The sequence below is a fragment of the Zalophus californianus genome, chromosome 10 (assembly GCF_009762305.2).
Source record: "Zalophus californianus isolate mZalCal1 chromosome 10, mZalCal1.pri.v2, whole genome shotgun sequence".
Classification (NCBI taxonomy): domain Eukaryota; kingdom Metazoa; phylum Chordata; class Mammalia; order Carnivora; family Otariidae; genus Zalophus; species Zalophus californianus.
In genome coordinates, this window is record NC_045604.1 from 90,277,718 (window position 1) to 90,566,075 (window position 288,358).

At 45.9% G+C, this 288,358-nt stretch overlaps 1 protein-coding gene across 1 annotated transcript; it reads right to left on the minus strand.

The window, feature by feature from the left end:
• Positions 1-31,431: 31,431 nt before the first annotated feature.
• On the minus strand, positions 31,432-131,519 carry HS3ST2 (heparan sulfate-glucosamine 3-sulfotransferase 2). Its single transcript, XM_027610706.2, has 2 exons — positions 131,022-131,519; positions 31,432-32,794 (listed from the first exon to the last, which is right to left on the minus strand). Exons 1-2 carry the CDS (start codon positions 131,510-131,512, stop codon positions 32,176-32,178), a joined length of 1,110 nt encoding a protein of 369 aa, XP_027466507.1. The 5' UTR covers positions 131,513-131,519; the 3' UTR covers positions 31,432-32,175.
• Between the last annotated feature and the right edge of the window lie 156,839 nt (positions 131,520-288,358).

Genomic DNA, 288,358 nt, shown 5'->3' on the forward strand with positions numbered 1-288,358 from the left:
AAGTTTAAGGTATCAATGTGATGATTTCATAGACCTCTATATTGCAAAACAATTACCACAATAAGGTTAGTTAACATATCTATTATCTCACATAATTATAATTATGTGTGTGCTGAGAACATTTAAGATCTACTCTCTCAGCAACTTTCAAGTATATAACACACTATTGTTAACTATAGTCACACTGCTGAATAGCAGCTCCCCAGAGCTTGTTCCTCTAACTGGAAGTTTGTACCTTTGACCAACATCTCCCCATTTCCCCCACCCCTAGCCCCTGGCAACCACCATTCTATTCTCTGTTTCTATGACTTTGGCTTTTGTTTTAGATTCCACATATAACTGAGATCATACTGTATTTGTTTTTCTCTGTCTGACTTATTTCACTTAATATAACGCCCTCGGGCCACATCCATGTTACAAATGGCAGGATTTCCTTCTTTTTTATGGCTGAATAATATTCTGATGTGTGTGTGTGTGTGTGTGTGTGTGTGTGTGTGTGTGTGTGTGTGTGAGAGAGAGAGAGAGAGAGAGAGAGAGAGAGTTTCTTTTTCTGCTCATTTGTTGACATTTAAGTTGTTTCCATGTTTTGGCTCTTGTAAATAATGCTGTAAGGAATGTGGGGATGCAGATACCTCTTCAAAATAGTGATTTCATTTCCTTCAGATGCATACCCAGAAATGGAGTTGCTGGATCATATGATAGCTCTATTTTTAATTTTTTGAGGAACTTCCATTCTGTTTTCCAAAGTGGCTTCATCAATTTACATTCCCACCAACGACACTCTGGAGTTCCCTTTCTTCACATCCTTGCCAGCATTTATTATCTCTTGTCTTTTTTTTAAAATTAATTTATTTAATTTTTACACCCAGCATGGGGCTTGAACTCACTGCCCTGAGATCAAGAGTGGCATGCTCCACCGACTGAGCCAGCTGGGCACCCCTTGTCTTGTCTTTTTGATCCCAGCCATCCTAGCAGATATGAGGTGATATCTCACTATGGTTTTGACTTGCATTTCCCTGATGATCAATGATGTTGAGCATTTTTTTTCATGTACCTATTGGCCATTTGTGTGTCTTCTTTGGAAAAATGTCTCTTCAGGTCCTCTGCCTTTTTCTTTCTCTCTCTCTCTCTTTCTTTCTCTTTCTTTCTTTCTTTCTTTCTTTCTTTCTTTCTTTCTTTCTTTCTTTCTTTCTTTCTTTCTTTCTTATTTCTTTCTTTCTCTCTCTCTCTCTCTCTCTCTCTCTCTTTCTCTCTCTTTCTCTCTTTCTTTCTCTCTCTCTCTCTCTCTTTCTTTCTTTTTGCTATTAAGTTGTATGAGTTCCTTCCATATATTTTGGATATTAACCCTTTGTCTGATATATGGTTTGCAAATATTTTTTCCATTGTGTAGTTTGCCTCTTTATTCTGTTGATTGTTTCTTTTGTTGTGTAGAAGCTTTTTAGTTTGATGTAAATGTTGCAAATGAATTAATTCAAAAACAGTGAGAGCAGCCCTTTATGGGCCAAGCAAAACATATCTTTTGGCTGGGCATGGCTCACATACCATCTCTGGGCAAGAAGAGCAGAAAGCTGGAAATTATTATATTTGAGGTGGAGGAGGAGAGAGGCCAGCCCCCCAAAGTCAGAAGTCTTGGCCTGCTGGCTGATGTAGCAGATAAGGGCAGCACCCCAGAGGCTAACTGGGGGGTGGTGAGGGGAGTAGTGTAAGGTAGGGATGTCAGCACTGCTGAAAGCTGCAGAAAGGGAAACAGTGTGGCAGACTGCCAGAGGCCTATTCTTTCTCCTTAGTAACAAGATGCTTACATTTAGTGGAGCTCATTGCCACTTCAAATAAAAGACTATCTTCCATTTTCTCTTGTAGATAAGTATGGCCGTGTGATTAACTGAGTGACTACTGAGATGCAAGAAGTGTGTAGGGTTTTGGGAAAGTCTCCTTAAAAGGTAAGGGACACATGCTTCTTTCCTCCTGTCCTTCCTCTGGCTGCCTGGAATATGGATGTAATGGCTAAGCACAAGCAGCCATCTTGGACCATGAGGTGACTAAAGATAATGGAACATCAGGAGGCTAGGTCCCTGATAACCAAGGAGTTACCAGAGCAATCCTGGACTCCTCTCAAGGCTTCTTACTGTTGCAAGAGATAAATAAATCTCCATGTTGCTCAAGTCACTGATATTTTGAGGGTATTTGGTTGCGTGCATCTTGAGCAGGGAATGAGGAAAGGTCATTTGGAGAAGATAGCAGTTTCTATCTGAGATTAAATCAGTGTTTCTCAAAATGGGCCATCTTCCACCAGACATCAAGGTCACCCGGGGTGGCCATGTAGGTCCTAAGGGACCACTCAAGATCTCCTAAATCAGCCTCTCTGGAGGTAGATTCCAGAAACTGCATTGAAACTTGTTTCCTGGTGGTTTTTTACACATTAGAATTTGTGACTTAGAAGAAGGCATGTATAGGGAGGGGATGAAGGAAGTAGAGTATTAACCATTTGCCTAAATCCAATTTGCCTGAAGTGGAAGGTTATTATATGCTGCCCTCCCTGTGGGAGAGTTACACATCCCTGCCCAGTTAAGCCCAAGCAAAACAATGAGATTTGCTTCGGTCAATCACATGTGAGCAGAAGTGACATGTCTCACTTCTAAGCAGAACCTCTTCATGTTAGAACAATGTTTACCACATTTCAGTAATATTCCGGGTAGGGGCTGTACTATCAACCTGGTTCCTGGGATGAAGATGACCTGGAGTGTAGCCTCAATGGAGAGTGAGTGAGAAATAACCTTCTGTGTGTTAAGCCACTGAGAGTGATGGGTTGTTACTGCAGCAGAACCTAGCCCATTCTGACTGGTAGCAGCAATTTATCTATAGACCATTCACCTAGTTGGCTATGCATATCAGTCTAAGGCCATTTCCTTCCAGTGGCCTAAGGAAATTTTTTACTTAATTTTTTATTTTTTTGAAACATTGTCTAAATTTGTACTATTTCATTCTTTTGGATGTTTTTCCCTCTTCAGTCTGCTAAATAACCTTTCTTTAATGTGTGTTTCTCCCAATAAATATTTTCAGATCTGCTGCATTTTGTATAGGATTTACCAAATTTATCCCTTTTGATTATTTTTGTCTCCTTCTTGAATTTTGTTTTGTTTTGTACCATGCATGCCTGAGTGTATTTCACGAGCGAAAACCAAATTAATATGTAGCCGGCATTCTCTCCTGTTTAAGAAGGCATTGGCATTTTGATAGCAAGGATGAAGACATGAGATAGAATGGTTCAGAATTGTATTGAATTCCACTCTATTTTATTTTTCAAGATACTTAATTCATAAAGGAATTCTGGGATTAGGAGACACAATGATACATGTAACATCGCTACCAAATGTATTTATTACTAAATTATAAAACTTTGCAGAAAAGGGCTCCAGACAAGCTAGCAGAACATCACTAATGTATTTGAGCATTTATTCATTCAATAAATATTTATCGAGTGCCTCAAATCTAGCAGGGCGACGGCAGGGATGAGATAGGTGTCTGTCTTCATGGAAGGCAAAGCAGGGTTTAGGGCCAGTAGTACGACTCAGCAATTTACTTCATCCACCCTCCCTGGAGGCTCAGTTTCCCTGTCTGTAAAATGAGGATGATCATAATTCACATGGTCATATGAGAAATGGATGAGCTTATGACACAGAGCTGGCAGAAGGCAAATGCTTAAGGACTGGTAGCCTTGTTGGCATTAGGCAGATGTCTTAGAGGAAGCGGGGACCATGAACAGAGGTTGCTTTTCTAGAGAAAAGTGTAATGGTGGAGGAAAAAAGATGGTGGGGGCCTGAGGGAAAGGGTCATTTGTTTAGCTCAGGACACTCAAGGATGCTTCCCAGCAGAGGGAGAATGGAAAAATATTGAAGACTCAAGAAAAGTGAGACAATAGGTAGGATCAAGCCTGGGAAAACCAAGGCTGGTGTGGAATCCAGGGCTTGGGGACAAAAGTTAGATTCAACCCATGAGATGGGATGGTCTGCGGTGAGCCCCAGGACTAGAGTGCAAAGGTGCCCAGGGATCCTGAGGCAGAGAGGCAGAAGCTGAAGGGCCCCTTGGTCTCTATAAGGGCGAGGACACTGATGTGGGGTCCCCCACTCCCTGTGGAGTCAACAGGGGCCGAGAGACCTATGGGATAACACTGGTCAGAAATGCTCTCTCCTTCCTTGGCTTTTTAAGAGACTGCCTTCTTCCCCAGCCCCCTAAAACTTCATTTTTAAAGAACTCACATGTTTTCTAACCCGAGAAGCATGACTTTTTTTTTTTTTTTTTTTTTTTTTTTTGCCCCAGGCTTCCTAGGAACCTTTTAAGCAGGCAGGCTGTCACTCTGTCCCCTGAGTGCTCAGCTCCCCAGCACTCAGCCCTTTGATGACTTGCCATTTGCCCTCTGTTTGAGAAAGGCCAAATGAGTTAACCTGGCTTAGAAGGTCCATGGTGACCTGGCCCCCCTTCCTCACCTGCCACACCCCACCTCCCTTTCTCCCCAGAGGTGCCTCAGATTTTCCTATGTAGAAGGTGGGGCACCTGTCCCCAGGCCTTACAAGCTTTTACAGTGGCATAAAAACTTACAACACTTTGCCTAAGACTGAGACCACCTCAGTTGTCCATCTCCAAGAATGGAGGTGGTGGGACCAAAATTAGAAGGCACCCACTGGCTTCTGTCACTTTATGCTCCAGCCATACATGAAACTTGGCTGGTTTGCTCCAGTAACTAAACGATGAGGGAGATTTTGTGCTGTGCTGGTGCTCAGCCCTGGGTCTTTGTCCATGCTGTTCCCTCTGCCTGGAACATATTTCTCCACCCGTCTTAGCCTGGGTAATTTCTGCTCATCCTTCCGACTGTAACTTGAATGGCCCCTGCTCCGGCAGCCTTCCTGGCTTCCCTCCCCTTTCAGCTCTGCGTCTGTCCTCATTACAATTGCCTGCTTACACGTCTGTCTCCTCTACTAGACTGTAGGAATGTTGTGTCCCTGGGCCTGCAGCCCAATTCCGTGCTGCTGGCACAAAGCAGAAATCAATACGTGTCTGTGGAATGACTCACCGAATGAAGGAATAAATGAATGAATTCAGCGGTGGCCCAAAAGAAAGAGTGACCAACTCTACCTGCAGGTGGAGGTAGCTGAACAGGCAGACGGGAGTGGGAAGGGCATTTAGGAGCCCCCAGCAGGGAGAAGGAAAACAACCTGGGATGCTGGTACGGTTCCCTACCACCCAAAGGTTTTCACCTTTGTGGCTGGTGAGCCAGCGGCCTTTTGAGGCTGAAGTTGATGTAGTTTGGGAATGTATGTGAGGTCCCAAGTCGATGGCCAAGAATTCTTAAGACGTCTTTGGTGCACAAAGGTGATTTTATTAAAGCACGGGGGCAGGACCCGTGGGCAGAAAGAGCCGCTGCACAGAGGTTGTGAGAGGTGACTGATCATATACTCAGGAGTTGGGGGACGCAAGGAGAAGGGAGGTTTTCAAAAGAACTTTCCTATGCTAAAGAGGACCTACAAGATCCTGGAGGCCTTGCCATTGTCAAGTTAAGGTGGGTTTTCCTTGTAGTAAAGCATTAACATGAAGATAGTTGGGAGTTTCCTTCTGGAAGTGAGGTTATTGATAAGAATGCTTTTTTTCTTGTAAATCACTAAGATTTTATAAACTGAGGGAGCCTCAGTTCTTGCAGGGCTGTGATCTCTATTAGTTGACCATTTGTTTTTCCTTCCCTTAGCTTTAGGGCAGCCAGGAGTGCCTGAGGCATGTCACACATAGCCCACCTGGGAGTGGGGGGGATTGTGGGGTGTCAGCTTGGGCTTTGCCCTCAGCTTGCCTTCTGCTCCCTCATCAAAGTGATGGCCTTTATCAAAATATGGGTGCTGAGCAGTCACCCCATGATTAAATCAAGACCATCAGCTTTGGAGTCGGACTTTTGGAGTTTAAACCCAGGCTTTGCTACTTGCTGGCTGTGAGATCTGGAGTAAGTCACTTAGGGTCCCCTGAGCCTCGGGTTTTTCCTCTGACAAATGGGCATTATGATAATAGCACCCACACCTTTAGCCTCAAGATGCTAAAAGTGGCAGAAGCGAAGCATTCAAGGGTGCCAGGCACGGAGCAGGGCACAGGCACTCAGGGATGAACAGTCTGAGAGGCGGGGGTTAGTCGGGTTTGGGGGCATCGGTCTCCCCTCCAGCTCATGCAGCCGGCATGGGGGAGGCCCTCCAGGCCTGGCGCTCGGGCTCTGAACTCCTGCAGCAGAGGTTCTGGGGTATCCAGTCTGACTGGTGGCTGGGAAGGAGGTTGCGGGCGCGCGGCTTCCGCTGCTCCCCTCCTCCTCTGGTGAAAGCAGCGCTGCCGGCTCACAAAGTGGCCCTTTAAATGGTTTTTATAGCGCCATAAAAGGACCGGCAGTGCAGGCGGCCGGCCCCTCCCGTGACCTCGGAGCTGGTGGTAAATTGCCTCTCTTGGCAGAGGCGGCTGCAGGGGAGCGTCGGGATCAATACCCGAGCCTGGCCTGCGGAGGGGCGCGCTGGGCGGGGCAGCTCGCGCCCGATTGCCGGCCCTGCGGCGGTGTGTGTGTGGGGTGGACTGGAGAGGCAGGGCTGAAGCCAGGCCACCGAGGCCCCATCCTGCCTGGGAGGCTGGGGTCTCTGGGTACTAGGAATCCTGGGGATCAGAGGGAGTGTGTTGGGGGGGGTGAGGCAGGCAGAGATGGCACTGGATCCTGGGCGTGAAGGGAGGCTCTAGCCCGAGCCAGAAGCAGCCCCCACTGTCCCCTTCCTGCCCAAAGGCCATGCAGGGGCTGGTGTCAGATTAGGAGGCTGTCCTAATAATATAGTGATTGCAAGCGTCAGCCCTGGCAACAAGTCTAGGTGTGTGATTCCACCATCACCTCTGACTTGGAGGAAATGACTTCACTTCCAACCTCCCTCCCTTATCTGCAAAGTGGAATGATAAGGTAGCCCCGCAAGTTGATGTGTTCTCACAGGTGTGGCTGGTACAGTTCCTGTCCAGTCTGCTGGGGTCTGAATGCTTGTGCCCCCACCCCACTCATATGTTCAAGTCCGCTACCCCAGGTGAGGTATTAGGAGGTGGGGCCTTTGGGAGGGGATTGGGTCAGGAGCGGAGAGCCCTCTGGGATGCGATTAGTGCCCTCGTGAAAGGCCCTAGAGCGTTCCCTCTTTCCTTCCAGCCTGTGAGGACACAGCAAGAAGTGGGTTGTCTGAACCAGGAAGAGGGCTCTCACCAGACACCAGATCTGCCTGTGCCTTGATCTTAAACTTTCCAGCCTTCAGAGAAAAATAAATTTCTGTTGTTTATAAGCTCCCCCAGTTTATGGTATTTTTGTTACAGCAGCTGAAGGGACAAAGACACAGTCTTATGGCCATGCAGATATGACCAGTCGATGGCTGCAGCCTCCACCTAAGCCTGGATAGGCTCAGCCTTTGCTCTAAGAGCTACCTAATCAGAGTTGGGCTCAGGATGAAACCTAGGGTCCATCACTGACCTTGGACCTTGGTAGATCCAGGGCTTCAAGCTACATCACAGTTACACCCTTTTAGCCTCACCTAAGGATGAGTAACCCTGCACTTATTACCCATAAGCATGTTCCAGCTTTCACTGCACTAGAGAAGTTTATGTCAGCCAGTATGTTTATGCATATATGTGCATATCTTCTCAGACGTTATTTAGAGGAAGATAATGTACCTGAGGACATTTTATCTGCAGAATCTAATGAACATCATCAGATACTTACTTAAATAGAAACTTTGGTATATCATTTGCCTGTTAGGGACCTATCATGATGATGTAATAGCTCATCAGGTTTTGAAAATTAGATGAGAAAATATATGTAAAGTACTTGGCACAGTACCTAGAACGTGGCATTTGCTCAGTAAAAGTTAGCTAGCACTAATATTAAGATGCAGAGACTGCAGCCCATAGGGTTTGAGCGTGCGTCAGTGTTTAGTTAGGATTAGTTTCTGCTGCATAAGTAGAAACTACTCTGCTTGATGAGGCCATGGCCATGCCTGATCCACTTCCCTTCCAATTCCACTCTCCCACCCCCCACCCCGACCCATGCAGGCTTTTCTTGGGAGCACAGCTAGTAAATGACTGTCACGTAAATCCTTGTTTTGAGGCCGGCTTGTGGGGAACCCTTTCTAGGACAACCATCCCCTCTACTCACTGTTATTGGGACCAGTCAGATTCTAAGCCAGTTCAACCGATCAGAATTCAGTCACAATCTTATCCCTGCTGGTCATGCTCACATAAATAGCAGCTAACATTTGTACCAGTCACTACAACAATTGCTTGACATATATGAACTGATTCCATCTTCCCAGTAACTCTCTGAAGTGAATACTCTTATTCACATTTGCAGGTGAAGAATCTGAGAACCAGAGAGGTCGGGTGACTTGCCCAAGTTACTTACAGCCAGTAAGTGGTAGAACCTGAATTTAGACCTAGGCAATTTGGCTCTTAGAGTTTGGGTCTTAACGGTACATTCTAGCCCATCACTAAAGGCACCCAGGAGAAGTCAGGCAGGGGATGTAAGGTAGGGGACTGGAATATTCAGGATGGCGTCTTCATTCACACGTAGGTACCTGGGCTGGGATGGCTGAAAAAGCTAGATGCTGACTGGCACCCCTGTCTCTCTGTCTCTCTGTCCCTCTCTCTCTTTTCATGTGACCTCTCCTTCTGGATAGCTTGGGTTTCCTCACAGCATGGAAGTTTCAAGGTAATCTGACTTCTTACATGGAGGTTGGCTTCCACCCAAGTGTGCAATCAGAGGCTATTCTCCCTCTTAAAGGCTAGACCTAGAACTGGCACAGCATCACTTCTGCCAAAGTCCATTGATCAAGTCAGTGATGGGCCAACCCAGCTTGAAGAGGAAGGGGAAAAGACCCCATCTTTCTGCTGGAGGAGTGGCCAAGAATTTACTTTGCCACAGACTATGATGTAAGAAAGATATAAAGGTTTATTGTTAAACTACTAGGATGTTGGGATTGTTTGTTACAGTAGGTGGCCTATACCAACAGATATACCCTCTCATAACTCAAGTGTAGGGGCTCATTTACATCTTCCCTCCTGTAGAAAGGAGTCCCTTCTACAAGGAGCATCTAGTAAATGAAGCAAAAATGAGAGAGAATTGAAGACACTGTACAAGGAATAAGCGCTTGTTCTTATGAAGACCTCCTTTTTCTGATCTTCCAACTCCTTTTTGCATGAAAGGAAAATAAGTTCAAGCAAGAGATATAGGGACTCATATTTGGCTCAAAGAAAGATTTTATTAAGGAAATCAAGCTGGTAGTCAAAATGACCTACAGCCAGACTGGACTGTCTTGGAAGTAATGAGCTTTCCATCACTGAGAGGTGTTTGAGCCGAGGCTGGTGTCACTGAGATGTTGGAGGAAGAATCCAGTCATCATTGCTTCCATCCCCCAGACGAGTTATACCCAAACCCCATGAGATCCCAGTTTGGTGGGAAACTTTCCCATCCCAGAAGACCACCTGGTTAGGAATCTGAGCTCTACAGCATATTGAGCAGGCAGCTAAGGAGCATGAACATTCATCTTTCTAGAAAGTTCCAAGGCCAGGTAATAAGAAATTGGTCCTTGGCATTTGATAGGAATAATGTATTTTATGAAAATCTTTTATGGTCTATTGTGAATTTCTCTAGAATAGGAACAGTGCCTTAAACATGCTTTGTTCCTTCCTTTCTGCCCCTCATCCCCAGCATCCAGTGCTTCAGCATGACCTGCCATCCCTATCTCCAAAATATACCCGGCATGTGTCCACTTCTTGCCATCTCCCCTGCCTCCACCCTGGTGTAGGCCGCCATCATTTCCTGCCTGTAGTACTGTACCAGTCACCAAACTGACTTGACCATGTGTTCATCTCTCTTCCCACAATCCATTCTGTACACTTGAGGCTGAGAGATCATTTCGACATGAACCATGTACTCTCCTGACTAAAACTCTCCAGTGGTTTCCTCTGGTGCTTAGAATAGAGTCAGAATTCCTGCTATGACTAGAGGCTTTACAGGTTGGGACTTTTCATGTCTCATTGACTTCATCTCCTACCCTGTTGTTTTCACAACTTAGGCTTGGCCACACTGGCTTTCTTCCAGTTATTCACACACACCCAGCACAATCCCTCTTGCTTCTTCCTCTGCATGGAATACTATTCTCCCCCATCATATTGTTGTCATCCTTACCCTGTTCAAGGTCACCTCATCAGGGGACCTTTTCTGATCAGCCTGTGTAAGATAGAGACCCCTGGGGTTCCTGGGTGACTCAGTCAGTTGGGCATCCGAATCTTGATTTCAGCTCAGGTCATGATCTCAGTGTTGCGGGATCAAGCCCCATCAGGCTCTATACTCAGCACGGAGTCTGCTTGAGATTCTCTCTCTCTGTGTCTCTCTCCCTCTGTCCCTCCCCCGATTTGTGCTCTCTCTCTCTAAAATAAATAAATAAAATCTTAAAAAAAAGAGACCCCCTCATCATTCTCTAGCTCCCTACACTGCCTTAATTTTCTTTCTGTCATCAATTTATTTGCTTAGTTATTTGTTTATCTTATGTCTTCTCCCATAAAATGTTATTTCCACAAGATGCCTGGGTTATCTTGCCTTCACGTTGTATCCCTAGAGCCCAGAACAATGGCTGGCACAGAGTGAGCACTCAAGAAGTATCAGTGAAGTGCATGAGAAAATGAACAAATATTTGGAGCTCCCTCAGCCTCTAGTGCAGAGCAGGCAACCACTGACTTTGTCGAGGGACTGAACAGACGCTGAGACTGGCGGTGGCTTCAAGTTGTTGCTTATGTTACGGGTCTGTGTTTCAGTACCTGCAGCATGATGATTTCATTCTTCAGAGGGGTCTTCGAAATCCAAGAGAGAATGATGTGGGAAACTGCAGGCTGGGGTCAGGCCACGAGGGATACTGCCCGGCTCTATCCTGAGCTTCCAAAGATTCTTCCACCTGCCTCCTCTCTGGAGCACCTCACTCCCCCATAAACATCTGATCCAGCAAGGAGCTGGTGGGCAAGTCAGTGTCTTCAAGGCTTGGTTAAAACACCATCTACACTCTGAGTGTATTGGCATGTTCCCCCCAAAGGACAGACTCTCTGGGTGGATATAACATGTAGTCAAGGATGTCTTAAGTGCTGGTGTTTGGATAATATTGCGAGACATGAATTTGTATTTTCTCCTTTTTCCTTTCTCCCATGCAGGCAGGTGGCAGGCTTGGTGTTTGATTGTTTCGGGGGAGGAATGTGTCAGGGCTAGAGGCAGAAGTATCCCCCGAGATTTCTGTTGTTGTTGCTGAAAGCCTAAACACGTTGAGGATAGGTTTGTAGGAGGAGGCATACTGGCTTGGAAGACTCAGAAAGGAGAGAGACTAAAAAATAAAGAGAGATCCCCTGGGCTGGGGTAGGTGAGAAAGGCCAGTGGGGCCCCAGAGCAGTGGGAAGGCAGAGCAACCCCAGGGAGAAATGGGTACATGATGTGTCCGTGGACACACAGAGTGTAGGGACCTGCCACGTATCCCATGTCCCACCCCTGGGGTGGAAACAGCACAAGCAGACCTGAAGGCACCACACAGACGGAACGATGGAACTCTTGGGGGTAACTCATGGCTGAAGATCCTGGGCCCCATGCCTTGGCACTGCATAAAGCCCCAGATCCTTGACAGCATGGTCTGGGCTGAGCCCAGGGGGGCCCTGAGAAACTGAGGTGGAGGTTCCCGCCAGCACTGTGAGACCCGGAATGGGGAATTAGGCTGGTTATTGAAAAGAGAGAGATATGACCATTGGCGCACCCCTGACTTCTGAGACAGGGATTCATATCCACCCCATATTTATATACTGATGGGCTGAGAGCGCCGTGTGAGAGAGGAAATGATCGATGAGCACGATGACCACCTTTCTGGATGACAGAGGGGGTAGCTAAGTCTGTACTTGGTTTCCAGCTTGTCCTTGAGGCGTTCCAGAGCGGCTGCTTCCCCCAGGCTTCTGTATTCACAGTTACGGAAGCAATCCATGCCTAATGATGCCATAAGCACTATCACACCTTCTTTGTGTAAATAATGTCTGATAAAATGAGGTGTGAGCCTGCTGCTGCAAAGAACACTTAACTGTTAAATGCTTTCCTTTCCACTCCATTGGCTTCCCCTCTTTATAGTGATTCCAGCAGAGCGTCTGTGTTGTATCTGTTTCCTGCCAGCTGGTGGTTTCCTCATCTTTGCTCTGAAGGGAGACCCACAGGGACCTCCCCAGGCCCACCCGGTCCCCGAGGCCCCGGCCTCTGCTTGGCTCAGGCGTCACCACAGAAAATGCAGGGCGAGGGCTCTTGTCTTTCCCTCTGGACTTGGCCCAGAAGCTTCTTTTCCAGCTGAGGCAGTAACAGTTCCTCGACCTGGGTGTAGCTGCTGGTGTAGACCCCTGAAGAGTCGAGGGGCATAGCCTGGGGGAAGAAGCTTTTCTCTCTTGCAAAGAGGGTGAAGGGTGGCAAGGTACAGCTAACCTAAGGACTTCTGGTGACTTCTAAGGAGGATGGTGAAAGACGAATACTGAAAGTAACATTAATACTAATAGTAATACTGGTCGTTAATCTTTATTGAGCTGTTTGCTATGTACTGAGCACTGTACTAAGAACTTAAATACATTCCCATTTAGCCTCATCCCGGCCCCACGAGGTAGGTCTTGAGTAGGCAGTATTGATCAGAGGGGAATCCGCTTACAGGAGGAGATAAGATATTGTGGCTGGTGAGCAGAAGTAAAATGAATTATGTGGTACATTTGGGAGAAACCATAGAGGTCAACTCCATGTTGTTTGGAGAAAGACAAAGTAAGGAACTAAGGCATGAGGAACAGTGGAATGTTTTTTTGTTCTCTGACCCCACGAGTGGATTTTAACCAAGTAGAATTTAGGTCCGTGAAGACTGAATCCACAAGGCACCACTTCTGGTTGCCCCAGTAATAGTACTCTCACTTTAGGATAATAACATTATAATGAGAAAATGCAAATGAAATAATTAATTAGAGAAAGAGCTGTGTGTGGCCCAGTGAGTGCCACCTTGGGGAAGACAGATCATCGATGAAGGCAGGAGGGAGAACATTTGTGCTAGATACAAAGCTACCTGGAGAAAACGGGGCATGGCATGTATCTTTGGTTTCTCCATGGACTTTGGTGAAAAATGGAAGGGATAGTAAGTCATGCAGCTGCTTATCCACATTGGCTTCCTTTTCTGCCATTGGCTTTTCCTAGTTATAGCTGCCTAGAGAAGTGTTTTCCTGGGACATGGTGAAAGATCGTCTTCACAGTGACCCATGGCTCTGTACTTGGCTTTGGACACTGGGGTCATGGCTGACCTGGGATCTGAATGGGCAGCACAGAGTCAGCCTCTGCCTCTGCAGGCAGGTAGGCTCAGGGCCACCACCAGATAGTGATTTTAACAATCTGCTGTTTCGATTTTTCTTCCTGTCCTTACTACCAGAGGGTTGGGCATGCCCCAATGGAGTAATGGGAATTCACCAAGGGGTCAGAAGTTCTGGCTACTGATGTTACTGTATAGATGAGGAAACTGAGGCTCAGAAAGCCTAAGTAATATGTGCGCCAGAGCTGGTTAGAACCCAAATATTTCTGACTCTAGTCCAAGCACATCATTCCCTTCAGCCTCTTATGCCCCTTCTTAAACTTCAAGAGACCCAGTGGGGCAAAGAGGATATAATGGATTGATTATCTTTAAAAAAATGGTCACCGTCCTTTCCTTCTCTGAATCCTTTTGCCCTGCAAGGTGACCCTGAAGTTCTTTCTTTCTTTTTTAAATTTTTTATTGTTATATCAATCACCATACATCACATCATTAGTTTTTGATGTAGTGTTCCGTGATTCATTGTTTGTGCATAACACCCAGTGCTCCACGCAGAACGTGCCCTCTTTAATACCCATCCCCAGGTTAACCCATCCCCCCACCCCCAGAACGCTCAGTTTGTTCTTCAGAGTCCATCGTCTCTCATGGTTTGTCTCCCCCTCAGATTTCCCCCCCTTCATTCCCTGAAGTTCTTTCTATCAAGAGACACTTAATGCTGGAGACTGGGCTGCCCTGGTTACTAAGGATGGAAGTGATGGTGTGTTAGCTCTGAGCCCAGGCCTCAGGGGGCTCTCGTAGGCTTGCATTCATCTCTTGGACCCTGTCATTGCCATGTGAAGTAGGACAGGCTGGTGTGCTGGAGGATGGGAAAACCCCACGGAGCAGGGCTAAGGACCCCAGCTGATGGCACATGCAGAAGATCAGCCAGTGATGGCCCCAAGCAACAGAACAGCTCAGCCAACCCAGGGGCTTGGGAGCAACCTAAATGTTTACTGTTTGATACCCCTTAAGTTCTGTGATTATTTGTTACACAGCCCTACTGTCGTGATAAATAGCGAACACAGAAAGCTGTGGAGACTCCATCCTGGAAAGATGCCCAATAGAATATTGGATAGCAGGATGGCCAAGTAGATTTGGCAGGTCACAAGGGCTCTGGGAATCTGAAACCCTGTGAGGATTCTGCACTCAGAGATGGATAGAAAAAAATAGATATTATGCAGTACCATCCTCAGGGACATTGCCCTTGGAGAAAGAAAAAGGAAACCAACATTCTGCACCAAGTAGTCTGTGCTCACTGTTCCATTTTGTCTTCACTGCTACTCCCAAGGACACCATTTCATAGCCGAGGGAGGGGAGGGGGTGTGCTCAAGGTCACACACACAGCTAGGAATTGGCAGAGTGGGGATTCTCAAGCAAGCCCAATGGACCCCAAAGACTGTCTTCTTCTCCATCAATTTTGTCTTTGCCCCTGAGTCACGGAGCATTATTTATTATGCTGGGCCCTGCGCTCAGCCTGGGATTTTCTGGTTGAAGGGACGATAGTCTCTGTCCTCAGAGAACTGGAAGTCCATGGGAAATAAGGTATTTTGGGTGCCATAAGTCAAGTCTATTCAGAGTGTGGTTCCTTCCCAATAGAGAAATGCTGGGTCAGAGGGTTGTGGATTTAGGTAATGACTAATGCATGATGGTTTCTAATAACTCAATGCCTTTGCCTCCGCACCTTATTCCTCATCCTGACATGGCCTTGGGATTTGGACCCTGGTTATGGATTTAAGGCAAGACTGAATGCAGGGCTACTATTTTACTGGGTTCTGGATTTGGCAGGGTTCCAGAATGGGTTATGGAGAAGGCTCTAAGGTTATACTTAGATTAGACTTTGGCTTGTGTCCGAACTGCCCTGGGAATTGTTGGGTCCTTGCTTGCCTTTGAATTGGTTTGTGCTCCTTTAAATTCTGTACTTGGCTTTGGACATTGAGGTCTTGGTTAAGCTGGGATCTTAAATGAATAAGGCAGCTGGGTCCAGGGCTGCCACTGGATAATTCTTTCCTTCTCTTGCTCAAACAGCCCCTAGCATCTCATCTCCTGGGAGGTCTTCCTCATTCTCATTAGAAGAAGGCCATACTTCCTCCCTCACCCAGGAGTGGACATGTCAAAGCATGGTTTGCATGATTCCTCAACCTATTTGCTACTTCCTCAAACAACTATACCACTTCCCTGACACTGGCTATCGGTGAGTCCTGTGTTAATCTATGTCCCAGCATCCAGAGCAGAACTCTAAGGACACATTCTGCCTATAAAATGCCAAGGTCCTTTCCAAGAGCCTGTGACCATTGGGTTGAAGGAGCCAGGTACTCCCTGTGGTCACCTTCTGAATGGGCTGGGGCTGCCAAGCTGAGAGCTGAGCAAACTTGGAGACCTGGGATACTTTCTGGGCTGGATTTTTGTTTTGTTTTGTTTTATTTTGTTTTGTTTTTAGCGGGGAGCGGGGTTCCTAACAGAAAAGTTGGTAGGTGCTCTATTTCTGCAGGATCCGGGCCAGTGGGTGGCTGTCTACCTCTGCTCAGTAAAAAGCCATAGGACTAGAACAGGTTTACAGAAGTAAAATTCAAGATTCTGGGCAGGAGAAGACAGCACTGACAAAGATGGGGCCACAGCTGGAAGCCACATTGAGAGAAGACAGAGGAGCAAGGAGATGGGAAATTTAATAATCACATTAAAAAATTAAACACCAGGCCCCAGTAGTTGTCGCTTCCCATCCGCTGAGATTCATAACACTTGACATCCAATTATAATTGTGGGTTCCTATAAAACAGCCCATTAACTGCAACTATAAATTATTATTGCTTATGTGGAGTAGGCTGCTGGCTTAGTAGCTGATACTGAAGATTATGGAAATTATTAACAAGCAACAATGTCTCTTTGAGTCCTTGTGCTCTGCCCAAGATGTATGGACCAGGAGAACGAAGACAGCTGCCTGGGAGTTTGGAACTGAGCGTTCCGCCACAGCATACAGCTGCCTTTGTATCTGACGGAGGGAGGGCTTCTTTCTCCGTGCTCCTCCAATTTCCATCTGGTCACCTTCCACAGCAAGGAGCCTATGTGGCTGTGCCTGAGAATCTGGAATACAAATAGGTGCATGCATGTACCCCCTCCCCCACGCCCCCACTCACATGCGCACACTCACACACATTGTGTCACTCCTGCCGGCAACCCTGCATCTCTGAAGGAAGAATCAAGGAAATACTTGCAAAAATTCTTTAACGGTGTATTCCATTCTTTTCTCAAGCCCTGAGTGAGCAACTCTGCTTTCTTCATTTCTCCCCCCTGGGCAGCACTCCTTCCCTGGAGGAATATGCTGGAGAGCCAGGGGGCAAGGATTCTGCCCACCCCCCAGCAGAGCTGGAGTGAGCAGCCCGGTGGGGAGTTTTCCATCAGTCTGTCTGTGTCCTTTTACATCTTCCAGGAAGTCCCCAGAGTTTCTGAGTATTGGTAGTAGCTTTCTCTCTTTCTCAGGGCTACTCAGATTTTTGCTTTGTATTATTTCAGTGGTATTTGGGGAGAGAATAGAGGTGAACATATAGGCTAAATTCACTCTCTGGAAACCAGAAGCTGTCCATTGGATTTTAAAATAGGCTAAGTTTTTTTTTTTTTTAACAGCAAGGAGAATATGTAATATTAGTGACTACTTTTTGCAACAATGGACATATATCATCACATTAATCTTGAGAATTCTATGAGATAGAGTCTATCATTACCAGCCCTTTTTACAGATGAAGAAACCGAGACACAGCAAGGTCAAGCTCACACAGCTGATAAATGGCAGAGCCAAAATTCCAACCTGGGTTGTCTAAATCCAAAGCCTTTCCTTTGAACCTAACCATGCTGTCTTTGGGCTAAAAACAGTATTTCTTTAATTATTGTCTTTTTATAAAATGTAATGTCTTGTCAAATCTCAAGAAAAGATGAAGTAGGAATCAGAATAAAGAGCTTTCTCATTTTTCCTGGCTTAGGTCTAACACAATCTCTATTTAAATTCCCGAATCTTCTCTTGGTGGCACACTGCCCCCCCATTGTCATGGCCCCCCTGCCCCTGTCATTTTTCTCTCCTTGGGCATCTGTACAGAGGGAGAGCTTCCTGTCTAATCCTGGGTTTTAAAAAATAGGTCTGTCAGAGAGCCTGTAGGTCCTTGTTCGATCTTTTTGTCTCTGACAAGAGGGAGATGGGGAAGCTTGTATTTTTGTAGTTATCTTTTGCTGGACTGGGGTTTTGGTTGCCTGCAATGAGTAGGAAGTGAGTTTCCAGGGGAGTCAGCATTGCAGGAGAGAAGTTTCCTGCCGGGCAAAGCAGTTTCTTTTCTGAGTTTATTTTGGCAGCAGAAGGTAGTAGGGCACTGCCCTCCCCTCTAAGTGCCCTCATGAGGAGCTCGCTGCGGAAATGCCTCCATGTGGCTTGGCCGGCAGTCTGGAGGACACGCCGGGGCAGCAGTTTGGTGGGCCCACGGCCCACGGCCCACAGCCCACGGCCCACGGCCCGTGTCTCTCCGTGCTGGGGACTCGGCTCCCTGCCCGGCAAGCTTCCCTGTTTGTCAGTGCTGATGAAAGTCTCCCTACCCCACACCACCTGCCCTCTTTATTTACTTTTCTGTGACCATTTCAACTGGGATTTATGAAGGAGAGGAATGATAAGCATGTGTTTACATAATTACGATAAAAATGCAAATTTAAAATTTCCTTTTTAACAGGAAAAGGGGCTGAGTGGATGAATACCCAAAGGTATACCTGGCTAGTGGGGTTAGGGGCGGTTTTTATCCTTTTCTTTGCAGTTCTTATCTCAGTTGGGTATCTATTGCTTTTACTTAATACTATTTTTGTCTTTTAATTTCAAAATTTCAAACATATAGGGAATAGTGTAACAGACATCCAGGCACCCACCACAGATGTTTAACAAATATTAGCATTTGCCCTATTGGTTGCAGATCTTTTTTTTTTTTTTTTTTTTTTTTTTAAGAGCATCTATTCCTTTTATAATCGAGGGCTTCAATACTCAGAGAAAGTTAATTCAGGGACCCTGTAAAGTCCTTCTGGATGGAAATAACTCATTTTTGACAGTAAAACAGGAAGCTAACACTGTCAGTGCCCCAGCAGGTAACCTGGCTGCCCAGGGACCCAAGTCAGATTTGGGGGCACTGCTCCTATTGCCACCGTCCACAGGAGGGAAGCTGTGGGGGGAGCATGGCATGCACCGGCCAGGTGCCTGGGAGCAAATTCCAGAGTCTAATGACATCCACACCCTGCCTTCCAGACCTCGGAGAGCCTTGCTACTCAAAGTGGGGTCCACAGACTAGTAGTGTCCCTTGGTAGCTTTTTAATCTGTTTTGAGAGGGGGGAGAAAATCCTTTAATACTGTCTTTTTAAAGCAGCTTTATTAAAGTATAACTGTATACAAAAAAACACAAACCCTGCGCATGTTTAATGTGTATGGTTTGATGCGTTTGGACATGTGCATACACCCATGATACCATCACCACAATCAAGATAACAGACACAGCCAACACCTCCCAAGGTTTTCTTGTGTCCCTTTGTGATTAAAAAAAAAAAAAAAAAGACTACTTAACATGAGATCTACACTCCTAACAACATTTTAAATACACGATATGATATCATTCACCATAGACACTATGTTGTACAGTGGATCTCCAGAACGTATTCATCTTGCATAACTGCAGTATTACGCTTACTGAGCAACAACTCCCCATTTCCCCATCACCACCCCCTCAGCCCCACCCCCAAGCAGCTTTTCAGAAACGCAGAGGTGCACTGTGCTTCTCACTCATTAACACATTAACATGCATATGAATCACCTGGGGATTTTGATAAAATGCACGTTGTCATCCTACAGATCTGGAGTGGGGCCTGAGAATCTGCATTTCTGACAAGCTCCTGAAAGACTGATGATGCTGGTCTGTAGGAGGCATCCTGGGTAGCAAGGTCTGAGACGTTTTTGAATTGCCCCAAGCTGAAGGAGGCCACACTAGATGTATATGGTTGGAATCTGTTCTCATTGTCCTAGCCAGTGTTGTACTGGTTTTTATTTTTATTTTATTTTATTTTTTAAAAATATTTTATTTATTTATTTGAGAGAGAGAGAATGAGAGAGAGAGCACACAAGAGGGGGGAGGGTCAGAGGGAGAAGCAGACTCCTGCCGAGCCAGGATCCCGATGCGGGACTCAATCCCAGGACTCCAGGATCATGACCTGAGCCGAAGGTAGTCGCTTAACCAACTGAGCCACCCAGGCGCCCCGTACTGGTTTTTAAGTCTTTTGAATATCTCCCTGCTCCCGGGTGATCTGACCACTAGAATGCTTTAGACTTTGCTCTCAGTTTTGAGTGCCCCAATTATTACAAATTATTATCATTAACTCTTTGCATAGAGTCCATCAGGGTAAACTCAAAGTATCATCTATTCTAGCTAGAAAATAAAAGGATAAATTTATATAGCTTCCCAAATTATTGTCCATTTTTGGTGTATACCAAAGTGGGACGAACGTCTTGTTGGTGCATGAGAAGATTTTAGGTAGTAGATTGATAATTTCTTTAAAATGTTAAATTTGTTGGGATTTGAGGGACGTAATAAGTTTTGGGGATCCAACCCTATTCTTTCCATCTGAATTCTGAATCAACTGAGAAAAAAGACAAAAGCAGAAGGTGGATGGGAGATTACAATGGCATCCTTACTATGATGAAGGCTAGACTGAAGCCTGGTTCCTTAGCCTCACTAATACCCTCTCACATCGCCCTCTAGCGGACACCTTGGGCAGCACACCTGAGGGAAAGAGTGAGGAACAGACCCAATTGTGGCAGATTATTGCCTTATTCCAGTCCAGGTGTACAGGGGAGGAGAAGAAGACAAAAATTGTAGTTTTTCTTTATATTAGCCATACCAGTCAAGACATTTGACCAAATGAGTATGCCTGCCAACTAGGTAAATTCTTGCTGCCTTTGGTAAGAGAAGAAATGTTCTACAAGATTCTAGGAATGTTTCTTGAAAATCCCGTCTTCTTGAAACCAGACGGATGGGGGCAAAGACATCCACTCAGAGTGATAGTTATGCTTTTGTATTTTGATTAATTCGGGCTAGTGGGACTGATTTTCCATGTATGATAGAAACGTAAGGCTTCCTTTTAGAATAAACATAAGCAAATGAAAAGATGATTAAAAGAAAGAGATTAAGGTAATGATAGCACAGGTAGTTTGTGGGTATGACCGAAATTGTAAAGATGGTGCTCAGATGGCTGGTTGAATTCATATTCCTTGAAATCTCCATGTCACATTTCGTCTTTACAAACTGCAGATCAGGGTCACTTGTCCTAATGTTCTCCATGAGGGACAGGTGGCTTTAGTTCACTTATCTGACCATTGATCATGGTTTGATTCTGTTTCACTCAATAGAGAACGTTTAGAACGAATAAACTAAGACCCTTGATATATTATTGGCTTTGATTTCATGTATATAAATCATTTATGGTTCAAGTCATATGATCTTAATAGTATCGATCCAAGGCTTTTAATTCCCTCTGTTTCTTCCACTCATTATTTCTAAATTCAGTTTGAGAGTCAGAGTGGTGGGTAGGATAGCAAGTTCTGTTTTGTTTTTTTTTTTTTTTTTTAAATAGCATACAATGAGACTGTCCTTCAACAATTTGACACAGTTTCTATGTGAACTAGAAACATGTCCTCCTGTCCTGGCAAACAGGGAGACCAGTATCCTTTTATCCATTGGATGTCAAGGTTATATTCACAGGTGCCAGGAGACAACATGAAACAGTCAAACTGGTGGGCTAAATGGTGCCAGGTAGAATTAGCTAAATGTGATTATTCCAAAAAGAAAACCTGTGTTTGGGGAAAAAAAAAAAAGTCTTGGCATCCAAATGGGAAATATTAAATTACCTACTCAAAAAGTTCATTCACTCAGTTACCTGGGGGCCATTTTGCTGCCGAATTTTCCAGAAAGGTTAATTGCTACACACTTGTACTCAAAATTGAAAGTAGTCTCCAAAATAGGCTTATATAAGGGATGGCAGCTCCCTCCACTAAAAAATTCCCCCAGAAAAGATAGAGTCATCTTATATTTGAGTCCTTAGAAAGTCTCCTTAGTAAAAGACTGTCTCTAAATTACTTAATTTTGAACCATGAAATATTGTTTGTACATCCTGAAGCAGAGTCAGTGCTACTTTGGGATGTTTATGTAGGTCGCTGGGTGGACTTGGTACCAGAGAAGGCAAACAAATTTAGCACAGATTTAGTCATCATTCTTTGTGATATGAACTCAAGGGCAAGTGTCGGATGGAATCAAGCCATTGGAAGGTCTCCTTACAAAGTGAGGTGTTAGGTGGTTATGTTGATGGGATCATGACACCACCCCTTCCTGACCAAAGACCCGAAAAGTCAACTGTCCTAATGTCCTGGGAATGGGTGCATGAGACAGGGAGAAAATTCCTCTGGTGTCACACAGTGGGACTTGACAGACAGGTATGACAGAACTGTTGGATGAACTCAAGGCCCTGATGCCAAAGATTAATGAGGAGAATTTGAATAATATCATTTCATGAGATATGAGGATAGGGGAAAGCAGTCTTATAAGTCCATATATTTTTTCCAGATGATGCCATTTTACATACATCTGGGTAACTAAAATAAATGAGACATTACAGGTAGCTAGCTATTTCCTCTAAATTTCTAAAAAGTTTATATTAGGTTGAACTGAGTGAATCTGCCATTTTTGCAGGTCAAAACAGCAGTTTCCCATGGTTCGACTTCATAAACTCAAGCTGACAAAACACTTCACAAAAATATCATTGGGAAATGGTGGGTCACCTTATATGCAAGCACGTACACCACAGGGTCCCCTTACGTGCAAGCATGTATGCTTCAGGGTGACAGTGGGACCTTGGAACTTTCTAACCACAGAGTCTTCAAGGCAAAGGCCATGATGATATTTTGGGGATTTAATGGGGCATTTGTTGAATTTTGTAATTAACTGAGGACCATTGGGGGACACAAACTCTTGGCTCTGTCAGTTGTTACACCAGTAATCCTCCTTTTAGAATAATCAAGCTTGTAGTTGTTTTCATTATAAATTATAATTTTTGTTCATTATTTGCCCAGTTTCTGTAGTAGAAGTTCTTTCACATGAAGTTGTGGAATACTTGTCTTTCATGTGCTCACTTGTGACATCAGTGGTGAATCCTTTGCCTACAGCTAATGCCAAAATCAGATGGTTGACGTTCCATGAGGGATAAGGTAATAATTATTCCCTCAGAATTCTCCAGACTTTATCCCTATATGAATTTGAACCAGTCACTGTTTGCAAATCTGCATAATGCCATCTTGATCTCCCACAGAATCCCCTTAACAGACCCATTATTCCATATTCTTACTATTTCTGGTTATCATTCTTTTAGGTAAGAAAGACAGGCGATTACCCCAGGAATTCCTGTAAAAGTAATTATCAAGGATACATTATGCTGACCAGCAGCTCTTAGGTAAAGGTCTCCCCCAGGAAATTGATTCTCTCTGCTTTGAGGTCACATGAAACACACTACCCCTCGGTCTTCCCTAAGAGCCACGTTTGAACTCAACACGGAACCTTTATCATATCCTCGGATGTGATATCATATAGACAAGCACACCATGTATCACACGCATTTCTGCATGTGATGCTATCTTCCTCTTGATGGTTTATTGTTTCGTCTGGAATTTCATGTTGACTGTCGCTGCTACTTGGCTCTCCTGATGTCGGTTCAGTTTCCAAGCGTAGGCTTGCATCAAATCCACACCCCTCTCTTGCCCTTTATTGCCCCAGACAAAAACCAGGATTTATGCCCAATTTCTTCCTATTATCTCCACTTCTCAGGTATTTAATATGCTGCCCTTCGAGCCTGCTAGCGAAAAGACAACACCTAGCTGTTCCTCATTCCCAGACCTGACCACCTTTGCGGATGTCAAGTGTTTTCCAAAAGACAGCTTACATTTTAGTGCTATACTGTTAATAAAAAGCACGGAATTTGGAGCTAGACTATACAGATTTGAGCCCTGGCTGTGTGACCTTAGACAAGTCGCTTTAACAAATACTCTGAGCCTCCATCTTGTCCCTTTGCAAAATGGGGCTAAAAATCTTGGTTATTACAAAGAGAAAATGCTGTTAAGGATGTGAAGGCAGTTTACAGATCCTGTCATCATTATTCAAAGGCAGGAGAAAGATTGAAGTCCTGCTTAAATACCTTTGTTTCCCAGATACTTGGCCTCTGCCGTTTTATCTTTGTGTCTCTGTGTTACCCTGAGTCCCCTTGCTCTGTCCCTGCCCAAGGGCTCTGAACAGCTGCAGCCTCTGGAGAGATGCCTCGAAAGCCACGGTGAGGGGCCCAGCATGGAACCCCATCAGGACTGGGCTTATCTGGATCATGTGAACTGCAGAGCCCATGCTGGGCTCTGATCCAGATGACCGGTATGGGAGGAGGGGCCGGGGCAGGGGCTGAGGAGCAGCTACAGCCCAGCTATCCATGCATCCTTTGCTCCAGGCCTACAGAGGAAAGGAGTCCTTCCTAGAAGCCTGAGGGCGGGACTGAAGGCCTATCAGCATGTGGCAAGATGCCAGCCACCCTGCAGGATTGAGCAGCCATCAGTCAGACCGGTTCCCACAGACAAGCTCCAGGCTGAGATGTGCTTGCTGGGTGGGCCGTGCCCACAAAGCAGGTGTCAGTCAGCCATGATCCAATTAGTTATGTGTCGTCAATCACGTTCCAGTCAGATGGAGATCAGCGAGACACATGTCAGTCACACAGATGCCTCTCCAGTCCTTCGAGGCACACGGAAGTGAAATAAACGTCACCACACACAGGCCCATAGCATGCATTTCCCCCAAACACTCTGCTGAGCGAGGAAGGGGCACAGACCGTGTGCCCCCAGCCGCGAGCAGGAGGAAGGATGAGGTAGTAATAAAGAAGCTGCTGGAAGCCCTTCTGTCCTCCCCTGCTCTTCTCTTGCCACTTTTCATTCGTGTACTGGTCCCTTCCTCAGCAGTCTGAGTGTGTGTCTACAGGGGATGCAGATGCCAAGTGGTGGGGGCACAGGAAGGGGACTGCCTCACACTCAGAGACTGGGTTCTGAAGTCACCAGCCACGTGACAAGGCAAAATCACCGTGAGAAATCCCTTCAATCCAACACTGCCACGTTTCCCTCCCATCACTGCTGTGGATTTCTGTTTCTTTACTGAGGAGGCATCTGGGGAAGGAGTTGCCTTGCGTGTAGGGGCCATGGAGTATGAAAACAATAAATAATAGTCGACATTAGAATCACAATCATTGGAGCAGAATGCTCACACTGTGATGGGGAGGTAGGGCCGGAGGGGTTAAGAGGGTCTGTGGCACCTTCTCATGGTCACTGTTGTATATGTTCATGGAGCAAAATGGCCGATGAAAGGGGGCTCACGCTATTTAAATCACCCCTTTCCTTCTCTTGCTGAATAATAGAATTGAATTTAGGTGAAATGAATGCTTGTATGACGTGACTCCTTTGCATCATCAGATGAAACGCAATCTGGCTCGTTGTGGAGGTGTTGGAAATATGCTCGGCCCAGTGCCCAGAGCTCAGGGTCTGTCCAGGGGCTAGGGACACAAGTGCATAACAAGATTCCAGGGCCTCTGACTCATTCTCTCAGATGTTTCCTGGCTAGGAGGCAGGGAGATGAGAGATGGTCCACTCTCTCTGCCAGAGCTGGCTTTAGAACAGACTCCTGAGCTGGGATAGAGCAGCCTCTGGAGAGAGGAGACTTGACATCCATAGCTTGAAATTGCCTGGGGTGGGGGCCCTCACACCAGGGAAATTGGTAAATGATGCAAATCGGATGTCTCCTCTCCCCCCACTTCACAGAGCCAGTTTGGTGCTGAGGGAGGGGAGAAGGTGGTGCTGGGGGCATGTGTCTTGAGAAGTCAAGTGGAGGTGATGGGAAGATGAATCAGAGATCTCAGATTGGGAGATCCTAGAAGATGGTTGTGGGAGGTTTTGCAGGTGGTGGGAAAATATTGGGAAGCTAGGAGACAGCTTTTTCAAACAGTTGGGAGTTTCACTGTAACAGAGATTGTGAATTGTACCCACTCCCCTTCTTCCTTAACATCAAAATCTTGGGTTATCTGGGAGAAGATATATTCAGCTAAGAGACTACATTTTCTGGCTTCCCTTTCAGCTAGAAGTGGTCAATGAGATAGAAGTTACTGGTAGAATTTTTGGGCAATCTCCTCAAATACGAATGACTTGGTTAGGAGGAGTGTTTTTCTGACTTCTTTCTTTTCTTCCTCCTTCTAACTGGTACATAGATGTGGTGGCTGGTGCACCAGCATTCATCATGGGCTATGAGGACAAAACTAATGGACTAAGGATGATGTGGCAGAAAGAGAGGAGGAAACTAAGTCCTTGATAACAAAATGGAGCTGCTGTCCTAGCCCCAGTCTGACCAGCTCCAGATTTCTTTTCTTTTCTTTTTCTTTTTTAAAGATTACTTATTTGACAGAGAGAAAGAGAGAGAGCAAGCACAAGCAGGGGGAGCAGGAGAGGGAGAAGCGGGCTCCCCATTGAGGAGGGAGCCTGAAATGGGGCTCGATCCCAGGACCCTGGGATCATGACCTGAGCCGAAGGCAGGTGCTTAACTGACTGAGCCACCCAGGCGCCCCTCCAGATTTCTTTAGTGACCTCTTTGAGAGATTAATTCCCTAATTTGTTGAAGCAACTGTTGCTGGTAAAAAGCAGTTAGGAATATAATTTCTAGATGACACATTTCTAGATGACACATTCATATTTCCATTTCACATTAGAAAATGAAATAAAGTTTGTTCTAAGTTTGTTTTGGGAGCTGAGGTATATAAGCTTTCTTATTATTTTTTTAAATGATAAAAGCTATATGTCCTCCTTATTTATCAGGAAGCCAAGTTTTTCAGGGGCCAAGTTCATTGTCAAGGTGGGAAGAGCCCTGCTGGGGCACCTATTTATTCATCTGATTTGGTTCTTCAGATTCCCAGTGCTGGGCTCTGGGAGGTAGGGGGAGAGGACAAGGAGGTTACAGATGTTCCCCGTGGAAGGACTCTAAGTTGACTAGTGGCCCATCTTATCTGGGAAAAGAGTAGATCTGCATTTCTCCTCTTAGTATCTGGTAGGCAGGTATGAGGTACGCTCTGAATTGGTTAAAAAAACTGAGAGTAGCCTTGGAACTAGAGTGTGGCAGAGGTGGGTCCAATCCAGTGACCAGAATTTATTTAGCCCAGTGCTCTGGTTCCTTGGTCACAGTTGGCCCCACCTAGAAAAACCATGCTCCAGGGGCATTTCACACTGGCGTAGACCACTCTTCTCCGAAAGACGAATTCCTCCTCATCCTTCAAGGCTTGGCTCCATTGTCACTCCCTCCGGGAAAGTCCCTGCTCTTTCCCCCTTGTCATGCAGTTTCAGATTATTACATTGTAGTAATTGTAGTAGTAATTGTTTATGTAACTCTCATCCTCGTTAGTCTAGGAGCTCCACGAGGGGAGCAGAGAGGAAGACTAACACAACTGTGCATCCTCAGTGCCCAGCTAGTCTGCGTAACATGTTCAGTAAATTAGGCGGAATGAATGAAATCCCACCAATGATTCATTGTTGTATACTTCATCTAGTAGGGTCTTCGCCCAGTTTGAGGAGTGGTCCACATTATGTCATTCTTGTTCCTGGGAGATGTAACATGATCATACCCATGGGATCTCGTGAAAAAGCTGAACTTTATCCAAGAGGTCATGAGATTGGTTATAAGGGGAGAAGGAGCGGGAGGAGCTCCATGCCCTTCATGGAGTCTTTGCAGATTCCACCTTCCGTTCCTGCACTGGCTTCAGGTATTGGACTTGCCTTCCTCTCTTGGGTATCTCGTGTGTGACTTGCTCCAGGGCAGCATCCAGAGAGCAGCAATCAAGGCTGCGTTACCCTCACATTCTAGGGGTGGGAAACAGAAGCATAAGGAGCATAAAGTAGCTTGCGTGAGGTCCCAGAGTAAGAGAGTAGTGAGCTACAGTTACAACTCAGACTTTTTTTTTTAAGTTTATTATTTTTTTAATTTAATCTCTACACCCAACATGGGGCTTGAACCTACGACCAGAGATCAAGAGCTGCATGCTCTTCTGACTGAGCCAGCCGGGTGCCCTGGGCAGCCCGTGCTCTTAACCACCATACGTGACATCTTGTGTTTACTACACTTTGAAGTAGCACTTGCTTTGAAGGGCAGAGATATGAAAAGCACAACAGCTGCCACACCCAAAGCACTCAATACATGTTGGCTGTCCCTACGCCTTACCCTCCTTTTGCAAACACTCTACTGTAAATACTTGTTGAATAGTTTTGAGTGTTAATAAGTGTGAGTGAGGATATAGAAAAGAGACAGACACACACACGAGCATGCGTCCACAGAGACACATGGGCGCACATGCCAGAGAGATCACACGTGATGGGTGGGAAATCACGAAGCACCATGACACCAGCAGGGACAGAGGAGCTCCACAAAGACAGGCCGGCAGCCAGCGGAATGCAAAGCATCTTGGACGTCTCAGTGCTAATTCCAGGAGCATTCAGGGCCCAGGAACCCCAGTGAATGGGAGGAATGGTGGTCAGGGCTGCCATCTGTACCCTACAGCTGGGGCTGGGGCTGGGGCGAGCAGGGGCTGATAGCCAATCCGCACTCCATTCACTATACATACTGTGCACCAAAGGCTGTGTGCATCCCAAAGGGGCACCCTTTTCTCATTTATCTGCCAAGGGGAGTAACTTTTTCTAAATCTCACAAAGATGCTGTATAAGCTAATAATGGCAATGAAGATCCCAAGAGACCGAAGAGATCCCAGGCAGAAGATAGTGCTTAGGGGCAGCATCTATTCTTGGGGTTAAGCAATAGTCAAAAAAGGCTGGTGTTTAGGGACAGAGCCCCAGTAGTTCATTTACTCAATTATTAAGTACTTACTGTATGCTGGGCACTCTGCTGAAGAAAATGGATATGAACTGCACTTCCCTGGAGCTTACAGACCCATGGGTGAGACAGATGTCAAACAAGGAAACTAATCTATAATGTCAGCCAGTGGTTAGGGCCATTTTGGAAGGAAAACAGAATGAAAGATTGACAGCGACAGAGGAGAGGGAGAGCAGTTCTGGGTAGGTGTTTGAGTTGAGAATGCAATGTTGGGAAGGAGCCTTGAAGATCAGCCCTGTGAGAGGAATGAATGAACGGGTGTTGGGGTTCAGGGTAAGATCCAAGAAATAGCAAATGGTTGGAACCAAAGAAAGGCAACCTAGAAGGACTGAGTTCTACCCGAAGGGTTGTGAGAGAGAAAGTAGTACTATTATCCTTGCATAAGTCCAGGGGGCCCCACTCATGATACGAGGAAGCTGTGAGCAGGAAGGATGTTGCAGCCTCAAATGGAGGAGGCTTATTCTGCCCGTGCCCTTTTCCTCCCAAGAGAGTGAGTGTTCAGATGGACAATAGCCAGGCCAAATATGACAACAGAACTCTGACCCACAATCTCTGTAGCAGAATGATCAGGGCCTATTAATGACTGCCAGAACTTCTATTTTGATGTCCCTGCTTCTACCTTGGGACCAACCAGAAAAAATTACATAGCTATGCAAACTGACTACATAGGAGGCCCCACTTCTAGTTCACCTGCCTCCAGCTTCCGCTGGGCAACAGCCTCTAGTCAGGGCAGACCTGAAGCCTTCCCAATGCAAGACCCTTTCCCAATGCAAGCTCTGTGTCAGTAGGCTCTGTTCTCTTTTGGGAGGGTCTTCATGGATTTCTAGACTCCCTTTCTGCTGAGTGGGGATGCAGATATGAGGTGAATCGTGAGAGCTAGAATGGAAGGGGCAGATTGTGGAATTGCCATATACCCTGGACTGTTAGAAACACACACACACACACACACACACCCCCAGAGGAGACTTTTTGGTCTCAGACTGAATGGTCAAACTTCATCTGTTTAAACTGTACTAATTTGGAACTTGTGCAAGTTTGCCTGGAGCGCCCTGGGCAAAAGGGTACATTTGCACTGGATTAAAAATCACAGTTTGCTGAGCAGATTCATGTACACCCGATTTCACTCATTTACTGGGATATTTGAGGTACTTTAGCCTCTTTCATTTGCATACAATGACTGATATGCTAATTACAATAGACTCTGACCTATTCATTAGTACTTAGAGCGCACTTAGCCTGGGTGGCCTAGGAATGCTTGGAATGGAGAGGAATAAAGCTGTTCCGGGACCTGCAAAATTTTGAATTCTTGCCAATTTTGACTGGACTCCCCCAGTCGGGATGAACAAGCAAAACTTACTCTTTCTTGGATGTTTTGTGTCCCCAGTATAAATCTGTCTTTGGATACAGCTCTGGCCACCACGTAGCCCAAGATCACAGGACACCACTCTGGATGGGTGATGTGTAAGGCCAATTCATTAAAGTCTACATACAACCGACCCACCCTTCTTCTGGTCACTCCAGTGTCTTGGTGGTGACAGCTCCCACTGGTCTCCATGTCCCTTCTCTATGCCCACAGGGGAAGCACAGAGGGGGCAAACTCCCAGACTGGCTCCTTGGTACCATGGTCTCAGTCATTTGATCTCCTATAAGAAGCTTGGGGCAGGAAGATGGGCCAAGATACAGAACTAATGTCTTAGGCTTTTGTGTCCTCCAGTCTCCTAATTCACTCTCATTTTCAGGAAACTTGCACCACACTTGACCAAGCAAAGATCAAGTGGCCCCTGGAGGTTCAGCGATCCTTCTCGGCTTACAAGTGAGTACCTTGGAGCTACCTGGGAATCATGACCCAGAAGTGTAGTTCTTTGGAACATTCCTGTCCATGCCCCCAGGCCTCCCAACACCTCTCCACCCATTCACACATTCATCCACCAACATTTTCTGTGTGCCTCCTGTATGTTAGCATGACACAGTCTTGATTCTGGAGGAGCCATGGTCTATGGTGAGACAGACATTTATACAAATAATGCTAATCTAATGTGACAAAAGCTGTAACTGAGATGTGTGCAAACTACCAAGTGAATGCGGAAGAGTGAGCAGATAACTCAGCATGTTTGGGGAAGGCTTCACAAATATCAAGCAGGTGACACTTGAATGGAGTCTTGTGGAAGCCTCCATTAGCTGGAGACATGGGGTGGGGCTAGAGGGTAGGGAGAGGAGGCATTCTAGGCAAAGACAGGAGGACTTAAAAGAGTCAAGAAAAGGCATGTAGTTCTGTGAGGTTGGAACAGAGGATGAGGGAAGGAAGATCCCAGAAACTGGAGTTGAGGTTGTCTTGGGCATCCTGCTGGAGGATTTGGGCTTTATTCCAAGGTCACAGTATACACACCCAAAGCAGGGTTGTGGACTCACATGACAACAGGGGCCAGGCAGATGATGTCAATCAGTGAGGTGGGCCAGGAAGCCCCAGGAGGCTCAGGCTTTATCCAAAGGCGGCAACTGATTGTTGCCATGCTACAATGCACTCAGTGTCACCTAGTTCCCATTAAAAAAAAAAAAAAAAGGAAATCCGTATCTTTATATGAACACTCCCAAGTTTTAACTGTTGGAAATTATTTCAAAACATCATGCTGGCCAAGCAAAAACATCTGATGTCCTATCAGTCCCTGGGCTTCTGAAAGTTTGGCACTTAAGATCTAAAGCTTAAGCAGAGAGCTGTCACAGTCAGACTTATGTTTCAGAGTGTCCTCACGGATCTCCATATGATGTTTCTACAGCAGCCTCTGCCAGCAAGAACCTCTTTTCCCCATCTTCACCCCCTTGCTCCTTGCCCACGTGGTTTTTGCATCCCTCGCTGCCCTCCGGGACCACGCCCACCCCTCCCTGTCCTCCCGGACCACGCCCACCCCTCGCTGCCCTCCCAGACCAACCTCTGCACTAACCACCCCCTCCATCTTGCACAAGAGGAGCCGGATGAATGAGCTGTAATCCAGGCCTGGCTTAAAGAGAAGAGCCCAGCATTAAGGACACGAGAGAGCCATATTTATTTCACATGGACAAGCATGATTCCTTCGCATGCTGAACATGAAAGCTCGCGTGAGGAAAGTACCCGTAACAGCAGAATTAATGTGCTTTTGTCCACAGGAAGCAGGGAGGGTCACAAAGTGGTTTTCAAAGACAGTTGCCCTTCAAGCAAAGTTGAGACCACAGGCTTTGAAATCTCTGGTTTATTTCATCATCGAAGGGTCTGTCTGCTAGGAGTGGCCAGGGGTGCTTCTGGCTCTGCAATGTCTCGATGAGCTAAGGTCAGGAGGAAGAGGACGGTCTGCTGTCCCACCACCCAGGGTGGCTAGGGAGAGTGAAGCTCAGAGGGGAGGTACATGCCACCAGGAATTAGCAAGTCCACGCTGGGGTGGACAGTGACAGGGACAGACTGCTGTGTTCACAGCAACAGAACCATCACCACTTATAATATCTAGCATAATCAGAAGATCTGCTCTTCTTAAAGCAGTTTCCCAAGGCCTCTGATGGGCTGAAGGGAAATGATTTGAAATTGACCAGACATGGCAGAAGCAGGTCAACTTTGCCTAGACAGACTGGGGAGAGGTAGTGGCAGGGACCCCTGGTCTCATGGCCTTTCAGGACAATGGAACCCGAGATGGGAAAGGGGGCTGGAGCCTGGGTTTGGTTTGCTGGGGGAAGAGGATCACAGGCTCTAGGGCCAACCCTCATGGAAGAGACGAGCAGAAGAGTCCTTGCATCTTGGTGGCTCACTCCCACCTGAAGTCTTGTCCAACCGTTTCATAAAATTTAATATTATAAGGTCTATAAAATTCCCGGAGCTGGTCTATCACTTCCGGATCAATCTGTACATGAGTTCTGCCTTTCGATTTGCCCAGGCACCGAGGCAGGAGACTCGATTCTGTTTTTCTCAAGCAAGGGAATCCTTTGGTCTTGTTGAAGTAGAAATGCTTGTCCGTGATGAACCTCTTGATGCCCAGAAAGTCCTGGACCCGGCCCATCTCGCCCGCTGGGTCGGTGATGAGCCGCTCGCCGCTGACGAAGTGGATCTGAGCCAGCGGGAAGTACTGCAGCCAGCTCTCCAGGTGCAGCGCATACATGCCAATGCGGATGGCATTCCATGACACGTCCACCTGGCCCAGCGTGCGGTTGCGGAAGGACAGGCCCTCAAAGGTGGGGATGTCCGGCTTCTTGGAGAGCGTCTGCGTGTAATCCGAGATGGCTCGGGTCACTGGGTTCCGCACGACCACGATCAGCTTGGTGTCCCGGGACATGTTGAAGATGCGCCGAGGGGCCTCCTGAGTGACAAAATAGCTGGGTGTCTTCTCCAGTGTGATCTGGCTCTCAAGGGTCCGGGGCATCAGGCTCCTGTGGGGCAGAAGCAGCACATCGTCAGACTGTGTCCCCCTGGGGAAGGGGAGCAGGGAGATCACGAGCGGGCCCCCCCCCCCTCGGTGACATCTGAGCTCCACCTGCATTCTCTGGGGGAGAAAGCCACTTTAAGAACTAGTCTTTCAGCAAGCATGACGCTTACAATACTGTGTTGTCGACTATAATCACTACACTGCATTAGATCTCCAGTGAGGAAGCCACTTCAACTTGTGCTAGTTGTTTAAAAAAATCTTTAACAGGTCTCGTCCCAGGAATTCAGCTGGATAGTGATCAAACCATTCTGAACACCTACGAACTCAACAGGAGATCGAAGAAAAGAATAGCAACAATTCTCTGAATAGAAAAGCGACCACATTCTGGAAGATAGGATGTGCAGAGAAGTGAATCCGAAGTGATATTCAGGATAGACGGCGGGGGAGGGGGGCCTCTGTCGGCTGCTTCTGGCAAGTGATAGAGCCGCGGAGCACAAAATCAGAACTTTTAGAAGTCGGCTCTGCTGAGGGACGTCGCTCCAGTGGCTAACCGGGGGGTGGAACCCTCGCTGGGACAGTGTGGTCTCAGGACCCTCGGGGTCACACAAAGACCGGGGGTGCCTGAGTGTGGCAGAGCTTGCAGGTATCGGAGCAGGGAAGCTGGCTGCAGAGACGGAGCAGAGGAGTGGGCTCTCAGCTCGGGGTTGCCATAAACTGTGATCGGTGACAGTTGGGCCACTGCTCCTCCAGCAGGGATCCAACAAGGGGCAAACCCGGGGAGACTCCCCTTCCTCCCTGGGAAGGAGCAGCACGGGAGCGCACCGCAGGACACTGCTGGGTTTAGAGACTCCACACAGGGTTGGGTGCCAGAGATAGAAACACTCGGTCACAGTCCGGGTGAACACGGAGTGCGGCCGGAGACCGGGGAGACGAGAGTGACTGCTTTCCTCTGGAGGCACACTGAGGAGCAGGGCCCCGAGTTCTCGGCTCCTCCGGGGCGGAGATTGGGAGGCCGCCATTTTCACCGTTGTCCTCCAAAGCTGTATCGAGAGCTTGCAGGGAACAAAAGCTCCTGAGAGCAAACCCGAGCAGATGACTTAGCCTGGACCTGGCAAGGGCGGGGCAGTTCCGCCTCCGGCAAAGACATTTGGGAACCACGGCAACAGGCCCCTCCCCCAAAAGATCAGCAAGAACAGCCAGCCAAGACCAAGTTTACCGATCAATGAAAACGGGAGAACTCCAGCACTAGGGGAATACTGCACATAGAATTCATGGCTTTTTTACCATGATTCTTCAGTCTTTCAAAGTTAATTTTTTTTTAACTTTTTTTGTTTGGAATTTTTCTTTTTCCCTTTTTCAACCAACATCTTATCAATCCCTTTTTTAAAAAGCATTTATTTTTCAATTTTAGGGTCATATTCTATCCCTTCATAGTAGTTACACTTATTTTTGGCATATATATATATAAAGTTCTCTCTTTAAAATTTTAAGATACAGTTTCTTCTAACAGATCAAAATATACCCTAAATCTCTAGTGTATGGCTTTGTTCTAGTCTCCTGCCTGATCACAGAGGATTTTTTTTAAATCCTCTTCTTTCTTTTTTCAAACAACTTATCAATTCCTTTTATAAAATTTTTTATAATTTTCATCTTTACAGTCATATTCCATCCCCGCATCATATTACCCTTATTTTTGTACATATATAAGTTTTCCTTTCTTTAAAATTTTGGGAGGCACTTTCTTCTAACAGACCAAAATACACCCAAAATCTAGTGTGTGGCATTGATCTATGCACCAGCCTGATCATATTTGATCATATTCTGTTTTTTTTTTTGTTTTTGTTCTGTTTTTGTTTGTTTTTATCTTTTTCTTTTTCTCTTTCTTTCCCTTTCTTTTCCCCCGGTTTCAGGTCTTTTCTGATTTGTTTAGAGTATATTTTCTAGGGACATTGTTACCCTGTTAGCATTTTGTTCTCTCATTCATCTCTTCTTCTCTGGACAAAATGACAAGATGGAAAAAATCACCTCAACAAAAAGAACAAGACGCAGTACTGACTGCCAGGGACCTACTCAATACGGACATTAGTACGATGTCAGAACTAGAGTTCAGAATGATGATTTTAAAGATACTAGCTGGGCTTGAAAAAAGTGTGGAAGTTATTAGAGAAACCCTTTCTGAAGAAATAAAAGGACTAAAATCTAACCAAGTCGAAATCAAAAAGGCTATTAATGAGGTGCAATCAAAAATGGGGGAATTAACTGCTAGGATAAATGAGGCAGAAGAGAGAATTAGTGATATAGAAGACCAAATTATGGAAAATAAAGAAGCTGAGAAGGAGATAAACAACTACCGGATCACGAGGGCAGAATTCGAGAGATAAGTGATACCATAAGACAAAACAACATTAGACTAATTGGGATCCCAGAAGAAGAAGAAAGAGAGAGAGGGGCGGAAGGTATATTGGAGCAAATTATAGCAGAGAACTTCCCTAATGTGGGGAAGGAAACAGGCATCAAAATCCAGGAGGCACAGAGAACCCCTCTTAAAATCAATAAAAATAGTTCAACCCCCGACATCTAATAGTAAAACTTACGAGTCTCAGAGACAAAGAGAAAATCCTGAAAGCACCTCAGGAGAAGAGATCTGTAACCTACAATGGTAGAAACATTAGATTGGCAACAGACTTATCCAGAGACCTGGCAGGCCAGAAAGGACTGGCATGATACATTCAGAGCACTAAACGAGAAAAATATGCAGCCAAGAATACTATATCCAGCTAGGCTGTCACTGAAAATAGAAGGAAAGATAAAAAGCTTCCAGGACAAACAAAAACTAAAGGAATTTGCAAACACGAAACCAGCCCTACATGAAATATTGAAAGGGGTCCTCTAAGCAAAGAGAGAGCCTAAAAGCAACATAGACCAGAAAGGAACACAGACAATATACAGTAACAGTCACCTTACAGGCAATACAATGGCACTAAATTCCTATCTTTCAATAGTTACCCTGAATGTAAATGGGCTCAATGCCCCAATCAAAAGACACAGGCTATCAGATTGGATTAAAAAACAAGACCCATCAATATGCTGTCTGCAAGAGACTCATTTTAGACCCAAAGACACCCCCAGATTGAAGTGAGGGGGTGGAAAACCATCTACCATGCTAATGGACACCAAAAGAAAGCTGGGGTGGCAATCCTTATATCAGACAAACTAGATTTTAAACCAAAGACTGTAATAGATGAAGAACGACACTATATCCTACTTAAAGGGTCTATCCAACAAGAAGATCTAACAATTGTAAATATCTATGCCCCTAACGTGGGAGCAGCCAATTATATAAGGCAATTAATAACAAAAGCAAAAAAACACATTGACAACAATACAATAATAGTGGGGGACTTTAACACCCCCCTCACTGAAATGGACAGATCATCTAAGTAAAAGATCAACAAGGAAATAAAGACTTTTTTTTTTGGAAATGAAGACTTTAAATGACACACTGGGCCAAATGGACTTCACAGATATATTCAGAACATTCCATCCCAAAGCAACAGAATACACATTCTTCTCTAGTGCACAAGGAACATTCTTCAGAATAGATCACATCCTAGGTCACAAATCAGGTCTCAAGTGGTACCAAAAGATTATCATTCCCTGCATATTTTCAGACCACAATGCTTTGAAACTAGAACTCAATTGCAAGAGGAAAGTCGGAAAGAACTCAAGTACATGGAGGCTAAAGAGCATCCTACTAAAGAATGAATGGGTCAACCAGGAAATTAAAGAAGAATTAAAAAAATTCATGGAAACCAATGAAAATAAAAACACAACTGTTCAAAATCTTTGGGATACAGCAAAGGCAGTCCTGAGAGGAAAGTATATAGCAATACAAGCCTTTCTCAAGAAACAAGAAAGGTCTCAAATACACAACCTAACCCTACACCTAAAGGAGCTGGAGAAAGAACAGCAAATAAAACCTAAACCCAGCAGGAGAAGAGAAATAATAAAGAACAGAGCAGAAATCAATGAAACAGAAACCAAAAGAACAGTAGAACAGATCAACGAAACTAGGAGCTGGTTCTTTAAAGGAATTAACAAGATTGATAAACCCCTGGCCAGACTTATCAAAAAGAAAAGAGAAATGACCCAAATCAACAAAATCATGAATGAAAGAGGAGAGTTCACAACCAACACCAAAGAAATGCAAACAATGATAGGAACATATTATGAGCAACTCTATGCCAGCGAATTAGATAATCTGGAAGAAATGGATGCATTCCTAGAGATGTATCAACTACCAAAATTGAACCAGGAAGAAATAGAAAACCTGAACAGACCTATAACCACTAAGGAAATTGAAGCAGTCATCAAAAATCTCCCAACAAACAAAAGCCCAGGGCCAGATGGCTTCCCAGGGGAATTCTACCAAACATTTAAAGAAGAATTAATACCTATTCTTCTGTAACTGTTCCAAAAAATAGAAATGGAAGGTAAACTTCCAAACTTGTTTTATGAGGCCACCATTACCTTGATCCCAAAAGCAGACAAAGACCCCATCAAAAAGGAGAATTACAGAGCAATATCCCTGATGAACACGGATGCAAAAATTCTCACCAAAATACTAGCCAATAGGATACAACAGTACATTAAAAGGATTATTCATCACGACCAAATGGGATTTATTCCTCGGCTGCAAGGTTGGTTCAACATCCGCAAATCAATCAACGTGATACAGTACATTAACAAAGGAAAGAACAAGAACCATATGATACACTCAATAGATGCAGAAAAAGCATTTGACAACTACAGCATCCTTTCTTGATCAAAACTCTTCACAGTGTAGGGATAGAGGGTACATACCTCAATATCATAAAAGACATCTATGAAAAACCTACAGCGAATATCATTCTCAATGGGGAGAAACTGAGAGCTTTCCCCCTGAGGTCAGGAACGCGGCAGGGATGTCCACTATCACCAGTGCTATTCAACATAGTATTAGAAGTTCTAGCCACAGCAATCAGACAACAAAAAGAAATCAAAGGCATCCAAATCGGCAAAGAAGAAGTCAAATTCTCACCCTTTGCAGATGATATGATACTTTATGTGGAAAACCCAAAAGACTCCACCCCAAAACTGCTAGAACTCATACAGGAATTCAGTAAAGTGGCAGGATAGAAAATCAATGCACAGAAATCAGTGGCATTCCTATATACCACCAAGACAGAAGAAAGAGAAATTAAGGAGTTGATCCCATTTACAATTGCACCCAAAACCATAAGATGCCTAGGAATAAATCTAACCAAAGAGGAAAAGGATCTGTACTCAGAAAACTATAAAATACTCATGAAAGAAATTGAAGAAGACACAAAGAAATGGAAAAACGTTCCATGCTCATGGATTGGAAGAACAAATATTGTGAAGATGTCAATGCTACCTAGAGCAAACTACACATTCAATGCAATCCCCATCAAAATATCATCAACTTTTTTCAAACAAATGGAACAAATAATCCTAAAATTTGTATGGAACCAAAAAAGACCCCGAATAGCCACAGGAATGTTGAAAAAGAAAAGCAAAGCTGGCGGCATCACAATTCCGGACTTCCAGCTCTATTATATAGCTGTCATCATCAAGGCAGTATGGTACTGGCACAAAAACAGACACATAGATCAATGGAACAGAATAGAGAGCCCAGAAATGGACCCTTAACTCTATGGTCAACTAATCTTTAACAAAGCAGGAAAGAATGTCCAATGGAAAAAAGACAGTCTCTTCAACAAATGGTGTTGGGAAAATTGGACAGCCACATGCAGAAGAATGAAACTGGACCATTTACTTACGCCACACACAAAAATAGACTCAAAATGGTTGAAAGACCTAAATGTGAAACAGGAGTCCACATTTAGGTCTTTAAATATGGACTTTAACTTTAAATGTTCTCTCTAAAGGAGAACACAGGCAGCAACCTCTTCAACCTCAGCCGCAGGAATTTCTCCCTAGAAACATCGCCAAAGGCAAGGGAAGCCAGGGCAAAAATGAACTATTGGGATTTCATCAAGATAAAAAGCTTTTGCACAGCAAATGAAACAGTCAACAAAACCAGAAGACAACCGACAGAATGGGAGAAGATATTTGCAAATGACATATCAGATAAAGGGCTAGTATCCAAAATCTATAAAGAACTTATCAAACTCAACACCCAAAGAACAAATGGTCCAATCAAGAAATGGGCAGAAGACATGAACAGACATTTTTCCAAAGAAGACATCCAAATGGCCAACAGACACATGAAAAAGTGCTCAACATCGCTCGGCATCAGGAAAACCCAAATCAAAACCTCAATGAGATACCACCTCACACCAGTCAGAAAGGCTAAAATTAACAAGTCAGGAAACGACAGATGTTGGCGGGGATGCAGAGAAAGGGGAACCCTCCTACACTGTTGGTGGGAATGCAAGCTGGTGCAACCCCTCTGGAAAACAGTATGGAGGTTCCTCAAAAAGTTGAAAATAGAGCTACCCTACGATCCAGCAGTTGCACTACTGGGTATTTACCCCAAAGATACAAATGTAGGGATCCGAAGGGGTACATGCACCCCAATGTTTATAGCAGCAATGTCCACAATAGCCAAACTGTGGAAAGAGCCAAGATGTCCATCAACAGATGAATGGATATAGAAAATGTGGTATATATATATATACAATGGAATATTATGCAGCCATCAAAAGGAATGAGATCTTGCCTTTTGCAACGACACGGATAGAACTGGAGGGTGTTATGCTGAGTGAAATAAGTCAATCAGAGAAAGACATGTATCATATGACCTCACTGCTATGAGGAATTCTTAATCTCGGGAAACAAACTGAGGGTTGCTGGAGTGGTGGGGGGTGGAGGGATGGGGTGGCTGGGTGATAGACATTGGGGAGGGCATGTGCTATGGGGAGCACTGTGAATTGTGTGAGACTGTTGAATCATAGATCTGTACCTCTGAAACAAATAATAAAATATATGTTAAAAAAAAAAAAAGAGGGGGCAGAGGAAGATGGCAGAGGAGTAGGAGACCTGGATTTCGTCTGGTCTCAGGAATTCAGCTGAATAGGGATCAAACCATTCTGAACACCTACGAACTCAACAGGAGATCGAAGATAAGAAGAGTAACAACACTGAACAGAAAAGCGACCACCTGCTGGAAGGTAGGACGTGCGGAGAAGTGAATCCGAGGTGATATTCGGGAGGATAGACGGCGGGGGAGGGGGCCTCCGTCGGCTGCTTCTGGCAAGTGATAGAGCCGCGGAGCACAAAATCAGAACTTTTAGAAGTCAGCTCCGCTGAGGGATGTCGCTCCAGTGGCTAAGCGGGGGGTGGAACCCTCGTGGGACAGTGTGGTCTCAGGACGCTCGGGTCACAGAAAGACTGGGGGTGCCTGAGTGCAGCAGAGCTCCCAAGTATCGGAGTGGGGAAGCCGGCTGCAGAGACGGAGCCGAGGCGCGGGCTCTCAGCTTGGGGTTGCCATAAACTGTGATCCGCGGCCCAGTCGGGCTACTGCTCCTCCAGCAGGGACCCAACAAGCAGCAGAGCTGGGGAGACTCCCCTTCCTCCCCTGGGAGGAGCGGCGTGGAAGCGCACCGCAGGGATCTGCTGGGTTTGGAGACTCCACACGGGGTTGGGTGCCAGAGATAGAAATGCTCAGTCACAGGCCGGGTGAGCACGCAGTGCGCCGGAGACCAGGGAGACAGGAGTGACAGCTTTTCTCTGGAGGCACACTGAGGAGCGGGGCCCCGAGTTCTCAGCTCCTCCAGGCGGAGATTGGGAGGCCACCATTTTCACCATGATCCTCCAAAGTTGTACCGAGAGCTTGCAGGGAACAAAAGCTCCTGAGAGTAAACCGGAGCAGCTTGCTTAGCCCCGACTCACAAGGGCGGGGCAGTTCCGCCTCCGGCAAAGACATTTGGGAACCACGGCAACAGGCCCCTCCCCCAGAAGATCAGCACGAACAGCCACCAAGCCAAGACCAAGTTTACCGATCAAGGAGAACGGGAGAACTCCAGCGCTAGGGGAATACTGCACATAGAATTCATGGCTTTTTTACCATAATTCATTAGTTTTTCAAAGTTAATTTTTTAACTTTTTTTAATTTTTCTTTTTCCCTTTTTCAAACAACATCTTATCAATCCCTTTTTTAAAAAAACATTTTTTATTTTTCATTTTTAGAGTTATATTTTTATCCCTTCATAGTAGTTACCCTTATTTTTGGCATATATATATATATAAGTTGTTCTCTCTTTAAAATTTTGGGATACAATTTCTTCTAACAGATCAAAATATACCCTAAATCACTAGTGTATGGCTTTGTTCTATTCTCCTGCCTGATCACATTCTCTTTTTTTTCTTTTTTTTTCTTTTTCTTTTTAAATCTTCTTTTTTTAAAAAACAACTTATCTTATCAATTCCTTTTATAAAATCTTTTATAATTTACATCTTTACAGTCATCTGCCATGCCTTCATTGTATCAACCCTTATTTTGTACATATATAAGTCTTTCTTCCTTTAAAATTTTAGCAGGCACTTTCTTCTAACAGACCAAAATATGCCCAAAAGCTAGTGTGTGGCACTGATCTATGCACTAGCCTGATCATATTTGATCATATTCTGTTTTTTTTTGTTTTGTTCTGTTTTTGTTTGTTTTTATCTTTTTCTTTTTCCTTTTTTTTTTCCTCTTCTTTCTTTCCCTTTCCTGTCCCCTGGTTTCAGGTCTTCTCTGATTTGTATAGAGTATATTTGCTGGAGACGTTGTTAACCTGTTAACATTCTGTTCTCTCATTCATCTGTTCTCCTCTGGACAAAATGACAAGACGAAAAAAATCACCTCAGCAAAAAGAACAAGAGGTAGTACCGTCTGCCAGGGACCTACTCAATAGTGACATTAGTACGATGTCGGACCTAGAGTTCAGAATCATGACTTTAAAGATACTAGCTGGGCTTGAAAAAAGCGTGGAAGTTATTAGAGAAACCCTTTCTGGAGAAATAAAAGAACTAAAATCTAACCAAGTCAAAATCAAAAAGGCTATTAATGAGGTGCAATCAAAAATGGGGGCACTAACTGCTAGGATAAATGAGGCAGAAGACAGAATCAGCGATATAGAAGACCAAATGATGGAAAATAAAGAGGCTGAGAAAAAGAGAGATAAACAACTACAGGATCATGAGGGCAGAATTCGAGAGATAAGCGATACGATAAGATGAAACAACATTAGAATAATTGGGATCCCAGAAGAAGAAGAAAGAGAGAGAGGGGCAGAAGGTATATTGGAGCAAATTATAGCAGAGAACTTCCCTAATGTGGGGAAGGAAACAGGCATCAAAATCCAGGAGGCACAGAGAACCCCTCTCAAAATCAATAAAAATAGGTCAACACCCCGACATCTAATAGTAAAACTTACGAGTCTCAGAGACAAAGAGAAAATCCTGAAAGCAGCTCGGGAGAAGAGATATGTAACCTACAATGGTAGAAACATTAGATTGGCAACAGACCTATCCACAGAGACCTGGCAGGCCAGAAAGGACTGGCATGATATATTCAGAGCACTAAACGAGAAAAATATGCAGCCAAGAATACTATATCCAGCTAGGCCATCATTGAAAATAGAAGAAGAGATAAAAAGCTTCCAAGACAAACACAAACTAAAGGAATTTGCAAACACAAAGGCAGCCCTACAAGAAATATTGAAAGAGGTCCTCTAAGCAAAAAGAGAGCCTAAAAGCAGCATAGATCAGAAAGGAATACAAACAATATACAGTCACAGTCACCTTACAGGCAATACAATGGCAGTAAATTCATACCTTTCAATAGTTACCCTGAATGTAAATGGGCTCAATGCCCCAATCAAAAGACACAGGCTATCAGATTGGATTAAAAAACAAGACCCATCAATATGCTGTCTGCAAGAGACTCATTTTAGACCCAAAGACACCCCCAGATTGAAGTGAGGGGGTGGAAAACCATCTACCATGCTAATGGACACCAAAAGAAAGCTGGGGTGGCAATCCTTATATCAGACAAACTAGATTTTAAACCAAAGACTGTAATAGATGAAGAACGACACTATATCCTACTTAAAGGGTCTATCCAACAAGAAGATCTAACAATTGTAAATATCTATGCCCCTAACGTGGGAGCAGCCAATTATATAAGGCAATTAATAACAAAAGCAAAGAAACACATTGACAACAATACAATAATAGTGGGGGACTTTAACACCCCCCTCACTGAAATGGACAGATCATCTAAGTAAAAGATCAACAAGGAAATAAAGACTTTAAATGAAACACTGGACCAAATGGACTTTACAGACATATTCAGAACATTCCATCCCAAAGCAACGGAATACACATTCTTCTCTAGTGCCCATGGAACATTCTGCAGAATTGATCACATCCTAGGTCACAAATCAGGTCTCAACCGGTACCAAAAGATTGGGATCATTCCCTGCATATTTTCAGACCACAATGCTTTGAAACTAGAACTCAATTGCAAGAGGAAAGTCGGAAAGAACTCAAGTACATGGAGGCTAAAGAGCATCCTACTAAAGAATGAATGGGTCAACCAGGAAATTAAAGAAGAATTAAACAAATTCATGGAAACCAATGAAAATGAAAACACAACTGTTCAAAATCTTTGGGATACAGCAAAGGCAGTCCTGAGAGGAAAGTATATAGCAATACAAGCCTTTCTCAAGAAACAAGAAAGGTCTCAAATACACAACCTAACCCTACACCTAAAGGAGCTGGAGAAAGAACAGCAAATAAAACCTAAACCCAGCAGGAGAAGAGAAATAATAAAGAACAGAGCAGAAATCAATGAAACAGAAACCAAAAGAACAGTAGAACAGATCAACGAAACTAGCAGCTGGTTCTTTGAAAGATTTAACAAGATTGATAAACCCCTGGCCAGACTTATCAAAAAGAAAAGAGAAATGACCCAAATCAACAAAATCATGAATGAAAGAGGAGAGATCACAACCAACACCAAAGAAATACAAACAAGTATAAGAACATATTATGAGCAACTCTATGCCAGCACATTAGATAACCTGGAAGAAATGGGTGCATTCCTAGGATGTATCAACTACCAAAATTGAACCAGGAAGAAATAGAAAACCTGAACAGACCTATAACCACTAAGGAAATTGAAGCAGTCATCAAAAATCTCCCAAGAAGCAAAAGCCCAGGGCCAGATGGCTTCCCAGGGGAATTCTATCACACATTTAAAGAAGAATTAATACCTATTCTCCTGAAACTGTTCCAAAAAATAGAAATGGAAGGAAAACTTCCAAACTCATTGTATGAGGCCACCATTACCTTGATCCCAAAAGCAGACAAAGACCCCATCAAAAAGGAGAATTACAGAGCAATATCCTTGATGAACATGGGTGCAAAAATTCTCACCAAAATACTAGCCAATAGGATCCAACAGTACATTAAAAGGATTATTCACCACGACCAAGTGGGATTTATCCCTGGGCTGCAAGGCTGGTTCAACATCTGCAAATCAATCAACGTGATACATTAACAAAGGAAAGAACAAGAATCATATGATCCTCTCAATAGATGCAGAAAAGGATTTTACAAAGTACAGCATCCTTTCTTGATCAAAACTCTTCAGAGTATAGGGATAGAGGGTACATACCTCAATATCATAAAAGCCATCTACGAAAAACCTACAGCAAATATCATTCTCAATGGGGAAAAGCTGAGAGCTTTTCCCCTAAGGTCAGGAACGTAGCAGGGATGTCCACTCTCACCGCTGCTATTCAACATAGTATTAGAAGTTCTAGCCACAGCAATCAGACAACAAAAAGAAATCAAAGGCATCCAAATCGGCAAGGAGGAAGTCAAACTCTCACTCTTTGCAGATGATAGGATACTGTATGTGGAAAACCCAAAAGACTCCACCCCAAAACTGCTAGAACTCATACAGGAATTCAGTAAAGTAGCAGGATATAAAATCAATGCACAGAAATCAGTGGCATTCCTATACACCAACAACAAGACAGAAGAGAGACAAATCAAGGAGTCGATCCCATTTACAATTGCACCCAAAACCATAAGATACCTAGGAATAAATTTAACCAAAGAGGCAAAGGATCTGTACTCAGAAAACTATAAAATACTCATGAAAGAAATTGAAGAAGACACAAAGAAATGGAAAAACGTTCCATGCTCATGGATTGGAAGAACAAACATTGTGGAGATGTCAGTGGTACCTAGAGCAATCTACACATTCAATGCAATCCCCATCAAAATACCATCCACCTTTTTCAAAGAAATGGAACAAATAATCCTAAAATTTGTATGGAACCAGAAGAGACCCCGAATACCCAGAGGAATATTGAAAAAGAAAAGCAAAGCTGGCGGCATCACAATTCCGGACTTCCAGCTCTATTACAAAGCTGTAATCATCAAGACAGTATGGTACTGGCACAAAAACAGACACATAGATCAATGGAACAGAATAGAGAGCCCAGAAATGGACCCTCAACTCTATGGTCAACTAATCTTTAACAAAGCAGGAAAGAATGTCCAATGGAAAAAAGACAGTCTCTTCAACAAATAGTGTTGGGAAAATTGGACAGCCACATGCAGAAGAATGAAACTGGACCATTTCCTTACACCACACACAAAAATAGACTCCAAATGGTTGAAAGACCTAAACGTGAGACAGAAGTCCATCCAAATCCTAAAGGAGAACACAGGCAGCAACCTCTTCCACCTCAGCCACAGCAACTTATTCGTAGAAACATCGCCAAAGGCAAGGGAAGCCAGGGCAAAAATGAACTATTGGGATTTCATCAAGATAAAAAGCTTTTGCACAGCAAAAGAAAGTCTACAAAACCAAAAGACAACCAACAGAATGGGAGAAAATATTTGCAAATGACATATCAGATAAAGGGCTAGTATCCAAAATCTATAAAGAACTTATCAAACTCAACACCCAAAGAACAAATAATCCAATCAAGAAATGGGCAGAAGACATGAACAGACATTTTTCCAAAGAAGACATCCAAATGGCCAACAGACACATGAGAAAGTGCTCAACATCAGGGAAATCCAAATCAAAACCTCCATGAGATACCACCTCACACCAGTCAGAATGGCTAAAATTAACAAGTCAGGAAACGACAGATATTGGCGGGGATGCGGAGAAAGGGGAACCCTCCTACACTATTGGTGGGAATGCAAGCTGGTGCAACCCCTCTGGAAACAGTATGGAGGTTCCTCAAACAGTTGAAAATAGAGCTACCATACAATCCATCAATTGCACTACTGGGTATTTACCACAAAGATACAAATGTAGGGATCCGAAGGGGTACGTGCACCCCAATGTTTATAGCAGCAATGTCCACAACAGCCAAACTGTGGAAAGAGCCAAGATGTCCATCGACAGATGAATGGATAAAGAAGAGGTGGTATATATACACAATGGAATATTATGCAGCCATCAAAAGGAATGAGATCTTGCCATTTGCAACGACGTGGATGGAACTGGAGGGTGTTATGCTGAGTGAAATAAGTCAATCAGAGAAAGACATGTATCATATGACCTCACTGATATGAGGAATTCTTAATCTCAGGAAACAAACTGAGGGTTGCTGGAGTGGTGGGGGGTGGGAGGGATTGGGTTGCTGGGTGATAGACATTGGGGAGGGTATGTGCTATGGTGAGCGCTATGAATTGTACAAGACTGATGAATCACGGATCTGTACTTCTGAAACAAATAATGCAATATATGTTAAGAAAAAAAAAGAAGAAGAAGATAGCAGGAGGGGAAGAATGAAGGGGGGGAATAGGAAGGGGAGACGAACCATGAGAGACGACGGACTCTGAAAAACAAACTGAGGGTTCTAGAGGGGAGGGGGGTGGGGGGATGGGTTAGCCTGGTGATGGGTATTAAAGTGGGCACATTCTGCATGGAGCACTGGGTGTTATGAACAAACAATGAATCATGGAACACTACATCAAAAACTAATGATGTAATGTATGGTGATTAACATAACAATAAAACATTTTTAAAAATCTTCAACAGGTTTGCTTTAAGAGAGGAAACCACCTAAATGTTCATCAATATGGCTTAAATAAATGGTGGACTAGCCAATTAATAGAAATAGGCGTATCTGTTGCATACAAAAAGGGAATAATTTCCAAGATACAGTGTTAAAGGAAAAAAGGCAAGATACAGCATGTTCACCTCAGGAAGGACACACAACAGACGGATAAAAATGGCTGCTTCTGGGGAGGGGTCTTGAGGTGGGGGCAGAGTGAGAAGGTCAGGGATAAATGAGAATTACTTTTATTGTATAACCTTTTATGCTTACAATTTTTAATGTATTTATTGATTACATATTCAAAAAATACAAAAGGAAGCACTGAACTTTCTTCTGGCAAAAGATATTTCTTCAAACATGTTAAGAAAATCTTTTTTTGGGGGGGGGAAAGGTGTGTTTTGCAGGAACAGCAAGTGTTTTAGAAACAAGTTCTGATGTCTTTTTCTGCTAGAACATATCTGAAATACATCCTTGGTATAAGCCTGAAATAGCATGGAACTCCAGGTGGTTCAGGACCTCAGCCAGAAGCCAGGTAAGGCAACCTCTTGCTCCCTTACTGTTTAATTTCCTGGTTCTGCTTGAGACTTTAAGGGACGATGGTGGGAAGCTCTGAAGTCTCCTTCCCTGATGCGTCTCCTTCAGGCCTTGATGGAGGGGAATACTCCTTGGCTTCAGGCCTTGATGGAGGGGAATACTCCTTGGTCTAAAGTGTAAAACATGACCTTCAGAGAGAGTAGCCCACTTGCTACTTCTCTCTGAAGGTCATATTTTACACTTTAGACCACCCAAGGAATTTAAAAAAACGCAGATGTCTGGGGTCTATCCTAGACCAACTGATTAGAAATATACGGGGTGGGTACTTTTTTAAAAAGCTCTCAGATGGTTCCAATGTGGAGGCAGAGCTGAGAATCCCCACTAGACCATCGTTTCCCCACTGTAACTCACCTACCCCCAAAGCATTCATCTTCACCTTCCTCTGGAGCTTACAGCCCTGGCTCCTGGTCATAGTCTTCCCAGTTCCCATCATCTACTCCATCCAATAACCCAGCTTCACAGCTCTTTAACCAAAATCTCCACTTTCTCTTTCCTTTTAGAAACTCTTCCTCATGGCCATATGCTGGGTTTTGTCATTGAAATTGCCCTGATTCTGAAATGGTTCACCCTGAAATTCCATTCTGGGCCTGTGGAGGGGGTCGAATGGTGACCCTCTAAAAGATATGTCCAATCAGAACCTGTGAATGTGACCTTACTTGGAAAAAAGGTCTTTGCAGATTTAAGTCCGTCGAGGATCTCGAGATGAATCCGGGTGGGCCCTAATCCAACGAGCAGTAAGCAGCCTCATAAGGGATAAACAGGGAAGAAGAGACAGAGAAGGCGGCGATGTGAAGATGAAGGCAGAGCGTGGGGTGATGGATGTACAAGCAGGAACTGCTAAGGGCTGCTGGCCATCACCAGAGGTTACTGGTTTCAGCCACACAGTTTGCCCAGCAAACAAATACAGACTATAACCTTCTTTCCACCTTGATTTAACAGTCTCAAACTCCTTACACCTGATCTTCAAATCCATCTATGAATCCCTTGATTTCATGGTCCTCCATGCCTGCTGTGGACCCACAAATACCCACCACAGTAGCACCAGGTCATGGTCATGAGCATCCTCCTCCTCATCCATTTCCTTGTGCTAGGTGTTCTCCCATCTCTAGCAATGCGTCCTTCCCACCTTGCATCCTCTCCTTGGACTAACAGACAGCAGCAGAGAACATTACTGACCCTGACAGCTGGATCCTGGATATGCTCATTAATTCGGGTTGCAGTGGAACTCTCAAACACTGCTCAGTAATTGTTTATATTTGTCTTTCCAGAACCCCCTACGGTTCTTCCTAATAAGTGCTCCACATTCTCACCAGGAGTCCTCAACTCTACTCCCATTCCTTCCCCACCACACACATCAGCTCCTTCTGCCTTCCCCTCCTCCACCTTCGGACTGTTCTCTGTACCCAACCTGCGTCCCTCCCACTGGTCTCGGAGGACAAGGTGGGCTCACCTGTCCACCTGTGCTCTCAGATCCCTTCCCCTGGTGCCTCCCCCGGAATCTGCAAATCCGCTGTGACCTAACACACGGACATAACTGTTAGCCTGCTTCCAAGCTCAAGGTCTAGAATGGACCCTAGTGAGTTGAAAGTTTAAGATTTATTAATGCTGAGTAGGCCGATTATTTTTAAAAAATAGGATTATCATTATTAGCAATCACAAGAGCACATGAACAGAATTCCTTGGCTGGATTTCCTTAGAAATATGGCTATATTCTATTCTGACCCTGGCATACCCTGTAATGAGGCGTTGGCTTTAAGGACAAGAGCAGACAGCATTATATAGATGTGATGGTGTGCTACAAGCTAAGGACTTTCCAAACTCTATGGGAGTTGTTGATATAAAGGTTTTCTCCAACACAGAAGGCTGACTTGACAAGCTACTAAATAGATTTCTTTGCAATACCCTTTAACATACTAACGAATACCCAAGAGAGAAATTTGTGGGTACGGCATTCCCAAGCTTATTTGACTAAGGAGAGATACTTTTGCCAGGAGCACCAACGAACATCTCTCTGTTACCAGTCTGGGAAAATTCTGACCAAGTCCAGTGATCTCGGAGTACCACATCATGCCCCTAAGTGTGCCCTAAAGGGAAGTCCCATCCTTCCCAGTCCTAACTGGCGTCTCAGCGGCAAAACCAAGTTACAGACACTAAGGAGACTCTCACCCCAGACTGCAAACAACATCACACAAGCGTCATGGCGCCATGAGTCAAATGGCTCCTGGGCCCAGCGCATTTTCTCCATCCCTTCCCTATCGGTTTCTCCTCAGGTCATCAGGATAGGCTACGGGGGGCCTGGGATGAGCATGTGCAAGGAGACTCTACATATACCCTGCTGCTCTGTGCCCAGGCAGGTGTTGGGGGGCATTGGACTTTTCCTCGAGGCTCATTTTCCCTCTTCACGTCATTGTTTAAATTTTGCTTACCTGTTTCCAGCTGCTAATAGCCAAACTCTTCTCTCTCAGCTCTGGCCTCCTTTCTTTACTATGTAACTCTGCAAAAATTACTGGAAGAACTGTCTGACACCCCCAGTCTGGACTCACTCACCTCCCATCTGTTAGCGTAACCTGCTCAGTGGCAATTTTCCCTACATCTGGCAACAGCCCCCAGATTTCTCTTTGAAGAACTCCCACTCCCGCCTTGGATAAAATCTTGGCAGGCCAAGGGGGTGGGTGCGTGACTGAAGTTAAGGCAATCAGTGCCAATTGTGTCATAAAGACTGGAAACTGTGGGACTGAATCCTCCAACCAGGCACAGGAGCCTGGAAGAGCCTGCTCACCAGCCTTTCCTACCAAATCCCTTTGGCTGTCTTCATTCTCGTCCTTTCTTTTCTTTTCTTCTTTTTTTTTTTTAAGATTTATTTTAAGAGAGAAAGAGTGCGAGAAAGAGTGGGAGGGGCAGAGAAAGAGGGAGAGAGAGAATCTTAAGCAGATTCCATGCTGAGCCCAATGCGGGGCTCAATCTCACAACCCTGAGATCGTGACCTGAGCCGAAACCAAGAGTCGGACATTTAACGGACTGAGCCACCCAGGCGCCCTTGTTCTTGTCCTTTCTGAGACCTGGTTCTTCCATTTTCCTCTGTGTTCTGTGAGTCCCCACATGTCCTTCCAATAAAGTACTACTAGTTTAAGTTCGTGAGCCTCGGTTTCTGTTGCTTACACCCCGAGAATCCAAATCTTATCTTTTTACAACCTGGCTTCCTCCCTGTTGAAGCCCTGCTCACCCCACTGGATTATAAACTCCATGAGGGCAGGGCAGGGAGCCATTGTGGATCTTCCCAACACCTCCCCCCATTCCACATGATCTCCCCGGATGACCTCACTCCTCCCCCAGCCTTTAACCAGCACCGAGGAGCTGCAGACTCACAAGTCTGTAATGGCAGGTCCGACTCGCCCATGCTCTAGCCTGGAATGCCCAACCATCTGTGGACTGGACAGCATACCTTGACAGCTGAATGCCCCATTTTTCTCCCCAAACTCACTTCTCTCTTTTGCCTGTGCTTGCAGATGATACCACCTTGAATCCACTCACAAAGCAGAAACCCTCAGGGTCATTCCTGACTCCTCCTCGCATCATTCTGGTGAGTTCTCAAGGAGCCCCCTGGTCTCCCAGCGTGCTCGCACAGCCTGTGGCTTATCATCTATTTCTCCCTGACTCCACGTTTCTACTCTCCTCCCTCTGTCCATTCTGCATCCTGCGTCTGCCAGGGAAATCTTTCTAAAGCACATCCAATCTTGTCAACCATCAACTATTCTTTTGACTATTCCTTGACTTGGTACTCAAGGCCACTGCCTTACCTTTCCAGAATTAATCTCTTGCCACTTCCTGGCAACCTGATGCTCGTGTCATGCTGAATACAAAATCTGCTTCTCAAACACATCGTGCTCTGTCATATGTTTTGCAACTTGCTGAGTTTTTTGTTTTTGTTAAGACTCTGGATCATTTTTCCTGTCTCTTTCATCCTGGAGAACGTTGACTCATCCTTCCAAGTCCAAACTACAAGTCACACCATCTGTGAACCCTTTCTTATAATTTCAGGGCATTTGGTGCATCCAACTACCAGCACCCTCATACCATCATGCAGAACTTATCAGATATGCATTCACTTGTATCAACTCATGGTCAGCCACTTGGGCAGCTTTCTCATTAGTTTTTACCTTCTAGCACAACACCCGGTATACTACAGGTGCTCAATACATGGGTCAAAGATCCAGTGTCAAAGGGAAATACCTACTGACAGGTTATTTTGAGTCCTTAGCAGTTACTAGTGTTCGTTCAGGAAGCCCAGCCTTTTCTTGGCCTTCTGGCCTTGGGCAGAGGAACGTTTCAACAGACAGGCCTGGGAGGGAGGGGGTGGTCATGGTGCCATTTTTAAGATTTTTATCAGGGCCACAGGTACTCAGGCTCAGACCGAGGGAGGTCCAAGCTCGGCTTCAATCAAACCTCCACATGTAAGAAGGTAAAATGAGATGTAAGAAGGATCTTGTGCCCTTTCTGTTTCGCCGACCACACACACTCCTTCGCCCAAGGCTCCCGCAGTGTTGAGAGAGAACCGGGCTGTGGCCAGTCTGCAGTGTGACTGGGGTGGGGGTGGGGGTGGGGTAAAGTCCTGCTGCCCACTGAGACCACCTGCAGAGCTTCTGGAGATATTTAAATGGTCGGGCCCCACACCAGACTATTTAAATCAGAGACTCTGAAAGTGGGGCCTGGACCTCTGCAATTTTGAAGCTCCCCAGTTGATCCCAGTGCGTCCCAGAGCCAAGAACCACTGATGCAGCCTGAATGTCCTTTTAGCCAATGAGCTTTTAATACAGTTGTTCAAGAGTATCAGCTGGGGTGCACCTTAGAGGAAAAGACTCCAGGCCTCTCCCCTGGACACTCTGATTCAGTGGGTTTGGAGTGCAGGAATCTACGTTTTTAAAAAGCACCCCCATGATTCTTGCCCTCAGAAAAGCCTGGGAAGAGCCACCATAATAACACGTACTCTCACCAGAAAGGTGCTCATGCTCGTTCCTAATACATACTTATGTGTATGTTCATGTCTCTGCCTGTCCCCGCCCCCACGCACAGACTGTAAGTTCTAAGAGAAAAGGCTTGGTGTCTCTCTTGCTCACTATTCTCAGCACGAGGGAGGAGACTGGCACTTAGTAGGGGAGCAGGAAATGTCTGTCCAAGGGAAAAACGAAGCCAGGGCTTTCATGTGGGAAGAGTGAGGAAGGAGCGATTTGTGTCACTGGACACGTGTGTCTCTTCCGTGCCACAGAAGTCTCTACTGTTACCTTCTTCCTGAGGACCCTACCAAAAAAAGAAAAAAAAAAATCTAAATACTCTCTTGCCAGCCTGAGGCTCTTTGGAGAGGATGTTGTTTGAGCTATCTGGTGGGGCGCAGGCCGCTCCTGGCCCCCCGCCGTCCACACCAGGTACGTCCTCTGCATGTCAGCACATGGGAGCCTGTCAGCTGGGCCTGCCTGTGACCGGTAATACTCTCTGGAAGGTTTCATTTTCTACGAAATCTATACACTCCACGTATTCGTTCTGGAAGGCCCAGCTGCCTGGGGGGACTTTGGTGATTTATTAGCTCCTAACTGGGCAACTAGGCTCCTTGAAAATCACTGTGGTCTCCAGAGGGATAATTAAGAGTGGAAGAGGAGGAAAAAGGCTTTATTGCAAGGAACGGGTTCTTACAAGGGAAGCTGCTCACCCCCCGCATGCCAAGCCAAGTGCAGGCCCAGCCCCGGTGGTCGTTTATCTTCATCTGGGTGAGAGGATAAGTGAGGACCCCTTCCTTCCAGGTCCACAGCCCAGAATCCTTACACTGATGGGACCCAGGAGCAAAACGTGAAGTCCCAGCTTGAACTCCATCAGCAACTCCTCATTGCTCACAGGATAAAGGCTCTTCCTAATCTGGCCCGTGGCCACCCTGGGCTCTGGCCAGACTGGACCCTTCAGGGTTCTCCCCACAAGACTATATTTCAGGCTCAGGGACCTTTCACATGCTGTGAAGCCCTCAGGAGCCTGTCAGGCAGAACTTCAGATCTTAGCTCATCATCACCTCCACCAGGGAGCTTTCCCTCTGCTCCCCCTTCCCGGAAGACGTACGTATTTGCTACCCTTGTGATTCCATGGTGCCCACTGCAGACAGAGCCCCCATTTCACACATTATCTGTGTCTATCAGAGCCCTAGAGTGTAAGGTCGTGGAAGGCGGACATCATGACTGTCACATCTCTATGTCAATGACACTCGGCCTAGGCCTGGTAGGCGCTCATGTATTCATTCAGTAAACAAGCATTCATGAAGCACCTACTGTATGCCAGGGATACAAAGATAAGCAAGGTGTAGCCTCCGTCCTCAAGGAGTTAACAGTCTCGTGGAAGCAGGGGTGGGGAGGTCCTCCTTTCCCAGTGTGAGGGCCAGTACCTGAACCTGGCTTCCCACAAGGGCTGAGGGCTTCTTCCCTCCGGCCAGAGGGGCTTGGCCTGAGCCCAGTTTCCCCCACAGGTCATCAAGGTGCCAGGCAGTGGGCCTTCCCAGATAACTCCTGAGCCCAGCCTGCCTGGCATCCCAGTAGTATGATGATCCCCCAGCCACCAGGGCTGTGCTCACCCCTCCCCAGAAGGGAAGCTGCTGGAGGTGTGGGGGCAGAGCCCCTTCCCTGGAGCATACACCCAGGCCCTGGCATGTCCCTCGGGGCAAAGGCAGAAAACAGTTAACCCCACACCTGCCTCTTCTACTGAGACCCTTGGTGTGCAAGTTTAACCAGGGCAGCCTGTTCTGTCTTCCGTATCTCGTGCATTACAGAATTTGTCCTGGATCCTGCCATGTGACAGACAGAGACCAGACAAAGACCCTCCTTGCATGACATGTCCCTACAGAGATGTTTGGGAGTAGTGGACACCTCTAGTGGCTGGTTGTGAGCATGGGATCTGGAATCCACAGAAATGGGCACACGCTTATTTCACTGAGCGTAATGTGGCCCAGGTTCACCCCACGCTGTTACAAGGGGGCAGGATTGCCTTCTTGTTTTTACAGCTGAGAGAAGTAAGCCAGACACAGAAAGACAAATACTATATGATTTCACTTAAACATCGAACTTACAGAACAAGAGAGTAGAAGGGCGGTTGCCAGGGGCGGGGGGGAGGGGGCAATGGGAGATGTTAGTGAAAGGGTACAAACTTCCAGTGAGAGGCTGAGTAAGTCCTGGGGATCTAGTTACAGCATGGTGACTCCAGTTAACAATACTCCATTGTGTACTTGAAATTTGCTAAGAGAATAGATCTTAAGTCTTGGTGTGCGTGCGCACGCACACACGGTAACTATTATGAGGTGATGGATATGTTAATTAACTTGATTGTGGCAATCATTTCACGATGGATACATATATGAAATCATCACGTTCTAGATCTTTTTTTTTTAAAGAAAGCAACAAACGTGCAGCATGCATTGGCCGTTCGCATGGTCTGCTAAGGGCTGAATGTTTATATCCTCCTTCAAGTTCATACTTGGAAGCCCTACCCGCCCCCACCCCCCCACGTGACCATCTTTGGAGGCGGGGGCTGTGGGAGGTAATGAGGTCATGACAGTCAACCGCTCGCTGATGGACTTAGTCTATCCTAAGGAGAGAAGCAAGAGAGATGATCCGGCAGGAAGGCGGCCGTCTGCAAACGAGGAAGAGACTTCTCACCCTGAACCAGATGGGCCGGCAATCTGATGTTGCACCTCCAACCTCCAGCAGTGAGAGAAGTAAATGCCTGTTGTCGAAGCACCACCCGGTGCCCCCCCGCCCCGGCCCCTGTGGTAGTTTTGTGACGGCAGCCCAAGCCAACAGGGATGCAGTCCCCAGTGCCCTGGACATAAGCTCACACCTGTTGCACACTGGCCTGGGGCCTGCTCTGTGGGAGAGCCGCCTCCCTCGGTCTCCACATGAACTCCAGGAGGCAGCCAGCCTCACTAATTCCTGCCTGCGGGCGGAGGAAACTGGGGCACTGAGAACGGACGTCATCGCTAAAGCAACCACAAGTCACAGAATCGGGATTCAAGTGTGACTCTCGCACTAGAAGAAAACGTGAGAATGTAAAATTAATCTTGGCACGAGGACAGCCTTTCTAAGCATGAGACAAAAATCATGAAGGAAGAAACTGAAAAGTTAGACTCTGTGAAAAATGGCAGTCTCCAAGATGGAGAAAAAAAGAACCATAAATTGAAAAGAGGGAAAATGACCCCTTGGAAACATATTTGCGGCATGTGAGCCTGAGAAACAAAGGGGTGACTTGTTTCAGAGTTTTTACAAAGTAGTAAGAAAGAGAGAACCAGTCGGTAGAAGGAAGGCACACAGGCCATGTGAAGAGTGAATAGTAAAAGAGCTTGATTAAAATAAATACGTGAAAGGGCGCCTGGGTGGCTCAGTCATTAGGCGTCTGCCTTCAGCTCAGGTCATGATCCCGGGGTGCTGGGATCGAGCCCCACATCGGGCTCCCTGCTCCGTGGGAAGCCTGCTTCTCCCTCTCCCACTCCTCCTGCTTGTGTTCCCTCTCTCTCTCTCTCTCTCTCTCTCTGTCAAATAAATAAATAAAAATCTTTTTAAAAATAAAATAAATACATGAAAAAGATACTCCATCTCTCGCAAAGTTAAAGAAATGCAGATTAAAGCCATGATGAGACAATATCCACCTTTAACACTGGTAAAATATATTTTCCAAAAATGCTGACAGTTACTGCTGGCCACAGTGTGCTGAACTCAGCACTCTCCGACGCAGGCAGGGCTTTCAGTGGGCGCAGGACGGCAATGAGAGATCACCTTCCCAAATGGAAAATGCACCCTTAAATCCAGCAATGCCACTTCTGGGAGTTTATCTGTCCAGGCGGGTGAAGGCCTGGGTGTGTGGGTGTCTGCGGCAGCATCTGGGGCAGAGATGGGGAGGCCCGACCAGACGCCTGCTCCTACCGCCAGAATAGAGCTGTTTCTCAACGGCAGCTGCCGGCCAGCCATGTGTGTGTGGGGTGCTGTGCCTGGTGCCTGCCCTGGACCGGGGGGGGGGGGGGCGGTTAGAGGCACAGTGTCAACCTCCAGCCAAGCTGCTCACAGAGTACGGGCGTCTTCCTCACTGTCACTCCTGCCCACTGGCTGAACGCAGGGAACTCTGGAGGTCCCAGAAGGGCAGAATGAGACTTGATTTCTACCTTTCCCTTTCTGTGCTCGGTGGATTTTTCTTTGCCATAACTATTCTTTGTAGTTAAAAAAAAAAAAAAAAAAAACACTAGCTAATAAAAAAAGGGATGTTAAAAAGTCTCCATTGAGAACTGTTTTGGAAGAAGATGACTCCAGTTCCGTGGAGTGAGGGGGAGGAAGCGTGTTTGGAGGAGCCGAGGTGTGGGTGGGAAGCAGGCACTGGGAGGCCCAGAATGTTCAGCTTCCCTCTCAAGACGCTTGGCTCAGAAGAGAGGGAGGGTGACTGTGGGTGTTGGATGAATAGTTTCTGCTGCTCCATGGACAGCTCGGTTAGTTTCCAGGCAGCTGAACCTCAATCTCTCAGGCACTATCTGTGGCTAGCGTGGCCTGACCGTGGGGACACTCTCGGGGTGCTCTTTGGGGATAACTCCGGATTCCTTCTTTCTCAGTCTGGGCTTAGCTCCTTCCCCACACTGAAGCCTACCCTCCCTTTTCCCTGGGGGTGGGCCCCTTAAATCAGTGCTTTTCACACTTTAATGTGCATCTGAACCTCTCTGGGGGGGGCGGTGGCTTGCTGGGATGCAGATTCTAACTGGGTAAGTCTGGGGGGGCCTGAGACTCTGCATTTCTGACCAGCTCTGCAGCAAGGCTGACCTGCTAGTGCACGGACCACCATGGCAGGAGCAAGGTCTTATAGGAGTCCTGGTGATAGGCACACAAGGCGCATACCCAGCAAACGTTCACTGCATTCAGTGGAATTAGCTCGCTCTTCTTCTTTTTATTTAGTTTTTATTGAGATGTAACTGACATATAACATTAGTTTCAAGTGTGCAACGTGATTCGCTATATGTATATACCGCCAAACGATCACCACAATAAGTCTAGTTAGCATCCATCACTACAGTGACATTTTTTTCTCCTGATGAGAACTTCTAAGATCTAGTCTCTTAGCAACTTCCAAATATACCATATGATTAACTGTAGTCACCATGCTGTAGAGTTCAAGTCTTTTTGATTTTTAAAAAGCTAATCACCCGTCCCTTCACCCTCTCCTGCCACAGTCCTATTATCTCCTTTTCTCCCCCAAGTTCTTGAAATAAAGCTCAGTGGCTCCACCTGCCCTCCTCACATGCATCCCCGACGTGTCCCTTCTGCCACCCACCCCATCACCCTGTGCAGCAGCGCTCCCTGAGGACACCCCCAAACAGCAATCCCAGTTCTGTCCTGGTCTTGTCACACTTCCCCATGGTATCAGAGGCACCCACTCCCTACTTCGTGAGAAATGTGTTTTGTCCTGGCTTTGGGAACATCTTTTGGTCTTGTCCATACATATTTAAGAGATTTTCCCTCCACTTCCCATTTCCCTCCTCGTGCCTCAGTTAATGATCCCACTGTCCACCAGTTGCCCCAGCAGCTCCCACATCTAGTCCATAAGCAAATCCAGCTGGTAACCTCCCACCCAGTCTCCTCTGACGCTGGCCCCAGCCAGCTCAGGAGCGGGCACGGCTTCCTCGTCCATGGTCAGAGCTGCAGGGAGCAGCTCAGCACTTTTCTCCTCGAGCGAGGCACCGGCTTCTAGTGTCCATTCCGAGCCAGCTCGCTCTCGTGTGACCCTCCCCAGGGGTACCAGCACCTGGGGGCCACCAAGGGGGACCAAGGCTACCAGTGATGGTACCAAGAGGTGGCTTAGGGGATCTTCACCCCCTCACAGTTTCTCAAAGACAATCTCTGTGAAAGTAGAGAGAGGAAGGGGGGGGCAGAGCACCCCTGAAGGGCAGGTGAAGCCGGCAGATTGGCTCCTCTACAAATGTCTGACTGCCCCAACACAAGGGGGCCTCCGCCCAGCAGGCACTTCCACCGCATTCCTCTGGCCGAGCCACTCTCCCACTCTCCCACTCTGCGTGATGATGAGTTCAGACCTTCTCCACCCTCTGCCAGTGATCAGAGCCTGCCCTTGCCTGCCCGTCTGCTGCCGAGCTCACATCATACTCCAGAGAGAAGCCGTTCAGATGGAATGTCCTCACTATCCTGCTACCAGACACATAGGGTTTTCCACAATGACCAACCCCAGGCTGAGGCTGCAGGTGTCAGCCCAGTGGCCTCTGAAGCCAGTGTCTCCATCTCCACCTTCCAGTGTTCTCTGCCTGTAACGGCCATGGAGGTTCCACCCTCCACCTCTGCCAGGGTCCATTCTAAGGACCTGTCAGGCCCTCCCAGTTCTGAATGCTCCCCAGGCATCTGCAAACTCTCCAGCTGATAATTGGGTGAGTCAATGAGTTTATGTTATTTTTTAACACCAAGCTTTACAATCTCACACTCCAGAGTCCCTGGGGCTACTAAGGTTTGCAGGGCGGAGCTGCAAGCCTGCCCCACTTCCTGCAGCATCACAGTGCCCCCTCGTGGGAGGTGATCCAACTGCAGCTGTTGGAGTGAGCTCCCCACATCCCCCCCCCCCCCCACCCCGCTGCCCCCTGCAGCCTGCCCCTCTGCAATGCTCCCCTCCCATGCAGGGAGAAATTAGCCCCAGACAGGAGTCCTTTCCATCTTGCCCCACACACATGCAAGTGTTCCAGAATACATTAAGCTCCATGGTTGCAAAGGGTTAGTGGGGGCTGGCTTTCTGATCATGCAGGGAGTAAGGAAAACTGTGCACAGGGCTGCTGGGAAGTCAGTCTGCTCCTCACATATCATCCAGGCCTCTGCTGTGCCCAACGCCACGTGTATGATGAGTCAGTAATACTTCTGCACGGTCTAAGGCCTGCCCAAACTGTACAGACCTGGATTCTTGTCCAGGCTATGGTGTAGACAGTCCAGCTCTGCATTTCAGATCTGGAAAGCATTCAGGATGCTCCAGCACGATGAGCTAGCAGATGCTCTTGTCTTGTCCAGTTCTACCTTTTCCTGTCTCCAGGCCTTTGCTCTTCTTCCTGCCTGGGGCACTTTCCCTGGTCTTCCCATGGCTCAGTGCTTTTCTCCTCCAGTCTCTGTTTACCTGTCACGACTCTCAGATATCACTCTCTACACCCCGTGGTTTATTTCCTGCAAAGCTCTAAGCAGGATCTGTCATCATCTTGCTTATCTGGTTGTATATCTAATGCCTTTCTCCCCAGTCGGTCTGCAAACCCCATCAGGAAAGGATGGTGTCATCCCTGCTGACTGTGGTATCTCTGGTCCGCATCCCTGTGCCATCCCGTTAGAGGCAGCCAAAAACCAATGACTCACGCCGGCTCAAATGGAGAACATGGGAGGGAATCAGCACCCGGATCGAGAAGACCTGAGCTCCTTGAGGAAACCCAGCAGGCCAAGCTCTTCTATAGAAAGGGCTTCTCCAAGTGCAGTCACTGCTCATCCGTCACGTGCAAGCAATTCACGGACAGAGCTTACCTGTGTTACAGTTATGTGTTCATTTTAATGTATTTTAGAAAACTGGAACTAGCACACCACCTTCGTTTCACAGATTTCATTGCTGAGGGTGAGGCTTAACTACGCGGCGAATGCAGAAAATGTGAACTGATCTAAAGACGAATGTTCAGTAAATAATAGTACAAATGGCACATGAATACGGAAGAAAGGAGATCCTTCGATGACTGAAGTCTGGGATCCTCTGGCTCAAAGCAATGCTGGGCCGAAGGGAATACAAGCCAGAGTGATGTGGACCTATACTCATTCGGCAAACAATTATTAAGTGCCTACTGTTTGCTAGCCATTGCACTAGGTGCTGAGGCATGGCTCTAAATAAAACAGATGTAGCATGAAGCCTCTAATCTGGTGTGAGAGGTGACAAATAAATGCGGAATTACAATGTGGGGTGAAGGAAAAGGAGAGCAAGCATAACAAGGGAACTGAGTGGCCAGAGAGACCCTGGAGGGGACATTTGAGCAGAAGGTCAAGAGGTGGGTATAGGCTTGGGTGAAAAGACCAAGGAAGACAGGAAAAGACAACAGGATAAGAAAAAACGGTATGAATGAGGTAAGATGGTACTGCAGAGAAGCTAAAAATGTATCAGCAAATGACACTGGTAGCAAGAAAGAGCAGAATTAGTGACATAGAAAATTAAAATCAGAACACACTTGAATCTGATCTTGGGCTTCTCAAGGAAGGGTCCACAAGACTGAACTGATGAGGGAGGAGGCGACATGGAAGACAGAATTGTCATAGGCAATGCACAGTCTACAGTGTTATTGAAGAGGAAATCTGAAACAAATTGGGCAGAATGATAGGCCAAGATTTCATTAAAGAGATATTTATGAATAAAAGATGGCTATGGGGGCAGATCAAAGGCCAGCTTTGTCCTAATGAAATAAAACCCACATCCAGGAATCTATCCATCCATCCACCCACCCATCCATCCACCCATCCACCTACCCATCCATCCATCTCTCCATCACCCCATCCATCCATCCATCCACCCACCCACCCATCATCCATCCATCCATCTACCCACCCATCCATCCACCCATCCATCATCCATCCACCCATCCATCATCATCCACCCATCATCCATCCATCCATCTACCCACCCATCCATCCACCCATCCACCCACACACCCACCATCATCTATCTATACAAACACACATCAGGACAAACATTTTAAATTATACAAAGACTGCAAAAGTTCTTTAAGTATTACAGGTACCCAAAATGGCTAAAGCAAACAAAATGAGTTTTCTACAAATTCAAGCCAGACAAGGACTTTGAAACAGCATCAAATGCTAGAAAACCACAGATTATCATCTATAGAGCTTTGCAGAAAAAAAAAAAAATTGTGACTTTCAGTACTTAGCCAATTTGCTTGTGAAGGCAAAAGAAAAGCATCACAAGATGTGCAATAGCTTTAAAAGCATTCCACCTTTCTCCAAAAAGTTCCTTGAAAATGAAAGCAATGATCTATGTGATGGTGACAAAGAATTCGAGAACGGGGAAGTTGTGCATAAAAGGGCAATGACTGGGATCAAACAAGTGGGAAGTCCAGATAAACAACAAATTCTGCTTGTAATATCAAGATTTTCCTTTAAGAAATTGAAAAAATTAATCAACAATAGTTAAAAATTAGTAATTTGATAAATCAAACCCAATATCCCAGATTAAATTAGTAAAGAAGTTGGTGACAGAGGAAGAAGGGGAGGGTGGCAGAGTGTGAAAGTATATAAGACTCTTTCCCAAAGGGCACTGCCTCCTCATTTTCTCTACTGGAGCAGAGTGTAATGAACAATTCAAAACAGGACATGTATCTTCCAAAACACTGGAAAATAAAGAAGCAAAGATAATGCAGCTCATATAACAAAGGAGACGGGAAAAGAAAGCCAGGGGAAAAAATAGCCAAAACTGTAGAGCAAGATGACAGAAGTGTACAAGTAGGAATGACTGTGGTAATATTAAAAATTACTGAAAATAGGCTTAACACTCTAATTTTTAAAAATAACAACAATAAAGATTTCTCATTCTAAAATAAAACCTAGTCATTTTTGTGTTTATAAGACCACCCCAGAACACAAGGACAGAAACATTTCATATGAAAATGGAGAGGTTCAGATACATCAGGAAAATGCCAGTCTAAAAGAGACCTGGAGTCATGATATTAATACCAGAAAAAGGAGAATCCAAGGCAAAGACATTAAATGAGACAAAGTGGATCATTTAATAACAATTAAAGGGCCCGAGTCCCAGTAGAACTTCCATCTAACATGGTGGATCAAACACAGTGTTCATCTCCACTCCCTCTCGGGTCACCACTAAATTGATAATGAATGGATAAAAAATATAGTCTACATAGTAAAAGAAAGGGTAAGGAGCTGGTGGCAGACAATGAAGAGAGACATATTTTTGGAAGAAGGGAGGCCGACGTGTGAGGGTATTGGAAGAGAGAGCCGTAAGTGGCTCAGGGAGGGGAGGGGGGTCACTAATGAAAAGAAAGTGGATTCTGGAACTGGAGCCACCAGGGAGCCTGGTGGGGTGAGCGGCACAGGCGAACATATAGTCAACAGTCAGGGTCCTATAGATCTCTACAAGGAGCAGCTACATTGCAGAGCTTGCCCCCAACCCTCAGCCCAACCTAGGCCACTGCCCTGCTCCTGTCAGGGCAGAGGAGGGGAGATTATGCTTTGGAGCTGCTGAGCCAGGCAGCCCCCGAACACCCTCACAGTGGAGTGGGCCGAGACACCTGCCAGAATGCCGACAGGCAGGCCCTCTTACCCTAGGCTGACAAGCAGAAGCTCCCTGACCAGCCAAGATTTCGAGTAGTATCTACCAAAGCATAATTTATTAAAAGAAAAGCTGTCACGTCCCATTGAGATCCATTATCATTACATCTAATACAAAATCATAATTCAGCACAGAAATAGGTCAGAAGAAAAAAAATGATCATCTCTCAACAGATTCCGGAAAGGCACTTAGTAAATTCAACATCCATTACTAATCAAGAAAAAAAAAAATAATAATCTTAAGAAACCAGGAAGGCTGCCTCTTTAACATGAAAAAAAGAACATCCACCTCTAACCCACAGGCACTGGCATATCGAAGGAAATAATACCAACAGCTAACATTTAGTGAGAGCTATGGGGCAGGTATGGCTCGAAGTACTTTCACATGTATTATCTCATTTAAACCTCATCACAGTATCACCAGGTAGGTATTTGTATGAGCCTGGTTATTCATGCAAAGAAATTTGGCACAGAGAAGTAACCCGCCCGAAGACCCAAGGTACTGATTGGTAAAGCCAGGCTATAAACCCAAGCATTTTGACTCTAGTGACTCCGTGCTGGTAACCCACAGGCTCTGAGTCTTATTAAAGTTAGGCAAGACAAAGATGCCTGCTAACACAATTAATATTTAATATTGTTTTATAATTTATAGATAGTTCAATTAAAACTTCAATAAATGGAGAGATGGGAAGTCATAACATTAGAAAGACATCCATTCTTTTCAAATTAATCTATAAATCAAATGTAACAGCAATCTAAATCCCAAGAGGATTTAAAAAATTGAATTTGACATGACAATTACAAAGTTTCTTTTGGGTGAATAAATTAAAGGTAAGAGCTAATGCATCATGCTGGAAGGAAGGACCACGGGCAGGAAACTACAAGGTCACACAATATACACTATGAAGCTAACTGAAACAGTGTGGTTCCGGCTGGGGAGAGGCAAGTGGTTGAGCAGAATCTGAAATCAGAAATAAGCACAACTACACAAAAAGCACATGGTAAAGGTGGCATTTTAAGTCAGCTGGGAAATTATGGCCCATTGGGACTTTGTTGGGGGCAATTAGCAAATCGTCTGGGGAAAAAAATGGAATCAAATTTCCTCATTCACACCTACACCAATGTGAATTCAAAATGAATGAAGTAATTCAAAGTGAAAAAACAGTGGAGTAAGGGATTCAAATATCAATAAATATGTATATATTCTTGAGAACTGCGAAGGCTTTATACTCATAATACCAAAGGAAGAAAGCAAAGCAAAAGACTTTCATATAACCACATAAAAATTTTAAAGTTTTGGGAGACAAAAAAAAAAAATCACCATAAGGGGAAATAAAATGCAAAGGAACAAACTGTGCTCTACATAATAGATAAATGTTTAATATCTGTAACAAATCAGTAAGGAAAATAGCCCACCAGAAAACTGAGGGAAAGACACAATTCCTGAAAGAAGATATAAAATTGGAAAAATATTAAAATTCATCAGGTATCAAAGAAACACAAATTAAATCCAAAGGCAGCATTTTGACCTATCACAAAATTGAGAATTATTTAGTGTTATCCATGGTGCACAGAAACCTGCTAGGTTTTGCAAATAAGTTTACATTTTATGGAAGGCACTCATTAGAATTTATCATGTTGAAATGTGAAGATATTTGCAGGCAGATATGTATTTTAAGGATGTCCAACATCTGCTTAAAGTGGTAAAAGATAATACTAGAAACAACCTAAATGTATATGCATTTAGGTAATGTTATGCTGTGATTATAAATAATGTTTCAGAAAATAAGACATGGGGCAAAAAAGAAGTCAGAAAACATTACATACACATGATAGGTGGTCTCTGTGTGCAAGTGTGTATACTTGGATATCAAAAGGAAGGACATAGTTACCCCTTTTCTGGTATCCCCTACCTCTCCTAACCATATGTAAAAATAGATGACCTGCTGTTCTTGATACTTTTCCTGAAAGATGTGTAGAACAGCCTGCTTGATATTCATACAAAACCCTTCCACACTTTGCTCCCAAAGCATTTAAAATTTACGAATTTTAAATAGGAAAATTCAGTATAGAGAAATAGTCCATTTTAGCCAAATAACTTATAATAGCAACTTCAAAAAGAAAATAAGGTGTAGATGCATAGACTATACTGGATGATACAGAAGAATATCAGGGTGGGCCTCCAGGAAGGAAAACCAGAGGGCTAACAGTTGGGAGGAAACTCATTTTCCATGACATATCCTTTTTGTATCCTTTGACTTTTTTGTCAAATGCATTTTTTTTTTCTTTTCTTTAAAGAGAGAGAGTGCGTGTGTGCGAGCAGGAGGGGCAGAGGGAGCGGGGGAGAGAGCATCCCCAGCAGGCTCCATGCCTAGTGCAGAGCCCGATGTGGGGCTCCATCCCATGACCCTGAAATCATGACCTGAGACGAAATTGAGTCAGATGCTTAACCGACTGAGCCACCCAGGCACCCCTCGAATTCATTTTGTTTTTTTTCAAATGAAGAGTGCAGAAGAGGAAAAATACAGGCTTTGGGGCCAGGCATGTCTAAGTTTGAATCTCTGTTTTGCCACTCACTCATGTGCAGCCTCCGGCAAGTCACTAACCTCTCTCAGTTTCCCCATTAAAGGGGGAGAAAATAGAAGTTAGTCTGTAGGATTGTGGGAAGGATTGATGATGTATGGAAATTTCCCAGTGTGTTGGCTGGTGCATAGTAGGCGCTTGTTAGTTGTTGTTATCATGATTAATCTTGTACCTGCCTGAGACTGGAAGGAGAGCTGGAGCAGAATGTAATCATCCATGTTGGAACAAAGCCAGGATACCTGAGTCTTGCAAAACATGCTGTTGAATGTTCAATCAAGATATGTAAGTACACACAGCCACAGAACATACCCAGTGCTTTCCCCCAGAGTTCGGGAAGTAAAATGCATTTTACCATGGCACATCTGCTCATTTTTTAAAATTCCACAACTAATTAACCAGAATCCTCATCAGCAATCTCCTTGTGGATTAACTAAACATGTCAGCAAACCCTGGCCCTTTTCTGTTAAACACAAGCGATTTCTTCTACCCACTAGCGCCTCCAGCAAGATACTGAATGCCTGGGGAGTTGAACAAAAAACAAAATCCAACTTTTACTTAACCTAGTGGAAGGAATTTCTCATGCTGGAGGTCAGTGTGATAGCTCTTGAAATTTAGGAAGGCACATTAACTTAGCGGTGAAACCCCACAGGCTCTGGAGTCTGTCTGATTTGACTTCTAATTGATCACCCCTTAGCTGAGAAGTCACTGGTAAATTACTTGACCCTCTGTAAGCCTCATTCTTCTCATCTGTGAAATGGGGCCAATTATGGTACTTACCTCATAGGATTATTCTAATAGTTAAGGGTAAAGATGGCTAAGGATTAAATGTATACATTATATCAGTGGTGCTCGGCAAGGCCTCAAAAAAACGTTAACAAAACAAACAGACCTATGTGCTTTTCGTAAGAAGATCCAAAGGGAGGATAATGTCCTCATGGGTGCAATGGAGAGAAAGATGTATGATGTACATACATCTTTGCGTAGAAAGATGTAGGACGTACGTAGCTTCACTCTCTTTAGGGAACCCTGTAAATGACCAGGAAAAACAGTTGCAAAGAACAACCACATTGTCCTCTGTGTTAAGCTTATAAATGATTTGCTTATTAAGTATTACTTATTAAGTATCTCCAAGACAAGAAGAGAGGAAAACTGTTTAAAGGTATGATTCCATTATAATCAAAGCCATATACTGTGTGTCCCCTGTACTTCAACAAAAAACCAAAAACACAAACAGTTCAATGGTTTAAAGGGGAAAAACATACAGCGATGCTCCTTTAAGAAGAAAATCCCTTTAGAAAACCCCAAAGTCTGGTTATTATTGTGATTATCTAATGGGATCTCTCATATATGAACAATATTCAAGGGATGGCTGTCATATAAATGTGATTAATTATTATTTAACTCTACACACTTATTAGAAAAGTAATTTTCTGATTAGTAAGGAGGTCAAAGGAGAGATGTCAGAAGTTTTTTGTTTCCCTTTCTGATTGTACAAGATTGTCTCGAGGGAGACATGGGTTTTTCCTTATAATACCAAGAATCTTGAAATGGAAGAAGGTAGCCACTATGTAACTGCTATACCTTCAAATCAAACCTAAAAATAGTCATTGCTCCAAAGGCAGTTCTTTGGTCTGTTTTATTTTTAAAGAAATATTTTTGCCAAAAGTCCATTATTTTCCAACTGAGAGCCTTTCCCCTAAGGTTAGGAACAAGATAAGGATGTCCACTCTCACCAGGTCTATTCAAGCTAATTCTGGAAGTCCTAGCCATAGCAATCCGACAACAAAAAGAAATAAAAGGTATCCAAATTGGTAAGGAAGAAGTAAAACTTTGACTATTTGCAGATGACATGATACCATATAAAGAAAACCCAAAAGATTCCACCAAAAAACTGTTAGAACTGATAAACAAATTCAGTAAAATCATAGGCTACAAAATCAATCTACAGAAATCTGTTGCATTTCTGTACACCAACACTGAAGCAGGAGAAAGAGAAATTAACAATCCCATTTACAATTGCACTAAAAATAATAATATGCCTATGAATAAACCTAACCAAAGAGGTAAAAGACCTGTACTCTGAAAACTATAAAACACTGATGAAAGAAATTGAAGAGGACACAAAGAAATGGAAAGACACTCCATGCTCATGGATTGGAAGAACAAATTTTTTTTCTTGAAAGAACAAATATTGTTAAAATGTCTATACTACCCAAAACAACCTACACAATTAATACAATCCCCATCAAAATACCACCAGCATTTTTCACAGAACTAGAACAAACAATCCTAAAATTTGTATGGAACCACAAAAGACTCCGAATAGCCAAAGTCCTCTTGAAAAAGCAAAGCAAAGCTGGAGGCATTGCAATTCTGGACTCCAGGGTTATATCACAAATCTACAGTAATCAAAACAGTATGGTACTGGCACAAAAACAGACACACAGATCAACAGAATAGAACAGAAAACCCAGAAATAAACCCACAATTATATGGTCAATTAATCTTCAATGAAGCAGGAGAGAATATGCAATGGGAAAATGTCTCTTCAACAAATGGTGTGGGAAAACTGGACAGGGACACGCAGAAGAATGAAACCGACCACTTTCTTACACCGTACACACAAAGATAAACTCAGAACGGATAAAAGACCTCAATGTGAGAGGTGAAACCATGAAAATCCTAGAAGAGAGCACAGCAGTAGTTTCTCTGACTTTGGCTGTAGCAACATTTCTCTAGGTATGTCTCCTGAGGCAAGGGAAATAAAAGCAAAAATAAACTCTTGGGACTTCATCAAAATAAAAAACTTCTGCACAGCAAAGGAAACAGTCAACGAAACTAAAAAGTGACCTACTGAATGGGAGAAGATATTTGCAAATGACATATCTGATAAAAGGTTAGTATCCAAAATACATAAAGATATGATACAGAGGCCCCTGGGTGGCTCAGTCCATTAAGACTCTTGATTTCAGCTCAGGTCATGATCTCAGGGTTGTGAGATGGCGCCCCACGTCAGGCTCCACACTGGGCATGGAGCCTGCTTAAGATTCTCTCTCCCTCTGCCCCACCCCCCATATTAAAAAAAAAAAGAAAGAAAAAAGAAATGATACAACTCAACACCCAAAAAACAATCCAATTAAAAATGGTCAGAAGATGGGGCACCTGGATAGCTCTGTTGGTAAAGCGTCTGCCTTTGGGTCAGGTCACGATCCCAGGGTCCTGGGATGGAGCCCAGCAATGGGCTCCCTGCCCCATGGGAAGCCTGCTTCTCCCTCTCCCACTCCCCCTGCTTGTGTTCCTTCTCTCATTGTGTCTCTCTCTGTCAAATAAATAAATAAAATCTTAAAAAAAAAAAGTTAAAAATAGAACTACCCTCTTATCCAGGCATTGTACTCCTGGGTATCTACCCCCCAAAAATACAAAAACACTAACTCAAAGGGACACATGCACCCCTATGTTTATATCAGCATTATTTACAATAGCCATATTATGGAAGCAGCCCAAGTGTCAATCAATAGATGAATGGATAAAGAAGATGTGCTACATATATATAAGAGAATATTAGCCATAAAAGGAATAAAATCTTGCCATTTGCAGAAACATGGTTGGAGCTAGAGTGTATAACACTAAGTGAAATCAGTCAGAGACAAATACCACATGATTTCACTCATACGTGGAATTTGAGAAACAAAACAAATGAGCAAAGGAAAAAGAGACACAAACCAAGAAACAGATTTTTCCACCCAAGAAACAGACTCTTAACTACAGAGAACAAACTGATGGTGACCAGAGGGGAGGAGGGTGGGGGGATGGGTGAAACAGATGAGGGGCATTAAGGAAGGCTCTTGCTGAGATGAGCAGGGGATGATGTATGGAAGTGCTGAATCACTATATGGTACACCTGAAACTAACATAACACTGTATGTTAACTACACTGGAATTAAAAATTAATTTTTTAAAAATCCATTATGTCCCAGGAGAAGGTTATAGGCAATTCTCAAATCCCAGTTCTTAACCCCACCTCCTTAGTTGTGGTAAAAACAAAACAAAACAAAAACCAAAAAACCTGCTGAATGTGTAAAGCATGACCCCAAGGAGAATGTTTCAATGTAGTAAACACTCGGGCCTGGGTGGCGGTCCAGCGTCTCCTAACTCAAGGTCGAGGCACATGGAGCAAGTCACAACAGCTCTCAGACTCAGTTTCCACACATACGAAATGGAGAAAGTAGTATATTTCTGAGATGCATAGTTTTATGTGTCAGTTTGCCTGGGGTGTGGGAGGCCCAAGTAGCTGGTTAAACAGTATTTCTGGGGGTGTCTGTGAGGGTGCTTCTGGAGGAGATTAGCACTTGAATACAGAGTAAATCCTGAGTAAAGAGATCCACATTATCTGATTTGGAATAAAAAGGCAAAGAAAGGGTCAGTTCACTTTCTGTTCTTGAGCTGGGAGGTCCAGCTTTTCCTGCCTTCTGACCTTGGGGCTCCTGGTTCTCAGGCCTCCAGACTCGGACTGAATTTATCACCAGCTTCCCTGGTTTTCCATTTTGCAGACAGCAGATTGTGGAACTTCTCAGCCTCCATAACCGCGTGAGCCAATTCCTATAATAAATCTCCTCTTATATATAATCTATATATATCCTATTGGTTCTGTTTCTCTGGAGAACCCTGACAAATACAGTTTCTTACAGGGCTTCTGTGAGGATTAAATAAAATGTATACAAAATGTTAGTGCAGTGCCCTGCATGCAAACAATGTAATAATGTTCTGCTCAGCCTCACTTTCTACTTGTTATCATTGCCACTATGTTTGATTTTGGTTGTAAATTTATCACCCAGATTTTTAAGTCAGAAGCTTTCATTGTTCTCTGCACTTCCTCCTTTGTCTATTTTCAGAAATACCTGTGTGCATGGGTATCTCCAGGTTTTTCTATTCGTGTTATTGTTACTTGTATTTTGTGATGGTTTCATATTTGTATATTGTGTTTGTATTGTATTTCAGGTAAACACATCTATGTGTGTCTAGAGTATAAGGGAAGATAGGTTGATCTCGATTTTCATGATGCAAGGTTATTATAATTTCAACTCCTTCCTTCAACAGTCATTGAGAAGCTCAGTTGCTGGTGCCAGGCACTGTCCTTGGTGCTGAGAGCAAATATTTGGCCTGAATGAAGGGCTCATAATTTAGCTGAGGAGACAAATAGCTACAGAACAAGGAGAAATGGTGAAGGGGAACTTGCACTGAACGTACAATGAGGGCAAGTGAGGAGGTGACCTGTGAGTCTACTCCAGAAAGTACAAGAGTGATAAGACTTCTCAGAAAGAAGATGTGGAACTAGAAAAGTAAGAATGTGCCCAATGGGCAAGGGAAGGGAAAGCATCAAATGCAAGCAGAGTGTGTTAGCAAGCATGCGGCATTCTAGGGCAAGAAAGCTCAGGGTGGCAAGAATGAAAGGTGAGTATGAGGCAGTGGGTGGAAAATTCAGGTAGGGGTCAAACACAGGGGTGCCTTTCATGGCATCCTTTGGAGTCTGACCTTCATGTGGTAGTTGATGGGTAGCCATTGTGGGAGTGACAAGACGAGTGTACCACAATCAGACTCATACTTTAGAATGGGACCCAAAAATGCCCACAGGGGCCAGACAGATGACATCTATAAGAAGCCCATTGAGTTGGTTCTTGGGGAACTGGAGAGCCTATGTCCCACCTCAATAAGGCAGCTACTCCTCAGCTGCAGGAATTGCTGCCATGCAGGCTTGATATGGAAACGTGAGTTTCATGTTGAATAGCTTGATATTTAGATGCTGACATCTAATGACTTTTAGAAAATCACCATGTAGACCAAAAAAATCATATTCTAGTAGAGCGTGATGATGGCTTAAGACGTCCAAAATGCAACCTCTGATGGCAGTGTGGAAGGGGCAGACGTTGGAGGGAAAGAGACATGTGTGCAAGCTTTCTTAATACAGTAGGAATGACAAAGGCTTGAAGTCACCATGTGGTTGGGAAGGGAGCATGAGGTGTGTGTGTGGAAAGTCTAGTCTATGGTGACTCTCCAGCTTTTGACTCAAAGGGCGAAGGGAGGAAAACTGACACTCGCCAAGGTAGGGAATCTGAGAGGATCAACAGGGTAAGGGGTAGGCAGAGGAGCTCATCAGCTCAGGTTTTGCATGACTGAGTTTGGGATGCTGAGGAGATCATTTATGGTCGGCACTGGGAAACCCAAGCTAAGAGAGCAGGAGAGATCTGGAAGGTTGGATCTGAGGGGGTGCAGCCTGGAGGAACTCCTCCAGAAACAGCCTATGAGCAGTGAGAGAACCACGGGAAGCACAAGAGCTTGATGGGCTGGCACAGGAAGGAGACCTGGGCGGAGGACTTTGAAGAACAGGATGAGAAGAGAGGAGAACCAGAAACATGTGACTGCTGGTTGCCCCCTAAAGCCTATTACCCCCTGTCCCCGCAGTACTAGAGCCTCTCGTGTCAGTTGCACATGGGTCCGCCAAGGGAAAGACCACACTTCACAGCCTTCCTTGCAGCTCAGTGTGGCCACTGCGTCTAAGCCAACCAGATGCAAGCAGATGTGATGTGTGCCCACACTGCACCCCTACACCCATGCCTGCACCTTGCTTCCTGCTGAGCCACCCTGGACTATGGGGGTAAGAACAATACTCCAGGGATAGAGGAGCAACATGGTAGAAGGGGTGTGGGTCCCTGGTTGATGGTATGGAACAGAGCCGCCTCGTGCTAGCCCTGGACTGCCTCCCCACACTGGTAAAGTAAGAGATGCATGAACTTCCATCTCAGTCCAGCCAGTATTAATGTGGCTCTGTCTATATTTTAACTAACTCTCTGGAGAAGTGGAAGACAAGGGATAATATAGTTTCTAGAAGGAGCAAGGTGGTCAGTAGTGTCTAATGCTGTAAACAAGCCAAAGAAGTTTTCTTTAAAAAGTAGCCCTTGTGTTTATAAGATCATGAGATGATGGGTGGTCTCAGAGAGAAACGAGTGTGAGAGCATGGGTCAGCTGGTCAGCTCTGAATGAGAAAGACCCATGATGGTGTTAGGGAATGTCTAGGTTTGATTTCCCCCCAGAAAGCATCACAGAGACAAGGATTTGAGTGCAAGAAAGGTGACACTGAATGCAATAAGGTGATATCAACTTACTGGAAGGTGATATTAGGAGACACCAGAGAACAGGAAAAGGAGGTAAGGACAGAAAGGCCAACAGAAGTGTTATCAAGCCAGCTACCACTGTGGGCAACTGCAGTGCAATCCTGCTGGCAGCTCTGGGAGACGGTATGGAACCCACCCCAGAGTCGTCCCAATGGAAGAACCCTGGAGTATCTATCCACCGAGCCTCCATCTGTTATTGATGGAGTGCGGGCTCTGGGGCTGAGAACTCGCCAGCACTGAGTGCCCTCCTGAGGCCACGCGTGCTTCTGCTGAACCACAGCCTGCAGTGTGTGTGGGTGATGACCAGACAGGGGCTGCTTGGGGCGCACGCGCACGTGGAAACAGGTGGGCGGGAGATGGGAGGCTGGAAGGGAGCAAGGTCTCCTGCTGAAGGGCGGTAAAGTGCAGCAGAAGACTTCAAGCAACCTGGAAGTTCTGAAGTGGCCCCTGGGGGATGGGTGTGGGAGGCCACTAGGCATGCACCAAAACAAATGCTTAGAAATGCTAGGGACTCTGATGAAGTCTGTGGCTCAGAATCCCAAAGTGGAATCGACGATCACACGGGGACAGCTTTAAAATGTGAGGTTATGAAGCACCACAGAAGAGGGGGGCAAAGGTCTCCTTTGGTTCTTGAGTTTGTTTTGTTTTTAAATCCATGAAAACAGAAGCCACTTTCTAGGCAGTGTGAATGCATCTGCACCGGGCCCACTATTGTATGCTGTGCAAGAGCTTTCCTGCCCGAGGGTGCGTGGCCAGGGGGGACGCGGGGGGCAAATCCTGTCTCCGTCTGGTTCACCTCGCCGTGAGTCTCCAGATGCAGCCGGGCTCACCAGGAGTGCGGCCTCTGTCACTGCTGCAGGAGGCTGGCGCCGGCCCTTGGCCACATACAAGGGACCCCCATCCACCAAGGTCACGGCCAAATGTGGATCTCCAAAGGGGGATCATCCAGGTCCCGTGTCCAGTGGAGTAATGCGAGCACCCCCTTACCTTATAGCACCCCTCCCCAAGTTATCCTTGCCAAGAAAGGTCTTCTGCCTATTAGTATCAGGGAGAGCAAAGAAAAGCTCTATTTCAGTTTGTTTATTGCTCTAAAGCATCTGTTACTTTGCTATGTTTTGCGGGGAAACTTGGCATCTTATATTCATAAACAGGCTGCTTTGGGTTTAATTGTGCAGCTAACTTGAACTATCAAATGGGATCTGTGCTGGCCTGGAGAGGTTTTTGAGGGAGAAGCAAATGAGCCTTGAGAGCTCCTTTGCTTAGAAGATAATCTACATGCTAACTGTACCCCTGAAAATGATGCACAGTTAGCTCTCAGTCTTAGGGTGCAAGGGAGCCTGGGTTCCCACACGAGTTACGAGAAGGCAGCTGATCTTCAAGACCTGACCCTCACAAAGAGCTTGGCTGGGTCTGGGAGAGTCTGAAATCTCTTGCTCCCAGCCCTTTGGTGTCCGGTGACCAGTCCATGTGCATCAGACCTTCTGCGTCGCTCCCAAGACTTCATCTGTTCCTGACCCACCAGGTGAGGCAGGTGATGGTCCTCCAGGGAAGGCCCCCACTCTATCCCCAGTAGAGGAGCATCTCTGGTAAAAATCCAGGACCAAAGGGAATCCACAGGGACATACACTGAGGCCACTCTCATAGGAAGTGAGATGTGAGGGCAAGAGCCCCAAGTTCAAACACTCTGTTCTTCCTGGGGTTTTTGCTGCTTCTGCCAACAACCCCCCCTCCAGGGCCTTTCGGGGATTCTCCTGCACTAGAAGCTTCAGGGAACAAGGCAAGAAGACTTTCCTCCGCCAAGCCACTGCTCACCAAACCTTCAGTGGCAGGGCAGAAGCCGGGGCTCAGGTGGTGGCGGTGCATCATGTAAGTGTGACAGAAGCACAATGGTTTAGAGCTGAAGATGCCTCCAGCAACAGGAATGATGGTCAGGGCCGATGTCTGGGTGGGATCGGACGCTGCCTAACTTTTCACAGGGGGTAAAATGGACAGCAGATGGTTTTTCCCTCAGTTTTACAGATGGGAGAACTAAGGCTGGAAGAGTTACCTGAGATCATCTAGCTTGGAGATGGTGGAGGTTTGACCCAAATCCATCAGACTCAGAGCCTGCCCCGGAGGGTGATACTGCCGGGCCTGTCCTTACGATCCAGGGAGATCTGGATGTGAATCTCCTTCTGTTACGGAGTCCTATGCCCGGGGCCACGGACACTCCTGCCAAAACTTACATTCTCTTGGAAAAACACAGTGAATGAAGCTTCCGCTTCTTCAGTCTTGGCAGGAACTCCAATTTGGAGTCAGACAGACCTGGGTTTGAAGCTCAGCTCAACCACTTACTAGTAGGGTCTTAGGCACATTGCTCAACTTCTCCGTTCCTTGGGTTTCTTATACATAAAACAGAGATGATAATAGTTTAACACTCCATAGGGTTGTTGCAAGGATTAAATAAAATAGTACGGTGAGATAAATCAGATCATGCGAAGTTCCTAGAAGGGTCCCTGACACACAAGAAGCACTTTGTAAGTGTCAGATGTCCGAAGTAACAGTTATATGGTGACATTTGGGTCAAGTATGGCTCAGCTTCTTTCTTGACCCCATTTCTCCTTCCTTCTCTGTCTCTGTGACTTGCCTCGAATTGGAGCCCTTGTCCCACCTGGGGCAGGACCTACCTGTTGTGGTTTCTAGAGGCCCGGCTAGAACCCTCTGGCCTTTCCCTACCAGACCCAGAAGAGAGTGAGGCAGGTGCAGGCCCTCTCTGTGGCCGGCTGGGTGGGTGCCCCAATTTCTCCTGTAGGCTGGCCCCTACGTCAGGGGTAAGGAGTGACGGGTAGCTGTAGAACACCTAATTTTGATCTTGGGTTCAAGATGCACTCTGCAATCTAGCTTGAGCAGAACACAAGTAGAAATTACATTTTCATTTCCACTAAATTCAGTTGAGAACCAGGAAGTGAGGAGGGGAGTGATTAACAGCTAATCTCAACAGAAGGGATGTTCAGCTAGCATCTTCTATTTTATCCTCAAGCCAAAAACAACAAAAACTCAGGTAAGTGGTCATTTCAGCTACTCCAGTGACTTTCTAAAACAGCTCACTTCCTTTTTTTGATGACGGTACCTGTGATTCCTTGAACTTCGCATCTGTCTTCCACAGCACGGTGGGCCTTCCATGTAACACACTTCTATCACAGAACTCTTGTTCGAGCAAGACTGCTCCTATTCCTTCAACCCTTGCCCAATGGACCAGTTGTTCTGTTGTGTGTGTGCACGTGTGTGTGTGCGTGTCCTCTGGCCTCTCCAATTTATCTGGCTCACCCTTAAGGGTGTGAAACCCTGTGCGATGCTAGGCAGCACTTTCCTGATGCAGTGAGGCTGAGAAATGTTCTCTGGCTTCTTTTTTTTAAAGATTTTATTTATTTGAGAGAGAGAGAGAGAGAGAGCAGGGAAAGGAGCAGAGGGAGAGGGAAAAGCAGACTCCACGCTGAGCGCAGAGCCCAACACGGGGCTCGATCCCAGGACCCCGAGATCACGACCTGAGCCGAAACCGAGAGTCGGAGGCTTAACCGACTGAGCCACCCAGGCTCCCCGCTGAGCTTCTTTACGATCATTTCCTTTCACCCCGTGACTCTCGGAGAAGGAAACACAAATGGTCAATGTGGCCGGGAGCTGGCATCTGTTGGCAGTTTGTAATATTCTGCAAGCACTACAGAGTGATCCAAATTCGCCTCAAATGGAGCATATGGTTAGCAGGGATGCTGCTATGGTCTGGGAAACTGAACGCAGCTAAGTTCACCTGCCTCGCTGATCCCCCAGACTCTCTCTGGAAATCCCACATATGCTGGTTTTTTTTTGAAAGCAAAGTCAGAAATAAAGATGTTCATGTGGAATTTCTCAATTATAAAATTTTGGCTAGTGTTCTTAAACAACATCAACAGCCACGGAAAAACACGATAAGGGCCAAGTCAGATGTGTCCCCTGATGCCGCAGCCTCCTGGCTGCCACTCTGCAACCTGGGCCACTGGCATTTCCTTTCTTTCTTTTTTTTGAGAGAGAGCGAGAGCGAGCTCGCAAGCAGGGGGGAGGGGCAGAGGGAGAGGGAGAATCTCAAGCAGACTCCATGCTGAGTGTGGAGCCTGACGCAGGGCTCGATCTCACGACCCTGGGATCATGACCCGAGCTGCAACCAAGAGTCAGATGCTCAAGCGACTGAGCCACCCAGGCGCCCCAACATTTTCTTCCTTTTCTTTTACCAGATGTCTGTTAAGAACTTGTGAAATGCCAGTAACTTGAGAAGATGCTGGGAGCAGAGAAGCAAGCAACGGACCCACAGTTCTTGCCACTGTGGTCTTGCAAAGAACTAGACTAGGCTATGAACCTAGGGCAGGAGTCTCTGAGATGCTATGAAGTGACACGTCTTCTCTGGCTTCCCAAGGTCACTGGAAGCCTGTGTGTCCTCATCTTGGTGAGGAGTTAGGGTTGTGCTGTAGAAGCCGCCTGTCCCTACAGACACTTTTGTTCCTCCTCTGGTCAAAAAAGCTCTACTTCCTCTCATTTGCTTTGCTTCTCACAGGGCTGGACAGGCATTCTGGCATGTTCTTTAAGAGCATGGAGCGGGGGCTCGTGACCAAGGGGAGACGGGGAAACAGAGGAAGCAGAGAGAGACAGTGCAAGAGGCAGGACCTGAGAGCAGCCCTCAGAGGTCACGGTGTTCCTGAGGATTCCACCAGACCTCCTGACAGCGCCAACGTCTGCACTTCCTACCATGACGCAGAGTGTCCTCCAGGCCTCCCAGCGCAGTAGGGAGGGAAGGGGACCAGCACTGCTCCGAACACCTGGCAACGTCACAGAATGGTCAGGGGCATGTACACTCACCCCTCCCACCAGCCCCACAAGGCACAGGGCTATTATTATTCCCATTCTGCAGATGAGCAAAGCAAGTTGAGTGAGTTCCCAAGATCACAGAATCCATGGATAGCAGAGCTGGGATTTGAACTGAGGTCTGTCCCTTGGTTGCAAGTGACGGCGACTCCACTCAAACTACCATAAACAACAAGGGGATTTACTGCCACACATTCTCTGATGGCCAGAGATTCATCTGGTCTCAGACCCATCTGGAACCAGGGGCTCAAACAGGTCGTCCCCATATGTGGGTCTGTCCCCAGCACTTGGCTCTGCTGTTCCTGCTATAGTGGCTTCACTTTGTAGACCAGTCCCCGGTGTGACTGGCAAGGATGTGCACTGGCGGAGCTGGAGATCCCAGAGGAAAAGGGAGTTATTTCCACCAGAGCCCACAGATCGTCTCTTAGGGAGGTTTTGACTGGCCTGGTTCGAGTCACGGGCCATCCCTACAAATCTCGGTGGCCACGGAATGAAGGTCCCTGACTGGCCGGCCTGGGTCATGTGCCCACCTCGGTAGATGGGGTGCAGTCTTCTATACTCAGCCAGGACCCCATGGCACAGAGCAAGTTCTCCACAGGAAAACCCAAGCCTGGCACCAGCCAGAGAAGGAAGGCGATGCTGAGCAGGCAAAACGCCTGAGTGTTGTCTAGACTTTGGGTACCACAGCTTTTCCCACACCTTTACTAGAAAGAAGACAAATTGAGAGAAGAGACTTAGCAAAGCTGAGCCTTCCCTCACTCATCTGCTTACTCGCTAGCATGGAGGTTGGCAGAATGGCCTTAAATCGTCCCAGAGGCTGGGCCCTGCGCTCTCTGGAGCTCTGTGGGGCTGCAGACGGTCCTCATTCTCCTCTCTCACCATGGCGGCCAGTCACAGGTTCCCTCCCGGGCCCATGGCCCTGAGCCCTGTCGGTGGGGCTTGCCTACGGAAAATCCTCATGCTTCGGTGGCCAAAGACGAGAGTGACGGCCTCACCTACTCCAGGCGCCCAGGGAAGATCTCAGGCTCACACGTATGTGGGGCAAGAATGCAGCAGCAGGGCTGTTACCTCCGGATTAATTTACACTCCGGCGGCCCCCAGAGATGCTGACAGACTGATGGACGCCCGTGCCTGCTGGGTGTGCGGCCGCAGGAATGTCGCCACAAGCTCAGCTCATCGCCTCCTCCCCACACCTCGGACACAGTTAATCTGTGAGATGGGGCCGGCTCGCCAGGGCCAACGTGCGCTCCATGGCAGTCCACTGGGGTGGGCACCCGACTGGCCTCCCGCCACGGCAGAGGGTGCTGGGCCCCCGCCTCCATCCACCACCTGCCTTCACCCCGCCAGGGGCGAGGCGCAGATGCACAGGAGACCTGGCAAGAATACATTCCACAAGAGGGGCTCGATTACCTCCCGAACCTGGGAGCTCAGGAACGGTTGAAAGGCCAGGAGAAGGCCAGCTCCTAACACCACAGTCCAGCTCATTAGGGCGCTGGGCCTCAAAGGCTCCAGGGGTAGTCTACAACACGCTGAAACTCAGGAGATTTGGCTGGAATCCCAAGAGATCGTCAAGCTGGGTTTTGCTCAGAAAGCAGAGACTGGGCTTGGGGCTGTCTAGACACAGAGGCTGGGTTGGTAATGACATAGTACTCATGCTGCGTGTGTAGCCAGGGACCAGACAATCTGTTTAGATGGTCTTGACACTGGCTGGTGAAGGCAGGTGCTCAGCTTGCGAAGATGGAGTGCAAAATGGCTGACTGATTTTTTTCACTCCCCCCAGCTAAGGGGGTTGTAGGGATATACAGATGGGGCTTTGGGCAAATGCCAGGAGACTGCCTGCACCCTCCCCCTTACTTCTGTGAATTTGTCTCCAACCATGTGCCCTCTCCCTCGCTCCCTCCATTCCAGCCTCATGGGCAATTTTGCAGGCGAACACACCAGGCGCACTCCTACCCCAGGGCCTTTGCACGTGATGTTCTCTGTGCATGGAAAGCTCTTCCCTCAGATCTCTAAGCCTCCCTCCCCTTCTTCTTCAAGTCTGTACTCAAATGCACCTTCTCAGGAAAGACACCCCTGACCGCCTTATCTAGAAGTGTAACACTCTTCCCCCTGCACTCCTTATCCTTTCTTGTTTTACTTTTCTCCACATCACTTGCCACCCTCTAATTACTCCACAATTTACTTGTTTCTGTTGTCTGAGTCACACTGTGCTGCTGCTTAATATCCTTCATCCGCTCCCCACGGCTTATGGGTCCCCCACTGGGTGGGGTAATTTGGGGGGGGGTGCTGGGGCTCAGCATCAATCAACACTGAGTCACAGACCAAAAAGGCTATTCCCTTTCCAACTTCTCCTGCTTGGCCAAGGACGAAGTCACAGTTTGGCATTAGCGTGTCTGTAACACCTGTTATTCTGCATTTTTAACAGAGAGAGAGCACGTCCCATGCTCCGAGCCCACGGCAGGCAGCACTGTCTAACCAGACATGAATAACATCATTTCGTTTTTGTCAGATCTATTTCTTTGACAAAAGATTCTGGTTTTCCCTTCACCACAGCAAGAAAGAGTTTACTGCTAAATAATTTAAGTAGAAAACCCAAATGCCTGACACAAAGAAAAATCAACGAGGGGCTCTGAGAATGACAGAAGTTTGAGAAATCGTCACGCACAGAAGCAATTCCAAATATCCTCACGCGGCGCCCTCGGCCCTTCGAGATCTGGTACTTGCTTCCATCCCGCTGGTGCCCTCCTCCACGAACCCCCCACTCGGGAAATTCGGGAGGATTTAAGGTGCCCCCAGACTCTGTTTCCCACAACCCTGCCCAGCAGGGGCGGCCCGGCCTCAGTCTCCCAGTGAACCCCTGCCTCTGCTTCAGAGCTCGGCGTCGGCCTCGCCTCCTCGGAGAAGCCCCCCGCTATCCCTCTGTGCCTGACAGAGGCTGTCCTTCACCCCTCTCCGCTGGGCTCCTCGCTTACCCTGCGCCGCCCCGCGGGTAGACAAGCAGCTCCAGGAGGGCAGAGGCATCCTCCTCTCCTGCCTACCCCGCCCGGCACGGTGCCTGGCGCTTTCCAGACGCTCCATAAATGCTGAGCGAGACAGACCCCATCTCTCGGATGCGGGACAAGCTGGCTGCCTGGTGCGGCGGGGTCGGGGTGGATCCGGGACGCGATCCACGCGGAGACTGACCCTGCACCGTCCTCAGGGAAAGTCGCGCCTGTAGGACACACCCTTGGAGTTTCAGATCCCTGCCCCATGCACGCGAGACTCTCTCCGCTGTCGCAAAGGGACAAGCATTCTCCCCTGTACGCGGTCACCGGCCACCAGCCAGTGTGAGAAGGGGCCTCCATTTCCCTGCCACGGCAGCCACGGAGAAAGGCCTCAGCTCGACGAACTCCTGGTCTCTCCCCCTCCGCTCGCGTCGCTCCTCACGCTGACTGAACTAGCTGGCGAGTTTGGGAGAAGGCACCAAGGACAGGGTAGTCAGCAGCCCTCCCCGAGCCCTGCTAGAACCAGCTACCCCCACCCCGTAGGGCACTGCCCACTCCTCTGGGCTGTCAGTGCTGAGGGGCAGCGGGTGGGGGACACTGGCAGTCACTCAGCTGTGCTGGTGACCAGGCGGGTAAGTCGAACTCAGCAGGACGACTAGCAGGCTCTCCTGACCACATTCTCCAGCCACCTCCATCAGTGACAGGGCTGACATTTCAATCACCTGTTGTCTGACCGCTGACCCCATTGGTTCTGAACTTGGGGAGGGAAGAGAGGAAAGCAGTCTTAGGTACCACCCTCCCCCTCCTCGCCCCCAACCTTCAACAGGCTTCAAGTCTTGGAAGTCTCCGGAGGCCAGAGGTCACGGGTGCAGGCAGAGGCCCTGTGCCTGAGCTGCCCCCCAGGGGAACTGGCAGTCAGCATGCAACTGCGGGTGCTGTCGGAAGACCAGGTGCCCCACGCCGAAGCTCCAGGGTCCCGGCCCCTTCAAAGAGATGTGGGCTGGTGAGAACCACACCAGGGCGAGAGTTCACCCTTCCTGCGTTCACTCATTCCCCCTTGCTGCTGTCTTTCCCAGCTGTCCTGCCGATCTCTCCCGGCAACCTCAGTCGCCCTCCCTGGCAGCCGGCTGTGGGGCTGAAGGGCGCCCGAGTCAGACAGGCCAGGCCTTGATCTTCACCCCCTCCACTTCCTGCTGGCTGAGCCGGCACGAGTGACTTCCTGTCCTGGTGTCTTGGCTCCCCTTTCTTTAGAGCAGCACCACCAACAATACCAACCGCACAGGGCATGCGCTCAGCACGGTGCCTGGCACACAGCGAAGACCGTCCGCGTTGGCCGCCACTGCGACCAGCCCATTGGGGCACGTTTCTGCAGCCCTGGCCTGCAACGCCCTGTGTGCTTTGTGATTTGGCGCCAACACCCGTACTCCGGCTGCAGCCGCATGTCCTGCACTGCATCACCCAGCCCTGGGGGGTCGCACACGGGGACACAGCCCATGCTGCCTCCCCGCAGGGCAGGAGGACAGGCAGGTCCGAGGCTGTCCAGATCCTGGCAAAGGTCTCGGGGTGGAAACCCCAGGGCGTCTCTTCTGAGAATCTCGGGGACTCAGAACACAGCCGCCTTGGGGGCCTGGCTTAGGGATACAGAGCGCAAAGATCTGAGAAAAACCAGGAGATCTGTCGCTGGTCCAGCCTCTTGGGCCTGCAGGAACAACGGGTCCCAGTACTCGTCCCGATTGTCCTGGGTTCTGGCCCCAACAGCTGCCTCTGCCCGTTCTCAGCAAGGATGTTCACGGTAACTCATGCCTCTTCCCAGACAGCGTATCGCCTTGGCAGCGTTTGGCACGCAAGAGGCCCAGACTCCCAGCCGCACAGGCTCGCTGCCTGAGCTATTCTAAGCCAGGCCACACCGGGCCACAGGGGTTGGGGGGCTTGACTAGGTGTCTCTGGGGACCAGGCTCGAGCAGAGCACAGCCCTGCGGGAAGGCTGGTCGGGGCGGCTGCTGAGGGACAGAGTCCAGCAAGCCCGAGAACCTGGAGGTGGGCCCCTGGGGAAGAACATACTCGCCTTTGGGTTTTCTACTTAATAGAAGTGGAGGGGATCAAACAGATCGCAAAACCAGCTGCAGTAACTCCTCTTCCTGTATTAACGTCCTTTGGAAGAACCCGGTCACGGTGCCTCCAAACGTGGCCACATGACTTCCTGCCGCCAGAGGACAGGAAACACGACGCGTGCAGACCCTTCAAAAGGTCTTGTGCCCCGGAGCCTGCCCTCTTGCAGCTCCTGGAACCCCAGGCCACCACCCCCAGGCTAACCAGCTGGAGAGTGGGAGACCACTGGCAGACGGGGCCCCCTTCGTCTCAGGTGTCCTGGCCCAAGCCCCACACGCCGGCCAGCCCCGTCGACCTCCTGGTTGGCACGGATGCGTGAGCGGCCCCGCCACGGGCAGGTGAGCCGGGCCCAGCCCAGAACCGCCCAGGGGAGCTGCGGCCGACGTGCCGACCTGCAGAGCTGCCGGGCTTCATCGACGGCTGTTGCTTTAAGCCCCTGAGTTCTGGAGGTGCCCCACAAAAGCCCACGGATTTCATGTTGCCAGGGATCGCCAGAGGAGAGCCAGACGCAGACGCGTACCTGTTCAGAACACCCCCGAATGGTCATTTATAAAATGTGAGCGACAAAGGGAATGATCAGGCATCCCAAACTACCTGCACCAGGAACGAAAAGCCATGTCCTGCTCCTCCCTTCCTTCCAGTTTAAGTTATCGCTCACCCGAGTTTTAGTTGGCTTTAGGTAGAAGTCCCAGGAAAACAGTCCTAGAAGTTTGACATTTAAGCAAAAAAAGACTTAACGAACATTTGAGTGTCTGCTACATGACAGGCGCTGAACCCGGTTTTTTTCCAAAGATTTTATTTATTTATTTGAGAGAGGGAGAGAGACAGTGCGCACAAGCAGGGGGAGGGGCAGGCAAAGGGGGAGGGAGAAGCAGGCTCCCCGCTGAGCAGGAAGCCTGACACGGGGCTCGATCCCAGGACCCTGAGATCATGACCTGAGCTGAAGGCACAGGCTTAAGCGACAGAACCACCCGGGTGCCCCTCAACCTGTTCTCAGTTTCGTTGGCCTCGGCCACCCCCAGGTAATAACCCACAGCCCGGAACCTGCTCTCACAGGTTGGCTCGGGGTGGGGAGCTGGGCTTCGATATGCCCTCTGCTGACTTGCAGTTCAGCACTGTCTCTCTGTCACGACAGCACGGGGTTCCCGTTCAGTGAATTCCTGTCCATCACTACTCACGTGCCAGGTCCTTTTCTGAATGCTTTATGTGAATAACGTAACCCGTAACCCTAACGGTCCGGCGTGGGACTGCTGTGGTCCTCACTTTACGGAGGAGGGAACGGAGGCACAGAGGGGGTAGGAAATCCGGGTCAGGTCACGAATGATGAGGAGGGCTCCAGCCAGGACTTGCCACCACGGGGCCTTCTGCCTTGGGAGCCCATTTTTGCTGGACTGTTCAATATTAGGGACTGGAAGTCTGGAAGTCATTGTAAGAAATAGTTCCTTTCTGTCTGCCTCTTGGAAACCAAGGCAGGGCCCCAGGCCGGGCAGTAGATTGCCTCACAAGTCCGTGTTTTGGGTTCTTTGAGATGAAGTCTGGGAGAATCTTGCGCTCTGGGGTCCAGAGCTGCCCCCTCCCCCATCTCTGTGGAGCAGCGTGACACCCAGCGGCAGGCACCAGGGCAACCAGTTGGGACGCCCGCTGGGGTCACGCAGGTAACAGAAGAGAGGGAGGGGCTGGGCGGGCTGGCGGCTGCCACCTAGACAGGAAATCCTTTCTCCCTACCTGCTTGTCAGAAAGCAAAAGTGCGTCCCTGAACGCACCCAATCTCATCCAAAAGCAAAAGTATGGGTCCACCATTGCCTTATTTCCCCATTTTTCAAGACAAGCCGGGGCGCCTGGGTGGCTCAGTTGTTAAAGCGTCTGCCTTCGGCTCAGGTTGTGATCCCGGAGTCCTGGGATCGAGCCCCGCATCGGGCTCCCTGCTCTGCAGGAAGCCTGCTTCTCCCTCTCCCACTCCCCCTGCTTGTGTTCCCTCTCTCACTGTGTCTCTGTCAAATAAATAAAATCTTAAAAAAAAAAAAAAGACAAGCCAGAAATGTATTATTTCCATGTGCTATTTTGAAGTTGGCACCCAGTGGGGGGGGGGGTTTCCCTCTCAAAATACCGTGTGAGCCAAACAAAACTTCTCGGGGCCAAATATTGCCCAAGAGCAGCATTTGCTACATTTGGTATAGAAGATAAAACTCAGGGTAAATGACAATAAAAATCAGAAGGAGTTTAAGGGGGAACTTATCTCCTGGAAAATAAGTCTGGAAGAATCATCTTTAGGGTTGATAGGAGAAGTGAAGGGTGGATTATTAAACAGTCTTTCATGCGGGTTTATCTCCAGGGCCTGCCACTTGACATCCTAACACTCAGCTGACAAATCACACGGCTGCCCCACTTCTGTGTATAGAGCAGATTTACAAGCCACGTTTTTTTTTTTAAAGATTTTTATTTATTTATTTAACAGAGAGAGAGAGAGCACAAGTAGGCAGAGCGGCCGACAGAGGGAGAGGGTTCTTAAGCAGGCTCTCCGCCGAGCAGGGAGCCTGATGCGGGGCACGATCCCAGGACGCTGGGATCATGACCTGAGCCGAAGGCAGCCGCTTAACCGACTGAGCCACCCAGGCGCCCCACAAGCCACATTCTGAAATTTTCATCTCAGGGTGTCTGCCGTGCTGTGCTGCCGGCTGTCTGGGTGTCTCCACTACACAGATCTCGTTTCCATCGACAATAAGCAGACTGACTACAGGAGCTCGAGGCACCATCTGGAATCATCCATCCCCCTGGCACCAATGCAAGGCCCGCATGTCTGGTCAGGTCCCCAGCGGGCCATTCCGGGCCTGTGTACACCCCCGGGGGAGCCTCCCCCGGCCCCGATAAGGAGTTCTGCTCCCTTGCCAACATCGGAGTCCCAGCCACACAGGTCCCTAGCCCACAAGTTGTCACCAACAGAGGCTGCTCTTGGCGTAGGAGCTTGGCGAGCTTTCCCGGGACTTTGCCTCCAAGTTCCAGGCCCCTGCGAGGAGGATTTGTTGGACCCGGTTCCTTCATTCATCAAATATTTATTGAGCATCTATGCATGCGAGGCACTGTTCCCGAGTCCATGCAGGAGACTGAACCACAGAGACAAAAATCCTTGCCTTCACGGGACTTGCGTTGTTGTGGGGAGATGGGCAATAAACAAGGCGAATAAACAAAATAGGCAGCATGTGAGGTGATTTCAAGGGCCAAGGGGAGAAAATAAAGCAGGAATGGGAATGATGAAGGGTGAGGGAGGTTAAAACTTACAAAGGGCATTGAAGGAAGGCTTTGCTCAGAAGGGGTGTTTGAATGGAGACTTGAAGGGAGGGAGGGAAGGAAAGGGGCAGGAGGCTCTTGGAGGAGCGAGCGTTCCTGGCGGGTGGACACAGGTGCGACGTGGGACACCAGGCACAGGGAGGAAACCGGTGTTTCCAGAACAGGGTGGATGAGGAGAGGAGATCAGACAGACAGAGTGGAAGAGACAGGGGCGTAGGACCTCGGAGGTCACTGAAGGACTTGGAGGTTTACTCTGAAGGAAATGCGAAGCCGAGGAGTGACCTGATCTGACTCCTGTTTTAGCAGATCTCACGAGGCTGCAGTGCTGGGGACAGACGGGAGACAGGGGCAGAAGCAAGAATCAGCAGGCTGTTGACAGACGCTCGCGAAAGAGAGGACGGTGGTGAGTCTGCGAGTGGGCGAGGAGCAGTCAGATCGTGGGGACGTGCGAGTCCCCAAAGCCTCAGTTATTCCTCCCACCACAGCTTACTGAGCATTGCCGGTGGGATTTGGGGTGTGGGGCATGGAGTCCCTGAAACGCTGTTTTGTGTCTGGTATATACCTGTCAGCTTAGGCAGGTCCATCCCAGGGACTGTAAACCAAGCTCAGCAGCAGACGGCCAGAGTTCAAATTCCACAGGAGTCCCTTACCCTCTAGAACCCTCAGCAAGCTTTCAAACCTCTTGCTGAGCCTGAGTATCCTCACCTGTAAACACAGGGATTTGATCAGCCACACCCTCCTTTAATGTGAGAATTTAAGACCATGTTTGTAAGACACTTCATATTAAGTCCTTGAAATATGTTAGCTATTTTTTTTTAAAATCCAACTTTCTAAAGGCACTGGTGGCCCAGATAAGGTGGAGACGCCAAGGCCTTTTGCCTTCAACCTAAACTGCATCACAGGTGACGAAAAAGGGTTCCTTCTGCTCCCCTGGCCCAAATTAAAAGCAGGTTGGGGCACCTAAGTGGCTCAGTTGGCTAAGCATCTGACTCTCAGTTTCGGCCCAGGTCATGATCTGAGTGCAGAGTCCGCTTGAGATTCTTTCCCTCTCCCTCACCCTCTGTCCCTCCCCCTGCTCATGCTCTCTCTAAAATAAATAAATCTCTAAAAAAAATCATTAAAATAAATAAAAGCAGGTTGAAGATTCGGGGGTGTCCTCCAGTCCCACTCTGTAATCTTAAATCAGGAAAGCGAGTCTTGGATGGGCTGAGTAGTTTGCAATAACCTACCCAAGATTAGAAAGCAAGAAAGCGGCAGAGCTGGGCTTGAACCCACGGCTGGGTGGTGCTAAAGCCACACCTTTACAATAGCATGTTACCTCCTGAATGTGATGGAAGACTTCTGCTCCAAGATTCATCCAGCAGGGCTGGTCAGGAGGCCTCTAACAGAAGGCAGGTCCGAACCCGCCCTGCCTTGGATGGCTCATTTTACAGAGACCCCCTTCTCTGGCTTCACTGGGCTTCCTTCTGTTGTCTGAACCACCTAAATAGTAGCGGCCGGTCTCCCTGTTGAATACCTGTCCGGAAAATGCTAATTCCACTGCAGGTCCCACTGCTGTTCAGATGATCACAAACAGGTCCATCAAAAATCCTCAAGGGACAGCACTTATAAGAGATTCCCCCTGTAGACTCTACCGATGCAGCCCTCTTAAAACTGCTGCTTCATTAATGGGCCATCTTCATACTTGTTAATGTCTAATTACTGACACTAATGGGCCATGTATTTTAAAAATGAAATTATGGGTTTTATTCAATTAGGAATTGCTGAATAAATCTGGCCAGGGACCAGAGGACTGGTAGTTAAACAGGCACCCCCAGCTCAGGAGACCTCAGGATGCTGTGGCAGCAAAATTCACTCCAAAAAGAAACCAATCAATGCCGGGACTTGTAAGCTGGAGCCCGGCTGTGGATGAATTCATCTGTAGATTAACAGTAGTCCTGGGTAGGGCCCAGGCTCAGAAATGGATCTGAAACATAACTGCTACTGACTTTAAAATATTTCCTGACTTGGCATTCTCTGGCTGATTTACATGGAAATAATGCAGCGGATAAGCAGAAAGGGGGAAAAAAATGAAGATCCTGTGTAATCCCATCAAGCAGAGATAAACACTATTAACAGTGTGGTGTATATTTCTCCAGACTTTTTATGTTTCTCTTTGGGTGATTTTGTGTAGGCAGAGTATTTTCAAAAAGCAAACCAAATCGCAACTAAATGAATGTGGTGTTCCATAACTTTTTAAAACTTGTTAACACACACTGGATAATATTCCTTATTAAAGTTTGCATTCATGTTCTTTGTCTCTGTAAACAGTTGAATATTATTCTGTAACAATCTCCTAGGCTGGATATTTGTTTCAATATTCAAACAAAACTTACAAAACATCCTTGAGGTGAAATATGCATCCACTCTTTCTTTCCTTGACACTATCTTCTAAAAGCAGAATTTCTGGGTGTGACTGAGTGTCTAAGGCTTTTCAACAAACGGCCAAATTTCCTTCTAGAACAGTTACACCAGTTGACATTCAAAATAGCGCTGCAAGAGGACAGTTCCCAACTTCACAGGTGGAAAAAAATGCTATCGTTATTTTACTTCATTTTTCTCATGACTGTGGAGTGGAGCGTTTTCCTTTCATTTGTAAACTGTCCATTTGATTTTCTCTTTTACACATTATGTGTTGCGGACACCATTACCCGTGTTACCTTCTGCTTTACTTGTATGATTTTTTTTTTAGTGTAAAAATGTCTTTATGTTTTTATGTAGTCCAATTTCTTAGCCTTTTCCTTTACATTTCTGCCTTGGGTGTCATGTTTTGAAATTTTCCACCATTCCATTACTATAAAGTGGTTTTATTTTTAAATCAAAATCTGTAATCACGTTGACACATTGTGATACACGTGAAGGAAGATTTATTTTCCAAATGGCTAGCCAGTTGCCCCAGCACTGTTTGTTGAATAAATCTTTCCCACAGATTCAAATGCCACCTTATCATATGTTAAATTCAAATTTTTCAATGGATTTTCTCTTCTATTCCACTGATCTTTCTTTCATAGCAGTACTATTCTTTTAATTATCACAAACTTACATTTTGTTTATTATTGTTATTTTCTTAAGTAGGCTTCATGCCCAATGTGGGGCTTGAACTCACAACCCTGAGATCAAGAGTTGCATGCCCTACCGACGAGCCAGCCAGGCACTCCAACAAACTTATATCTTAATATAATAATCTTATTCCCCATGTTAACAATTTTCTTTACTGCTCTCACTGATCTCCCGATGGGCCTTAAAAGTCAAGGTTAAAAGAAAAAGTCACGATTTTTCTTTTCACTGGGGACTCCACTTAGTTGAATGAAAGGAGTAAATTAAGGAGAATTGACATCCTGTTACGTACATGCCATGCTGCCCACTCGGGCCTTCCATTTACATCATCCAGTAAAGTTCTATAGTTTTCTTCGTACAGATTCTTCCTGCATATTTCTTTAAGTACTTAACATTTTTGTCTCTGTTATAAACAACCCTCCCCCCAAAGCAACACACACCATATTACTGAGCTGGTTAGTGTGTGTGTGTGTGTGTGTGTGTGTGTGTGTGTGTGTGTGTGTGTGTGTGTGTGTGTGTGTGTGTGTGTGTGTGTGTGTGTGTGTGTGTGTCCCCTTTGCCAAACTTTGTTCAGCTCTCTTTTTCGTTCTAATAGACTACCAGTTGGTTCTCTTTGGTTTTGTGGGCACACAATACCATTATCCTCTAATTCTTGGGGAAAAATGTGACTTCTTTTCAGGATTTGTGTCTATTTTCTCTTTTTTCTTTTCCTACTGCATTGGCACTACCATCCAGACCGACACTAAGTTACTGTAGTCATCCTAGTGTTGTTCTGGGCTTTACACATCATGTAGGAAGCCAGTCAGATAAATAAAAAAGAGTATCCTCCGTTCTAATTTAGTATTTTGTTTTCAGACATGACCACTGACTTCCAGCAATGCCTAACTTAAAAGCCACCCAAGTCTGCATTTTTCCTTCTTTTGACCTGCTGTAGTGCCTTGGTGGTATGAGCAGGCATCTGGATGACAAGCCATTAGCATTCTTGGAAGAAATACTACTTGGCTACAACATAGTCCCCCCCACCCAAATTCTCTAGATACATATTTCTTTGTGCTAACTTAGCCAAATACTATTTGCTTCTGTATTATTCGGGTTTTCTGCGTCTGTATTCAGAGTCTGGTATCAGGGCAATCCAGTTACTTGCTAGTAAAATAAACAGGGAAGTATGTTTTTCATATGTATGTCTGGAATGGCATAAATAATCTGGTTCCCTGAAGATCTGATGAATTCATACATCAGATATTTCTAATCTAGCAGCTTTTTGGGGACATTATTTTCAAATACATCCATGGTTATCAGTATATTTTCAGTTTTTCTGTATCTTCTTGTCAATTTTTCCCCTAGAAGACCATCTGCTTAAATGACATCTTACCTAATAAATGCCATATATATTTTTAAAATCTGTTTGTCTTTCTAACATTGTGCATTTGAGTTTTCTTTTTTTTTCCTCCCTTGATTTACCTACCCAGAGATCTATTCTGCCTTTTAAAAAAAGTATCACTTGAGGGGTGCCTCGGTGGCACAGTTGGTTGGGCATCCAACTCTTGGTTTTAGCTCAGGTTGTGGTCTTAGGGTTGTGAGATCAAGCCCCACGTTGGACTCCACGCTCAGCGTGGGTCTGAGTTTCTTTCTCCCTCTGCCCCTCCCACTTGTGCGCTCGCTTTCTCTCTAAAATGATTTTTTAAAAAAAAAAAAAAAGCAGCTTGGGGTTATTAACTATAGTGTCTTGAGGGCCATGCTCCCGGAAAAAGTGGTAAATATGTGATTTACAATGTACTCAGTCACTACAATAGATACATTCTGGGCTGACATCTCCCTTTCTTCGAGCAGCCCCCTCACCCCCAGGACTGGCCCCCTGTGGCCATATTTGGACTAAATAAACCTGTCCACCCTGATCTGAAATGGACCAGCTGCAGACATTTGGTTCAGGCTATGGCAGTTGAACAAGCCATCTCTCTGAGGAACTTGGAACTGAGAATCAGAGATGCTAGTTCATGTTTGCCATTTGCTCAAACAGGTAACTACTGCTTTGGTTCCTGGCTACAGTTCTTCACGAGGACCTGCCATATTTCCTATACTTAGTTCCATGAACTCTCCCTGTAATTTTATAATAAATCCCCTTTTCTGCTTTACCTGATTTGAATAAGGGCCTTCCCCTTGTACATCCTTTAGATAAGATCCTCAGAGAGCTTAGCAAAACCCTGCTCTTTTTGGTTTGAATGGACCAATCTGGTCTTAGCCCAGAAGCCCAAATTCCTCCACACACAGACCCCAATAATGGCACGTGCCCCAGGTTCTGCCTCTCTCTCTGTGGCCCCTAAAATGTGCCAGGTACTCCCTCTAGGACCTGTGAGTCATTAACTTCTCTATTCCAATTTCTCTTGTGGGCTTTGGTTGAACCTCCTCACCATCTGGCACCCTGTGTTCCACTTAACAAATGTCAATTTAGCAAAGTCTTAACACCTGGTCACATGCGCCCCATGATCAGGGGCTTTCAGATGGAGTGCGGAACCCTGCCGAACTCAACTCGGGAAGGAACAGCGGAGCCTGGTCATGGGTGCTGGGAGTTCCAGAGGGTGAGAGAAGAGGGTGGTGGGTATTTGCCACCAAGCTTCTTGCATGGCCTGGAAAACTACGGGTCGTGCTACTAAAAACAGAACACAAACTAAGACGAAAAGGCCTTAAATGGGGAGAGAATTTCTGCCACTGAATGGGAAGATGCAGACCCTGCCAGACCCTGGGGGCTCGGATGATGTCCTCAGAGCGCGGGCTCTCTCTGCTCCTCTGAGCTCTGACTCCCTCAGAGTGCTGTCCATGTAGCAGGACGAGGCCTCCTATGGGCCCAAAAGCCCCACAGGCACCCTCGTGACTCTGGCAGGAAAAACCCTGCAGCAGACACTATGGTTCAGCTTGTACTGAGAACCGACTGCCACAACCCAGGGGGACAGACATTCTGGGACGTGTGGGGTTTGGAAGCAGGACAGGATGGCAGCGGTGCGGACAGCACGCCCGGGCCTGACAGAAAGCTGGACAGAGGTGCAGAGGTCTTGGGATTTCAGTCGGAGGGATGGGCTCGGCCACATCGGCCTTCATCTTGAGGCTCAAAAGGTTGTGTGTGTGTGTGTGTGTGTGTGTGTGTGTATTTTTACCCCAAGTGGAGCTGTTTCCTGTCAAGTTCAAGTTCCTGGGAACAGGAAGCTTGTGCCAGGGAATTTGGATACACTGGCAATGGCAGGTGTGTTGAACTTTGTATTGGGCCACCCACACGCACGGGTCACTTTGTTCCCCACATCTTAAGGACACCACGGGGTGGCAAAATCACCACTGTCTTCATTCCCTGCTTTTACCAGGTTGATGGGGAAAGTCATAAAACCTAACTAATTAGGGATACTGTGAGTTCCAAAGCAAACACTGTCATTTTAGCCATGGCCATTTTTAAAAATTTCACTCAAGTTTTCCTTGGCATCTAGTAGTTTCCGAGCTGTGCTAAGTGCTATGGATGCTTGCAGTGAACAAAGCAGGCCTGGCTCCCGCTCTCCTGGGCTGCCTTCCGCCTTCCCATGGGAGACGTTCCAAGGCTCTGCTCTCCAGCCCACCCTCCTTTCTGCTCGGCCATCAACCCTGCTCGACTTCTCTGGAAAAATGAGAGCCATCAGCCATACCTCGCTACCCCCTGAGCCTGGTTCTCCAGCCCGCCTCCTGAGAACGGACTCTGATCCACAAGGAGAGCAGTGGAGTCCCCAGAAGGTGCCAGAGTGTTCCAAGTCTAAGTGATCCAGCAGCCCGGGGTCGGTAAGCTCAAATGCTACACGAGCAGGCACATAACGGGAATGTGGGAGACAGGAAAAGTTGAAGACAATGGATGCCAAACGCCAGGATTGCAAGAATACCAGGTGCCTGGTTCGTTTGCCTTTAAAACTCTGTGGGAGGCCAATCAACCCCCTTCAACAAAGCCACAGGCTCCATCCAGCTCCACGATCTGCCAGCTTGCAACCTCTACTGCTGATTCTCTTCAAAGGAATGGAGGAGAAGCCCGCCTCGTGAATGAGACACCCCCGGTCGCCTTTAGATCCCGAAACAAGAATGCCTAATTGGCTTGTTGGTCCGTTCATTCATGCCTTCCTTCTACAGATGCTCACCGAGCCCCCACAGAGCGCAGGCCGCTGCGTGGGGCGGGAAGACTACGGTGGCGAAGCTCCGGCTCCAAGGGAGGGCGGGGAAGCAGTGGAAACCAAGCAAGTAGGAGAAATGTGTCAGGAAGAAAATCAACGGGATGGGGGAAGGCTGCTCTGGAAGGAAAGGCGCCTCTGATGGGATACGCTGGGCTCAGCTTTGCAGATGAACGGGGGGGGGGGGGTGCAGAGCACTTGGGGAAACAAGGGTGAGGCCCCGAGGCAGGAGAGTGGTTCGCGGGTTCCAGAAACACAGAGGGCCAGCTGGCCGGAGCGTGGGAGGCGAGGCTGCGGAGGCTGCGGAGCTTGGCGGTGGCCAAGATCTGAGAGGCCAAGGCAAGAGGTTTGTATTTCATTAAGTTCCACTGACTCCTGGGAGGAGCTCCCCCCTCAAGCTCTGGACTAAAATGTCATCAGCAGTCAGATGATGGCGCAGGTGCCCACTGGCGAGAGCCGACTAAGGCCGATCCTGGGACCGCGGCTCCTCCGGCCGGCCTGTCATCTCGCCCCCGACAGACAGCCGGGGCACAGCCCAGCCTCCGGGCGTGTCCGAAACAAGAGCCACCCGCCCGGGCAGGCACCAGCCCCCACCGGGTTCGGCTCTGCGCGCCCGGTGCCTGAGGAGGCCAAACAAGGAGCTGACACGTCCAAACCATGTGACGGGACCGGCTGTTCCGCCTGCTCCCTCCGCAAATTATCGGGAACCTATGATGTGCCAGCAATGGTTGTGCGAGGTAGGGATCATAGCAGTGAACACAAAAGCCAATTCCTGCCAAGAGGGGGAGAGAGAGCGTCCCTCCCTCAAAGCAAATCAGACAGCATGAAGGGATCGGTGCCAGGAAGGAAAATAAAGCCCAGGCGCCGGACGGCGGACTCTGGCATGTATGGGAGGGGGGCTGCAACCTTCAACTGAGCCGTCAGGGAGAATCTCACTCCCGCGGAAGCAGTGATTCGAGCGCCCGCCAAATGCAAGAAGGGGTGAGGTTCTGAGGCTGGGTGTGCCTGACACGCTTGGGGAAGATGATGTGCCGGACGTCAGGGTGCAAGGGGGGCGGGCGGAGCTGGGGTGCACACCATCAGAACTCCGGTCCCACAGGCCCCTCCTCCCATTCACCACCTGCCCCAAAGCTACCTCTCTGTCAGGTCCCACTTCCTGCTGGAGATTAAGATTTTAGGTCGACTTCAGCCATAGATTGCTGGAATTTTCCATCGAGACAAGCAGTGGGGATTTTGAAGGCAGAGGTGGACACTTCCCCGGAGAAGCCAACACTGGCAGGTGAAGACCAACCTGGCTGGCTCTGGCTCCAGACCAGGACAGGAAGGTGAGCGCATGGGATTCTTGATACAAGCCCAGAAAGGAGATAAGCAAGTCTGGCACCTGCTACACCGAACATGAGAATGAGTAGCAAAGTTTTAATTCAATTACATTTTCAGCAAATAATAACAGAGCATGTACTAAATCCCGTTTTCTGGCCTTCTGCAAATTTGTGAGTCTCCAATATCTCTTCCAAAATTATTAGAGGCAGTTGGCATTGTTTGCAAACAAGAACAATTGCAAAATACTTCCACCTGTCTCTAATGTGAAGGCTCAGCTCTTTCTAAAGTATGGTACGGCTAACGTTTTCCTGGGAACCTTGGGAGGGGAGACAGGGTCAGAAAACAAGAACTGCATGGTTTTATCATATTTCCGATCAGCAAGACTTGGAGTTTTCTTTATTATACTGCTGTTGCACTTTGCAATCCATACGACAAATTCATGAACGTTATCCCAGGGAAGGCCAGCGAGGGAGGCATTTCCCTCCTTTTTCAATGTAGAAACAGGCTCAGAGAGGTAAAGGGACTTGTCTAAGGTCACACAGTACAAAGCGGGGACTTGAACCCGGGCTGACTACATTTCATGCTATTGCTGATCGGGTTTCCTCACTAAATTGACTGCCTCCCCAGAATAGCTCCCTCCTCAAATAGAAGAAACTGGTTCCAAAATAGGTCTTCCTAGAATTATATCCATAATAATACAGTAATCTAATTATCCCATACTTCATGATTTGAGAATATAAAATATCTCGGTTGTCTCAGCAGCTGAATTTTCTGGTTTAAAGACCAGGGCCATCCGCACCACAAATGTGTCTTTATGCATCCGCCTCCACAGTCCGTGAGCTGCTCAAGAGGGCCAAGGTATACGTGACCCTTCTACCTCCGGTGGCTAGCACTGCGCCCTGCACGTTGCACATGTCGGGGAAGGTCTGTAACATGAATGAATGAGCACAACAGAAAAGCCATCCTACTTGCTGGTCCCTTCCATCTCTCCTTCAGCTCCCCTCCGATGCACCCAGTGGCTTATTAATTATGGATGGGAATGGAGGCTCTGAAACAGAAGCCGATGTGGGTATAATCACACCCTGTGTTTGCATGATCATAAGTAGATTATTAAAAATGGATAAGGCAGCCATAATTGGGCTCCAGCCTACCAGAAATCTTAGAGGAAGCAGATGGAGCATTTGGGCATTTTCTCTGCTTTAATCTAAACCAGCAGAAAAAAAAATTGATTGGAAGATTGTCTTTCACATTCCATTATTGATGTGCGGGCTATCATTGGCAAATGGGTCACTGTAAGAACCTTCCCCAGCACAGAATCAGAGACATGGGGATTTTATTTAGAGAGAGTTAAACTTTGTTCTGTTTGTCAGGCTCTTTTGAGAGTTTGGGCATTTAGCCAAAGTTGTAAGTGAATTTTTCCCCAAACACATTTGCCTTTCATTTTGAAATGGGCCTGGAAAGGAAATGATATTAACGCATTTTCAACTGTTTATGCTTTAAAATCATCTCGAATACTCATCAAGAGGCTTTGGTGGGAATAACAAGGGGGAGCTTTCTTAAAGGGAAATCATCTGGCATAACGAACGTGCAGAAAGATGCAGGAAGTATCTTGTGAAGCAATCAGAGTTCATATTTTCTCGTGGAAAAATTAGGACTGTGAAAACCCATGGTTAACAAGTAAATACATGTAAATAATCAAGAAGACCATATATTATTGAGTGCTTATACCATCTTGGGCATGGAGCCCAACATGGGGGCTTGAACCCACAACCCCGAGATCAAGACCTGAGCTGAGATCAAGAGTCAGATACGCGACCGACTGAGCCACCCAGGCGCCCCAAGTGCTTATGCCATCTTAGGACACAAGTTTTATCATGTCCACTTTACAGAAGAGAAAACAGAGGTTTGAGGTCAAGTGACAAAATCTGAACCCAGCCCTGTCCGAATCCACATCGCATCGTCATCCACATTTGCTGTGGAGTCATTACAATTAATATTATTTTGTCGCTAGACTTAGCATTAGGAAATAACACATAAAGTCATGCGTGTTAGACCAAACAGAATCTTATTTTTAAATATCCAGGTGTTAGGGGCACCTGGGTGGCTCAGTCGGTTAAGCATCTGACTTCAGCTCAGGTCATGATCTTGGGTTCCTGGGTTCCCTGCAGACTTCCGGGGAGTCTGCTTCTCCCTTGGCCCCTCCCCCACTCCACTCGTGCTCGCTCGCTCTCTCTCAAATAAAATCTTAAAAAAATAATAAACATCCAGGTGTTATTTAGCCTCTCTAAACCTCACCTTCCTTACTAATAAAGTGGGGGTGTCAGTAATATGTATCTGGGGTTTGTTATAAGGATTAAATGGCATAGTGTATCAAAAACAGCCAGGGAAGTGCCTCATACTTGATGTTACATATGAGCACTGAAGAAAGGGTTATTAAAATTATGTAGCATTTGTTGAAATGTTATTCTTACAATTGAAGGATACCCCCACCTCAGATCTGAGAGGTGGGAAAGCCTTCAGATATTACTCAGGCCCAGCGGAGAGACACGACATGCCCAAGGCAGAGAAAAATCAAGATTGCCCCTTCCTGGGTGCTCTGATGTAACTCTCACCTTGATGATGTATCAGCTACCAAGTGGAAGCAGACAAGGGCCTCTCCTGTTCTTCCAGAGCCTAATCTACTGGCCCCAGAATGGACTTCCCACCACTCTCTACCACCAGAAATGCTAAGAGGTAAGGGATGGAGAAAGCATGGTTTCTTAGTGAGGGTATATGCTTTGGGACTAAGCATGGGGGCACAGGAGAAGAATCATCCTATATTAGCAATAAGATTTCTATTTCTGAGAAATGACACAAGAGTGAGGACTTACATACTTAAACATGCAAAAGCAAGCTAAAGAAAGTGCATCAGGCCTGGTGGCTCAGGAAAAGGAAGTGCAGCCTGTGAAAAGAACCACTGAGTTACAGCACCTTAAGAGGCCTGCTCTTTGATACCAGCCTCTAAAGCACCTTTATGCAGTTAGCAAAAGATGCCCCATCTGATACTTCCATCTGTCAGAAAACTAAAAGTGATACAAATTTAGAATGTCTATGATGTGACTTGGGCTCCCTGAGATGTGGCATGGTTATATAGTGCACAACATGCCCAACTGTACAGAGCAGCCCTGCTGGGTCCGTTCACCACTTGCTACTCTGTGGAAACAGAGCAGTTTTACAGAATTAAGTGGAGGAGTCTTCTATAACAGACATCTATTGTTTGTGCCACTACCATCCATTCATCCTTCTTATAGTAATGGTACCCCAACATTTCTTTTGAGGATTTGGATGTGGCAGATTCCAATCCCTGCTTGAGAAGCGGACATATAACCCGTGCCTAAACCAGACAGAATATCCCACCCCCTAGATGTGACGAGTAGTTCAAAGACGAGCATGTGACCCAATCAGAGCCAATGAGTCTACAAGTAGACTTTTCCCGAAAATGCTGGGAGAACAGAAAATATTCCTTGGAATTGTGAGGATATAAGGGCTGAAGCTATAGTGGGCATCATGCCACCATAAGGAACCTGAGAATGAAGGGGAGAGACAGACAGACAGACAGACACTTGATGCATTGTTTTGGATACCCATGAACCCAGCCATACCTGAAGCCACAATGACTCCTGAGCGTTTCAATTACGGGAGACAATCAATTCTCTTTTGCTTAAGCTAGTCTGGGTTTGTTTTTAGGTCATTCACACACAAAAGAGTCCTGAACGTCACTGTGAGGGCTCTGGACACCTGGGGCATTTGAAACGTGCCGCGGTACCCTTGTCAAAGGCGGAGAAGTCACAGTCCCATGCTGGGATGGTCTGTGGCCTTATCTTCCTTCTCTTTCCCCCAGAATGTTCAATCCCTGAACTTGCAAAAACTTCCAGCTCAGGATCCATGGTGGGGGGGAGGGATTACTAGAAGAACCCACTCACCTCTACGTGGGAGGAAATGGCAGACCTGGACAGAACTCTCATCAATTACAAATAATAAGAAGAGGGTGCCTGGCTGGCTCAGTCAGTGGAGCATGGGACTCCTGACCTTGGTGAGGTGAGTTCGAGCCCCACAGTGGGCATAAAGCTTGCTAAAAAAAATTTTTTTAACTTGAAAAAATAAAAAGGAAAAAAACCCCTGTGAAACCTATGAGAACTAACTATGTCATGAAATGGGCAGAAAAAAACGTGCTTTTGAAAATGATTTTCTGTAGGAAATAGAAACAAATTCCAACAGCATTTACTTTGTACTTTCAATAAAGTTAAGGAAAATGCACACATCATGAATCAAAAACATATATCAGATTAAAAAAAAGAGATGAAAATGATTATGGTTTTGAGGCAGAAAGGAATTAAGCTATTTAACAATGTGTATCATGAACAAGATACCAAAATAAATGTAGCAGGAGCAATATTTGATACAAGAAACAAAGTTTCCTGAATTAAAGAAAAACCAAAGCTGTGCTTCAAAAGAGTGCAAACCTTTTGGGGGTTAAAAAAGAAAATTCGTAGACACCAAAACCGAGACACATACCCTGGTCAAGTTCAAACTTCAAGGAAAAGAATTGGACAAATACTCAGGGGAAGAGCTTACCGACAAAGGGAAAGAGTCAGCCTGGCCTCAGACCTCACCTGTGTGGCATCAGGCAGAAGGCAATATCCAGTTTTGGGTTCTGGAAGCCTGCAACCCCAGGGCTCGACACACCAGCCAGGTTGCCGTCCCCGTGTGCAGCAATAGGACCATCTCTCAGCTACAGAAGGCCCAGAATGTTCAATACTCCCATTCTACACTCCTGAACTCATACTCCAGCCAGTCATCAGCTCATTCAAAATACAATTCTGAGAGCATGTGTGTCTGTGCCTATAAACGAAAAATTGGATGAAATGGATGTTTTTCTAGGAAAGGATAAATCACCCAAATTGACTCAAGAAGAGTCAACCTGCTTAGACCAATAAGCACACCAGGTATCTTGCTCTAGCCAACAGCCAGCCTCAGAGGATGCCCAGTCTCCATGGATTTTTATTTGCTTTGGCTGCCAGCTCTGGGAGATGCCTTCCACGGAGCTATTCTGCACATGGCAGCCTTCCAGCCTGGGAGGCAGCCCAGCCGCCATGCTGGCTTCTGCTTTAGGGATCTCTGCCTTCCCGTGGCCCTCTCCCCTCCTCTCAGGATGGGGAATGCGACGCTGCCCTCCCTGGTACCTTCAGACCAACCTCATTGCTACCAATGTAGCAGAAATGCCTTCAAGTTTCTACCAAACACGTAAAGCTATTCCCAGAAAAGTATCCAAAACCAATGCAGAATTTCCTCCTGTTGTGTTGACCGTTCTCCTGGCGGGGGTGGGGGGGGGGCGGGGGCTTTGGTCCCTGTCTTCTCCAGAAGTCCTGAATTCCCTTTTTTACCCATTCACAGCCTCCTGAAATAGCAGCAGCAGAAATGTTACCAAATCCTTTCTCTTTCCTGTGGAAGAAGCTATTGAGAGTCCTTCAAACACATGGACAGAGAGAAGCCAGACACAAATGAGTAAATACTACATGATGCATCATATGATTCAGGCTATGTGAAGTCTTGAGAACAGACAAAATCTCGGGTGATGAAGACAGAATAGTGATTACCTCGGGGGAGGTGGTGATTGCCTGGAAAGGGGCACAAGGGGACTTTCTGAGGCGATGGAATGTTCTAGATCTTGATCTGAGTCGTGGTTACACAGGTGCATACAGACATAAAAACTGATCCAGCCATACCTTAGGGTTTGGTGCATTTTACCGTATGCAAATTATACCTCAATTAAAAAAAAAATCCTTCAAAGTGGGTGGAAAAGGTAAGCTGATATAAAATGGAATTGCTTATTCGGTAGGTAAAAAAAAAAATGCTTCTATAATTTCTTTTGGGCAGATTAGTCAGAACCCGAGCCCTTTTCTCAGTTTGGGAACCAAACTACATAAGAAGATCCTAGGGGATGTGAGGATTTTATAAAGGACCAAAAGGAATGATTTTCATCTTTTCTGAGAAAGTACAGAATGAATTAGGCTCCTCGGAGACCGAGTCACCACCGAACACACGGAGTCGTCAGGGCTGGAGGGGCCAGCCTGAAATGATGAGAGAAAAGGCTGAGCTTTCCTGCAGGAGAAAACAAGCAGTAATAACCAGCTGGAGAAAATTCTTCAGACAAATTGAATGTGACAGAGAGGGGAAGGACCAGGCCGGGCGAGGGAGAGAGTCATTAAGGGCTTCAAAAGGCAAGGAAGAAGGTGACATGAGGCTTGAGGGAGGAATCTTCAGGGCCTAGGGTGGTGCCTCCCTTCCCTAGGGGGTACCTGGGAACCAGTAAGAACACAAGCTGGTGAGCTCGGCAGCCCCTGGCTGGAATGACCAGGACCAGAGCCAGTAAGATTATGAAGTTCAGCGGGAAGGAGCCATCTGTGAACTTGGGTCATAAAACGTGGTTCCCTCTGCCATTATATCTGCTACTTATTACCCAATAATGCCGCATTAAAAACCTCCCCCCAAACTCAGGTTTCAAATAACAGTCAATTAGTTTTGCTCATGTGTCTATAGATGGGGGAAGTTTGCTTATCTAGCCCCAGGTTTCTCAACCTCAGCACTTCTGATAGTTTGGGCCAGATAATTCTCTGTCACGGGGGACTGCCTGGGCATGGAAGGATGTTTAGCAGCATCCGTGACCGTCGAGGACCACTAGATGCTCAGGGCACCCTCTTCCTAGTCTGACAATCAAAAATGTCACCAGACATTGTCAAATATCCCCCAGTGGGCTGACACTCGCAGCCGAGAAACCACTGCTCCAGGCTGAGCTGGGGCTGGGTCCAGGCGAGCCACACGTCTCCCATCCTTCTAGCCAGCTGGTTCTTTTTTAAAAATATATTTTGCTTATTTATTTGACAGAGAGAGACACAGCGAGAGAGGGAACACAAGCAGGGGGAGTGGGAGAGGGAGAAGCAGGCTTCCCGCAGAGCGGGGAGCGTGATGCGGGGCTCGATCCCAGGACCCTGGGATCATGACCTGAGCCGAAGGCAGACGCTCAACGACTGAGCCACCCAGGTGCACCTAGCCAGCTGGTTCTTGTAACGACTGCAGAAAGCACAAGGGAGCAAGCCCAAGGACGTGAGCACGTTTCAAATCTTTGATCACGTGACATCGGTGGCGAACAGCACTTTGAGCCAAGTGTGTCACATGACTAAGGCCAACACTGACGGAGTAAGGGAGCATACTATGCCATAATGGAGGGGTGAGGCATGTGAATATTTATGGAATAATAATCCAAACTATGCCCGCCACCAATACCATCACTGGCTTAAGATGATATTAATCTAGGACGTTCTTTATCTCAAATTATCATAGAGGACACAGAGAGAGTGAAACTCGCATGAGTCAGGAGAATCCTGATTACATCTGAGAGCCTCCTCCTTCAGGAGGATGAATTTTCATCTGTATTCTTAAATCCATGTACAATGGCTGGACCAGTCCAAAGAGGAGACAGCCGGGCTGCCACAGAGAACAAAAATATGGACTTGGAGCCAGAAGACCCGACTTCTACTCCTTGCTTTGCCATCTCCTACCCGTTTGATCTCAGGCCTGTCTCTGGACTCCACGACGACTTTGGTTTCCTCATCTATAAAACGGGGCTACATTCGTTTCTCCCCAATAAAGCTGGTGTGGGGGGTGTTAAATGACATAAGGCACGTAAAATGCATGCGGCCGACAGTCTGCACGATGACTCCATCCATCCCTTCCCTCTCTGTACGTGCTCTAATTCCCCGGCCCCTGAATCGAGACTGGCCTCAGGGACCGGCTTGCTTAAGAGAACACAGCACAGGAGAGGTCCTGGGACTTCTGAGACTAAAGTCATAAGAAGTCCTGCAGCTTCCGCGTGGACCTCTTGCAAAGCTTGCTCTTGAGAGGCTTCTTCTCGGATCACAGCTGCCATGCTGCCAAAAGGCCACACCACATGGAGAGGCCGTGTGTGGACACTCTGGTTGGCAGCCCCAGCTGAACTCCCAGCCGACTGCCATCCCCAGCCGTCAGCCAAGTGACAGCGCCATCTCGGACGTGCATCCCTGCAGAACCTTCAGATGATCAAGGCACCAAGTGACATTTACTGCCGCTGTATGCAAGATACCATGCACGAAGTGCCTGGCTGAGCCCTGCTTGCCCCCACGCAACCGGGAGAGGTAAAATAAACTGCTGGTGTGGGTGACTATGGGAGGTTGTTTGTTACACGGCAACAGTAACGGAACAGGGTCATGCCGTAATAATGTATTATTTTAGGGCTCTATGACCATATACACCTAGAGGGAGCATCGCACACATTTGGCACTACCATAGTTATTACACCGAACAACTGTGCTTTGTGCCACTCAGTAGACACGGTCTCTTATGCTGATAATAACAGCATCCCGACTTTGCTTTGGAGGAACCATCCTGTCCCTGCATGTGGTCTGGGAAGGGGTTCCCATATGGAGCTGCCAGTTTTAGCAAATAAAAATACAGCATATCCAGTCAAATTTGAACTTCAGATAAACAATAAATGATTTTTTAGTGTAAGTCATGTCCCCTATGATATTTGGGACTTCCTTATACCAAGGATATTTTTTGTTGTGTATCTGAAATTCAGATTCAACTGGGGAGCCACCGTACTCCTATGCCCAGCCCCAGAAGTGGGGGTGACCTACACTAAGCTGAGAGGGCACTGCACTGCCATAGCCATGGTGATCACATCAGTATGGCTAGATTACTTAATCAGGGGCAATGAGAGAGGGACTCTCGGGATTTGAAACTACTTGAGGAGACCCTGTCTCTCCCGCTGCATTAGGTGCTCTGATGTGAAGAATAGAACTGCTAGAAACTAAGGATGGAGATAACCCAGAGGGAGCAGATCCGAATGATGGAGCATTGTATGCCCTGGATCACCTTTCCTGAAGCTGCGCCCAGACAGACACATTAAGAGTGAGTGCACACTATTGAGGACATTCCCGTTCTACTTCTGTGGGGCGACAGAAGTAGATCGGTGACTTTGGGAGCACATATCCAGAAGAAGCCTCCATGAGCTGGGTCCCTGTGTGACCATGATGAGTAGAGGTCCCCTGCGGATCTTGAGGGTCACTAGCACCAGCAAGAAACAAGCCTCTGCTGTGCTAAGCCATGGACACACGGGGGGCTGCGTGTTAACTACAGCACAGCCAAGCCTACTCAGCCTATCTACACGACTGAGCCCGAGAACTAGACAATACGACGGGTGCTTTTCCACAGACAGAAGATAAGCTGTAGTACTTCCGTGCGGCAGCAACATTTTAGTAAAAGGTTTTTTCCTCCTTCATTTACGCTGTGAGTCTCTGGGTGGGCTGGCTGATCTTAAAGAGATGGAGGACTAGACTATTTTAAAGAGGTAAGCGTGTGTCTGCGCGCTCCTCCTGGCAGTGGCACGGGAGCGCGGGTGGACGAGTGAGAACTGGGCGGGGAGTGAAAATCTTGGCTACATCTGCTATTTCGGGCACCCGGCATGCTTCACGGCCCTCGGGGCATTTCGACGCACTGTGCTGAAGTTCAGGCCCGTTTCCTAGATGAGAAAAACAAGGCACAGAGAGAGGCAGCAACGCCCGCCCTGATCGCACGGTTTCAAGGTCCAAAATCAGCCGGGTTTAAAACATTCAACGTGTGAAAGCTTTTACAGATTCTCGGGTTGAATGAAAGATTTTAGAAAGCAGCTGGATAATTTTATAGCAAGTATAACCTGCTGCTAGGATGAATGCAATCAATCTAAAGGCCTCAGAAAATCACCACCGTCCATGGGAGAGTGTCAGGATTTCTACAGTCTGCGGCAGGCGTGGGGGTAATCACCCAGCCCTGCGTCAAGTTCTGGTCTCTCTTAGAGACAGCAGAGAACAAAAGGGAGGGGGAAACCAACCTGAATACACACAGTCCTCTCCGAGACCAGCAGGGAGGAAGGTGAGTGAGGAGTCACAGAGTCCCCAGGACGGAATGTGGAGACACAGAGCTGGGGAGAGATGCGGTGGAACCGTGTGTTTTCCACAACTGCACTCAGAAGCAAGCTTGATGCTTTAAAAACAAAAAACAAAAAAACACAGTGCAGAAGTTCTGTTTTAGCTGGACCCAAAGCCACCATCTTTTGCTCCGCTCTACCGTGAATATCAGAGTTCCCTTCTGTCTACAAATTTTTGATAGGACCCCTATCATGTGTGGAGACCCACAGGAAATATAATCAAGGAGAGGATGCTTTACTGATTTACTGAGTCTCTGCGATAGCTCTGTACTGGCAAAAACCATTCACACTTCTCACTGAGCCTTGGTAACAACACTCAGAGGTCCTTGTTCTCCAAATGAGGAAACCGAGGCTCAGAAAGAGGATGTGACCTTGCCCAAGGTCAGACCGTCCGTGGAGGAGGCCCACCTGACCCCCGATCCATCGACTCTCAGCCACATCTTACTGCAGCCGTGTAACAAAGAATAAGACACAAATGCTGCATTTAATGAGCTTATCAAGAGAGTGGGGGGGGAGACGCATAAAATAAGAATTACAGGATTCCAGAAAACACGCGAGGCTAGGCTGATCAAGCAAGAATTCAAGGAGAAAATGAGACTCCCAACTGAACAAATGCTTGCTTGCTTGCTTGCTTGCTTTCTTCTTCTTCTTTTTTTTAACATTGTGTATTGAGAGTTAATCATACTCCTTGCTCTATGGCTTATCATCACTGTTGGTCTGTGCATGGCCTGTTTCTTACCTATATATTAATAATGTATTCGCCTCTGTTCTCATTCTCCTCTGCCACAGGCAATCCATTCTCATATATTTAATGTGTATCTTTTTGCTTGAGTGTGTTCTTGCAAAATGTATACTGTTTTGCATGTGGGTTTTTAAAAATTTACATAAATGGTATTGTACTGCAAATCCCATTCCCTTTCCTGCATTTGTCACTTGGCACTGTACTTTTAAGGTCTATCCGTGTTGCTTCGTGTTCATTTAACCTGGTGAGTCGAAGAGCCACAGGGGACTCGCACTGTGGACCCCCACCTCTGCACCCCCACTTTCCCTGGCTGGACACCGCGATGGTGGCCACCTCCCCCACACCACTGCTGTGACTTGCTTTTTACGTGTCTTTGATGGAGCGCTGTGAGAGTGTCTTTAGGCTATCTGCCCAGGACTAGACCTCTGGAGTTGGACAGGTTTCATTTGGCAGTAACGTCAGACTGCTTTTCAGAGTTACACCTGTCTGCCTTCCCATCAGTGGTCCGGGAGGGTCCTCATATCCGCGTCACGCCAACACACAGCGGTATTCTAATTTTTGCTAGTCTAATAGGTGTGAAATGACATCTTGATTTGTTTTAATTTTGGTATCTCCAATGACAAATGAGTTCATAGAATGTGTACAGATTTTTTTGAACTGCCTACTATGTGCTTGGCACAGTGGGGGGTAGGACACAAGTACATGACCCGGATCTCACTAAGCTTACACGGGGTACCGAGCAAGGTCAAGCATATAGCAAGGGAGGCATTAAAGGTGGGAGGACAGAAAGGGCTTGCAGTGAGATCTGCTGGGGACACCACCATCTAAAGCCAAAAATAATATACAAGCTGGTGCTGACCGGTCCTCTTGCTCCAATATGGTAACCAGTCTGAAGGGCCCACTCACGGCAGTCCATCCTCGAGCAGTATCACACCAGAAGGGTCTTTTGTTAATGAGAAGAAAACTCAATTTCAAAAGACTGGGACTTTATCAAAAGCTGAATTTGCTTTAACACAAAAGCGTTCTCTTCACTGTTCTGCTACGGTTTCTTATTGAAAGCAAATGTAGCCACACTTAAAGAGACATCACGAGGCCCCATCGCAAAGTAGTCTGAGCCAATGTGAACTTTCCTATCAACAGAAATGCCTGACAAAAGATTACAATAACAAACGCATAGATGAGTTCACAGAAATGAAAGGGGAATCTCTGAATGCCAGGAGTGAAGAGAAGAGGGATGGTCAGAGTGTGCCACAGTGGCCAAGAGAGACAACAAACCACCAACAGGCTTTAGTCGAGGAGTTGGTATGTCTGGAGAAGGACCCTAATCACATGAGAGTACCTAGAACCGAGACCCCTGCTTAGAGCCAGGAATCCTCAAGGGGTTGCCATTGTTGGGATGGAGCACTAGAGAAAGTCTTCCTGCTGGCCCAGCAGAACCACCTGGAACATTGTCTTTACTCAGGGCCCAGAGGAAAACCTAAGTCTCAAGAAACTGAAGCCCTGAACTTGCGTTTAGGACACAAGAATTCCAAAGCAAGAAATTAACACCAGAGTTTGTCCCAGTGTGGTAGGAGCAAATGCAAAGCCTCTCGGTAGAAAACACTTCCACAGCCAGGACACATGGAACTTACAGGGCAAAAACCACCCTGGCTAAGATGAGCTCGCAATTTAAAAATCACAAAAAACATGCCAGGAAATGATCCATCATAATGGAGAGTAAGAAATATGACAAAAAGGGAATGGATCTTCCAAAGAACTTGAGATAATAAAGCAATTTTTAAAAAGATTTTATTTATTTATTTGAGAGAGAGAGAGCGCGCGTTGCACGCGTGGGCACGAGCAGGAGGAGCAGAGGGAGAAGCAGACTCCCCACTGAGCAGGGAGCCTGATGCGGGGCTGGATCCCAGGACCCTGGGATCATGATGGAGCCAAAGGCAGAGGCTTAACCGACTAAGCCACCCAGGTGCCCTATAATAAAGCAATTAAAAAAAAAAGATAATAGAGCAATTTATCTTTGTTAAAGATTTTATTGTGTTATTTATTGGAGAGAGAGAAAGTGAGCATGAGCAGGGGGAGAGGTAGAGGGAGAGAGAAAGGGAGAAGCAGACTCTCCGCTGAGCAGGGAGCATGATGCGGGACTTGATCCCAGGACCCCAGGATCATGACCTGAGTAGAAGGCAGATGCTTAACCAACTGAGCCACCCAGGTGCCCCAGCAATTTATTTTTTTTTAAAAAGATGTTTTTAGTTATTATTTTACAGAGAGACAGCGAGCAAGAGCATAAGCAGGGGGCGGGGCAAAGGGAGAGGGAGAAGCAGACTCCCTGCTGAGCCCAATGTGGGGCTCCATCCCAGGACCCTGGGATCACAACCTGAGCCAAAGGCAGAGGCTTAACTGAGCTACCCAGGTGCTCTGATAATAAAGCAATTTAAAAGAAACTGTACAGTAACTATTTTCTTAAGGTGAAACCTCAATTAAAAATAAATAGAAAGCTTTTGACGGGTTCAAAATAGGCCAAAAAATAATACATCTTTAATATAATTTAAGAAATTAAAAGAAAAAAGAACACAAATGAAAAAACAGCACATTATAGGGGGAAACCCCCCCCCCAGGCAAATCCAAGTTTTGGAAAAATTCTAGCCTTTCCAAATTGAGCCTCTTTCTTGTTAAAAACAGATACTCTCAAACAAATGAAAAATACAAAGGAAATTTTTTATACTTCAACACAGAGAGCCTAAAGGAAGGAAAACGGGAAAATGTAAGAATGTGAAGTGCTAGGGAACATTCATTAGCAGGTGGAACAAGTGTCTAACAGGAGGAAGGAGAGAATGTGGAAGCGAAAACAGAGAGATGATGGCTGAGAACTTTCCAGAACTGACAAAACAGCATTAAACCCTCAGATTTAAGGAAGCAAAATGTGTCCTGATCAAAAAAGAAAATAAAAACCTAGTGCACACTAAGATACGTTGTAAGGAAATTACAGAACACCAAAGAAATAGCAAAAAGCAACCAGAGACACCAGACACGTTCCCTCCAGGAGAATGACGACTAGATTCAGAGCAGATTTCTCAACAACAGTAAGGAATTTCAGAAGATGCTAGAATTATACCTTCCAGAATCTGCGGGAGAATAACCACCGACCTAGAATTCTGTAACAATTAATCAAGGGTGAAGGCAACATAAAGACATTTTCAGGGGGAGAAAAGTCATTGGCAGAATATTTACCACTAACAAGACAACTACAGTGCATACTTTGGTAGAAAGCAATTCAACTCAGGAGGAGGAGGTGGAGAAAGAAGTGATGTGAGCCAAGGAATTGGGAAAGCTCTGGATAAATCTACACAGCTTATTTACTCTCTATCAAAAAGGCAGGAATAAAAATCACAGGATCTGGGCTGTAACTGAAATCCTACATGGTACGTGGTCATGGATGTGGGGTGGTGACAGCAGTTAGTAGGTGAGGTTCCTGTATTATTCGGGAAGAAGGTGCAATCCTGACACAGTCTAAGATGGTTATGATAAAATGGCAAGGATGACCCCTCGGAGAACATGGGCAGGAAGGGAGAACTTCCAGAGTCGTCGAAGGAGACAGGCGGCGAGGCTTTTGAGCTGCCTTGTGGCTTGGAGCAATAAAGGAGAGGGGAGCAGCGCCTCTGGAGAGTTCCAGAGCCACGGACATTTCCCTGACAGCTTGAGGCAGGTCACGGAAGGAACGCGAACTGTGTCACCGTTCCTAGCATGCGGCTGGATGTCAGTCCCGCTACCTCCCCATGCAGCCGGCTGCTCACCTTCACCTCTTAAGTGCACCCTGACACCATCATGGAATTCCTATTTTGCGAGCTCCTTTGGGAAATTGCAAAAGCAGACGGCAGCTCTGAAATAATGAAGTTTATTTGCCAAGCAACGAACACGCAGACCGGGCTGGAGGTGACCTCCCTGACACGCGTGCAACGGAAATGATGTGGCATGATTTCCACTTAGGGAGTCTGGGGGAAATCTCGTGCTCTCTGACACAAGGCCACTCTCCTTGGGCGAAGCTGCCTGTGGAATCCCTGATTCCACCTGCTTCTACTTGCCTAAGTCAGGTGCCCATCGCCATGAAAACCAAAAAGTCAAAATCGATTTGATGTCAAAGATGACATGTGCACTGCACCACAATTCAGCTTCTGTGCAAGCGAACAACATTGGCAGCACTGGCACCGAAGTTGCCTTTTGAGCAAACCTGAAGGCTACTCTTTGTCTTATTTTGCATAATTTGAGGGGTTCTGCACCGCCCCCCAGAAAATGACCATTTACATGAAAAAGCGGAAGTAGAAAAAACAGAGCTCTTGGCCAAGATCATACCCCTGTCGCATGCATTTGAAGGCAATCAATTTCCATTGCAAGAAGATGAATCCTCTGCAAAATGTTGCAGGTACATATTTATAAATTTGAGGGGGATGGGAACAGAGCTTTCAGCATGTTGTCAGAGAAATTTATGAGCAAAATGGAGCTGGAAGCATCCGAGGCATTAATTCTAACTAGCAGGAGTGGCAGGTGAGGGGTATATCTGATCTTTGGGTACAAAGGAGAGACACTGTATCATCTTAAAAAAGCAAAACCAAAAACCCAGCATTTAATATGCTGCCTTGAGTTGAAGAAAGAGAGTGAAGTCGTGGCCACCCTGGAAAGGAAAGTCCACCTAACTCACAGGAGTTACCTACGCAGTTACTTTTGTGCCAAAAAGAAAGCAACGTGAGATATACTGCTCTAAGGTGTGATTTCACGTATCAAACGTGATTGACGGACCATTCAAAATTACAACTATTCTAAAGCTACAGGCAGAAAGGAAAGGAACATTGTTGTTCCCCTCCTTCACTACGTACACTTTTGTTCAAGAGCCCCTTCCAGATTTCCCGAGAAGCTTTTCACCCTTTTGTGCCCTCGCAGCTGTGAGCCATAGGGGCGCGTGTGCCCTCGGTGGGCGCCTAGGAGCTTTGCTCAATCCTGCCCTGCCCCGGGGGGGGGGGGGGGAGGCACAAACACACACTCGCTCTTTCAACAAACAGGTACCTATGTTACTAGGTGCCAGGCACTTTGCTAGGCGCAGAGGGGAGAGCCAGCGACAGCTGGTGCCTTACCACACAGCTGTGAAGAGTGCTTACGGACATCTTGTGCAGTGAGGGAGGGCGTTCTATGGGGTTACCAAGGGCAGTGCACGGGCGGGGACGGGGGGCACCGGGACCATCACAGCTCAGCGCACACATGGGGAGACAGCACCGGATGTTGTAGGGGCAGTGAGATGGGGGGCTGGGGTTTCGTGGCTGGGCAGGGAAAAGCAGCGCTGGGCTGGGCTGGGCTGGGCAGTCCTGGGCTTGCGCAGCGAAACCAGAAAGTCAGCATCATCACATCGTGAGTCCTACGGTAATGACACCATAGCAGGATTTCCCAGGAAGAACGAGCGCCCCGGGACCCCTCTCCTCCCCTGCAAATGGCAACAGGGCACATGCCAGGTGACACGTGAACCGCCCACCCTGCACCTGCAAGAAGGAAGAACAGACGTTTCAGGGGCTGCCGGTCTCCACACGCCATTGTCCTTTGAGCAGATTGCCTCCCCCTCTCTCAACCACATTCTTGCCCTTCTTTATGACCTCTGGCCTTTCATAAATGTGACTCTAGGAGCTTCCGCTGCTGGGTTTCAGCGGCCATGGACACCTAATCGATAGCTTTTCATAACGATTTTCTCCCCAGCGAGGATGTTGGCCCAAACGCTGCAGTTACAAGCACACCTGGACTGAACTACACAAGGGCATCAAACAGCCAAAGAGGCAATTTGCCGGTTATGATTTTCGAGGGCCTGCTCTGTGGCTCCTGTGGGAGACAGAAGCGTCCTCCCACTGTCAAAAATGTCTCTTTGATCCCAGGTTGCTGATACTGCACCTGAAGGGGGGTTTGCTGGGAACACATTCCAGAAGCGTCCAAAACAGATCGTTCCAAATCCCGGGCCATGGAACGTTGTATTCGGAGTCCCAACTGTGTGATAAATTTTTGCTCAGAGAGATCCTTGAGCTGGAAGGATCCTTGAGTTGATTTTCTCCAAATTTAGTCAATCACATACAACTTCCACAATTCTGGCCATATTCTTGCACTTGTGTTTACTTCGTGTTTCTCTTTAAAATCCACTCACTTTTTTCTTTTTCTTTAATTTTGCTTACATAAGTCTCTGTCTTTAGGTTTTTGGTTTTTTCCCCTAAAACGTTGTTAGAATCACATATAAAAAACCAGTATCTCTTGCCATAAACAAGAGGCAATTGTAAAAACAAATCCAGAGGAGGAAAAGATTTAGTTCTACCCAGGTGGTGTCGTGGTGTTGGGGATGTGTTACAGGCCTGTGAACACCAATTCTCTTCGATATAATCAGAAGGAGGCAATGAAAACTGACAAAGTCATGTGCTCACAATGCGTTTTGATGTATGTAATATGAGCGCGTGTCATCCCAGATCCCCTCAAGGGTCGCCCCAGACCACCCGGTTCATGACACATTCACCTCTCAGGACACCCAAGTCCAGTCTAACTCTGTAATTCTATAACAAAGACACTAAGAACACTCAAGTCATTTGCCCAAGGTCACAAGGCAAGTCCACGAACTTACCAAACCTAGAACATGGGTTTCTTGTTCTTTGGACAGAACTACTGGACTGAGATTTCCTTCCCTCGTGGTGCAGGACCCTGAGCACCATTTAAGATGATTCCTTAGAAGTCCTCAGATTCCCCAGCGGGGCTGAGCTCTGGTCACCATACTGTCAAGCAGGTATCCGTCACCAGCCCCTCCTCTTCCCTGCACTCCCTCCTCTCCATCGGTCCTGCTTTTGGGAATCACTACCTAAATAAACTCCTGCACTCATGTTCTTGCCCAAACTCAGACATATAGTAGGGTCAAGAGTGCCAAGCTCATGCACTCCAGATAAGGTGCCTGGGGGCGTCACACTGGATAGAAACTGAATAGGAGAGGACAACTCCTGTCCCACTCAGCGAGGGCACGCTCTCCTGGAGACAGAGCAAGCACAAAGCCGAGGGACGCAACAGAAGGAAGGAGAGAAAGAGACCATCCATCAGCAAGAGAGTTAGATTGAAAATCCGCGCTACATGGGCGCCTGGGCAGCTCAGTCATTAAGCGTCTGCCTTCAGCTCAGGTCGTGATCCCAGGGTCCTGGGATCGAGCCCCGCATCACACTCCATGCTCCGCGGGAAGCCTGCTTCTCCCACTCCCACTCCCCCTGCTTGTGTTCCCTCTCTCACTGTGTCTCTCTCTGTCAAATAAATAAACAAAATCTTAAAAAAAAAAAATGAAAATCTGTGCTACAGTGGGAAACACCGCCAAGAAATCTGGTAGTTCCAGGAGGCAAAAGACGGTTATGATGCTGGTTTCAGGTAAAAAGGCCTCCTTGTACCTTCAATGTCCCTCACCCCACCTTGCCGGCCCCTTTTGCTAATGACAAAAATAGGAGATATCTGTGTCCACCCTGGGACCTGGGGACACGCTTAACTCACATGCCGGTAGTTCCAAGGATTTTTTTTTTACGAGATGTAATTAAGATAAGACCACAAGAGCCAAGACATGGACACAACCCAAGTGGCCACTGATAGGGCAATGGATAAGGAAGATGTATGTATTCATGACGGAATATGATTCGGCCACGGGAAAGAGGGAAATGGGTCACCTGTCTACTGCCACAGAGAGGGGAGAATGATCACCAGGTACATGGAAGGAAAAGGCAGTTCAAAAACTTGGTATGAGGAATCAGAGTGCATGTCATCAAAGCAGCAGAGTTGCGGCAAGAAACAGAAGTAAGGTCAGAAAATCGCTGGCTGCATTCTCAACGGGACTCAAGAAAACATTACATCCGTGCATCGTGGAGAGGGAATGATCTAGGGGCAATAACAGCTGAAGAATAACCAATAATGATGGGAAACAGAAAAGCCAGGACTGGGGCTGGAACCCCAGATGCCACGTGTCAAACTATGGGTCAGTGAATAGAACACGTCAAGAGAAACAGCAATCAGAGGCAAAGGAAGAAAGTCCTGGAAGAGGCGAGAACCAAAGAGGACAAATCTGCAAAACTGATGAAGATTTTTAAAAAAATTTTTTTAAAGATTTTATTTATTTATTTGAGAGAGAATGAGTGGGTGAGCACAAGCAGGGGGGAGGTAAAGGAAGAGGGAGAAGCAGACTCCCCACTGAGCAGGGAGCCCGATGAGGGGGCTGGATCCCAGGACCCTGAGATCATGACCTGAGCTGAAGGCAGATGCTGAACCGACTGAGTCACCCAGGTGCCCCCTGAATAAAAATTTAATGGGGAATCCGAATGAATAGATAAGGTGGGTGCTATTGATCAGAAGTGCTAGTAAGTGGTGATGTGAAGTCAGGAACCACACCTGAACATATCCTGATGAGATGTTTTAATTGAAACAATAGAGAAAAATTATATAAGCATCTAGGCAGGGGAAAATGAAATAGTTTGTCCGCAGAGGGAAAAAAATGAATCCAGCTGACATCAAACTTCTCCTCTGCCATATACACAGAAACACACACACACACACACACACACACACACACACACACACACACACACACACACACACACACACCCACCCTAAGATAATAGGACCACATCTTCAGAGGTATTTTTGAAAAGATGTTGTCCTAAAATTTTTAATTCTGCCAGATTATTGCCCATGCATGAGAAAAGCAAGAAGAGTGTCTCTGAATCCACAAAGGACTCAAATTAAAACACTAACTGAAATTTTTTTTTTCTTCCTAAGAGTTTGTCCACTGGTTGAGAGATAAAAATGAACTAAAGAAAGGTATTAATTATGGAGAAAGGAAGGTGAGGCTCGGTACCCGTAAACACAGACTTCTGCTGTTACTATGGTTTCGAAGCTGAAGTAGGACATCAAATGTAGCATTTGAAACAGAAGACACATTACAGGAGACGATTTAGTAACAATTACTTAGCAGCAAAGTCCCCTGCAACAGTGGCTGAGGCTGCCTGTTTTCTGTGGCTCCTGGGCATGACCTTTCCTCAGTTCTCTGCTAAGACTGTGGCTTTTAGCTGTAGCCCTTGTCTAACTCCTCCCGTACCTACACTTTCTCGAGCGTGTCCACGATTTACCAGCAGATAGAGTCTGGGGAAGATGCTCCCCCACTCCCCGCCCAGGCCGCCGTGCTGAAAATTAGTTTGAAAATGGTTTTCAAGATCATGCTAAGAAAATATCTTTGAGATACATGGAGTGCCTTATGAGGACTAAATATCAGATTTTACCTACTTCTTTTGCAGCATCATAAAGATGCTTAAGTCCTTTGGGGATTTTTTAAAAGTCTGTCGTTACATGCTCTTTCTCATTCCTAATTTTGCATATTTGTGTTAGCTTTCTTTTTTTTTTTTCTTGATTAGATACCATTGGTGTTTGTTGATTTTATTGATCTTTCAAAGAATCAGTTCTTGGGTTTATTATTTTTTTTAAATCAAGGTTACTGCTTTCCTAGATTAATCTTCTGTTTTTATCTTTCCAAAGGACTCCTTCCTTATGTTTGTTACATCATTCGGCTAACTTCTGGGGCAGAATCCTTAGTCAATTAATCTTTTTCATGTCATAAAGAAGCCAAGGTGCTGCAGCATCCAGCTTTGGCTACATCCGACTGGTTTCAACACATATTATTATACACATTATCATTACTTTCTACATATTGCACACCTGCAGTTTTGAAATTCTTCATTTACCTGAGCAATTGAGAGGTGCAATGTGAACTCCCAAGGTTAGCCTTTTTGTGATTTATAAGACATGGTGATATAAACATATTATTTGGTAATATGGAGGAAAACAGAAGTCTGAGACAGCCCAAGGAATCAAAATTGGTTGCCCCATTGCATGCGAATCAGAATGTCGGGAGTCAGGCGGTGGGCTGCAGTTTTGGTGATAAGCCTTATGATATTATTTAACTGTTTAGACAATGTAGGCATTATTTTGATAAACATTAAAATCACAGAAGCAAGTGGAATAAAATACTGGGCAACCATAACATGGACAATGTTGGGGTGGGGAAAGGTTGGGCGTCATGATCCTCGATTACTTTTTGCGAAGGCTTTGTTTGGTCAGATGTAAGGGCAACCATTAAATGCACAGAAATAGCTTATGTAACTTCCACTCCAGTAGCGGGAAGAAAAGAAAGCTCCACTGATCCAATAGTAGAGTCAGGAGGTGGGGCGGGGGGTGGGGGGAAGAAGGAAAATGAACAAATGATAGAAAAAAGTCCAAATCGGTTGATAATCAGAACATACATAAACAAGCAAACTCTTATTGCAAGATAATTATCAGACTGCAGAAAAATATAAAAGCCAGCCAAATTCTATTCACCCAGAAACACATCTGAAATAAGATGACGCTAAAAGCATGAAGTGAACCCAGAATGAGCATCCTAAACCCCTCACCATCTCTTTGAAAAAGAGAAAGAAAAATCTCCAGAGGTAAAAACAATTAGCCAAAATTTTCAGAAAATAAATACAAATGGGCAGTAGACATGTTTAAATTGCTATCAAAATTTTTCAAATTAAAAGGAGATTATTTTCATGTGTTAGATTGGCAAAGATCAAGTTGGTTGTTGATAATCAGAGCTGACAAGGTTATGAAGGGAAAAGCCCTTTTCGGCTCCGCCAGTGGAGTAGAAATGCCTCCGCCATATTGTCATGGGGTAGGGGAGGGCTGGCAATTTCTATCAAAAACTTTTTTCTTTTACGTTTGCTTATTCTCAAACCCAGAAACTCTTCTTTAAGAGATTGATCCTCAGGGAAAAGAAAATGGACAAGACGCTTGCTGCTGTTTTTATTTTTAAAGAATAAAACGTAAAGACAATTGAAGTGTCTGTCAATAAGAGATGTGATGAAACAGATAATGGTCCAACTGAAGGCCTTTACTATGATCCTGTAGAGCCACGTGTACTGTGAGGGAAGGCTAGCTATGTCATACTGTTAAATGAAATTGCAAGTCGTAAAATGATGTAAAATAATATATATGCATGCATAGAATGGGATAGATGTGTCTGGAGGAGTAAAAAGCAGAATGCTAACAGTGGTTCCAATTGGAAGTACCATTCTGGGGGGATTTTTTTAACCCTTTTATCAGTTTCCTTATTTTGCCACAATGTGCAGTTTCTATTTTCATTTTTCAAAGAATATACTCACATAGCTCAAAAAAACATAAAAGGTGTGTAGTGACAATCTCCCTCCTACCCCATCCCCATCCACCCAGTTTCTTGTGTGTATCCTTTCAAAATTTATGTATGCAAAAGTAAGAAAATTCAGAAATATGTTATCCCCCCCCATTTCACACAGTCTGTTTTTCGCCTTGCTCTTTTCTCACCTGAACAATAGATCCTGAGAACGTCCCACATCAGCGTGTATTCTTTACCCACTATGCTGAATTCCACCATGTGGCTATTATCTTTGTGTATGTGTGTTTTCTTACTTCTTCACTTAGAGATGAATCATAATCAGAAAAGCCTGAGTATTTGTATGCTGGGGACCTTGAGGACAGTGACCGATGTCAGACACCTTGATGTGTAGTATGATCATCATTTTTAAAATAGGTTAACATGATTTACTGAAGCCGACTGTATAAGAGCCCAAATAGACCAGGTAACGTCGAGAAATAGAAATGGTCTTTCCCTCAGTGGAGGAAGGGAGGCTGGGCAGGTAGGCACCAGGAACGTACCCATGCACACGGCCCCTGCTCCACTATGGTCAACGCACAGACCACCCTTCGCCTCCTCCCCGTCGCTGCCTTCATTTACTCCCTGGGCATGCCCCCCCACCCCCACCCCCACCCCATGCCCTCCTTCTTCAGCTATTCGGGCTCCAGAGTTCTTGCAGCCACTTTGTGAATCCGATCACCACCCACAGGCTGGCAATGCGCAAACTTCTGCCTCCAGCCCAGGCAGCTTTGGTACAACCACCCAAGTAGTGTCTTAGCCACCTAAGAAACCCATTCAAACCAAGCCCAGTAGAAAGTGCGGTTTGGGGAAGGATGCTAGGGGAGCCTGGTGGTTTCCGTGGCTGCTCTCTGTCGTACGCATGGTCTCCGTGTCCAACTTCAGACACCACGGGAAGAGAGAACATGACTGGGTGCCCATCTTTAGCCATGGCTGGGAAGTGAAGACTTGTGGACTGTAGGGCTCTGGGAAGCATGGTTCTTTACCAAGTACTGGGAAGAGGGAAATGTGGGCACCTCCAGTCCACGGTGCTCTTCCCCAGCTCTGGGGGTGCTCTGGCTGGAGAGGGTGTCCCTGCTGGGTTGGCTGGGGGTGAAGGGTGGGGGGAGCAAGGGGATGCCTCTAGCTTAGTCCTTAGGCTGTCTGGTGGTTGGGAGGTTAGACACGTTGTCAGTACATTCTGAATTGTTTTGTTTGAGGGGGAATCCTTGGATTCTTCTTCCAACCGTGGTTTGTGACCCATTTTTCCCCCATGCTACATCTCTTCCAACTGTCCCTGGGAATCCCAGGCAGATCTGCTGTCCCCCAGTGGGCAGTCTGATTACAAGGCACATTTCCCACTGCTGCTTCCCACAGTCCTGACCTCAGCCCCTCAGGGGTAAGCCTGGCTGGACATCTGTGCTGGCCACGGTGGTCCCAGACCTCAGTGGAAACTTCCCAACCTTTGCTTCAGATCCTAGCATTGTTCAGGACTGGATGCTGGGATGGCGGCGGGCAGGGGGGTGGGGTTACTGATTCTACTTCGCAATCAGGATGGAAGTGAGGGAGGCTGGTGAACTCCAAACACATGGGAACTGGGTCACCTTTTGGTAATTAGGATTTGGGGCATAGCATGCCCATCCGCGGCAGAGTTCTACAATCCTGGATGTTTTTTTTTTTTTAAATCAAGGGTTGTTTTTTTTTTTAATCTTTAAAAGTATTACACAGTGAAATAGACTTTTGACTGGTGTTCAGCTCTATGAATTTTAACACACGTATAGATTCATGTGACCGCCATCAGTCTGGATACAGAATGGCCCCATCACCCCCAAAAAATCCCCTTATCTGCTTCTTTATAATCATACCCTCCGCCTGTCCTCAACCCTGGCAACCACTGATTTGTTCTCTACCCCTGTAGTTTTGTCTGTTTGAGAGTATCATATAAATGGAATCATACAGTACATAACCTTTCTTTCACTCAGCATAATGCCTCTGACATTCATCCAAGTCACAGTTTTTTTTTTTGTTTGTTTTTGTTTTTTAAGGAGCAACAGATACAGGTTCTACATAGGTTGTTTAAATTGGAATTGTAAAGCAACTTTGGGTTAGCTCTCAGGTAATAGAGTAGAGAGAAGGTACTGGAACTTACCAAAACCAGAGTCCAGATAAAATTATACAACACCGATCCGGGGGGGGGGGGGGGAGAAAAATCTAAAAATACACCAGAGCTGGATCTTTTCCTCCAGTTTTTCACGTCTCCATTTGCTTTTCCCATGATGCCCCATCAATTTGCAATTAAAATTGGAATCACAGCTTTTGAAACCACCCAGACTTTGTAATGTCAGCCAGTCCCTCCCAAGCTGTTGATGGACCATGACAAGCAAGTATGATAAAATAATACAGCGACTTCAAAGCAAGAGGGATCTAAGGGGGTTGGCCAGTGTGTCCCCCAATATACATACACAGCTGAAAAAGAAAAATGTAGGTGGCCCACGGACACGACTTGAAATGCCACCTAATCACATCACTAGAAAATAATGAACTTTCCTTTTTCTTTCTGTTCAAATCTTCCGATTACATGATGGAGAGAGTCTTAGGTACTAAAATGTTGTTAACGCCTCTCTAATGGGTTTCGTTCCCTCTCTCTCCTCATCAGAAAGAATGAGAGTGCCTCAGGCTGAGTATGGGCTGAGACTTGAAGTGCGCTGTTTGGTTTCTATGGACTTTGTGTTTATGACAATTTTCTACTCCGGGCTACTGGGGATTCTCACATACGATGGTGACGTGAAGTTTCATGTTTAAGTAAATCTGTTTAAAGCAAAAGTTATGAGTGGACTTTAAAGTCATGTGAAGTCAGTATCTGTAGACACATCCATCCAAAGGTAAATCATGAAGATGGTCCCCAAGTGACTGAAGGTCTTAATGTGCCGTCAGATTTCAGACAGAACCGTGAAGACCCAGTGCCTGAGGAGGCTTGCAGACAAGAATGCCCCCCAGGCACCACAAAGCCCACTCTTCCACCGACAGTTCAAGCATCGAGGCTCTCAGTACTGACCATGCAACCAATCCCAAAGGACCGCCCTTCCCATGAAAGCTTTGCTTGGCTTCGGAGGGAACTGAATCATCTCTGACACAATGGGTCCTCCTCACGGACGGCTGCCTTCTTGGCTCCATCCTGATGTCTCCCCCCAGCATCCTCTACAGCCCTCACCCGTGTTTCACTGTCGTTCTGAAGGTGCCAACTCCTGATCAAGGCTGAACAAAAATTCTTCCAGGCTGATCTTTACGTCCACTCCTTGCCCTTCCCTTAGCCTCTCCTTGTTGTTAGCAAGATCCACTCTCCAGGTTGGACTTCTGTCTCCACCAAACCACTGAGTCAGAGAGGCAGTCACCCTCTCTGCAAGCAATGTCATCTCTAAAGCATGTACCGCTGAGCTGCTCTGCCCTATCCAGTTATGAAGTCCAGAAGAGGGATGCAGAAGGATGGAGAGCCTGGAGCTGTTCTGAACGGCACTGCATGCCGGGGACAGTGACCGAGCTGCACGCAGCAGTTTGGGGGCAGGGATGGCGTCACCAACTCAACATCCTCCAGGGACTCCAAGGGCACCCACGGGAAATGACAACAAGGAGCCCAGGGGATTGCAGGTTCCCTCCCTGGGGGCCAGCTCTAGAACCACATGGGTTTCTCCAACCATAGGTCATCCTGGCTCTAGAATCTTCTCCTCCCTATTGGTCCAACTGAAGACTGAGAAGACTCCAGCTTTCCCCACCCTGACAAAGGCCCACGTCATGCCTCTTGTCTTCCAGGCATGCCCATCAGCTTAGTGATGGTCACACCTCCTCCAAGCATGATCCAGGAAGGGGGAATCACAATAGGAATAAAATCTAATGCATACTTAGGACATCAAATCAGTACCACAACCTGGGAGGTAGGAACACATGTCATCCCCATCTCGCAGAGCAGAAAGCAAAGCTTAGGACAGTAGTGACTTACCCCACAGCGAATATAAGCCCGAGGCAGGACTGGCAAGCAGCCATGCCTGTTTTGACGACCCAGCCCAACAAAGTCACAAAAGGACAGTGACAGGTTACATCCAGCCTCCAAACATGTTCTACAGAAATTGTGAATCAGTAAGACACAATTATAAATTGAGATTTGCTTTTTTTAAAAGATGCCATATTTCAAGCTTGTTCTAAAAAAGGAAAAAACCTAGAAGATCTGGCAATAAATCTGTTGAGATTAACTAGGGGTTGTCCCCCCTAAATGGGACAGCGCCCTCCCTAACTGGGACTCATCCTTATCGTCCCTTCTCTTCACTGCCCCACAGCCAACTTCATTTGCTCACGCATGTGTCTACAGAGTCCCTGGAGGATGCTGAACTTGTGACGCCATCATTGTTCCGAACTGCTCCTCCACGAGATGCAAGGTCTGGGCAGCTCGGTCACGGCCCCTGCTCACTGCTTGAGCCTCTCCATGCTTTTACACACCTCCCTGGGCATCAGCCACCCAGATGGGAGGGTAGAGGTGCTCGGGGGCTCATGTTTGAGAGATGACCTTGAGGGCACACTTGTCATTTGAATGATGTCCAAATTTGAGTGCCTATCAAAACGGCTTTGATAGAAGTACCTCCCAGAGTCATTTATGCCCATTTCCCCCTCTTTATTTTTGGCAGGAAAGAAGAATTAAGTCAACTTCTTTCTCTCCTGGAGAAATGACGGACACACAGCAATCGGGCCAAGGTGCTCCAGGATTTCTGGTTAAGGGAGAGGTCTGTGCTAGAGAAAATACCAGATGGAGGGACCTCCAGTAGGGATTTTGCCACCGCAGAGCCTTGCGATGACTTAACTCATTTTTCACAGAATTAATAATTCAGGTCCCCCATGGTTTCATCCAGAAGTGGCCATAAACTGCAGAGAGTTTAACCAACCACTTCTGAAAATGGGATTGATCCTGAGAAATGCTACCTCCACTTTCAGCCACCTCGCTTGAGCAAAATGAAAGCTGTTAGGTGATTTCATATCTTCATTAAAACCATCAAAGCAGAAACATTGCAAAGAGGCTGCCAAAGCAGAGAACATTTCCCCATGCTCCGGCAGCTTTGGGGAAGTCAGGGAGACGCAGACCCCGATTATCTTGCAGGAAGGCGCTACGGTGTTCAGCTCTGTTTGAAGGGACCCATACACGCAAGCCCCCTAAATCTAGCAGTGCCAGCAAGGCCGCTACCTTGCCATGCATGCTGATGAGGCTGGAATGAGAATGAGAAACTGGGACGGACGGACGGACACACACACACACACACACACACACACACACACACACACACACACACCTGCCTCTTCTGGGTTGGAGCAAAGCTAATTCAACCTTCAAAGGATCTCAAGAGGTTACTTAAGAACACTGCAATTGCAAAAATAGCCTCAAAGACCCCTAGAAAGAGGGACTATGCCATCTCCCAGCCTCCAAGCTACAGTAGAAAATGATTTTCCTGTCTTTGGTTAGTTCAAGGACACCTACAGACAGACCCCTGGCCAGTCAAGCCAGGGGCTGTCGTAGGAAGTGTATGAGGATCAATCCCCAGCACCACTACCATCCTCAGCCCACCACAGGCTTCCTTGACGCCCGTTCTCAGGCCTTGCCACAGTGAAATCCCTCAGCGTATCCTACTATGAGCCTTCACACTATACCCAGCGTCCGACACAGACGATGTCTTTGAGTAGGTGACATCTGAGCTGGAACCTACATGACGTGAAGCAGCCAGATCTAGGATACAGCAAAGGCCAAATCCCTAAAGCTGAGGCACTGGCCCCCCAATGCCTCTCTAACCCATGCTGGGTGGGGACCCCTCCTCTGTGATCCCACCATGATCTCACAGTCCCTCTGCTAGTCTCGCTCCTGGACTTGTGTGCCCTTCAGCTCTTTGAAGGAGAGATCCTATTTCCCATCTCTCCTTTTCCAGGGCTTGGCACAGTGCCTGGTACATAGCCGGTGGTCAACAAATGTATGCAGGACTGAAATCAGAAGTGCAATCATGGCATGAATGTATTTAGAAACACCCTTGACCTCCCTACCACCAACATCAGCCACTCCCTTTGAGAAATCCTCTCTGCCCCCTGAGACCCAAATAACACACTGCCTCCTCCAGGAAGCCTTCCAAATTTCTCCCAATTGGATTTCATCTTCCTTCTGTGCTGCTATAGTTCTGCTTGGATCTCTAAATGGTATCTCTCACCATCTGATTTTCCATGAGAATCTCGTAACCGCATCAAACCATGAAGAGTCCAGTGGCAGGACCCATGTCCTATTTATCTCTAGCTCAATACAGGCTGGATGAAAAAAAAATCAATGACTAATAATGACAGGTAACCCTTGTTGGACACCTTCCACATGCCAGAAATCTGAGCACTTGTGCATGTTATCACTCAACCGATCCTCACAGCAAGCTTACAGGGTGAGGCAACGTGATTCGTCCTGGTGTGCAGACGGAACTGAGGCACAGAGAAGCGGCCGGCTGGTGGGCGCACACCTGGTAGGTGGTAGAAGGGAGAGCCCAACCCGTTCATTCTGGTTCTAGAGCCAAGTTTTTAATCACTGCACCCAAACTGCCTGCCCTGGGGCTCTCTGCCTCCTTACCCCCATTTTGAGGTCATTTTGCCCACACCCTTTGAATCTGGGCTGTTCTCCCTCCTTCCAATGAGATGCTTCCTTTCATCCCGCCCCCCAGGAGCACTGCTCCCCCAAGAGTCATGGCTGCAATGCCCGGAGCATCTCTCTCCACCAGCCTCGGGGAGGATGCGGGACTCCTTCACCCAGCTGTGAGCACCTAGACGGGCGGGTGGCGGGGGCGGGGGGGCTGAGTTCGTAGGAAGCCACCTCTTCATCAGCGCTGATGGCTATCTGCCCAACTAAAGGCAAGCTCCGGGAGCCCTGCTGTCACAGACACCCTCTAAATTGCTGCTGCTAGATACGGTTCTATCCAGGGACAATAAGTCCCAGGGACAATTTTCCCCTGTGGAGCTCCCTCTATGGAGCTGAGAAGGCCAAAGTATCACCTTGCCCCGCCACTAGGTTGGAGTCTCACATCATGCATCCCAGAGGGAAGGGACTTGGCATCCTGAAAATTTAAGAAGACACCCTGTTTTGCACGAGCCTCAAGATTGAAAAAAAAAAAAGGCTCGAGCCCCATTTCCATAAGTTGCCATAAATTGCCGAGTCCCTAGTGGAAACAACTTTATGTCTGACTTTTGCAACATTGATGCCTGCAGGTATGTATGTGACGACCTGCGTAGATCTGATAATCGTGCGGAAGAGTGCGGTTTTTCCACCCATGGGAACAGTGAGGAAACCAATGGCAACTTTGAGAGGGTTGGGTTTTTTTTTTCCCTTTAAATACCTGCTATACCCTTTATTCTGGGAACTCCTGTTCTTCTGAAGGCTAGACTCCCTTGTAAATATTGCAAGTCAAAATACTTCTTGAACGCTCTTAATTTGTTTGGAGTTTTCCTTTGGCTTGTCTCTTCCAATCATTAACACATCAAAGGAATCTGAAAGCTAGAAACCTCCCTGGATTTACTTGGGGTGGACTTCCTGCAAATTCTAGCAGCGCTTCCCCAGATGGGATGTCGGCTGGATGGCCCATCTCGGTAATCTGGAGTACTCCACAGACCTACTAAATATCACCAGGTAGTTATGAATTATTTATGAAGTATCTCACTGTGAGAAAATTTGTTATTTTTTACATTTTGTTTCCACTCCTTCCATTCTCCCACATCAAGGAGAAAGGAAAGGCTCACACTGAAATTAAGATTTCTTTAACTAGCTCTTACTAGTATCCCCTAGTACCATCTTTTAGACAAAGTCACAGCAGGCCACAGGCTTGGAACATTCTAGCCATCTGAGGAAGCAAACTTTAATGGCACTGTTTTGTCTTCAAGCTATTTATTCTTATGATTCCCTTCTAATGGCACATGAGGCTGGTTTTCCATGTAGGGTGGTTTTGAAATCAAGTTGTTTTTTAAAAACATGTATTTGCACTCTCTCTGCCTATCTTGCGTTGGGTTTACAAACACACAGCACATCTCTAGAAGGACACGCAAAAGTGGGGACCTGTGATGACTCTGGGAAGAGGGACCACACAGCAGAGAAACAGGGGTGGGAAAGAGGGGGATAATTTTCACGGGACATCCTTGTGAAGTTTGCATCATGTTTCCAAAATATTCGCACTGAAGAAAAAAAATAAGCCCAATTCTTTAAGAAAAAAATCACAATCTGCAAATGTGCTAACGTAAACAAAAATATTAAGAACATAAACAGTAGAGGCCAATGCCAGAGTTTGGCAAATATCGTGAAGGTGGCACAAGAATGTCCGATGCTTGGAAGACGCACCCCTCGGAAGATGGCAGGGAGCAGCCCCCGGCCTCCACCCCGAGCAGACACCCAGGTTTCTTCCTCATGGGAGCTGGTGGTCATGGGCACGGAGCCTCTGATTCCAAAAGCTTGGGAAGACACTGCCAATGGACTTGCGCCCAGGGAAACCACATGTCGCCCCAGCCCCAGATAACCCGGTCAGCACCCCTGGCCCAGGTGCCTTGGAAGAGCATGCCCAGTAATAACCCCTTGCCCCTCTCCCTCTGCCATTATCTTGCTGAGAAAGCCGCCCCCCCCGCCCCCCCCCCCCCCGCAAGGGCAGCACTGGGCCAAGAGCCCAGCTGTGTGGCTTGACAGGCAGCAATTACATCTGAAATGCTAAGTTATTTCCACTCACTGGTGGCTTTTACCCACCTCGTCAAGCTGCCCATGGACTACAAAGCACCGCAGCCCCTGAGGAGAACAAAGTGGCAGCAAGGGCTGGCCTAGAGCAGCCTGGCACGGAGCCTGGCACACGGTAGGCATTTGACAAATACACGGATTAACCTGCCCCGGGGTCGGTTCTGGAGGAGAGAGGGAGTCCCGTGGGTTCAGCTCAGCTGCAACCTCTCCCACCCCTCCAGCCTGACTCACCAGCCACATGCCTGTCTAACTGCCCCCCGCCCCCGGCTGTGGGGCCCTCCCAGTCCTCCAGGGGACCCCAACTGATAGAGGGCTGTGTGCTTCCACCCCTCCCCCCTCACTCCATCACTCAGGCATTCAGGGCTGACTCACAGAGGTCTGACCGAAGGGGAGGAGGTCATCCCCAGTCCCACGCGGCAGGTGCATGGGCGCATTAGCAAGCGTGCGGGCGGCCACAGCTGCCGGGCACCGACTCTGCCCTGAGCCCGTTAGGGACTCCTGGGATGTGCCTCCAAATATCTGGGCAGTCCAGCAGCCCATGAAGAACGTGCCCGCCATGGCCTCTTATTACCTCCTTGTGGGAATTGGGCCACACTTTCTCATGTCAGAAGGGATGTTTTCGGGGAGATGGCATCGGTGATGCAGATCTAAAATGGGCGCAGCCCCCTGACCCATCAGAAGAGGCCCCTGCTGGCCAAAGAGACAGCAACCCGGGGCTCCCGCCTGGGCTGGCACTTGCCACCTAGCGTCGTGCTCTTTGGGGGGGTCCAGTGGGTCCCCACGGCAGAAGGCACCTCTGAGTGAGAGTTTCCACCCAACACGGAAGCATTACCTCACTGCGTCTAAGACCCCATCAACAGTCAGATACCCTCATTTCAGAGATGTTAAAATGTGGGGGGAAGTGTGCTCCTGGAATCTTTGATAAATGATATTTGCTGATATTTACACATCCAAAACAGCCTTAACAATACGGGGCACCTGAAAAGCACCAAGGTTGTCGGGGTCTTTTCCCCCCTAAACAGCCACACACCAGAGGCCATGGGAAGAGCCCGTCCTAAGGCAAGCTGTCCCACTGTCCCTGGAGGCTCCAGCGGGGAGCGAAGCCAGCTCTTCAGGACACGTCTCTGGGCCCTGACGGTCCTGCCTGCCCATCCTGCATGTTCCTCGGTGCCTGACAACTGGACACATGCAAGAGCTAACTATTATATCCCCAGCGCGCCACCAGGCTGACAGCGAGCATACGAAGGACGGGGGATTTATGGACTCAATGATTTCCTTTAATCAGCATGGATGACATCCTCCTGGACTGAGGCAGGAAAACTCCTCCGAAGACCTGTGTCTGCACAGACGTTGTAATCATGCATGCAAGGGCACCCGTGTGGGGTGGGCACGCACATGCATCTGTGCAACACCTCACAGGCACCGAGCAGCCCGTGTCCAGGTGTTGCTCAGCTGGTTAAAGACGGTAGAGCCTTCTGCCTTTGGTCTTAGTTCTTTCTAAAGTTTGGCTTTGCTATTAGAACCTCACTTCTTGATTGAGAGGAGCTGGAACCAGTGATAGACTGTATTCTCGGCTTTTGATTCTCTGTCTCAAGACGGTTGCGTCCGGGGCACATGCTGTGTCTTCTCTGCCTTACACCCTCCCCAACACCACCATCGATGCTGAACAAATAAACAACCTGAGATGTGACGTCTAAAGTTTACAGGACAGGCTTATCTATCAAAGTGTCTTCACCAAAGCACAGAGTCAATGATTGTGTCTTAACTCGCTCATGGTGGCATTTCAATTTAGAGAAGGTTCGGCTCCTCCTCACACCCCGCCCTCACCCCCTGGCCATCCCTGAAAACTAGCAAAATCAAGAACACTTCGGATGGAACTCAGCTCCCCCTGAGACTCAAAAAACTACTAAACAATGCACCGTGTATATCTCCTGATGAAAGATGAAGGCCCTGAATAATTCTGCCTCACACCCAACCCTTGCTCCACGAGAGCAACCCACATGTGATCTCAGACTGGGAGCAGCCTCTTCGCATGTTCCGTCTTACTCAAGTTTCACAAGATTGTAAAGCAGGTCAGAGATCAGTTCCATTTTTAAAGGTGAGCAAACGGACACCCAAAAGTGTGAAGCAACTGTTTATCGATGCCAAAGGAAGGAAGCGAGGGAGGGGGGGAGGGAGAGTGGGAGGAAAGCAGAGAGAGAAAGAAGACCGAAAAATAAAAAAGCAAATTAAAGCAGAGCTGGAGCTAGAACTTAAGACCGGGACGCTACCTCGTCTATCATGGAACTACTTTTCTAGCAATTAGTTAATTCCTCAGCCCCATCTGGTAACAGCCACAGGGGTGGAACCCAATAGCTTTAATAGTACTAACAGGACTGACGCCAATCCAGAAGCCTTGGAAGGGACGCGGCAGTAGCCACAGCGGCACGAGTGGTAACGTGGCTGCCCTGTCTTTATACCCCACAGACTTTTCCAGCGCACTTTCCCACACAGGGTTTCATTCATTCTGCAAAACCACCTTCTGCCATGGTCGCTACCGGCCCCATTCCAGGAGGAAGCGGAGACACAGGAGGACCACGGTTGGCCAATCCCACAGCATCTGGACGCCCTCCCTGGTTCCCTCGTCAGCCTGCTGTCGCTTTGCCCACCTGTCCGAGCATCTAGCCGAGCCCACCCTGCAGGCCCAGCTGCCACCTTGGGGAGGAAACCGGGAGAGGGGAACCAGGCCAGACACGCACATTTGGGATGGAACTCAGAAAAACCTCTAAGGGGAGGGATCCCAAAGCAGAGGGCTGGGCTCTCCTAGGGTGGCCCAAACTGGGCTGGTTCCCAGGAGGGGCTTGGGGTCGACACAAGGCGGGCACAGGTTCTGCCTCCTGGTCTCTCTGGCTGTATCACTCTGCCTTCAGGCACCGTGTGTCACCTCTTGACTTACCTCCACAGAAAGCAGGCTCTCCTTTGGGTTGGGAGCGAAGCTGGATTTTTCCATTGTCTCTCTGTACTGGGGCCCCGGGACCCAGGAAGTTGTCCCCGGGGGCTTGGCCATGGGCAGATTATAATGCAACGCATGGCCTGCTACTCTGCCACGCTGAGCTCTGCCTCTGGGAAACACAGTCCGCCGCCATGGGTGCTCTTTGGCCATGTCTACCCGGGGGACACTGGCCCTACGGTGGCAAGCTGTGCAGAGCAGGGGCCAGAGCGCTTGGCTGGAAATATGTGCACACGCACACCCACACCCACACCCACACGAGCATGTAGATACTGCATGCCAGGGACTTCTGGCTCATCAACTTGCTTTGTGACCCCATTTCAGATGCTCTCTGTTTTGGGGGCTGCAGTTTTTACATTGTGAAATGACACGGGCCGTGGGCAGAAAGAGGAGCATCCTATCACCTGCTGTCCGAACTCACAGAATTTGGGGATAAAGTGAGAACATGGGTTTTAAAGGATCCCAGGAATCCCTGTCACTTCTACAATTAATGCATATTTCTTAAGCAATAATAAAGGATGAAGCACATGCAGAGAAATGTTCTGGAAAGTCTGGAAACAGCATCCAAATGAGGCAGCATTACCTTACCTAGAAACGGCAAACCACAACCAAACCCCTGGACTCTGAGGGTGTGGGTCTGCAACGAAGAGAAGTGCAAACCACACAGCTCTTTCCTGAGCTGTACACTCCTGGCCCTCCTGGGGAAGCGGTGGGATGGGGCAGTTTGCACCAGAGCTCTGGGCTCATCGTTCTAGAAAGGCAAAGGGTGAGAGCGAGGGTAACTCAGACCCTGGGAAGTGGGGTAGAGGAAAGAAGTGGACCTGTCAGTGTGCTTAATGCTAAATAAAACCTACCAAGACTCAGCTGAGAATTTCAGCAGAATCCAAATGTGCTATTAAAAAAAAAAAAAAAAGGCACGGCTCCCATCTCTAAGGTTCACAGCTAAGCTGGCTTAGAATCACACATGCCAAGGTTAAAAATAAAAAGCAGCCATCCCTGAATGACATGGGCTCTGGGAAGGAAGCCTGGGGTAAGATGTTTGCTGGTGAACCCGGGAGAGGGAAGTGCAGACACTGGGTGCAGGGTACTGGTGTTTACTGGAGGACACAATATCTAAAAGCCAGATGCTCAGAATTTTGCTATTTTGCACTTAAAAGGCACTTCAAACTGGCAAAGGGTTTCATAATGATCTTCAGATTTTCCATCAAGGGAAGCCTGTTATGCATTAGAGTATGACCACGGCTGACCCACACAGGGTTCTGCTGCTCCACACATTTGCCTCCCTCACCCTGGGGTCTGGCTCTGACGCCGTCCTCACACACCTCGTACACCCAGATGGGATGCCTGTGGGTCACAGCATGGAAAGCACCAGACCTACCATTCTGTGTCACTCTATTCCATTAAGCCAACATAATGGTGCTGGAACCACCAACAGGCCGCATATCCCCTGCTGGGCTCCAATGGAGACAGAGTGTGTGTCTGCCTCTTAAGGACAGTACATGTCCCATCCCTTGGCCCCACAACCACGAACACTGCAGGTCAGGCCTATCGGCCCCATTACCCCCCTTGCAAATCCAGGACCCCTTATTATGACCCCAGTGGGGTCCCCCTTCTAATGAAGTTTTCATTTGTCCAATATACTTATGACTTCTACTCTCTAAAGGGTTTATTTTTATAAACATTTTTAAAAATTAGCTCTAGTTACTGTTACTCTAGTCAGCTACCATGTTACTCCTCCCCAGCTCTATGGCTATGGAGACATTTCTAGAAGGTCTTCAAGGAGTCAGGTGAATGATGGGAATTCTGTGACCCACGTGTTCACCACCACCCTGGGGGACGCCCTGACTCAGCCCACATTTGGGCCAGTCCTACACCACAGAACCATACAGGGGTTGGGAGGCAGATGGGCCCTGAACAGGAGAGGTGGTCACCTTCCAGAAGCTTCAGGCTATCCCCAGACACCACCAGCCTGGGTGACTGTCATCCCTGGAAGGGCAACGGAGGAGTGAACAGTCTGGCTGTCCCTAGGATCCAGCCAACCCTTATCTGAGGTGCCCACCGTATCCCAAATTCCACATCCTGGCTGCCGGTTTGGAAGCACCACCCACGGCAGATGTCTTTTTTACACCTTGAAGGCACTTTAGAAAGACCTCGGAAAGCAGATGAGGGAAGGGACGATTTTCCTGCCCATTGTGATGGATGAGAAAATCGAGGCTCGAAGAGTTTCAAGTATTTGCTCAAGCTAAGTGACAGCATGACTCAAATCCAGGGTTCCTTTCCACTGCCCAAGACCACTAACTCAGGGTCAGAGCGACTGGGGGCTCTCAGCCGAGGCACAGCAGCAAAGACCTGGGTGGGGCTGGGAATGACCCTCCAGAAGGGACCTTCCTCATCCCCACGCCTCTCTTGGGCCAGCGCCGAGCCCCGCCGCAAGGGGGCCCTGTTCGGACCTTTCCTGCTCAAGGTCCTTCAGATGTCTGGAAAGATCAGCGAAGGTCAGGAGAGGGCCCCCTTCCCCGGGCACCCTGCTCCACCCCAGAGGCTGGACAAGCTGGCAGCCCACCAGCTCGCCCTGAGGTTGGCTAGAGACCCCCCTTCCCTTCCGGCGCCTCCAGAAACAACTGCCCTTTGCCGTTCGAGGAAGCGTGTGGTCTACACCATCCCTGGGAAGTTCTGGGTAAATCCTGCTGGAGTCCCCCCCTGTGTCAGCCTGAACCCACACAACGAGCCGGATTAAGGGAGAGAGAAGACGCAGGAGAAGGCCCTAAGGATGGACCCGACTGGGGACCCGGTGCGCGGAGTGGGGCGCTCCCTTTTACCTGTACCAGTCCAGCCCGCGACCGTAGTTCCTGTCGAAGAAGTGGGGCTCGGTGCCCAAGGCTCGCACGTCCGGGTGCACGCGGATGAACTCCAGCACGGCCCGCGTGCCCCCCTTCTTCACGCCCACGATGAGGGCTTGGGGCAGCCTCTTGGTGCCCATCTTGGCCGAGCCCGAGTGGTTGGCAGCCGGGAGGCGAGGGGCGGGCGCGGCGGCGGCGGCTGTGGCCGCGCTGGGAGCGCCCGGCGCGCTGGGCGTGGGCCCCGGGGGATCGCAGGGGCGGGACTTCGGAAGAAGTTTCTGGCCGCCCGCGCCGTGGCCGCGGAGGCACCGAGGCGCGCCGAGGAGGCGGCTCTGGCCCAGGTCGTCGCAGCAGCACAGGAGGCTGTAGCACAGGTAAGTGCAGGAGAGCGAGAGCGTGAAGGCGAAGAGCAGCCTGCGCGCCCTCCGCGGCTGAGCTGGCCCCGCGCGGCCCAGGACCCTATAGGCCATGGCTCCATGGGCCCGCGCCGGGGGTCATGGTTTCCGGGGGGCGCCGGCGGCGGAGCTGCTGTGGCCCTGCGGCCGCCTAGAGGGCTGGCGCGGCGCTGCCCCGGCCCCGCGGGTCGGGCGTGGGGGGCGCCGTCTTCCCCGGGCGCTGCGGGCCGGGGCGCGCACCATGCCCGGGGATCCCGGGAGCGGCGGCTTCTCGGGGCACAGGCTGCTGCGCGTCCCACATTTCCCCGTCCCGGGCCCCGGGCGGCGCTCCTCGGGTCTCACATGCGCCGGCTTCGGAGTGCGCCCAGCGCCCGAAGCTCCATTCCCGGTCCTTGGAGCGCGGCGCCCCGAACGCTCGGCGGCGGCGCGGCCCCTCGGGCTGGCGGGCGGACCGGACGGTGGCGCTGGCGCGGGCCCCGCTCGATCTCCTCAAGAAATGCCGAGCCGCGCGCGCTGCCGGCTCTATTTAAGGAGTCGCCTGACGTCAGCCGCGCGGGTCCCCCGAGCCCGCGCCCCGCCCTGGGACCTGGCCCGCCCCCTGCGCCCCCACTCTCCTGCCCCTCCCAGGGACGCGCTACCCCGGACCCTCCCCGCGCCGGCCGCTTCCTGAGGAGCCCCGGCCGGCTTGGGATGGCGAGGCATTTACTCCTCCAGGGGGGCTGGACGCCCCCACCACCCTCAGGGCTGGGAACCCCGGTCCGGGTTGCGCCAACATCCAGACCCGGGCGCAGACGCAAGCACTCTACGCTGATACACGGTCCCGCCACACTGACACACACACACGCAAGCACACACACAGGTACACACGTACCCTGACCAGGACACACCCCCTCACCCCACATGGGCGTGGAAACACCGACAGGAACCCTCCCCTGTCCCCCTCATCCCCATCTCACCAGACACACACACAGCCTGGAATCGGACATCGTGCCGTGTGCGCACACACGCGCGGGACTGGGACACACGCTCTAGACGGGGATGGGTGGAGGAGCCGAGCGTGAGATTCCGTGACTATTCACGGAGCTCTCTAGCCCCCCGCGCGCTGACTCATACCCAGGCGGCTCGCTCTGTCTCACACCCATGAAGCATGCGCCCCCACCCCACTGTCACCCCACCGTTCCCGGGACGTGGCGGAAGAGTGAGCCCCAAAGGCGCGGACTCCGCGGGGGAGGGGGGGGGCGGTCCCTCTCAACGGCCGCCCCCTAGCGGCGGACTGCTCCCCAGGGAGCTGTTCCGGGGTCCCACAGTGTCCCTAAGGTCCAGGATGATGCAGACTTCACCCAGGGGCACGAGGAGGAGGAGAAAGAGGGGAGGACTGATCCAGGAGCAATTCCACTTTGAATGACTCCCAAGTAATTGCTCACAGTGACCATGCCCAGACCAGGCATGTGTGACCTACCCCAGTGCTGCCCTGAGTGACCCACACTAGTGGATCAGAGCAAACCTAAGTCACAGCGCCCAAGAACGCAGCTAGCTGTCACCCCACAGCAATGCCAAATCCCTGTGCCCAGGTGTTCACCAAGTGCTACCCCCACAGAATGTCTGAATGACCACCACCCCCTCTACCGTCTCCCCCCACAAACTAAACATTCTTCAGGTAATAACCTGATCAGGCTCTGTGGACCTTAGCCCAAGCCAGGGAATATTAACCAGGCCCATCCTAGAAACCTTAGGCCAATCCTTCTAGTACAGATCATAACTGCCAACTTTGTTTCAAGCCCTCCCCAGGTTAACTCACTTAATATCAACCACAGCCCCAAGAGTTTGCTACCATTATCCCCACATCACTTCCCTTCCTTAATTCAAATAGCAGCTAACATTTATTGAGTGGTTGTTTGGTGCCAATAAGGTGCATATCACTTGACATGCACTACCTCCTTACTCTTTGGAGATAGGTTACTCATTTATAATTCCTAACTTACAGACAGTTAGCCCAGATTAGGGCTTAATGAACACATAATCAGTAGTCAACAGGGCTGGGGTTAACCGGACTCCAGGATTCAAGCTCTTAATGACAGTGCTTTACAATTCCCTCTCTTCCTTTGATCATTCCTAACAGCATTCCATGCTAGGCTGCTCTTCCAGGTGTGAACTAACACATCTATATTACTGCTAAAACCTGACACCTGGGACCCAATGAGGACTTCCAGGTGTAGGTTGAGAAGTTCACCGGGATGCTCAGCTCCCTTCTGTAAACTCTGCCTCCAGCAGTGCCACCCCCAACTCCATTATATTTTTCTTGTAGCTACATCAAGCTGCTGACATCTCAAGCTCATAGCCAAGTTCCATCTCTAAATCTCTTACAACTGCTGCTGATTGAGGCATATTTTACCCCATACTGTGCTGGTACAGTGGGCTTTTTTGGACCCAACTTGTAGGTCCTTACACATCTGACCTGATTAAATTTTATCTTGTCTTATCAGCTCACTGCTCCAGTTTTTAACAAATGTCTGCTTGAATCTTGAATCACAACGCAGCTTTCAGTTATTCAAAAAGAAAACGTAGAAAGGTTGAATCCTGGCAGCCTGATCCTTGATTCTAGGTGTACCTTGGGCAAGGGTTGACCTTTATGAGCCTTGGTTTTCTCAGCTGTAAAACGGGGAGTTAGGATTAACTAGGAAAACCCCCTGGGGTTCCATTATTCAAGGCATGAACCACTCTGTTGGCATTATGTCATCTCCGTGTGTTTGATTACAATTTAATTAATTCTTCTCACGTTTTTAATAATAATGTCAAAACAAATATGTTGGAAAGAGCTCTAAGATAGACCTTCGACAGTTTTTCACATTTGAACCTGTTATTTCTGCTCTTCACTGTTAGAGTTACAAGGTTAAATGTGGATTAATCCACTCTGACAAGAAATCTTTTCTTGCAAAAAAAAAAAAAATGAGTGTAGTTATTTCTCCTCATTCTCTACTTGGCTCAATTTAAAAATTATTTTTATCTTTGAATTCATAAGCTGTGAAATGCCTGGGTATTCCAGCCCATCAGAGCCAGGCAGATTTGCCTCTTCAATTTTCCAACCAGAGTAGTGACCGTGATTTGGATAGAGTTTTTCAGGAGTGAGACAGCGGACATGCCTGCTCATCATCCCTCACCCCTCTCTTTTTTCTAGAAGTACCATGATTCTCCTTTGAGAGCATCAGGGAGGATTATGCACGGACTAGGGCTGGAACCCTTCAGAAATCAGACAGTACTAAGATCCAGCTACTTCTCTCCATCTACTCTATTCCTCTTTGGACCTTATTTTCTTCTCACTCCTCTCTGCCTTTTTACCCCCTTTATTTATAAACCAGGAAGGGCTACTGAGTTGCAAGCGACAGAAGGTGATTTTGGCTAATAGAAGCAAAAAGAGGGATTTGGAATGGCTCACACAGGAAAAGAACTTAGCAGTTGCTCACGGAGTGAAGAAGGTGGGGAAGCTGGGCACATAAACAGAAGAGCAACCACAGGGTACAGATCCTCCTCTTGCCTTCCTTCGAGCCTCCGTTTGCTCTTCCGCATCAGCATTCTCTGGAATCTTCCCTTCCACTCCTACGCCCTGCATTTTGGAAAGTGTGAGAAAATGTTCCAAAGAGGTGGGGCCTAAGAGGCAAAGGACTGTGAAATGGACTCACGTGGTCTCGAGGGGTCGTGTGAGATGCAGAGTTCACATCTGAGCCGGAGGGTGTGCGTGAACATTATACCTTTAGGAACAGACTGGGAGTGAGGATGAGAGAAGGTTTTCCATGTGCCTCACGCTCTGGCTAAAGTCAGAGGGCGAAAGTTTGAGGGACCAGATGCTGCCTCTGGAAGGGAACAAATCGGGAAAGCCAGGAACCACGGTTGATTTTAAGTACTTTGTAAGATTCCAAACTTTCTGTCGTTTCCATGTTGGTTTACTTGTGCTGTGGGCAGCATTCTTCATCATCATCATAGACATGATGTATTGACCACCAGGCCCTGGGCTAAGCATTTAGGTGCAGTACCTACTTTAGTCCTCGCAATAAACCAATAAGATAGGGCTTATTAGTATCCCTATCTTATAAATATGGAAGCCATCTCAAGGAGGTTGATTTTTCCATGTTCTCCCAGATGCTGCAGGCTGGAGAAGGGGGAAACCAGTGCAAAAAAAAAATAAATAAATAAAGCATGAATGGGGCACCTGGGTGACTCAGTCAGTTAAGTGTCTGACTCTTGATTTTGGCTCTGATCATGATCTCTGGGTCATGAGATCCAGCCCCCAGCCCCGAGTCCGGCTCCGTGCTCAGGAGGAGCCTGCTTGAGAGTCCCTCTGTCCCTCTCCCTCTGCCCACCCCTCCCCCGGCCTCTCTAAAATCAATCAACCAAACTTAAAAAAAAAAAAGCCAGAATGGGAGGCTGATGATCAGCTTCACCCATAGCCTTCCCTTGAGTCAGAACTGTTTCGTGCCCCACCTCGCATCCTGCATTATGTAACGCACACAATCTTCTGCTCACCTTATCTTTCCACCTTGCCTTCTTAATGTGACTATAAACCCCTTGGGGGCCAGGGACTAAATAGCTAGTTCCAGATCAGCCTGGTACTTAGAATCTGGGCTGCATATTCATGTTGGGACTCCCTTGGATTCCTGATCTCCTTTCTCCTTCTTGATGGACCACGGAGCACTATTACCCTGTTAGGTCTTCCAAGAAAGAACTAATATTTCATTTCAAAATTTATCCAAAGTGGATTATTTGTAATGTCTGGGAAGATAGTAACCTTGTACAATAATGTGGTAGAGCTGACCCAGAAGTACCTGGTGATACTCCCTCTCATCTCCTTGTCTTTAACCAAATGGAAGCAGATGAGAATGTCACCGTTGGTGACCCCCCAGTTTATCCACTGCTGAAATGCAGATCTTAGTGGTATAAGAAGAGTACCTAGCTACAGAGAACAACTTAGGGAGATATATTTGTTGGCTTGCATTGAGTTTTCTGTTTCCCTCAACATTATTACTCTATAGTAATATCCTGAATGTAGAAACAAATGAAAATCCTGAGAAGCAAAAAGAAAAAAGTCGGGCACCTGGGTGGCTCAGATGGTTAAGCGTCTGCCTTCGGCTCAGGTCATGATCCCAGGGTCCTGGGATCGAGTCCCGCATCGGGCTCCCTGCTAGGCGGGGAGCCTGCTTCTCCCTCTGCCTCTGCCTCTCTCTCTCTCTCTCTCTCTCTCTCTCTCTCTCTCTCTCTCTGACTCTCATGAATAAATAAATAAAACATTAAAAAAAAAAAGTCCCCCAAATAACAAGACTCAGAAATAACTATCACTTAATGTTTTTTACATCCTTCCAATTATACATGTGTTTGTTAGTTTATGGGTCAGCCATATCTATTGTTTTGTAAAATGCTTTTATACTTGACAATATGGTGAATCTATTTTATATCATTAAATACAGACCTATGTAGGTCTAGTACTTTCAGAAAGAGAAAATATCTCGCTTGCTTTTCTAAGAATGGGGTAAGCTTGCAGCTACCATGAATGGAGAGAACCTAACACGCTTGTGAACTCATTCAACATGTAAGTAAGCAGAGTGAAAGGGAAAGACTGAGTCCCAGTAATAGTGTTTGACTCCCTGGATCCAGCTTTGCCTGAAGCTGTCTCTTCAAGAGACAGTAAAGCATAGTGGTTAGGAGTGCAGTGTCTGGAAACGGGCTGCCTGAGTTCAAATCCTGGCTCTGCTAGTGAGATTAAACAAGATTATAAATGTAATACACTCAGAACAGAGCCTGGCTAACAGCAAGCCCTCAGTAAACATTAGCCATTATTATACTGCACACTTTTCAGTTATATCATCCATAAATTCTTTTTACTTATTTTGATTGATAGAGATATGTATTTTTCAACTAGATCTTTATCTTTCAACCTATTTAAAAATTTTTATCGACAATAAAATAGAGTCAACCTGTGTTCTCAGTAATCACCTAAGATCCCTCCTGCTTTGGATCCAACTTATCTTCCTGATACTTTAAATGCTTCTAGGGAAGTAACCACATATCCATTCTGGACCTAGTTCATGGCAAGTGTTCAGTAAATGCTTGTTTGAGAAATAGCTAATATCCCCAAAGACCCCTCTACCTGGAGGACAACAATTTCAGCATGAGGACATGGAATAACTTATCTTAAAGGACTGGATTTTCTATTCATTGATCACCCCCCTCACGCCCCCTCTGCACAGATAAACATGATATATAGTCCCTTTTTGCTTATGCCATCTACCCCCTTGATCCTCTCTCACTGTGCTTTATTTTCTGGTTAAAATCAACTTTCTGCCCACTCAGTGCCCAGTGCCTACACCCACACAGCTGAACACGGCAAATGCACAAGCATGATGACTAGTCGCACTTAAAATTCATCATTTCTAATCTCAAGTGGACCCTTCACATTTCCTGGCAATCATGCTACATTTCCCTTGTCCATTCATTCTCGGTTCTCCTATGTAATTATTTGGTTCCTTCTCCCATCTTCTCAGTCCTCAAGCAGCTCCTCCCAATCCTGATCATCTGATGGCCTTGCTTCCTCCAGACTTCACTGGCTAATAGAAGCAACTGGAAGAGAGCTCTTACTGCCACCTCTACCCACCTGCCTGTAGCTACGTTCATATACTTTATTTTCTCTCTCTTGAACGGGAGTTCGTGGTCTATGTTCCTTGATCAGGCCAGCCCCTCCATCTGTTACTCTATCCAGTCTGTTTCCGTCTACTCAAGGACATGACTCCAGGAAGCCTTCCCTTTTTCTCCCTCGTTACCAGTGTCCCCTCTCCACTGGGTCCTTCCCATTAGCATATCCATAAACTGATATCTCTCCCATCTCCAAAAGAAAAGAGGCAAGCCACCCTGTCTTGACCTCATCTCTCTCTCCAACTGGAGCACCATTTTCATCCTTCTCTATATAGCTCAGCTCCTCAAGGGTGAGCTCTACTCACTGCTTCCCATCTGTCTCCATCCCCTCACCCTAAGCCCATCCCAGTCAGGCGTATGCTCCCACCTCCCCTCTGAAGCTGTTCTTCTGGAGGTCACCAGTGCCATCCATTGTGCGAAACCCAAGCCAACTCTTCATCTTAGTGGGACTTGACCTAGGCACAGCCCGTGGCACAGCCGACCCTCTTTTCTTCCCGAAACTCTTTGTTCACCAGGATTGGAAGATGCCACATCCTCCTGGTGTTTTTCTCACTTTTCTGCTCCTGAGTTTCCTTTGATGGCCTATTTTTACCACCCTGACCTCTCACTTGGAGTACCCCAGGGATTGGTCCTTGAAAATTATCTCTTTCCTGTCAACACCCCCTCCCTTAGTGACACCAGAGGTCTCCTGTGTGTATCCCTTCATATACTACTGCATCTCAACTTTGTAGCTCCTTTCCCTGGAATGTCTACTGAGACATGTCTGCCTGGATGGCTAACAGGCATCTCCACCTAAATATGTTGCAAACCAAACTCTTACTAGTTCCCTAAAACCTGCTGTCATTGTAATTTTGGTCATCGAAGTAAACGGCAATTCTCATCTTCCATTTGCTCAAGCCAAGAATAATCTAGAGTTAGGGGCGCCTGGTGGCTCAGTCAATTAAGCATCTGCCTCTGGCTCAGGGTCCTGGGATTGAGCCCCACATCGGGCTCCCTGCTCAGCAAGGAGTCTGCTTCTCCCTCTCCCCTTCCCCTTGCTGTGCTCTCTCTCTCTCTCTCTCTCTCTCTCTCTCTCTCAAATAAATTAAAAAAAAATCTTCAGGGGCACCTGGGTGGCTCAGTTGGTTAAGCATCTGCCTTCGGCTCAAGTCATAATCCCAGGGTCCGGTCCTGGGATTGAGCCCCCGCATCGGGCTCCTTGCTCAGCAGGGAGCCTGCTTCTCCCTCTCCCTCTGCCCCTCCCCCTGCTTGTGCACTCTCTCTCTCTGTCAAATAAATAAAATCTAAATATATAAATAAAAATCTTTAAAGAAAAAGAATAATCTGGAGTTGGCCTTGACTTCTCTGTCATACCCCACATCTGATCTGTGAGCAAATCCTGTTGTTCCTCCCCACCCAGAATATATACTGAATTTGACTGCCTCTCACCACCTCCACTGCTAATATCCTAGCAGGCTTCAAATTTGTTCGAGTAGCTTGGAGTGCACTTTCCTGTGGCCTCAGCATCACAGAACTCATGGGTATAGCAGACCCTCCACCTCTTAGACACCTTTGGGGTCCAGAGAATCCTGCAGTAGGGGAGTGTGACCGCCTGGCTTGCTGCTAGGTGGGTGTGGCTGTGGTCCCTGAGGCTGCAGACAGTTCCAGATGCTCCAGAACGCACAGTGATGTAGCAGTCGTGGGCTCTGCTAACATTTTCCCTTTTGCTTCCCCAGCCTGGGTGGGGGCGGCTCCTGAACTTACTCATTTCGCAGTAACTCCATCCTTCCCTTTTGGTGCCATCTACCCTTCCAGTACTTTTAGAACCAATCTCCTGTATTAAATCATTTCTGTTTGATATACCTAGAGTGTTTCCCTTTTCCTGACCAGACACTGATCGATCTAGCCCCCACCCAGTCTTCCTAAGATCTTCTCAACAATGAGAGGGATCCTTCTGTTGAAAGTCCTCTGTGGCTTCTCAGCTCATCCAGAGGGAGGATCCACCCCGGGGACTAAAGCATTGTCAACCTGATAAGAATTGTTGGGAGACAGTAAACCCAAAATAAAACTGTCAGCTGCCCAGATCGCTCCCCTCCACCCCGCCCCCCTACCTCCCCACTATTCTCAAGCAATGAGGAGTCTCAGAATTGACCTCATTTCAAAATGAGAATCAGAAGACACTGCAGGGGACTCAGGAATAAATACTCCGTAGGAGGGTGATTTGAACCTCTCCCCTTGGTTCATACCAGCACACCTCTCCTTTTCTGCACTCTGTGAGATTTCCATGCCTGGAGCTCACCTGAGTCACGTTTTCTATAGAACAAGTGACTGGAGAGTGGGCAGCACGCATTCCCAGTGGTGTGCATGGCGGGCGATACCTAGGGGGGGCTGGCTGCTCAGCCTGGCACCTCTCCCCCGCTTCCCGCAGCACCCGATGCATCCGAGTACTGAGCTTTTGGTGATCCTCTCGGGCAGTCGTTCCTGTTTCTAGTGTTTGGTTCGACTTTCTCGGCTCTGCCATGCCAGGTAGCGCTTCTGGTGTTTTATCGTAATTTCTCATTAGCTGTCATGTCCTCTCACTTTCTTTGTCCTTGTAGATTAATACCTTTATTTCATTCTTTTAGATGCAGTGGCATTGTAAGCAATACAATCTGTGTGACAGAGGGCTTCTGAAAGAACCGTGAACTTCTCCAACACAAAGCACTCAGGTGGTGGCTCTCGAGCTAATCTGTGTGTGCCAGAGAGCCTGCCCCTCCAAGTCTGAGTCTTCAGCTCTGACAGCTCTCACATGTGGACCCTGCAGGCAGCAAGCTGCAGGCAAGTAGACAGTTTGAGAAGGTCAGCTGGTGGGTAGGTGGGAAACCTAATTAATTCGTACCATTCAGGTAGCACACGAGTCATTCTTTTTGTATGAAAGTAGGATGGCGGAGCCAAAGATGACGGGCCCTTTGACCATCCCCCAGCAATTTTTCTTCTCTCCCCGAAAGTTCCTAACATTGGCACAGCTTACGTAGTCTACTTTTAGTCTTTCTTCTGTGCTTTGTGTCTAGAAAACTAGGAAAACCCGGCTGAGTTTATTAGGGGTTTGGGGCGGAAAGTACATAGATGATGAGGGTACTGTGCACCTTGCTTTTTTCGCTCAACGTGGTAATGCCTGTAGATTTAACTCGACCTCTGCCAAGTATTTCATCAAACATATGATGCCTCGGGTTGTTTACAATTTTTTTTTGAAAGATTTTATTTATTTATTTGACAGAGAGATAGAGAGCACAAGTAGGCAGAGTGGCAGGCAGAGGGAGAGGGAGAAGCAGGCTCTCTGCTGAGCAGGGAGCCGGACATGGGGCTCGATCCCAGGACCCTGGGATCATGACCCGAGCCGAAGGCAGCCGCTCAACCGACTGAGCCACCCAGGCGCCCCTCAGGTTGTTTACAATTTATATTGTTTACATATCATGGGTGATTTAGTCATTTCCCTGTTAATAGCATTTACCTTTGTATCCATTGTGATTATAAACGTGGCTGCCTATGACTGAGAAGCCCAAAGCAGCAGCAGTTTGAATAGGATATTCATTGGTCTCATTTAAAGGAAGTCCAGGAGCGACTGGGTGGCTCAGTCAGTTCAGCAGCTGCCTTCGGCTCAGGTCATGATCTCAGGGTCCTGAGATCAAGCCCCGCATAGGGCTCCCTGCCCAGCGGGGAGCCTGCTTCTCCCCCTCCCTCTGCTGGTCCCCTGCTTGTGTGCGCTTTCTCTCTCTCTCTCTGTCAAATAAATAAATAAAATCTTAAAAAAACAAACAAAGGAAGTCCAGAAGGAGGTGGTCTGGGTCAACATGGTGGCTCTGTGGAGTTACCAGGCACCTGAGCTTCTAGCTCTGGGTATGTGTCCCCCCCCTTCTTGTGGTTGAAGTTGGGTGCTGCGGTCTCCATAAGCACCACCTCCATCCCAGGGACTGCATGGAGGAAGGAGAAGAGGGTGTTCATCCCCCCCTCCCGAGATTTCCCAACAGTCCCACGCGAATGTGTGCTCACTTCTCATTGGCTGGAATTCAATCACATGGCCGCCCCTGGCTGCAAGGAAAGCTGGGACAGGCGCTCTCGTTCTGGAGGGGTGGGAATGTGAATAGGTTCTGTTGGTTTGAATAGACTCTGGGCCCAGAGCTGGAAGGGGGTCTGGGAGTTCATTTCTGGCATTGACTCTAACTCTTCAGTTGTTGATCACAGGACAGTATTGGGGGGGAGGGGAGAAGGTTCAAGTGGCCTGGGCAGTGGGAGTCAAGGGCCCTTGCAGGACTTGAGAAGGGGGCTGTCTACCAACTTGAAAGGGAAATAGTTCAGTACCTTAGCAACTGGTAGAGCCTGGCCTATACCTGCTCGTACCGTGTGCACGTGCTGCTGTTTTTCCGAGTAAGTTCTCTAGGTCATAGGGTGTGTGTTTTAAATTTTGATAGATCCTCCCAAACTGGCTCTGCTGATCTTACCCTCCCAGCAATTCGCCCCCCCCCCACAACCTCATCAACTCTACATATTAAGAGATTATATTTTTGTAAGCACATGTCTGAAATCAATGACTGAATAGTCCTCTCTTCTCTTGCAGATATAAAATACTATGTTTCCTTGGGCACCTGGGTGGCTCAGTTGGTTGAGTGTGCGACTCTTGATTTTGGCTCAGGGTCATGAGATCAAACTCTGCAACCAGCTCTGGGCTCAACGAGGACTCTGCTGGAGATTATCTCCCTCTCCCTCTGCTCGCACATGTGCACTCTCTCTCAAATAAATAAAATCTTTTTAAAAAATACTATGTTTCCCATGTGTGGACTCTCTCTTTGGTTCCATAGATCTATTTGTCAATATTTGCAAACAATAGTGTCTTAATATGCATTAATTTTGTAATAATCTTATTAAGAGTTTCTAAAATACTATTCAAGCAAGAATCAAAGAATAGACAGAATGCTTTTGAAAATAAGAAAAAGAATGATACACAGTTGACCCTTGAACAATATAGGGGTTAGGGATACCAGTCCCCCACACAATCAAAAATCCATGTATAACTTTTGACTCCCCCAAAACATAACAGTTAATAGCCTACTGTTGACCAGAAGCCTTACCAATAATAGAGTCAGTGAACACATATTTTAGAAGTTATATGTATTCAGGGCACCTGGGTGGCTCAGTTGGTTAAGCGTCTGCCTTTGACTCAGGTTATGATCCTGGAGTCCCCGGATCAAGTCCCGCAACGGGCTCCCTGCTCAGCAGGGAGTCTGCTTCTCCCTCTGACCCTCCCCCCTCTCATGTGCTCTCTCTCTCTCTCAAATAAATAAAATCTGTAAAAAAAAAGTTATATGTATTCTCTACTGTATTCTTAGAATAAAGTAAACTAGAAAAAAAATGCTATTAAGAAAGTCCTAAGGAGGGGCGCCTGAGTGGCTCAGTTGGTTAAGCGACTGCCTTTGGCTCAGGTCATGATCTTGAAGTCCCAGGATTGAGTCCCACATCGGGCTCCCTACTCAGTGGGGAGTCTGCTTCTCCCTCAGACCCTACCCCCTCTCGTGCACTCTCTCTCTCTCTCAAATAAATAAACCTTTAAAAAAAAAAAGTCCTAAGGAAGAGAAAATACATTCATGGTACTGGATTTTTTTCATCAAAAAAAAATCCACCTGTAAGTGGATCCACACAGTTCAAACCCATGTTATTCAAGGGTCAACTGTACTTTTTGGAAGATCTTAAAGTAAATGATAAAGTGACAGTATTAAAGCAGTGTGGTCTTAGCTCAATGACAGAACAGACAGAATGATCAGCAGGGCAAAAGAGAAAGCTCACAACAAAGCCCTTATGTCCAGTATGTGATGGAGATGCCATTTGGGTGTTGAAATGGCAAAGTTTCTTTGCCAAAAGAAATTCCAGATGAATCAAAATATTTAATGTTGGAAATTAGAACATAAAATAATTATAAGAACAACTTAAAAAGAAACTTGATAAACCTAAAATTAGTGAAAGATACCATAGAGGATAAGACTGGGAAATTTGGCTCCATATATAATTTACACTTCTATACCTAAAAGTCTCAAAATTAAATGCACCCAGAAAATATTGGCAATGTGCATGACACACAAGTCATACTGTAATATATGTTAATATACCATTAATATGCCATATATTAATAACCAATACTGCCATATATAAAAAGTCTTCAAAAATCAGCAAAGGGGCTCCTGGATGGCTCAGTTGGTTAAGCAACTGCCTTCGGCTCAGGTTATGATCCCAGGGTCCTGGGATCGAGTCCCGCATCGGGTTTCTTTCTCAGTGGGAAGCCTGCTTCTCCCTCTCCCACTCCCCTTGCTTGTGTTCCCTCTCTCGCTGTCTCTCTCCCTCTCTGTCAATTAAATAAATAAATAAAATCTTTAAAAAACAACAACAAAAACCAAAAATCGGCAAAAACTGAACACAATGGAAAAATGGTCAAAGCACATGAATAGCCACTTCAGAAAAGAAATACAAACGACTAATATACAAATGGAATTAATGAACATTAAAGAAGTGCAAAGTAAAATAATATTAAATAGAATTTATTAACAACCAAGTTGGCCAGTAATTTTTGAATTATTGAAACTTGAGAAAGTATCCATACCTTTTTAATCAGAGTAGGAATTGATTCCAAGAAAATAGATTATGGATCCATGCAGAGGTTTGCAACATAAGGTGACTGGTTCATTAGAGCATTATTAATATAAAATTAGAAGCAATCTTAAAGCTGCATCTGTTGGTTTTTGCTTATATAAATTATGGTCTCTTGCTCTCTCAATGCCAATCCTGTATCTCCACCCCAATTCATAGTGTACTAGGAAGAGGGAGGAAGTCACAGATTAGAGAAGGAACAAGATTGGCATCCCTCATGTGTGTCTGAACTTGGCCCCTTAATGATCTAGCCTGTTGGCTCTCGGCTGGGCTGCACGTGAGAATCACCTGGGGGGCTTTTAAAAATGGCTTATATTCAACTCTACTGACTGGTCCTGGGTGAGTTCTAGGCCTGGTATTGTTTTTAAAGCTCCCTAGGTGATTATCTAGTGTGCAGCCAGGGTCAAGAACCATTGCTAACCAGCACTCCCATTAAGTTGATTAATTTCATAGGCTATTGACCAAAGCTGAAACTAACGGCCTCCAGAAACCCCAGGGAAGCCAAACCATTGCTTGAGCCCGGCTGATCGCAAGTGGGCAGCGGCCAACCTCATGCCCCGAGAGACTGGCCTCCCTGGCCTTGCTGCAGCCCAGCCAGCCAAGTGTCTGTTAGATTTAATGCCAAAGAGGTCACGGGTGACCTTGACAAGCACACTTACCGGCGAGGGATTCTTGACTGTTCTGTGACAAACTGCCATAACAAAGCTACACACCAGTTCGTGTTTCCATTTTTAGCCTCTTTATTACCTCCATCTGTTGATGGAGACGAGGCAGCAAACACACGGAGTGTGAGCTGCAGTGCTATCTGGTATCGTATAAATAAGGACCGCCAGACTCCTACAGTCTCCCATTTAGGGTGGGGGCTAATGCTTCCTCTGTGGGTCCCTCCTTCTGTCCCTTCCCCTCCACCTCTATCACATGTTTGCAGTTTACACTCCATTTCACACAAACAACTTTCTAGCACTTCCTTGCTTATCCAGTGATGGCTTGAGGCTTAGCTGCAGACGTTGAAAATGCTTCTCTATTTTCATAGGCGACTGCCTCTTCCCTAATCCCCCAGCCCTATCTCTGCCTCCAAACCCACCCCAACCCCTGTGTGATGGTATTGGGAGCTCCAAGGACCACTGTTCATTTCAGATCATTTATTAACATACAGAGGAGGCAATGTATTAATGTCTAGAATCCCCCCTTCTGAGTCAATAAAAGGGAAGGAGGAAAGATGTGGATCGTATTTATTGGGGTTCTTTAATTTTCTGTGCCCTGTGCACCGTGCTCAGATTCCTTAGAGAGAGACAGCAGGGAATTGGGCATATTCCAGGGTAGCGTGCCTTGAATTTCAGTCATTTACACGACACCTACGTGACTTCTGCCCTACCTGTGTACCAATAATAGGATTACTTCGATAACATTTGTTTAGATCATCCCCTCCTTTTATACTTATTTTTAAAGTGAGCCTGAGTAGTATTTCCGAGCGTGGATGTATCCTTTTCTTTAATCATTTACCCAGTGAAGGACATTTGGGTTTTCCAATTTTGCCAATTTTAAGTAGAGCTGCTGTGAACATTCACATATGGATTTTTATGCGGACATACGTTTTCACTTCTCTGGGATAAATGCCCAGGAGATGAAATGCTGGATCCAATGGTGGTTGCGTCTTGACTTTCTAAGAAACTGCCAAACTATTTTCTAGACTAGCCATCCTCTCTTCTGCTATGTGAGCGATCCAGTTTCTCTGCATCCTTACCAGCATTTGGTGTTGTCACGATTTTTTTTATTTTAGCCATTCTGCTAGGTAACTAGTGGTCTCTTATTGTGGTTTTTTACTTATGTCTCCCTGATCGCTAATCACATTGAACATTTTTTCGTGGGCTTATTTACCATCTGCATATCTTATTGGGGGAAAAGTCTTCTCAAGATTTTGGCTCATTCTCTAATTTTTTGTTTACTGCTGAGTCTTGAGAGTTCCTTATATATTCTCAATACTAGTCTTTTGTTGGATGCAAGGTTTGCACATCTTGCTGCCTGAGTACCACCCCCTCCCACTGTCCCCAATCTGCAGCTTATATTATTGTCCTTTTCACAGTTGCTTTGCAACACAGAAGTTTTTAATTCGAGGTCAAATTTTAAATTCGAGGTTTAAATTTGAGGTCAAATTTCCAATCTTTCCTTTTACGACTGTGCTTTTGGTGTCCAGTCTCAGAGCTCTTGGGCTCTAGATCTAGAAGGTTTCTCTCGTGTCTTTTTTTTTTTCTAAAAGTTTTATAGGTTTACATTTTTATGTTGATGATCCGTTTTCAGTTAATTTTTGTATAAGATATGAGGTTTAGGTCAAGGTTCAGACCTCCCCAGATTTGGTATATAGGTACTAATATAAATATATGTTGCTATGAAAATGAATTGTAGCACATCTTACATCCTGTTCTATAACCATTTTCTCACAGAACCCTGTATTGTGGACATCTTTACACGCCCACTAAATGTATTCATTTTAATCTGTATGATAGTTTCTAATGGCCGTATCATAAGTCACTGCACTGATGTATTATGCTTCATTAAGGCAGGCATATTTTAAAGGCTTCTTACACTGTTCTAATACCCATTTAATGGAATTCTCTCTAGCTTAAAGCAGGTGGTGTCAGTATCTGTTGCTTGAAGCTAAAAACTCACACAAGCATATAAGCAGCTTTATGAGAGGTTGTTTAAGCAAACATCACCCGTCAGATGGGTCAGGAAATGTGCTAGAACCTTGAAAACAGTTCTTTCCTTGAATCCCTTCAGGCCTCAGGGTTAGGACTGAATCCGAGAATCTTGCAGCTTCAAGCTCACCGTCATCTTCGTGGGTGTTAAAATACTCGCCAACCCATGGAGCTCATGTCCTTTATGTTTCTAGTGTGTATTTGAAGGTTGACGTAGTTTTTTTTGTTTTGTTTTTTGTTTTTTTAAGGACCTGAGTCACTGCCAAGGTTGAGGTTGGAGCTTTAGAGGTCATCCATCTCGCTCAGTGGTTCTTTCCTGGGAGTGTTTACCAGCATCGTCTGGGAAGCTTTTCCAACATGTGCTGCTCAGCCTTACCTGACCTTTCTAGATGATACTCTTCTGGGGTGGGACTTGGAGCTGGCTGCTTGGGGAAACCCATCAGGTGATTGTCTTCCACACTCACATGAAGAACCCCTGCTGTGGTCCAGTCTCCCTCCCTTTCAAGTATTCCAAAGCAGGGATTTCTTCTTAAAAGTTTGCTTCATTGACTACCACCAGAAACGTGGAATTAGCTCCTGAAGCAGCCCATTCAGGGGTTCAAATTCTTGGATTATAGAAAGTTTTCTCTACTGGGTATGAGTGTATTTGTGAACTTCCACCCACAGATTATTGTTTCATGATAAAGTTGTGGTTCCTGCCCTTGACTACACCTTGAAACCATTTCGGGGAGCTGTAAGAACCCACCCCGAGAGAGTCTGTTGTATTGGCTGGGGCGCAGCATTAGTACCGGGGTGGGGGTGGTTGTAAAGATCCCCAGGTGAACTGAATGCAAAGGCAAAATTGAGAACCAGTGGATGAAAGGCACGAGGGGTCACAAATGCAAATGCCTATCGTGGCCAGACAGGCAATGAAGTAAGGACTGTGGTGAGCTAGAGAGCTCTAGATTCTTCCAGAAGGGACGTCAGCTACTCAGCTCCAGGTAACTGCTGCTGTGCAGGAAGGTGAGCCCAATATTGTCAAATGTAGGGATTTTTTTTTTTTTTTTTAAGAAAGGGCTGGAATTCCAGATCTTTATGTGAAACCCCAGGATTCTTAAACATTAGCCAGTGACATAAAAAGAAAGACACCTGTAGGCTCGATCCAGCCAGGGGGCTTGGGCCTCTGCTCTACAACATCGCAGTACAGGAATGCCTTCTGAGGTTTCTCAAGCTCTCAGCACAATCAACAGTTTGGGCTGGATAAGTCTTTGTTCTCTGGCTGGCCTGCGAACCATACGATGCTTAGAACCATCCCTGGCCTGTACTGAACCAGATACCTGGAGCCATCCTGCCTCCTCCCACTGATGACAATCAACGTTTCTCTCTCCTGAGGGGCAGGAGTGCCCCTGAGAACCACTTTTCTGAAACAATGCTGGCTGATTGCCTCCAGTGATGAGGAACTCACTCCAGAAGCCACCCATTCTGTTGTTTGACAGGTCTAAGATAAGGAAGTCGAAGTTTCTTCTTCTCAGTAGAATTTACCCTTGCCATAACCTGCATCCCTGCGTTACAGTTCCATTTTGCAACACCACACAAAAGCAAGCCTTCCAAATTTTAAAGTTGTCTCCTGTGTCCCCCTGCCAGGTCCTCTGTCCTACCTTCTAAGGTCCCAGATTTGCTTCCTGCTCCTCACGAGGCGCCTTTTCCAGACTGCCCTCTGCCAAACGCCCTCCAGGCTTTTGATATCCCTAATAAAGTGCGGTGCCGACTTGAACACAACATTCCAGGGGCGGCCTAACCAGCAAGGCCAGCACAGGGGCTATTTCCTGCCTTACTCTGAACATTGTGCTTCAATTAATGCACCTTTGGATCGCATTAATTGTTTTTCTGGCAACCACATCCCACTGTTGACTCAGACTGAGCTTGTGGTCAATTAAAACCCACAACTCTTGCTCATGCTGCTCTAAGGCCACTTTTACTTCATCCTGTACTGCTGTGTGTGTGTGTGTGTGTGTGTGTGTGTGTGTTATGCACACGATATGCACTTTAACCTAATTTTAGCATATTGCATTTACTGTTTCATCTCCTTGGTCTTGGTATATCATTCTTGTATACTAAATATTTTGAATCCATATTCATCATTCCGCAGAAAAGCTGTTAGGCCCAATTTTCTGTCATTCACAAGTTATTAGCTTGGCAGCCCTCCTGGGTCCTCATTTAAGTCATTGTTAGAAATGTCACCCAGGGCAGTCTGGACAATAGTCTTGTGGAGATTCCTGAGACAGCTTTCCTCTCCCAAGACACGGACTCAGTACGATTTCTGTATCCCACCCCTCAGTCCGCATTTCTGCCATTTAGCCACAGGATATTGGGAGAAAATTTAGCCGTTAAAATTGAGATACAATATTATTCAGCCTTTAAAAGAAAGGAGATTCTGACACATGGCCACATGGATGAATCTTGAGGACGTTACACTAAATGGAAGAAGCCAGTCACAGAAAGAGAAATATTATGTGATTCCTCATAGAATCACAGAGCAGTCAAATTCACAGAGACAGAACATAGAATGCTGATTTCCAGGGGCTGGGACAAGAGGGGGCCCTCGAGGGATTGTTTCAAGGGTACCATTTCAATTTTGGAAGATGAAAAAGTTCTGGAAATGGATGGTGGTGATGGCCGCACGGCAGGGTGAATGTACTTAATGCCACTGATATGTATACTGAGGTGGTTAAAATTGTAAATTTTATGTTCTATATATTTTACCACAATACAAAAAAAATATAAAAAAGATACATTATCTAGTAAAAAAAAAAAAATTGAGCTATACAACCTGCCCAGAGTTTCCTGCACCTGAGGAATATTTTGAGGGGCTTCCAGAAGAGAAGGTAAGGTCTTATAAGCTCTTTGGAATATTCAACAGGAAGTATGAAAATCCAAAAGTATGGCTGTGCTGGACTTGTTGGGAGCAGGGGGTCCCCAAACTGTCCAACCTCTGGTAGAGGAGATGCTTGGAGACAAGAAACCATTAGTTCACCATCATCAGAAGACACCCCACCTGACCTCCCTGGTAAAGGAACTCATTTGTGCACATACACACACACACATATCCAAGCACACGGGTGTTTACCTGTCTGTGGCCCTTCCAGTCAGGTCACGGATGAGGAGAGACTCCTCTAACTACCTTTCACCAGACTGCACTGTGAACTGGGGGGAATATGCCCAGAATTTGGATGGGTAACCTGGTTGCTGAGCTTGGTGGGGGGCAGGGGAGGTAGGAGAAGACCCATGAAATGAAGTGGGGGGTTGGGTGGACAATTACCTTGGGTCTGGGGACTCAACCTCATTTAATGAAGCAAAATTCTCTTTACCTCCCTCTGTTCTTTAAATTTCATTTTTAACGATTTCTTATTTCAAACCTGAAGACCATTTTCTTTGTTGGAAACAAGGTAAGACCCAAGTTCTACTTTTAATCTGTCATCTGTTGGCACCATCCTGTCATTTATCTGCTTGCTTCAAATGTGCCCCCAAATCAATTTTTCTCATGCTTAACATTTTTGCAAACCTTAGCTCTTTTTTCTCCCACAGCCTCCCTGAAACCATTCTTGTCCATGCTTAACAACTTTTGTATTCATCTTTGGTTTTGTGCCTGTCTTCCCATTTTTATGGGCTGATCATTTTAAGACCAGGACTTGCCAGAGAATTCCCTATGAGAACACACTAGTTTCTTTAGGGCTTTACTCTCCTTCACCCCACCTGGCCCCACCTTGGGAATTACATGGAAAATTATCAAACATCCTTTTATGTGAGTTCCATAGATCCTGCTTTGCATTTTTGGCCATGGGACTCTGGCTTATGAAAATGTGTAAGTCCAACAGTGAAGCCATGGGGCACAGTAACTCATTTGAGCTTCACAGCTGCCCTGCGAGCTAGGCAGGGCAGATATTAATACCTGTCCCCCCAGCTAAGACAGATGAATCGCAGGGAGGTCACATGAGGTTATAATTGAGATGAAGTTCCAGATTAGTTGACTCCTAGTCATCAGCAACAACACACAGCGACAGTCTTGGTTGGGCACCTACCATGGGCTGGGCACTGTTCCAGACTGTGGGGATATAGAGGCAAACAAAACAAAACAAGGGTCTCATGGGACTTGCATTCTGGTGGAGGACAAACTATATACAAGTAAACAAAGAGAGTATGCCAGCTGATGATAAGAAGGGAAAGGATGTTGCTTTATATTAGGTCAGGGGATATATTTGAAGGACATGAAGGAAATGAGGGAGTCATGTGGATAAGTGGGGAAAGAGAGAAAAAGTATTTCAGACCGTAGGAAGAACCCAGTGCAAAGGCCCTGAGGTTGGAATGTGTTTGGAGTCTTGAGCAACAGTAAGGAAGTTAATGTGGTTGGAACAATGCGAGTGAGAGAGAGAGAAGCAAGAGATCATATCAGAGGGTCCAGATCATGCACGATTTTATGAGTTATTGTAAGATATTTGGTTTTTACTCTGAGGCATATGGAAAGCCACTGGATTTTGTGGGGTGTTAGAGAAAAAGAGGAGCCAGTGATAATTCAAGATTTAGGAATTTGACAATTGAAAGTTTGGAGGTGCCATTAACCGGAACGGAAAGGATTGTGGAGGAAGCAAGTGGGAGCGGGGAGAGTGGAGAGTTCAGTGTGGATGTGCCATGTATTGGAATAAGGAAGATCACAGGAGGAGCAAGTCGGGCTGGGGGCAGAGGAGGCTGAGGGTATAGAGGCATTTATTGATCACAGGCTAGGAGTTCTAGAGGGTCCATGGAAAGGTGTGAGAGAATGCTGTAGGCGATGCAGAGAAGGGTGGGGCTGAGGACATGATTCCAGACTCACAGATCCACTTGCTTCCTTGGCCACAGCATTTGGAGGTCTTAGTCTCTCTAACTTAACAGGTCCAAAGCCAGTCCACTGATCTTCAGGCTCAAATGTGTGCCTCCACTCATGTCTCTCACTTGAGTAAATGGCAACCATCTTCCCAATGCACACACCTGGAACCTGGAATCTTCTTCTGTCCTTCCCTTCTCCACCCCATCCTAAGTGCAGTCTATGGGCAAGTCCTCTCCGGTCATCCTCCTATAAGAGAGATCCTAAATCCAGTTGCTTCTCTTCCCCACAATCACGTGCCAGATCAGGCCTTCATCACTTCTTGCCCGGTGTAGGCAAAACCCTCCTCATTCCTGTGCCCACCCTGCACTTGTGTCTGCTAGTCTGTTCTTCACACAGCAGCCTAGAGAGTCTTCTTCTTCTTCTTCTTCTTTTTAAACATCTATCAAATCACATCACTCCTTTGCTTAAAACTCTTAGGGGGAAAAAAAAGTCCAGCTTTTAACTGCAAGTTTCAAAGTTCTGCACCTTTTTACCTGGCGATCTCTGCAATACCGTTCCCTCTGCCAGGATCTGATGTGCTTTGTGTTGCCTTCATACCCAATACCAACGTGGATGCAGAGTGAGTTAGAGCCCGATGCAGGGCTTGATCCCAGGACCCTGAGACCATGACCTGAGCAGAAATCAAGAGTCAGATGATTAAGCGACTGAGCCACCCAGGCACCCCTCGTGTTTGTTTTTTAAGATGATTATTTCCCTGCTTGGATGCTTGTATCATAATTGCTTTACGTTCAAAACGTTGAGATATCTTCAGATTGTGTCTAGTGGCAGGTCTCCTTCCATTGATGTTTTTTCCCCCCTGAAAAGATAATAAAGTTTTTCATTTAAGAACAGGAAATTTTTGCTTAGTATGTCTTACATAATTCTATAGTTGCCACACTGGTATTTCCTTGCCCTCTTTTATTTTTTATTTATTTATTTATTTTTAAAAGATTTTATTTATTTATTTGACAGAGAGAGCGAGAGAGCATAAGCAGGGGGAGCAGTAGAAGGAGAGGGAGAAGCAGGCTTCCCGCTGAGCAAGGAGCCCGATGCAGGGCTCGATCCCAGGACCCTAGGATCATGATCTGAGCCGAAGGCAGACACTTAACTGTCTGAGCCACCCAGGCGCCCCTCCTTGCCCTCTTTCATAATTTACTTCTGCTAGCTATGGTTTTTCCAATGCTGAGGAAGAACACGTAAATCCCGTGAATCGAAACCCTTGGCCAGACCACTGGTGGCCTCCCACAACAATTATGGGATGCCTTTTGAGCGTCTGGCCTGACTTCCCTTTTGGGGTTGTTGTAACAGAAGCACGAAAATGTCCGTTCATGGGGTGCCTGGCTGGCTCTGTGGGAAGAGCATGCAACTCTTGATTTCGGGGTCATGGGCTCAAGCCCCATGTTGGGTGTAGAGATTACTAAAAATAAATAAACTTGTAAAAAAATGTCCATTAAGAGATACATACAGCCGCATCCTCAAGGAACAGAGGAGCCAAGGGGGATGTAGTCTAGAAACAGCCAATAAGATTAGAGGCAATATTCTGGCCTTGATGTCTTTGTCAGGTTCTGAGTAGAACAGATCAAAGTTTGTCTTTATTTCCACAGCCAAAAAAAAAAAAAAAAGAAAAAAAAGGGTGGCCTCAGGCCAAAAAATGTCACTGCTAATTCAATTTTCTTCTTCTAATGTGTATGTCACTCAGCACCTTTTGATTTTGTGGCCATCCGCCGGCCGCCGTATTTTCTAATCCTATTAGAACTGAACTTCATGGCCTGTTGCTTTGGTCTCCTAGAGGCACACATGAGACTCTACAGATTGACTCTCCACCCGGCAGGGACTCCAGTTATGGAGTTTGGGATTACGGGTGTCCTATAAAGCCTAGCAGAGAAAAATAGCCAGTCACTAAAGTCTTTTCCCAAATATCTACTTTTTCCCTTTCCTGCTTTTTTTTTTCCTGAACAAAACAAGGAATTTGGGGGTGGCAGAAGTGATATTTCAGGTGGGTGTTTTTTTCATCGAAAAAGTTAATCCCACCGGGCAGAACAGGGTTCATTCCACAATGCCCAAAATTCAGGCAAAGTCATGGTTGAAACAGTACAGAGTCTTTTGAGGTCGGCAAAAAAAAAATCATTAAACATATAAAGCTTCCAGAATTTGTAATCCAAATCTATAAACAGATTTCCATACACTGATGTAGAGAAAACACAATTATCATTCACCACAGGTCTTTTATTGTCAGAGCATCTGAGCCGAGGCCAGCCCGGCAGCCTGAAATCATGCTTCTTCCGCCACACCCCAACTGAAGCCGAAACTGACAGGGACCTGAGACAGACACTGAACAATTCAGGCCCCCAGTCACACCCTCCCCCCGCCCCACCGACCCCGAGCTCCCTCTCTGTGTGTATTGTTCTCCGTAGATCTGGGTGGTTTTGTGCACATCTATGGGTTTGAATCAGGAAATTACCTCTATTGATTTCGTTGGAGTGTGTGATATAAATTTACATCGTCTCCCTGCCCCCAAGCTAAATGCCAGTAAGAGTCCCCCTTCCAAACAGCCAAGTACACGGGCCATTCAGCTAGCCCTGTGGTTTGAGAGCCTGTGGGGGGGTGGGGGGGAAGCCACGCTCTGAAGTTACTTTCATTGTGGTGATTTTAATTTTTAGATTTTTACTTGTGAACTGTTTCAAATATAGAGTAAATAACAGCTATGTACCCAGAACCCAAATTGTACAGTTTGTGCACATTGTCCCCAGATTTGCCCCCAAATACGTATTTGTGATTTGTTTGCACGCAGAATGTCACAGGTCAAACAGAAGATGTCCTCCTCCCGCGGCATGCTCGCCCCACCCGGTCTCCAGACTTCTCTCCTCAGGTGGAGATGTGGCCTGAAGCGGCTGTGTATCCTTTCTGTGAATGTTTCCATGTTTCCACTGCATATAGAATGCTTTAAAATTGATACCGGAGAAATTAACACCATGCTCTCCTTCTCTTCAACATTAGGGTTTTGAGATTTCTCAACATTGAAAAATGGAGATCTAGGTTATTTTAACTGCAGGATTGTATTCCGCTAAGTAGATAAATAGGACTTTTTTTTTTTTTTTTACTACACTTTCAGCTATTTTCAATTTTCACTGTTGCCAACAACCCTACAACGAATACTCATCTCGACCCTCCCCCCTCCCGTGGACAAATGTGAGGGTTTCTTTATGGCAGGGTCTGTTTGATTCTTTTCTTTTTTTTTAATGTTTTATTTATTTATTCATGAGAGTCAGAGAGAGAGAGGCAGAGGCAGAGGCAGAGGGAGAAGCAGGCTCCCCGCCTAGCAGGGAGCCCGATGCGGGACTCGATCCCAGGACCCTGGGATCATGACCTGAGCGGAAGGCAGACGCTTAACCATCTGAGCCACCCAGGCGGCCCTGTTTGATTCTTTTCTTTACCATGACCCCCAGAAAGCATACACTGCTATTGCCACCAACACACAATTTTTACAAAACCAACACTTAATCTTACTGTGGGTAACGCACTTTGATAGTCTGTTTCCTTTGTTTGCTCTGAAGGCTGTTTAGGATCTTTCTGACGCCATGATCTCCTAATGGGTGGTGGCCAGGCCGTGGCGTGTGCTCAGAGACGGCTGACTTGGAGGGTGTGCACACTAGTTTGTCTAGCTGCTGACGAGCCTCCCAGACCTGCTGGGGCCTTGACACCGCCAGGCAGCAGCCGTGTTAGAGGTTCCCAGTTCTACTGAACTGGCCACGGTACTCTTCTGTGTGAATTTTTAGAATCAGCATCTGCATGTTTTAATGGGATGTTTTTTATTTTTGCTTATGTCTAAATATGTTCTAATTTCCACCAGATTTCTTCTTTGACATGTGAATTGTTTAAAAGTATAATCATTTCCCTGGGGCATCTGGGTGGCAGTCTGTTACACAGCCAACTCTTGATTTTGGCTCAGGTCATGATCTCAGGGTGGTGGGATCAAGCCCTGCATCAGGCTCTGTGCTCAGCACAGGGGATTCTCTTTCTCCCTCTCCCTCTGCCCTTCCCCCCACATGCTCTCTCTCTCTCTTTCTCTATACTAAATAAATCTTTTAAAACTTAAAAAAAAAATTGTAATCATTTCCCAAAGGAGGGGCACCTGGCTGCCTCAGTCAGTGAAACGTGCAACTCTTGATCTCCAGGTTGTGAGTTCGAGCCCCACACTGGGTACAGATTACTTAAAAATAAAATCTTTAAAAAATAAAAATAAAATCTTTAAAAAATAAAAATAAATTTATAAATTGTATTATCATTTCCCAAAAGAGTGAGTAGAGGGTTTGACTGCTTTTCTGTCCTTCTGTTTCATTTTTCTTCCATCAGCAAGAAAATAGTCTACAGGAATGGAATCTTTAGCATCTTGGAGCACCTGGAAACTTCTTTTTATATTTTAATTTTTAAGTTTTCTATCCTAAACATGAAAGACCAAGTTTATGAATTGTGATGTTCAAAACTTCAATATCCTTACTTATTTTTCATTTCCTTTGTGCATCAGTTTCTACAAAATGTTGATTGTAGATTTATCAAATTCTTCTTGTCATTCTGTCATATTTGCTTTATCTGACACTGTTTTGTTAGTTGAACATAGCTTCCAGTATTTGTATTTTACTGGTGAACTTTTCCCTTTAATAATTACATCATGGTCATTTTTATCCCTAATAATGCTTTGTCATCTTAAATCATGTTTTATCTGATGCCACTTTTTGATACACCAGCCTTCTTTTGGTCAGCCATTCACCTGGGATAACTTCTTCAACCCCATTACCTACAAAATCACTTTTTTTTTTTTTGCTGTTTTTCTTTCTTTTTTTTTTTTTAATTAACATAAAATGTATTATTTGTTTCAGGGGTACAGGTCTGTGATTCATCAGTCTTATACAATTCACAGCGCTCACCATAGCACATACCCTCCCCAATGTCCATCACCCTGCCACCCCATCCCTCCATTCCAGAAACCCTCAGTTTACTTCCTGAGACTTACAAAATTACTTTTTAGGTGTATCTCTAATAAAGAGCATATAGATACCTTCTTTATCCAATCCAAGAATCCCCGTGTGTTAACTGATGACAACAATCCATTTATATCTATTGTGATTGCACATCTGGATTTACTTTGACCATTTTATGTTGTGAATTTATTTGATATTATATATTTTATATCATTTATATTTCCTATTTTTGTATTGAATGAATTAGGTATTCTTTCTACTGCTTTGGAAGTTATGCATTCTATTTCTATTCTTCTAGTAGTTCCCCTTTAAGTTTTTAATATGCATACTTTGTCTCTGTAATTGATTGCTATTTCTGCTCTGCTCCAGAACACTAAGCAGCCCCTAGGAGGATTAGCTCTCACAGCTTTCCCTTCATGGCATTCATTTTTGTTAACTGGTTATTTTGTTTCCACGCCCCCCCCAATATTAGTTACTATTTTTTAAGAGAAATGCTTGTTTAGTTAGTGCAGAAGGCAGCAGTGTGTTTGCTAAATAATGCTTCTGGCCCCCTACCCCTTCTTTCTGTGGTCAGTATCCTTTTTCCAGAATACATCCCTGGAGCATTAACCTTCCTCCACCTTTTCTGTCTAGAGATTTTTTTTTTTTTATGACCTTCATTCTTGATGTTTAAACTGAGTATGGAATTCTAGATAGACAGTTTTCTTCTGCAGGAGTTTGGAGGGACTCTTTCACTGTTCTGGGCTTCTGTTGTGGCTATCCACCTGTGTTTCCTTTGCAGATAATTTCACTGTCTTTAATATTTTCACTGTTTTTGTTATCTTTCAGTTTCAAGTTGATAGATCCATATGTATCCATAGCCTGTTCAGAACTCTCTGCTTCCTGCATTCTGAAAATCCTCACTGAATATTGCCTACTGCCCATTATCCGTATTCTTTCCCACTAGAACGCTCATTTTTTTTAAGATTTTATTTATTGATTTGACAGAGAGATAGAGAGAGAGCACAAGTAGGCAGAGTGGCAGGCAGAGGGAGAGGGAGAAGCGGGCTCTCCGCCGAGCAGGCAGCTGGACGCAGGGCTCGATCCCAGGACCCCAGGATCACGACCCGAGCCGAAGGCAGCTGCTTAACCAACTGAGCCACCCAGGCGCCCTGAATGCTCCTCTTATCTGTTCTCCCCATCTCTCATCCTTGCCCATCTTGTCTTTTGTGACCCTTATTCTGGGTGATGTTCTCAGCACTATCTTCTACTTTAGTAATTCCCTTTTCAGCGGTGTTTAATCTGCTAACACATTTACTGAGGTTTTATTTTCTGTGCCCATGTTTTGTTTTGTTTTGTTTTGTTATAGGCAGACATCCTATCTGCTTCTCTTTCAAAGCTGCTGGTTATTCTTTTCATATCATCTTGTTCTTTCAGGATGATTTCTACTTTTTTTTTTCTTTCTCTTTAAAACTCTTAACCAGACTTTTTTGTATTGCCATCCTGTTGCCTAAAGTTTCCGAGGTGGCTAATTTTACTGCTTGTGGTGTCTACTGACTCTTCCTCATGGTTGGCCATTTCTTACTATGGTTTGTACTATTTTAATGATAGCTAAATGCTAATGGGGACTGTTTATACCATGGGAGTCCCATGGAACCTAGGGTTATGGTAATGGTATCCTACAGGACTTTTGCTTTTGTGTCTGCAGGGAACCTTGGGGGTTTCACTACTTTAGAACACATTTATAATGTGAACTCATCACTTTAGAAATCCGGCACTTAACAGTAGCATAAGTTTGATTTTCAGCATCACCATGAAGTGCAGACTTGGCATCTCAGTTTCTCATGAGTGAGTTGGTCTTGTTAATTTTCCAACTCAGAGCCCTGGTTAGTGACAGATTCGCTGTTTGCTTCCCTGGGCTGATGGGACTCAGTTTTTCTAAATCCCTTTTGCTGAGGCTATAACTCTACCAGGGTTCTAGCTTTAGTTTACTTAGACATCAATTCTCAATCCCTCCCACCATCCTGGTAGGGACAGTATGTAGAGCAACCCAAACTGATAGGTAAGTGTTGAGCTTTCAGTGACCAGTGATGCTGACTCACCATAATACAGGCCACTGTCTCCACATTCCCCAAGGCCAGTTTTTTCTCTGCTGATTGTAGATCTACGTTTCAAACTTCAAATTCAGATATGCAATAAATATGCCTTTTTTTCCCCAGCTTAACTTGATTATCCAACTGCATGCTCTCTATCCCTCTGATTGTGGAAAAAGTTAACTTTGGTCCTTTTTAGGGTCAGTCACCTCCATGCGTTTTGCATCCAAAGACTGGCTATGTTTGGTTCTCAGTTATCTGTCCACACAGGTTGCCACTGATGCATCCATTGTCCCCGTCTGCATGGCTTTTCGTCCACTCCCTTTCTGTGTCTTTGTAATGCTTGCAGCGAGTCTTTTGGGAGGCTTCCTGTGGTCCCACCTATCTGGAAGCACCACAAAGCTTTCCATCTCTGAGGTTTGTGATCTGTCCCAGAGGTGCCACTGGAGGGTGAGGCTCATCTCTGCTGCCCGGGGACTCATAGGGTGCTGTCTTGTTCCCTTTCTCCTTCCCTCCTTCATTCCATCTCTCTCCCTTTCTCTGCCCCCGCCCCACACTGCTCATTCTTTCTCTCCTCCTCCAGTCTAGCAGATCCTAATTCTAGTGGAATAAATCTTGCCATTTTTTTCAAGCCAACACACTCTGTCTGTGTTCTTGGATCCCTTTTCCCTAAAACCTTAAGCTTTGGGAAGAAAAGGCCAAAAAGAAACCCTTTTTCCTGATTTCCACTCCACTACAAATGCCCCAGGAGGCAGGGGTCTCAGAGACCGCTCCCTACTTGAATACAGGGAAGGAAATAGGAATATAGAGAAGGGAAATTTGTGGGAAGAGGAAAAAAAAAACATTAATACTTCCTAATATTTTCCTAGAGTGATAGTTAAGATTTTTTTGGTTTTGGAGTCTGACATACTTGATTTCAAATCCTGGTCACACCACTGCTAGTAATGTGATTTGGGGCTAGTTTCCTAACACCTCCTGACATGCACTTCCTCATTTTTTGGGGGGGATAATAACATTACTTACCTTGTAGGTTTGTTGTGAGCAATAAATGAGCTAGTGGATGTAAAGGATTTATTTCACTACCTGGCACATGGCAATTTAATTAATAACTGGTAGCTATTCTTATGAACACATAGTCGTCGTTAGGATTCACTTTCTACTTAGAGCTAGATCATCTGGAATGAGTTATTTAAGCTCAGTTCCCTCGTTGTGTCGTGAGTATCAAGGGGTGCCATTTTGAATGAGAGGACCAACAAGCCTGGAGCCACCAGGCCCCTCTAGGCACCCAGCTCTTGGTGGTGACTGCTAGGGCCTCATACTTGCAGGCTTCTCAAGTCAGCTGGAGCCCCCCACCCCCCCACCCCCGCCTGGAGATCCCCTGCTCCTCTCCAGGGCCACCTGAAGCCAACAGCTGACTGATGTGGGGGGTATAAAAGTCAGCCCCCTTGCTACAAGCCAGTACTGACTCTGTGGAGGAGTCACTGTCCAGAGCTCTTTCCAGGCCTGAACTGAGGTACCAAAATCCACCACACCTTTGTCTAGCTTCTTATCCTGCCTCTCTTGCTTTTTTACACATTTTTTCCTGAGAGCAGTCTCATCATTTGCAAAAGAAGGTCCTTCTTAGGTTCCGCCTCTAGGAATGCCACCTAAAACAGAGCCCAAATTCATAGTAAGGCTGGGAACACAAATATTTCTAGTACCAAGGATGAAAGTTTTAACTTCTCCATTGTACTGTCTTTCTCTGAATTAAAAGTTATCTTATAGATATATGCACAAATGCCTAATATGATGAAGTGATGGTTTATTTATTCATTTATTCAAAAAATATTTACTGAAGACTTACTATGTATCGGACAATGTTGTAGACCCAGGAAATTAGGCAACAAGCATAAGTATGTTAAAAAAAACCTGGATTTTATAATAACATTAATAGTTACTATTTACTGGCAATCTGTTATATGCTAAGATACTTTATATATTATATCTAATACCCAGAACAGCACTGCAAAGCCAACATTATTTTTGCCAACTTTTGTCATAAGGCAATGAAGATCCAGAAAGGTCAAGTGACTTGTCCAAGGTCATGCAGCTAGGAAATGGTGGAGGCAGGATTCATATAGAGGTCTCTCCACAACGTACACTCTTCACTGCCCGTTTTATTGCCCAGAATTTCATTGTCTGCTTAAACGTCTGCATCCCCCCCAGCCCCCACACACTAGACTTGAGTTAATGGCAAGACAAGATTTTTCCATTTTAATACCCCAGACCTAGGAAAATGCTTGACATCATAGGCACCCAGAAATGCTTGTGGAATTAATAAATGGGAATGGATGGGCAGGACTTGGGAGCAATCTGTTTCCAGAATTGATGCCACACCCTCTCTTTCCTGCAGGACTCCTGTCCACTTCCAGTAAGAGGAGACACAATCTAGCTCTTAGCAGTCCATTCTAGTTCAATTCAGCACTTGCTATGGGCCTATTTCTGGGGCCTGTTGTCCATTCCCAGCTAACAGTCAAGCTTGGCTGAGGCTGATACAGCTCATGAGTGGAGCCTAGGGCCCTGGACGCTGAGAACCAATAAGGACAAAAGCAACTGGGGGCAACAGAGTAGCCAGCTAAAGGCAAACTTCTGGGCATACCTTGGTATCTAGAAAAAGATTGTGTGCCCAGGTATGGCAATTTATCAGGAAATGTCAAGTTGAGAAAGGCAAGCAGATGGCTTTTCCAAAGGTCAGACAAGACAGCATCTGACACAAGCTTCTGTTAGATGATTTGCCAGCCCCTTATCACTGAGAACCACCCATATTGATTGCTCAAAGCCACAGCTCTGTGTTTCTCCTGCAGGACACTTCTCCTGGACATCTGTGATTGGGTCGGGGGCAGACACTTAACCCAAACTGGGCCAATCGTTTTCCGTCTCCTGAAAAATTTAACTGATGGACCCAGCATCCAGGAGCTGGAAGGTGTGTCGGACCGTGGCAGCGGTGTAGAGGGAGGGCTGCCAGAGTCCTGTGCCGGGGTCCTCAGGGCCGTCCTGGTCCAGCAGTTCCTTGAGTTGCTTGCTCATCTTCTCCTTGGATTCGGAGAACTACTATATCCTTCCAACAAATCTCCTTTTTCAACTTAAACTAGAAAGATTAGGTTTCTGTTACCTGCAATGAAAAGAGCCTTAACTAAAACACTGCCAGATAAAGGTGGAGGAGAGACTCAGCGTTGCTGCCTTTTATCTGTATTTATCCTTTCTCTGGCGTATTTTCCCCCTGATTCTTGAGAGAGAAATAGAGGAGGCTTCTGACACTTAGAATCTAGAGGGAGAGGCAGACATACACAGATCGTTTCAACAGGATGCGATAAGTGCTCTAATAGGTATGATAAGAGTGTCGTGGGAGCAGAAAGGAGGAACCGTCTAACTCTGCTTGGGGCTGGGTGTGGGAAGCCTTCGTGCAGAGCTGAGTCTCTAAGGATGAGTGGGAGTTCTGATATACTGATATATTTTCAGGAGCATCAGAAGAGTGTTAACAGCTTTTATATTTCTTAAAAGGATAAGAGATGAAAGAGGAAATAGAGTAAGGTGTAATTTGCTTCTGTCTTTAAGAGGCGTTTTAGTCGAGATGGTCTAGGTTTTGCAGAGATAACATTAACTCTGGAGTCTCAATGGCTTTAATGCAATGAGTTCTGGTTCCTTCTCAGGGTGCACGTGCAGCCAGGCCCCTGGGAGCTGCGCACCATAGAGTCAGTTAGGGTCTCGGGATGATGGAGGCTCTGACATCTTGCTCCACCATCTGGAACATGAGGCCTCCTCGGGCATCAGAGTCATCATGGCAGATGCTTTGGCCCAGGAATGACACAGGCCACTCTCGCTCCAGCCCAATGTCACGTAGGTAGGCCTGAATCATCCACCAGTGTGCCCGAGAAGAGGGTTGGCAGTAGCAAGTCTCCCCCGCAGCAGGAGACCATCATCATTCCTCTACCTGGATCTGAGTCTTGGTCCCTGTGCCTGAGACTCCATCTTGTTCATTTGTCCCAGGTCCCACTTAGTGCTCTCTTGCTCCATCAGTGACACCCTTGCCATGTCATAGAAATCGGAGGGACTTCTTGCTCCTCAATAGCAAGGATAGAAGGCGGTGCGGCTTTAAGACGCTCAGGAAACCTTGTGGGCTTTAGGAAACCCATCCGCGTTAAGGCAGTGGTGCAGCGGGCTTCCCCACAACTTAGTCGTGAAGTCCGTTCAGCAAAGGTGGCTCGGTCGTTGGGTGTCTGCCTTTGGCTCGGGTCATGATCCCAGGGTCCTGGGGTCAGGCCCCGCGTCGGGCTCCCTGCTCTGCAGGAAGCCTGCTTCTCCCTCTCCCACTCCCCCTGCTTGTGTTCCCTCTCTCACTGTTGCTCTCTCTGTGTCAAATAAATAAAATCTCAGCAAAGGATTCAATGGGTAAACCCCATCTCTCCTTTGGACGTTTCCCCAGTTCCCTCTTGGGTCCTCTCAGCTCCCATCTCCTCAAGCCACATTCCATGACAAATCTGAGGATGGTATGAGAAGCAGAAGAAATGAGCCTCCAAATGTCCGAAATGGAGTCCCTTTTTTTTTTTTAAGATTTTATTTATTTATTTTGACGCTTAACGACTGAGTCACCCAGGCGCCCCCGAAACAGTCTCTTATCTTCCTTCTCAAAACTTGCCCCACAGCCTTCCTCCCCTGTGTTAAAGGCAAGTCCATCCTTTGACTCGTTCACAGCAACCTCTACTGTTCTCCTCCTTCTCCATCTCACAACCAGTATTGTCATGAAACCCCCACTGGTGCAACCTTTAGTTTACACCCCAAACCCACCTACTGGCCATTTTTACTCCCATCACCCTGGCCAGATGGAGCCACTGGGATTAGCATTTAACAGATTGCCAGTAAATAGTAACTATTAATGTTATTATAAAATCCAGGTTTTTTTTAACATACTTACGCTTTTTGCCTAATTTCCTGGGTCTACAACATTGTCCGATACGTAGTAAGTCTTCAGTAAATATTTTTTGAATAAATGAATAAATAAACCATCACTTCATCATATTAGGCATTTGTGCATATATCTATAAGATAACTTTTAATTCAGAGAAAGACAGTACAATGGAGAAGTTAAAACTTTCATCCTTGGTACTAGAAATATTTGTGTTCCCAGCCTTACTATGAATTTGGGCTCTGTTTTAGGTGGCATTCCTAGAGGCGGAACCTAAGAAGGACCTTCTTTTGCAAATGATGAGACTGCTCTCAGGAAAAAATGTGTAAAAAAGCAAGAGAGGCAGGATAAGAAGCTAGACAAAGGTGTGGTGGATTTTGGTACCTCAGTTCAGGCCTGGAAAGAGCTCTGGACAGTGACTCCTCCACAGAGTCAGTACTGGCTTGTAGCAAGGGGGCTGACTTTTATACCCCCCACATCAGTCAGCTGTTGGCTTCAGGTGGCCCTGGAGAGGAGCAGGGGATCTCCAGGCGGGGGTGGGGGGGTGGGGGGCTCCAGCTGACTTGAGAAGCCTGCAAGTATGAGGCCCTAGCAGTCACCACCAAGAGCTGGGTGCCTAGAGGGGCCTGGTGGCTCCAGGCTTGTTGGTCCTCTCATTCAAAATGGCACCCCTTGATACTCACGACACAACGAGGGAACTGAGCTTAAATAACTCATTCCAGATGATCTAGCTCTAAGTAGAAAGTGAATCCCTACCCTACCACCAAGGGACACACATTTTATTATGGGATACATTTAGTGAATGACACAAAAGAGCTGTGAACTGAGTGTGGCTATATTCTCCTCCTTCCCTCCTCAAAAACATCTGTTCTGGCCAGTGGTCCAGATTTGGGAGAATCAATAGCAGCACTTAGCGGTTGGGCACCACAAGTAAAATGACAAGAGGCAGAGGTGGGATCAAACTGTGGAGGAATTTAGTTGCTGAAACTCCACACCTGAAGGGAGTGTGTATTAGTTCTCTATCACTGCATAACAAACAATATTACCACACACTTAGCAGCTTGAAACAACTCACATTTGTTACCTCACAGTTTCTGTGGCTCAGGGGCTGGGGCATGGCTTAGCTGGATCTTCTGCTTCAGGGTCCCACAGGGCTGCAATCAGCCTTGTCGGCTAGGTCTGTGATTTTATGTGAAGGCTCAACTGGGGCAGAGCCAGCTCCTAAGCTCCCATGGCTATTGGGGGGATTCAGGTCCTTATGGGCTGACAGGCTGTCAGAATGACAGCCTCAGGTTCTTACTGGCTGTTAGCTAACAGTTGCTCTCAGATCCTTGCACTTGGGCTTGGGCCCCACCAGCATGGCCTCTGGCTTCATCAGAGCCAGCAAGGGAAAACAGTCTGTTAGCAAGACAGACACTATAGTCTTATGTAGTGTGATCATGGGAGTGACATCCCGCCACCTTTGCTGTATTCTGTTGGTAAGAAGTCACAGGTTCTGCCCACACTCAAGGGGAGATTGCACAATGACACAAGAACCAGGAGGCAGGGATAATTTGGGACCATCTTAGAGTCTGTCCACCACTGGGTACAAGAAACATTAGGTCACTGAAGTTGAGCCACAGGGGCAGCTAAATCAGCACAGCAGTGTGGGTTACAGTGACAGAATTCCCCCAACTGAGCCCAGTGGAATGCTCTTGGCCTCACCTAATCACCAAATGATTCCCTAAATTTGTAAAATGGTCCATTCCATGGGTCTTTCTAAGCATGAGTGTGGTCTCTCTGGGCCAGGAAACTCAAACTCAAATACCCACAGAAGCCAGGCAGATACCATTAACACATATGGCTGAAAGGGTAATAGGGAATGGTGGGGACTGTGGCAAATGAGCCCTTACAGCCCTTTGCAAAGGGGCAGGCACCACGCAGCTCAAGGGGATCCTCACCTATGTAGGAATGCAGGCCTGCTCCTGCCAGTTTGTTATTTTACGAAGAAGCCCCTAAACCACATCTGTACATGAAATTTCCCCAAATTTAAAATTATTTGTGGATTAAACAAAACACATCTGCAAGTCAGGGCCAGCCTCAAGACCCCAATTTCAGCCCCTGACCTGGCACCTCTGTGCCTCTTGCAGGGACACTGAGCAAGGCCATTTGCCGAACTGCAAGCGGACATTTTTCCACTCTGCTAGCTCCTGGCTGTTACTAACTTGTGCCCCTCTCGTTTGAGCTTCTGATGTTGTGAATCCTCACATTCAAAGCAGTCCAGCTTGCTGATTAGTTTTAAATTTCAGGACCTTTAAAGTCTCCAAACTTGGAGGTAAGCGGGCTCTCATTAAGAAGTCATTTGATAAAAATTAATCCCTCCAGGAATATCTTGGACTCAGAAGCAAGCTCCAGCTCTCTCATTAGCTGGTTTTAACTACTCAGTCCACCTTGGAGGCCCCAGTCCTCCCCGGGTTTGACTCCAAGGCTCCAAACAGCTGCCTGAGAGTCTGGGGATCAGAGGCCAGTGATCTAAAGTCACGGGAAAAGATGGAGCAGAACTTGGAACTTGGAACTACAGCTAGACCCCTACCCCCTGAGCCCAACTCCTCAGATTTAATCATTTCCACTTGAGCCAGAGAATGAAGGGACAGATTTTCATCTTACTGAGTAGATTTCAGAGCTTACTGAGCCTAATCCTTGCAGATCTGTCACTGACCCAGCAAAGAGAATAACTAAATGAACATGCAGGGTCTGTCCAGAGGAGCTTCTGGGAGGGCAGCACTTCAGAGGAAGCATCCCTCTGGGCTCATCCTGGAGAACAGCCTGTGCCCAGGCCCCAGAGGGCTGCCATCGGCTTGCTGGCTGCCTTCTCCTTTGGGGTGGCGGCAGCGCAACCCCAGAGGCCTGTGAACCCGTCCACAATGGGCCTCCACTTTAATCTCTAACCCAGTTATAAAAGCCTTTATGTAAGTCCGTGGTTGTTTTTAAGGAAGGTGGTTATTTTCTTTTCTAAAATGTCTCCATTTTGATGCTTTGAAAACATAATGCATGCACAGGGTTAAAAAAAAAAAAAACAGAACAAAAGGGACTCCCATGAAAAGTCAGTCCCCCACCCCCACCCCTGTGTCCCCATTCCCCACCCCACGGCAATCACTGATACAAGTTTCTCAGGGAAGAAAGATGGCTGTCCTTAAATTTTCTAATTTGGTCTCAAAAAATAGCCTAAGGCCAAATAGAGCCCAGAGTAATGTAATTAAAATGAGTGATGGGGTTATACACGTAACATGTTGTGGGGAAACAAAAATCAGACACAAACTCACACCCACAGGAAAAAAAAAATCTCTGTGTGTGCGCATGTGTCAGAAATCGTGTCTGTGTAGGTAGAGAGAGTGGGTATGGGTGTGTGGAGGATTTGTAGGTATGTGTGTGGACAATGTGTGTGTCAGTGTGTGTCAGTGTGTGTGTGTGTGTGTGTGTGTGTCTGTGTGTGTGGCGTGGTCCCCTATCTCTCTGCAAACTCCAGTCAATTCCATAAACATTTATTGTGTGCTAGGTACCAGGCCCTGTTCCCAGTGCTGTGGGTTATACCAAGATAAATCATACAAGGTCCCTGGCTTTGGGGAGCTTACAATAAGAATAACTCACATTTGATTGGCCCCTTTCTCTTTACAGGGGAATTTTCAGGCAGCGTTAGGTCATAACTCAGGCCGGCCGGCAGCCTGAGGCATGCTGGAACCTGAGCCGCGGGGGGCTGGCGGGAGGGGAAGCCCAAATGGGGGATGGGGAAATGGGACAGCAGCAGAGGCTGGGTCTCCAAGAGCTGCTGATGGCTACCGCTGGGGGCTCGGGCTGGAGGCTCCGGCCCCTCAGAGAGGTGCAGGGAGGTGCCAACATCAAAAAAGCAGGGTGCCGGCTGCTCTGGCCTGTAGTTCTGTCATCAGACAGCCCTGCTTCAAAGCCCAGCTCTGCCACTAATTACAAGTGCGATCCTGGGCAAATTCCTTAACCTCTGTGGGCCTCAGTCTCTTCAACAGAGAGAAATGGTAATTCCTCCTCTTACAGCTGATACAGGGATTAGTGAGATAAGGCAAGTAAATATGCGGTACAGTGTTACAAAGTAAATGCTCAGTAAAGGGTGGCCTTACTGCTCTTATTATTCAGTAGTGCGGAACTTTGAATCTCTGTGATTTAATATGAGGAGGAGGATCCCTGGTTAAGAAGGATGTCTGATCAAGAGCCTTTGGAGGTATCCTCCTAGATTTCCCTTTCCGTCGGAGCCCCTCTGATTCTGGCTCTCCTGCTTTTCCTTTTAAACGCCAGCTCCAGCATGGCCTCAGGGAAACAGAGCAGAATTTTCAGAAAGTTGGGCTCAATTTGAAGGGAAATCAGCCCACCACATATACAGAATCTGACTCTACCCCATCTAGCCAGCTCACCAAGGCTTTCGGGCCAATCTCTTTCCAATAGAATGCCAAGGAAAGGCAGAAGTGAGTCCCTCGCTTCCTGGCTCTGTATCTGGTGAGTACCAAGGTTTTGAAAGCATATATGAGGCATCCTAAATTAGTTCAGGAAAGCTCCCCAGAGAAAGCAACATTTGGGTAGAGACCTGAAGAATGAGCTGGAGTGTGTGGATGAGGGGTGAGGGGAGAGGTCAGGCACACAGAGAGAACATCCCAGGCAGAGGAGACAGCACATGCAAAGGTCCTGGGACAGAAAGGCATGTGGTGAATTTGAGAGGGCTTAAAGAAAAATCAATGTGCCTGGAAAGTAAACAAGGGAAAAAATAACAAAGAACTAGACTAGAGAGGTAGGCAATAGCCCAACTGCAAAGAATGTTGTGGCCATGTGCGGTGATAAAGGGACACTTGTTAGAATATATAGGAAACTATATTATAAAGAATCAATAATTAAAATACCAACGGACCTATAATGGAACTAAGACATAGAAATGAATGGAACTAAATAAAATTTTCAGAAAGTGATATAAATATACAAAAGGCAATGTAGCATATAGTAAAATGGGCACTTTTCCTCAGACAGCTTATTCAATAAATGATGTTAAGACATGTGATAACCATTTAGAAAAATGCATAATATCCCTACCTCACATCATACACCAAAATGAATTCTAGGTGGTTCTTCAAGTTTTATATAAAAGAGAAACCATAAAGCCACCTGAAATCATGTTAGATGAATAATTTTAGAATTTGTGATGGGGAAAGACTTCTTAAGCATGACATTAAGGCAGAAAACATAAAGGAAAAGGCTGACGAATTTTATTACAGAAAGAAAAAGTAAAAACTTACCTATGTCAAAAACCACTGTAAATAAAACTGAAGGGCAGAAATACATCCGCTAAATATGAAAAGATCCTTAATATTGAAAAAGGTCCTTCAACTCCAAAAGAAAAGATGAGTAAAGGACACAGGGCCTGAAAATGCCACTCAAAATAGAAAAATTGCAAACTGACTGATACATATCAAAAGCCCACTTCACATCAGTAGGAATCAAAGAAATACAAATTAAGACAATAACCAAATGTCACCTTTCTCCAATGTAATTGTTAAAAATAATGGGAATTATGTGCCGGCTGGGACCAGGGACAGGGGCATTATCATTTACAGCAGGCAGAAATATAAATAGACTCATTGATCCTGCAGTTCCACTATTTCTAAGACTTTATGCTGAGAGGATGATGGATGTATACAAAGTTATAGTTCAATAATGATATTCTTCATAGTGCTTTTCACCATGGTGAAAAAGAAACAAGGCCTCACTGTTGGGAGAAGTTGGCTACATACATAATATTTTTTCTTTAAAAAAAATGAGTGAGAGCGAATATAACAACATATTAACGGTTGTTAATTGTACATGGTGGGAGTATAGGTGTCTATTATGTTGTTCTTTGTACTTTTCTGTAACTCTAAATTCTTTCCAGATTGTGGTCAAATATGTTGTTATTGGAGAATAATTGTTCGCATAGGGAAATAGTCAAAATATATTTTTAATGAAAATAAACACAGATTACAAGAGTATCTTATTTCAAAAACAGGGATGTAGAGGAAAACAACTAGTATGCCAAGTTATTTACGTATGAATAGTTACATAATTTTTATTTTCTCTGTGCTTTTCTCTATTTTCTAGAGTGAACATGTATTTCCTTTGAAACATGCTAAAATCAGTATCTAGGGCACCTGGGTGGCTCAGTTGGTTGGGCGACTGCCTTCGGCTCAGGTCATGATCCTGGAATCCCGGGATTGAGTCCCACATCGGGCTCCCCGCTCAGCGGGGAGTCTGCTTCTCTCCCCCTCTGCCCCTCCCCCTGCTTGTGCGTGCACTCCCTCTCTCAAATAAATAAATAAAAATCTTAAAAAAAAAGAGAGCGAGTCATGTCACATTGGGTGTCACACTGAACTTCTTGATGTAAAAAGGTAGAAACAAAGTGAATGGGATTCAGATTTCTTAAATTTCCTTCCAGAAAGTTCTGCTGTTTTTATCCATTCAGTAAATAGTCACTGAGCACTATGTTCATCAGGATTCTGGATTACATGTGACAGAGTCTCAAATCAAAATAACTAAAGTTTTTTGAAGAAATGCTTTGTTCACAAAGCTGGTAATCTAGGGGTTGGTGGATCAGGCTCTGCTGGGTGCAGAGACCCAGTGACCAAACTCTGTTTCTCAGGTCTCCTCTTTTGAATTCATGCTCAGGCAGACTCTTTCCCAGAAGGCAAAGGTGGTCACTGGTGGTTATAGACTTTTATTTAAAGATTTTATTTATTTGAGAGAGAGAGAGAGCAAGCGCACAGGCAGGGGAGGTTTAGGGGGAGAAGCAGACTCCCCACTGAGCAGGGAGCCCGATGTGGGCCTGGACGTGGGGCTCCATCCCACAACCCTGGGATCATAACCTGAGCCGAAGGCAGATGCTTAACCCACTGAGCCACCCAGGTGCCCCGGTGCTATACCTTTAAATTACATTCTATCTCATTACATTGTATCCTTATAGCCATCAAAAAAGAGGGTGCCTCCGCCCCCGTGGCACCAGGCAAAGTCCCAGACATGGCTCTCATTATTCTCACATATTCAGGTGTTTATGTCTGAAAACCAATCAACGTGATCAGGAAAAGCAAACTGGCCAGACCTGGGTCACATATTCACCATGCAGTTTGAGGGAGATCAGCTCCTAAACCAAGAAACTTGAAAAAGGGGGGAAGGGTGGCTCCCCAAGGGAAAATCCAGGATGCAGTTACAGGAATAAGGAGAGCTGATGCTACTCAGGCAAAAACCGCAGACTCCCTCTTCAAGGATATGTGCACATTCTAAATGACTCCAGGAGTGGGCAGTTGCCTGCCATCAAGTTACCTTGTTTGCTCCAACGCAATACGCCTTGGGAGGATCCGAGGTGCTCACCTTTTCTTAAAAGTCTCTTCATAAGGAAGGGTGGCTGGAACCTGCAGCCCTGGTTTTATCTTCCCAGCTTCCTTTTCAAATTGCTCACCTCCCAGCACTCCCTTTTCTCCTCCTTTGATTTATGGTATCCAAAGCACTTATCAGCAACTGATATGCTATATATGTTACTTTGTTTGGTACTTACCTTTTGTCACTAGGAGGTAAGCTTCTTGAGGGCAATGTTCTGTCTCATTCATTACTGTATCTTCAACGCCTAGAACAGTGCCTGGCACACAGCAGGTGCTAAATAAATATTTGTTGGATGGATATATAAAAGGATGGATAAATGGATGGAAGAATGCAAGGATGAATAGGTTAATAAAAGGATGGATGGGTGGATGGATGGATGAAAGCATGAATTAATGAATTTCAGCTCTAATCAAAAGAAACATGCTTCCCTTTAAAGCTTTGCTCCAACCTCAGTATTTCTACCCTATCCTGTAGCAGAGCTAAACCACCTGGGATATTCAAACAGTTAAATGCTAAGAGAGAACAAAAGAGAAACAAACACAGAGGGGGAAAAAAGAAAAGAAAAACATCATAGCTAACCAAACAAATTTTATAATCCTGCCATACTGGCCTTGCTTCCAGAAATCTAAAGCCTTGTTCCATTTCACATGCTGTCTTGACACAATGCTCCAACCCCCAAAGGCTGGTGCAACTTAGACTCTCCTTTTGGCAGGTCCCATGCCCCCCCAACCTCACCCAATTGCTTCCTGCTCGACATTCTCACTGTGCATAACAAGAGAGCCTAAGCCCAACCCTGAGTGACACTCCCAGCTCTCTCTCAGTTCCTTGGTCTGGTCTGCAAGACACACCTCTTTCCTGCGCAAGTGGCACCAGAAAAGCCTTATAACTAGAACCACCCCCCACTCCTACAGAAAGGGATTTTTGTCTTCCACCAAATCTCAACACTATAACAATGCCTTAATTCAATATAATAACCATATTCATATAAAACACCTACGCAGAGAGGAAGGGAAGCTAGGGAATTGTTCCCTTACAGCATCAAAAGTTCAGAGACTACAGAATTTAAGGTCGGTCCACGTTTACTGGCTTCTCTGTTCATAAGCATTTTTTCTGTTCCCTGATGCATCAGGCAGAGCACAACAGGAACAGGACCCTCAGGGCCCTTAGGAATGTGTTGGGAAAGCAACTCCAAGGAACAAACGGAACATTCTCCTTATCTTGGCAAGTGGTATGTGGAGTTGTTAGTTGTTCTATTAGATCACTTGGGGGTGCTCACTGTGTGCAGCCACTGAGTTAGTCACCTCACCCTCATGACAACCTATTAGCCACATGAGGGAGGTTACGTGATCTGCCCAAAGTCAACTGGCTACTTAGTGCCAGGGATGGGATCTGAACCCAGGCCCTCCGACTCCAGCTCCCACGCTCCTGACCACCATACCGAACACTGCTTCCTGTGGCTATCAGTTACACATTAAAGGAAATGCATTCTTATTTTTGTAGTCTCAGGCTAGTGACTGAGGTGAGTGCAGGGAGACAGCTGAGCTCTGTTTGCAGCCCACATTTCCTTGCCACACCGTCAGGACATCAATTTCTCACCCCTACAAGTCCCTGGACATCACCACTGCATGGGGCATAGCCTGATGCCTCCATTGCTAACTTTATCTATGAAAAGATCTGATGCAGATCCCAGAAAAGATGCAACTGTAGAATTTATCGTGGGACCCCACCCCCTCTCCAGAGCTTCCATCCTCCTTGCTATCAAGGTTGACTTATAGGGCAATGGAGCATTTTTGTGTCAGAGACACAGGACTGACACTCGCTACACAGCACTTAACTCCCCCCCCCCCCCCCCCCCCCCGCCACAAGTCAATCAGTTCTAGAAAATCAGTGATTAGTCAGCTTGGGCTACCAAAACAAAATACCACAGACTGGGTGGCTTTAAAGAACTGACATTTCTCACAGTTCTGGAGGCTGGAAGTCCGAGATCAGGATGTCAGCATGGTCGGGTTCTGGTGGGAGCTTCCTTGCTGACTTGCAGACAGTCACTGTCTTGCTGTGTCCTCACATGGAGGAGAGGGGCAGAGAGTGCTTGGGGGAGAATGCAAGCTCTCTCTTCTTCTCTTCTTGTAAGGGCCCTAATCCTATCATGAGGCCCCCATCCTCAGGACCTCATCTAAATCTAATCACCTCCCAAAGGCCCCACCTCCAAATACCATCACACTGGGAGAAGGGCTTCAAAATATAAACTTGAGGGGAGGGACACAATTCGGTCCTTAACACACTCCAAAACGAAATAGAAATCATTCCTAAAACCCCATGATAGAATAAATACGAGCTGGTAGAATAAGAGCTAAGGCAATACACTCCTGGTTCTGTAGGAAGGTAGTAATGATATATGTTTTTTTCACGTGGGGCTTGAACTCACAACCCTGAGATCAAGACCCAAGCTGAGGTCAAGTCTGGCACTCAATCGACTGAGCCACCCAGGCGCCCCCTAGAGGTAGCAATAATATTAACAGCTAACACTGAGCACTTACCCAGTGTCAGGAAATATTTAAAACGATTTACATGAATCATCTTAAAATAGTGAGGTAAGCTAGGTACTATTACATGCCCATTTTATAGAAGAGGAGAATGGAGTCACAGAGAGGTGGGGTGGAACTTACCCACGCTCCTATGGCTAGTCAGGGGCAACTGGGTCTGACCCGTGCAGTCTGGCTACACAGCCCTTGCACTTCACTACCTTACGCTGCCTTCCTAGCAGCTACCCTTGGAAGGCAGACTTCATTCACCTGCTCCTTTCCCAGAACACTGACACAGGGAGAGGCGCACCAAAGCATCATCCTGGGTGTTGTCAGGCAAGTTTCCTAACCTACCCAGGCCTCAGTTTCCTTACCTGTCAAATACGCAATAGTATTTACTTCACAGGGTCACTATAAACACTTAATGAAACAAAATATGTAAGCTCTTCGTACTGCATGTAGCATATAATGAGTGCTCAGCCCAGTTAGTTAGGAATATGACTAGTATTATGCCTTCAGACAGGCTCTGTGCAACCACCCGGAAAGGTGCCTGGTCGCATGCCTGACCATTCTATCCAATGGGAAGCCACATCAGCAAAGCCACTGGAGGCCCCGGGCTCCATGTTTGGCACCATGTAGGTGCTCAGTAAACACCTGCCTGCATGAATAAATGAAGGGATAAAGGGCCCAGACACCCTCCGGCTCCAATGACTGAGTCCTCCCTCACCCTACTGGAATGTGCATTGATTTGTTCTGGATTTCTTGATAATTAATCTCTTGACAAAATTTAAGACCTGTTAATTACCCCTGATTAATTAGGGTGAACTTTTTAATTGCTTCCCTAAGCTGAAATACACTGTCAATAGGCCCCATAATTAGTGACCCAGTAATCAGTTTTAAACCAATTATCTCAGGGTAACAAGTGAAACTAGGCAAGAAGCACCCCAGGGGCTTGGGCCAATTTCGGTGGAACTCAGAATAATACAAATTGGCACTCATGTGGGTGAAGAATGCATGTTCAGTGTAATTGGAAATACGGACACTCATATTCTCTTGGGTATTTCATTTGTCTCAGTTTTCACTGCTATATTATTTGAAAACAATAAAATAAGTCTACTCTCCACCCACCCAATCAAAGGCCTGGAGCAGATTCTCAGAGTTGCCTGACTGCCTTTGGGTACAACTAGGGCCACCGCATCAGGTTGTGCAGGTTGTGTACTGCACAACTCCAGGGTGCCATTCACACTGTGGTCTGTATGAATAGCACCCCTAAAGGTTGTGCAGAGTATGACCTGGGTATGATAACCTGGGGGTCATATGGTGCAAAGCATAGGGGCCTAATCATGAAGAATTCCTCCAAAGGTAGCAATGGGCTTGGAAGTGCTCTGAGCTTTCTTGAAATGGGGAAATGCAAGTGGCAAGCACCTCTCATGGTCTGTCTAGTGCAATGGAGTGGTATTACACACATGTTTAATTTCTGCAAATCTAACTCCTTGGATTCAAAAAACAATTAAGAAAAAGAATTAGTAACCTGAAATAGTACAGGCAATCCTTCCTGACACCTCATTCAGGAAGTGCACACCCCAGAGCAAGACTGAAATGGGGCCTTGAATCTGCTATTCCTTGTGTACTTCTGATAGAATATCTCACTCTGTGGGGAATTTAAAGATTTGTATGTTTTAAACAGTAGAATCCTCAAACCAGCCATTCACTTGATGCCCACTGAAGAAACAGAGATGTCTCCCCTTAGTGGAGGAAAACTGTTTGGGCTGGTTTTTTTAAAAGATGTTACAATAACCTCCAACATGGCACCTTCCTAAGTGATCTGAAGAATAATTTTGACAACGTGAGATTTTTCTCCTTTTCTGCCTACTTGAGAACCTAATGTCCTTAAGGTGAGGCAGCATTCTGGTCTGGGAAAGCAGGGTGCCAATTATCTGATTGGGGAACTCTTTTCTCAATGTGTGAGATTCCTGGCACACCAGTTGGTTCTCAAAATATGGCTGGGACCAACTGCATGAGAATCACTTTGGATGTTTGTTTTGTTTTGTTTTTTAATTTAATTTTTTAAAAGATTTTATTTATTTGAGAGAGAGAAATCACAAGTGGTGGGGGGGAGGGGCAGAGGGAGAGGGAGAAGGAGACTCCCTGCTGAGCAGGGGGTTGATCTGAAGTGGGGCTTCATCCCAGGACCCTGGGACCATGACCTGAAGCGAAGGCAGATGCTTAACTGACTGAGCCACCCAGGTGCTTGTTTTTAAAAATGCAGGTTCCTGGTCCCCACTGCAGACCTACTCTGTCAGAATATTTAGGCATGTGGCCCCAGAGTCTACACTATAACAAACTCCACGTGCTTCAGATCCAGACTCCCGGCTGCAAGCTTGGCGAGGGTAGAAAAAGTGCCAGTGTCATTCAGCGCCTTGTCCTCAGTGCCTGGCATATGGTCAGTGATCAACAGATACTAGTTGACTGAATGAGAACAAGCCTCTGGCCCTCTGATTCAGCAATTCACAGGACAGGAGCTATCAGCCAAATTGGGCCTTAAGGAAGAGGAGGAAGAGATCGACCTCTTCCCCCTTCTGGAGGCTTCTTCAGCTCCAAGACGGGAGACCTGCCTCAGGGAAGTCTCCAGTTCAGCATTTTCCCCGCCACCTGCCTCATGTCCTCATGAATGCCATTAGCCATTCATTTAGTACCTAATCCTCTAATCCAACTGCTTGTTGATTTGCCAAGTGAGAAATATGCAGAAAACACAAGCCACTTGTTCCCAGAGTTATTTCCAGCTGGTGGGAAGGAGGCAGCTGGGGAAAAGGCTTTCAGTTTAGTTCTCTAAACCAGAATAATCCTGGGATGTGGTTCCCCTACTCAGACCCTTCTGATGTGGGGGTTCCTTCAAGAGCCATTCCTAAAAAGAGCAGGATGCCTCAACAGTCCTGGGGGGCTGGGTGCTGAGAAGCACAGCCGGATGCTTCCACCCTGAGAACGTCAGCAGACGGCTACACTTAGCCCACACAGCTCCTTCACGCCACAGGTATTTACCAGGTGCTGCTGGAGGTGCTCAGGATACACCAAGGAACAAAGCCGAGTCAGGTCCCTGTCTCTGTGTTGCTGCCAGCAAGCCTCCTGCACTCCTGATTCTCTGTCCCTTAAGCAGAGGAAGGATCCTCTCTCGGGGCCTGAGCTGCCCACCCCAGCCCAGTTCCCTTGGAGCAGTGCTCTGGGCTGCCCCCCGGGGATGTGTGCCTCACGGGCTCTCTTCCTCCCAAGTTACAGTGTGGGTAGGGCTAGTGACTGGACCATGTAGAAGGCACCGCACCCAACGGAAGCGTGACCCAAAGAAGCCTCAGAAATCCTCCAGCATCTGTGGCTTCTATTCCCTGTGTCAGATGTCCCCATTTGCCCCTCCACCCTGCCCCCAGAGGATGAGCTGCACGCACTGCATCCTCCACCTCCCAGAATGGGTTTGGTCAGGGGACGGCGCCAGGAAAAGGGGTCAGGAGGGTAGACGGAGAGGGAAGCTCGAGCTGCTTTGTCCCTCAGCCGAAGGTACCTCTCAAAGAGCCTTGCCCTGTATGGCTCTCCCACCGCTTGTCCCTTGCAAGGTCTGGATGGTGACAGCCCCACCCCGCCAGCTCCCTGGTCTGCATGCCTCTTGAGGCTCCCCACATCCTACCCATACTTTTGCAATCCGTTTCTTTCTTTAAAAGTCTCAAATTGTGGGTGCCTGGGTGGCTCAGTTGGTTAAGCAACTGCCTTCGGCTCGGGTCATGATCCTCGAGTCCCGGGATCGAGTCCCGCATCGGGCTCCCTGCTCAGCGGGGAGTCTGCTTCTCCCTCTGACCCTCTTCCCTCTCGTGCTCTCTGGCTCTCATTCTCTCTCTCTCAAATAAATAAATAAAATCTAAAATAAAATAAAATAAAATAAAATAAAAGTCTCAAATTGTACCCATTTGAATGTGCCATCTCTTTTCTGAATGGAACCTGACAGATATGCCCCCTCCCCCCCTATTTTCCTCAATGACTCTTTGTGAAGAAGCGAACATCCAGGTTGCAAACTCAGTGTCTCAGGCCATATCGGGCTCACAGATGTGCCTACTTGGTAGTTGGGATGCAGGGCATGAGCAGATTTCTTTGTAGAAATCAAAACCATTCCTACTTTTAAATATTGAATCCCCTGCCTACTTCACCCATTTTTCTTACCTTCCAAACTCGAGTAAGCATTTGTTGGCTTTGAAATACAGCTTTAGCTAAATCTGTCTTAAGGGCATCAAGCGAGAAGTCAGAATGAGAGAGAAAAGAAAGGAGTTAGGACTGAATTAGGCTGAGGTGGGCTAGGTGGATTTTAGAAGAAGTACATATAGATACTCCCCATATTCTCATTCCCCCTCCCCTGAGCTGTAGCCTCCCTGAAACCCGGACTCCAAGAAAAAAAGGCCAATTCTAGAAAAGTTAAGAGTTTACAGGAGAAAACAAAGATTGATAAAAAAAATCATTCTAGTCTCACTTTATAGACAGACCTTCATTTATGTCACCTTGATTTTTACCTTTTGGGAAATGGGAACACACACATACTGAGTTTTAACACAGTAGCTCTTTTTTCCCTTTTTTTTTTTCGTAGGTGCCAGAGACCTGAGCCGAGATCAAGAGTCAAACATTTAACTGACTGAGCCACCCAGGCACCCCTAACATCCTAGCTCTTTTAAACAGCATAAGAATTCTATCAAGTGGCTCTCATGACTTCCATTTTAGATATAAAGAAATCAAGGTTCAAAGAAGTTGTGTAACTTGGCCAAAATTATACAGCTCCCAAGTGATGGGAATGAGAGTCAAGCCTTTGCTTTTCCCTCTTTATTTCTTATAACCTCAGAACAGAGTTAGAAGCAGGTTGGGTATTCCTCATGATGTAATTAATATAAGCCTTGCCCTTCTTTTTTTTATTTTTTTTTTAAGATTTTATTTATTTGACAGAGAGAGATAGCGAGAGCAGGAACACAAGCAGGGGGAGTGGGAGAGGGAGAAGCAGGCTTCCCGCTGAGCAGGGAGCCCGATGCGGGGCTCGATCCCAGGACCCTGGGACCATGACCTGAGCTGAAGGCAGACGCCCAACGACTGAGCCACCCAGGCGCCCCAAGCCTTGCCCTTCTTTAGTTAATGATACAGTGATCTTTCCACAGCAGTACATACAGATTCTTCCTCCTCCTCATTAACAGCTGCAGGATATCTAGATGAACCATAGAGGGTTTAATTGCTCCCCCACTGCTGGACACTTAGGTTGCTTCCCAGTGTTTCAGTAAAGTGCTGCAGTAAATATCCACATCTGTATCTATATCCACATGGATACAGAGGCACATACGGATACAGATAGACAGAGATGTTGAATAAGGCTACATATAAAGATATCTTATACTTCTGTGAATAGCTCTATAAAGTAAACTACTAGAACTGGAATCCTCTTCTCAATGATAGGTCTATTTTAAATTCGGAAAGCTACTGCCAGATTGTCTTCTGAAGTTGTTGGACCGACTCACAGTCCCCACTAATGTGAATGCCTATTTCACAACAACTTCGCCAACAGTATGTACTGTTATTACTCTTTGATCTTTGCCAGACCGAGTAAAAACTTGACATTTTATTATAATTTTATTTGAATTATTATTATTGGCTGTTTACTGGGTACTTGTATTTTGTCTTGTATAAGTTGACTGTTTTTGTCTTTTGCCCATGTGGAGCAGGGGAGCAGCCCTTGATGTATTCCATATATTGAAAATCTCAATTGAGATGAAGTCAAGAGATAATGCACATGATGGCAAAAGGAACCCTCAAATACGGTTTCTGGTCCAAAGAAACAACAGCAATCTCTCAGATGCTTTGGTTGCTGAGAATGTGTTCAATCCAGAACCTTCACCTGATGGCCTCAAGGAAGAACTGACAATAGCGCACAAACGAGGAGGGCTAGACAAAGAGCATCTTGGCGGGGTGGGTGGTTCCCCGGTACTCGGCAGTAGTTCCTGCATGCCACCTGGCCTCCCGAAGCTCCATACCCGGGAGGTCTCCAGGTCAGGAGCACCTGCCCCCGCAGCTCCAGGGAATGCAGCCCTGGTATGAGAGACAAATACAGAAGAGGGCCACTCCAGACAACGGCCAAAGATAAAGCTGCAGGAAGAAACACATTTCTGAAGACTAGGTACTTGGAACTCAGTGAGGAATCTGGTAAACAGACCACAAAATATGTGTCCCATACAGAGAACAATAAAGGATTATATGTATCCCACTCTGGTAGGTAAGGTCAAGCCATTTACTTGTTAGAAAGAAATTCTGGGGCACCTGGGTGGCTCAGTCGTTAAGCGTCTGCATTTGGCTGGTGATCTCAGGGTCCTGGGATCAAGCCCCGCATCGGGCTCCCTGCTCAGCGGGAAGCCTGCTTCTCCCTCTCCCACTCCCCCTGCTTGTGTTCCCTCTCTCACTGTGTCTCTCTCTGTGTGTCAAATAAATAAATAAAATCTTGAAAATAGAAATAAAAAAACAAATTCCTGGGCTGCAACCTGATGCAACCTGATGCATACGTATCTGAATCTCTAGGGGAGGGGCCTGGGAAGCTGTATGCTTGACAAGCACCCCAGGCGATTCACACCAGCAGGGAAGCTAGGGAAATACTCTGGGAGAACAGTGGTTCTCAAGACAGGCTGCCCAGCAGGATCCCTAAGAAGGTTCCAAACAAAAGCCCTGAGCCCCACGCAGAAAGATTCGCGTTTCTTAGTCTGGTATGAGGGCCAGGCACCAGTTTTTGTTGTTGGTGGACTTTTGTGCGTTTGTTTTTAGCTCTCCTGGTAATCCCACTGGGCAGCCCAGTGCTGCCATTGAGAACCCCTGGCTAGTTCCTAGGTCTCCAGAATCACCTGGGATGCTAGAATACCAATTTTACCGTCTAGACCGATCAAGATGCAGACTCACATTCCTCAGCTCTGAGAGGTGAGGATACGACAGGTCTGGGGAGGGCCCTGGGGGTAGACAGTTACAGTACCCACTGGGACCACTGATTTACGTGACCCGCAGGTTAGGATCCTTTCCCAGGAAGACAAGTCCACATCATGTGTTAAGACAAAGAGATGGGATGCCAGGAAGGGGTAGCTTTCCAGAAACAGTGTGTGGGGCCCTCCTGTGGAATGAGTGCCAAATTGATGTACCTTCCTACCAGGCATCCTTCCAGAGAATTCCACTAGAGTGTGGGTCTTCCCATATCTCCTCCCTGCCTACGAGGGCTAAAAAGAGGTGCTGCGGTCATCACTAATGGGCGTCCGGTCGAACAGAGGCAGATTCCCTTGCTGGCTGGCGCCACTCCTTCCCGTGAACAGCACAAAGCGTGTAAAGAGGCCTTGGACATACCACATTGTCCAGGGCCCCAACCCTAAACCACTGGCCTTGGCCAATGTCATGCTCCTAGCCCACCTGTTCCCTGATTCCATTTCTCAAGCATCTCACCTCTCCCCTTACACCTGACCCTGACCTCCCAATCTGTTGGGGTTAGAGTTTCATCCTATGAATTTTGGGTTGCGGGGGAGACACACAAACATTCAGCCCACTGAAGCTCCTTTGGCTGCAAGTAACAAACACACAAGAGAAGACACTGGGAAGCTGCTGGGATATCAGGGACTTAACAGAGGTTTTGGGTCTCCAGTCCTCAGCAAGGACAGGAACCAGGAGAATTTGGGGGCTCCCAGCAGTGGGCGTACCTTCCCTCTGGAGCAGTGACCCCCAAAATGGTGTTGTGTGCACACCCTTGGGAGTGACAAGCCTATCCCCTGAGATACAGGAAGAAAATATCCAAATTCCTATTTCTGTTTAGTTTTTTTTTTAAAGATTTTATTTATTTATTTATTTGAGAGAGAGAGAACATGAGAAGGGGGAGGGTCAGAGGGAGAAGCAGACTCCCCGCTGAGCAGGGAGCCCGATGCGGGACTCAATCCCGGGACTCCAGGATCATGACCTGAGCCGAAGGCAGTCGCTTAACCAACTGAGCCACCCAGGCGCCCTCTGTTTAGTTTTATCTCATTTTAACTTTTTCGTATTTTTGTCTGCTTTATAATATACATAACAGTATGATATTTGTGCAATTCATAAATAAATAAATAAACACCCACTGGGATATATGATAAAAAAAATTTGTTAGAAAAAAAAAGTACCAAAAAAGGGGGGGCGGCGCCTGGGTGGCTCAGTCATTAAGTGTCTGCCTTTGGCTCAGGTCATGATCCCAGGGTCCTGGGATCGAGCCCCACATCAGGCTCCCTGCTCAGCGGGAAGCCTGCTTCTCCCTCTCCCACTCCCCCTGCTTGTGTTCCCTCTCTCACTGTGTATCTCTGTCAAATAAATAAATAAAATATTAAAAAAAAAGAAAGAAGAAAAAAGTACGCTATATAGGTCCTTGCTTCTCAAAATGTGGTCTAAGAACCAGCAGCATAGGCATCACCTGGCACTTGCTAGAAGTGTAGAAGCTCGGCCCTGACCCAGACCAACCTCACCAGAATCTGCACTTGAATGAGACTGTGGTTGACTGATGTGCAAGTGTGAGAAGTGCTGCTTTAGAGCATGACCCTGAATCGAGTGTGACCTTTGACCTCTGTCCATAGACAATTCCAAACTCCCAGAGGAAGAAGCTGATTGGTCTAGCTTGGGTCAAGTGACCACCCCTGGATATATCAGCTATTGCTAGTAGAGGGTCAGGATCACTGGGAAAGAACACGGTTGCAAAGAGCCACTTCTGTGGACAGAATAAGAGATCTAGGGAAGTCCAGGAAAGAGGTATCCACAGCACAGATGTTTGGTAAACATCTGACCTATGTCAGGATATGCCTGGATCCTACAAGCAGGATTCAGGTGACTGAGCCCCTATACAAACCAAACCCCAAACTGGCCTCATGGGAATAAGCTCTGACCTTGTTATTGATCGTGGAGCTCAGTTTTCTTTTACAGAGACAACTGAACCAGCTGAGGCCTGACTAGGACTGGGGGGGGTCACAAGTCACCCACTGTGTCTTGTGTATAATCTGAGTAATATGCTCTGCCCTGGTCTCCTCAGTTCATGAAGTTTAGGCAATGAATATAAAGTACGGAGTGTCAGTTGGCTCAAGAGCGCCATGCCTGTTGACAGCATGATGTCATTCCCCTGTCCTTTCCCTTGGGGGGGTCCCCAGCAGGATGCCCCCATGCTGCCATGCCCTCACACACCAGACGGCCAGTGGCAGCCACCTTGCGGGTCTGCCATCCTCTCTCTCCCCGTGTGGCTCCCACATGTCCACATCTGGCGTTTACAGAGATGCTTGAAGGGTCTCCCCACCCCCACCCAGCCGAAAATTCTATGCCCAGCGTGCTGTCCTTGGATGCATCTAACACCTCCAAAACTCAGGGTTCCAGGTGGTGCCGGGTTCTCTGCAAGAATGAGGAAGGCTTTCTTCCCAATTCTGGGCAACATCCTGTGGATCCAAGGACTCGGAGGAAATACGCTTCTGTCTAGAGTTTCTTAAAATGTCATTTCCACAGCTCTATCAGCTCCTAAATGCTACCCCTAACTTTGGAATGGGAGATTTCTCTTCCCTCCAACCACTTCCTTTCTCTCGCCTCTTTCTCCACCAAACTCCCATCTCCTCCTCCCGTGTAAGAACAAGCTTCTGTGGGTGTGAATGGACTTAGATGGCAGCATGGTGGAGGGACGGTGTGGTTAAGGAGAGACTGAGCGTTTTCTTCACGAGCATCAGCTAGTAAAGATGCCCAATTACACATATAACCTTATTTTCTTATCACTCACTACCCCCAGGTAATTTGCTTTTCTTAAATTGATCTGTGTTCCTTCTAAAGTACTATGACAACTACTCCTGCAGTTTGGTCCCCGGATTCTGTGAGCTGGTGGAAATGAACACGGCATGTAGGGATGGCTGGGGCAGAGCCAGGACATTGCCAAGGTCCAGTGGAAGGGACCCGTGGGCTGTCACTCCCAAGCCAGGCAGGGAGGCCACCTCAAGCAGGCATGATTTGGGAACCAAGGCTGCCATATCGTCACACTGCTCACGTCTCTGGTTTGGTTTCATTTGCATCGTACATCATTGCTTTATTTGTTCTAAGTAAATACTCAGCGATGCTCAGCTCACCAGCTTCTGTGACTGAACTGTTTTCCACCGTCCCCCAACGTGCATCTCTCAGAAAGACGGACATACGGGCACATTCATTTTATCAAATGTAGGCAATCTGCCTGCTGAGACCAGTCTCCTCTTCTGGGGCAGGAGGTTAGCAGGCCCGTGCATTTGCCTTGGGGAAGAGCTGGTTGAGCCCACACTCCTTTGCTTGGATAGGGACTATGATCTGAGACAAACATGAGTTCTTCTGTTATAGGCTAATTAATATCTAGGAAGACTTAGGCCTTTGTGCCAGTTCCACAGCTTAAGGATGTGCTATCCTTCATTCACCTGTGGAGTCTACCCAACTATCTTCCCCCTAACTGATCGCATTCCCTGCTCCCTTTCTTTCAGGGTAATGATGCCTTTCAGAGTTCCCCTCCACCAAAGGCTTGGATCCTGGGGCCATTTCTTACCATTTCTTTCTTCTGCCTCAAGCATACCACCCATTCCTTTTCCTTGGCTTTGCCTTGAGCTGTCTCTTTGTGCAGGTAGCCAGGTCAGAAAAGCCTACAGACCCTCCCACACATGGACTTGGTTGGCCATGTGGAATTAGCTCCACTCAGAAGAATGTGCTTTCCCTAGCTCCTGTGGTGTCCCTCAGGCAGCAACCCCAGTCTCATAGTCCTAAACCTCCTCCCACTTACTGCAGCTTTCCAGCTGGTACCTCCCGATGACCAAGAGGCCTCCCTCCTAATGCAGAAGGTGGACAAGGTTTTACGTGCAGACTTCGATCTATCTGCAAAGGACTGTATTTTAGAAATTGAATTCCCTGTCAAGGTTCTTCTTTGACAGCAAAGAAAAAAGTATTTGAGAAATGGGCCAGCCAAAGGAATCACAGTTAATGTAGAGTGTCCACCTCTGAACTCCCAGATGTACCCACAACAATGGGAAACTGATTCTTCCTAGTTGGGTCAATGGTCCAACAGATGGGTCAATGAATTAGGCTTTAACACGTGTCTCTCCTCCCAACAAGGTTGCTAAATAGAGACTTTCTAGCCAATGCCAACTGAGAATTTCTGCCTTTACACTGTCTAGGTACCTATAATTAGCATAATTATTCCTGGGGCTCTGCATTCCAGGATTGACCAGGCTTCAGACCAGCCTGAAGGTGGGGGGTTGTATCTTCAAGAACCCGCCTCTAGGGCACCCGGGTGGCTCAGTTGGTTAAGCGTCTGCCTTCAGCTCGGGTCCTCGGATCGAGTCCTGCGTTGGGTTCCCTGCTCAGTGGGGAGTCTGCTTCTCTGCCCCTCCCATGGCTGGAGCCTTCTCTCTCTCTCTCTCTCTTTCTCTCTCTCTCTCCCCCTTGCTCACTCTTTCTCTCAAATAAATAAATAAAAATCTTAAAAAAAAAAAAAGACCCACTCCTCTAGAGGATGGAACACTGGTCCATCAACTAATAGCCATTTTTCCTATGGATATAGTTTAATATAGTTAGAGCAAATTATGGATAAGCATTATCTATTTAACTTGGGGATAAGTATTATATATTGTTTAATGCTTAGCCCCTCATGGCTTTTGTCCCTTCTATGAGAAGTAAACTAGTAAAAATCCATGCTCCCCCTCCCAGCCCCCATGCCATAATGAGCTTTCCAACAGCTGTCTCCAAACCAGTTTTTACTGATGAAGGGACTAGTAATCTACTTTCATTTGATCCACTACCTCAGGTGAAATAAAACTCCAGGAAAAAAAAGAAAAGAAAGAAAAGACCTTTTGCACCAGAATTATTTAAAACTTCACCAATTATTCACATCAGCTAACTAAGCAGAAGTTCAGCTTAGCCTACCAAGATGACCCCCCAGTACTTCCTGAAAACAGTGATTCATTATTTTATAGGATACCTTCTCAAAATATTTGCTAACTTTTTAATACACTGTAGGCTTGGATTTTCTGTCCGTGGTCTTACCTGAGAAGCAACCTGGACTGACTGTACTTTCTCTTCTACTGATCACCATTACACATTCTTCCACCTAATGGAAAAAGAAAATCATTTGCAACTCACCTTGATCCTTGATCCCACGGAGAGGAAATGGCTACAAAACAGTGCAAACACAACATCTATCTACTCATTCAACAAGCTTGAGTGGAGGCCTGCAAAGGGTCAAGGTCCTGAGAACAAAGATGGAAAAAACTGGTCCCTGACTGCAGAAAAGTGATTTCCCAAACCAGGAGCAATTAGTAAAAATACGGATTCCAGGGGCGCCTGAGTGGCTCAGTCAGTTAAGCATCTGCCTTGGGCTTAGGTCGTGATCCCAGGGTCCTAGGATCGAGCCCCGCATCAGGCTCCCTGCTCAGTGGGGAGTCTTCTTCTCCCTCTCCCTCTGCCCCTCCACCCCACTCAAGTGCACTCTCTCTCGCTGTGCTCTCTCAAATAAATAAATAAAATCTTTTAAAAAAAATACAGATTCCAGATTCTCACCTCAGGCTTCCTGAGTGAGTCAGATTCTCTAGAGGTGGGGTCCCCCAAAAGATGTTTTAACAAAGGTCCCAGGGCCTCAGCCACAGCCAGGGCTGGCCATCTGTACAGTGGGAGGACTCCTATTAATGGGGGTGTCAGGAAAGAAACAACTTGGGACAATGGCACGGATCCCGTGCTAGCACTTCGAATGAGGGTCTGTGTGTCTGTGTGAGTAGGTTTATCAGTCAAGGTCCAGGCAGAAGACAGAAGCCATACCAGCGACTGGAGCGAGGCGGGGGTGGGGGGGGTGCGCTAGGATGAGTGTTAAAGAGGTATACAGTGGGAAACTAGCGAAAAGAGAACTCCAAGGTATTATAGAGACAGCCCCTGCAGGAAGGAGCTACCACCACTCCAGCTGGGGCAACAAGGGAAGAGGTTGGAACTGACGTCCAGCTCAGCAGCCCAGAGGAAGGCCTCATGAGGGGGATGCCGGCCGGCTGGTGACAGATTCTCCCATCAGACTGGTTCTGTGAAAAAAACTACCCACTGGCTCTGAGGCAGAGAAATGCTGTCAAGGGAGCAGGAAGAAGCAAGCCTGACCTTCCTCTTCCAGCCGCTCACTCTCCCTCCAGCGCCCCCTATGGACAGAGCCTAACTTGGAGAAGCTGACACCACAAACATGCCATTGCCAAGTCCTGGTGCCAACACCACAAAGCTCAGTACAGAGGGTTGGGTTTGGAGGAGAGACGGTAATTTGACAACTGCACAGTGGATGAAAGAATAGAGAAGGATTTACTCAGTAGGCATCATGCTACTTTACAAATGGAATTGTATTTAATCCTCACAATCCTGTGAGGATGAAGCCCAGAGAGGTTAATCTGTGAAAGGTCACACAGCAAGTAAGTGGTGGAGTTGGATAAGCCCCTATTAATTCCAAGAGTTGGCTCCAGGCCTCACAAAGGACTCAAATTAGGGTGTTATTCTTCCTTCTGCAATTCTTTTCCCTGGAAGTGCTTACATTCCACTTCACCTTCCAGCTGGGCTGTGTTTGCCCCACATAACATAATTTAGTTATGTGAGAGGTAAGTTTTCTTTTTCTGATCTTCTGACTTCACTAGCATTTCCATGCAACTGGGGTGTCACCGACAACTGTCCCAGCTAGATGGATGAGGGGGGCAGTCTCAAGCTGGAAGCCGCATAACCCCCTCCAGAGCATCAGTGAGCAGGCTTTCCACAACCACTCCATCAGTATCCTGGATCTCACCCCCAGGGGCTTCTCCTGGGGTGCTGTGAAGGGCGGGAGGGACAATGTTCACATGGTGCAGTGTGACAGAGACATGAAATCTGTGGTAAGGACAGGCGGTCCCTGTTGGGACATCAGACAAGCTGCCAGATGCCCACACAAAGAAGTCAAAGCCAATGGAAGTGACAAGAACCCCTGGACCCAGCAAAAGGAAGGGAGCTGCTCCAGTGGAGGCTGGGCCAATTCATCCTTCATTCACTTGCTTAGAATTCGACTTTGGACCCTACCGGCTCCTTTCTCATGTTTCTCCTCCTCTGTAAAAACAAATTTAAAAACCCTTCCCTAACCCCACATCCTCCTCCAGGCTTTATATCCCCACAAGATCCTTCAAAAAGTTGTCTACACTCACAGTATCCCCTTCTTCACCTTTCACCCACTCTCATCTGGCTTCCATCCCCACCTCTCCACAGAAACAGTTCTTACTAAGGTGACAGATAACATACTGGCTCATAAATGCAATGGGCCTTTCTTAGTCCTTCTATCACTTGACTTCCAGCCAACATTTGGCACTGCTGACCATGGCTTCCATTTTGAAGCATTCTCTTCCGTTGGCTTCCAAGACTCGAATGTCAATACAAGTCCATTCTACCTTCCAGCTTGGCCTCAGTGAGAGTTGTTTAATCCCATGCAACAAAAACCAACTCTGAGGGGTAATACAAACTTACCAGGAGGCTCTGAACTAGTTCATGGCATGACTTTGATTCAGTAATAGCTCTGATTCTTCAATGCTCCCTGCATCCACACTCTTCGTAATGTGACTTTATACCTCCTCCCACCCCTGTAACTTGCTATGACCAACTGATGTCCAGTTGGAGAGGCTTGAAAAAGCATTGCCACTTCCTACTCTCTCCCTCGCTCCTCTGCCTTTATCTTGAGAATGTGCCCTGCTAACCCGCGGAAGGATGAGACATGTTGGATACAGTTGAGTCACCCCGTTTGTCCCACTGAGGTCACCCTGGAACTCACTCAGTTCCCAGCTGACCCCCCAAGACATGACTGTCCAGCCAGGACTGGTTGTTGTTTCGTTGGCCTTCAGCCACCCGCAGATTCAGGAGTGAATCTAACAGAGACCGGAAGACCATCTGTGTGATGCACAGATTCATGAGCTGAAGAAATGCTTCATGTCTTAAGTCACTGAACTTTGGGATGGTGTGTCAATTAGCTGGGTAGGGCTGCAGTAACAAAATACCACAGACTGGGTGGCTTATGCAACAGGCATGTATTTTCTCACAATTCTGGAGAAGTCCAAGATCAAGGTGTCAGACTCTTTGTCAAAATTTCCTCTTCTTCAGAGGACACCATTCAGGTTGGAGGAGGATGCACTCTAATGACCTCATTTTAATTTAATCACCCCTTGAAAGACCCTGCCTCCTAATACGGTCACATTCTGAGGTCCTGGGGCTTAGGACTTGAACCTATGAATCTGGGGAAGACATGATTTGTCACAGTTTGTCACACAGCATTCTTATGGCAATAAATATCCGATATATACGATCAAAGGCAAAGCCAAAGAACCCTCAGTGGGACAGGAAAAGGCAGCACCAAGGATCCATAGACTAAGATCTGCTTGATAGTCTCTTCAAGCAGCTATTCTCAGGGCGCACCAGCTTTTTTCTTCTTTTTTTTTCTTCTTCTTGGGTGGGAAGGTTCCCCTGTGCCGTTCTCAACAATTAGTTTCCAGAGAAAGAATCTGATTGGCCCAGCTTGGGACCTGTACCCTCCTCTAGCACCTTGATTGACAAGCCCACCAAAACTATGCGTGGTGGCAGAGGGGTAGTTCTCTAAGGGGACCCTGAAGTATGGATGCCCAAAAAATGGGGCATGACTTCCGGGCAGGAGGGAGCAACGTAAGTCCACTATAAGCTCTGGTTCTTCCTCCTGGTTTTTTAACATCCACTTGGTCCACAAGCCAGCACATGGGGAGCACTGACCCATGCTGGAGGACAGAATGAGCCCCCACAAATGTGCTGGACAATTGGAATCACAGCACAAAGCTGGCAGGCTGGCACTGAATAGGGATTAATGTGGAGGCCTGTACAGGAGTCCAAGGCAAGTAACAGCTGGTGGAGGATAAGATAAGAATGTCGATGCTTAGTGGTAGCTTGTGGGGAGAACACCCGTGGCTCAGAAAGGCCAAACATGGGAGGGTTTGGCCAGGGATGGGGGGCTGACGCAAGGCTCAGAGGAAGAGTGAAGGGACAGTGCCTGTGCCTGATAACTGCCTGTGGTTCTGTGTGGCTCGCCTGGGAGAAGAATAGCCTAAGACGACTGACTGAGTGCCTGCTACACACCAGGCACTGTTGTAGGTGCTTTACCCGGATCATCTCCACGAATCAACACAAGCACACAGTGCTGTTATTCTCATTTTACAGATGAGGTGAGTGAGGCAGGGAGAGGTTAAGTAACTGGTCCAAGATCACACACTGGTTTGGACCCAAGCCCTCTGACTCCAGAGCCTGTGCTCAGAGCTGCTGGTGAGGCTGGCTCCTGGGAAGTGGGACACTGACACTCTGCTCTCAGGTGGGGGACAGGAGGCAAGAGCATGCTGGGAGTTTTAAGACACACTAACTTATTCCCTCCTGGGAGATAAGCATTGCAGTCCCCATTTTAAACATGAGCCTTGATAGGAAAAGTAGCAGGCTGTCTGGATGAGTAGTGGAAGGACCTGGTGCACTCCCACTGGAAAGAAACATAGTTTGGGGTACATTTAGGAGTGGGGGGAAAATACTCGAGTGTTGTCAGGACTCAATTTATTCTGTTTTGCCTCAGAAGGATGGAGTTGGGGCATCAGGTAGAGTTTAGAGCAATGTCGTTTTGTCTCAAAGTTATAAAGGTCTTTCTGATATAGCTTATTAATACTGATAACCACCCTAAATAATAATAATATAAATATTATGCCAATTACTAAGCGTTTATTATGTGCTAAGAAATGCACTGTCGCTATATACAATGTCATTTGAATGATAAAATCACAGCAACGGTTGTTAGTGAGCACTTGCTCTATGCCAGGCTCCATGCCACAGCTTTGAATGGTTAGCACTGTTACTCCCATTTTATAAATGATAAAGTGAGTCACAGAGAGGTTAAGTAAATGTATCCAAGGTCACATAGCCAGGAGGAGGTGCATGAACCCACCAGCCTGACTCCAGGCCAGAGTTCCGAATAATCATGTGGCACCATCCCCCCGGAGGCGGGGGGCTCGTGGTGAGGAATTGTGGACTCATCTCCAAGAAACGCCAGAAGTCCATCACCCAGCGTGCGGTGGTCCTGGCTGAAATCTGAGGCTCCTCCCACCCCGGGAATGGAGAGACCGGGAGCACAGACCTGGGAGAGTAAGAGCAGGTAGACCCCCCACACAAAGTGGGCTGTGCAGGCCCTCCCCCAGCCCCCTGGGCCCGGGCTGCGAGGCCAGGATGCTCCCTGCACAACCGTTTCAGCCCTGCTGAGACCAGAGTGCGTGTGTTTTATTAAAAGGAAGTGCTTACCCGGCCTACTCCTGGCAGAGCTGCAGCGGCAGTTTATTAGGACTTCATTTGGAGTGTAAATTGTTGCTGGTTTATAAAAAGGCTCTGAGCAGCTCCGCCGGGATGGCCCCAATCCGCAGCACAGGGCATGTGAGGCTTTAACTAAATCATTGATTTCCCTCCGGAAGGAGCAGCCCAGATATGAGCCGCTCATTTCGCTGCTTAGCTGCTGTCTTCTTGCACCTGGAGGGCAAAGGTGGCAAGATTCCCTCTTTCCTCCATCTCTGTATGCGCAGGCACACACGGGCACGTGCATATGCACGCACGCACACACCACTAACTTCTCTGAGGGCCTGTGACATTCTCATGCACTGGCCCTAAAAGGCCCTAAAAGGCCAGTAGGGTCTGAAGAAAATCTGACTTTGAGGGGCATTTGAGAGCATGCTGCCTGTTGACCTTGCGTTCAGTTACTATAACTGATCCATCTCTAAAGTCAGACAGATTTGGGTCCAGATGCCACTTGGATAACCTTGAGCTTGGGATGTCAGATTTACCAAATGAAAATACAGAACACACGGCTAAATTTGAATTTCAGATAAACAATGAATAGTTGTTTTGGAATAAGTATGGGACATGCTTGTCTGAAATTTACATGTAACTGGGCGTCCTACATTCTGGCAAGACTCTCGTGGGTAGAGGACTGATCTTCCCTCACTAAGCCTTAGTTTCTTCACCTGTAAAATCTCACGATTCTTCTGAGACTCGTGCAAAGCAATGCCTGTAAAGTGTTTAATACAATGGCTAATGCATTGTTATTGCTCAATAAATGTTATCTGCTATCTATATGTTGTATAACCCAATCTGCAGCCTTTTGTGGTCATTTGTGTACATCACCACTTCAGGACTCACTAGAGGACTGGTCCATCCTAACCCTTGTGCCCTTAATGCCTAGAAAGTTCCTGGAAAGAGTAGGTGTTAGGAATAGATGCTAATTAACTTAACTGATAATCAATTTGACAGTTGCAAAAAAATGAAGGGCCAGTGAGTGAAAAATCAATGATCCTGGGAATATTTATCCAAAAAAGCAAGATTCCCAAAACATTTTTTTTTTTAATAAACTACACACTCAATGTGGGGCTAGAACTCACAATCCCGAGATCTAAAGCTGGACGCTTCACCATCTGAGCCAACCAGGTGCCCCAAGATTCCCAACTTTTTAAAAAAAGACATTTATTTATTTATTTATTTATTTATTTATTTAGAGAGCGAGCAAGAGAGCGAGCGGGTGGGGGAGGAGCAGAGAGGGACAAGCAGACTCCATGCTGAGTGCAGAGCCCGATGTGGGGCTCAACCCCATAACCCCAAGATCAGGACCTGAGCCAAAATCAAGAGTCAGCTGCTTAGCCGACTGAGCCACAGGGACACCCCAATAGTCCCAACTTTCAAAAAGAAAGAGCGAGACTGCCTGGGGACACATATTGATAGCGTCCTAGTTAAGATAAGGACACCTGAGACAACTCACTGCGGTTCAAATCCTGACTTGTCCTCTTTGTGGTTCTCAGTTTGCTCCTTTGTAGAATGGATGTAATAGTACCTACCTCAAAAGGTTTGTGAATGTTCATATGTGTAAAATACTTATTATAGTCCCAGGCACGTGGAACTTGGTGTGTAATTGAGAGTAGCTATTATTTATGCCAGCCCTAGCCCTATGAAAATTGACAGGACAGCAGGGAGCACAGGAAGAGGTGGGTCCAGTGGCAGACGGGGAAGACACAGGTGCTTCTTGCCCACCCTGCAGACGAGAGCAGGGATGGCCACCTGGGCCCTCAGAGGAAAGCAGACTGCCTCCAGGAGGCCTGGAGAAGGGACACAGTCTGCAGAGAGGCGGGCCCATGACACTTACCAACATCTGACATATTTGTTGAGTTGTCTACCTCCTCCTACTGGAATGTGACTCAGTGAGGACAGAAATGCTTGAATTTTTGTTTACTAGAATATCCTAGAGGAACACCTGGCACAGAGTGGGTGTATCAGTCAGTTATCCGGGAAGGGCAACGAAGAAGGGAGGTTGAGAGAGATTTTGTATTTTGTCATTTTCCTTCCTTTCCTTCCTCCTCCCCACCCCCATCCCTCCCTCCCTTCCTTCTTTCCTTCCTTCGAAGTGTGAGATGCTCATGTGTTCGAGGCCATAGGGAAAGGGCCGGTGGAGGAGGAGAGACAGAAAATAATGAAGAGGCACATCCTGCAGAGGAGGCAGGAGGGAACGGAGCCCTCTCTCACCTCTTGGGTAAGCTGGTTCACCCAACAAATCCCTCTCATACACCTACTGTCATGTCAGGACTTCCTGCCCACTCTCACCCACCTCCCTCTGCAGTGCAGAGCGGAAAACAGCACTCAGCCACTAAAATAATGAAGTTGACCTCTATGTTGTGATTTAGAAAGTTCTCCAACATATATTAAGTTGGGAGGATATTGAGGGAATAGTATATTCTCGCTTATGTACACGTGCACGTGTATGTGTGTTCATAGCACATAGAACATTCCAACAAAGATGTAAAAGAAACTGCTCATAGCGGTTGCCCCTCAGGGAGAGAAGTGGGGAAGAGGGAGGTTTCTGGAATGAAACAGAGCTAACTTTGCATTGTATACCATTTTGCTTTATCAGCTATTTGGCTGTATACACTAATTACTATTTTCATGTTGGGGACCAACCAAAAATATTTTTACATTCTTTCCTAATTATATAATAATACATTCTGGGGCAAAAAAAAAAATGGAAAAACAGTTAACAACAAAAGGCACCTGGGATTCCATCATTCAGATATAACCACTGTTAACATTTTAGTGGATATTCTATTATTTCCAATGTACGTAACTTTCTTTTTCCCACCAGATACTGGTGTTTTGTATCCTGGGTATTTTTTTTTCCAATATTCAACCATATATTGGAGACAGTTTCTCACATCATTAAAATAGACTTCTGATTACATGGTAGATCTATCCCCTATTGTATTTAATCAGACCCATTTGTGGACATTAGGTTATTCTGGGTTTTCTAATCATTATAAATAATGCTGTAATAAACATCTTATAGATAATCTCAGATTACTTCCTTAATGAAAACTCTTTGATATGAAATTGCTAAAAGGCTAGACGTATCTATTTTAATCTATATAAACACAGAGAAAAATGTTTATGCTATCTTGAGAGAAAGGCAAGATATAAAATAGTATGACTCATTTTTGCACAGCTATATGTGGGTGTGTATGTGGGTGTCTGTGTGTACACACACACAACACAGTTCATATATACACATATATCATATGATTTAAAAGATTGAGAAGATACATACCAAAAAGTTAATCCTTTGCCAAAAGGGTGGTGGGACCTGGGGAGATTTTTACTTTCTTATGCCTGTTCCTCCTAAAATGTGTATTGTAGTGGATACTGCAGTGCACCTCCCTCCCATCCCTGCTCCAGCACCGAGCCACTCCGGCCCCCAGCTTCTAGACACTTTCCAGGACTTATCCACCGCTGAAGGAGTGGCCTCACCCACAGTCACACCTGCACTTCCAGGGGACATCGGCATCCAATGACTGGTCCACGCTGGCATGCAAAGGCCTGGGCTCTTAATTCCAGCTCTCAGCCCCCATGGGATCAGCTGGGGCCTTGGTTGTGACTGTATCACAGCCCGATTTCTCTCCCTCCAGCAGGTCCGGCTTTCTAGGTAAGCCAACCCACAACATCTAAAATGAACACTTATTCACTCACTAAAAAGGAAAACTTTCAATATAAAAAAAAAAATCCTTAGGGAATGTCCTTTTTTTGTTCTAGATGATTTTCCATGACAAAAAGTTGTCTGCTCTCCAAAGTGACCAACAAAATACACTATGATATCTGCTCCCCTGGGTCATGCAGGGGAAAGGCACTGAAGGCAATCAATTAGGTTTTTTTTATCTTCCAATAAATCCCCTTCCAGTGGTGCCTGACCCTGGCCAGCTGACATTTCCATAACCCACTTGCCACCTTACGTGTATTAAATGACTTCTTATTGTCCTAAACTTGGGAGATTTTAATCTCATCTATTAAGCCAGCAGGCCCAGTAATTCCCTGAATGCATTTTTATTGACTTTGTAAATCAGACTTCCCCACGTCAGGGACTGTGACCAGGAGAGAGGTGTTTGTCTGTGAAATTGGCTGGACACAGACCATTGACTGTGATGGTAACCGGTGATCTGTGGGGCCAGATAGGCCACATGCACTAAGCAGATTAAAATATAACAAAACAAAAAAGTTCTATTACCAGGAATACTGGCAAAGGGCAGCAGGATGTTTGTGATAAAAGAGAAAACAAACTAATTCCAAGTCTGGAAGAAAGCCCCAAATAGCGCTTTGCTCCCTCTTTGCTGAGCCAAAGAGAAAAGTGTGGGGCTTCTAAACACAGCTAAGTAAACCAATTTCTGAAAGCCCTTTAGCAAAGTCAGAGAAAGCCTGGCATTTGCCCCTCCAGGGCCCATATTCATGATGTTGTGCACACTTGCCTGCCTCTTGTAGCAGGCAGAGCTTACAAAAGATGCAGTGACGACCTTAAACAGCTTCTAAGAAGAATACGGTTCCGGTGTCCTTCATCTCATTGAGGATGAAATCTAAACTACCTGGCCTCTGCCTAGTGCTCTGACTCTATCCTTTGTCGATGTTCTCCAGCCCCGCTGCCTTCTTGCCGTCATTCCAGCAACACTAACACTTCCTGTCCTCAGGGCCTTTGCACTTGCTATTCCTTCTGCCTGTCATGCTCTTATGTCAAACACCTCCAAGTCCAGCTTGTCCGCTTGACTCAGGTCTCCAGACAAATGTCACCTCCTCGCAGATGCTTCCCTGGTCACTCAATCTGAAATGTACCCCTCCCCATCACTCTCAATTTCTCCATTAGCTAGTGTTTCTATTCACAGTATTTACTGTGAACTGACATCATATTATTTATCACAGTCTTGTTGTTTATTTTAAACCTCGATTTTCCAGAGAACAGGAATTTTTGTGTCTTGTTCACTGCTGCATTCCCAGGGCCTGGAACAGTCAGTGCTCAAGTACTGGTTGAAAAAGTTATGTATTCTATCTCCTTTTGTCTTCATCTCAATGGCCGAATTTATTCATTTATTTATTTAAGAAATATTTGCTGAGGATCTACAATAAGCCAGGCATTGTGCTAGTGCTGGTTCTTATATGGATCACATGATATGTATGAAATTCTAATCCACTATCAAAATTTAAGGTGCCACTTAGCAACAGTGTCCATACACTTATTGTAAAGAGTTATGTGTGTGTTTCTCTCCTATAGTAAACTTTTGTGGCCAATTTCTGGCCAATGGGATGTGCACTTAAATGATGTGTACATTTTCCAAGAATCTAGACCACTGTTGTCCAGGAGAAATAAAATGTGAGTCACATACATAATTTCGAATTTTCTAGAAGGCGTATATTTATTTATTTTAGAGAGAGAGATAATACAAGTGAGTGGGGCAGAGGGAGAGAAAATCTTAAGCAGACTCCTCACTGAGCATGGAGCCCAATGCAGAGCTCCATCCCAAGACCCTGAGATCATGACCTGAGTGAAACCAAGAGTCAGAGGCTTAACCGACTGTGCCATGCAAGCGCCCCTAGTAAGCATATATATATTTTTTTAAAGATTTTATTTATTTATTTGAGAGAGAGAACATGAGCAGTGGGGGGGCAGAGGGAGAAGCAGGCTCCCTGCTGAGAAGGAAGCCCAACTCAGGGCTCGATCTCAGGACCCTGGGATCATGACCTGGGCCAAAGGCAGACACTTAACCGACTGAGCCACCCAAGCACCCCTAGTAGACATATTTTTTTCAAAAGTAAAAAGAAACTGGTTATATTAACTTTAATAATATATTTTATTTAGCCTAGTATATCCACAATGTTATCATTTCAACATGTAATCAGTATTTTAAAATTATTCATGAGATATTTTCCATTCTTTCTTCCATACTCGGTCTTCAAAATCGAATGGCTCTTTTGCACCTAGAGCACATCTCAGTATAGACACTGAATTTTCATCAGAAATAGCTGATCTGTGTTTAGATTTCATAAATTCACAGGTAAAAAGTAGATTCATATACCCCAGTTGTTCCAAACACACTTAAAAGCTTTCCGGTAACCGAACAGGGTAATGGTTTCTAATTTACGTTTAAACTAATTAAAATTAAATTTAAAACTCACTTCCTCAGTTTCACTGGTCACAGTTCAGGCGCAAGATAGCCACACGGGGCTAGCAGCTACCATGATCGATCCTAACAAGGACAGGCATGCACTGCCCTGTGCCTTCCCTCTTCCCACTGGCTGGGAGACGGTAACAACTGGAAGTCCAACTTGGACCAGAGACGGAAGCCATGTGTTCGTGTTGGCAAAGCCACCCTCCCCACCTGTAGACGGTTATGTGAGAAAGAAAGAAACTTCCATTCTATTGAAGACTCTGTCTTTTTAGGTCCCCTTTGCTGCAACAGCTGAGCCTCTACCCTCATACATCCACAGGAGAATTTCCAGTACTTCCCGGTCCTAGTTTCACTTCTAAAAACATTTATTATTAATACCATCAGTACTAGTATGTCTCAGCTTGTATTTTCCTTGGGGCATCACACCAAGCTCTCCTCAATATCTCAGCCTGTTATGTCAGCAAATTTTCAACTTTGGACTCCAGTGGGAGCTCAGGGTGGGCAGAGATTGCCTGGCTCCGGCTCCACCACTCTGAGCGTTAAGTGTATGCATCGACTTGACTGGGCCTCAAGATGCCCAGACATTTGGTCAAGCATTATTCTGAGTGTGACATTCGGCAAGGGTGTTTCTGGATGAGATTAACATTTGAATCAGTAGACTGAGAAAAGCAGATTGTCCTCCCTAATGTTGGTGGGCCTCATCCAATCAGTCGAAGGCCTGGATAGAAAAAAAGGGCTGACCAGAAAAGAGGGAATTCCTCCTGCCTGCCTGCCTGACCTGGGATACTGGTTCTTTCCTGCCTTCAGACACTGAAACATTAGCTCTTTTTTTTTTTTTTTAAGATTTTATTTATTTATTTGCCTGAGAGAGAGAGCAGGAGCAGGAAAAGCGGCCCGCAGAGGGAGAAGCAGGCTGCCTGCTGAGCAAGGAGCCCGATGTGGGACTCGATCCCAGGACCCTGGGATCATGACCTGAGCCGAAGCAGACGCTTCACCGACTGAGCCACCCAGGCGTCCCACATTGGCTCTTTCTGGGTCTCAAGCCTCCCAGCAGCATTAGCTTTACTGGATCTCCAGCTTACCGACTGATTATAGGGACTTGTCCGGCTCTGTAATCACGTGAGTCAGTTATTCGTTATCAGAAATCAATCTCTCTGTCTCTCTCAGAGAGGGTTCCATTCCCTCGTGCTTCATCTGGAAGACATGTCTCTTCATTATATGTTGTATCTCTACTTCTTCCTTAACCTTTTCCCTCTGGGAGAGGGGAGGGAGGTGAGGGAGAGAGAGGGAGGGAGAGCGAGAGAAAGGGAGAGAGAGAGAGCAAAAGAGAGATCTTACTGGTTCTGTTTCCCAGGAGAACCCTGACCAGTGCAACCACTAACTGGCTGTGTCACCTCTGTGCCTCAGTTTCGTCATCTGGAAAATGGGAGAAATACTCATCCTCTACTAACTGTCAGTTTTCTTGCTATTTTATTATCACGACACAGGACTGCAGAGCACTGCTGGGGAGCGGGGACTCCGCCATGCAAGCATGGATGGGGGGCATTTCACACGTAAGGTCTCCAGCTGTGTTTGGCCCTCAGCGCACAGGAAGAGGCTTTAACACCTCCCTCTCCTGCTCCCCTCAGCAGGTGGTGTGCTTCAGACCCACATTACCACCTCCTCTTGGCCCTTAAGTTAGCCGGGTCCTCTTGGATTCGACCCTGCCCTCCATTTCAGAGAGAAAGGATGGCTTCCAGGCATGAACTTGTTAATTAATTTTGTTTCATCTGCTCGTGCTTTTGATCTTTTGCTCATTCCCTCCCCAGGGACATTCACTCCACATTAACTCTTCTCTCTTTCCCGGACTCCTAGCTTCAGAACTCATGCCTGGGGCCATCTTAGTGTTAAGAGCTTCCCTCTGTCCAGCCTCTTCCTGGGAACCCCTTGTCCTCCCTCTGTCCCAGCCGGACTTCCTCACAAAAATGGCATCTGTCCCTACCATTTCACGTACTGACTAGCACTCCCTCCAGAGGAGCTAAGGGAAGGGAACGAGCCAGGCAGATTGCTGGGGAAGAAGATTCCAGACAGAGGATCAACGTGCACAGGCTCCAAGGTGGGAGTGTGCTTGGGTTGGCTGAGGAACGTCAAGGCCCAGGTGGAGAGTGAGCAAGGGGCGAGGGATCGGGGGCTGAAATCAGGGCACAAGCTGGGCCCACATGTGGTGGGGAGTTGGCTTTGGCGCTGAGTGAAGTGGGGAGCCGTTGAAGGCTGTTGAGCAGAGAAGTCACGTACAACCACCTACATCTGAAAAGGCTCCTTTTGCAGAGACGCGAGAGCGGACCCTTCAGAAGGCAAGTACGATAATCCAAGCCAGACTAGATGCGGCTCAACCAGGGAGGAAGCATCAGGAGCAGTTGGAGACACTGTCCCACTCTGGCTGTTTTGAAGGCAGAGCTACGAGAATGTGCCAGCGCCTTGGATGTGCATTATAGGAGAGAGAGAGAGAGGCATGAAGGATGCCCCTGAGCTTTGTCCTTTCTCACCTGCCACACGCTCTTCCCTCGGCCACCTGCCCTCCCTTCTGGGGCTGTCATCAGCCTATTTAGAATTTCAGCCTAAACTTGTTCTCCAAATTGCAAAGATAAGTACATAAAATAACTATAGCAGGAAAACGTGAGAGAGGTGTAGTGAAAAGTTAGTCAAATCTGTGTCCATCATACCTGGCAGTCAACATAGAGCATGTACACTGAATAACAGAAACAGCTGTTTTGCATGTTTATTTAGATATATGGAGGTGACCACCAGAAGAAATAGTTTAAAAGGGTTAAGATTGGTTGCTTCTAAGAAACAGGATTTGAAGCGGGAATCGGTAGGGCAAGAATATTATTTTCCATTAAAAGCTATTTTGTGCTGTTTCTTTGTTTCCTGCTCTTTTTTTTAAAGCAATGAGCATGTATTCTTCCATGCTAGTATTCTTTAGCACAAGACTTATTATATCCTCTTGTGTTCAACCAGTGGTTACATTTCTTTATTTGTTTGGGTTTTAAAAATTCTCTGTATTGGCATTATAATGTTGATCTTGCTATAAATTTTTTAAAGAGCTTCAGCAAAACAGAAATGCTTTAGCTCCCCAGTGACACTGCCTGTAAACATCGTATATAAGCTTGTTTCCCACAACATTTTGAATGAAAGAGCTTAGTATTTCAGATCAAATGAGCTGTTTGCATGTTTGGCGTTTTCTTTGACACAGATCATGGCACATGTGCTTGACAGTTATAACATGGAGGCCATCACAGAGAACTAACTGGCATGGTTTCCAGTTATTAAGCTGCTTATGAAATATCCATGCAAAACAAAATCAATCTTGGCTGGCTCCATGTTACCTAAAGTCCAAGGCGTGGAATAAATGGCTTTTGTAATCTGGATCTAAGCTCTCTTTCCTACTTCACTTCCTACAACCCCTGTCCCCCCTTCGCGCCCTCCTCCTCACTCTGGGTATTCGCCACTTGGGTCGGCACTTGCCAGACTCCGTGTCTCTGTGCAGGTTCCTCCTCCAGGTGATCTCACCTTTCAAGGACTAACTTGAACATGACCTCATCAGGGGCCTGTCTTTCTACTGCTAGGCCTATTGCCACTGCCCCCGTGCTGGCCAGTTCCCTGAGCTTTTCTTCTATCAGGCTTTAGACCCTTGGAAATCTTGGTGACCGTCACCGACCTACTCCATCTCTGAAGGCTGCCTGATGAGTGGGAAGCTCCGAGCTCCCTTTCTGGGCTACCCCAGCAGGTGAGCATTCTCACTCCCGCATTCTACACATCTTCGGGGGACACCTCTGCTTCCATTAGGAATGCCCTAGTGGGCATGGTGCCAGAGATACAATCTAATGGGAAAAGCGGTCCGTGAAAGAAGAAATGACAAGTGTCATGGGTACTTGAAAAGAAGATGTAAGTGTGATGGGAGAATATATATAATAAAGCTGACTGAATGGGGGAGCAGAGAGTTGAAAGGAAGTGAACCTCAACTCTAGCAGTTTGACAGGCAAAGGGGGTGATGGAGGAAGGAGTGTGTCCCAGTGGACATGACGGCACATGCAGGAGTCCAGGAGGGCTGGGGATCGAGTCAGTGGACTGCAGTGGTGCAGGCATGAGGGGTTCAGAAGACAGAGGTACACAGAGCCGGCTCATCAAAGGTCTTGCAAGTCAGTTCCCTTGCAAGGGGGGTTGGACTTTGTTCTAAAGCAACTGGGAGGGGCACCTGGGTGGCTCAGTGGGTTAAGCAGCTGACTTCATGGCAGATGTCAAGTCATGATCTCAGGGTCCTGGGATCGAGCCCGGCCTTGAGCCCTATGTCAAGCTTCACACTCAGTGGGAGTCTCCTCCCTCTGCTCCTTCCCTGGCTTGTGCTCTCTTTCGCGTGCTCTCTCAAATAAATATCTTTTTTCAAAAATTAAAAAAATAAAGCAACAGGGAGCTGTGGGAGGGGTTTAAGCAGTTGGAGAGGGGCCCAACATGACCAAAGCAATATTTTCTCATTCCTTTTTTTTTTTTTTCTTTTCTTTTAAGGGTTATACTGTAGGGGCACCTGGGTGGTTCAGTTGGTTAAGCATCCAACTCTTCGTTGAGATTTTCTCCCTCTCCCTCTCCCCCTCTGCCCCTCCCTTCACTTGTGCTCTCTCTAAAATAAAATCTTTGGGGCGCCTGGGTGGCTCAGTCATTAAGCATCTGCCTTCGGCTCAGGTCATGATCCCAGGGTCCTGTGATCGAGCCCTGCATCGGGCTCCCTGCTTGGCGGGAAGCCTACTTCTCCCTCTTCCACTCCCCCGCTTGTGTTCCCTCTCTGGCTGTGTCTCTCTGTCAAATAAATAAAATCTTTAAAAATAATAATAAAATTAAATTAAATCTTTTAAAAAAGGGTTTTACTGTAATACTACATGAAAGTAGGAAACAAAAAAATAAACATGAAGATTTTCAAGTTGTAAAACCTTACAGAATGTTTACAGACATGTTTCCTGACCTGTATGCTTTTTCTGACATCCTTACAGGTATTTGTGTTTATTTCATTTTTTTAAGATTGATTTATTTGAGAGAGACAGAGCAAGAGCAGGGGAGAAGGACAGATGGAGAGAAACCTAAGCAGACTCCCTAGTGAGTGCAGAGCCTAACATGGGGCTTGATCTCATGACCCTGAGGATCATGACCTGAGCCAAAACCAAGAGTCAGGCACTCAACCGAATGTGCCACCCTGGCGCCCTTGTTCATTTTTTTTTTTAAGATTTTTAATTTATTCATTTATTTTTTAAAAAAGATTTTGTTTATTTATTTGACAGAGAGATAACGAGAGCAGGAACGCAAGCAGGGGGAGTGGGAGAGGGAGCAGCAGGCTTCCCGCCGAGCAGGGAGTCCGATGTGGGGCTCGATCCCAGGACCCTGGGATCATGACCTGAGCCGAAGGCAGACGCTTAATGGCTGAGCCACCCAGGCGCCCCTATTCATTTATTTTAAAGAAAGAGAAAGTGCACATGCAAGCAGGGATAGGGACAGAGGGAGAGGGAGGGAGAGAATCCCAAGCAGACTCCCTGATGAGCATGGAGCCCAGTGCGGGGCTCGATCCCACAACTCTGAGATCACAACCTGAGCCGAAACCAAGAATCTGACACTTAACTGAGCCACCCAGATGTCCCGTATTCATGTTTATTAAGAATTTCAATTACAAGGTAACAACATGTAGATATTGTAATGGAAATTTTTATAAATTTTAAAAACTGTATCGTGACATTAATTATAGGTATTATAACAGAAAATACAGAAAAGAAGAATATAAAAGTCACCTCGAGGCTTGCCAGGAGACCAGAAATAACCCCTATGTTTTCCTGGGCACAGATGCACAGACCCATGTAAACCCACACTATCAACGTGGCATCACTCAGCGCTCCATGTTTAACTCATTTTGCAATCTACTTTTGTCACTTAACAAATATCCTCATCATCATTTTGTCATTAAGCATGTTATTCAAAAACATCGTGTGGGTAATGTTCATGTGGAATTCCATTTATTGTGCGTTTTCTATTCCTCACGTAGTAATTCTCAATTCAGAAACCCCAGGAGAAAAGAAAAGTCTCAAACTTTTGACTAAAGTCAATTGTCACCATGTAAACAGTTGAAGTGAATGTCTTTGCCATCTCTTATTTCTTACATATCTGTTAATTTCTAAGAAAATCTTGGGTTTTTTATTTTTTTAGAATGGGAAAGAAAAATACATTTGTCTTAAGAAATACTGTACTTGTCATTTGGTCGCTGCTTTTCCTTTAGCAATGTGTCATGCACGTGTTTCCACATTTGATAAATATTTCTATGCAGAGCCGGAAGATGTTGGACATCTACTCTCCACTTTCATTGAGAGTCAGCCTTACCGAACCTCTCTTGTCACTCTTACCTCGAGAGCTCTCACTGCTAGTCCTTAAGGCTGAAATAGGTAGAAAAAAAAATGCCCCTTTGTTTTAAGTGGCATCTCAAGAACTCCAGCGTGGATTCCTGGTTCCCTCAGCCCTGCCAAATGCTTGTGATCTCTCCATGAATCTCTTGGTGAAACCGGAGTGATGCCCCTCCCGGGAATAATGTTCTTTTCCCTCCACTAGATGTTACGTTCGCGCATTTCTCAATCTTGCACTTATTATTTTGTGCAAAAGTTAGTTTTCTCTATTTCCTTAGTTATCACTATGTAACGAAAAGTTTTTATTAACACCCTACCATACACCAGGTGGGTGTCAAAGGAATCAAGTTCGGGTCTCAGTGCACACATGGCTGGCAGGCTCATGGAGGATGCGGGGAAGGGCAGACAGATGTAATGCTGGGTAACAAGCACGTTCTCAGGAGCTGAGGATGGAATGTTAGGTCTTACGGCAGGAAATAAGAGGAGCATCAGGAGGCAGTGGTTACGGGGTAGTTGTGGAAAGTTTCCTGGAAGAAGGGACAGCTCCACTCTGACTGCTACTGCTCTTCCTGAAGTCATTAACAAGTGTCTAACTGCCTCTTTTCACCCCAAAGGTCCCTCGTCAATCTTCACTCTGTGTGATTTCTCTGCAGGACTTGACAGTACCCCTTGCTCACTACTTCATTCATTCGGTTATTTACCAAATATTTATTGAGAGTATTCATTATGTGCTGATGATGGGAACACAATGGTGGGTCCTTGCTTTTTGTGATGACATCTCTCTTGATTCCACACCTTTGACTGTTATCCCCAATCTTTTTCATGAATTCATTTTCCTTTCCTCTGTCATCCCAGGTGCCTGTCCCCCACAGTCCCCCAGCAACCTCAGTCACTCCAGTGACTGAGAAGTCACTAATGACCCACAAATCTCTGTCTCTAAATGCAACTTCTCTCCCAGTCTCCAAAGTATACTTCCAGTCACTTCCTGGATATTGGATATGGGGCAGAGTGGGTGGAGGGAAGTTTTGTCTACTGTGTGCCAAGCACTGTGCTAATTCCTGGAACTAGAAGGCACATTCCTTTCTCTCAGAAGCTCATAGTTGAGTGGCAAGTTAAGTGTGCATAACTTCAGGTACACTAAGCACGCATCCAAACATGTATAGCACTGTCCACTCTGGAATATGTGACATCTGGTCTTTGACAGGGCTCGTGTGATAACATTGCACAACCCCAGGGGTTGTCTACATTGTGAATAAGACCCTCTACAGTTGAACAGTACACAACCTATACAGCCTTACATGGCAGCTACCACTGGACTCCGTGTGAGCCTGAGAAAGTGACAGGCTAGAACTGTTGGCCCTGATGGCTCCCTTGGTGGTTTCCCTAGTGATGATTCTCTGCTGGGTCAATGTGCTGGATATGGATTATGTTTCTCCACTTTGAAAATAGAGTCCTTTATGAGCAAAGTTCCGAAAATACCAGCCTCCTCCTCCCAATAAGAAAAGAGAAGCTCCTGATGCTTCCTTCCTGGTTGAGCCGCATCTAGTCTGGCTTGGATTATCGTACTTGCCTTCTGAAGGGTCCGCTCTCGCGTCTCTGCAAAAGGAGCCTTTTCAGATGTAGGTGGTTGTACGTGACTTCTCTGCTCAACAGCCTTCAACGGCTCCCCACTTCACTCAGCGCCAAAGCCAACTCCCCACCACATGTGGGCCCAGCTTGTGCCCTGATTTCAGCCCCCGATCCCTCGCCCCTTGCTCACTCTCCACCTGGGCCTTGACGTTCCTCAGCCAACCCAAGCACACTCCCACCTTGGAGCCTGTGCACGTTGATCCTCTGTCTGGAATCTTCTTCCCCAGCAATCTGCCTGGCTCGTTCCCTTCCCTTAGCTCCTCTGGAGGGAGTGCTAGTCAGTACGTGAAATGGTAGGGACAGATGCCATTTTTGTGAGGAAGTCCGGCTGGGACAGAGGGAGGACAAGGGGTTCCCAGGAAGAGGCTGGACAGAGGGAAGCTCTTAACACTAAGATGGCCCCAGGCATGAGTTCTGAAGCTAGGAGTCCGGGAAAGAGAGAAGAGTTAATGTGGAGTGAATGTCCCTGGGGAGGGAATGAGCAAAAGATCAAAAGCACGAGCAGATGAAACAAAATTAATTAACAAGTTCATGCCTGGAAGCCATCCTTTCTCTCTGAAATGGAGGGCAGGGTCGAATCCAAGAGGACCCGGCTAACTTAAGGGCCAAGAGGAGGTGGTAATGTGGGTCTGAAGCACACCACCTGCTGAGGGGAGCAGGAGAGGGAGGTGTTAAAGCCTCTTCCTGTGCGCTGAGGGCCAAACACAGCTGGAGACCTTACGTGTGAAATGCCCCCCATCCATGCTTGCATGGCGGAGTCCCCGCTCCCCAGCAGTGCTCTGCAGTCCTGTGTCGTGATAATAAAATAGCAAGAAAACTGACAGTTAGTAGAGGATGAGTATTTCTCCCATTTTCCAGATGACGAAACTGAGGCACAGAGGTGACACAGCCAGTTAGTGGTTGCACTGGTCAGGGTTCTCCTGGGAAACAGAACCAGTAAGATCTCTCTTTTGCTCTCTCTCTCTCCCTTTCTCTCGCTCTCCCTCCCTCTCTCTCCCTCACCTCCCTCCCCTCTCCCAGAGGGAAAAGGTTAAGGAAGAAGTAGAGATACAACATATAATGAAGAGACATGTCTTCCAGATGAAGCACGAGGGAATGGAACCCTCTCTGAGAGAGACAGAGAGATTGATTTCTGATAACGAATAACTGACTCACGTGATTACAGAGCCGGACAAGTCCCTATAATCAGTCGGTAAGCTGGAGATCCAGTAAAGCTAATGCTGCTGGGAGGCTTGAGACCCAGAAAGAGCCAATGTGGGACGCCTGGGTGGCTCAGTCGGTGAAGCGTCTGCTTCGGCTCAGGTCATGATCCCAGGGTCCTGGGATCGAGTCCCACATCGGGCTCCTTGCTCAGCAGGCAGCCTGCTTCTCCCTCTGCGGGCCGCTTTTCCTGCTCCTGCTCTCTCTCTCAGGCAAATAAATAAATAAAATCTTAAAAAAAAAAAAAAAGAGCTAATGTTTCAGTGTCTGAAGGCAGGAAAGAACCAGTATCCCAGGTCAGGCAGGCAGGCAGGAGGAATTCCCTCTTTTCTGGTCAGCCCTTTTTTTCTATCCAGGCCTTCGACTGATTGGATGAGGCCCACCAACATTAGGGAGGACAATCTGCTTTTCTCAGTCTACTGATTCAAATGTTAATCTCATCCAGAAACACCCTTGCCGAATGTCACACTCAGAATAATGCTTGACCAAATGTCTGGGCATCTTGAGGCCCAGTCAAGTCGATGCATACACTTAACGCTCAGAGTGGTGGAGCCGGAGCCAGGCAATCTCTGCCCACCCTGAGCTCCCACTGGAGTCCAAAGTTGAAAATTTGCTGACATAACAGGCTGAGATATTGAGGAGAGCTTGGTGTGATGCCCCAAGGAAAATACAAGCTGAGACATACTAGTACTGATGGTATTAATAATAAATGTTTTTAGAAGTGAAACTAGGACCGGGAAGTACTGGAAATTCTCCTGTGGATGTATGAGGGTAGAGGCTCAGCTGTTGCAGCAAAGGGGACCTAAAAAGACAGAGTCTTCAATAGAATGGAAGTTTCTTTCTTTCTCACATAACCGTCTACAGGTGGGGAGGGTGGCTTTGCCAACACGAACACATGGCTTCCGTCTCTGGTCCAAGTTGGACTTCCAGTTGTTACCCTCTCCCAGCCAGTGGGAAGAGGGAAGGCACAGGGCAGTGCATGCCTGTCCTTGTTAGGATCGATCATGGTAGCTGCTAGCCCCGTGTGGCTATCTTGCGCCTGAACTGTGACCAGTGAAACTGAAGAAGTGAGTTTTAAATTTAATTTTAATTAGTTTAAACGTAAATTAGAAACCATTACCCTGTTCGGTTACCGGAAAGCTTTTAAGTGTGTTTGGAACAACTGGGGTATATGAATCTACTTTTTACCTGTGAATTTATGAAATCTAAACACAGATCAGCTATTTCTGATGAAAATTCAGTGTCTATACTGAGATGTGCTCTAGGTGCAAAAGAGCCATTCGATTTTGAAGACCGAGTATGGAAGAAAGAATGGAAAATATCTCATGAATAATTTTAAAATACTGATTACATGTTGAAATGATAACATTGTGGATATGCTAGGCTAAATAAAATATATTATTAAAGTTAATATAACCAGTTTCTTTTTACTTTTAAAAAAAATATGTCTACTAGGGGTGCTTGGGTGGCTCAGTTGGTTAAGTGTCTGCCTTTGGCCCAGGTCATGATCCCAGGTCCTGGGATTGAGCCCGGCATCAGGGTCCCTGCTCCACGGGGAGTCGCTTCTCCCTCTCCCACTACCCCTGCTTGTGTTCCCTCTCTCGCTGTGTCTCTCTCTGTCAAATAAATAAATAATATCTTTACAAAAAAGAAAAGAGAAGAGAAGCAAAGCCGGAAGGTTGTGGGACCCAACATTTAACCTTCCCTCTTCTCGTGAGGGCCCCAAGTAAATGTAAATCACTGAAATAAAAGGATTTCTTCACAATCTAGACCCAAGGTTACAAACAGGTGGGCTATACCATCTATGTCATATGTGACCTTGCAGCGGTATTTTGAATTTAGCTGCCAACTAATTGCATGTAAAAATCCAGATGTTCAGCTTCTTTTGAAAAAAAAAAAGAAAGAAAGAAAATGAGGCAACACTGAGCCCACATTCCCACATGGCAACCGCCAGCCCTCAAATGAGGTGAGTGGCAGCATCCCCTTGGGGGTGGGGGGGAGGCGGGGAGTGGGGAAGGCTTGCCTTCCAATTCTCCTCAGCCTCACCTCTACCTATCACTTCTCTGACCTGGCTGGCCTCCATCTGTCACCTCCCTGACCCCTATAGTCAATCATATTAACTTCAATTTAAAAAATTCTTTTCACCCAGAAGTGACCTACTAATTATTTTATTGATTTGCAGAGTCCATTAATTTATTGAATTTTCTAGTTATAACAAATCTTGGCTACAGAATAAAAAATAAAAACCTTACAACAGAACAGATTCCAAGAGCTGTTTTTCTCATTGCACACAAACAACCAATTAGTCCTGAGGGAGCACCATTCCCCTCCCCTCGCTTCTCCCACAAACGCCACCCAGCAATGAGTACATTTTCAAAAATCATCTCTGATCTACCTTGAAATGAGCTCAGAGATCTCCCAGAGCTGGTACAATTAGTCGTATCTCTAAGGCAGGGTTCCCCTGCAGGGGGATAAGGCCATTTTCCATTAACCCTTTGTGACCTGAGCAGACACTGATGAAAGAAGAAATCTGATTCATAATGAGCAAGCTCACAAAAGAACTGAGAATCCACACAGGTACAGCATTTTCCTCCAAAAAAGTACCAGACATTTAAAAAAAAAAATTACCCAGTGAAGGAAAAGAGCAGGCATTCTTGTTTTGAGCAGGGTGAGCTGGTCTACCTTTTAGGAGAGGCTATTTAGAGGTAGGATTCAAGAGAAATATTTTTATGCTCATAATTCTTGATGTGAGCATGGCTTTCTACCACCTCCACTCACCAGTGGCTAAGGGAGGATACAGATGGGGAGCAGTCATCATGTCAGGAGCTTCAAGAAGTTTCTACCCCATGCAGTGTAGACAGGACCAGGTGAAAGGAGTTCTTTGAGGTCTGATACTTCCTTGGAAAGGTGGTGTGTTGGGGAAGTCACAGGGAAAAGCTGGTAGGAATCCCATACCCACCCCTTGTCCCTAAGTCAGAGGGGTGTGGGCTCCAGGCATGAGCAGGTTGAAACCCGGCTCCTGATCCCTTCCTGGACGCCTACCCCTGGATCAGCCTGCAGGACAGGCTCTCTTGGGCTAAGACCAACCTGGAGGACTCCATCCCATGGAGTCCGCCAGGGGAAGTCATCCTCCTACACCCTATGGAGGGGAAGATCAACAAACCCAAATAAGTAACTGATTTCCTCCATCAGTCCCCACACACACTTGGACAAACCACCTGATGTAAGTAGCTGGTTTTCACACAAGGAAAACAGCAACAGAAACAAAAACACTCTGCTCCCTTCAATAGCAAGCACACCCTCAGGTGCTCACATGAAGTGGGACTGATCGCCTCTCAGGTCCTGTTCTTTAATCTACTCCTCCTCCCACCTTGCTCACTACCCCTTCCTGCAGCCTGGAGAGTCTCTGCTTCCAGAATTACCACCCTTTTGATAAATCCCTCTGGGGATCCCCTTGCTCTAAAGATGAAGCCTGGGCCCATAACTGTGACCCAGGCAATCCTTCTGACCTCATCTGGTACCTCTCACCACCTCCACCCCTCACCTGCTCTGCCCTCCCACCCCCAGCCCCATACTTTTATTTTTATTCAGATTCCTCAAATAGTTCAGGCTTCCTCCCACCCAAAGCCTTTGCAATCCCTCTGCCCGGCAAGCTCTTCCACCACCCACTTTGGCTTGCTTGGTGCCTATTCATCCCTCAGATCAGAGCTCAAATGTCACCTCCTCCAGGAAGCACACCCTGACCTCCCTCCCCACTCCATTACACACTGAATTTGTAATGAGCCTTTGCTTGTGTTTATTAATATGATCATTAGGTTAACACCTGATGACTACCCAATCAATTATAGATCCCATGAAAGCAAAGACGGTATCTGTAGCGCCAGCACCTAGAACAGTGTAACTGAACCTATTTTCAAAGTATAATTTAAATGAAGATTGAGCTTAGAACCCAGCCTCCCTAGCTGAGGCTGGGATGGGAGGTTGGATTTAAAAACCCAAACTCAGAATTCCTTAGCCAAGCCAACTCTCAACTAGTGATTGATAGAGTAAAGCCTCCCACTTACAGATTCATGTTTAGTGAGATCTTTTTATATTGGAGGAAAAGCTTCTGTCTTCCCTTAAAGACTGTGCTGTACACATTGTATGCCTGGACCCTAGATGTACCATAGAGAGATTTGGGGTTTGCTTCTGGTGCCTGTGACAAAACCCCATGCCAGGGCGCTCAGAGACATTGTTCCTTCCATTATCCCTGACCTACCCCCCGGAAGCAATCCCACATGAGCTTCTGGGTCCCTAAAATTGATCACTGACTGGTAGTCTTTGGGGTCTCCTTTTCTCTTTCAGTGTAGACCTGGAGGTCCCTCTTATAAAAATCTGGGCAAATATGAGAAGCAACATGAGGATACAAGATAGTGTGCAGTTAAAGGAGGGAACCTCTCTGTAGAGTCAGGGGAAATTAATCTCCTGCCAAATAAAAAAGAAGAGGAGGAAGAGGAAAGGCAGAAGTTAAAAGGAAGGGAAGGGAGGAAACATTGTTAAAATAGCTGATCTGTGATTTCCACAAGATCCAAAAAGTCTTTCTAATCTATGAAGTGGGGACAAGTGATCGCCACAAGAAATTAATTTTGGATTAGGAAGTTTTATCTGAAGACGAAAAACAATCAAAATAATCAAGTTAGGCCACTTGAGAGGCAGCTCATAAGGAGACAAGGCCACACGGAGGGCAGAGTCGGCAGAGTGGAAGAAAAACTTGAGAAAATACACTCCCTCTCCCACTAAACTCAGAGGAAATGGGAACGTGACAAAAATCATGAGAGAAAGCAAACCAAAAAAAAAAAAAAAAAAAAGAAAAAGCAGTAGAAGCGGACACACTATAGAATAATGGAAGAAAAATTGGGGATCTAAATAAAGGTAAGAGTTTAAAAGTGGAGACTGGACTTTACGCAAATATGATCCACACAGAGAAATACTGGGGCAAATTTTAAAATTCCTGTAAGTACCTAGGGGATACATAGTGTTGGCTTCCAACGTGCACTCCAGAGCATGAAATGGCAGGAAACACCGGAGCATCAGTTACAAAGCATGAAAGTCGTGACCAAAGGACTGTATCCAGCCAAGATGCAATTTGATAAATCATCAGAAAGATTCTCACCCCCCCTTTTTTTTAATATTTTATTTTTCTGAGAGAGAGAGAGAACGGGCTGGGGAGAGGGGCAGAGGGAGAGGGAGAAGCAGACTCCCCACTGAGCTTAACCAACTGAGCCACCCAGGCACCCCAAGATTTTTCTCAAACATGCAAAGACTCGTCCTGAATAAAATACTTGAAGACCCAGGCCGAAAAAATGCAAGAGCAGTCAGAGGTAAATGCTCAAGAATAGGGAAGCAGTGGCCAGCTAAGACGTGCGGTGTCCATGGCAGCCAGTGGAACAGAGATGGTAGCTCTGAACTGGGGTCTTGGTGTGGATACAACATTGATGGTCCCCCCTCCCCCACCCTGCCAAAGTTTTCTTTTTGATGGGGTTAAATTCACAAAGTCTGGGGCAGGAAAAAGATCAAACATGAAATTTCTCAACCTCCATAAAAAACGAGCAGCCTTCCAAGATTGCAGTTCTGGAATTGACTCTGATGGTTTAATTCAAGGACATCTCTTCAAATCTTGAAGGTAGCGACTAACAGATTTAAAACCAAGGTGTATGCCTTCCAAGTCTTCACAAAACATAACAGAAATCAAAACAACTTATAGAGGAAAAAAAGAAAAGTAAAAAAATAACTGGGGCATCTGGATGGCGCAGTTGTTTAAGTGTCCAACTCTTGGTTTCGGCTCAGGTCATGATCTCAGAGTCCTGGGTTCGAGCCCTGCCTCGGGCTCCATGCTCAACAGGGATTCTGCTTGGATTCTCTCTCTCCCTCTACCCTTCCCCCCGCTCGAGCACCCTCTCTCTCTCTAAAATAAATAAATTAATTTAAAAAAAATAATAAAGACCTTAAACACAGATGATGAAACTCAAGTAGGGTCACCAATTGGAAAATGGCTGTTGGAATCATCACAAAAAAGTCTGTGAGGGCTGCACTGGGGTGGTGGCAGTAGGGATGGAGTCAGGACCATGCTGGGGGATCATTCAAGAAATTGCACCTGATAACTTGATGGTGGACTGGACATGAGGTTGGGGACCGGAAGAGAGGGAAGAAATCAAGGATCCCAGTTTCATAGCCTGGGTGACCAGAAGGATGAAAGAAAGACTCAAACCGGAGTTACAGTCTAGCTTCGGACACGTTAACCTGCTGTGCCTGGATCTCTCAGCGGACCTGTAGGCTGTTTAGATGGATGGCCTGGGCAAAAGAGTTCCCCCTGCAGTAGGAGGAGAGGGTCCGCCTTGCCAACATTATCACCATTTACGATACCCGGAGGGAGTTCTCAGTTCAGGACTTTATGAAGACCACAAAAAGATTTATTTAGAATTATATAGCCCCCACCAAGGAACGGGAACCATATACTTTTCACTCTGAATGGAGGAATAACTAGAAACAACAAAGTCCGAATGATTTACACCTGCAATTCTGATTTCAGTCTCCAGGAAGGAAACTGTTGAGAACCACTTGCCCAGGCTTATTTTCAATTCTGACTCTACCACTTACTAGCTTTTGTGCCTCAGTTTAGTCACTGATACAATGAGGACGACATTACACCCACACCACTGGGTTGTTATGAGGACTAATACACATTAAAGGCTCGGACAGTGCCTGGCACTCAGTATGACCTGACCCACCATGGTTACTGTCAAGATCCAACCTAGATTCTCCTTCACGGTTTCTTCATCCCCAACTTTGCTGCTTAAGGTGGCTTGCACTTCTGCTTTTAATCCAGGCTTTATTGTTATCTGCAAGGATTCTTGCTTCTTGCCCCTGAACTTGCTTACACTTCTGAGGCAGTACCAAGATTATGAATGGTATTGTAAGGAGGCATTGCCTCCCTCCAGAAGGATCTCAGGGAGTTTCAACAAAACACTAAACATACTTGATTTAAAAATATATTGATCGAAACATCTAATTGCATGTGTATATGTGTGTGTGTGTGTGTGTGTGTGTGTGTGTACTTACTGGACTGTGTGTGTGTGTGTGTGTACTTACTGGACTGTTGGGTTGAACACCTGACCCAGCAAAGCTACCCTCCAAAATGCTCTATAGAAGGTGACTGCCTGCTTTATCCTCCAGTCTGCAAATGATTCCACCAGGTTACAGCTTCCAGACATCACTCCCTGGTCTGTAGGTTACGTGTTCTGGTCAGCTCTTGCCACCCAGAAGCAATGTTCACAGATTTGGGTTGGATGAGATACTTCTCAAGGCAATCTGGGCTGACAGTGAACTTCCCCCATTGGATGTAACTGCTGGCACTTCTGGGCTTCCTTTAGTGTTTTCCGACCTTACAATAACGACAATCAGCAGGACAGAGGTAGAGCCTTGGTCTCCACAGGCCCGTTGCAATCACACCCGCTAAGGAAAAGGGGGTTCTGTCTGGTGCAACACCCTGGCCATTCTCCCAAAGACAAATTCAGACAATCCCTGGAATTCATGGCAATGTCTCTTCCGAGTGCGATCCCATTTTTTGTTCTCTACCTAGGCCTCGCTCCAACCTCGCTCCTGGTGAGGTAGGCAGGGTTACACTTTGTCCCACCCACAACTAACCTTTTCTTCCCTGCTTGCTGCCGTGTGGTCCAGGCCACTGGGAGCGGTGTCCACAATGCTCACGACATGGGCCTTTGCTCCACGTGTGGAACCCCATCTGTATTCTTGGTTCACGCCATTTTAGATCATAGAAACACTCCGGAATTCCTTCCTTTTATCTCATGTGACTCCTCAACTATCTTTCCGATCAAGACTTGTCCTCTCAAACCCACTGACTTAGTATACATTCCATTTGTACCCATATGAGAGAACAATTCCTCAGCTGACATAACCATCAGACCTTTACAAAACCTGTCAAAAGCAAAAGGATTTCCCCACTCAGCAATACTTCTGACACAAAATGGGTGGGTTTTCCACTCCACCCAATTCTCCAGTTCTCTGTGGACACCAACGGGCATCCTACAATTTAATTCAACTTTGATACCAACTTCCCAGAGGGAGCACAGACCCCACAGGTGAAGGGCTCAGTCCCACTGCCCCAGACGTGTGCCAATCACTTCTGTCCAAGTAGGCCACAGATCAGGGGTTCCCACAACCCCCTCCTCAGGTTCAATAATTTGCCATAATGGTTCACAGAACCCAGGGAAACACTTTACTTACTATTACCCATTTATTGTAAAGGATATTATAAAGGATGCAAATGAACAGCCAGATGGAGGCACATATGACAAAGTCCAGAAAGGTCCCAAGCACAGTTTTCTGTCCCCATGAAGTTTAGGGTTCACCTACCCCGAAACTCTTTAAATCTTGTTCTTCAAGAGTTTTATAGAGCTTAATCTCCAGAACTACCCCCCTCAACACACACACACACACACACACACACACACACTCTCCCTCTCTCTCTCTCTCTCTCTCTCTCTCTTTCTCTCCTGGAAGGCCAGGGGCGGGGGCGGGGGGGGGGGGCGCTGAAAGTTCCAACCTCTCACCACTTGGTCTTTCTGGTGAACGGCCCCATCCTGAGGTTATCTAGGGATTCCACCCTAGTGACCTCATTAGCATTAACTCAGGTTGTTAAAAGGGCTGTAACTCAGATTGTTAAAAGGGCTGTTTTTTGAAAGAGAGGGAGTATGTGGGGGGGGAGAGAATCCCAGTCAGACTCCCCACTGAGCACAGAGCCCAACGCAGGGCTCCATCTTACAACCCTGACCCACCATGGTTACTGTCACTGCCCCCTCACTGGGGGAGCGGTTTGAGTCTTTCTTTCATCCTTCTGGTCACCCAGGCTATGAGAGCATGACCTGAGCCAAAATCAAGAGTCAGAGGCTTAGCTGACTGAGCCACCCAGGTGCCCCCAAGGGCTCATTTTTTAGTAAGAAAAGACCCTCCTATCATTCAGAGAATTCCAAGGGTTTCAGGAACTCTGTCTGTGCTAGGAACCAGGGACAAAGACCAAATATATTTATACCACACCTGTATAAACTAAATCCTGTCTACATACATATCATCTACACTAATACAGTTCCCTCTTCCAGTATTATAGATTTTCCTTCTTACCAATCCTCCTCACTGGGGCAGCCATGATACTTCGTGATACTTCTAAGTAAGATGTTACCATTCCCCCAGGCCACAGGTCCTCACAGGATTTTCTACTTAATTATCATCCTGTTGGATGATGATCCTCTGCTCGTTCCAATTCTCTCCATTTTCCCGAGTCAAAAATTAGATCCTGGATTCCTTTTTACTGGCTTTGTTTTTCCGCTAAAACTCATTGAGCACTAACACAGTGCCAGACACCTGTATTCCCCATGATCTAATTTCCGTGACAACCCAATTGTTAGATGCTTTTATTAATCTTCATTTTCAAGCTGGCAAAACTCAAGCACAGAGGGGTTAAGTAACTTGCCCAAGGTCACAGAGCTGGTAGCGGAACCAGGCTTCTAAGCCAGTTGGTCTGCTCCATCATCAATATCAGTGTCTCTACCCTCTGGCCTTCCCTGCCATTGTATCTGTAGACCCATCTCTACTTTCAATGGGCCCTTCTCCACCTTGCTAAGAAAGATGTCCATTGCACCCCGTACACAATAATGCTTGAAGTACTTCTGTGAGTTACGCTGGCTCCCACTGACATCCTGACTGGTTGCAAGCAGGCAACCCTCAGTTTACATGGGTTTGTTACATGCACTTTTAAAACGGTGGGGACCTTCCACTTACGGTTCCTCTGATTCTCAACCCTATGCTCTGAATAACTTCTGCAACAGTGGAGGTGAGGACGAGCTCCAGACAAGATATGGTGTGAAGTTTGGGCTGGAGACAGGATGGGAGGGGCTGGGGGGTGCAGGCGTACCCTGGGAACACACCTGGGGGCACCTGGCTGCGGGGCATGCCGAGGTATATAGGGTCATTGAAGCCGAGTAGACAGGGACACTGCAGGCAATACAAGACCTATCTTGTCACTTTTGCCAGGAGCTCTGTTGAGAATCTCACTGTGTACTCATCAATAACCAGAGGCCTTTCCCGTAACTCAGCTGCACCCTTCTGTGACCAGTGGCCACCAGAAATGGGATGTTTGCCAAGCAGCAGTGTCCATCCCGCAGTCCCCTCACACAGGACCGGGTCCCTTAGGCACCAGAATTGAAGCAAAGTTGGGCTTGGTTTTTAATGTGCTCCTGGCGCTAACTGGGCATTGCATGACACGGGCCCAGAGTGGCATCTTTAACAGATGACTCAAGCGCTCTATTTCAATCCGTTCCAAGCTCTGCAGTGACAGTCAATTTTTTAAGCTTTGTCATCCTTCAGAGTCACTAAGTCAGCAGGTGCATTTATCTGGCACGAAGACACGGCTATGGCTTCACAGGGTTTAGCAGGCGATCCATAAAAGGCATTTCTCTCCACTCTGCACTCACCCACCTCCCACCCACACTGCTTCACATGCAAAAAAAAAGAAGAAAGAAAATGGTACTGTCACCCCAAAAATAAATAAATATAGGGGATGCCTTCAGTGCCCTGGATGTGGTACTGCTCAAAGAATCTCAAAGACATCCAAGTTATTCTCAGGACTCTAACTCAACGGAGGCAGTAGATGGTACTTTCTCAGCGTGTGCACTGTGATGTCAAATTGCTCACAAGCACTGGGACCTCGGGAAGTTACCTGGCCCCTGTGAGCCTCGGTATCTTCATCTGTGACCTTCGTGGTATCAACAGTACCTACCTCCGTCAAGTTTCAATTAAACGCGATGATGCATGCCAAGTGCCTGCCTTGGGGAAAGGGCGCAATCGGCATTAGCTATTCCTAGGAAAAAGCAGAGGGAGAGATGAACTGGATGAAAATTATCAGCAAAAATCCAAATTCTCAAAAGGAAGCAAATAGAGTCAAGGATAAGGTTCTGGGATAGAGTGAAAGGTAAGGTTCCTGACAGCTGGATTCCCCAAGGTTGCTGGGGAAACTCTGTTGTAATTTCTTGCATGTTTAAAAAACAAAACCAAAAACATAGTAGATTTCCTGCCTACTTCACAGCAAGGCGACATGATCAAACTCCTTGCTGCCGAGTGGAGTAAGCTCTCTAGAGGAAGGTATTACCTAAACAAAAGTTATTTTTTAATCTTTTTATAGGCGGTGAAGGCAAAAGACTTTCTTTGAAATTAATTACAGAGTCAGAACTGGCCCTGTTTCCAAGTCCCTTTTTGGCCTTATAAAAATGGAAGTCAGATTTCCCAGCAGGGCAGGAGGAAGAAATGTTTCTTTAGCAGGGGATTGCGGGGCATTTCTCTTTCAGCCTCCTTTGGGCAGGAATCCCAGGTACTCAGACCCCCATTTAGAAAGCCTCAATGGGGAAATAATCCTATGTTTCCGTTCCTCCAAGATTTTCAAGTGTCACACAGGTATTAACTAATTAATTCTCCAAAGTCAGCAGAGAAAATTGCTTCCAAAGGTTTCTAAGCACTCTTGAAATGTAAATGAAGTCTCAACCCAGACATTCCATGCTATCCGTGTACCTGGAATAAAGGCGAGATCTACCTGTGGGTCTCATCTCAGATGCTAGCTTCCCAGAGAGGGCTCCCCGACCACTCTCTCCAGCACACTGGCGTCTCCGTCTCTTATTTTCCACCTAACATTTATCATCAAGTTAAGGTGCCTTATGTACTTGTTTATCGGTTGACTTGTTCATGTATCACAGCTAGAAGGTAAGCTCCAAGAGGATTTCTGTTCAGTGCTGTATTTCCAGCACTTTTTACCGTGCACAGCACATAGTAGGTACTCAGTAACTTCTTGGTGAACAAATAGATGAAGGTAAGAGAGATGTGATTCATTTGCTAATGCCCAAATTTATTTTTTTTAATTTTTTAAAGATTTTATTTAGTTATTTGAGAGTGAGCGAGCACAGGAGCAGGGGAGAGGGGCAGCAGGGAACCAGACCTGCGACTCGATCCCAGGACCCTGGGATCATGACTTGAGCTGAAGGCAGATGCTTAACCAACTGAGCCACCTAGGCACCCCTACCTATGACCAAATTTAGAGGAATAATATGACATTTTATGAATAGAATGTCCATCTCTAAGATGCTTACAACTCTTTTTTTTATTTTTTATTGTTATGTTAATCACCATATATTACATCATTAGTTTTTGGTGCAGTGTTCCATGATTCATTGTTTGTTCATAACACCCAGTGCTCCATGCAGAACGTGCCCTCCTCAATACCCATCACCAGGCTAACCCATCCCCCTACCCCCCCTCCCCTCTAGAACCCTCAGTTTGTTTTTCAGAGTCCATCATCTCTCATGGTTCGTCTCCCCCTCTGACATACTCCCCTTTTCTTCCTCTCCTGTTATCTTCTTCTTTTTCTTTTTTCTTAAAATATGTTGCGTTATTTGTTTCAGAAGTACAGATCTGTGATTCAACAGTCTTGCACTATTCACAGCGCTCACCGTAGCACATACCCTCCCCAATGTCTATCACCCAGCCACCCCATCCCTCCCACCCCCAACCACTCCAGCAACACTCAGTTTCTTTCCTGAGATTAAGAATTCCTCATATCAGTGAGGTCATGTGATACATGTCTTTCTCTGATTGACTTATTTCACTCAGCATAACACCCTCCAGTTCCATCCACGTCGTTGCAAATGGCAAGATCTCATTCCTTTTGATGGCTGCATAATATTCCATTGTGTATATATACCACCTCTTCTTTATCCATTCATCTGTCGATGGGCATCTTGGCTCTTTCCACAGTTTGGCTATTGTGGACATTGCTGCTATAAACATTGGGGTACACGTACCCCTTCGGGTCCCTACATTTGTATCTTTGTGGTAAATACCCAGTAGTGCAATTGCTGGATCGAACGGTAGATGCTTACAACTCTTACAGACACTATGCCAGTATTGATCCTGTCCCCAAGCCTTCTTCCTTTGCCTTGAGTAGACTCAGAATGCCCTCATGATGTCAAACCCATTCCCTTTGAGGACAACCTGCTGAGCCCAAAGACGACATGTTCTCAGTGTGGCCTCCAGTACTCAGCCTGCTTTGGAGGTTGAGGTTATGGCCCCGTTTGACAGCATAGAGAGCTTGGGGCCTTGAGATTGTGGGCTGTCTGGCTTTCAGGGGTGGGGCATTGGAGGTCGGTTCCAACAGCTTTGATAAGGAGGAGGCAAGCGTGAGAGGAGAAGATGCTCACAAAAAGGCAAATCCCTGGTGAACCAGATTAGAGCCAAGGCCCAAGGATTAGAAGGGTTGGACCAAGAGAGTCCCCAGGAAAGGAGACCTAACAGCTTCTGAGCACCTATGTGCCGTGCACCGAGCTAGGCACCGCACATCCTTAGCCTCGCTTCGTCCTCCCCACACCCAGGGGAAGCGTTATTGCGCCCGTTTTACAAAAGAAGTCAACGCTCAGAGAATTTAAGTTTCTTTGTTCCAGGCCACACAGATGTCAAGATTAAGAGACCAGATTTGAATTCAAGTCTATCAAACCTCAAATTTTGTTATTTCAACTCCCACACCTCCTCCTCCCTCTCTTAATGATATCATTGATCTCTCTCATTCTTCTTTTCTTTTTTTCAAGCAGACTCTACACCCAGTACAGAGCCCAACGTGGGGCTTTAACTCACGACCCTGAGATCAAGACCTGAGCTGAGATCAAGAACCAGACGCTTAATGGACTGAGGCACCCAGGCATCCCTATATCTCTCATTCTTCTAAAGGTAGTGTGGGCTGAAGTTCCTCACAAAAGCTACTGGATTTCCAACAATAATATTAAAGCAGAATGTTATTACTTTATGTCAGACCCCAGGCTGTATTACCTCAATCCTCGAAGCGGAGCTGGGAGGCTGAGGTGGGCTGGAGCAAGGCCACCTGGATTTACATTACAGCCCCTACAAGCTAGCTGGCTTCATCAGGCATTATCTTTCTGTGCCTCAGTTTCCTCCTCAGTAAAATGAGGGTAGCAACATCCAACTCATAAGGGCACTGTAAGGATTAAATTAGTTATTACACACGAAGTGCTTAGAGCCACACCTGGCATGGAGGAATCATCAATAAATGCTATCTGTTATTACTCATTATCATCAAACAGAATGAAACCAAGGCTCCGAGGGGGGAACACAAGGTCTCCTGTGGGTCACCTGCAGGAAGCTCAAATTCAAGACGCTGCAGTGGAGGTCCTCATGGTCCCTCCTCCTGCTCCCTGCCTGGATTCTGCACAGCTGCTCAAACGAGAAACCTCAAACATCACCCCCTTCCTGCTTCCTCTCAGCCCCTATATTCAAGGGGTCCTGTCCTTTGAAACCCCACCCCCATCCCCATCTCCACCGCCTCTGCTTGGTTCAGAGTCTCATCTCGGATCCCTTAAGAGTCTTGTGGTAATTCTCTAATTGGCCTCCGTCACACCAGCCAGCCCTTCCTCGACACGGCTGCAACTGTAATCTCCCTAGAAGACGGAGCTGGTCCTGCAGGCAGCCATGTCCTGCTGGCCAAAGATCTGTTTTGCCCTTCTCCTCCCCGCTGTGCTTCTCAGGCTTCCTTGACAGCTGACTGCTGGGCAGGTCTGGCCAGTGGGAGGCACTGGTGGGATATCTGGGGTGCGAAAGAGAGAGGTCAGCCTCAGGCAGTGACTGGCAGCTTCTGTATCTCTCCCATGGCCTGAGCCTGGCTGGACAGCCCCCACCGTGGAGCGCCGTCCTATTGCATAGGCCCAGCTTCTGGATTCTGGTAACACCACCTCCTCCCCCTGTACTCCCAGCCCGAAGAGAGTGGCTGGCTTCCTGCGGCTGGTAACCTGGCAGCCCCTGTCCCATCCCTTGGTTGGCTCCTCAGTTCTTCCCTGTATTAAAAGACAGGGGACTGCAGGGCATTTCTCTTTCAGCCTCCTTTGGGCAAGAATCCCAGGTACCTAGAGAGAAGTTTATCTTGTTCTGGTTGGACCTCATCCAAATGATACTTTCTATCAATCCCCTTCTTAAATAACCTTCTAGAATCTTTTCTCCATGATACAGTCCAAAAACTTTGGAATGTCCTTCAGGACTTGAAAGTCTGGAAGCGAGTCACATTTGCAAATGCATCTTCCTCCAAGCACACTAGGATCCCAACCCTGAAATTTCTCTGTTCCCCTAGACAACACGCATTCCTGACCCAGGTCCTTTGGCCGTGGCCTTTCCTCCCTCTGAAATGCCCTTCTCTTCCTGGCATATTCTGCTCACGTTTCCAGTCTTATCCCTACAGCTCATTCTCCATCCAGTGGTCAGTGACTCATTCATTCAACTGAGATATAATTCACACATAACACTGTATTCGTTTTAGATACACAACAGATACATGTATATATTGCACATGATTACCACAATAAGTTTACTTAACATCTATCACCACACGTAGTTACAATTTTTTGTCTTGTGATGAGAACTTTTACAATCTACCCTCTTAGCAACTTTCAAATAAACAATACAGTATTGTTAATTATAGTCACCACGCTGTACGTTACATCCCCAGAACTTACTCATCTTACTTATTCCTATAACTGGAAGTTTGTACCTTTTGCCCACCTCCCCCCATTTTACCCACTCCTACCCCCTGCCTCTATATCTATGAGTCCGTTTTCCTGTTCTCCTTTTTCTTTTTGGTTGGGTGTTTTAGAATCCACATATAAGTGAGATTACACAGTATTTGTCTTTCTCTGTCTGACTTGTTTCACTTAGCATAATGCCTTCAAGGTCCATCCATGTTGTCACAAATGGCAGGATTTCCGTCTTTTTTATAGCCAAATACACACACACACACACACACACACACACACACACACACACAAACTATCCATTCAACTGCTGTTGGACTCTTAGGTTGTTGCCATGCCTTGGCCATTGCAAATAATGCTGCAATGAACATGGGGGTGCAGATATCCTTTCAAGACAATGATTTTAGTTTCTTCAGATAAAGAAACACCCATACCATATGCTGGATTGTATGACAATTCTATTTCCAGATTTTTGAGGACCCTCCATACTGTTTTCCATAGAGTGACACTCAAATCACATCATGCCCCTTCTTAAAACTCTCCACCACCTCCACCACTCCTCACCAAGATTTAAAGGGCTCTGCATGATCTGACCTCTTCTCCTACCACTGCCCGGCCCACTGGCCTGCTCTGCTCCGGCCGCAAGGGCCTCCTGGCTGGTCTGAGAGCAAACCAAGCTGATTCCTCCTACGGCCACCGCCCCTTTTGCTCTACTTGGGAGATCCGTCCCTGGCTCCTTCCTTCTTGCCACTGCAGTCTCAGTCCAAATGTCACCTCCTCAGAGCAGCCTTCCCGACCCCTCAGACTACTGTTGCCCCTCCAGCATCACTTATTTGTTAGTGAATCCTTTCAGGCCTAGTTCGACATCTACTCAGAGCTGCCACAGAACACTAGGCATTTGTCATCACTGTCATCATCACTGCTGACTTAGTAGGCACTGCACTTACTATGCCTGAGACACCGTCAAGAGCTTTATATGTATTATTTCATTAAACTCTCACAATTCTGTGACCAGTACTATTGTTTTCTCCCTTTCACAGGAGGGGAAACTGAGGCACAGAGCGGCAGGTGAAGTATCCACAGCCACTCAGCTGGTGATTACCACACCCCCAGGACTATAAACACCACAAGGTAGAGAACATGACTTGGTTCCTTCCTTGCCAAATATTTATTAAGCACCACTAGTGTGTTCTGTGCTAAGCCTGGGGCAGGGGGCGGGGGGCGGGGGGAGACCTACAGTGGCAAAAAAAAAAAAAACCAGAATGGCCTGTGTTCACATGGGACTTGGGTTCTAGGAGGGGAACAGACAGTAAACCATAGTTACTTACATCTCTTAAATTCCACTTGAGCTAGGTGCTGGGAAGGAGAAGTACAAGGTGCCAAGGGAGGGAAGTGCAAGGTCCTGGAATCTCCAGAATGCTTTCCTGAGGAAGAGGCCCAGAGGGGCAGGAGAAAGGAAAGACTTCCCCAGCAAAAAGAAATGCTCCATGCAAAGGTCTTGGGAGGAAGGAACTAGGTGCGTGCTTGGAGGAACTCAGAGGAGGTGAATGTAGCCCCGGAGGGCACAGGTGGGAGCAAGAAGGCTGGAGGGAAAGTCATCCATAATTACAGGTGAGCCAAGAGCTCTGGGCTCAGTCATCTCGTAACCGCCGCCCCCCCCCTCCACTGCCCCAGGCCCACTCTGTCAGCACCCCACCAGTAGCTTGTGCTGTTGTCGCTGTTCTAAGTGAATGAATGAATGATGAACAGAATGAAGAAATGGTTCTGTGTATTCTGGCTACGAGCAGCTGCACTACCTACTAGCTTTTTCCAAGTCAGGAATAGTTAAAACAGAGAAAGGCAGTTATCTTTAGACTTGGTGCAGAAAAATCCCACCAGGGAGAAAATTAGATTTTCAAACAAAAAAGACTGGTCTCTTTGCACTGGGAAGGGTGTATACTTTCATTTATTGTGTTTGGACAATTGTTATTAAAACTACAGGAAAGGCTAACATGAATCTATAACTATGGATTTTTTTATTTTTTATTTTTACTTTTTACTGAACCTGAGCTCAAGAGATTGATGTTCATTACAAGAAAGAGTCTATGGTTTGGGGGAATCTTTTATTTATAGTTATCTGGCATTTGAAATAGATTATGTGATTTATAGGACAGTCACTTAAGGAAATAACTGCATGGGCCTTGGAGAACAGATTTGTTTGTATAGTTTGGGGCCCCAGAAACTGGTGGGGATTAAGTGGGACAGCACAGCTCCCTGTAGGTGAATATACTCTCTGTGTATCTCTGGGTTGGAGTTGCAGGAAGAAGCCCAAGTAGCCAGTGACCCCTCAACCAGGAGGAACATAGAACCTCCACAGCACCTACCAGCCGTATCTTCTTGGCCACCACCCCTACCATCTTCAGGGTTAAGCTGCTGTCATCTGTACTCCCATGTATGGAAAGGGGAAGGATCATAAATACAAATATAAGACTAATGCAAATAATAATAATAATAATAATAGCTGATGTTTAGTGAATATTTTCCAGGGAGCTAAACCCGACTAAGTGTTATAATCTTCACAACCACCCCATAGGCCAAGTGCTCATTATTACCCCTGCTTCATGTGCATGAGAGCAAACTGAGGTACCATGAGGTTAACTGATACACACAATTGATAAGTGGAAGATCTGGGATTCTGGAATCCATCTAGTTTCAGAGGGGAGAGAAAAGAGGAGAGAGGCAATATTCAAACATTGCAGAAGAAAATTTCTCAAGCCTGAATTCAGACCTGTGTCTTCAGCATGAAAGGGCCCACTGAACCATAAGAAGCACAAACTGTAAAACTGGATTTTCAGAAAATGTTGTGAAGAAGAAATGAATGTATACATATAAAAAGCCTAGAGGGGAGCCTGGTGGCTCAGTCAGTTAAGCATCTGACTCTTGATGTCAGCTCAGATCATGATCTCAGGGTCATGAAATCAAGCCCCGCGTCAGCCTCCAAGCTGAGTGTGGAGCCTGCTTAAGATCCTCTCTCTCTCCCTCTCCCCCTCCTCCTGCTCCCTCTCTTTCTCTCTAAAATAAGTAAATAAAAATCTAAAAAAAAAAAAAAAAAAGTCAGGACTAAAACATGAAGAGAGAAATCATTCGTGGAGAGCTGACAGCTGGAGCCATGAGAGGAACGGAGGTCAGCTAGGGAGACCGTGGAGCCTACGAGGAGGGCCAGGACAGAGCTTCCAAAAGTGCTGACATTTAGGGGATAGAATGAGGACATGGAGTCAGTACAAAGCTTGAGCAGTGGTGGGAAAACCAGGAGTGTGCAGAGCCACATAAGCCAGGGATAAGCTTCAAAAGGTAATGCGGTAGCCGGCAGTCTGGAATGCCAAAGAAAGATCAACTAGAAAGAGCATTCAGCAATGTGGCCTCCAGTTCTCTGGGGAAAACAAGTTTGGAGAAGTGCTGGGGTTGAGTGGAAGCTTCATGCAGTCTGCTGGCTAAGCAGAGATAGGGAGTAGGCAGACCAAAGAATCTAAGCTACTTTGTCCAACAAAGTGAGTAAGAGCTTAAGCTGGGGGGCTCAGACTACCATGGATTTGAATCCCACCTCTCTAAGCTTGATTTTCCTTATTTGTAAAATAGGGGTGACCCCAGTACCAACTTAATAGGAGTTGTGATCATGGAGATCATTCATTTCAGGGGCTTCCATGGCAACCAACCCAGGGCAGGTGGTCAGTAAGTGTTGGGTATTATTACTACTTCAGTAAAATACATGACAAGACCATCAGCTGAGAAAGGGCAGGAAGCAGGAGGAAAAGGCAGGAAAACATGTCATGTGCATTTAAGTCGACTACTTCTCATAGCTTCCAAAACAAAACAAACAAGATGGCCAGGAGGCAGCAAGGGGTCCGTGGAAGCCAGCAGAGATGAACTTGTAATGGGCCCAAACAACCCACTCTGTCAGGCCAGCCTTCCCTACAGCACTCAACTCCTGAACTACAGGGGGGGAGAGAAGCATTCCAGCCTGGGGGTGGCGAGGGTTAAAACAACCTGGTGAGGGAGAAGGACCGGATCTGAGCAAAGAAGAGAGATCCCGCTAGACTTGGAGGAGAGGCCAGGGTTGTGGGAGTGCGGGTCAGATGAGGGCTAAGATCAAGCTCATGGACCATGAGGAAGGGAAAAAGGTCTAAAAATGAGTACCCTGAAGGAGAGGGGGAGATTCAGAGACCTGGACATCTCACCAGCCGTTTACCTTCTCTCTCTCTCTCTCTTTCTTTTAAGTAGGCTCCAGGCCCAACATGGGGGCTTGAACTCACGACCCTGAGATCAAGAGTCGCATGCTCTACTGACTGAGCCAGCCAGGCACCCCTGTTTTCCTTCTGTTTCTGTTGCTTATTCTATTTCTCCTATGTTCAATCTTTTATCTATGTACCTCTGGTACATTCAATAATCTTTTTTTTTTAAGATTTTTATTCATTTATTTGAGAGAAAGAGAGAGCATGAGCAGGGTGGGGCAGGGGGAGAGGGAGAAGCAGGCTCCCCGCTGAGCAAAGAGCCTGATGCGGGGCTCCACCCCAGGACCCTGGGATCATGACCTGAGCCGAAGGCAGACGCTTCACCGACTGAGCCACCTAGGCGCCCCTCAATAATCATTTCTAAGTAACAACACTAATTACAGTGAACCTATTCAGAGCTAGGCAGGCACTGTGTCAAGCACAGTTGCCATAACAATCCCATGGATCAGAAAGCCTTTGATTCCCATTCCTATTACTAAGCTTGCTCAGGGTAAGTGGTGGGACTGGGATTTGAACCTGGGTGATCCGAATCCCAAGGCTAGGCAAGCAACCATGGCACATGCAGCAATTTGAGCATTATGGTAGTCACGTGACCTCTAAGATGGCTCCGGTAGGCCCTGCCTCCTGGACCCACCCTGTGCAAGTCCCTCCCCTTGACAGTGGGCTGTATGCTGAGGCTGGCTTCTAGCAGCAGAGGTGAGGAGAAGTCACTTCTGGGATTAGGTTACAAAGAAACAGTGTCTTCCATCTGGGGTGCTCTCTCACCCTCTGAGGGAAGACAGCTGCCATGTTGTGAGCTGTTCAATGAGAGGCCCATGTGGAAAAGAACTGAGGAAGTTCTCCGGCCAACAGTCAGCAAAAAACAGAGACCCTCAGTTCCAACAGTCCCCAAATAACAGAATCCTGCCAATAACCATATGAGCGAGCTTAGAAGCAGACACTTCCCAGTTGGGCCTTCACACACACAAGACCACAGCCCCACCCTACCTACTCTGACTGCAACCCCGTGAGAGGCCTGGAGCCAGAAGCACTCAGCTAAGCCATGCCCAGATTCCCAACCCACCGAAAATGGAGGTAATGAATGCAAATAATAACTGGGTTTTTGTTTTGTTTTTTTTTCTCCTTTTATTTTTATTAATTTTAAACTTTATTTGCAGATAAATTGGTTTTAAGCCGCTACGTTCTGGGGTAATTTATTGTGCTCTAATAGTTAACTCCATGCTTGACACTTCCTGAATGTTGCGAACACAGAACTACGTAGGACTCAGTCTCTGGCATCTGAGAATAAAGAAGGGAAAAAACTATATGAACAAGTGAATCCAAGAGAAGAGGGCCTAGGCATGGAGGTTGGAGGGCTAGTGGTCACTTCTAATGCGGGAAACCAGGAAATGTGCACAGAGGAGGTGAAGCTTGATTTGGGTCTTGAAGGATGAATCACGAAGCTAACCAGAGGTGTAAGGTGGGGAATGGACAGTTTTACGCAGAGGGAACAGGTATGTCCAAAGCACAGAAGACGGAACAGCAAATGAATTGTGGTTGCATGTGGCTGGCATTAGAAACAACCAAATAGGGGCGCCTGGGTGGCTCAGTCAGTTAAGCGTCTGCCTTCGGCTCAGATCATGATCCCAGGGTCCTGGGATCGAGCCCGCATAGGGCTTCCTGCTCAGCAAGGAGCCTGCTTCTCCCTCTGCCCCTCCCACTGCTTGTGCTCTCTCTCTCTCGCTCGCTCTCTCGCTCTCTCATAAACAAAATCTTAGAAAAAAGAAACCACCAAATAATGGAATGTCTTGTGTGCAAAAAAATCCCAAACATTCCAAAGACGGTCATGCACAATACATATTTGATTTATTCAAGAACTTGGGCTACTCTGAAGTCATTTTTAGGTCAGAGGTCACAAACTGACATCCCATGAAGAATATGGACTGCACACACACCTGTCTGACCCACAAGGTTATGTTATTACTTCCAATTAGTTGTTAACGTTTGACAGATAAGGGGTTCCAGAAAAATATCCCGATGTCCCACTTTGAATAAAATAGCAGAAGATCTGGGGCTCCTGGGTGGCACAGTCAGTTAAGTGTTGATTTGGTTTCGGCTCAGGTTGTGATCCTGGGGTCCTGAAATCGAGCACCGCATTGGCTCTGTGTTCTGTACAGAGTCTGCTTGGGATTCTCTCTCCCTCTCCCTCTGCCCCTCCCCCCACTCATGTTCACGCTTTTTTGCTCTCTCTCTCTCAAATAAATACATCTTAAATAAAATAAAATAGCAGAAGATCTGCAAACTGAGCGTGCATTCCCATTTAACAACACTTGTCAGGAGTGAGGCGGCAGCTGTTCCCTTTAAACAGAGTGCATGCGCTGCAGCTTGCCACAGCTCCCACCTGGCCCACTGAAGACATTTGACTTCACATCTTTCTCCGGGAAGATACATGTGTACTCAGTATAAACATCACAGCTGTCAGGAGGATGTGTTGGTGAACCCCCATCACTTCATCAAATGAGTGACCACTTGAAAGGACCAAGCAGAAAAAAGTATTGCTTTAAAGCAGTGATTCTTACCCTTTAATGTGCATGCGATTCACCTGGGGTCTTGTTAAAATACCAATTCTAACTCAGTAGATCTGTTGAGGAGCCTGAGATTGTGCGTGTCTAACAAGCTCCCAGGTTTTACGGATGCTGCTGGTCCAAGGACCACACTTCGAGTAGCCAGGGGCCAGGGGCCAGGGGCCAAGGGGGCCTTGGCCTTGCCCTCTAAGAGCCTCCAGAGTCAGACTTCTTCTGGGATTGGAATGTGTCCTCTCTGCTGAAACAGAGCCTCTTCTAATCAGAGTCAGCCCTGGATTTGGGCTCAGCTGGGCACAGCAGCTGAGCGAATAAAATAACAGGTATATTAAAAAATGATTCTTGCCAGAGTTTTGTAGAACTCATGGAAAGTAAAGGAGCACTTAATGACATCTTTCCTGTGCCCTGGGTTGTCTCAGCTAATCCTCAACCCCCACCCACACCACCTCCCCACAAAACCCCCACAACAACAAATTATAAGGTATAAGTGTAGGGGGCAAGAAAGTGAGCTGTGGAGCCAGACAGCCTCGGTTCATATCCCAGTCTGCCACTTGTTAGCTGTGCAGCTTTGGGCAAGTTACTAACCTCTCTCTGCTTCATTCAGTTATGCATCAGGAAAACTGAGGGTGGTAACAGTACCCACCTTCTGAGACGTAACGGGGTGAAAACATGGATTGCGCTCAGGGTAGCGTCTCGCATATGGTAAGTGGCCAACAAAGACTTGATGTTAATATCCCTTTTTTACAAATGCAGAAAACCAGCCTAGGAGAAGTTACTTTGGTCACACATTAAATGGTGGGCCCAGTTTTCTTTTCAATGATCCTAGGGAGTAAGGACAGAAAGGCCTGTGTAAGGCTGTATCTAGAAAAAAGAAAAACAAAAAACGGCCCACACCCTCCTTCTGGGTCCTTTTCTATCCTACTGTGCCAGCTCACTCTTGTCCAGGAGACTTTGGTACACGGCAATAATAATAATAATAAGTAAAACTTATTGACTGTGTATATCATCTTATTTAATCCTCACAACAATCTTTTTTTAAAGATTTATTTATTTTAGAGAGAGACAGAGAGCAGGGGGAGAGGCAGAGGGAGAGAATCACCAGCAGACTCCCCACTGAGCAGGGAGCCCGACCCGGGGCTCGATCTCATAACCCTCAGATGATGACCTGAGCTGAAATCGAAAGCCAGCCGCTTAAGCAACTGAACCACCCAGGAGCCCCTCCTCAGAACAATCTTACCATGTAAGTACCACTGCATTGTTATTCTTCCACTTTGCAGATGGATGTCTGGAGGACGCCTGGGCTCTGGAGGGCACCTTCGGCTCAGGTCATGATCTCAGGGTCCTAGGATCCCTGCTCAGCGGGAAGCCTGCTTCTCCCTCTCCCACTCCCCCCGCTTGTGTTCCCTCTCTCACTGTGTCTCTCTCTGTCAAATAAATAAAATCTTAAAAAAAAAAAGATGGATGTCTGGAGACTTTCCCAAGTTCACCTACTGCTAGGTTTTAGAATTAGGACTCAAACCAAGACAGTCTGATCCCAGAAGCCAGGGAGCTATACTACCCGGATAAAATCTGGATATATAGATGGCTTTGCTGATGAATTCTATCAATCGCCTAAGGAAGACATAATACCAATTATATATAAAACCTAGAAAAAAGAAAAAGAAGAAATACTTCCCATCTGATTCTATAAGACCAACATTACCCCACTACCCAAAAGACAAAGATATTACAAAAAAACTGCAGGCCAACATTCCTGATTATACATGCAAAATTACTAAATAAAATATTGGCATGTTGAATCTAACAGTAGATAAAAAGGATAATTTTTTTGACCAGTAAGTCTTGTCCCAGGAGTGTAAGTTTGGTTTACATTCAAAACTAAATCAAGTAATTCACCATAGCAGCAAACTAAAAAAAGAAAAAAGTCATCTCAGCAGATGCAAAAAAAATCTCATTTGTGAAATTCTAAAACAAATGTTGGAGTTTTTTTACTCATTCATAACAAAAACTCAACAATGTAGGACTAGAAGGGAGCTTCTTCAACATGACAAAGAGCATCCAAATAACCCCCAGCAAACATCACAATGAAAGAATGAAAGCGTCTCCTCTGGGATAGGGAAGAAGGTAAGGATAGGGTGTCCTCTCCTGCCACTCTTAGTCAACATGCACTCAAGTTTCTAACCAGTGCAATAAGGCAAAAAACAAACAAAACAAACAAAAACACCTAAATAAAATAAAGGCACCCAGACAGAAAAGAAAGAAGTAAAACTCTCTTTATTTGCAGATGGCATGATCGTCAAGCAGAAAATCCGCTGGAATCAAGAAAGCTACTAGAACTAGTGAGTGAGTTTAGTAAGATTGCAGGATATAATGTCAATATACAAAAGTAAGTTAGATGTCTATATAACAGCAATAGTCATAAATTGAAGTTAATAAAATGATACATTCACAATATCAAAAAATGATATACTTAAGAAATAAATCTGACAAAAGATGTGAAATGCTCATACATTGAAAATTATAAAACACCGCCAAGAGAAGTTTTAGAAAAACCTAAATAAATGGAGAGATACATTATGTTCATAAAGATTCAATATTGTTAAGATGATCTAAATTCTCCCAACTTGATCTATAGAACCCATGCAATCCAAACGAAATTCCCAACAGGTTTTTTTTTTTTTTAGAAATTGACAAACTGGCTCTAAAATGTATATGTGGGGGCACCTGGGGGACACAGTCAGCTAGATGCCCAACTCTTGGTTTCAACTCAAGTCGTGATCTCAGGGTTGTGAGATGGAGCCCCATGTCAGGCTCTGCGTGGAATCTGCTTCAGATTCTCTCTCCCTCTCCCTCTGCCCCTCCCACTCGTGCCCTCTAAAATAAATAAATCTTTTTTTTTAAGATTTTATTTATTTATTTGACAGAGAGACACAACGAGACAGGGAACACAAGCAGGGGGAGAGGGAGAGGGAGAAGCAGGTTTCCCGCGGAGCAGGGAGCCCGATGCAGGGCTCGGTCCCAGGACCCTGGGATCATGATCTGAGCCGAAGGTAGACGCTTAATGACTGAACCACCCAGGCGCCCCTAGATAAATCTTTAAAAAATAAATAAAATAAAATGTATATGGAAAGCCAAAGGACCTAGAAGAGCCAAATTACCTTTGGGGAAAAAAAAAGAATGAAGTAGAGTACTAACACTATCTGATTTCAAGACTTAGTAATCAAGACAGTGTGGCAATAGCATAAAGATAGAAAGATAAATCAGTAGATCAATGAAACAGTAAAAGTCCACAGATAGACCCACATGTATATGGGCAACTGATTTGTAACAAAGGCATAGGGACAATTCAGTGGAGAAAGGATAGTGCCTTAACACATGTCATTGGAACAAACAGATGCTCGTATGCAAAAAGGAAAATGAACCTCTATCCATACCTCACATCATATATTAAAATTAACTCAAAGTGTATCATAACTCTAAATATAAAACTTAAAACTTTAAAACATTTGGAACATAGGAGAATACCTTTGTAAACTTGATCTGAGCAAGACTTTTCAGATTCATCATCAAAAGCATGATACATAAAAGGACAAACCGGTAAGTTGGACTTGATCAAATTTAAAAATTTCTGCTCTTCAAAAGACACTGGTAAAAGAATGAAAAACACGCTGCAGGCTGAGAGGATCATATATCTGATAAATCATACAGCTGATAAAACACTTATATCCCAAATATGTAAGAACTCTGAAAACTCAGTAAGTCAACAAACGAACCAATAAAAAATAGTCAAGGGCACCTGGGTGGCTCAGTTGGTTAAGGGACTGCCTTCAGCTCAGGTCATGATCCTGGAGTCCCAGGATCGAGTCCTGCATCGGACTCCCTGCTCAGCAGGGAGTCTGCTTCTCCCTCTGACCCTCTTCCCTCTTGTGCTCTCTCTCATTCTCTCTCTCTCAAATAAATAAATAAAACCTTTAAAAAAATAGTCAAAATATTTGGACACATACCAAAGATGACATATCAATGGTAAATACACACATGGAAAAAGACTCAATTTTTAGTCTCTAGAGAAATGTAAATTAAAGCACATACCCACTAGTATTCCTACTAGAATGGTTAAAACTTAAAAGACTGACCATACTAAATGCTGGTGAAGATGTGGACAAAATAGAAGCCTCACAGACTGTTGGTAGAAATGTAAAATAGTGCTGTACTTTGGAAAAGAGTCTGTCAATTTCCTGCCTTTTTAGGTAAAAATGTACCTACCATATGAACCAGCCATTCTACTCTTAGGTATTTACCCAAGAATAAAAAGATGTCCATGAAAAACATGTACATATATTCATAGCAGCTTTATTTTTTAATAGTCCAAAACTTAAAAAACAAAACAAATATCCATCAACGGGTGAATTACAAACTGTGTGTACTGTTGTGTCCATAAAATGGAATACTACTCAGCAATTAGAAGGAATGCAATATTGATACATGCTATGACATGGAAAAATCTCAAAATAATCATGCTAAGTGAAAGAAACCAGACCAAGAAAAAGTACAGAGTACATTATTTCATCTTGATAAAATTATAGGAAATGCATTGCACACTGACAGAAGGCAGATCAGTAGTCGTCTGGGAAGGTGGGTGGGAAGGCCTACAGAGGGGCACAGGAAACGTTCGAGGGTGATGGACATGTTCATTATTTTGATCGTGGTGATGGTTTCACTGGCGTATTATCCACAGGTCAAAACTTATCAAATTGCACACATTAAATAAGTGCAATTTACTGTGTATCAATTACTCCTCAGAAAGGCTATTTAAGTATAATAAATTTTTTTATAATTTTTTAAAGATTTTATTTATTTGAGAGAGAGAAGTGAGTGAGAGAGAGCACAACCAGGGGGAGGGGCAGAGGGAGAAGCAGGCTCCCTGCTGAGCAGGGAGCCCGATGAGGGGCTCGATCCCAGGATCCTGGGATCATGACCTGAGCTGAAGGCAGACACTTAACCACTGAGCCACCCAGGCACCCCTAAGTATAATAAAAAAAAATTTAATTGGATGGATAGGTGGGTGGATGGATGGCTGGATGGGTGGGTGAGTGGTAATGGGTGGAGGGAGGGAAAGAGAGAGCCATCTTTCCTTCACTCATGGCCTAAGAAACAGAACATTTCCCCATTGGATTTTTGGACGAGCTTTCCTATCACCTTGCGGCTCATTTGTCTCCTTGTTCATAGTGCATTTATTGTCTGTCCCAACTCCTGCCACCCTAAGGACCAAATCCTTGATCACTTATTACACTGTCATTAGATTGGATTCCCTCTGGGACTGTACAACCTTTATTAGCTCAGAGCTTTTCATTTTCTTACCTCACTACAATCCCAGCACCAACCTTAGCACACACAATAAAAGGCATTCAGTAAAAATTTTTCTGGTTAATTGATTTACTGATTAATTAATTGAAGAAACTATAAATTCTATAAGGTGTTAATTCTTTTCAAAATCCAATGGGATTTAGGGAATTGGGTTTTTATTAAACTGCTTACCTTCCAAAAAGAAAAAAAAAGGATTTGATCTTCAACTTCCAAATTTTTCCGTAATTGCTCCATAATGCTTTTATAATCAGAAACTGGCTCTAAAAATAACTAAGTACACATACCACTCAAATTTTAAAAACAACAGCCTCGTCAGGTTCATTGGCAACGCTAGCAAATCAGACTGAGTCTTTTCACTGTCTGTGTTATGCCAGAGGTTGGCATCCCACCTTCTTTTCCTCTTTAAGCTTAAAGTGGTTCTGGAAGACTCCAGTAGAAACCACAGAGTGAACTGAAACAATGGATTCATGGAACAAGATAATCAGGAAAGGGAGCCAAGGCCTTGTTGTCTGCTTAGACAAAAGCTCTGATCCAGCAAATTTCTCAGTAAGTTCCATCTATATTTATAGCCTTGGAAAGCTTTGGGGAACATGGGACACTCGGGCTGGTGGAATCCTGGCTCTGAGAGGTACTGGGAACAAAGTGTTCCCTCCTAGCTTAGCTGACAAGAGAGCCAAGGGTTGGGTTTCTGAGTCCTTCCTGATCTCAGAGGGGACTTCAGGCTTCTCTGTGCCTCCATGTCTTCCTTTGTTTAATGGAATTTCGTTTTCCCTACTTGACTCATAAAGCATACAGTAATAACAAACACCACTTATGTAGTTAGTATTTATTATGTTTGAGGCACTGGGCTAAGGGTCATTTCATTTTCACAAACACTACTATTTTTTTTATTTTTTTATTGTTATGTTAATCACCATATATTACATCATTAGTTTTTGGTGCAGTGTTCCATGATTCATTGTTTGTTCATAACACCCAGTGCTCCATGCAGAACGTGCCCTCCTCAATACCCATCACCAGGCTAACCCATCCCCCCACCCCCCTCCCCTCCAGAACCCTCAGTTTGTTTTTCAGAGTCCATCATCTCTCATGGTTCGTCTCCCCCTCTGACATACTCCCCTTTTCTTCCTCTCCTGTTATCTTCTTCTTTTTCTTTTTTCTTAAAATATGTTGCGTTATTTGTTTCAGAAGTACAGATCTGTGATTCAACAGTCTTGCACTATTCACAGCGCTCACCGTAGCACATACCCTCCCCAATGTCTATCACCCAGCCACCCCATCCCTCCCACCCCCAACCACTCCAGTAACACTCAGTTTCTTTCCTGAGATTAAGAATTCCTCATATCAGTGAGGTCATGTGATACATGTCTTTCTCTGATTGACTTATTTCACTCAGCATAACACCCTCCAGTTCCATCCATGTCGTTGCAAATGGCAAGATCTCATTCCTTTTGATGGCTGCATAATATTCCATTGTGTATATATACCACATCTTCTTTATCCATTCATCTGTCGATGGGCATCTTGGCTCTTTCCACAGTTTGGCTATGGTGGACATTGCTGCTATAAACATTGGGGTACACGTACCCCTTCGGGTCCCTACATTTGTATCTTTGTGGTAAATACCCAGTAGTGCAATTGCTGGATCGAACAGTAGCTCTAATTTCAACTGTTTGAGGAACCTCCATACTGTTTTCCAGACAAACACTACTATTTTTAATGCCCATTGTAGAGATGGTGTAACTGAGGTGCATGGAGATGAAGTGATTTACTCAAGCTTCACATTGCCAAGTGAGTGGTGGATGGAGGATTTGAGACTGGGTCTACCTGGCTCTAGAGCCTTGGGTCTCAACCTCTAAACTATTGTGGGGCTGAGATAAAACGTGAAAAATTTCAAACAGAAAAACAGATGAAACAACTGTTTGCTGAGCCTCTTTTATGAGCCAAGCCCCTTACAGCAGTCACAACTACAAATTGCTCTCAAACAGAAAGGTGAAAGTAATATTGTTTATTTATCTAAATCACATATAATCCAGCTGAAACCCCACCCCACCTCAAGAAAACAGGTTTATTAAGAAATTAACAGTCCCTGTTTAGGCCCTTCACTCCATCACTTTTCAGGTCCCCCTTCTTTCTGGGGTCCTGGAAAGCCCCAAGTCATATCAGTGGTTGGTTTCCCACTGAGTGTCCAGTGGTTCCATCCTCTCTGCTTCATGGTGGAAGGGGTACAAGGGAACTGCGACCCCCCCCAACCCCCAGCTCCAGCCAGGCCTCAGGGTGTCCTCCCCATGGCTTCCCAGGCTCCTACCCCTAGTGCCTGCTCTTCAGAGACAACCTCCCAGCACTGCTTGTGGGTGAAGATCTCTGAAGCCCAGGTAGTAGCTATGGTCACCTTAATATTTATTATACACCTTTATATCCAGGTAGTGTGCTAAACTCCTTAAGTCCATTATTCCATTTAATCCCACAACAACTAAGAAGTGTTACTGGCCCAGTTTTGCAGATAAGAAAACTAAAACTTACAGAAATGGAGAGTTTTTGGGCGCATGGGTGGCTCAAGTGTCTGCCTTCGGCTCAGGTCATGATCCCGGGGTCCTGGGATCGAGCCCTGCATCCGGCTCCCTGCTCAGCGGGAAGCCTGCTTCTCCCTCTCCCACTCCCCGCGGCTTGTGTTCCCTCTCTCGCTGTGTCTCTCTCTGTCAAAATAAATGAAATCTTAAAAAAAAAAAAAGAAAAAGAAAAAAAAATGGAGGGTTTTTGCCAAGGTCTCAGGGCCAGCAAGTGCTAGAGGTAGGATCTGAACCCAGGCAACCAGATTCCAGAGACTCCACTGGCTCTCACAGCCCCCTTACAACCAAACCCATGAGGTAGCAATTATTACTCTCTTTTTACAGCTGAGTTGAAAAGGTGAAATAACTCGCTCGAGTTAATACAGAGCCAGAATTCCACTTCTCACTGAAACAAAGGGAGCCAGCAGAATCTTTGCCCACACTGAAGGAAAGTGCTTTGAAAAACCAAGGAGAACATGCACACCTAAACCTAATTTTGCTCAAAAACCTGAGTTTGGGGGTGCCTGGATGGCGCAGTTGGTTAAGCTTCGGACTCTTATTTTCTGCTCAGGTTGTGATCTCAGGGTCATGGGATCGAGTCCCACATCTGGCTCTGCACACTCAGCGGGGAATCTGCTTGAGATTCTCTCTCTTCCTCTTCCTCTCCCTCTGCCCCTCTCCCCCACTCTCTCTAATAAATAAATAGATCTTAAAAAAAAAAAAGCCTGAGTTTGTCCCCACTCTTAGGGTAAAATCAGTAGGTTTTTCCTTTGGCTGTTGGATCACGGGGGGTCTAGGAATAAAGGCTCACGGTTGCTCAGAGGGCTCTGCTGGATCACGATGACCATCTGATCTATGCTAGAAGAATGTGCAAAAATCTATGAGAAAATAATAGCAAATTTTTATATGGTGCTTACTATGTGTCAGGCCCTGTTCTAAGCAATTTATAAACATATTCACTATTTAATCCTCCAAACAATTTTATTAGGTAATAGTAGTGTGCTCTTAAAAGTTTAAGAAACAGCTCTTGGGGGAATGTTTGCCCATGTCCCTGGTGTAAATACTCTCACCACGGCCAATTTCAGGATACAAATGTGAGGTCATGGGCCTCAGAGCTGGGAAGAGATGTGCAGGGACACACCAACATACCACCGTCTTCAAAAGCACTTTTGCAAGAGAAGCTCCTAACCATGTCGCCTAAGGCTTCTCTTGCAAAAGTGTTGTGTCTTTCTGGCTAGCATGTCAGCCCGCAGGTTTGCTTTTGTGCTTCTTTCAAGAAACGCAGCCAGTGCACTTGATGGGAGACTCAAAGAAGGGCTCTGGGTTTTAGCGCGGTTTCTTCCCAGGCCCTTGGGCAGGAGCTGAGGCCTCCGCCCGCCTCCGCAGCCCGGCTTTCGGGGCTCCCGGGCCCTGCGATTGGCTGCAGACGCCTCACCGCGCTGTGCTCCACGTCCGGCGGGCTGGGCCTAGCCCTCCAGGCCCCACTGCGCCTGCGTTCAAACCGCACATCCATTATGGATAGGAGGGTCCCTTAATGTAGCGCAAATTATAGCTGGAACACAAGCAAATTGCCGGCTTTTACTAGCACATAAACTGAGCGGAACCTTTGAGATAGATCCGCATTACCCTAAACGGCATCCATAATTCATACCTGCAGCAGAAATGCTTCCCTCTCCGAGGGCTGGAGCCGATCTATTATTGATGGGCCCCTTAGAAGGCCACGACAGTGTTTCTCATGCTCCAGCCATCTGCCTGCGTGGTCAATTCCTCAGGCGGCGGCTGCACATTTATTCATCAGAATCAACTCCCAATTAGTTTCCTAGCAGGACCCGGGGGGGATTTATCTGAGGAATCAAAGTGACTGTTTCTAGAACAGTACCCCCATCCCCATCCCTGTGATGCTAATCAATACATACAGAAGCAGCGGGCAGCAGGCGAACATTCCTGTTCGCTCAGAAATGCTGCCGCCTTTGGAAATCACCAGGAGCAAAATGGAAAAGCTATAGCTCTTTCCTCCCCGCAGAGGACTGGGATGGCCAGGGGCTTCTTGCGGTCTGTGCAGAAGTCACCGGATTGCTGGAGCACAGACATGACCTGATGGAAAACACTTGGGAGGTGCCAATTCTTTCCCAGGCGCTTTGGAAAAGTCCTCAGAGAAACTCTGTGAGATGGGCATTTATTATAGTCCCTTTTTTATTCATGGGGAAACTGAGGCTAAGTAACTCACCCAAGGTCACACGGTTGGTAAGAGGTAGTACCAAGATGTGAGCCCAGAAAATGATTCCAAAATGCAAGAGCTTAATCACTACTCCGTGCTGCCACCTGGAGGGGGAGGAAAGGGAACCCACAACAAATCCCTAAAGAAATGTGGACGTTCAGCTACAGTAACTCGGGACAGGTTGACAATAACCCCAACTGGCTAAGTAAATGCCAGGTTTTTTTTTTAATGTTATTGCTATTTCATATTGTGATTTATTATTTTACAGAATGTCTAATTTTTAAATGACTAAATGGCTATTAATAAACACAGATAGTTCTAAAAGACTAAATCTTTTTGTTTCTTTAAGTTTTTTTTGAGAAAGAGCACGAGCGGGGGGAGGGGCAGAGGGAGAGGGAGAAGCAGACTCCCCACTGAGCAGGGAGCCCAACTCGGGGCTCAATCCCAGGACCCTGGGATCATGACCTGAGCCAAAGACAGATGTTTAACCGACTGAGCCACTCAGGTGTCCCTTAATTTTTTTTTTTTTTAAGATTTACTTAATTTAGAGAGAGAGCGTGCGGCGGGGCGGGGCAGAGGGAGAGGGAGCAAAACTTCAGCAGATTCCCAGTTCAGAATGGATCCTGAAGCGGGGCTCCACCACATGACCCTAAGATCACAACCCCAGCCAAAACCAAGAGTTGGATGCCCAACCCACTGTGCCACCCAGGCACCCTAAGACTAAATCTTTTTAAATGAGGACTTGGGGAGATGGAGGATGAATCACGAAAGGGGTACCCAGAATTTAAAAGATTGAGATACACCAAAGATACAACCATTAGGGTTTAAAGCCCAAAGGAAGCATTCATTCATCAAGGACTTACGTCTGTTAAACATCTTCCCAGTACCAGGTCCTATGCCTGGCACAGGGGATACAAGAACCAACGAGGCAGAGATTCTAATGTCCCCAACAGACTAGACAGGTAGAGGGACAAATAACCAACTCCAACATGTGGCAGAATAACACGGGGCTGGATATAAACAAGCCTCCCCACAAGCACGCCCCTTCCTTCCTACCCCAGGAGAGACCTGCACAGCACTTAATGAAGATGAAAGTCTCGATCACATGGCACTTTGTCTGTTTGCTAGTCTGCTTCTGCCACAGGACTCTAAGTTCTATGAGGCAGGAATTGGGTCATGTTCAGTTTTGTACCCACTGGTGCTTAGTACAGTGTCTGAATACAGCAGGTACCTTGATGAATGTTTGCTGAATGGATCCATCAATAAATAAATGAATGAATGAAGTGTTAGAATGTAAGACCAGGGAATGAGAGCAGACTGACAGCTCACGTAGGCAAGCCCGACTGCAGTCTAGAAAAACACTGAGCCCAGGACTGTTGCCCTAGGCTGGCTCTCACAAAATCTAAGTGGCATGTTGCATCGAGGAACCAGCTCCATTGAAGAGCTAGGGCTGGACGGGGCACTTACCTCCTTTCCCCCTGACTCCTGCACAAGGCTGGTTTCCACATCTCTTTCTGGATCCCACCCCTTCATTTATTTTCTACCCTCTGTTTTCCCTACCTTTAATGGGAGCCTCTTCTTCAAGTTTTCTTCCTTGGTGCCAAAACAATAGTTCCAATCTCCTCAAAGTTAAAATAACAGAAGTGATACTGCTCTATAGCAACAACCCTTCCCTCCTCCCAGAGCCAAGCATCCAGTCTACACTAAGAAACTTCACTTTCAGGCCTGGAGGGGGCACCATTCACATCGTGCTAGGCGAGGACCCCACGTCTGGGAGCACAGCTCTACAGACCAGTCCACTCACTCCTCAATCTGCTGCTCTCTAGTTCCCAGCATGGCATTGAAACTGTTCTGAGTGTGGTCGGCGATGTCCCGCCAAACCAAAGGGGCACTGTGAGTTGCGATCTTGGCTTCTCTGCAGAGGGGTAGCACAGTTGTCCCTTCCTTCCTTCTCCATCCTTGGCTTCCATGGTTCCACTCCCTCGGGTTTCCCTTCTCCCTCTCAGACCGCTCCTCTGTCCCCTCTACCTGTCCCTTAGTTCTTGGCTCTTTCATCTCCTTCCTTCCATTTTTCTAGATGATCCTGTCCAGGTCTTGGGACTTTCACTACCTCTTCATCACCAAGAACCCACAGCCCTGCACTCTCTGCTGAGCTCCAGCCCAGCTGCTTCATCCGCCAGCTCTCTTCCTCATCTCCCAAATCCAAACTGTCAGCAACTCCTATGGATCTGACTTCTTAACTACTTCCTGAATCTACCTTCTTACTATCCCTATTGCAACTGCCTTAGTTCAGACCCTCACCCGGACTTCTTGCCTGCGTTTTACCCTCCCTGTACATAACCCATCCAGCCGCCAGTGTGACTTCTCAGTAGAATGAGGTTCTCTTTAATACTTTAATACTCTCTTTAATACCTTCATCTCTTTAATACTTCCTCATCCTCAGCCCCAGAGAGGGCCTCTTTCAACTGCATTAAATCAAAATACCGTATTTCATCCAACCTAAAACACCCTGATGCTGACATTTTTGTTGTTGTTGTTGTTTACAAGAAAATGTCAAAGGAAAGTTTCTATACAAGGTGGTTAACTTAACATCACTTATAAATACACAGAGCAGGGGGAAGGGGCGGAGGGAGGAGGAAGAAAAGAAGGAAAGAAAAAAAGAATGAAGGCCAAGAGGGCAAGGGACCAAGAAAATGTACTTCCAAGAGCCCATCTAAGGTAATTCTCTATGGACAAATTGGACCCACAATTGTGATGCCCTCCTCTGGATTCTGAGTATACCCACAATTGGCTCCAAGAAAGCCTGGTTCTTTCTGATGATGGGCTGGGCCCTTCCAGACACAGCAGATCATAAAGGCAGTTTTACAAAAGGAAATTCCATCTCATTGTTAAACTCTTTAGAACACTTCGATGCCCCTATCTCGCATGACTACAGGAAAAAGTCCAAAATGTGAAAGGGCATTATGAGTGTCAGGACTTAGAGAATGTTGAAAATACCCCAAGACCCCTACCACACTTCCCCACTTCTTACTGGCAGACAGCCTATAAAGAGCAGCTACTACTGCAGGTGGGTGCAGGGCGGTGAGTGAGATGCTGCCATGTTGATTGTGTCTGGCCCGGCCTGCCCAAGAGGCCAGCACCCCATCATTCCCCAATAAATCAGGAGGTCATTTTTCACTGAACTGAAACTCAATACTCCCATCGTTTTCTCCCCTAACCAGCCCCGAGATTGCTCTGTGCTCTTTATTACCTTTCAATGACTTAAGCCCCTGAACTGAATAACTTCATCAAGGTGTCAACCTAAACAGATTTTCCCCATAATGGCCCAACTCTCACAGGTTCTTAATGAAAAATATTGATTCCCAAGGATTAGTTGCAGATTTATGTGTCGGGATGCTGATCTCTCTGTCACCTAGCACCTTATCAGTGGATGAAAGGACCTAGTTCCCCTTCATGGTTTTAAAAAAGCAATCACTGACTATGTCAAGGGGCAGCTTAGGTCCAGAGAAACAAACAAAATTCTGCGTCTGGATCCCATGGAATACTTAACAGATGGGGGCGGGGGCGTCAAGACGCTTGTCTGTCTTCCCTCATTAGCATCTTCACTGGTTGGGCTCTTGGGGAACCAGGCACCGAGAAGCTGGAAGCAAAAGGTGACAAGCAGCCCTCCTGGTAGGACTGATCCCAGGGGCACAGTCTGGAGAAAAGCATGCCGTGTACACCCTGTCTGGGGCTGAAGACACCAACTGGAAGGAATTCAGCAGCTGCCATCTCAAAGTGGCATTCAATCAACACCAGCCTAAGGTTGGCTCTGCCAACTCACTCTGTTAAATGTGGTTCTCGGGGTGAGAAGCTGAGACTCTGGCACCTAAAACCTCAACAAGCTGCACAGCAGAATCTCTCCCATCACCCAGAGGTGGCTGGAATGGAATACGATTCATTCGTTACTTGGTAAATAAACATCTACTGACGGTCTACTATGGGCTAGGTACAGTGCCAGGCACTGAGGACCTCACGGTCAGCAAAATCAGATATGGGTTCCCATACTCATGGAAAAGGCAGACAAACAAGAATACTATCACAAATAAATGTAGAACTGCAGCTATGACAAGAGGCTGGGGGTGAGGACAGAGCCTATAAGGGGATTTACCCGGTGAGAGAGGTCGAGAGAGATTTCTCTGAGGAAGCGATGGTCAAGGTAACACCTACGGATGAAGAGTCCGTTGGAAAAACAGGGAGGGTGGGGGACATTCAGGCACAGGAAGTAGTATGTGCAAAAGCCCTGATGTGGAGGGAGCCCAGCACTGGCCAGAGTGCAGACAAGTGGGGAGCATGGCCTGAGAAGGCTCTGGACAGGCAGGGAGAGGCCAGACTGTGGAGTTGAGCCCCTATTCTAAGAACAGGAAGCCACCAAAGGATTTTAAGCAGGAGGGTGACCTGATCAGATGCACACTTTGCAAAGACCACTGTGGCTTCTCTGTGAAGAGTGGCTGGAAGCAGAAGGTAGGCTTGGGGAGACAGTGGTGGTCTGGGTGGGAGATGAAGCCATGATGCTGGCGGAGACAGAGAGACATGGACAGAATCCAGGGTTATTTTGGAGGAAAAATCAAGCAGCACTGGTGTTGAAGTGGACGTGAGGCAGGGGGAGGCTGAAGCAAAGGAGGGGACAAGGATGACTCTTAGACTTCTTGTCTGAGCCTCTCCTTCTCTGAATTGAGGACCTCCTCGTTTGGGCGATCAAGGGTTCTCTAACCCTGAGGGGTCCCTAGAGCAGGGCTGGCAAAGGTCTTCTGTGAAGGGCCAGAGAGAAAGCATGTCAGGCTTTCAAAGTCTCTGTTACCTTGCTCTGCTGTTATAAAGGAAAAACAACCACGACAATAGGTAAACAAATGGGTGTGGCTGTGTTCCAATAAAACTCTATTTACAAAACAAGTGGCCCTACCCTAGAGAACCTGGAGGAATGTGAAAACTAGCCTGAAATCTTGGATTCCCCAGTCCCAAAGAGCTGGAGTATTCCAGTGAATTGGGGTGTTCATTCCCAGGCCTACAAGCCTTGGACCTCCCCAGGAAAATGAAGTAGTGCACTGAGGACTCTGAGGACCCCAAAGCCCCACAAAAGACCTGCAGAAAGGGTCACTGGGAGACTTCCAGAGCTGGAGCTGGGCTGATAAAATAGATGTCTAGCTTCCCCCGGCCTTCTCGGAGACCCCAACACCTTCCAGAAAGGAAACCCAGGACAAGTCCTTCCTATACATCTTCATCTGTACTTGAAACAGAACTCTGGGAGAAACACAAGAAGGGCACCCAGGAAACTAATAAGTGCTCATCTGTAGGCCTGGGAATGGGAATGAGACTTTCACATGTATACCTTTTATATCGTTTTGATTTCTGAACCATAGCAATATACTAAAGTATTATCTACTCAAAACAGTAAATAAATTTCTTCATAAAACACACTGTTTCTATAGGTACAGAAATGTATCTAGTTGCCGACCATTAGATTTTAACTATGAAAAAGACCCATATTTATCCCTAAAGTCACAAGCTAAAATTAGGCATGGGGCAGGTTTTCCTGTTGCACTGCACTTGGAACCATGGAGTTGGCTGTGAAAAATTAACAAAAGCACTCTTTTCTGGTTTGATTCTCAGGTCTGCTCCCTCAGTTAGTAGAAGTCTACTTCCAGCTTCTCCTCTATGTTTTTAACAACTCCCCATCTCCAGGTAACAGCCCCCACTTTTACTGGGGGAACCTCCCCTCCCACGTTGGACACACTCTGGTAGGACTGTCAATCAAGAGATTCTGCCCACCTCGATGCTGGTCATGTGACCAGGCTAGGCCAATCAGCTTCCCTCTCCCCCAACAGGGTCTGGAGGGGGATCCCCCCAGAGAATGAAAAATTGTGAAAGTGCCTTGGAGAGTTTTGTTAGCTCCTGTTGCCTAGATCTTTGGAGCAGCTCTTTCCAAAGGTATGGTTATTTGACCTTTGTTTCCATGTTAACTGTTTTGTTTTATTTGATTAAATTGGCCAGTATCCATGTCTGTGAGTTGATACTGAAGAAGTGATCCTACTTAACTATTTCCAGTGTGTCCCTGTGGCTTACAACGAAAGGGCAGACAGGATGTGCAAATCTCTGGCTTAGGACACCCCCTCTCTCCCCTTCCTCGCCAGACACCCTCTGCTTCAGCCCACTACAATTTCTGCCTTTTCTCCAAATGCACGAACTATACCTCTGTGCTCTGTTCCCGCTTTGGCACCTAAAAAAATTCCTACTGATCATTTGAGGCAGCAGATTGAGGCAGATCAGAGTGCCAGTCCTGGTGCCAATCTAGCATCCAGGGATTGCTTTTTGAAAAGCCCTGTGCTCCAAATATGAAACTGACCAGGCTCTTTTCCCTTAAGAAAGCATGACAGAATCTACCACAAGTCCAGGACCCCCTGAGCCCATTTCAGAGATGAGAGGATAGTGCTGTGGTTATGACAGCACTGAATTTAAGTGTTTCTGCCAGCTGGCCTTGGGCAAGGTGCTTCCTCCTTCTAGGTCTCAGTTTGCTCATCTGTAAAATAAGTATATGAATTCTGCCTTCATCCTAGAAAGGGCTTATTTATATATTTAACAAACACACCCTACCAGACATTGTTCTAAATGCTTTACATATATTGATTCATGTAATACTCATAACAACACCATAAGGCAGATACTATTATTATCCCCGTTTTGCAGATGAGGAAACTGAGGCACAGAGAGTATGAAAACTGTAACTTAGTTGTCCACAGTTACAGAGCTGGTATGGGGACGAAATGAAAGACTGCATGGAAACTACTTAGCACAGGGCCCAGGAGATAATACGTGTTTCATAAAATACTAGTGGTATGGACTGAACTGTGGGTCCCCAAAATTCGTATGTTGAAGCCTATACCCTCAATGTGACTGTATTTGGAGACAGGGCCTTTAAGGGGTAACTAAGATTAAATGTAGTCATAAGGGTGGGGCCCTCATCCAGTACTGGTGTCCTTATAAGAAGGAGACACATGGGATGCACACACACAGAGAAACGGCCATATAAGGACACAGCAAGAAGACAACCATCTGCAACCCAAGGAGAGAGACCTCTGGAGAAACCAAACCTGCCAGCCCCTCGATCTTGGGCTTTCAGCCTCCAGAACTGTGAGAGGTACATTTCTGTTGTTTAGCCACCCAGTGTGTGGGATTTTATTATGGCAGCCTGGAGCACTAATAACACTATTGAAGAAGACCCCACCTTGTGGTGGAAATCCCAGCTGTTTTTCAAATGCTCCTCGGCCTCCCACCAGGACATATTCTCCTTCAGGAACTCCCTGCCCCATTCAGGATAAAGTCAGACATCCTTGGCAAGATCTACAGAGCCCTCCAAAATACCTCTGCAAGTTCACCGTCTATCACCCATCCAGTCCCACCCTCCGTTCAACCATAATGAATTTCACACTTCCCTAAACATGCCAGGCCTTTGTACGTACCATCTCCACCTCTCATGTCCTCCTCTCGTGCCTTCACCCATCCCACTTCCCTGATGAGTTCCTATGCATCCTGCAAGACCCAGCCTCAGTATTTCTTCGGAGGTTTTCACGGAACTTCCCAGGCGGAGTTGGATACATCCCTCTCTGTGCCACTGCCATACCTTGCACAGGGTTCTGTTGTATTACACTGCTGCTACCTAACCTAGTGTCCCTCCACCACCACCACCATCGTCATCACTGTCACCATCTCTAACATCTATTGATGTGCTGTGTGCGAGGTACTGTGCTTAGCTTAATGCATAATCTTCCTTAAATCCTCTCGGTGATTTTGTGAATTGGGCTTGTCAGCATACTTTAGTTGCAAGGAACAGAAACTAACTACAGGTAATTTAAGCCACAGGGAAATTCCTGTAAGGAAATGGGGACCAGACCTTCTAAAGTAGCCTCTAGACTATAGCCAAGCCTGGGAGCAGACAAGGACCAAGGCACCTCTAGAAGCCAGAAAAAAAGAGGCACAGAGCACCTGGCTGGCTGGTCAGAAGAGTGTGTGGCTCTTGATCTGGGGGTGGTAAGTTCGAGCCCTACACTGGATGTAGAGATTACTAAAAAAAATGGAGGAGGAGGAGGAGGAGGAGGAGGAGGAGGAGGAGAACCAAAATAGAATAGCCTGTTTAAAAGCCAGGGTTCTAGAACCAGACTCCCTGGGTTCAAATCCTGTTCATGCTACTCACTAGCTTTGAGGTTGCACAAATTACTTGGGCTGTGAATGCCTTGGCTTTCCCATCTGTGAAATGGGGATAATAGTATTATGTCTGATGGTTTTACTCTAAGTATTAAATAAGTGTATGTAATTAAAGTGTTTACTACAGTGCTGAGTATAGACCACCCAATGGTGTATGGGTGTTAACTGTTATAATTGAGAGTCTTATAGAATGAGTTTGGTTAGGAGACCGCCTTTGTAATTTAATCAAACTTCTTCCATTATTGGTCACCTTGTCTCACTGCTCAGGATTCGAATCCTAGGTAGAAAGCATCAAGAGTAGCCCAGCTTGTGGTGCAACCCCTCTGGAAAACAGTATGGAGGTTCCTCAAACAGTTGAAATTAGAGCTACCATTTGATCCAGCAATTGCACTACTGGGTATTTACCCCAAAGATACAAATGTAGGGACCCGAAGGGGTACGTGTACCCCAATGTTTATAGCAGCAATGTCCACCATAGCCAAACTGTGGAAAGAGCCAAGATGCCCATCGACAGATGAACGGATAAAGAAGAGGTGGTATATATACACAATGGAATATTATGCAGCCATCAAAAGGAATGAGATCTTGCCATTTGCAACGACGTGGATGGAACTGGAGGGTGTTATGCTGAGTGAAATAAGTCAATCAGAGAAAGACATGTATCACATGACCTCACTGATATGAGGAATTCTTAATCTCAGGAAAGAAACTGAGTGTTGCTGGAGTGGTTGGGGGTGGGAGGGATGGGGTGGCTGGGTGATAGACATTGGGGAGGGTATGTGCTACGGTGAGCGCTGTGAATTGTGCAAGACTGTTGAATCACAGTTCTGTACTTCTGAAACAAATAACGCAACATATTTTAAGAAAAAAGAAAAAGAAGAAGATAACAGGAGAGGAAGAAAAGGGGAGTATGTCAGAGGGGGAGACGAACCATGAGAGATGATGGACTCTGAAAAACAAACTGAGGGTTCTAGAGGGGAGGGGGGTAGGGGGATGGGTTAGCCTGGTGATGGGTATTGAGGAGGGCACGTTCTGCATGGAGCACTGGGTGTTATGAACAAACAATGAATCATGGAACACTGCACCAAAAACTAATGATGTAATATATGGTGATTAACATAACAATAAAAATTAAAAAAAAAAAAAAGAGTAGCCCAGCTTGGCTCCTGCACCCACTCCCTGTCTAGGACAGGATGGGGTCTCCAGTTACTGTCCCATGAGCCTGCAGCAAGTGGGAGGAAGGTTATTCCTCAAAAGAAAAGTAAGAGAGACTAGAATTTAACCCACATACAAATAATTTTCAACAAGGGGCCAAGGTAATTCAATGAGGAAAGGCTAATCTTCCAACAAATGGTGCAAACACAATTGGATATCCTTATGTTAAAAAATGAACCTAGACCTTTAACTTACACCACATGCCAAAAATTAACTGGAAATGGATCATAATCCAAATATGAGAGCTAAAACTTCTAGAAGAAAACATAACAGGAAACTTTTATGATCTTGGTCTAGGCAAACATTTCTTAGTAGTGACATTAAAAGTACAATCCATAAAAGAAAAAGTTGACAAATTGGACTTTATCCAAATTTCAAACTTTTGCTCTTTGAAAGACAGTGCTAAGGGGACGCCTGGGTGGCTCAGTCATTGGGCATCTGCCTTAGGCTCAGGTCATGGTCCCGGGGTCCTGGGATCGAGCCCCATATCGGGCTCCCTGCTACATGGGAAGCCTGCTTCTCCCTCTCTCACTCCCCCTGCTTGTGTTCCGTCTCTCACTGTGTCTCTCTCTGTCAAATTAATAAATCTTAAAAAAAAAAAAAGACAGTGCTAAGTAAAATGAAAAGACAAGCTACAGAATGGAAGAAAACATTTGCCAAACACGTATCTGACAAAGGACTTGTATCCAAAATAATGAATGGTTACAATTCCTTAATAAGGAAACAGACAACCCAATTTTTTAATGGGCAAAATGTCTGAATGAACACTTCCCCAAAGAAGGTACACCAATGGGTAAACAGTGTGTGACAAGGTGCGCACACCATTAGCCATCACAGAAATGCAAATTGAAACCACAGTAAGATGCCACAACATATTTAGAAGGACTAAATAAAAAAGACGGATAAATCAAGGGTTAGGACAGAGAGTAACTACAATCCTCATGCTCATGGTGGGAATGTAAAATGGTACAGCCACTTTGGAAATGATCTGGTAGTTTCTTTAAAAATTACTTAGTATACAACCCAGCAATTTCTCTCCTAAATACCTACTCAAAAGAAGTGAAAATAGGTGTCCAAAGACATGTATGCAATTGTGTATAGCAATTCATAACAGCCCAAAACTGGACAATCCAAGTATCCATCAGTTGGTGAGTGGGTAAAATGAGGTTTATATCCATGCTAACAATAAAAGGGAACTCTGGACATATGCAACAACATAGATCTCAAAAACACTATGCTAAGTGAAAGAAGCCAGCCACAGAAGACTGCCTGTTGTATGATTCAGGTTACAGGAGATTTCTAGAAAAGACAAACTGTAGAGATAGAAACACATTGGGGGTCGCCTAGAGCTGGCAGTGGGAGTAGGCATCAACCGTAAATGGGAATGAGGGGACCTTGCGGAGTGATGGAAGTATTCTAAAACTGGATTGTGGAGGTGATTGCACAATTATATAAATTTGCTAAAAACTCATCGAACTGTACATTTAAAATGGGTGAATTTTAATGCATGTAAACTGTGCCTCAATAAAGCTTTTAAAAATAAGTGATAAACTATGAAATAACAAAAAAAAAAAAAAAAAAGAAAGAACGAACGGGAAACCAATGCTGTTAGCTGGGTTTGGATAGAAGAACCCAAACACGTATTATCCCTATTTTATGCACTAGGACAGTGAGAAACAGTGGCGTGCCCGATGTCACACAGCTAATAAGTGACAGAACCCAGATGCGAACCTCAACTCTTTGGCCCCAAACCCATGCTGCTGCCCCCTCCACTAAGCGAACTTTCTTCCCTGTTGTGCAACCTGCCTCCAGTCAGCACCGCTGCGGACGGAGCCATCATGAGGACTCTGCTCACATGGCAACGTGACCAGAATGCTCATCTGAATGACATGTAAGCAAGAGACATGCAGAGGCCTGATGTCCTCGGACGGTTCATTTTAAGTTGCAGTTGTTACTCTTCTTTGAGCGTGGTGTGCTCGGGTTCATTTGGTGCTTTTTGTATATTGCTCATCTGGCAGAGAATTACTACTCTACTCTACAAGTTCCCACAGATGGCTTTATTTTCCATTGCTATTAAATTGGTTTTGAACAAGACATAATTCTTCAAGTGCCTAGTGAGCTCTCTGGGTTTGCTCAGGCAAGATTCCATAAAAATGTAAATAATCGGAACACTTCTGGGATTATTTATCACAACTGACTTGTGGCTGTAAATTTATGTATTAATTTCAGCTATAAGCTACAGTGGGGAAAAGATGAACAGTTGAACAGACTCACCCACCTAACATCCTCTCTATGTCCCCATGTCCCCTTGGCTTCCAAGGAACATACTGTACAACGGCCCACAGATCTGGGTCTGAAAAACACTGGACAGCATCAGAAAGAAATTAGGTGGCAAGCAGGAAAAAAATCATCCCTCAGCAAGCCATAGACTGGTCTCTTACCACTCCCCCGGCTCTTGGAACTCCAGCCACATCAGCGTTCTTTTACTTCCTCCTGCTGATTCCTGCCTCAGGATCCTTGCACATGTGCTCCCTTGGCTTACAACATTCTTTCCTCCCTTTTTTTGTCTGAATAAACTGTACTCACCCTTTAGCTCTTGGCTCAGCATCACAAAAAGCCTTCCAGGTCTACTCTGGTGGTAGCATGCCTTCTCATCCACAGCACTACACACAACTGTAATTCCTCATTGTTTTGGGCTTTTTAAAACTTAATGTCCATCTCCCCTACTCAACTTTAAACTTCATGAGGGCTGGGCCCATGTCCTTTGTCACCTGTATCCCCACAGCCTGGCACAGAGTATGTGTTGAATGAATTGATGGCTCCATTTAAGAGTAGAAGAACATAGCTGGGCTCCCAGGGCTCTACCCATACACACTCAGAGCCCTTCATCACTGTCTGCACACAAGCACAGGTGTGCAGCTCCAGATGTGCCTTCACTCAGCCAGCACCTATATCTCCTTGTCAGAGGACTGCTCTCACTTTGCCTGGGCGTGCCAAAAGCCTGAAGGGGCTAGGAATTTCCATTCCCTTTAGGGAATTCCCTTGAGCCCGTAACCAGTTAGTGACAGGTACAGGTGTATAATCTTACCAGCTCTCTTGTCTCTGTGGGACAACCATCAGGCATGACCCGTGTTGCCTCTGGAGCTCCCTGTGGGACTGAGTCATGCTGGCCCTCCATGGGACCCTACTTGATGATACCACACTCTTCTTGCCTCTTCTGGTCCCCGTTCCGCATCTCCACTTCTCTACCAGTGTTCCCTGAGAACTCCTAATAAATCACTTTACACAAACCCTCATCGCAGGGCTGCTTCTGGGGAGCCCAACCTAAAACCGAGAGCCTGCTGCTGGAAAAGTTTCTCACTGAGCTGTGATTAACATCATAAATTTTAGTGCAAGAAAGCACTCCAGTCAGACCATTTGCTGATTCAGACAAGGATAGGTCCTGCCAGTAACCCTCTAACTGGCAAGAGTCATGTCTATAAAGAGAGAGCACTAAAACCCTCCACTTTCCAATTTTCACAGACATGACCCAGTGCCCCACTAAAAAGGAGTCAGGAGGCTGTGCCCCTGGCCTCCCAATCAAACTGGACATGAAGACTGTCTTGCGGGTGAGCCAAGATCATCTCTACCTACTCCTTCTCCAGGATTTCAGCTCAGGCCAGGGCAGGACTGAGCCTATGGGTGGGGAGAAGGGGGCCCTTTTGGCTAGAGGATCTTAGGGGGAGAAGATACAGGCTGTTAAGGTCTGTGCATACACAATCAAAAGAGGTTTAATAATGGGGCATATTTATTGAGGAATTTGCAATAAGGCAAAGTCACATGGTGTTATGAGAGGAAAGATCAGGGGAAACCTACATAGATAGGATTGGCTAAAAGGCCTCTCTGAGGAGATCCATTAAATTCAGCACTAGAGAGTTAGCTACATCGGGAAATACACTGGCCCACACAAAAGATGTCCATGTCCTGATCACCAGAGCCTAGAATCTGTTACCTTCCATGGCAGAAGGCACTTTGCAGATGTGACCGAGTGTAGAACTATAAAGTAGGGAGATTATCCTGGATTAGACCACAGGGCCCACTCTCATCACAAGGGTCCTCATGAGGGAAAAAGGGAGCAAGGGAAGCAGAGGTCTGAGTGACGTGGCCAGGAGCCAAGGCATCCAAGCAGCCTGTACTTCTGGAAAAGGCAAAGAAATGGATTCTCTCTCTAGAGCCTCCAGAAGGAATACACCTTAATTTCAACCCACTGAGACCCACCTGAGACTTGTGACCTCCAAAACTATTAGATAAGAAACATGTGGGGTTTGTTGTTGTTTAGGGAAGGTTTTGGTTTTCATTTTGGTTTCTTGTCAGAGAGAGAGAGAGAGTGCACACAAGCAGGGGGAGGGGAAGGGGCAGAGGGAGAAGCAGGCTCCCCGCTGAGCAAGGAGCCTAATACGGGACTTGATCCCACATGACCTGAGCCAAAGGCAGACGCTTAACCGACTGAGCCACCCAGGCATCCCGAAATGTGTATTACTTCAGGCCACAAAGTTTGTGGTCATTTGTTATAGCAGCCAGAGGAAATGAATTTGAGCATCGTCACACAGGGAACGGTTGTATACAAAGTTCTGAGGCAGGGGGGCTTCTAGTGTTATTAAGAAATATGAGGGTGACCAGTGTGGCTGGTACTTAGTTGGCCAGCCCCAATGACAAGGTGAGGTAAACAGGGGCCAGATCATGCGGGGCCTTAACAGACCACTGTAAGAAGTTTGGATTTTATTCAAAGACTGGTGGGAAGCCATTAAAATTTGTGATCCAATCTAATCAGCATTTTTCCAAAATCACTGTGGCTGCTGAACGGTAAAATGGGGGGAAGGCCTTCATGAGGAGCAGTAAGAGAAGCACGAAGACCAGGAAGCGGCTCCAGTCACCACAGAGTGAGACAGTGACAGTCCGCATCAGGGCAGTGGGGATGCAGAGGGAGAAGGCTGCAAGACAGATTTCAGACACTGATTATTGGCTCTGGAAAAAATCAAATAAAATAATCTGGACATCTTAATGCCAGAGGCCGTGCCATCAAGAGCGAGCCAGCTTTTCAGAGACCACATGTGGTCTTGACAGTGACAAAATGGCATCAGCACAGAAGCAGCCCCAGAGCAGGGACTTGGGGATGTTCCAGTAGAACAGAGAGGAGAAGGAAAATGTGTGTTCCTTCCTAAATGTCCAGCAACAAATGACTGCCTAGTGAGAAAGAAATTCAGCCAAAGTGCAGAAGGATGGTCTGGCCATGCTGTGGACCCTTGAGAAGTCAGATGTGATTTATGGGGACAGTGACTTATTCTCCTAAACAACTGTAAAGTCGTGACCGGAGTTCCATGAAAACCTCCAGTTCAACTTCCAATTTGAAGTTACAAAAATAAGCACAGATCCTTCAGGAATTCAGATTTGATGTGAAGTATATCCAAAGACCTGCCAACAGATTTGGAAATGTTAAAGACTCGTGCCTGCTGACAGAAGTGTTAAGTAGAATCAGTGTTCTGATTTTTTTTTAAAGATTTTATTTATTTGAGAGAGAAACCTAGCGTGAGTGGGGGGTAGGGGCAGAAGGAGAGAAAGAACCTGAAGCAAATTCCGTGCTGTCCAAGGAGTCCAGTGCAGGGCTCAATCCCAGGACCCTGAGATCATGACCTGAGCCGAAACCAAGAGGCAGATGCTTAACTAACTGAGCCACCCAGGCGCCCCTGGTTTTTTTTTAAGCCAGGACGAGGGGACAGTGCTTGTCCTACGGTGACCTTCCTGAGTCTCTTCTGTTCCTCACAAGAAACAATAGTTATAATGATGCTAACAAAAACCAACAAAAAAGCTCACATTTCTTGAGCACTTACTATATACAACAATCCTATAGACCTATTATTACCCCTGTCTTAGATAGGAGGAAACTGAATCTCATGAATTAAAATAATTTACCAACGTCATACAAGGAAGGAATGGAGATGGGTCTAACTACAAAATCAAGTTCCAAACCACAGATCTGCAAACTCTGGCCTGAGGGCAAAATCCCATCTGCCACTTGTTTCTGTAAATAAAGTTTTATTGGAACATACCCATACCCATTTATTTACCTACTGCGTATGGCTGCTTTCACACTCAAGGACAGAGCTGAGTAGTTGCAACAGAGACCATATGGCCCACAGAGCCTAAAATATTTACATGGCCCTTTACAAAAATAGTTTGCGAATTCCTGTTCTAGATCATACATGACACCGGAATGTTACCTCATAATGCATTCTCCTACTCTTCATGACACTTCCAAAAGTTAGAGCCTATTCCAGAGGACTGAATAAGAGACCCAGGATCCTTCCACTTCCCAGATGCCTCCCACTCCCATAGTTAGCCTGGGAAGACCCCTGGCAACCTTCCTCTTTGGCCTGCTCTGTGTTGAGAGGGTGGGGTGAGGGCTGCATTACTGCAAACAGGATTCCTGGTGCCTTGTGCCTCCAAGACCAGTTCCACACGTGAGAGAATGAGCTGGAGTACTCACTGGGGGACCACCCACTCCAGACATGGTTTTTTGAGAAGAATGACTGTTATTTATGAGATCATTTACTTTTCTAGCCAACCATAAAGTCCTGACCTGTATGAGTTCTATCAAACACCCCAAGCATGATTTCTATTACGAGGGTTTTCTGTTGGGGGTTGGGGGGTGCCTCCTAGAAAGTCTACTCTGCCGGAGGGAAGGGCAATGAGGATGGAAGGGCAAGGGTTTCTGACCATCTTGTAGCCCTTCCCCAAAGCCAACAGGAAAAGATGCAAAGGGAAGATGGGGGTCAGAGTCAGGCACGGTCCCTCCTCCCACTGGCTGACAACTATACCCACAATCCTTCCTAACCTTACCCGACCTGGTTCCTTTACTCCAGCTTCCACTCCTCTTTGATTTTTTTTTTTAAAGATTTTATTTATTTATTTGAGAGAGAGAGAATGAGAGACAGAGAGCACGAGAGGGAAGAGGGTCAGAGGGAGAAGCAGACTCCCCGCTGAGCAGGGAGCCCGATGCGGGACTTGATCCTGGGACTCCAGGATCATGACCTGAGCCGAAGGCAGTCGCTTAACCAACTGAGCCACCCAGGCACCCTCCTCTTTGATTTTTAAAAGATTATCTTTGTATCATTTCTTTTCCATTTACCATCTTTGCTGATTGTTAAAGGGATACATGGCTAAGAATTTGTTCCATCTCCCTGGTTCTGAATTCTTGCGCCGTGCCACCCTGTAGGAGTTGTTAGAGCTTTGCAGTACATTATCGTATCTGGTGTTTCAAGTCCCTTGTCAGGAATCCTCACTGGACCACAGAATTATTTTATTAAGGTACTAAACAGTGGAAATTCCATGTGTTATTCTGTAAACTAATTTTGGAAGAATTTAAATCTCTAAACTCTTTAGGCTCCTATTCAGGCAATTGATACATCTATTTATCTAAACCATCTGCATTGCTCAGTACATTTTTATTTCAATTTTTATTTTTTGAGAGAGAGAGAGAGTGCACACATACACAATGCATGCACCAGTGGGGGAGGAGGAGAGGGAGAGGGAGAGAGACAATTGATGCAGAGATCGATCTTAGGACCCTGAGATCATGACCTGGGTCTAAATCAAGAGTCAGCTGCTTAACTGACTGAGCCATCCAGGCACCCCTCAGTAAATTTTTATAGTTTTCTTCATGCACTTCTCTTACAGTCTGGTTATTTTTTATTGATATTGCAAATGAGACATTTAATAGTAGCTGTCTTATTGGTTAATGATTTTTATTTTTTTAATATTTTATTTATTTATTTGAGAGAGAGAGAGAGAGAAGCAGCACGAGAGGGAAGAGGGTCAGAGGGAGAAGCAGACTCCCCACTGAGCGGGGAGCCCGATGTGGGACTCGATCCTGGGACTCCAGGATCATGACCTGAGCTGAAGGCAGTCACTTAACCAACTGAGCCACCCAGGCGCCCTGGTTAATGATTTTTAAATGTCAGATCCAGTCATGTTCCTGAACCATCCTACTGACAACATTCTAGTTCTCCTGATACATCACTTATGAATGATACATTGGTGTCATTGTTTCTCATAGTCGTGCCTCTTATCTCTGTAATGCCATATAGTCATTGATCAAAAACTTCACAACACACTTACATAGTATCAGTGAAGGTGAGTGTATTGGTCTGCTCAGGCTGCCATAACAAAGTACCACAGACTGGGTGGGTCAAACAACAGAAATTTATTTTCTCATAATTCTGGAAGCTAGAAGTCCAAGATCAAGGTGGCAGTAGGGTTGGTTTCTTGCTAGACCCATTAGAGAAGGATCTGTTCCAGGCCTTTTTCCTTGGCTTAAAGACGGCTGCCTTCCCCCCAGTGTCTTTACAAGGACATTCCTCTGTGCCCATCTATGTCCTTATTTCCTCTTCTCACAAGGACATCGGTCACACTGGATGAGGGTCCATCCTAGTAACTGCATGTTCACTTAATTACCTCTCTAAAGACTATCTCTCCAAATATAGTCCCATTCTGAGGTTCTGGGGGTCAGGACCTCACCATATGGATTTTGGGGTGGGGGGAACACAATTCAGACCCTAACAGTAAGCATCATTATCTCTAATGAAAACACATCTCATGTTTCCTCAGCAAGTCTGATGGGTACCTTGTTCAAAAGAGGGAATTTTATCACGCTTTTATTCCTCAAGTTTCAAAGAACTTTTTATAAAAAATTAATCTCAGGTTCTACTAAATGCCTTTTTTTGGTATCTATTGACAAATCATATGAGGTTTTTTTTTTTTTTTACCTATTTCTCCGGTGTAATATGTTAATACATTCCTTGTTATTAAATGGTCCTGGATCAACAGAATATAAAAATAAATCCTACAGATCAATAGGAAAAGGATTTTTTTAATCTAGTATAAATTAGACAACAGATACAAAGAGAATTCAGAGAAAAGGAAACACTCTTGATCACTGAACATTCAGGGAGACACAAATTAAAAACAGAAATAAACCCATCCCACACAAGAATTAGCAAGGCTGTGGGAGACAGAACTCTCACACCCAGCAGACAGGAGAGTAAACCACAACCTCATTCACACATGCATGTGGGGAAAAGTATGCAATATTTGTGGTAGCATTGTTTATAATAGCCACAAAAATAAGGGAAGCCACCTAAATGTCCATGTGTAGAAAATAAAGGATAAACAAAATATAGTGTATTTGTATAATGAAAGAGCTAGATCTACTTGTGTCAACATGAGTAAATCTTGAGAACATAATGCCAAGAAGAAGAAGAAAAAAAGCAAGTTCCAGAGGGACACATTTAGAATAAAGCCAGTTATGAAATTTTAAGGACATACAAAATAATATGTAGCTGAATATTTATGGACACACAAAAATTGTAGGGATACAAAACATAGATTAGAAGGCTAAATACCAATTTCAAAGTAGTTGTTTTTGCAAGGGTGGGGGATGGAAGAAGGGAAGGAGGGGAGAGAATGAAACCAGGAGGGGTGCAAAAAAGGTGCCTCAACTAATCTATGAGATTTTCTTTTATTTTTTTAATAAAATTGATCTGAAAAACAAAAGTCTTTGCATTCTGGGGCTAAATCCTACTTGGTCATGGTGAATGATTCTATTAATATATTATTGAATTCTGCTTATTATCTTATTTATAGTTTTTCATCTAGTGCCTCAGTCTTCTGTTCTCCCCACCCCCACCACCAAATTCTTCAAGACTGGATTTCAGGGTTGTTCCGTCCTCATAAAATGAATTAGAGAGTTTTTCATGCTTTTCTATAATCTGGAACCGTTAGTCAAGTATAGGAAAAAATCTGCTACTGGAAAATTTGGGGGAAAAAAACACATTAGAAAAATCTCTTTTCAAGGAGGCTATTTTAGAGCTCCCATTTAGTTAACACTTTAACTTTTTAATTTTTATATGATTATTTTTCTCTTCACACATTACTTTTTCATGAGTCCATTTCTGTTGTTGAGATGGCACAAAAAATCTGCATCGTTACATTTTTTTCATTTCTTTACAAACACTTGTGCATAGTAATAGCTTGGTTTTAATCTCCCACACGCCATTTTGAGTTCCTCATTTATAATTTTGTTTGTTTTTCCTCCCTTCACTCAATATGCCAGAGGTTTATCTGTATTATTGGTTTTCTTCCAAGAACCATTTCTTGGATGCATTTATATCTTGAGCTTTTCTGTTTTTGAATCCATGGATTTCTGCTTTGTTCTCGAAGAGATTTATTATTTTTACTTCCTGAAAATTTTTTTTCTAATTTTCATAGTTCTTGATTTTAAAGCTAACTTCATTTTTATTTTCAACAATAAAGAGCAATTTAAGGGCTTTGGCTATATCCTGTAAGTTTTCATATGTATGAGTCACATTCTCATTATTCTCTAAGTGGTCTTTGATTATATATTTTATTTTTCCTTTGACTCAATAATTACTTGGGAGATTGTTCTTTTTTCTTTATTTCCACATAGCAACAGCTGTTCAGTACAAATGTGAAAAACACAAAGTACAAGAGCAAGGCCAATGACGTGCCTACCACAGTGTCCAACATTCCATAAACATTTGCTCGATAGATGCACTGACTATGCATGACACAAACATAAAGCCTGGTAACCCTGAAAAATAACATCAACTCCCTAGTTATGTCCCAAAAGTCGAAATAATAACAAAATGAAAAGGGAAATAAGCAGAGTAGACATCCTCTGCCCTTTAGCCCATCACACAATTTGAATATTAGGTTCCACAGATGGTCCGCAGATAACCTTAATACACAACAGGAGCGCCACACAACCAAATGAGGCCACCTAATGAATGGCAAAGACCTTTTGGCAACCAGGGCCTGACCTCACCCTCTCTCCATCTGCAAGCTAGTGTATTTGCTGAAATGTAACATGCATGCCCCCACATGCACCTAATGTGTCCATTCTGAAGATGTTTTAAGTCCGTCATAACCAGGGTCAATGGAGGTTACCATCCCCTAGCAGCAGACCATGGCAGCACAAACATCAGAACCAAGACTGGCCCAGAGGAGCTTTTACCAATTACATATGAAACAGACCCTTGACAAGACCTGCAGATTCCCACCCCCAACTTCTATCACATCTACCTGAGGATTTAAGATGCCCCTCTGTTGGAAGTCCAAAGTCCATCTGTTGTTATCATTTGTTTCAGGGACAGAGATAACACCTTGTCCTTTTTTAAAATGTACTTTGTTGAAGTTCCCTCTCAAACTATAACAACATATACTCACATGAACTCTTCCCTTCAAAGTAACTAATGTCAACTACTTGGTATGTATCTTTCCATGTTTCTCCTGGGCTAATGCAAACAGGCATCCATAAAAAGTTACATGAATAGATTTTCTTTTTTGTCAAAAATGAGATCATCCTATACAAATTTGCTTTCTTTACTTAACAAGATATTAGATATTATAGGTATAGCTGCATGTTTTTGCACCGGTAGCTACATAAAACTCCAGAGTATGAAATAATATAATTTACTCAATAATTTCCTATTTTTGTACATTTGGACTGTTTCCAAATTTTTCCAAGTATGCTGTAATAAATAAACATTTTTCTTTTTTTTTTAAAGATTTTATTTATTTACTTGACAGAGACAAAGCAAGAGAAGGAACACAGGCAGGGGGAGTGGGAGAGGGAGAAGCAGGCTTCCTGCGGAGTAGGGAGCCCCAGACGGGGCTCGATTCCAGGACCCTGGGATCATGACCTGGGCCGAAGGCAGATGCTTAACAAATGAGCCACCCAGGTGCCCCAATAAACATTTTTCTATTGATTTGGTATTTTTGTCTACCCAAAGAGTATGTATATTTTGAGTATCAGTAACTACTTCCAGATTTTTGTTTAACCAATAGTCTAAGTTAAACAAATCACAAATTACTTTCAATGGTTAAAACAATTCTTACTCATACCAGCAAAGTATGAGAGAGTCCTTATTTCCCCCACATAGTCAGAAGCCATGGATTATGAATCATTTTCATTTTGGCCAAACTAATGAATTTCTAACATGATCTTACTGTCTTTTTATTTACATTTTCCCTTCCCCCATATGAATGAGCGTAATTTAATTCGCTTATTGGCATTTGCATTTCCTCTTGCAAAAATTGCCTACTCCTATCTTTCTTTACTGGATTGCCTACTCCTATTTCTTTACTGGATTTTTAAAATCTTTTCAGTTTGGAGTAGAGTAGAAAAATTAACCCTGGGGCTCTCCCCAGTACTTTTGCTGGAACTATCAAAAAAGCAGCACAGTCTAGTCTTTTTTTGTTGAAATCATTGATACAAAAGTAATGGAAGCACAGAGGTGCTGGTGCTGTCACGGCCACCATGGGAAAGAGTGAAGAAAAGGAAAATCAATATAGAGAAAAAATAAGTCAGAGTGGGGGGAGAGAAAGAGCTAATGACATCATCTGAAAACCCAGATACAGCCACACTCAAAGCTAGAAGGGTTTAGCCACTGCAGTTCCCAATTAAGATAGCCAAAACATTTTCTTCTGGGTTTGTGCTGGATTTGTCATTTGCAACCAAAACATTCCTGGCTGTAGTGAGTCTGCACACAACGGGATCACACCCTGATTCTGGAACAAAACCGTACCATCTGAGAGAACTGGACATTCTAAATTCCGGGTCCAGGTAATATCTGAACTGGCCTCATCACTGTTCCTAAATGTCCCCAAGGTTTCCTCCTATGTGACAGCCTCCAGAGGATTTGTGGCACAACAGTACACCAAGCCCATGGCAAGAGTTCACAGTGTATACCTATTTGTTGGTCACCAAACAAATTTCAAGTCTCTACAAGACACTTGGTTTACACCTGTGTATAGGCTGGACACACTCAAATGATACCAAACCAGCAAATGTGCAGAGACCCAAATTAAACAAGTCACAAGTTACTCTTGGAATGGCTGGGTATTTGTGTAAAAGGAGCACTGGAGTCCACAGATGAGTCAGAGGGCCTATGCAAGCTAGGTCTCCAACTGCTCATTGAAAACACAGTGGCTCCCCGAATGGGCTGTTATCATAGGCTATGCATCCTTAAACTATATGAGATTATTAGCTAGTGTTGTAATGAAAAGAAAGTAATTAGAACATGTGTTAGAAGGCTTTGTCTATTCTGGAAACTCTTTAACAGAGGGGAATCAAGAGAGCCTGCTGTGGGACTCCTGATTAGCATGGAGGGCCAGATATTGAAATGCTAACAGTTCACGTAAATGTTGAACATACTATCACAGTATCACAGAGGGTCATTTAGACACAACACATAGGCATCTCCCAACTACAGCAAAAATACCAGCAAGCGCTTTCATTTATTAAGTACCTGCTGCGTGCCAGATAATGAGTGAAGCAATTTTTGTGAATTACTTCATTTTTTTTTCTTCATGCAATAGCTCAATAAGGTAGGTACCAAAACTTAAAGAAATCGAAGCTTAGAGAAGGGGGCTCCTGGGTTGCTCAGTCAGTTAAGCTTCCGATTCTTGATTTTGGCTCAGGTCATGATCTCATGGTCGTGGGATTGAGCCCTGCATCAGGCTCTGTGCTGAGTGTGAACCCTGCTTGAGATTCTGTCTCTCTCTCCCCCCCTCTGCCCCTCCCCCTGCTCGCTCGCTCTCACTCTCTCCAAAAACAGAAAAAAGGCTTAGAGAAGTTCTGAGGCGGAATAAGCTCTGTTATGCTGAAATAATAAAACCCTCAACATCTCAATGGCCTAAAACAACGAAGTTTAATTTTTGCTCATGCTACATGACCAGTGCAGACGGGGAGGGAGGGTCCCGCCCACGGTGGACCAGTGGGTGCTCTATCTGACCTGTGTCTCCACAATCGCTGCAATAGGGAAAACATGGCAAACTGCATGCTACCTCTCAAAGCTTCCACGAGCAAAGGACACCCCTCACTTCTTGCATATCATTGACCAAACAAACCTCATGCCCTTATCCAAATTCAGGGTTGGGGAAGGAGAAGAGTGCAAGCCTACCTGTGCCCAAAAGGAAAAGAAATGGAAGTATTAGAACTGGTCAGAACTGGTCTCACTGAACACAAAAGAGCATGAGACAATGTGGCCTCTTCTAGAAACAGAGATGTGTCAGAAACTGTGGCACACTCTCTGTTTCTCTCTATGCAACTGCTCCAGGTTAACACTTTAAAGTTGAAAGTCTCTTTGCCTCAACTACCCACGGATGACCATATCTCTAATGTCACTGCTGCTCTCATAGCTAATGACACTTAGATGATCTACATCCAGCCAGAATTTCAGAAGGAAAAACTTTTGATGTGTTCCCACCATGTAGAATCATTCTGCCTGTGCAGGTCCTTCGTCCCCTCCATGGAGACAGGTTTTTGCAGAACTCCATGGTTAAAGGTGGGAAAACAGGTTTCTCTTTTAGATCACATGGCACCTGGAAAACTCCTGGAGCTACAGCAAAATGCCTATTTGTAATAAAACACTGCAATACCTGTAGCTAGGCATCCATATACAGACAGTTCCTGAATTATAAATGGTTCAACTTAATAATTTTTTGACTTTACAATGGTGCAAATGGTACAATACTCATTCAATAAAAACCTTTCTTGGAATTTTGAATTTGGATCTTTTCCCAAGCTAGTAACATACAGTAGGATCCTCTCTCATGCTGGGCAGCGGCAGCCACAGCTCCCATTCAACCACACCATAATAAGGGTCAACAACTACTCTACAACAACCACCTGTACAACCATTCTATTTTTCACTCTCAGTACAGTGTTCAATCAGTATGAGATACTCAACACTTTACTATAAAACAGGCTTTGTGTTGGATGACTTTTTTATGTTTCAAGTTTTTATTTAAATCCTAGTTAACATATAGTATAATATTACACTATGTTTCAAGAGTAGCATTTAGTGATTCATCACTTAAATAAAACACCCAGTGCACATCACAAGTGCCCTCCTTAATGCACATCACCCATTTAGCCCATCCCCCACCCACCTGCCTCCAGCAACCCTGAGTTTGTTCTCTATCATTAATATGGTTTGCCTTCCTCTTTTTTTTCCCTTCCCCTATGTTCATCTATTTTGTTAAATTCCACATGAGTGAAATCATACGGTATTTGTCTTTAACTGACTTATTTCACTTAGCATAATACACTCTAACTCCATTCATATTGTTGCAAATGGCAAGATTTCATTCTTTTTGATGGCTGAATATTCTTGTGTGTGTGTACACACACGCCACATCTTTATCCATTCACCAGTTGATGGGACATCTGGACTCTTTCCATAATTGGCTATTGTTGATAATGCTGTTACAAACACTGGGGTGCATGTATCCCTTCAAAATCAGTATTTTTGTATCCTTTGAGTAAATACTTAGTAGTGCAATTGCTAAGTCATAAGGTAATTCTATTTTGAACTTTTTGAGGAACCTCCATATCATTTTCCAGAATGGCTGCACCAATTTGCCTTCCCACCAAAAGCGTTAAGAGGGTTTCCCTTTCTCTGCACCCCGCCAACATCTGTTGTCTCCTGTGTTGTTAATTTTAGCCATTCTGACAGGTGGGAGGTGATTATCTCATTGGGGTTTTGATTTGTGATTTTCCTGATGATGAGTGATGTTGAGCATCTTTTCATATGTCTGTTAGCCATCTGTAGGTCTTCTTTGGAAAAATGTCTATTCACGTCTTCTGTCCATTTCTTAACTGGATTATGTTTTTTGGGTGTTGAGTTTGATAAATTCTTTATAGATTTTGGATACTAACCCTTTATCAGATATGTCATTTGTAAATATCTTCTCCCATTCTGAAGATTGCCTTTCAGTTTGGTTGTTTCCCTCACTGTGCAGAAGCTTTTTATCTTGATGATTTTGCTCAACTGTCAGCTAATGTAAGTGTTCTGAGCACATCTTTAGGCAGGCTAGGTTAAGCTACGGTGTCCAATAGATGAGGTGTATTAAATGCAGTTTTGAATTATGATATTTTCAACCTATGACAGGTTTATAGGGACATAACCCCATCTTAAGTCAAGGAAGAGCTATACTTTCTAAATGTGTAAAAATAGAAAATGCAAGTTTCTTAAAACTCCCCCTAGCTGTCTGCTTTATTCACCATTTGGGCTTCCCTCAATACCCCCCATTTCTGTCTGTAACAACTTTCTACAAGAATTCTCACCTTTTTATTTCATTTTAATAGAACTTTTCAGCCTCCTGGGCATAAAACTCTTTAAAGTGCACATTTGGTTCAGAGGGGTTGTTTTTTTTTTTTTCCAAGAGAAGTTTAAAAACTTTCATTTTGCATTCAGGAATAAATGAGAAGTGGTGTTATTTATAATTGGCTCCTTCTAATTCAGACTAAATGTAGATTAATCCTAATTGATAACACATAAAATTTAATTAAACCTTAATAAAGAACCTGGGAAAGAGTTCTCAAAAGATAATATCAATGGTAATGTTGGATGCTGCACACTGCAGTACTTGAGATAAAACACAATTCGTAGGAGTATTTTCAGGGCTTTGTGCAAGTCCAGATACGGGTCATTATCTCAAATAGGACATTCATTAAAATTGTGGATAAATCTGAGAGATGGTGTTCTTCGTGCAGCTCACCAATAAGAAGTCTGGACCATAAGAGCCCCTAGTGACCTCAACCCTCCTTCCTCTCCCCAGCCTGTTGATCAGATGGCGGCTCAGCTCCCTGACCATGGAGCCACCCTGAATCATTGCCAGAAGCTGCCATCCCAGCCCACGATGCATCAGACAAACCCCAAACGACTGAATATCTCATTGTAGAAATCCAATTAACAATGCTACATAAACATCACCCTTCTGATCGATGTTCCTAGCAGAGAAACATTTTCATTTCATGTATTCACGAATATTTTTATGTGTTCAGGAGTGATTGAGGACCGATCTTCCATGGTCAATCACCCCAATATCTAATTACTTAAAACATGAATAGAGAGCCCAGGCAGATGGGAGACCAGGCCCATAGGAATGGGACGCCTGCCCTAGAGATGGGAGCATACTCTCCAGCTGCTGGCAAAGCTAAATAAAAGAAGCAAACCCAGATGCCTCCAGGGGCCAGAAGGTAACCCAGGTGAGGACAGTGGGTTGGGCTGGGATCACAGCAAACTGGAAAGGGTCTGCCTAGTCCAAACGGGGCAACCATTTCTCCATTCTATCCATGCTTTCCATGAGGGACTATGGATCTAATGTTACCAGATCATTTTAGTCTTCATTAAAATTTTTTAATTTGGGGTGCCTGGGTGGCTCAGTTGGTTAAGTGACTGCCTTCGGCTCGGGTCATGATCCTGGAGTCCCGGGATCGAGTCCCACATCCGGCTCCCTGCTGAGCGGGGAGTCTGCTTCTCCCTCTGACCCTCCCCCCTCTCATGCTCTATCTCATTCTCTCTCTCAAATAAATAAATATTTTTTAAAAAAATTTTTTTAATTTGGATTGTAATCTGAATTTTTGAGTTGGTAGCAAATCTTTTTAAATTTTAAATACTCTGCAGGACTTGTGATTTCTCATGTTTAAGCTGACTCTAGATCTTTGAAGTTTCTTCCCTTCATTTTTTTTTTTTTTTTTTTTTTTTTTTTTAGAGAGAGACAGCGTTCACACACGGGGGCGGGGTGGGGGACCAGGCAGGATACGGAGACAGAACATCTCAAGCAGGCTCCATGCTCAGTACAGAGCCCAGTGCAGGGCTCAATCTCACGACCCTCAGATCATGACCTGAGCCGAAACCAAGAGCTGGATGCTTAACTGACTGAGCCACCCATGCACCTCCTTTTGGTTGATTCTTTAGCAAACATTTAGTGTTTTTTTGAGCATTCTAAGAAGGAACAGCCCATGCAGAGTGCCCAAAATAAGAGTATGCCTCGTGTGTTCAAGAAACAGCAAATAGGAGCACCTGGGTGGCTCAGTCGTTAAGCATCTGCCTTCGGCTCAGGTCATGATCCCAGGGTCCTGGGATCGAGCCCCTCATCGGGCTCCCTGCTTGGCAGGAAGCCTGCTTCTCCCTCTCCCACTCCCCCTGCTTGTGTTCCCTCTCTTGCTATGTCTGTCAAATAAATAAAATCTTAAAAAAAAAAGAAAGAAAGAAAGAAACAGCAAATAGGGGTGCCTGCCTGGCTCAGTCAGTAGATCTCAGGGTCGTGAGTTCGAGCCCCATGTTGGGCATAGAGTTCACTTACCAAAAAAATTGAAGTATAAAATTTTAAAAATTAAAAGTATTAAATTAAAAAAATTAAAAATTAAAGTATAAAATTTTAAAAAAAGAAACAGCAAATAAACTAGTGTGGCTGGAACAGAATGAGTGAAGGAGAGAGTAGGAGGTGAGAGAGAGGAACAGAGGAGGAAGCGGATCACATAGCGAGAAAGGTATGGGGCCTCTCAATCACTGGAATGACTGGTTTTTAGTCTAGGGGAGATGGGGAGCCACTGGAAGGTTTTGAGCAAAGAGACATGGGCAGACTTGTGTTTTTACCAGGATTCTTCTGGCTGCTGTGTTGAGAAGACCGTTGAAAAAGAAGTGGGGAGACCAGCTAGGAGACCCTAGCAGTATCCAGGAGAGGACAGTGGCTCAGACAAGAGTAGTAGCAATGGGGAGAGTAAAGAGATAGCAAGCTTCTACTTTAAAGGTAAAGCCAGGGGCGCCTGGGTGGCTCAGTCATTAAGCGTCTGCCTTTGGCTCAGGTCATGACCCAGAGTCCTGGGATCGAGCCCCGTATCAGGCTCCCTGCTCTGCCGGGAAGCCTGCTTCTCCCTCTCCCACACTCCCTGCTTGTGTTCCCTCTCTCACTGTCTCTCTCTCAAATAAATAAATAAAATCTTTTAAAGGTAAAGCCAATAGGAATACCTGATACACAGGTTGTGGGGAGTGAGAAAAACAGAGGATTCAAGGACAATTCCAAACTTTTAGCTTGAATAACTGGAAGGATGACAGGTATCAATATATACCCCCCAATCCCAAATTTTCCCAGATGATTGCAAACAGCCAGGACACCCCATTTATCATCCCCTTTCCAATAATGATGATGATGTTGAAGAGTATTATCTTTTTATCAAGCACTTACTCTATGGCCAGGCATTTTTCTATGCATTATTGCATTTAATCCTCCATCCACTCTGTCAGTTAGATCCTGTTATTTAGTGCCATTTTCTCCATGATGACAGTGAGGTTCAGAGAAGTTAAACAAGTTGTCAAGTTCACAACGCTAGTAAGTGACACAGCCAGGATTTAAACCCAGGGTCAATGACTACAAGGCCCACAACCACATCCACCATGCTATCTTCAAATCTACCTTTTTATATGTCAGCATGGGCTGGATCCTTTCACATATGTGATTTTACTTAATCTCTCCAATAATCTTATGAAGTAGGTACTCATGTTCCCATTTTCAAGTGGAAGTCAACTGAAATACCTACCCAAGCCCTACTTCCCTTATTCAGAAATCATTGTTCTCCAGGAAAATACAATACTGGCTTGGGTAGAATAACTGAGTAAATTAGGGGAGATATAAAGAGGCAAAAGACATAGTCTTCTCTGTAGGGACTGTGACTCTGCCAGAGAAGATGATCAGTTACCCAAGGCCAGTCAAATGCCACTAGGTCTCAGTATGTGCCTGCCTTCAGCAGGCAGCCCACCCAGTGCATGGAGGGCTTGCTCTGTATGAGGCTTTGAGAATAGAAAGATGGACAGGAGGAAGCTCCTATACAACTAAGGGCAATTAAGAATTGTGGAGGCATATGCATTCCTGTAAATGATGTGCAAAGCTTATTTAAATGCATCATAACTGCCACTGAGCCGAGTGTCTATTCCCAGTTCTTTCCCTTAAATGTTAAAGACTAAAGACAGCACTTACCATCTGCTGTAGCTTGAGATCTGCTCCTTCCCACAAGGTCTCCTGACATGGCAAGGCCTGGCTGGCAGCCCCATCTGACACAGCCCACCAACAACATCTAGAAGCAGTCAGAACATCTGCTGGCCTTTTCTCTGCAATATGCAGCTGCTGGAGACTTGTAACCCTTGCCTCTCAGGTCACTTCAGGCTGTGGACAATAAGGAACCCAGATCTGAGGGCATTTAGCTCAGTTCTCAACCAGTCTGGGTCCCTGGACTCCTGGTTATTTATTCAGCAAATGTTTACTAAGCACCTGCTAGGTGTCAGGTGTGGTTATAGATGATACCATAGTAAACAAGAGAGATTCAGGCTCTTACCTGATGGGGAAAAAAAAATCTAGAAGGGAAACAAACTTTGAATATGTTCACTAGATATATTAGGGGAGATGTACAGAGTATTGCAGGAACATGTAATTGGTAGATCTAAACCGATGTGGGGTATCCTGGAATGAGTGATCTTTGAGCTAAGAAATGAAGCAGGCATTAGCTCGGTGAAGGCAGGGACTGGTGAATCATTCCAGGCAGAGAGAACAGTGTGAGGAAAGGTCCTAAGTCTGGACAGAGCACATCAGTTTTGAAGAAAAGAAAGAACTACAGAACAGTAGAGGAGAGGGATATAAAATAAAGCAAAGATGCCAGATCTTATAAGGCCTGATCATCATAAGGAGTTCTTTTTATCTCCTGAAGGCAGTGGGGAGCTATTAAAGGTTTTAAGCAAATGAATGGCTTGATTAGATTTATACTGTTAAAAGATCATTCTGATGACTGTGAGGAGATTGATGGAAGGAAAGAAGAGAACAAGAAGTCCAGGCCATTGCACCACTGCAGTGGTCCAGGTGAGAGAGGATGGTGCCAGAGGCCATAAGGGTGGCAGTGATAATGAAGAAGATGGGGTCTAGGTTTGTTTTTGGAAGACACAACAAAACATGGTGAGACTGTATGAGGTGGGTGAGAGACAAAATGTAGAACTGAGGCTGATTCTACCTTTTAGGAATGATGGTGCCGTTTGTGGGATGGGGAAAAGGCGGAAGTGGGTTAAGTTTGGTAAGGGTGATGAATTCATTTCTAGATATTCTCAATCAGAGAGGACTACAAGACATTCAAGAGAATATATATGTCCAGAAAAAAATCTAGCCAGCCTCCTATACTGGTTATTTTTTTTATTATTACTTGACACAGAGAGAGACAGCGAGAGAGGGAACACAAGCAGGAGTGGGAGAGGGAGAAGCAGGCCTCCCACCGAGCAGGGAGCCTGATGCAGGGCTCGATCCCAGGACCCTGGGATCATGACCTGAGCCAAAGGCAGACGCTTAACCACTGAACTGCCCAGGCGCCTTATATTGGTTGGTTATTTGTTCGGATTCTTCTTTATAAAGATGGCATAGCCAGAAAAGAAAAACTTCCATCCTGTGACTCCTGCCTGGTTCATGCTGTTGCTATTACAAATAAAAACATACAAATAGGGGCGCCTGGGTGGCTCAGTCATTAACCATCTGCCTTTGGCTCAGGTCATGATCCCAGGGTTCTGGGATCGAGCCCCACATCGGGCTCCCTGCTCAGCGGGAAGCCTGCTTCTCTCTTTCCCGCTCCCCCTGCTTGTGTTCCCTGTCCATCCCTGTCAAATAAATAAAATCTTAAAAAAAAAATACAAGTGGGGTGCCTGGGTGGCTCAGTCGTTAAGCGTCTGCCTTCGGCTCAGGTCATGATCCAGGGTCCTGGGATCAAGCCCCGCAACAGGCTCCCTGCTCTGCGGGAAGCCTGCTTCTCCCTCTCCCACTCCCCCTCTGCTTGTGTTCCCTCTCTCACTGTGTCTCTTTCAAATAAATAAATAAAATCTTTAAAAAAAAAAAAAAACATACAAATAGATACCTTGAACATCCAGTGAGGTTTCAGCACGCATCATGAAGCACCTTGGACAGATCCCTGCCTGCCCTCCCCACAAAGCCAGGCTCAAGTCCTTCTACCATGTATCTTGCCTTTTATCCTGCCCCTTACACCCCACTGACCTCAAACACTACTTTCTGTGTGTCAGTTCATCTGTTCCTCTTATTTAAGGCTTAAAACCCAAAAGACATAACCTTGAATTTAAAGTCTTCCACCATCTGACTCCTGATGTGAGAGGCCATGAGACAAGCCTAAGGAAAAGTAGGGTCTGGAGACCAGTGAGGATCTTCCCAGCATCCGACATGGGGTAAAAGACAGAACACTAAACCAGGGAAAGCACGAAGGGAGAGAGAGAGATACAAGAGATCTGACCAAGAAATTAATGACGCACAACGGATCCTTCCAAAAGCTGAAGTTTGCTTAGGAGATCAAGACCAGGTTGAGCCCTGCAGGACATGGAGCTAGAGACTGGAAAAAGCAACCAGAGAAGATCATGGGAGGAAGAGTAGATGCAGGAGAGGACTCCTGATGGAGCTTGCAGCAACACCAAAGAACAGTGTGTGCTTAAAATGCTGTGTGAGTGGAAGGCTGCAGCTTGATAGTGCATAAAAACACTCCAGTAATGGTATTGATTTAGGTCCACAACTTCTAATTAGGAGATAAAAGGAAAAGCAAGAGTATAAGGTGTGTGCCCTTTGTGTGCCCACATCACATAATGTTCACAATGCACTCTGCTTTGAGAGGGGAGAAATGGAAAATTTGTGGTACAGAATGCATAGTAAGGTCTTGTGTTTTTTGTTTTATTTTGTTTTTAAAGATTTTATTTATTTATTTGACAGAGAGAGACACAGCGAGAGAGGAACACAAGCAGGGGGAGCAGGAGAGAGAGAGAAGCAGGCTTCCCACAGAGCAGGGAGCCCGATGCAGGGCTCGATCCCAGGACCCTGGGATCATGACCTGAGGCGAAGGCAGATGGTTAAAGACTGAGTCACCCAGGTGCCCCTAGTAAAGTCTTGTTTATGTTTGCACAGAAAATTTAAAGTCTGGCAGGATATACCCTAAACTGTTAGCAATAGCCGCTCTCTGAGAGGTGGGATCACAATAAGATTCCATTTTCTCTGTAATGTGTTTGTTTTTATGATTCTATACTAGGTCACTGTTTGGCCAGTATACACAAGTGCAGCACTGTGGATTGCTACTACTTCTGATTGGTTGGGAAAAGCCACTCTCCCAACACCCTGCCCTCAAAGAACCTTCTTCAATCTACCCATGATCCAGCAGGTCAAGGGAGCTGGGAGCTGCCAGGTCCCCTCCAAGGCCAATGTCCATTCTGTTATTTTTTGTTTGAAAAAAAAAAATTTCTTTTTCTTTTTAAACACTTGGTATTGACTCCAATCAGAATTGCATTGATGCTGGAAGAATTTTAGAACATTGGTTTGCAGTTTTTATTGTGGTCACTACTCACATATCAAATGGACTCACTTTTATAGGCTTCCCCAAATCCTAAAAATTATTTTGAAATTGTCCTGTAGAGACGTTGTTTCTTCTTACTTTCCCGAAGACCTGGGTCAGCTCCCTCTTCCCCATTCACGTTATACTTGGCCTCTGTTCCTTAGCATTTCTTATGATTATGTTCTGCCACATTGACTGCTTCATAAGCACTCTGAAGATAGAGAATTTGGCGGGGATTTTTGTCCTCGCTCTGCCTAGCCTACTGCCTGGTTTGTGGAGACTTCCAAGGATATTTATTGTTATTGATACTGAAACGTGTTATTTGCAAAGTGATCCTCTTCCCTGGTTACTGCCAGAACTGTCCCTGCAGGTTTAGTGCGGTGGAGGATACAAAGCCTGTCGTCGGAGGCTTGAACCATGACTGGGGTGGGAAATTTTCCCCCTTCTGAAGGAACAGAAATCACTTGTTTGCCTGCCTGTCCCAATGGGTATTGCTTTTACAATCCTCTCTTATCTTCAATATCCTTTTCTACTCATCCCATTATCTGGTAACAAATATCACTCTTTTCTCTCACAATTGCTGTTACAGGACAAAAGTTCCTTACCTATCCCATATGCTCCTTGCTGGATATGAGGAGTCCCATTGCTTTTATCGGCGTCCTTGTCTCAGGGAGGTCAAAGTACCTTAAGCCAGATGAAGATTTTTCAGTGCCTGGCTGACCAGCCAGTGTATGGTTAATGAAGGTAATCCATGCAGGTGTCATAAGCAAATCCCCAAATTCCAGTGATTTAGCATAATGCGAGCTTATTTCTCACTCACATCAAAGTCCAGGGAGTGTTTCTGGTCAGCGGGCAACTTTCTTCCACACAGTGATCCAGGGGCCCAGGCTCTTTCCATCTTATAATTCCACTTTCCCCAGGGCTTTGGGATTACCTGCACTCAGGCCTTGGCCACTTCTTCAAAGACAAGTCAAGGTCTTTGAAGTGACATGTGTCACTTCTGCTCATGTTCCCTTGGTAAAGGCTAAATGATGACCACATGTTGATGCAAGGGAAGCTGGGTCCTGTGGTTGCTGGTCCCAGGAGCAACTCCATGCTGTCAAAAGGGGATCATGAGCCCTTGGTGGATAGCTAACCATCTGCCATAGCAAATGAATTTTCAAAGGCTTAGATGATCATCCAATGAGACTCTTAAGGAAAATCATCTCCAAATGAAGGCAAAGGAAACATTTTCAGGCTTATTCTAAGTCCCTTAAGAACACTCCCATTACTTGCCACAAGATGTGAGTTTCCATTTCATGGAAATGGGGGAAGGATTTGAACTGGGAAGGGATTGTGCAATATGACAACCCATATAAACCTTCAAGCTAGGCTTGTAGCATTGTAGGACCTGCTTCCATAAAGCATGTGGGCATTAGGAAGTCAAAATCATCCTGCAATTCTTTGAGCCAAACTGGTTTCCCTTTGGAGTTACCACTGCCCACCAGAGCATCCCCGCACTGTCATCATCCATACATCCAAACCTTGAGGCAAAAATCAAGCCCAGGAGGGAAAACTGAAGTAAACTCACAGAGCATGTGTCTAATAAAGCTATTTCTTTCAAAAATATAAGCAACTGCTACTGGTCCGTAATGAACATTTTTTATTTTTTAAAGTATTTTCTTTCATAGGGAAGAAATGTAATTCATTCTTTTCCCCAAAATAATAAAGAAAATTGCTACTGAGAACAGTTTGGCATTTGAAACGTAGTGGGAGATTTCTCCAGCAGATGGTTTTGTGGCAAAAAGCTTTTAAGAATTTCTAACTGCTAGCAAAAAATATATGAGAGAGAGAATGGGAGAGAGAGAGAGGGGAAGGGAGGGAGGGAAGAAGGGAGGAAGGGAGAGGGGAAAAAGAAATAGGGAGAGGTTGATTTGATATGATCAAGAAAAGATGTACCCAAAGAAAGCAATCCTTATTCAAGTTCTGATGACTCAAATGATCCACAGACTAGGTTGTAGATTCCAAAATCTGGCTGTGCATCAGAATAGCATGGAAAGCTTGTTTAAAATAACCATGGAATCAGAATATCTGTGGGTGGTGACCAGACATGCATATTTTTTTAAAGTTCCATAGATGATTCTGTTGAAACCCAGTGGCCCCTTTTTTTTTTTTTTTTAACTCTGATGGTGGTTATGCAAACAGATAGGCAGTATTTTTAGCTCAGCAAAGATCCTGCCCTCTTGGCCACTTGGCCGTCCTTTGCTACATGTGCACGTCCACCAGCAGCAGGCTGTTCAACAGGTCCCTCATCTTACCACACAAAGCACTTGGGTGATGTTCTTAAGAACCCCATGGACACAGATACCAAAGCAGTTAATTATTTTATTTGGAAGCAAGGGAGACAGATTTCACAGCCAATCCACCCAGCACTATCGGCAGAGAATCAGAGCTATGTCACAGCCAATGGCTCTGCCAAATACCATTGGCCACATCCTCTCAGAAGGCAAGGCTTGGCAGATCAGCTTCAACTCCCAACACAGCTGCCTGCTAGCTGAAAGGCCAGGACAAGTCCCTCCGACTCAGTCTGCTTATTTATAAAATAGTAACTGAAAATTCTGACCCCAGAGTGCTGTGAGCCGCAAATGGGAAAAAGGTGAGAAAAGCACCTGGTAAAGAACCTGCTACAGAAAAGGAACTTGATCAATGGTACCTTCCTTTCCACATTTCTTTTAACCTCCTTCTCCCTGGAAAAAGGAGAACCAATTGTCAAAGGCCGACAGAAGACATTCACGTTTTCCCAGCACTCCATGAGTTGCCTACAGAAGGGTTATCCAGGATAGAATTTGAAGACGGGTGTTGATCTCTACTATTCTTTCTGTAAGGTGGCTACCACCGAATAGACTCTTACTTCTAGTCCCTGCTGTCACTTCAACCAGAAAGCATCTCTTGGTACCTGAGGCCATGGTAGGAAATGCCAGGTATGGTTTTTGCAGCTGTAATTTGAGTTATGGGCGTGATCTCTGTGAGTCCCACACGGTCAAATACTAAATTATATGGGATTCAAATTAATCATATAGTCATAAAACACCAGACTCTAAGTATTATTTACCCAGCATCAAGCAGATGTTTGTTTCCAAAGCTACAATCTCCTCTAATTGGCTGACACTGTGCTGCAAAAACACCAATACAAGCTTATGTTCTCTAATGAATGACAAATGCCTAGAAGAATCCTCTGCGAATTGGCAGCCTCCCCCTCCAGCATGCAAATTACGTGGAAATTCCATCAGTACATGCAGATAAGCTGATCTGCATGATTGGCAGACTGCTGGATAAACACACCCATGGATTCATTGTCCAAATTCAATTTGGTGGGTTCATCTTTGTTTTTAGTGATCATTTGTTAAGTTATTCATCCAGCCAACATTTACTGAGCAGCCATTCCACAACAGGCACTGTCCTGGGCTTTAGGAATATAAAGATGACTAAAAATATGGTCTCTCACTTCAAGTAGTCCACAATGGAAGAAGGGAGACATGACTGGTAAAGAAATAAAATTAACAGTGTGAGAGGGGCAAAAATAGAATGTGGGCAAGCCTCTGTGGTCAGAGAGAGAATAAATCAACTCTACCTATGGGGGTTAGGGACAGCTTCCCAGATTTTCAAGGCAAAACTCAGTGGAAGATCTTCAGAGTCAGCTAGACAGACAAAGCACAGAAAGGGACGTCACAGTAAAGAGAACAGCAAGGACACAAGACAAAACATGTTGGGGTCTGGGAGCCGACAACAGTTCGAACTTGCTGGAGCATACAGTACAAGCAACTGTCTGCTGTTTGAGCTCCTTAAAAATTCGTGCAAACTACACAGCCCCTTTGAAGGGTAATGTGGTCGCATCTATTGAAATTTAAAATGTTCGTATCTTGTTTGTATAGCATCAAAAGATGGGAGGAAAAAAGTGATCCTCTATAAGGGACTAGTTAAATATGGTACATCCACATAAAGAAGTACTACACAAACTAAATGCTGTCAAAAGGCAGGGGTATATGCCCCATAAACTCATAGGAAAATATTTACAGTTATGGGAAGATCTCCAGAAGATACTGTCAAATGAAAAAATTGTGAGACAAAAAGACAGGATGCTGGCACGCCTGGGTGGCTCAGTCGTTAAGCGTCTGCCTTCGGCTCAGGTCATGATCTCAGGGTCCTGGGATCGAGCCCCGCATCGGGCTCCCTGCTTGGCAGGAAGCCTGCTTCTCCCTCTCCCACTCCCCCTGCTTGTGTTCCCTCTCTCGCTGTGTCTGTCAAATAAATAAAATCTTAAAAAAAAAAAAAAAAAAGACAGGATGCCACCTTTTGTGTGAAAAAGAAGACAAAATAGGAATACCTATTCTTCTTTGCTTTATTCATAAAGAAATCCTGGAAGGATATACAAGAAACTAATACCTGTAAGGGTTGGGGCGGGGGGCAGAACAGATTAGAAAAGAGGTGGGGGTGAGACTCTGCAATGCAGACGTTGTAGATCATTTTGTTTTATTTTCAAATCACATAAATGCATAATCTCTGAAAAAGTAGGACCAGGGGTGGGGCGCCTGGGTGGCTCAGTGGGTTAAGCATCCAACTCGTGATTTTGGCTCCAGTCATGATCTCAGGGTCTTGAGATCAAGCCCTGCATTGGGCTCCACGCCCAGTGGGGAGTTTGCTTGAGAAATTCACTCCCTCTGCCCCTCCCCCACCCCCTCTCTCAAATAAATAAATAAATAAATCTTAAAAAAAAAGTAGGACCAAATTTTAAAATGTATCTGCCTCATGGCCCACCAGTTCCAGTCTTGGTATCAATCACAGACAATCACTCACACATGTGCATAAGGATATTTGTTGTAGTGTAGCTTTAGCAGCAAAAAAAAAAGAAACTAAACAAAAATGTCCACTAATAAAATCATAGAATAAAAAAGTATGTCATACTTTGGAACATCATGCAGCAATTAAAACTATGAAGTAGATCTTCCTACCCACATGGACAAATCCAAGACTTCCGGAAGGATCGGGTCCTATTACTATAACACACACACACACCAAGTTAACACCGTGCTATCTAAGATGAAATAATTCACACCAATCTGTTACCAGTGCTTACTTCTGGACATGGGCTAGAGCAGTAGTCAGTGATCATCTTCTATAAAGAGCCAGACAGTCAATGTTTTAGGTTTTTCAGGCCTACGGTCTCTGTTGTGCCTAATCACATATGGCAAACACAGCCACAGACAATATATAAATGAATAAGCTATGTTCCAATAAAACTTTATTTCAAAAACAGACAGAGAGCCAGATTGGGACTGCAGGCCGTAGTCTGCCAACTCCTGGTTGAAAGAACCAAGATAGGAGGTGTTGATTAGACTTTTTTTTTTTTTTTACAAGGCGAATGAAAGTATCTTACTCATCTAATTAAAGGTAATTAAAAACAACATGGGTACATTAGTCTGCTGGGGCTCCATAACAAAATACCATAGACCGGGGGGCTTGAATAATAAACATTTATATTCTAATGGTTCTGGAGGCTAGAAGTCCAAGATCAAGGTGCCAGGGGTGGTTTTTGGTGAGGACTCTCTTCCTGGCTTATAGGCTGCTGCCCTCTGGCTGTGTCTTCTTCATGTGTTTTTCCTCTGTGTGCATGGAGGAAGAAAGAGAGCACTCTGGTGTCTCTTCCTCTTCTTACAAGGACATTAGTCCTATCGGATCAGGGATCCATCCTTATGATGTCATGTAACCCTAACTACCTCCCTAAAGGCCCCACCTCCACATACAGTCACACAGGGGGTCAGGCCTTCAACATGTGAATTTTAAGGAGACACAATTCAGTCTGTAACAGTGGGTCAGGACTCGTGCCCTATGATAACAATACACACAGGCTCCTCCTCCCAGAATCCAAATGAAATCAGTCAAGATCATGATGGTGCTTGACATCAGAAGGCCCAGCCAGGGATTATACCTTCCTTCCCTAACCCTCTCTCCTTCTCCCTGGCAGGAATGTTATAAGGAATTGGCTCATGCAATTATAAAGGCTGAGAAGTCCAGACCCAGGAGAGCCAATGGTATAGTTTCAGTCTGAGTCTGAGTTCAAATGCAAAGGAAGACCAATGTCTCATCTCAAAGACAGGCAGAGAGAGAATTCTTTCTTATTCAGCCTTTTAAGTCTCTTCAGGCCTTCAACTGATTGGATGAGGTCCACCCACACTGGGGAGGGCAACGTGCTTACTCAGTCCACAGAATCAAATATTAATCGCATCCAGGAACTGTCTCACAGACACACCCAGAAATAATGTTTAACCAAATATTTGGCACCTTCTGGCCCAGACAAATTGACACATAAAATTAACCATCACAGCAAGTGACTAGAAACAACTCAAATGTCCACCAGTAGAAGACTGGTTAAATAAATTATGGGACAGCCAGACAAGGGGACACTGTACAATTGTAAATTTAAAAAAGAGAAGAAAAAAGAATGAACTTCTCTAAATACTGCCATGGAAAGATCAAAAGTGGAAAAAGCAAAGTGCAGAATATGTGCATGATAGGATACATTTGAGGAGAAAATGAGAAAAAATTAGCATTTATATTTGTATTTTCTTATATATATACACAAGATATATATCTACCTTGTATATATATATATATACAAGGAGTCCAAAAGGAGTCCTAGGAAACCACACTGCTCTCCTATGAAGATAGGAGCTAGGCACATACAAGACAAAGAAGGGAGAATTTTTGCAAATTCTTCCTATTGTCTGGATTTTAACTGTGAAAATGTAGTACCAATCCAAAAAAGATTTTAAATAACTGAGAAGGGAAAAACAAGTGTTGGGCACCCCCGAAGGTCCAGTCTGGAAGTCCTCAGTACACAACCAGCCAGCGGTGAAAGCTATGAAGAAAATGAGGTTGTCCAGGCAAATATGGTGAGAAGGAAATAATGTGGGAGTCAGACCCTGGCGAATGCCGACATTTCGGGGGGGGGGGCGGTGAGGAAACTGTGCAGGAGCAGAGAGAAAGATAGAGAAGGGGAGAGACAGGTGGTCTCGGAGGGTATGTGATGGTCTCACGACGACGAGAAATGTAAAGCAGACTTAAGCATTCGGCAGTTGGATCATTTCTGGAATGATATATTTAACCAGATAGTCTGTATTGTGTTTGCACTTTCTGTAGGAAATAGATCATGTAGTTACATCTCTTCCCTGGAATTTCTTTAGCTGCTGTCAGTGCAACCTGATTTGAGATGTAAATAAACTGCGGAGATAATGCTGGGATCTCGGCAGACTCCGTTCTGCCGCCCGCCCAGGACGAGGGCGGTGATGGATGGTGCGAGGGCCACTGCATAATCTCTTCTGTTTTAATACTCGATTATCATGTCCCTCATCTTCCCCAGAACCCGACTCAACACATTAAAATCTCTTTGTTCCTTCCACCATGCTTGTATCTCCCTTGCATCTCCAGCCTCCTTTAATATAGTTCATTATTGAAATGAACACAGAAAACCAATTACCCGGGTGGCAGCAGGAGCTGGTCGGGTGCCCACCCAGCCGCACCGGGAGCCTGACTGCCTGTTAAGATAAATAAGAACCCCCATGCACGGCCAAGCTCCTCACCTGTCCTCAGGCTCCTGGGCGCCAACCCGACACAGCCATGGGGCTTTAGACTTTCCTGTTCAGCTAATTCAGTGCATGTTTGTTGTCACCAGATGCTATGGGGGGGGGAGGGGCGTGGCGTGTCTGAAGTGCAGGGCCAGGGAGCTCTGCAGGCAAAGCCATTGTTAACACAGTGAGAGCAGAGACTCTCAAAATACCTGAGTTCAAATCCAGGCTCTGCCAACAAAGCTGTCTGGCTCTGGGCAGATTCTTAACTTCACAGTGCCTTGGATCCTCATTTGTGAAATGTAAATAATAATAGTACCTACCTGGGTGCCTGGGTGGTTCAGTCGGTTAAGCATCTGCCTTCAGCCCAGGTCATGATCCCAGGGTCCTGGGACTGAGCCCCACATAGGGCTCCCTGCTCAGCAGGGAGTCTGCTTCTCCCTCTGACCCTCCTCCCTCTCATGCTCTCTCTCACATTCTCTCTCTCTCAAATAAATAAATAAAATCTTTAGAAAAAAAATAATAGTACCTACCTGTTATGGGTCGAATTGTGCCCCCCAAAAAGTTGAGAGTCCTGACCCCCAATACCTGTGAATGTGACTTTATTTGGAAATAGGATCTTGGCAGATATAATCAAATGAAGCCTCCTGGAATAGGGTAGCATCTCAGTGGGGTGACCAGTGTCCTTGTGAGGAGAGAGATCTGGAGCCACAGAGACAGACACACATGGGAAAATGCCACAAGATGGCAGGGACGGAAACGGGAGTGATGCAGCTCCAAGGCAGGGAGCAAGGGCAGCCACCAGACGCTGGAAGAGGCAGGGAAGCATTCTCCCCGAGAGGCTTCAGAGGGAGCATGGCCTAGCCAACTACTTGATTTCAGACTTCTAGCCCCCAGAACTAAGAGAGAATAAATGTCTATCATTTTAAGCCACCCAGTCTGTGCCAACTTGTTACAGCAGCCCCAGGAAACTCATACACCCCCTCAAACGGTTGGTAGGAGGATTAATTAATTATACATGCAATCCATGCAAAGTGCTTAGGAGAGTGTCTAATACCTAGTGAGTCATACAGAAGTGTAGCATTATTGTTATTACTAATTATTATTGTGGTAGGCTTGTCCCATAAGCAGGCAAGTGTCCCTCATCACGCTGAATAACAGCTGACAAATAGATTGGGCACCTTCCACCTTCACAGAAACCTAGAGCTTCTGGTTGGTAAGCAAGTCTTCAGTCTGCCTCTGGAGCAGGTGAAGAGCCCAGCTTCTCCCGTCTACACTGCTCAAGTCACCTTTGCAGGACTATTGTGACAGGAAGGATGTCCAGGGCATTTGCATAGGCTGACACCTTGTCAAAGACTAGGCTGGTTTCTGCTATATTGAATCATCCTGGTGGAAGAATCAGTTCCTTACTCAAGGTTATTGAGGCATGGGAGCACTCTGGCTAAGCACATCGATCTTGAAGTCAGACTATCTGTTTCAAATCCCAACGCCTCCCTTACCAGCTCTGTGACCTTCAACAATTCATTAACCCCTCTGAACCTCAGTTTCCTTATCTGTAAAATGGGCAAAAGCTAGCATATAGTATATAAGAACATACAGGTGAATAATCTAGAGAAGGTGGGGAAAGGGGCAGTCTATTCAGAAGCAACACAGCCTCCTTCTCCTACATACATACACACACACACACACCACCCCTCCAATCTGCTGGCACCTCTCAGGTCATTCCTATAGCCTAGTATAATTATCTGTTCTTTTGTTGGTCTCTCTGTATAGACTAAGCTCCTTCAAGATAGAGGATGAGTGTTCTGAGCATCCCGAAGTCATCCAGAACACCCAGAGTCGTTTTTTTTTGTTTTTTTAAATAATTTTTATTGTTATGTTAATCACCATACATTACATCATTAGTTTTTGATGTAGTGTTCCATGATTCATTGTTTGTGCATAACACCCAGTGCTCCATGCAGAATGTGCCCTCTTTAATACCCATCACCAGGCTAACCCATCCCCCCACCCAGAACACCCAGAGTCGTTGTAACCAAGAACACACATAGAACAAAGTGTCTCAATCCTAAGGCATATGCATCCCAGCTTTACGATTTTTACTCTATCTACTTACTCCCTGAATTCCTATTTTAATAATAAGTTCCTTTCAATCGAGGCTCAACTACCTGCAGGCCTAATCCGACCATACCCATTCGTGTACTATCATCTGTGGCTGCTTTCGAGCTACAACAGCAGAATCGAGTAGTTTGCAGTAGAGACCGTGTGACCCACAAGACTGAAGGTATTTCCCATTTGGCCCTTTACAGAAAAAGTCTGTCAACCCCTGCTTTCAATCAATTTCTTTTTATTTTAAGTGTATTTTAAATAGGAAACTTCCTATAACTAATGTGACTGGAAACCAGTATTTCTTGCCATACATGGAAGGCAGCATTCAAATCAATATCGAACTACTGAAATAAACCACATACCAGCTAGAAGTACTTACCGTGCCTCAGGAAGCCAGGCTGCAGTGCACAAAGCAGAAGGCTTGGATGGAGGTGCCTGGACGGACAGTGGAAACGGGGCAGGCTACTCTGCAGAACAAATGTAGAAAGAGAACAGGAAAGTGTGAGTACTGGATCTTAAAGGACAGCCATGCTTTAATAGTGTAGAAGGAGGAAGACTACACCAGTAAAGGAGTCAAAGAAGAAACCCTCGGGGCAGAAGATGAACCAGAATTTCTAAGAGCAGAAGCTCAGAGGACAAACAGGTACAAGGGGCCGTTGAGAAAGGTAGTAAAGGCTCCTCACAGAGGATCCAGAAAAAACATTTTTTTTTCAACATCTCAAAGTAGTAAGCATAATTTGTAAACAGGATTAGAAAAGAACATCTCAGCATATTTATAATGAAAACAGCTGATGCTAATGAGCACAATAACATTTAAATAGAAATCTGTTTACCTTTGGGAGATTCATGCAGAACTTCACTGCTGAATTGATTGATTTAAGGACCAGGGACTGGACTGATTAACCTTACTGAGCTTTCTGGGTTTAAAGGGTAGCTGGCTGAAGTGCAGAGGCATCCTGAGAACCTAGCAGCCTAACTAACCAGTGATTGGGAGTATTTAGAATCAGGTGGAAAAGAGGTCGCAGCACCCAACCTGACCATATGCTCCAGCTCTTTCCTTTATGAACACCAGACTCCTTGAAAAAGCTGAAGAAAGCTATGCCCCTCCTTCCCAGAAAACTGCACAGAAATATATACACCAAAACTTCTGCATTTAAATTTTTTTTCTATGTTGGAAATGTATTTCCTACACATGAAGAAAACTTAAAAGCAATCTTTTAAAAAAAAAAAGTCTTGGCCTCATTTTTTTATAACACGTTAAGATTCAAGGTCTATTTGAGTGGTAGAGGGAATAGATCTAAAATAAAACAAAAAAAAAATTCCAATTCTTCTCAAAATCTCATTTTAATGAGATTTCTGCGATTTCTTGGCCTGAATAGAAAGTTGGAATTGTGGAGTGGTCTTTGGCATCAAAACCAAATTGTTTTCAAATTTTCATTGAAGGGACACCTGGGTGGCTCAGTCAGCTGAGCGTCTACCTTCGGCTCAGGTCATGATCCCAGGGTCCTGGAGAACTGCAATCTAGGACAAGCACTTCAGCGAAACCGCAGGCAAGTCTGGAGAACAAAGAGAAGTGTTCTTTTAAAGGGGAAAGGGGGATGTAGGGGAGGCTGTTCTAAACTAAAAGGCCATTGGAGTAAACCGGGAGTTTGAAGTGGAGTGGTTTCTCTTTGGGTTGCTGCCAGGGCAGGAGGAAAGCCTTTCTTCCTCCTGCTGGGGTAGTCAAGCGGCAGCTAAGGTAGTAGCCCCTGTAAGCTGTGACTCTTCCTGTTGGCTCTGCAGTTGACCAGTGCTGGGAATGAGAGTTCCCCCTGCTGGCCTCCCACCTCCATCCTAAACACAGTTTCCTTTTATTAATTTTCACATTCCCCACGCCCCCCTCCGCCTTTGATGGAGAACTTTCTTTGAAAGGCGCTGATGATCAAGAGTCATGTTTTCCACATTTAGTGGTTTTGTCCCTCAGTGCCAAGGAGGACCTTTCCTGGTTGCCATGTCCTATATTGGAGGGAGTGTGCACAGCACTTGGAAACTATGTAACGCCATGTTTGAATAACAAGGAAGCTTAGGAGGGAGAAACTCTCAGGCCCTTCCCATCTGTAATCCAAGATGGTTAAGCCCTGGAGATCATCTTGAGGTGTTGAGCCAGCATCACCCTATTAGGTACATTGTTTTTTATTTTTAAAGTTTGAAGGGCAAGAAAATACAAAACTTCAAATAATTTTACAACAGAAAAAGTAACAAGACCATTCCAAATTGTAGGATGGTTCTAATTCAGGACTCTAGGTCTGAAAGTTGGCAACCGAAATACTTACTGGCACTTGTTCCAACCTCAGGAAGAAAGGTTCTCCCTATGGAGGCAAATCTGGACTTGTGTATGACTCCTGGAGGTCTCCACTTAGAGACTTCTCTTAAAGGAGAACAGTGGCCACTCCAGGAGCACACTGAAAGAATCAACTGAGTGCGTTTGGGAAGATGCAGTGTTAAGTGTAAACAGGAAGCAATCACTGATGAACTTTTTGCAAAACAGTAGAACTTCAAAGACATTTTTAAACAGTACTGTTACCACAAAAGAACTATTTATGCCCAAGTATTATTAGTAATACAGTCTGTAAAGTTGTAAATTCAAAAATCATGACTATGGATAAGAATTCCAAGTCGGTGAATAGTTCAGATGACTTTTTGCAGATTCTGAACCTTCTAACACTTCAGGAAAAGAAAGTGAAAGATGAATTTGTCCTGAAATCAAGACGAGGCAACTTCCCAAAGACCGTAATCAAAAAAGGAGGTTTCTCCCTTTCACCAGGGCTTGGGAAATGCAGACAAGGGCATTATCTTTCCACAAAAGAGAGAAAGGAAACAACAGTGAGAAAAGGTATACGGGCCTTGTCCGGACATCTTGTCAGATGTCCCCTGCTTCAATTCTGGGAAATCTTAACTTTCAAGTCACCAGATGGTGTGCGGGTCCAGTCAGAGGTGGGTGCTTTCTTTAGATGTTTCCTGTGACTCCAAGAGTCTTCCCTGGAGTTTGGTGGCACAAAGCAGTTCCTGATAAGGGCTTTGCATCGAGGCTGAAATCTCGGGGGGGGGGGGGGGGGTGGGAATCCTTTTCTAATAGATGAAATCTCCAGATAGCAAGGTGGAATGCCTAAGGTCATTGTCTTCTGGAAGCACACGGTGAAAAACATTGCTCCACAAAAGCATAGTTATTCTAATAGAAGCAATCAGGACTTTATAATACTGAAATATATCTCCTTTTATCAGCTAAGCATCAAAGGAGAGAGGGGCCAAGTGCATTGGTCACCCTGTGACTATCTCAAAGGGTGAGAGTCTGTGAGTTCCAAAGGGGGTGGATCTGAGATTTAGAAGGACCAATTACAGTGCTTTCACCCCAAATACCTGGAGGGGGTCTACAAATTTTGCCAGTTGAGTCTCAATAGTGCCAGTGAGGATGGTGTGCACAATGAAAAGTGTTGTAAAAACAGCACTGACTTGTTGAAGCACCTGACCAATAAAATGGGTTCCCCGGTCACTGTGAAGTTCAGGAGAAGTTCCTCAGGTAGGGATAATCTTTTCTAACAGAATTTTGGCCACAGAAGAATTGGCCTATCTACAAGAGAAAGGTCTGGTCCAGTAAGAAAACATGAAAACTATGACTAAAACATATTTATATCCATGAGACAGGGAAGCTATATGAAATCTATATAAACAGGTTTCCCAGGATTATACTTGGGACAGGTGGAGCAAGTAAGGTAGGTACTTTCTGCAGCCTTATTCATATTTCCCCACCAATACTGGTTCCTCAATGCTAGCATTTTGTCAGTAGACCAGTGGTTTAAGGCATACAGAGTGGTGAATAATGGGAATTTTAGAATTTCTTGCAGGAATGGATGGTTAATTGGGCCAAACCAGAGTTCTCTCTTTTTATCAAGCCAACAATTAGATTTCCAGTATTGTTTTTCTCTCTCTCGGGGCAATAGTTGGGTATCTCTAGTCAATTTTTCCAAATTATCATTTGGGAGAACATCCCTTTGGAACATGACAGAGGTTTGGCTATGGGTTTCCTTGGAAGCAATGTTTTTGGCAGAAATATCAGGTAGGTGGTTTACTTTGGCCTCCAGGGACTGGAGTCTGGAATGCCCAGGAACCTACAAAAGTATGTCATCTAATAAATTTCGGACATAGGAGCCATTTTTTTTTTTTTGAGAGAGAGAGAGAACGAGCAAGAGCATGAGCAGGGGTGGAGAGGCAGAGGAAGAGGGAGAGAGAATCTCAAGCAGGCTCCACACTCAGCGCGGAGCCCCACATGGGCCTTGATCTCACGACCCTGAGATCATGACCTTGAAATCATGACCTGAGTCAAAATCAAGAGTCGGGTGTTTAACCAACTGAGCCACCCAGCCCCCATAGGAGCCATTTTAAATTTTATTCCCAATGGAGGTTAGGAAACCTTGTTGCTTCCATAATATTCCAAAGTATGAACTACCCCAAAGGCATACTGACTATTGGTATAAATGCTTAGGATTTTCTTGGCTAAAATACAAGCCTGAGTAAAGGCTGAAGTATCAAAAGATGAAGTTGCCATCTCAATGACTTCAGAGAGATGCGATAACATACTCAGCATATTTACCATTTTCACCCTTTAAATAAGAACCATCAGTATACCATGAAAAATCTGCATTGGTTAGCTGAGTTTCCTATAAATTTCCACAGGGAGTCAAAAGGTAATCTGTCAGAGTTAAGCAGTCATGAAGGGTTCCATCTGGGTGGAAATGTAGTCCTTGTTTCAAGATCAAATGCCCTAAGTATAGAACCTGAGTTTGAGCAAACTGCAATTTTTCTTTGGAAACTTTGTGTCCCTTTAAGGCCAAGGGTGAAGGCTGTTTCCTGTGAAGAGGTTTCAGAAGGGGAGCAGAGAAGCATCATCTGCATATTTTAACAAAGTAGAGCCTGCAGAAAACTTTCTATCAACCAAATCAGTTTTTTTTTAATATTTATTGTTATGTTAATCACCATATATTACATCATTTGTTTTGGTGTACTGTTCCATGAATCATTGTTTGTTCATAACACCCAGTGCTCCATGCAGAATGTGCCCTCTTTAATACCCATCACCAGGCTAACCCATCCCCCTACCCTCCTCCCCTCTAGAAACCTCAGTTTGTTTTTCAGAGTCCATCATCTCTCCTGGTTCATCTCCCCCTCTGACTTACTCCCCTTTATTCTTCCTCTCCTGCTATCTTCTTCTTCTTTTTTCTTAAAATATGTTGTGTTATTTGTTTCAGAAGTACAGATCTGTGATTCAACAGTCTTACACAATTCACAGCGCTCACCGTAGCACATACCCTCCCCAATGTCTATCACCCAGCTACCCCATCCCTCCCACCCCCGACCACTCCAGCAACCCTGTTTGTTCCTGAGATTAAGAATTCCTCATATCAGTGAGGTCATGTGATACATGTCTTTCTCTGATTGACTTATTTCACTCAGCATAACACCCTCCAGTTCCATCCATGTCGTTGCAAATGGCAAGATCTCATTCCTTTTGATGGCTGCATAATATTCCATTGTGTATATATACCACATCTTCTTTATCCATTCATCTGTTGATGGACATCTTGGCTCTTTCCACAGTTTGGCTATTGTGGACATTGCTGCTATAAACATTGGGGTGCACGTACCCCTTCGGATTCCTACATTTGTATCTTTGGGGTAAATACCCAGTAGTGCAATTGCTGGATCGAATGGTAGCTCTAATTTCAACTGTTTGAGAAACCTCCATACTGTTTCCAGAGGGGTTGCACCAGCTTGCATTCCCACCAACAGTGTAGGAGGGTTCCCCTTTCTCCACATCCCCGCCAACATCTGTCGTTCCCTGACTTGTTAATTTTAGCCATTCTGACGGGTGTGAGGTGGTATCTCATTGAGGTTTTGATTTGGATTTCCCTGATGCCGAGCGATGTTGAGCACTTTTTCATGTGCCTGTTGGCTATTTGGATGTCTTCTTTGGAAAAATGTCTGTTCATGTCTTCTGCCCATTTCTTGATTGGATTATTTGTTCTTTTGGTGTTGAGTTTGGTAAGTTCTTTATAGATTTTGGATACTAGCCCTTTATCTGATATGTCATTTGCAAATATTTTCTCCCATTCTGTCGGTTGTCTTTTGGTTTTGTGGACTGTTTCTTTTGCTGTGCAAAAGCTTTTTATCTTGATGAAATCCCAATAGTTCATTTTTGCCCTGGCTTCCCGTGCCTTTGATGATGTTTCTAGGAAGAAGTTGCTGCGGCTGAGGTCGAAGAGGTTGCTACCTG

What these genes read in the sequence shown, in the direction of transcription:
- HS3ST2 (XM_027610706.2), bottom strand. Translation starts at nt 131,512, where the DNA reads ATGGCCTATAGGGTCCTGGGCCGCGCGGGGCCAGCTCAGCCGCGGAGG. An exon ending in CGCGGGCTGGACTGGTACAG is followed by an intron (nt 32,795 to 131,021) that starts GTAAAAGGGAGC and finishes TCTGCCCCACAG; the next exon opens with GAGCCTGATGCCCCGGACCC.